General features: G+C 33.7%; 16 protein-coding genes across 35 annotated transcripts; 9 read left to right on the forward strand and 7 right to left on the reverse strand.

Annotated features, from left to right (window-relative positions):
• Nucleotides 1–2374: 2374 nt before the first annotated feature.
• LOC128165110 (jouberin-like) lies at nt 2375–41279 on the reverse strand. 2 transcript variants are annotated; one of them, XM_052829324.1, is made up of 33 exons: nt 41210–41279; nt 40771–40845; nt 40316–40382; nt 39176–39221; nt 22299–22431; nt 21497–21587; nt 20488–21268; nt 20281–20359; nt 19937–20120; nt 19572–19667; nt 19371–19464; nt 18371–18466; nt 18016–18114; nt 17693–17821; nt 17366–17427; nt 16257–16443; nt 15820–15935; nt 15288–15453; nt 14746–14887; nt 14357–14504; nt 13750–13883; nt 13387–13527; nt 12917–13010; nt 12613–12742; nt 12060–12167; nt 11603–11735; nt 11399–11469; nt 11209–11274; nt 10897–11059; nt 10563–10645; nt 10349–10437; nt 10161–10177; nt 4197–4274 (listed from the first exon to the last, which is right to left on the reverse strand). In XM_052829324.1, the coding sequence occupies exons 1-32, from the start codon at nt 41220–41222 to the stop codon at nt 10171–10173; spliced, it is 4023 nt and encodes a 1340-aa protein (XP_052685284.1). In that variant the 5' UTR covers nt 41223–41279; the 3' UTR covers nt 4197–4274; nt 10161–10170. The 2 variants fall into 2 exon arrangements, with proteins under 2 accessions (XP_052685283.1, XP_052685284.1); XM_052829323.1 differs by lacking the exon at nt 10161–10177 and having other exon boundaries at nt 2375–4274.
• LOC128165113 (uncharacterized) lies at nt 28517–31732 on the forward strand. The gene is made up of 4 exons (XM_052829326.1): nt 28517–29127; nt 29634–29686; nt 30173–30244; nt 30780–31732. Exons 1-4 carry the CDS (start codon nt 28737–28739, stop codon nt 30924–30926), a joined length of 663 nt encoding a protein of 220 aa, XP_052685286.1. The 5' UTR covers nt 28517–28736; the 3' UTR covers nt 30927–31732.
• LOC128165111 (uncharacterized) lies at nt 34375–38529 on the forward strand. Its single transcript, XM_052829325.1, has 4 exons — nt 34375–34949; nt 35085–35362; nt 35603–35798; nt 35987–38529. The coding sequence occupies exons 1-4, from the start codon at nt 34511–34513 to the stop codon at nt 37036–37038; spliced, it is 1965 nt and encodes a 654-aa protein (XP_052685285.1). The 5' UTR covers nt 34375–34510; the 3' UTR covers nt 37039–38529.
• A 7146-nt stretch (nt 41280–48425) lies between the features above and the next one.
• LOC128166245 (grainyhead-like protein 1 homolog) lies at nt 48426–80259 on the reverse strand. 5 transcript variants are annotated; one of them, XM_052831278.1, is made up of 18 exons: nt 80111–80259; nt 58828–59079; nt 55799–55988; nt 53309–54313; nt 52408–52562; nt 52060–52154; nt 51891–51955; nt 51663–51774; nt 51427–51524; nt 50825–50881; nt 50604–50699; nt 50370–50442; nt 50020–50153; nt 49838–49890; nt 49628–49716; nt 49433–49518; nt 49230–49294; nt 48426–49118 (listed from the first exon to the last, which is right to left on the reverse strand). In XM_052831278.1, the coding sequence occupies exons 1-18, from the start codon at nt 80143–80145 to the stop codon at nt 48980–48982; spliced, it is 2799 nt and encodes a 932-aa protein (XP_052687238.1). In that variant the 5' UTR covers nt 80146–80259; the 3' UTR covers nt 48426–48979. The 5 variants fall into 5 exon arrangements, with proteins under 5 accessions (XP_052687238.1, XP_052687237.1, XP_052687239.1 ...); XM_052831277.1 differs by lacking the exon at nt 80111–80259 and adding an exon at nt 67417–67834; XM_052831279.1 differs by lacking the exon at nt 80111–80259 and adding an exon at nt 64557–64784.
• A 3639-nt stretch (nt 80260–83898) lies between these two features.
• Nucleotides 83899–85972, forward strand: LOC128167449 (uncharacterized). 2 transcript variants are annotated; one of them, XM_052833178.1, is made up of 6 exons: nt 83899–83979; nt 84057–84437; nt 84735–84800; nt 84889–84960; nt 85230–85314; nt 85562–85972. In XM_052833178.1, exons 1-6 carry the CDS (start codon nt 83934–83936, stop codon nt 85896–85898), a joined length of 987 nt encoding a protein of 328 aa, XP_052689138.1. In that variant the 5' UTR covers nt 83899–83933; the 3' UTR covers nt 85899–85972. The 2 variants fall into 2 exon arrangements, with proteins under 2 accessions (XP_052689138.1, XP_052689136.1); XM_052833176.1 differs by having other exon boundaries at nt 83900–83979; nt 84612–84800.
• An 852-nt stretch (nt 85973–86824) lies between these two features.
• LOC128167161 (uncharacterized) lies at nt 86825–90506 on the forward strand. Of its 2 annotated transcripts, XM_052832719.1 has the most exons (6): nt 86825–86956; nt 87064–87492; nt 87936–88111; nt 88682–88760; nt 89021–89096; nt 89236–90506. In XM_052832719.1, exons 1-6 carry the CDS (start codon nt 86899–86901, stop codon nt 89648–89650), a joined length of 1233 nt encoding a protein of 410 aa, XP_052688679.1. In that variant the 5' UTR covers nt 86825–86898; the 3' UTR covers nt 89651–90506. The 2 variants fall into 2 exon arrangements, with proteins under 2 accessions (XP_052688679.1, XP_052688678.1); XM_052832718.1 differs by having other exon boundaries at nt 87936–88760.
• A 5606-nt stretch (nt 90507–96112) lies between these two features.
• On the reverse strand, nt 96113–106686 carry LOC128165602 (phospholipase A-2-activating protein-like). Its single transcript, XM_052830296.1, has 12 exons — nt 106463–106686; nt 106114–106307; nt 104640–104741; nt 104326–104445; nt 103496–103802; nt 102484–102644; nt 102110–102267; nt 101445–101664; nt 100805–100942; nt 100551–100661; nt 100241–100387; nt 96113–96776 (listed from the first exon to the last, which is right to left on the reverse strand). The coding sequence occupies exons 1-12, from the start codon at nt 106597–106599 to the stop codon at nt 96214–96216; spliced, it is 2358 nt and encodes a 785-aa protein (XP_052686256.1). The 5' UTR covers nt 106600–106686; the 3' UTR covers nt 96113–96213.
• Nucleotides 106687–106967: 281 nt separating this feature from the next.
• On the forward strand, nt 106968–118090 carry LOC128165601 (HMG box-containing protein 4-like). Of its 2 annotated transcripts, XM_052830295.1 has the most exons (10): nt 106969–107108; nt 107392–107882; nt 108133–108981; nt 109082–109322; nt 109435–109481; nt 109840–109927; nt 110162–110226; nt 116103–116366; nt 116824–116916; nt 117672–118090. In XM_052830295.1, exons 1-10 carry the CDS (start codon nt 107030–107032, stop codon nt 117837–117839), a joined length of 2385 nt encoding a protein of 794 aa, XP_052686255.1. In that variant the 5' UTR covers nt 106969–107029; the 3' UTR covers nt 117840–118090. The 2 variants fall into 2 exon arrangements, with proteins under 2 accessions (XP_052686254.1, XP_052686255.1); XM_052830294.1 differs by lacking the exons at nt 116103–116366; nt 116824–116916; nt 117672–118090 and adding exons at nt 113470–113583; nt 113734–115294 and having other exon boundaries at nt 106968–107108.
• Nucleotides 118091–119790: 1700 nt separating this feature from the next.
• Nucleotides 119791–197398, reverse strand: LOC128164949 (receptor-type tyrosine-protein phosphatase epsilon-like). 7 transcript variants are annotated; one of them, XM_052829068.1, is made up of 22 exons: nt 195752–197398; nt 194690–195067; nt 175565–175659; nt 169953–170055; nt 164103–164167; nt 150335–150447; nt 141373–141463; nt 139998–140077; nt 138948–138984; nt 137630–137727; nt 136994–137125; nt 136203–136351; nt 132883–133018; nt 132557–132706; nt 131491–131590; nt 130236–130315; nt 127967–128098; nt 127386–127508; nt 125606–125659; nt 124560–124747; nt 123579–123714; nt 119791–122873 (listed from the first exon to the last, which is right to left on the reverse strand). In XM_052829068.1, the coding sequence occupies exons 3-22, from the start codon at nt 175617–175619 to the stop codon at nt 122139–122141; spliced, it is 2757 nt and encodes a 918-aa protein (XP_052685028.1). In that variant the 5' UTR covers nt 175620–175659; nt 194690–195067; nt 195752–197398; the 3' UTR covers nt 119791–122138. The 7 variants fall into 7 exon arrangements, with proteins under 7 accessions (XP_052685028.1, XP_052685025.1, XP_052685026.1 ...); XM_052829065.1 differs by having other exon boundaries at nt 195737–197398; XM_052829066.1 differs by having other exon boundaries at nt 195702–197398.
• A 2510-nt stretch (nt 197399–199908) lies between these two features.
• On the reverse strand, nt 199909–214211 carry LOC128166460 (uncharacterized). Of its 2 annotated transcripts, none has more exons than XM_052831639.1 (28): nt 213990–214211; nt 211906–211979; nt 209581–209672; nt 209014–209156; nt 208719–208814; nt 208407–208526; nt 207349–207440; nt 207146–207218; nt 206729–207003; nt 206549–206610; nt 206179–206441; nt 205835–206067; nt 205314–205375; nt 204639–204901; nt 204293–204543; nt 204117–204178; nt 203749–204011; nt 203544–203654; nt 203243–203443; nt 202919–203128; nt 202628–202815; nt 202467–202528; nt 201978–202237; nt 201682–201836; nt 201476–201534; nt 201218–201363; nt 200536–200687; nt 199909–200397 (listed from the first exon to the last, which is right to left on the reverse strand). In XM_052831639.1, the coding sequence occupies exons 1-28, from the start codon at nt 214174–214176 to the stop codon at nt 200143–200145; spliced, it is 4410 nt and encodes a 1469-aa protein (XP_052687599.1). In that variant the 5' UTR covers nt 214177–214211; the 3' UTR covers nt 199909–200142. The 2 variants fall into 2 exon arrangements, with proteins under 2 accessions (XP_052687599.1, XP_052687598.1); XM_052831638.1 differs by having other exon boundaries at nt 203544–203666.
• A 3115-nt stretch (nt 214212–217326) lies between these two features.
• Nucleotides 217327–220395, forward strand: LOC128166597 (uncharacterized). Its single transcript, XM_052831871.1, has 6 exons — nt 217327–217512; nt 217915–218098; nt 218420–218647; nt 218905–218986; nt 219194–219304; nt 219613–220395. The coding sequence occupies exons 1-6, from the start codon at nt 217420–217422 to the stop codon at nt 219692–219694; spliced, it is 780 nt and encodes a 259-aa protein (XP_052687831.1). The 5' UTR covers nt 217327–217419; the 3' UTR covers nt 219695–220395.
• A 9311-nt stretch (nt 220396–229706) lies between these two features.
• Nucleotides 229707–232522, forward strand: LOC128167621 (uncharacterized). The gene is made up of 2 exons (XM_052833439.1): nt 229707–230157; nt 230963–232522. The coding sequence occupies exons 1-2, from the start codon at nt 229863–229865 to the stop codon at nt 231541–231543; spliced, it is 876 nt and encodes a 291-aa protein (XP_052689399.1). The 5' UTR covers nt 229707–229862; the 3' UTR covers nt 231544–232522.
• Nucleotides 232523–254673: 22151 nt separating this feature from the next.
• On the forward strand, nt 254674–260290 carry LOC128167742 (malignant fibrous histiocytoma-amplified sequence 1 homolog). 5 transcript variants are annotated; one of them, XM_052833632.1, is made up of 2 exons: nt 254674–254897; nt 257233–260290. In XM_052833632.1, the coding sequence occupies exon 2, from the start codon at nt 257486–257488 to the stop codon at nt 258320–258322; it is 837 nt and encodes a 278-aa protein (XP_052689592.1). In that variant the 5' UTR covers nt 254674–254897; nt 257233–257485; the 3' UTR covers nt 258323–260290. The 5 variants fall into 5 exon arrangements, with proteins under 5 accessions (XP_052689592.1, XP_052689593.1, XP_052689590.1 ...); XM_052833633.1 differs by lacking the exon at nt 254674–254897 and adding an exon at nt 256264–256381; XM_052833630.1 differs by lacking the exon at nt 254674–254897 and adding an exon at nt 256412–256626.
• Nucleotides 260291–262527: 2237 nt separating this feature from the next.
• On the reverse strand, nt 262528–265364 carry LOC128165399 (zinc finger and SCAN domain-containing protein 26-like). The gene is made up of 4 exons (XM_052829907.1): nt 265238–265364; nt 263952–264210; nt 262918–263776; nt 262528–262787 (listed from the first exon to the last, which is right to left on the reverse strand). Exons 2-4 carry the CDS (start codon nt 264198–264200, stop codon nt 262597–262599), a joined length of 1299 nt encoding a protein of 432 aa, XP_052685867.1. The 5' UTR covers nt 264201–264210; nt 265238–265364; the 3' UTR covers nt 262528–262596.
• A 2983-nt stretch (nt 265365–268347) lies between these two features.
• Nucleotides 268348–271503, reverse strand: LOC128165402 (Krueppel-like factor 5). Its single transcript, XM_052829909.1, has 4 exons — nt 271364–271503; nt 270371–270628; nt 269656–270262; nt 268348–269503 (listed from the first exon to the last, which is right to left on the reverse strand). The coding sequence occupies exons 2-4, from the start codon at nt 270611–270613 to the stop codon at nt 269322–269324; spliced, it is 1032 nt and encodes a 343-aa protein (XP_052685869.1). The 5' UTR covers nt 270614–270628; nt 271364–271503; the 3' UTR covers nt 268348–269321.
• Nucleotides 271504–274424: 2921 nt separating this feature from the next.
• Nucleotides 274425–277108, forward strand: LOC128166002 (F-box/LRR-repeat protein 12-like; the record flags this gene model as incomplete). The annotated part of the gene is made up of 3 exons (XM_052830922.1): nt 274425–274585; nt 275103–275263; nt 275881–277108. Coding segments are annotated over 3 exons (1068 nt in total), but the record flags the coding sequence as incomplete, so codon positions are not given.
• Nucleotides 277109–281095: the final 3987 nt, after the last annotated feature.

A 281095-nucleotide genomic window follows, 5' to 3' on the forward strand; every position in this document is an offset into this window, starting at 1 on the left:
TTCAATTTCAATTCTTTATTCACCCAAGACCAGTTCTCTGGTATTTGAGGTTCAAAACAGGTATGTACAGTCAAAGGTCACGTGTACATAAGAAGTAATAAAAAAAGAAAAGAGTTGTGTTTACAATACAGTAGGTTGTTAAAGTTTGTTTTTGGAAGAGCAGACTTTGAAAATTATCTTGATAAATCTTGATTTTTTTATTAGTTTTTCTACAGTATAAGTACTCATTTGCTTGTTAAATTTTATAATATAAGGGTTTTCAAAGTATCTCTTGGACAAAAAACAGAAAATAACCAAGAAAAAACAAACGCATCGGTATTTCGACGTTTAGATTTTATTAGGTATTATTTCTATTATTAACACTGGAATAAGAAACAAAGTCTATAACTCTGTCAGATGTATTGTTTGTAAGTTTATAGTAGACTTTTTCTGTTCGTTCCCAGCATTCCTGTTGCGAAATACGGAAGAACTTGGCAACACCTTGAGGGCTGATAAAAGACGTTTTCAAAATCGTTCATTGCTAATACAGCCAGATTAATTAGATTATATGCTCATTGCATTGTTTGCCAAAATGTTCCGTGTGTAGCAGAGTAAACTAATTTTTGATTGGGCTAACAAAACACACAAGTAAAAACAAAAGGTTCACTGCTATTTGTGCACTATTAACCGTTAAAACAACGGCGCTGTTTGCTTTGTAGCCCCCCTTTCAGCTTCTCAATACATCAAGTGTACACATGTACACTAATAAATAATAGCAAGTTGGCAACTCATATGTAAGTTTTAAATATATGCCTTGTATTTTGCTTTCGTTTGTTTGATTGTATTTTATTCGGGGAGAGTGGGGGGGGGGGGTCTTGTTTGTTTTGGGGAGGGGAGGGGTGTCTATACGAATTACAGTGTATCTTTTAAATAGTAAGTTTGTAAGGGGACGAATACCGTCCATATTCTCCAAAACGGGGGACGGTAAAGTGATTTAACAGTAGGAATACAAGATTCGGAAACGATTCCTATTAAAATGCCGCGCCACGACATGAGTAATATCCATTCTAACAGAGGAATAAGCTTTTAATTGTAAGTAAATAAAATATTTTATTGTTAACAATTGTGAACACGACTTTAAAAATTACACTTAAAGCACCCTGAGCAGCGTTCCGTCACGTGGGCGACAAAAAGTGTCATTATAGAAACTGAAATCAATAGCATAACAATAAGACCAGAACAAACAATGGAGACAACATTTTAAAATTTTCATCAACTCATTAGATGTTGCATCGATTGCAAATGCTTTCATTTGTTTATTCAAAATAACGTACTTTTTCAACAACCAATCGAATGCCGCCACATGGCCGCTGTCGAATCGATATTCTGGTGGATAATGTATCAGAGCCTTCTAATTGGCAATTAATGCGAGCGCCTGTCCTTATGTTTCGAAGCTTGAATTACGGAGCTTTTGTGTATATCTGATGATGAAGATGAATAGATTGAAAGCTATCCATAGAAGACAACAAATAATTTATATTTTGAAACAATCCATCGATTGTCATTACAACGGGTGGTGGTCTGAATTGTTGCGAGACCGATCTCGATCCTTTTCCTGCCACAAGACAATAGAACTCTTGCCGAGCCAAAGGTATCACGCGCTCCGATTATCCTTGTCAGGGTAATGATAATCTAATTCTACGCAGCCTTGGTAAAAATGGGCTAATGGATACCCACTATATGGCTGCATAGAAATGCAGTCTTATTATAACTAATACAATGTAGTGGTAGTGCTGTAATTTCTAAAAATTTTAAAATAATAGCAAACGTTTCTTTTCATTTTTCATTCGGAAATGGAAATACTAAAATATGTCAAACGATTTTCAAGCGTAAAAAATGACCTTTGATGATTTAGCTAAACCAGTAGTCATCTTACACAAAAAAAGTGATATGAAAATGAATAAAAAGTACACCCCCCCCCCCCCCAAATCTCCTTAGAACGTCTAAATACCATGATAGCACTAAAAGCATGATAACGGCTCTGATTCATTCAAACAAGACTGCAGTAATGTAAAAAAAATACACACTAAAAATAAAACATTCCTCGAAACTCACACAGTTGGGGAATTTGTTTTACCAACATGTTTTTTTTTTTCTCCATGGGTCCCCTGGGATTCCCTCACAGATCTGAATATTTTTAGGAAATAAATTTTTAATGATCACCCTCAAGCAGTTCTGGGATTTGACTGATGGCCGAATCACATGACCTACGTTTGAGCTCGCTTTATTGGGTTATTTATGAAGATAATTTGTTTGTCGCAAAAGTGATATTAGCTAAAGTAATTTGATTTTCCATTCCCTTAGTAAAATTTTAAGTAAAGTAAAAACTTGCGAGTTTTTTCATTCATAATTAATAACTTTATTAAAAATTATTCATCTACATAATGTCTAACACATCACCATCAACTCTGCTCTTGCATAGAACTTGTGCTGGCTCAATCTAATAAATTACATAGCCTCTTTATATATGTGACCCTACATGAGTAAACTATAAAAGCCACAACTCAGAAATTACAATAAATAAAATTAACATATAAACTAAATTGAACAGAGTAGACATGAAGAAATAAAAATAAATAAATAAGTGTACATACTTATAGTTGAAATTTCATTCATGTAAAAATTCAGATAAATGCATTTATGATCTTTTGGAAATATAGGAACTAGAGATTCTTCACTGATTATGACATTCAAAAAATTAACAGTTAACATATTACATACTAATTTTGATTTTTATGACCATACAGATCATAAAAGTAATAATTTTCATTTATTAATTATTTATTAGACTCCCAAATATAACTTTTCACTGCATATAAAACAGCTAATGTCTGACCCAAAAAAAATTCACAAAAAAACAAAAACCAAAAAATAGGTAATGATGATAAAAGACTCAAATTACCAAGTCAGGAGGGATTGTTAAACAAAAAAATTCTATTTATTAAAGATGCATTATAGAATGCATCCATCCAAACCCCTCTCATGTGACATATCAATAATCAATGAGGGAGAACTCCACTTTGAATGTTAAAAATCGACTGACAGAAAATTTCTCTTTTTTCAACATCTCATTTCTGTGCAAATATTTTGATGTTTTATTTATTCTGTAATTATTGATTGTGGGGAAATTGTAATGGGATGTAATTGGTAAAACTTGTCAATTTTGTCAATAAAACTGTCCAAACTTGCTTTAAAACCATGTAATGACTTGTAATGTGAACAAAAAGCTGATAAATCGGAGGGGTGATTTCGCTAAATATCACAGCTTCCATTTAACCTAAAACAAACATTGATTACAAGATATTATTTAACTTCCCATGTTACTCAACAAATTAAGTAATGGACGGTACATTGTGGTGTAAATTGAGAATCAAACAAATGAGTTACAGGTATACAAGTACATAAAATATACTTACAATACATTCTTACATCTATACAACAATACAAAACTATGGAAAATATCACATTTGTTCATTATATATATATTTGGCACATTGGTAACAACCTATCAAGTAGTATTTGCATCCTCTCATAATTAGCAATTTTTTTAACCTAGCAAATCATAAAAAATGCAAATAATGGAGCCAAAAACTCCCATTCACTAGCACTCTATATTTGTCGGAATGTCTCTTCAAAAATTTGTGCTTGCAGTCATGTTACACAAGACAATAAAATATTTAGACAAAGGCACCTTTAAAAAAAAATTCTCTTTGATTATTTCACTCAAAGGATGTATGAAAAATTACAAGACTGGTCGAGCAAAAACTTCAATGAAAGCTTTCGTCATAACTTGTGAATAAAATCTTAAAGAAATGCATTTACTGCTGCAAAAAAAATAATGAAGGGATTTTGTCCAGTTAAAAAATCACTTTTTACCACATGGAACAATATTCTGGAAATGTTTGCTAACTCACACAGTTGCTCACTTATACATAGATATTGATCTTCTGAGTGGGTTCTGTTTGAATGAGTTATATGATTTAATCTTTAGAAGTAAAAATTCAAATCAATATAACAACCAAATCCTCTGAGAATACAAAACTAATTGTCATGCTGTAATATCACAAAGAATGAAGTCCCTTGTACTGGTTAATAGATAGATAGATGCACTTTAGACTACTTAAGCCGTTGATTCATTGATAGTGACGGTCTTCTTCTTTTTACCCATAGTGCCCGGCTGACTTCCTGTGGACGCTGTCTCACTCTCTGCCTCCAAGTCTCCCCTGTTCTTCTTTCTGTTAAATCAGAAAAATAAAGTTCTTATTAATTTCTAGAAATATCTCATAGTTCATTGGTATAGATAGTATCTGCATGTCACTTGTAACAATTTTATATCATATATAAATATTAATCTTATGTAATCTTACGTTTATGGTAGCAATCTATTCCTGAAGTACCAATTCATTTTTATGTTCCATCAAACCATCAGAATAATATTTTGCAAATTGGATGAAAAATTTATGAAAACCTAAAGGTGTCTTGATTTTGAGCTTTGGGACAAAAGTGTGGATCCATAAGTTTATTTAAATTACGCTATAGATAATCTTAATATTGAAACCTTGCTTAGATGCCCGCTCAATCTAACACAAAAATGAACGTTATCAGTGCCCTATTCATGCATTCTAAAATATTCATTTATCAAACTCAAATAGGAAAAGAACTTGTTTTAAATATCATTTGCATTTGAAAAGAATATCAAAGAGAATATCAAAGCTACATGTATTTTCCTAAGGAAAAAATCTGAATATTAGCATCTATGGTAAAAAATATGGAATAACTCTTTGTAAAATACACTGCTTAATCAGTGTATCCATGCCTTCATTTCAACTAGTGTCACCTTCGGCTATCTATTTTTTTCTTACTGAAATCTGATATGATTAGTATTTATTAAAGTTAAACATTTCAGATATTGATTCAGAATTTTTTTGCATATCAACTATACACTAACAGCTGCAGTTATTATTTGTTTTCAATCATTCTGGGTTTTTTTCTTTATACAACAGAGATGTTTTTTAAAATTTCAAGCAAAAAATGAACATTTTTGGCATCATGCTCAAAGGGAATTTGTGGATTTTAGACTTTAAAAAAAAAAAATTCCACTTTTTCCATAACTGAATCTCTGAGAAAGTCATCAGTACATGTACTAAATTTACTTGGACAAAAAATGATAACTTGATAAAAATGTCCACTAATTCCTAAATGTAACATATTACAATCCAATATTGGTGCATGATGTTACAGAGAAATGATGTGAAGTTCTGTTGCAAAGTATCAACACCATATACTATTATTATACATGTACTTTCATGTTAATTAAATACTGAAATCTGATTGGTTTAGACGCAGTTGGTAATCCGTTTTATTACCCTCAGCGTTAGCAACACACTTGGCAACTGGTAACACAACGAATTGTTACATGCGCATAAATTATGCGTGTAAGGTTCGCAGTAGAATTCCCTTTAATTCTGTATAAAAGCAGTAAAATTTTCTTTAAAATTAAGACATTCAGTATAATAAAATAAATAGTGCCTGTTTAGAAGGGTAACTGTTGAAATTGACTCCCCTCAAAAACCATTGTCAACCACCACTTCCTGTCGGTTGACAATGGTTTTCTCGGGGTGTCAATTTCAACAGTTACCCTCCCAAACAGGCACTATTTATATAATGGCCAAACCTTTGTGAAGTACTTCAAAAGAGCTGAGATGTAAAATGATCATTTGTCTAAAGCTTTGGCTAGAATTTTCAAACTGGCTTCCTGGTTGCAATTTTGTTATAAATTATTTTAAGATTTGGGTAAATTTAATGGTGTATCCTGAACCTAAAAAAAACCCCAGGTATTAAAAATGCTTTAGGAGTAATTTAATATTAATGATACTATGAAGTTTTGCTAGAACAAATCCCACAAAAGTGTCGGTCTTGAATAATTCATGAAAACGAGTACACATCAAACTAACAGTCTTATCCTAAGTCAGGTGTTAAAAAACGACAGAAACTTCATACTTTAATTGTATGGATACTAGAAGTCCTATTTTGAATTCTCGGTATACAAATTCATAAAAAAGAAGTGATTCGTGTCCCATTAATGATTGATAGTTGAAATATTTCCTTTTGACAGAACAAATACTGTCACCAGGTAATGAGAGCGGCGATGGAGGGAGATAGTGAAACACTTTCAAACTAAATGGAAATAGATTTTAATATTTTATCATTTTTGCCTTTCAACTGAGGCATTCATACATTGCAGGGCTTTCTAGATGATCACACACAGATCTATTTGAAGACAAAAACTCTGACTCCTCGAGAGAGAGATCAAACTGTTTGATTTATCTATATGGGTTAAAATAATTGTGCTGAAATAGGATTACATAATGAATATTTTCTTGTGAAATAAGTGTTACCTTGACAACCAGTCACTTTTCTGATAATGTTTGTGGAGTTTTTGGTGTGAAGTATTTCAGTAGGTGATTAGCTAGAGAGTCTGCATGTTAATTTAAATTCGCTGACATTTATATCTATAGCTTTTTTTTCTCTCAATCGAAATACATGTAAAGAATAAAAGCAAACAAAAGAAAAGCAAAGGTAGGAAAAAAGAAAGAAGAAGATAAAAAAAAAAGAAAATACTTAATTGTCTCAAAGTTATCTTGATGGTTAATTAAAAAAAATATTGACTAGTTAATAAGATCCGAAACTGTAATAATATGACAATATGAATTCAGGAACAGATGGGAAAATACCTGAAACCCCATGGATATTGCATTATCAAATGTAAATATTCTTATATAACTCTTATCTGAATTAAATCAATGCCTTAATTCCACATGCACTTTTGGATTTTATCAAGCATTTAAAAAAAATCAATTTGGTCAACAGTCGAAATACAGGCAATGAAAGTTTGCTTAAATCTTCATGCAACATTGATAACTTGACTTAAATCGTCAACGTGAAATCCAGATGTTCTTTCCTAAAAAAGGCTTAAAAACAGATGTTGTTTCATGCATCATTTATCAACAAATTTAAACAAAAGAAAATCAGAATAAACTCTCTCTTTATACCTGTTTTACAGTCTTTCATTGATTGGTGATATCCACTGGTGATAAAAGCAATGAATATTTTTAGTAAAAAAAAACAACACCCTCTGAAACCAAACCAACCATTAATTTGGTTACAACATTAGCATTAAATAAAATATATATTATATTGTCAGTTAGAGGTAAAAATAAACTGATTATTATTCAAACAGTTGAATGGCTACATTTATAATCATTTTCTCTTCATATCCATGAGTATCCAAACACCATGACGCTCAAAGTCAAAAATAATTTCAGCTGGTAAATCAGTTGTTTAAAATCTGATTGGTCAAAATCTAACTTTAAAAATACCTCAATGACCTTAAAATGACCTCCATGATATCAGAAGAGCAACAGGCATCATCAAATTGCTACTTAGGCCATGTTTGTACTTGTCAATGATAAGAGGGAACACTAAATTTGTTGCCCAAAATGAAGGCTTAGAGCAACATTTATGTCTGAAGGTCCAACAAATCATATGTCGCTTAGATCCCACGCAATAACTGTTTTGTTATTCTCTTAACTACATTTCATGTAGCAACCAGCAATGCATATGTTGCACTGCATATTTAGGCTATTTCCAAATTGCAGAGATTGTATTAGACTATATGAGATGTGATGTAGCCACATAGTGGTTCAACAAGTTTTTTAAATACAATGTATTCATTTTGTTGGAATTTTTGTGGTTGAAATGATTTAAGAATAGAGGAATACTTATTAGAATATTACAACAAAACAACAAATACTGACTACAAGAACTTATGCAAATCACCTTAATTCTTGTCTGGTGTCAACACTTTTCAAAATGTTTGCATTATATAAAGTTAGTACAATATAATAAATCTAGGCATGCTATCGAAGGTAATGTTGACCTTACATGGGGTCACTGATGATTTTCTTGGAGTGACAATTTCCTATGATACCCTCGCTAGCGAACAGTTAATATATAATTTAACATTCAATATCCAATCCATCAAAATGAGTATACTTTTTTCTCGAACACTAAACAAACCTGCAGTATTTACAATGCATTGATAATTAATGCCACCCAATACTGTTGGGGATCCAAAATTAATAATTGATGTGTAACTGGGCTATGAAACAAGTATGTAAGAGTTAAATGTCGATCATTAATCGAATTCATTGAAGTAACTCTAGTACTATTAGTAATGTATCAGAATAATTCAATTCTAATGAAATATTTAGACAAACTGAAACATAAAATTTATTCCACTGGACATTTGTCAAGTCTGGATCATCATGCATTTTATAAAAGGACAAATCTCCAACAGAAGATACAGATATACTATCCTTAGTAAACATTTCAGGGAACATTCATTTTTATTTTGTCAATTTACTCTTTTTAAATCTGACTACACTGTAAGGCTGATATTTATCATCGGTGTAATTGATTACTATGGAATCATTAGAATTCGTGGTGGATCAATTTTCGTGGTTTTCGTGGGTAGCCCCCCACCATGAATTTACATCCTCAACAAAAACAAATTCAGAAAGAGTCTTCTTTATCACTGAAAATGAAAACTGACGCTTCCATGAAATTACATCCCCACAAATAAGCAAAAACCCTGCAATCCATGAAAATTGTTCCCCACGAAATTAAATGATTCTGCAGTATTTGGTTTTTTTTAACAAATAATATGAACAAGGCTCCTACATCTCAGATAAGTTTTGAATTAAATAGATGTAAACTGGAGTTGTTTCCTCACAGCTTTTTAAGGTTTGCTCCATATTCTAAATCATGCACACATCTGGGTCCAGTTTTACAAAAGGTCGTATCTGGAAACGTAGACGTAAAACATAGACATAACTTAGGCTGACTTTGTGTTTTACCAAAAGTTGTATCTTATGTTTTGGCGTAGATTTTAGAAGAGTTCCAAACATAAACTACGAAAAAGTTTATGTGTATATCTACGTTTACGTGAGTAGTTATGACCTTTAGTAAAACACAATTTAAGCACACACAAATTTGGTGGCAAGGTCTGCGTTTACGTCTACATCTAAGACAAAAATTACGACCTTTCGTAAATCTTGAACCTGGTCCTGTACATCTCTGTATATCTCTAATAGATATTTGACACAAATTGCATAATTAAAAATTTCTGATAGAAAGGGACAGGTAAGCAACCTTTCAGGTATTTTCTTACAACTGTCAAATTCTCATTGGTTTACATCATCAAAACACTCCTCATACACTCTGCTTGCTTTTCAATTTCAGATTCTAAACAAATTTGGCAATAATAAAATTACAAACTGGGCATAATATATATATATATATATATATATATATATATATATATATATATATATATATATATATATATATATATATATATATATATATATATATATATATATATATATATATATATATTCAGAGAAGAGCAATCTAGTTATGAAATGAAATAAACTGTATCCATATAAATTATAAATTCAATGAATTTTACGGAATGTACATGCTATGATCTAAATGGGTAAAACTTCAATTGGAAAATTTGAATTTAAATTACCAGTATGTAAGTCTATATATCAGTACACATGCTACTGTAAATCAACTTTATTCACCTGCAAGAAAATTTCAAGAAACTTTCCACCTTCATCTCCTACACGCAAATTATTCTTGATATAACTCTGGGTCCCACACCATGATAAAAAAAATCCTACCACATACACCACATATCAACAGTCTATTATTTTTATCAATAACTCAAACTGCAAAACTGACATTGCCTTCCATTTATATTTCATAAATTTACCATGTGTCTGTGGGAAGAGGCTATATTACTCAGTATTTTAGTTTACAGAGCAATTCTTCAAAATTCTCTGAAAACATCTTCTAGATCACACCCACATCACTGACACCAAAGTTAAAGTTCAGAAATTCAAATTTGTTATTTGCAGAAATGATGTGAAAATTACATTCAAAACACAATCAAGTAAAATCCCATCAATATTTGTTACACCATACTTTCAATCAAAGTGAAATTAACATTCAAATACAACCATCGTTAGTTAGATCTGTTTTGTGAACATTACCATAAAAATTTCACTTGCTGCAAATGAAATGAAAGTTCAAGATAAAGTTAAACTAGGAATACAACACATGTACAAAGAAAGATCCGAGATATCTAGAATACCTCCAGAAAAAGATGGCTCAACATGTCCATAAGATGAACACATCAATCAGATAAAGAGAAAGTAACGTGTTAGTTGGAGGTTCTTACTTTGGCTTGGCCTCCAACACATCATCGTCAGACTCCTCGGCCCCTGATAAAAACTTCAGCTCCCCTGTCTTCGTCCTGTAGGCTGTGTACTACATAAAACAGATTTAAGGTTTAACGATAATATGTATCATACTGATATTATGAATGTCAAAACTCATCAGAATGATTATATGATATTTCCTAGTATACAAGTCATCTGTCATCGAATGCTCACCTTTTTCTTGACCTGAGCTACTTCATCATCCTCATCATCATCGCTGTCGTCAACAGGTCGATTGTCAGCCATGTTGTCTGCATCTAAAAAGAGGTCAATATCAAGAATGAAACAGAATTGGAAAATGGTGATACCATGGTAAATTTTTGAAAGTGGAAAGCTTGGAGGACAGTAGATATTCATGTGAAAGTAGTACTGAAAACAATATGGCAACAGTTGACCCATTGATTACCATGCATCATCTATGTACAAAAAATCCTAACATTAGGTTTTTAAATTATTGAATGATCAATGCAAGCTTCCTAATTAAACATGAACTAAACACTGCCCCTACCTTCCTCGGCCACGTAACTGGAGGGGAAGAATCCCTGCTGTCCGTCCGGCAGTTCTCCCATCCACCAGTTGTCGTTGTCTTTGTACAGCACCGTGATAACGTCACCCTTGAATATCGTCAACTCGTCCGACCTCTGAGCTCGGTAATCGTACATGGCTATCACCTACAAGATCAAACTGACATATTTAATGACTGTCCACTAAGAATTAAGGAGCAAATCATCAAGGGGAGCAGGTAAATATATCAATACAAATGTATGTTGCTAAAGATTTATAAACATTTTGGACTGAGTGATGTTTATTTGTTTTTTACCTGTTTCCGACTGACCGATTTCCCAGCAGATGCTTGGAAGGAAAACTGAGCTTTACCACTTTCTTGCTGCAAAAAGTTTAATAAATACGTACATATACAGCTTATGTTCTGTTAGTTTCAATATTAAATAATTGTATTAAACAGATATCACATGGTTTAAAACAAACACAAAGGTAACTCTGTAACATACCTGTGAGAGAGAAATTGTGGGTGGTCGACCAATGAATGTAGGACTAGAGCTTCGAGCACCATGACGACCAACTGGAAAATAAAATAACGAATAAACAAATTTATTGAACAATTTAATGAACAAAAAAATTTAACTTATTACATGTATTGGAAAAAAAATATATAGAAAAAAGAAGAGGAATTTGGGTCCAATACTCTGACTTACCCTCAGAGAATCCTGGCCTCCAATCGGAGTCGCTGGACTTGAGATACAGGGACTGGTTGGTGAACTGCTGCTGCTGCATGATACCCGTCAGGGTACGAGAGGCGTGGGGGGAGAAGGCTTGTGGGGAGGCCATCTAAGAGGTAAAATATATTTGATGATTACCAGGTAAATATGTGACAGGATAACATGCTCTATTACAGAATGTAAAATATACCATGCAGGACAAGAAAATTATCATTGTGTATGCTCTTAAAGGTCTAGGTTTTTCATTGTAACTAACACATAGGAACAAGAATACCATAATAATGTCAATGTAGAAGGAGTTAGTATCATCCATACACAATAAGAAACAATATAACAGTCAATAAAGAGATGGGAGAAGCAAGGTCCACTGATATATCAATGAAGAGTTTAAGAGCTAGCCAGGGTGGAAACAACTTAGAAGTCAGTTACATACCATGGCTCTTGGAGTCATGGAGTCCATCATCAGCCCAGTGTGTCCTACGCGGGGGGTGGACACTGGAACTCCAGGGAGTTCCATGGATGGGGAAGATGCCATCTGAGCCTGCATGTAGAAACAAATGTAGCAAACGTGAATTATCTTACAGACCCAATACACTGATACACATATAAATAGAGATGTTAAGAATGCACAGGAAATTAATATACAAAATACTAATGTTAATTTTACTTATTCAATTAAAGCACTCCATAAATTCCCTGTAAAATTTATGTATAGTGCATTTTACATTAAGTGAATATGCTACACATGTAAATGTATCATTTGTGAAACCTAGCACAAAATATTTTCCCATAAATATCACTGAAAGAAAATCCAGTTAAATTCACTTGATACAAATATAAAATTCAATTATCTTTCATGTTAAATTCAGTTGAGGCATAACTGGCTGCAAAATATTTTATCTTTAAAGCCAAGAAAACACAATACAATACAATTATAGAAATAACATATTGGTGAAATAAAGTGTTAGATCAATTGATTAACTTACAGTAGCACTATTGAGTTTCCTCATCACTTTTTCAAAGCGAGCAGTGGCATGAGCCTGGAACTCGTCCTTGGAGAGGACTCGAGATCCCATGGTTTTGGCGGTTTTCATCGTCTCCTCTTTTCTTGGGGATCTAAAAGCACATAAACAGGTGCCAGGTCAGTACGGTGAGAAAAGAATTCTTCAAATGAATATTCTTGACAAATGAGCCTATCGACAACTCATACCTCGAATATCAGTAATGTCATAAAATAAATGTGCAAGTGTGAATTGATATAAAAGAAGGTCTCTCCTGATAAGAACTGACCCTGGGAATGTAGTTGTGGATGGAATTTCCTCTGGCTCTTTGTACTCGGGTACTTGAATATGTCTGGGAGACAAGCCTGCATCTATCTGGGCCACTGTTCAGTCAAAATTCAAAAGCAGTTTAGTTCAGTTATCAATAATTAAGTTCTTATTTCACTGTCAATCACTTTTCTACATGCAAGACCTTCATTTACAAGGAATTTTGTATGACTTGAAACTCCTTAATTAAATAAACTATTGTATCAAAGTTCTTTCTTCGGAATAAAACTACAACTATAGCATATAAAATCAATCTTCTAGTCAGCATTAATGAAAAAAAAGATTATGTATAAAAAATACAGAACTTAATTCAAGCACAAATGAAATGTCTTTCACCTATCTAACTATATAGAATATCCCTTTAATATACATTTCAGAATTTCTAATTGCATAAAACGCTAAGAATGTCATCATTAGAAAGTGATGAATTACCCTTTGGGTCGTAGTTGTAGATGAGGATTGGTTGGTTGTCGCCAAGGGCACACAGCGCCATCATGTGGTCTCTAGGGTGATACGCCACGTCCGTCACAGGGAACTGGTAATTCAGCTCCGAAAACATGGCGACTTGGTCTCCTACAATCAAAAAATCACCACAAAATCAATACAGATCTAAATATTAAATGTAAGTCTCTTGAATATCTTTACACACTAGTATATTCCATATTCAATTTGACATAAGGTGTCAAACCAACAATTCTTTTATCTCCCTTCAGAAGTGTTTGGAAAATAAAATATATCTTAGATGAAGGAAAGGTTTATCTATTGTGAGTTTTTGTGATGGACACCATCCTTTACCTGTCTCGGTGTTCCAGGTGTAGGCGAAGTTGTCCTCACTGCCAGAAAACACGAAGGAGCCACACGGGGTGAGGGTGCTGTGGATCTCCTCTCGGAAGTTCAGCGCCCCGATGTACTTCTGCATCACCCTTTGTCTGTAATGCACAACACACTAGTTCACTCAAAGGACCAACTGTTATATCATCAACACATACACTTTAATTATAACAACAAAATACACTCCTTTTTTCTAAACTATTGAATTTGTAATAATGATAGGTGGATTGCCTTATGAATTTTAAAATAGAGGCTGAATAATATATGTACAATTTTTTCCCACTATCAGTTTCCTATTGCTATCACATACATCTGTTACAGTATCATTGATAACAAAACAATAAAAAAGAAAGGGAAAGCCAACAATGTCAAAATATAAAGGTGGATGGTACAGCTGAGCATACTGCTGACTGTTACTAGCACCCTGATTCATGTACAAATAAATTCATGTATATAGTTTTCTATTGCTATCATAAAATATACATTCTTCAAAGCCTCATTTGGAAAAAAAAACATGTGATCAGATAACAAGGGAAAAATACAGCTTGACATTGTGTTGACTGTGACTTACACCCTGAGGTCAAACATTCGGATGATGTTGTCCCGGCTGTGCACCAGTAGTCGTCGCCCATTGTGATGGAGGGTCAGACAGTTTATGGGGACATCCTTCAGCTCGGGGTCAAGGATTTTCTTGAACAATGTCCAGTCTCTCTCCCAGCCTGTAAAATGTCAATACAATGTCAACACACATGAATTTAACCTCCATTATTTCAGTATCTTACACTAATTGCAATGTCATTTATTCATTTTCGGAAGATGAAGAGAGAAAAAACTTCATTTCCAAGTATCAAAACTCATGTTTTAAAGAATGATTTGAAATATTTAGACTAAGCAACATAATTTTACACAGTCATGTTGGGTTTTTATCCTCTAAACATTGAACAGTAAATAGAAAGTTACCTAGCCTTGGTTCTTGTTCCCCTACAAACACATTGAAGATGATGACATTTCCTGCACTGTCTCCTGAATACATCTTTCCTCCGTCCTCCTCAAACACCAGGGTGTTCACATGTCCTCGATGGTCCTCAATCTCCTGCTTCAGCTGGTAACAAGAGTTAATGCATAAATAAATAAATAAATCATGCATAAATAAGACACATTGCTATTTATTTCATGACTATCATTTATTGCAGGTGTGGTGTCATTCTAATAACTTTTTTGATTTGTTCAATCAAACAGTCACTTTCTAATTTTTGCATTCATTCTGCATTATTGATTCCCTTTTTGGCATTCACACATTCCATGTGTTCTCTATGTTCAGTGTATAATCAAACTTTTATCACTATCACTTATTAACAAAACAATAAATATTCAACAACAACAACAACAACAAAACAATCACAAAAATCTTACTACCCGATACTTGCAATAAAAATAGTTTAGTTAAATGTATTATTATCCATGGATCTCAATACTTCTGCAGATACAGACTGGAAACTTACGACTCCGTGCGGCTCTGATCCGCTGACGTCCCACACTCGGATCACCTGATCATAACCCCCAGTCGCAATCACCGAGTCCAGGCGGGGGTGAAATTTGGCCGTGTACACAAATCCAGGGTGAGGTAGAAGTTTTTCTGAGCTGTCAAAGTTGTCCAAGTTCCAGACCCTTCAGACAAGAGAGAGATTTCCAACAATCAGTATAAGCATGCCAACAGAATCATGATTTTTCAGATTTGAAGTTACTGGTACTGTACACATTACAATGTGCATATTTTTTTATATCGATATGTTATATATACATACTGTGTAATCATAAAACTTGTACTGGTATATCACTGGTAATCAAAATTAACGGTTTCTTTAATATCAAAATCCCAAAAATGTACCTTCATGCTATTATTGAAATTGAAATAATTTAGGAAATTAATCTATGGTATATCTAATAAATTACATCCCCAAGACAAACCACAGAATCCTGGCTCTTATTTATATATGATTATTATTCTTTTTAAAAAAGTTGATTTATTTTTACCTAGCCGTTCCATCAGACGATGCAGACAAGAGATGGGTATCTCTTTTTGACCAACATAAATCATACACCAATCCAAAGTGACCTTTCAACTTTCCTCTCAGCTCAAATGATGGCACCTGAGATAATTATAGAAAACCCACAGTCAATGCACTGCTTAACATTTACAATCACTCAATCACAATTTAAATCACTCATGGATTACTTTTACCAACATCAAAACATCAAAATTAAAATTATATTTTACAAATTTTAAAAATTATGATGAATTGTAAATACTAATGAAAACAAATTTTTAGTTACAAAACTATTCAAATTTGCTATCAAATAGCTAAAAACTACTGTCGATAGTATACAATATACACATTATTTTACTCTAAAAATCTAGCCTCACTGTTATAAATGTATGATAATGTTACACATTCAACAAACAGACTTACCTCGTAGATATATATAGGATACTGGTCGCGATCATTGCAAGCACATGCCAAGCTGCGACCGTCATGAGAGAATCGGAGGACAAAGCAGCCCTTTTTCCCAGCAGGAAGGGTGACCTGAAGGACGTTTGGAATGCGGCAAGTCTGACCAGGCAACCGTGACCAGGAAGACAAAGTTTTGTGCTCCCCCCTAAAACGAGCAGAAAAATTCTCAGATAATTCCCTATTACAGAGTATTGTTTACGCACTTGAAGCATATTCATGTACATTATTCCAAAAATTACAGTATTATACAATCCTTATGTGCATACTGAATGAAATATCACTTGTAAAATCTAAGTTTTTCTTACATGGAGCTTCGAGATAAAATACCGGGTATGCCTTTTGTCAAAATAAACATTATAAATATATTGGCAAAAGGAATTAAGTTGATAATATTATCAGCAGGAATAATAAAATTACAACACAGTGAAGCTGTGGTGAAAAATTCACAATGACATAAATGACAGTACAATCATTTAGGGAATTACGTAATGTGAATGAAGAGCATTGCTATCTTTAACACACATGGCCTACCCGGTACATACATTGGTGGCAACATATCCATGCCTGTATGGGAAATGCTTATGCAAGATCTTCTTCATTCATTGTTCCAGTTAATATTTCTCAATATATATATGGGTCTTTGATTTTAACACTTTAATTTACATATAATAATCAAGTAATGAGGCCCAGAGGAATAGATGCATGCACATGCATGTTCTTTCTATGAAGGGACTGGGTAAAACTTATTAACTGGAAGGATGCAGGTAATTTGAGGCAGAGAAAAAAATGTGAAATGAAATAACTGTGAGAAGAAAGAGTTTTCATTCGTGAGGGACAAATATTCACATAACTTTGTCTGTAAACAAATCAACATATTGCTAGCGGTGAACAGCTGAATCAATCTGTCAAACAATTTACTTACCATTTTTTCTTCCTTCATAAAACGAAATTAATTTGATGACTTTCAATGTTGAAATAATACATGTACATGTATATATGCAATATAAATTTACTTTTATGAAAAAAAATTGAAATTCATATCCAAATGCATTACTTCATCTACATACTTTTTCTTTTCTCCCCACTGTGTACTTTTCTTCAAGTCAGTGTAAGTTCGAGAGCCAACCTCCTAAAAAAGATCAAAGAAGGAAATTTCAAATATTCTATCCACTGAGTGTGGACACTTTAACGAAGATTCTTTAACAAATTTTTGTTATCTGTATCAAAAGGTATATTTTATTTGAAATCAACATGTTACGCAAAATAATTTCTGAAAAACTTTACATCTAAAAATCAAGATCTCAATAAAAATTCTGAAAATTCTCAGAATTTAATTTAGAATTTTAAATTCAAAGTGGATGATAGAATTACTCCTGAATGACACAAATACAAACCTCCTGGGTAGCAAACATGGACCTCATGAGGGCCGGTTCTACATCCCTGGGGGGTCGGATTCCTTTGATGGTCACGTACAGAGTGGAGGGGTAGGGCTCCCTCTTCATACTACTCCACCACTGGTAAACCTAAAACCAGGGACACATATGTACTGTGTGAAGTCTCACCATGAATCTATGCAGGGATATTTTTTTTGAAAACATTCACTAAAGAGATGCCTTTTTCAGGCCTGGTTTCTAGTTATTTTAGATAATACAAAACCTAATATTTTAGATAAGACGTTTTGAGAGTTTTAAGATTGACCCTGGGACCTGGTACTTACCTCCAGCTGGTTTGGTTTGGCGCTGAAGCCGCTGGGAGGAACAAAGAGCTGCAGCCTCACTTTGGAGCCAGTGTTTAATTTGTCATTATTTCCTCGCACCTAAAAACAATTTAAACTTGCTTTAATACACATGTACATGTCTTTGATCTAAAGGAATTTATCAATAAACAATACTTCAGGGAAAAATATTCAAACAAGGAGTTATCAGAGAGTATAGGTAGGGTTTGATCTGACAGTATTATTGTACATTAGTTGCACTTTGCCTTTGATATTAGGTTAACTGATGCACAGTTTTGACTTCTTGCATGTAAACATGACAGGGACACTTTGGAGTTGTAGCGACAAAATGCTGTACCTTTAGGAACGCCCAGGCTATTCTGTACCAGCCCCCCTCTCTCTTCTGATTGCTGAACTGTCTCCTTGCTGTGTTCATGCTCACAAAATCAAGCACCTGTTGATGAAAAAATCCATTTAAGGAGACGGACTTTAGTTTGCATTGCGCATGTTTTTGCGCATTCTAATACAGTTGATTTATACTTTTTATGAATTATTTTCAATATCATTTATAAAATTGAACACAATAAACAAAATACAGATAAAAATATTTAGATTTTTAAAGAAATTTTTATTTTTAACACGATTTTTACGTTGTGCGGTAGGGAAGCATTACCATTGCGCTCCTATGACTTTATGATAAAATGAAGCTTTGTAGGAGTACGTTATATGAAATAACATAAGAGAAAAAGTAAAAGTTGTACGCTGTTGAAATTTTATATACAAAATGATACTATCCTCAAGGACATTTTCCTTATTTTTGGAATGAATCCATTATACCAATCATCATTCGTAATGATCCAAATATATAGCAAAACCAGACGGTAGAATTTTGTGTTTTTTACATATAAGGTAGGAAATGATATTACTAATCATATATAACAATTTGAGAAAAATAGCTATTGTAGTATTTTTTTAAAACTGCTTTGATGTGCGGAAAATGACAGTTTCCTATAATATTCCTTTAATAAATGTAGTTCTATTTAGAGATAGTCCCTAAAAAGAATCAGACGGTCGATTTTCATGAACCTTCCCAAATAAACTAGAGTTGGTTTAAATTGCATATGGTTAAAAAATAAAGAGTTATGCTATTGTAGTTTTTCCGCAAAAAAACCCAAATCGGCCTCCTTAATATAAATTACTAAACTCCATGGAGTATAAAAATGTGCAAACAAACTACAATTATCTATCTAATAAAAAACATGTAGTTTGTAACTGCCTCTAAAGTTTTTATATACATGTATCTTTACTTATACATGTACAACTACATTGTATTCACATAAAAGAAAAAGAACACCTACCTCAAAGAAAACAATGACTTTAACATCACTCTGTATGAAGTAGTTAAAATTTTCGTTGAACAAAAGCAGCTCTTCCCAAACTGGTAGGACAGATCTTATGAAAAAAGAAAAAGGTATTAAACAGGAGAAAAAACAATATTCAAAAATACCCATAGAACCGATTAATACCAATGCTGTTTATCTAGAAGTTTAACTCCTTACTTCCTCTCCTTGAAATCGAATGGCTGAGTCATGATGGGAAGGATTTTGTCAACATGTTCATTCTCGGTTTCAAAGAAAGCTGTTACCGCACGGTCCCTACAAAAGAAAGACATTCCTCAATGTTCCATTTCCCAATAACTTATCATATATATAGACTGTATCATATATACACTGTATCATATGTAAACTGTATCATATATACACTGTATCATATGTAAACTGTATCATCAATAAAACAGCTGAAATAAATGCTTAAGATTTGAGACATCTAAATATAATCCAATGATCTTTAATCACACTGTGCTGCACACATTGAGCTATATAAAAATATACAGTTGGTGTCTGCTGAAATCATGTGATCTTACATGTGCTGTTTGTGGAGGTAGTTGCCGGTTGTTTCATCCACTATGTGGACTCTGACTAGTGGATGGAGGATGTGGAAGTCATTTTTGAGTTTGTCTGTCCGATGGACCGTCACAGAGAGAACTTCTCCCTCATCTTCCACCTTCATCATCTCTTCCCGTCTCCTCTGTAACTCTGCTTCATCCACTAAGGAGAGACAAATCAACAATCCGTTATTGCTTATTTACTTAAGGTAAATGTTCTTTCTTGTGTTCAATGTCCTTGTATCTCTGTTTCTCTCATTTTCTTTCATTGAACAGCTTTCTAATCTCATATCAATTTCAGAGTTCTATGTCTATATATGTACCTGGCTCTTTTTTCTTTTTCTTCTCTTTTTTCTTAGCTGCCTTTTTCACTATAGTTTCCTCATCAGGTGACATCTCCCCCTGAAACCAATGGATAAAATATGCATATCAAATCATATTATGAAAGCAATGATAATAAATCTCTTTCATATAATTTATATACATGTACATGTATTATCAGACATCAAATAGACTTCAAATGAACACACCTCTTCTTCTTCATCATCATCTTCCTCCTCCTCTTCTTCTTCACCTTCCTTCTTTTTCTTCTTCTTTTTCTTTGTAACAGCCTTTTCTTCAGTCTCTTCTTCATCCTTCTCCTCCTGCTTCTTATCTTTCTTTTTCTTCTTTTTCTTCTCTACCTTCTCCTCTGTGGCGGATTCTTCAGATGGTGACATAGGCCTCTCTTCATCCTTTCCCTTCTTTTTCTTTCCTTTAGTTTTGGTTGGTGTGGCTGGCGTAGAATCCTCTGAAGGAGATAAAGGTCTGGTGTCTTCATCCTCAGTCTCTTCTCCTTTCTTCTTCTTTTTCTTCCCTTTAGTTTTGGTTGGTGTGGCTGGCATAGAATCCTCTGAGGGAGATAGAGGTCTAGTGTCTTCATCTTCAGTCTCTTCTCCTTTCTTCTTCTTTTTCTTCCCCTTTCTGGGAGTTGTAGTAACAGACTCTGCTGGTGACATGGGTCGCTCCCCCTCACTCTCTTCCAATACCTTTTTCTTCTTTTTCTTTTTCTCTGTCATAGAACTAGTGGGTGAGGTCGGCTCTGATAATGGCTGCTCCTCCTCACTCTTATCACTAGGTTTCTTTTTCTTCTTCTTGCCTGTTTCACTCTCTGTGGGGGACATCGGCCTCTCATCTTCCGACATGACATCTTTCTTCTTTTTCCTCACAGTTTTTGTTGGTGTGTCTGTGGTTCCATCAACATCTGGAGGCTTCTTCTTCTTCTTAGGTGTGGTGGCTCGTTCATCTATGGTTTCTCCCAGTATTGTCTCACTGTAAAAATGCCACAAATTTGATATATCATCTTTGTAGATTTTATATCCTTTCCTTTCATATTCATTTTTAACTTATTACAATTATCTAATCCATGGACTACTTGACACACAAGGTCAACATTTCTTCACATCCATAGGATTTTTTTTACAGTTCCTAAATTTATATCAGAATCAAAATCAAATTTGCAAATGCAAACCAAGATCAACAAAAAGATTTTATACTTACATTTCACTCTTTTCTGTTGGTTTCTTCTTTTTCTTTTTCTTGGTGTTGTCTTTTTTATCATCATCATTCACAAAAGCTGAATTGTCCTTGGCTACAAAGCAACGCAAAAATAAATTTACACTATTTATATATACTACACAAGACCAAGCAGTATTTGTTGTAAATATAACAGTAATTAACCATTGGTTGTAAATGGCTACATTAATGTTATCACTACTCTTCTTTAAGGATGATCAACAAAGTAACCATCAGAACTATCTTATATGTTTTGAAATGATGCTGAAAGCTATAAACTTTTTTTTTTGGTAAAGAAATATTCCATATAAATTAGCTTTCAAATTTTAATATTTTTCTATATTTTAAATAGAGTTTTTTTTTTAGGAGATTAATATAGTTTAAAATTAGCCATGACCATCAAGCCCTCTTGAGGAGTTGTGGTGGGTGCCAATGAAAATAGAGTCAGTGTGAGAACTGGTATGTGTACTGGGTATGAATAGAAAATCCACTTCTTTCTTTTAACATACCATTCAGATCCATTTACAGACATCAAACAATACAGTTAATAAGAACAAAGGGAAAAAATCTCTAATACAAAATACCATCATTTCCAATGGTATGCACATAAGAAATGCAAAATAGTTACAAACTGTCCAAAAGGTATCAATTTAAACACAACACGGAATTATCAAAACAGAACCTGAAGTAATTTGAAAAGCAGTAGTCTGTGCGTTTCTTTGTGACCACTGTAAATATGAGAAATTTTGGTGGATAAACTGTTAGGAATAATAAACTGGTGCCTGACCTTGCTCCTGCAGCTTTTGTCGGCGCTTGTTGCTTTTCTCATTTTTGGGACTGTTATCTGGGTCATATGTGTTGGCCTTAATTGCTGCATCTTCTTCTTTCTGGAGACCTTCTCCTTTTCTTAGAGATTCCAGCTGCAACCAGAGAATCATGATTTTAATTTTTTCAATATTTGTGATTTATCATTTTTCCGCAAAATTAAACCCATCCTGAATACAGTAACTATCATTAGTTTTCAATGCTTAAAACTTTGTTCAGCAATTTCTTGCAGTGTGAAATTAACATCATAGTACAGTTGAATTTCGGTATCTCGAACATCGATATCTCGAATACCATGGATATGTCAAAGTGATTTTAAGTCCCAAACACTTAAAATTTAATTATTATTTTTTTTTTAATTAACATTTATTCATTGTATTTTCATAAACACTTTTAAGATATATACATGCAAGTTTTACAATGAATTTTTGTTTTTCACCACCCATTCATACATGCACACACATTCACATTAGTAAGTAATATGCTTTAAAATTTACACAGGTAAATGGAATAACTTAATCAATTTCTGCTCTTGATACTAAAAAAAATAGAAAGATGAAATATAACTTAACTAGTTTTGTTCAAAAATATTTTTCCAGAGCAACCACTGGTTATCAAAAATTAACAATGTTGAATTGTGTATTGCTACACACCTTTCAATGTAATATTTCATTCTTAAATGACTAAGAAGGCCACACATATTTGGAATTCTACTTTGCAACAAGCATGAAAAAATATACTGTTTGCAACATAATATAATAAAATTTATTACCTTGTTATTTACATTTAATGGAGTCTCGCCTAAAATAATATTATTAACATTAAAACCGACTCTATTAGATGTTGTTGTGTATATATGCATGCTAAAATTTCTACACAGAGGTAATATTTTTTCACACAAAACAAACATATGCAGTATAGTTTCTATTTCAGTGCCACAAAATCTACAACAGTCATCGGTTTTAATTTTGATTTTTTAAAGGTAGTAACATACAGGAAGAATCCTATGAAGGATTCTGTACTGTAAACATTGTAATGAGGAATCCATAGTAATTTTAAAACAAATTTTAAACACATCTTGTATACATATATTATCAAGTCCATGTGGAGACAACTCTTCATTCCATTTGTATATTGAAGTGGGAACAATATTGTTCTTGTTTATACAATTATAAATCACTTTTGTACATTTCTCATTTAGTAAAATATTTTCAAAATAAAAAGGTAGATATGGACCACATCTACTTTCAACAACATTTTTGTTCAATGACATACATTTCAAAAAACTGGAAATAGCAGTAATAATACTATTGTATTGCATTATACATATTCTTGAGATATTGAACTTTTGCTGAAACATGTTTTTCGTTAAAAAATTTCCTTCGTTTGATAAAACATAGGTAATCACAGATTACAAAGCTCACCGAGACGAGACATCACCCTTATGAGATTTCACCTTTATGAGACCATCTTTATCATATTAAATGAAAATCATACTTTATGATCTTGGATATTCATGGATTCTGTTTTAACACAATATCGTATATCATCTGTTAAAAAATTGTATGATAATCATATGATTATATGTTAATCAATACAATAATATAAACTTAAATTAAATATTGCATCCTATCATATTTACAACATATATCATATAATACAATAAAATACCATAATAAACAATGATGAGATATGATATTGTAACGTATGATATGACATTGTATTGTGTTATACGTTATTGTATTTGATCAAATAATACAATATCATAATATATAAAACAATATAATATAGTATTATATTACAATATCATATTACATAATACATCATAACATTGAAACATATGATATTATATTGCATAATATAGTATGATATTGTATGATACTGTATCATTTTTGATACATAATATGATATTGTATCATATGATACAATATAATTTGATACAACATTGTATCATATCAAATGATACAATTTTATGTGATAAAGTAAAATATTATATAATACAATATTATATTATACATATGGTATCATATGATACAATAATATATTTTACAATATCATACAATACAATTTCATGTGATGTGATAAATATCATATTATAAACCAATATCATATTATACAATATCGTATGATACGATATTATATAATATAACAGTATCATATTATACAATTTCATGTGATATAATTCTCTATTACAGAAACTTATATCATATTATGCAAAATCGTATGATACAATATTATAGAATATACAATATAGTATCAATAAACAATATTATATTTTGCAATATCTGATGTAATAGTATCATGTGATTAGAAAATAAATTAATAATACAATATAATATTATACAATATTGTATCATAATATACAATACTATACATAACGATATCATGATACAATATCATATCGTATCATATTACTTTTTATAAAATTACATATGATATTATATTGTATCATATCAAACAATATCGTTTCATACCATACAATACTATATCATAGGAATCATGTTATATCATTTATCAACAAACACATCTATCTATCGAGCAGGTTTGAGTGAGGTAGGAGATTTCTTTAGCATCCTTGAAAATGGAGATCAGACTCTGCATCTGAAGCAACCTCTGCGTTTCATTTATAATATAGTTAAATCAACTATGCAAGCTATCATCTATAAAACATGTGACCTGTTCCCAAAAAACTAAACCTCATCCAGCATCCGAAACCTATGGCTCAGATTCAGCATTCAAGCGTGTCAGGTGCATGAGTATACATAAGACGCATCTCCATGCAAGTTTGGTGAAGTTCAGACCATTAATAACTAAGATATCATCATCAGAGGGCACTAGAAATTAAAACCTTAACCTGCTCCAGCATCTGCAACCTATGGCTCAGATTCAACAATCATGCCTGTCAGGTGCATCTGTATCATAAGACACCATCCATTCAAGTTTGGTGAAATTAGGACCTGTAATAACTGAGATATATTTTTTAGCATCCTTGATATTGGAGATCAAGCTCTGCATCTGAAGCTTCCTCTGTGATTCATTCATACTACAGTTTAATCAACTATGCAAGTTTGAAAAAGTACTATTATCTATTAAACATGTGACCTGTTCCAAAAAACTTAACCATATCCAGCATCTAAAACCTATGGCTCAGATTCAGCATTCAAACCTGTCAGGTGCATTAGTATCATAAGACGCACCATCCATGGAAGTCTGGTGAAGTACGGACCAGCAGTAACTAAGATATAATCATCAGAGGGCACCTGTTTCAAAAACTTTAACCAGCTCTAAAAACCTTAACCTCCTTCAGCATCTGAAACGTATGGCTCAGATTCAGCATTCAAGCCTGTCTGGTGCATCAGTATCATAAGACACACCATCTATGGAAGTCTGGTGAAGTACGGACCAGCAGTAACTAAGATATAATCATCAGAGGGCACCTGCAACAAAAACTTTAACCAGCTCTAAAAACCTTAACCTCCTCCAGCATCCGAAACCTATAGCTCAGATTCAGCACTCAAGCCTGCCTGGTGCATCAGTATCATAAGACACACCATCCATGCAAGTTTGGTGAAGTACGGACCAGCAGTAACTTAGATATTGCTATCAAAGGGCACCTGCAACAAAAACTTTAACCAGCTCTAAAAACCTTAACCTCCTCCAGCATCCGAAACCTATAGCTCAGATTCAGCACTCAAGCCTGTCTGGTGCATCAGTATCATAAAACACACCATCCATGCAATTTTGGTGAAGTACGTACCTGCAGTAACTTAGATATTGCTATCAAAGGGCACCTGCAACAAAAACTTTAACCAGCTCCAAAAACCTTAACCTCCTCCAGCATCCGAAACCTATAGCTCAGATTCAGCACTCAAGCCTGTCTGGTGCATCAGTATCATAAGACACACCATCCATGCAAGTTTGGTGAAGTACGGACCTGCAGTAACTTAGATATTGCTATCAAAGGGCACCTGCAACAAAAACTTTAACCTGGTCCAACAACCTTAACCTCCTCCAGCATCTGAAATTTAGGACTCAGATTCAGCATCCAAGTCTTTCAAGTCCATAAGTAGGTCCAGATGCATCATCCATGCAAGTTTGGTGAAGATAGGACAAGTAATAGCTTAGATACAGGACCTGCAACAAAAACTTTAACCAGGTCCGGACGCCGACGCCGACGCCGACACCGACGCCGACACCGACGCCGACGCCGAGGGTATAGCATAAGCTCCCCCTGACTTCGTCTCGGTGAGCTAAAAATCAGCAACATTTTTAACACCATTTTGATACCATTTTTTGTAGAAAACACTGTTGTTATTAATCCTTATATTGGAATTAAACCATACTGGAACATTTAAAAAAATTTTTTTTGCATACATTTCATTTTCAGTATTCTTCATGACATATAGCCATGAGGTAAAAACATCTTTCCAAAAATCATTATTTTTAGGTATCAAAATATCTGAGATAAATGCATCACCAAAATCAAATATTTCATTTACAATGTCTCTACCATTAATTGTTAAGAATATATCTAACCATGGCTTGTTGTTTTTGGTCAATTTCTTAATCCAAGAACATTTTAATGACTTGATGAAAAAGTCTACATTAACCATTTTTTAACCCCCAGATAAGTAATCTTGTGATACAACAACTCTTTTTACTTTATCACATTTTGATTTCCATATAAATTCAAATAAATCTTTACAAAGTAAAGTTATTTTTTCACATTTTGGTGAGGGAAGAGAAATAAATAAATGATTAAGTTTTGGCAAAATAAGAGTTTTAACAATTGTCACTCGGCCAATTGGCGTGAGTATTCGTCTTTTCCATTGTTGTATCAGTGATTTAATTTTTGGTAAAGTAATATTATAATTTAATTCAGTGATGTTTTCTAAATTTACTGAAAAATGAATTCCAAGCAAAACAAAAGTTGTTGAACCCCAGTCTAGTTTCCATCTAGTATGATGGAAGACCTCTTTTGAGAATTTTTTCGAGCCAATCCAAATAATTTTAGTTTTTGAACAATTTACCTTTAAACCAGAAAATTTTGAGAAAAAATCTAGGTTATCAAGAGCAGCAAATAAAGAAATTGGTGAGCCATCAAGAGTTAGCAAAGTATCATCTGCATATTGTGAAATTTTATGTTCTTTGTCATTAACAAAAATGCCTTTAATATTATTGTTTTGTTTAATAAGAATAGATAGAATTTCTGCACAGAGTAGGAATAGATATGGGGCAATAGGATCACCCTGTCTGCAACCTCTTTGTATATTGATTTGTTCAGATAAATGTCTGCATTGTAAAACAGATGCTTTAAAATTTGTATTTAAAATCTTAATCCAGTCTATATAGTTTTTCCCAAAACCAAAGTAATTTAAAACCTTGTATATAAAGGACCAAGAAATTGAATCAAAAGCTTTCTCAAAGTCGATTAAAACTAATAACCCAGGTATATGTTCTGATTCCGTGTATGCCATTAAGTCATAAACAAATCTTGTATTTTCACCAATATATCTATCTTTCATGAATCCCGACTGTGTGTCAGAGATAATTAAATCAAGTATAGGTTTTAATCTACGACTCAAACAGCCAGATATAAGCTTATAAAAAACATTTAATAACGTAATTGGCCTCCAATTTTTTAGAAACTGCCGAGGTTTATCCCCTTTTGGTAAACAAGATATTATACCAAGTCTTTGGGTAATAGGTAGTTGTTTTTTTGTGAAAATACAGTTGATTGCTTGTAAAATAAAACACTTTAAGTCATTCCAAAAAAATTTGAAAAACTCAGCAGTAAAGCCGTCGCTTCCAGGAGACTTATTATTTTTCATGTTTTTTAAGTACAGCTATTTGTAAGAACCAGGCAGAAACATAGATGACTGATTCATGATAGTTAATTTGTTTGTAAAAATTGGTACAAACACATTAAAAAACATCTATATGAATATTTTTTCTTAAATATAATTTGATTCTGTGCACTGGTTTAAAAAAAAATGAACTCAACAAACACCATAGTTGCTGATTCAGTCTACAGTCTCTATTGTATAGTGGTTACACATTTAAGGTTTGTTTCTAAAAATCCTACATTTTCCAGGTATATGGAAAACAAAACTGTGTTTAATTGATTATGCAGAATTTATATCAACTGAAAATTCCATGGGTTATTCAAGCTATGAATAAATATTACGATTAGAAATTATGCAATTTCATCAAAATCTAGTTATCTCCCTTTGTCGCTCTTCAGTGTTGGAGTTGAAAAGGGTACAGTGATGCTCTTCCGTGTGTAGAAGGTCATGGAAGGTGAGGATTATGCAGGAAAGAAAATGTAGTTTTATTTGAAATTAAGTAATATATTGAACAATGTAGTTAATATATTTCATATTAGGAAATATTAGAATCCATGGAAAGTAGTCTTGTATGCAGTTTTTCTTCATTTTTACCTGATAAAAGCAAGTGTACCACATCACCTTATTTCCCAAATGAAAACAGTTTAGTGTACGTGAAAAACTGTAGGAGAAACATTAAAAACCACCTCAAATCATGTAACATAGGAGATATAGCTTCTGAGGGACATTTGATATGTTACCGTGCTGGTGTTTTTTCGCTATTTGGGGACTATACCATCTGTCCATTTCATCGATACTCCCTTGGGATACGATGGAAGAAGAAGTCATCCTGCTCACACCCGAGTCACAGTACAACGGCAAAGGCAGAGGTTGGGAGGAGCATAACTTTGTCTATGTCTCGGCACCTTCATACAGTATATGGATATATTGTCCCTATTGGCTCAGGTATATATATGTATTGTATTTGTGTAGTGGAAGTTGCATATATCATGTCAATGAATAGATTTTGCATACATGTTAAAAATGCAGACACATATCAATTTATATAATATTGAGAACAGGATAGATTTCAGAATTAACATATCACTAGGCAGGGATCAACATAAATAACAATCTCTGTTATTTATGTCTCTGACATAGGCACTAAAACCCATCTTAATCAATGTATAAAATTTTTGTTCTATAACATTTTATACAAGTAGTAGGTTATATGGAGATAAAAAAAAATGTTAAATTGATTTAAATAGGGAGCACCTATAATTATGTGCGAAATGCCACAATTAATATATCCAGAGATATAAATAACATTTATTATGTTATTTATGTCTCTGAGATATCACTCTTGTATCTTCATTGAATGCCTTTTAAAAAATTCTATTAAATTAACTCACAATAAAGGAACATATTTTAGCTTCTATGTCTTTTATGCATAATTTAAAATACATTTTTAGGCTTGTGCAGTAGATGTAGAAAAAATGTAACCCAGGAAATGAAATGGTGCGAGGTAAGAAATAATTTTTATGTTTTATTTTAAAACAAATAAAACAATGAATTGAATGCTATTAAATAACTTATACATGTATGATATACATGATTGATTATGGGAATAAATGAGCACACACACACACACATAAAAAACTTATTTCTGTATGCTATTTTAAAGTACATAATACCTAGTATATAAAACTCTAAAAATAATTTGGCTGCATTTTTAACAAAATGTATTTAAATTTGCTTAGAATAAAGGCAATGTATTTATCTGTTTGATCATGTCTATAATCAATATGATTATGATATTTACTTTATCGGAATCGCACGTCATACACAAATTAAACTAAAAACAATCGGGATCGGCAGTTATAAGATAAAAAATTTATATCGCTGCATGGCCAAGTTAGAGTTCAAATGCATTTGTGTCTCGTTTTAGTGATTATTTTGGAGTAACAAACTATTTTGTCAAGCTAAATTTTAATATATGACATAATTTCAGTGCTGTAAAGATGCATCTTCTGCTCAAATTTGCAAAAATACCTCGGATGACACCCCTGAAGCAACCTTACAGGTAATGTTATCAATTTGTCTCTCACTAGTCTTCAAACAGTTTTATTTTATGCACTAATTTCATGTGCTTATAAAATATGAGGCTAATTGTAATAAAATCCTGAAGATAGTTGTGTGTACAACTTGTCAGAAATTTTCTAAAGTTTGTTTTAATGATGCATAAAAGTACAGTAAATCGATCAACTCTCAAATTTGGACAAAGTCAAATGATTTTGTTTTCAAATGATTTTGTTTTGTTTATACATTTCCATGTCACATGCACATTGTACATATGTTTCTTCTTTAACCTGTTGTAAACCTTCTTTTTTTTTAAATTTGAATATTTCTGAATTTATCTCTTTGAAAAGAGATGAATATTGCTTGGGTAATTTGAAAAAATATTATAAATTTTTGGAGAATTGATTGGGATGAAAAATTATTTACAGAAATACTGTAATGAGCAAAGAATTGGACCAAACAGTTTTAAAAAAATTGCATTTTAAAATAAAACCTGTATGAGTTTGATCTTTTACTTATAAACATATATACATTTTCAGCAGTCCAGGAACCTCCAAACAAGGACAGAGAATTATGCTGAACAGTGCCATTCAGAGACAGAGAATTCCGCTGAACAGTGCCATTCAGAGACTTTGTCACAGGTATTTGCTTTGATACTTGATTCCCTAAAAATTGTATCCTCCTAGCCGGCACCCAATAGGGATCAGTCTGTCTGTCCGTCCATCCATCTGTCTTTCTGGTATCACTTATCTGGGGCATATTTTCTCTTCCCTTGGCCCAATCTGGCAAATACTTCACAGACAAAGTGCCTTCTGGTAAAGGTTGACTTGTGTAGTGACCTTGAATCAAGTTTTTATATCAACCTTAAGGGACTAGCAGACCTTTATTTGTCAAAATCCTTGTCTTGACTTTGCTCTCTCTCTCTCTTTCTCTCTCTCTCTCTCTCTCTCTCTCTCTCTCTCTCTGACCCAATGAATCTCAGACTAGACCAGAAGACTGCCAGTAGGTATTGGCTGTGAGGTGAGCATGAATCAAGTTTATTCATTGCCCATAGAGTACTTGTTTAATTAAGGGATGTGCAATGATCTTGACCCAAATTTAGTAGAGGTTAAGGTCAAAGCAGAATCCCCTGTAACACTTTTGTAAAAACAGGGCATCTCAATGATGTCTAGTGGTGTTTCATATGTAAAGTTGTCTTAGATACTGTCCTGTAAAAATTGAAGACTGGACATATATATATGTATATATATATATATATATATAAAGAGGATTTGTAAATTTTGTGATTTTTTAATATGATTTATCCAGTGAGTTGAAATGGTGTTAATACTCACTAGACTTGTCAAGCAAATAAACTATATCAATTTATGCTAAATCACACAATCATCATAATTATAGAAGCTTTATTTTTTTCATATGGCTTAAATACACCTCTCGCAACAACTTGCATATAGAATTTTGTTGTTAAAGATGTGCATGTGATGTGATGATATTTCGGAACTTGTGCTTCTTTATGGAATTAAATTATGTGCAGTATTTATACATTACCACTTACCAGACATTCATTTTGTGTACAATAAATGTCGATTAATGTGGGAGAGTGGGGTATGTGAGCGTGGCCACTTTTTAGCTAGCTTTTATGATCACTTTTAGTCCAGCGTCCATCTGTCTGTTTGTATGTACGTTAACTTTTTACATTTTTGACTTCTTCTCCAGAACCACTATTAAAATTTGTTAAAATGGAGGGCCACTTCATTCAAGGGGAGATAATCAAAAATCATTGAAAATTTGTTGGTATTTTTTAAAAATCTTCTCAAAAACCATTTGGCCAAAAAGGTGAAACTTGTGTGGAAGCATCCTCAGGTAGTGTAGATTCAAATTTGTTCAAATCATGATTTCCAGGGGTAGGGTGGGGCCACAATGGGGATGTTGAATTTTTACATAGGAATGTAGAAGGAAAATTCTTCTTCTCAGAAACTGATCAGCCAGAAAAGCTATTAATCGTTTGAAAGCATCCTCAGATAGGGTAGATTCAAGTTGGTTCAAATCGTAATCCCTGTGGGTAGGGTGGGGCCACAAAAGGGGGGGGGGATGTCAAATTTTTACTTAGGAATATATAGAGAAAAATCTTTAAAAATCATCTTTTATTTTAACACAATTTTTCTAGAAAAGCTCTTACTTTAGTCAGTTCAGATAGTGTAGATTAAAATTTGTCAAAATCATGATTTTCATATAATATGATAAAGGTGGTCTCATAATGGTGATACATCGTCTCGGTGAGCTTTGTAATCTGTGATTACCTATGTTTAAAAATTGTTTTGACTCTGGCTCCTGAACAATTCTTGGGCCTCACATAATCCATAAATAAACAATTGTTTAAGTCTGATCATCTTTTCGAGAACTGCAATGCTCAATACTAGTATATAATAATGATTGTAAATTTTGTTAAAAATAATGTAGTAGTGAGTGGGAATGAAACCTTAGCATAATGTTTCAATAATTTTCAAACATCCCTTGCATATTTATTTTTTTAACCGGGTTTTCCAACGGAAAAATCTGGTTATTAAAATGGTGAAAAATGGCGGGCGGGCGGCTGCCAAAAGGATACCTCATTGTACGGATAACTCTTCCTACAGTTTTCAAGATAGGAAGTTGTTCTTTTGCAGATCAATTGTACATATATCAGAGGTGTGCATATTGCTAGGATATATGATTTCTTTCGTTTGAGGGACGAATTAGACAGAAATCAATTTCTACTTGTTATAATAATGAATTAATTATCCGGATATATAAGGTTTTCATTCGAATACCTGTTTGTGTCACCTGGTTCTTAAGAACCGGTTTATTAGCAAGGCTATATAAAGAATTGCTCAGGTGTTAAATACCAGTTTAGGACGACACGTACAGCGGAAAGTTTAAATTTTCAGAATTGTTTTATTTAATACATAAATCATGTGATCCAACTTTATGCCATAATTATGTGTGTGTACATTTAATATGCCAAATATTAAATAGCTGCAGCGTGTCGTTGCTAATTCCACACAATGTGTTGTTATTTACTAGTATCATAGTATTCAGCTTTCATTTGGAAAGTAATGAATGGATTTAAAGGAGAATTTGATTTCCGATAATTTATGAAAAAAAATACCAGCTTTTGAACTTAGTCATTTTTGGGCAAAATATTGCATATAGGGTACCCTCATTGTACAGATAACTCCTCCTACAGTTCTCAAGATAGGTAATTGTTCTTTTGCAGATCAATTGAACATATATTAGAGGTGTGCATATTGCTAGGATTTTGATTTCCGATAATTTATGAAAAAAATACCAGCTTTTGAACTTAGTCATTTTTTGGCAAAATATTGCATATAGGGTACTCCATTTCACTGGATACGGGTTGACTTGGATTATGGATACAGTTCACATAAAAGAAAACCTGGTTTGCTGTCACATTGACAGCTTTTCACTTGTATTTAGTTGTACAGCTTCTAAACCCCAACCTCCCTCAAAATCTTAAAATTCACTTGATACTAATCATTTCAATTTTTTTTCACAGACAGATGAATCGACAACATATACTTTGTCACAAGAATCTAGCTGGAGCACTTCCTTAGAAGGACAAATACACCTCACAGATGGAATAGAAAATCTGAACAACACCTTGATGTCTCTAAGTGGTGGCCAAGTAAGCCCAATAAAGTTTCAGCTGAAAACTCCATTGAGGGAGGTCCAGTCTAGCACAAGAAGATATTTAAAAAGGAAGGCCAAGGAGGTAGTGCATACAGTTCTCAATCATTTGGCTCCAGGACAATCCAGTGATATGTTCCAGTTACTTTATGAAGACAACTGTCATGAGGATACAGAGCAAAGTGATAAAACAGAACTTGAAATCACTGATACAATTCTTCAACTCTATTGTGAAGCTGAAAACAATGCTCTCAAACGTCAACTTCTGTCCCTGCTGTCCTTGCCGAATGCACATAGTAAATTGAAACTTCAGAAACTCATTCCAGGACTTACAAAGTGGGAAATTGATCAAAGTCGAGCACATGCTGCATCTCATGGAGCAGGTTCTTTACCAGGACCTATGGAACCAGGATACCGGAATCGCATGAACAAAGAAAAGCTGGAGCATGTTTTATCTTTTTTCTTGGATCCAAAATTTCATCAAATTTGTTCATATGGAACAAAAGATTTGCATTGTGACAATGGACAGACTGTCACCATACCCCAAGTAGTGAGAACAACATGCCACTCCTCTCTCCTACAAATGTACAAGTCATACTGCTCTGAAACAGGTTTTGTTCCTTTGTCAGATTCTACTCTCTACAAAATTCTGTCTACATGCTCTGCAAGTAAGAGAACCAACCTAACAGGTCTAGACAACATTGCCACTGATGGTGCTGCAGCTGTAGATGACCTAATAAAAATGTGTGACCAATTAAAAGGATTAGGATCTGAAACAAATACAGTTGCCAATCTCACCACTGCCTTAAAATCCCTAAAGATGTACCTCAAGTCAGAATATAAATTTAGCGTGGGACTATCTAGTGGATGCCAAGATCATTGTTTGAAGTTTGCTTTGAGTCACCCAACCAATGTGCTGTTGCAGGAAGAATGTGATCATTCCCATGAAGAAATTTGTGGAAAATGCAACATCCTCAATGAAATAAACAGTGCCTTGTTTAATGAAATCCAAAATATCAGAAGTAAGTAATTTTTTTTTGCAGAGCAATATTTCAATTTTTTTAACAATTTTTTAGAATTAGAGCTTAGCTATTTTATATTCGCAACAAAGCACTTCATTTAACATGTATTTTAACATTCCCATTTTTTGTTCACAGCATCTGACGTAGCAGAAGAGTTAGCATTAACAGCAGAGAAAGCTCTTGAGAAAATATCAGATTGGAAAGCCCACATACTAAGGACTCAGAACCAAGAAGAGGGTAGATATAGAGCATTAGAAGAGCTGCAGCCACACCAACTTCTGATTATTATGGACTGGGCAATGAAGTTCCTTCCTGCACTTTATAGAGAAAAGCAGTCAGATTTTTTTGGACAAAAAGGCATGAGCTGGCATGTTTCTGTTGCTATATTTAGAGCAGAAGATGGATCTTTGAAGGTACCTTTCAAGATATTATTCAGAAAATGTCACACATTTTTAATATATCAATGATATAAAGATTGAGAACTCTATATACAAATGATATACATAAGACATTGACTAATTGGACGCATTTGAATAAGATGGAATTAGATTGTCTTTTAATTTGATAGAGAGAAAACAATCTGTAGTAGTATACAGCATATTGATTATGCATGTATAGGTATGAAAATGATAAATCCAACTTTGCATTTATAGCACAAGACATTCAATCACATTTTTGGAGCAGTGAGGCAAGATTGGTTTGCTGTTGCATCAGCCATCGAGCACATCCTAAAGAGTATAAGAGTACAAATGCCTGGAATTGAAGAAGTTTTTTTACGAAGTGACAATGCAGGTTGCTATCACTGTGGGTGCCTGTGGCTGAGCATGCATGGAATTAGTGAAAGAACAGGTGAGATTTCAATTGCCTGAAATGATTTTTCTTTATTGTTATATTTGGGTATAAAAGGAAACCATGACATTTTTTGTTGTTTTATTTTAAACAAACATTGGTTTATGATTGCATCATAGATTTTTTTGGCAGAATTTGTGCAAATGATGAAAGTAGTGTTTATAAGGTTTTAATAACTTTTTTTTCAGGTATCAGCATTGTACGCTATGACTTCAGTGAACCTCAGGCAGGAAAAAGTTATTGCGATGCCAAAATTGCCCATATGCGATCCAAATTAAGGATGTTTGTTTCATCTGGAGAAAATGTAACAACACCATTTGACATGAAGAAGGCAATAATGGATGGAAGTGGTGTAGCAGGATGTCAATGTGCAGTTGTGGAAGTTGACAGGAAAAACCAGACAATGACTAGTCATTGCATCAAGGGAATCACCAACATTAATAATCTTGCCTTTGAAGGAGATGATATCATTGCCTGGCACAGTTTTAGTATTGGTATTGGTATCAAGATAAAAAGAGAAGATGTCTTGAAAAGTGAGCAGCTTGACACAGGACTCATCATACTGTCTAACTTTGAAGAACCATCAAAAAACTATGGTGTGATCTCTCACATAAAAAACTGTTCAGTTACACCAACCAGTATTTTCCACTGTTCTGAATTAGGCTGTAATCAGCAGTTTTCCTCATACCAAATACTTCAAGAGCATATTCTTCTGGATAGACATGTTCAAGAGAAAACATCAACTTATGATGCTCTACGACATCATTGGTCCGAGTTGTGTAATTCCAATTTGTTCATTTCTAAACAGCTGGTGCAAATAGGCAGAGATCACCATACCCTTGTGAAGAATTCATCAGTAGAGAAGCTTCAACAAGGATGGGCACTGAAAAAAACAAGGAAATTTGCACGCTTCTCTTCCAAAGTGAAAGATTTTCTCCATAGAGTTTTTCAAGAGGGCGAAGAATCAGGTAGGAAAGCAATTCCTGTTGAAGTATCTCAACGTATGAAATCTTTGCGAAACAGCACTGGAGAGAAGTTTTTCAATCCCGATGAATGGCTGCAGCCTTCTCAGATTAACTCCTTTTTTTCAAGACTTTCTCTGAATGCAAAAGCCAAGGATATCAAGGATGAACCAGAAGAAGATGACCATCTGCGAGAAATACTGCAGTCAATATATGAGGAAGAAGAAAGAGACAGCATTAGAGATGCCATGACCTTAGAACTTGACAGTCCAATATGATTGTTTAAACTTGTAAATGTAGAAATATTGGTGCTGTCTTTCAATGATTGTTGGTTTGTTTAGATAATGTCTGTATGTACATCTAACATGCATGGAATCATAAATGATATGTGGCAAAACCTAGGTGTATTTTTATATGTATTCTTTCAGCTTCTGTGGTTGTCATGGCAATAACAGTTGTGATAATGCATAGATATCTAAAAAGTAGATTTCAAAAGAAAGGAAATATACATGTGGGTTATTTTTTTGTATTAATTTTTATCAATTTTAAAGAATTAAAATGAAAAAAAGCTAAACTTTAATTTGCTCACAGTCATAATTACTAGCTAATAGACTCTTTGTGATTTTGAAATATTCCTTGTTGAAACATATTAGCACAGGACTTTACTTTGATTTATATATAGATATACACGTGAAAAGTCATTTCTGCTTCAACTCTTCCTGTAGTCATTATGCTGCCATGGTAACAGAAATTTACAATTTATCTAAATTTTGAATTCTGAGGATTGGCATTCTCAATTCTGTATATTTGAAATTAATGAATGTTTCGTTTAATATCTCAGTTTGATCTTTTAAATATTTGACAAAATTTTATTTTACTCAAATACAGATTGTGATGATATTTTTTGTTGCTAAGGTAAAAGAGTAATACTAAGATTCCAAATGCTTTAAATCAAGTTTAAGATATGTATTTTCCTTGCTACATGTATATGCTCAAAATTTTTTTAACTTGTGCGGCTAACTGAAATATGCTCCCAAAATGTAAAAATTTAAGTTGTATTTTTTAAGGCAATTTTTTGGATATTTCGTTGCCATAGTAACAGTTTGATAGTTAATAAGTCACCAGTTTTATCTGTATTTTGTCATTTTTAGGATGTGTACTTTCTATCTTATATGCTCTATTTCTTTTTAAACTTGTATTCATTATTAGCAGTATGTCCACAAAATGTAACAATTTTTGGTTTTTTGATGAAAACGATATTTTGGGAAATTTTATTGACATGGTTACCAAATGCTTTTTAAAAACCCATCGGTTTTATCTAAAGTTTTAAATGTTCAAGGTGTGTACTTTCTATTTTAGGTATTAAGATTTCTTTGACAAGTGTTATTTTTCCACAACATCTTTCCAAAATATGATGATAGGTAGTGTATATGTAAAATTTGAATTTTCATGTAGTTTCATCGCCATGGTAACACATTATGTATTTAAAAACCCATGAATTTTATCTTAAAAGTGTTTTGTAAGGGATGTGTACTTTTTATCCTCTGTGCTCAAAATTTTGGCACATGTGGCATTTTTACGTATTATGCCCTTGAAAATGTTTGATTCTGAGGAAAAACCTTAATGACGATTTCTTAAAAAACAACATGTTTTTAACTTATTTTTACCATTTGTTGGAAAGGTAGAATAATATTGTTATTATGATTAACAGTGAATATATTGGGCCATATTTACAGAAACAAAAATAAAATTTGTATAGTTTTGTTTAATTTTTTTTTTTAATTGCCGAAAGTAAGAGATTAATTCAAAATAGTATGTGTTTGGTGTTTGCTGTTCAGGTACATTTACATGGTGCCACGTTACCATGGCAACAAAGGTTGAACAAAAAAGTCATCATCTCCAATGATGTTCTGGTGGTCCATAAAACTTCATATTAAAATTTCATAGAAATCTGAGTTGGTCATGAATCACCCCCTGCCTGGTTCTTACAAATAGCTGTACTTAACACATCAAGAATTTCACTTTCTGATATTTTTTTTTCAAGTAGTTTAGAAGTATGGTCATCTAATTTCTTTACATAAGTATTATCTATAATATCATTTAAGTCAATATCAATCAGATCTGTATCATAGTCAGTGTACAAAGTCTCATAGAAGGATTTTATTTGCTTGAGTATTTCAAATTGATCATATATAATCATATCAACATCAAAATTTAATTATTTTACCCTTGATATCTCGAATATTTGGGTATCTCAAAGTTTTTAACCAATCCCATCTAGTTCGAGATAACGAGGTTTGTCTGTAATTGGTATTTTTGGAGAAATCATGAAATTTTAATACAATGGAATTAAAACAAGTAACAGTATTCTAAGCTAAATATTTATGTAATTTACACACTTAGGGTCACACTTACCACAGCTTCTGCCTCAGCCTTCTTCTTTTTCTTCTTTTTAGCTCCACTGAAATTTTCATGACAGCATTTACTTGAAAATAACATCTGCTAAAACAATATGTTTAAACCATGCCTCTTTATTTACTTGTCAATTCTACTTTGATATTGAAGTTGTACTTAACCCTGACATTACTCAGGGTTGCAAATAACCACTCGCCCACTCGCAAATGCGAGTAATTTTTACTGTGGGCGACTATTTCTTAAAGATTTAGTTGCCCACATGGCGAGTATGAATTTTTTGGGCAATCAAGGACCAACTTAAATTAAATAGTCACTTTTTGATCGGCAACTTCGTTGGAATTTCCTCCGTAAGAGAAGTTAAAGTTGCCCTATATTATAAGTTTACAATCGTTTGAATTAACCCCAAAGGCAATCAAATGATAATTAACTAATTCTGAAGAAGTTTTCACAGCTTCAGTTAACACCTGTTGTAATTAATAACTCAGATTGTCTTATCTTTCGGGGTTATAAATACGGGTGATGCAACCACATACTGTGCAACCGATGTTTATAAGTTGTAGTGCTGATATTACTATTAGTTAGTAATTTGTAATTAGTTAATAATTCTGTCAAATTAATGCTAAAATAAACATAAAACCGCTTTTTTGCAGTTATCAATTTAAAAATAAGATTGTTTATATAACGGTTGTAACTGGATCAAAGGGTTGGACTAATACCTCAAAAATACACAGAAATACAGAGACTAATTTTATTTGTCATTAAGCTAACAATTACAAAACATCTCATCTATAAAATGTATGAATACAAAGAGAATTAAATTTAATAAATTGGATCTAATTCAAATTAATAATAGCACTTTACAATTTTTATTCTACATGTATATATTTAAATATTATAAACTAACTTCATTGTGAATATCAGTGGAGTGGGCCCCTATAAATTTTTGTGGGCTTCTATAACTTGAAAAGTTGGGAGCCCACATGGCCCCTGGGTTTGAAAATGTTATTTGCAACCCTGTTACTCAACCTTTTAAAAAAGTAAAGTGGTTGAACTGAATTTCAACAGACTAAAGAGCAAATCAGGTGGTAAATGACATCTCAGTTTTAAGACAAAACAAAACTAATAACAAAATATTCTTACTCAGTGGCTTGGCCAACAGCCTGCTGTAATAAGTGGTCAAATTTAGAACTGCTGGGCTTCATATCCGCTAAAAAAAAAAAAGAAATTCGAAGACCTTTAGTAATTATTCATTTTAATACAGTCTGAAGAACCTTTATCTGAAAGCATTCTAAAATACATTTTGATTAACATGACAGATCTAATTCTTTGCTACCCCAAATTTCCACATATTAATCCTTTTTCTTGGTACCAGGGATAAATAAACACAAAGAATAAGTCCAATGCTCAAACAACTTAATCTATAGCGCTTTCAAAATAAAGGTTTAAAAAAACCCATAGTATTTATCTCAAAAGAAACACTGATTTACTGTAGTAGCTGATCAGGATTTTATTTTATACTCTGTATTTAAATGGGTTATCCAAGTATCTTTCAATCATTGCGATGTCCATTTATTAATTAAAAGAAATATATTTACCAAGTGGAATCTCATCATCCTTTGCCTTCCCAGATTTTGGTCTGGCTTTTTTGTTTTTCTTTGCTTTTGTTTCGACTATAAATGATACAATACTATCTTTTTACACTCGTATGAAACAAATCAAAAGAATGTAATTAAACTACAACTTCATTTGTAAATACTGTGCTTTGTAATGTGACCATAGATAAAACGTGTTGGTTTAAAACAGATTTGATAAAAGAAACAACTTATATATGTTTGTATACAAACGGCATGTTTAATCTTGTTGGCAAAACATTTTTCGCCTAATTATCCTTGCAGATGTACTAAAAATTGTAAGATATGTATACGTTTCGAAGACATACAAATATATCATTGAATGCAATTGCCTAATTTAAAAATTACGATGCAGAGTACATATAATTTGATGAAATAGTTTGTAACCAACAAAATTTCATACCTTCGTCAGCCATCTTTGTTTACTCTCTAGCACGCACCAAATATCAAATCGAATCTCCATTGGTTGCAAGGATTTAAACCGACTAGTGTAAAAGATCGAGTATGATTTAATTCAAGATATGTTAGATAATTTAATTATATTTTAACTCATTATATTAGAATTTTAACATCATCACTTTTTGCGTTATGCAGGTCCGCCACTTGTAAAAAAATCAAAGTATTGAAAGTACTCAGTTCTTTCACAATGTATGCTCACAGTCCAATAATTATAATTTACATCTTCGCTAGCCAAGGGTGGCGTTCCATGGTGTTTCTCTATTCACCCAATAGAAAAACCACGATGGATCGTCGCCCTTGGCTAGCGAAGATGTATAATTTAAAGCTGCTTGGTCCGATTTTTTTGTAATTACAGTATCAAAATTTTTTCAATACAAATCATTAATCTTAGAAAGTTATGGACTTTCTCCTATTTACACCACCAGAATCAGTCTCCTTTCAAAATTAGAAATATTCAAAGTAAATAAAAATAATTTCTCTTTGGGCAAACGAAAAAACAAACCAAAATGCATCACGGGAATGTTTAGAAAAGGAAACCGCTTGGTTTCGTACCCCGAATGATTGGGGTTATTCAACCCGCATGCTATGCATCGATTGTAAAGAAAGCAGACTTTGGAAATATTAGCGAACAAAACGTACACATGTTTATTTGTAATTGTCTGATCATTTCGACCTTTATTTAAAGCGATGTCAAAGTCGTAATACAACCATACCCGTCTCGTCGTCAGGGGTGAAATTTAACATGAGGCGAAATAACGCGGTACCTTTTAATGTCGTTTGTTTTGTTAGCAAATTTTGTACGCATTTTTCTTCATTGAAATTTGGCATAATTGACGGGTAAAACTACTGCAATGTCTATTATTATACATATACTAAGCATAGCCATCGTTGAAAAGCGTGCATAAAATTTGATATAAAATCGGACCAAGCAGCTTTAACGAGTGTTTTTTAATAATGAAAATATGTGCAAACATAGGCTAATTTAAAATTGGAATTTTAGATATTTCTTTGTTTTTTATGAACAAAATTTTTGAATTACTTGACAGATTGTAATAATTCTAAATATATAACCTTCCTCAAAATACAATTTGAACTCAGTCGCGTTACAGTTATACAATTTCCAAATCATTTTTTTTCGAACGAAAAAAAAATACAAACGTAACTTCACCAGAAATGGTTACGTGGTTATAATTTTTTATTATTAAAAATAAAACCTCATAAACAATGGAGCAACAGATTGAGAGAATCAAGATACAAGATACGGGAAAATGACAACATTGAATCACATTAAAAATTCAACAAGACCGACAAAAAATTATAACTCGATGTATATACCATACACAGATTGTGAAATGTAATCTCTGCCTGTGCGCAGTGGCGTTGAAAACGTTATGTTCAAATTAATAAGAAATCCAAGGATTTGTTTTGGCGTTTACTATGAAAGCATGCGGCTTTGGGGGTGAATTCTTTGCGCAAGTATATATTTGACATATATGACACGTATAGTATATACATGTATGTGCACTAAATTTTATATATCAAAACGCGATATGCGATATGTACCTTTAGTTTTACTTCACTTATCGAGATCAAATAAATGCAGCGGCAATTATTCTCAAATATATTAAGAACGTCATCTGTAAATTATCTGATCATAAACACATATCAACTTCGCATTACCAATGCGTGTACAACTGCAAAACTTAAAACTTATAAAAGCTATGTTGATATCACGTCTTAGTCGCTGTCACAACAATGTCTATGAAAATTGCGACTGTTCCAAGGACCTTCCACTTTCGCTTTGCCCGAGTAAGTGCATAGGACAGTTGATTAAAATCAACTCCCCCCCCCCCTCCCAAAAAAAAATCAATAAATTAAAGTGTGTTTACATACAACAGTTGCAAAAAAGATTTTCGTTTGCACTCCATTTCGGATCGATAGCATGCGATCAATACACGTGTAAACTACAGTGTTACTGAATAAATCTTTTGGTTTACGCGGCACAATCGTCTCAATGACCTTTTTCGTTTTTCTATATAATGAGGAAACGCTCAACGTTAAGGACAGGGGCGTACAAGGCACCGTAATCCACCCAATTGGAACAATAAAGACAAACGATTTTCAGTTTCAGTAAAAATATTAATTTTTGGCTAGTAAATGTTGTTTATTGTGTAAATGTCATGGTTTGAGTCAAACATATGCTTTCATTCTGTAAGCACGACAGATATGGGTTTCCAAATGAAGCTTCACAGCGTTTATTCAAAAATCTTTATCATTTACTGTTCTAAATTGCAATTTTAGGTATAAATGGGTCTTGACTCCATCCTAAAGATACTTTTATTTAAAAGATAAGTTTTTGTTCATTTTTATTAATGATTTATCAAAATGGGTCAAAATCCGTGGTTTTTACAAAAACTTTTCACTTTTATTAAGTTATTTCAATGATTCTCAAACAATCAAAGATATTCACCGTTCCTGTAGTGAATCAGAGTAGCTCAGTTTAGATAGGCGGAGGCTTCTAGACTAGTCTAATCGGATAAGAGGGTGTTCGAATCTTTTCCGTCGTTTTATTTCTAATTTTTGTAGTTTGTAAATATTTTTAGTCTCACGGAATGCCCTTTGAGTAACAAAATTTATATAATACCATTAATTTAACCTTATTTTAAATTTCTATAATTATTTTTTACAGCCATCAAATTCAAATAATGATTAGTTTGTGATTAATAAGCACTAATTAATTAGGTCGTAAGTCATAAGTTCTTTTGTAAAACGCAGCCCTGGGCATTTTCAAACATTATTCGTGTTGTTGCTTGTGGGCGTGGTCTTAGCACCTTTGATGGCTACCTCTCTGCTTAACTGTGTGTCATGACAGATGATGAAATTTTTCTTTTTCTCCCTTGAAGCATCTCTTTTTCGTTGCTCTGACACAGACATGCGATTACTTCAGCTATAAAAAAAATTCTAAAGCATGCTACACCCCCCCCCCCGGGTCAATCCCAAATCTGCCAATGGGTGCCATTTATGTGAGTGTGTGGTGTCTTATAGTGTGTGGATTTATTGTCATTTTGTGTATGATTTATAATTCCTATTGTGTGTATTGCATGTAGTTTTACTTTTTATTAAGGTCTTCCGTTTCCAACGGAAGACCTTATTGTTTTCGTACTGTTTCTTATTATTATTATTATTATTTTTTTCCACAAAATTTGTGCACGCGATATCTCGAAAACTATTCGGCCGATTTCGACCATTTTTTCACAGATGATTGCCAGTGGTCATAATTCTAGAAGTTTTTTGAAATTTTGAAATCGTCACTTCCGGTTCCGATTTACGGCCGATTTTGTAAGTTTTTACGACCCATTTTGTGCAGACATAAACTCAGAGACTATAAGAGATATAAATATGAAATTTTCAGGATAGGTAGACCATAGTTTGAAGATGTGCAGAACGTATTTTTTTTGCGCCAGTGGCGCCATTCCTTTGAGCTCGCCGAGGCTCGAAAATTGGATACGAATTTTGCATCAAAAACTTCATACATTTTGATCTGTATCTTTTTATCAGTTAATATTTTGTTAAGACATATATAACAAAAGTGGTAGATAATCAAAAGTTCTTTCCAACAAATTTAAGAAAAAGGGGCTGGCCCCTTTATTTAGGGGCCAAAACACTTATAAACTCTAATACAAATAACTTAAAATCGATAAAGATTTTGTAATGCATTATAGAAGCAAAGTTGTTGATCGTACCAATATCTATAAGAAAAAATCATTGCCACGCCCATTTTTTACGTAATTAGGGATTTTTAGGGGCCAGAGTATTTAAACTTTGACGCAATATAACTAGAAAAGTAAAAATATTTTGTTAGACATCGTAGAAGAGAAAATGTTTGAATTTATGATTAAAATCGATTCCACTTATCACAACACGAATTTCCGTCCCCATTAGGGATCTAGAGGGCTGGCCCCTTAAATATTCAAACATTTGTATCTCAAAAATGATAAACAATTTTTAATAAATGTAAGAACAATAAATGTTAGAATTTGTAAGCCCTTTCGATTGAATTCAAGAAAGAGGGGCTGGCCCCTTAAATTAGGGGCCAAGACACTCGTTAACTCTATTACAGATAACTTAAAAATGATAAAGATTTCGTAATGCATTATAGAAGCAAAGTTGTTGATCGTAACAATATCTATCAGGAAAAATCATTGCCACGCCCATTTATTACGTAATTAGAGATTTTAAGGGGCCAAAGTACTTAAACTTTGAGACAATATATCTAGAGAAGGAGACATATTTTGTTAAGCTTTGTAAAAGAGAAAATGCTTGCGTTGATAATTCTAATCGATTCCATCAATCAAAACACCAATATCTGTCCCCATTAGGGATCCAGAGGGCTGGCCCCTTAAATATTCAATCATTGGTATCTCAAATATGATCAACAATTTTAGATACGTGTAATAACAAAAAAATGTTAGAATTTGTGAGACCTTTCGACCGAATTCAAGAAAAAGGGGCTGGACCCTTAAATTAGGGGCCAAGCCACTCGTAATGTCTTTTTCATATACCTTAAAAACCATAAAGATTTTATTATGCATTACAGAAACAAAGTTGTTGATCATAACTATATCAGTTTGTAAAACGCATTGCCACACCCATTGATGACGTAATTATTGATTTTAGGGGACTAAACTCTTAAATCTTTAATATGCAAAATGTGAAAAAGCAAAACACTTTGTTATGCATTTTAAAGGATATTGACAATCGTATACATTATCTGAAACGGAGTGTTTGAGGTGGAATTCAGAAATTTTATTGATATTTTAATCGTATCGTTTAAAAATTGAACGGAAGACCTACTCGTTACTCGTAACGAGATCGTATCTAGTTCGTATAATTATCGCTAAATGAAATAGTAAAATTGAATGAATTAAAAAAAGAATGTCATTTTATAATTCTTAATCATATCGTCTCCATCTGTTCATATCCCGGTCTCCATTACAAGTTTGTGCCTGAACGTAGCAAACGGCGACTTTTATATAGCAAAGAAATAAAGTAAAAACTTGTATTCTCTATATATATTTCTCAGTCCAAATTTCGCAATTTTGTTTAAGGGTTTTCTGTTTTTTAAAAGTCTAATGTATCTCATTTCAAAGCCACAGAATTGTATTTTTGGTATCTAGCAAATCTGAGATCAAACGCTACATGCAGTTTTCATTGTACATGTAGTAAACCTTTGATATTTGACCCCATCTCGTGATTTCCATGTACACTTCTAAACATTCTGTACAATAAAACATGCAAGGTTTGATCTGGTTATTTAAAACAAAAGTATCAAGCACAAAGAAAATGCATTGCCTAAACAAAATATCAGTTTTCAATCTGCTATGTTTCATTTACCTCAAATATTTTGTACTAAAATGCATTTTCCTGGAATAAAAAAAAGGATCTAGAACAATACGTGTGCATTTCTTAAACTGAGAGAATCCGCTTTCGGTCTACCGTCTGAAGGAGGCTTGAGATGGAACGATATCGGTTCCTCTGTTAGTAGGACCAGGGGGATCAAGGCCGTGTGAACGGGTGGTGTAGTGGTAATACACCCTGTGTATGGTACATATCTGTGAATGGGCCCGGTAACAGAAAGCATGCTGTAGTTTAAAGTTTAAGGTCGTGATCGACAGGGGAGACACGTTACCGACTGTTATCACTTTCTGTCACGAAAAACGGAAACAAAAAAATAATCGTTCATACAATCATTAGGTTTTTTTTCAAATGCATTGATACACGTTAAGGTTTGAACATTGATTTATTGAACTTCATTTTTTTAACTAACCATCAGAACTCCCTAAAAGTTTACGATATTGTTGGTTTAAACTATTTTTAGTAAAGAAAAAATCCATTTTTTTCACATTAATTTTAAATTTTGGTAGCCCCTAATAGACTAGTAGGTATCTTTATAGAGAACTCTTCTTCTAGGCTAAAGGAGATCAATACAGTCTAAAAATGGCCACGACCATTGAGGCTGCTACATTAAATATAAAATGTATAATAATAAAAGAGTTCGTACGATTGTGTTCAAATGATACCATATACCTGAACCTTATTTGGACATACAATATTCATCCGCATTGCTGATGTGAAATTAACCCTTTACTTGGTGGGAGTAATGAGCAAACAGGTCAAGGTAAAAACAAGTGTATACCTTACATGTCGTATTCTGTTACATTTTCCGTGTTGTATATAGAAGTATTAGAGTCGAGGGTGAGGGATTATTATAACGGTAATATGACTACATGTATATACAGCCAACTTAGAACATTACTGGTACACATAACACAGGTAATTCTGTACCATATTTGTCTATCCGCCTGCATAATGAGATAATTTACGTTAACAATTAATTCAATGTTATTTCAATTTCAACAGATACTACAGTAGATGAAAGAATTATTGGAAAATGAGACATGCGACGACAATGCGCAATGACATCTCGTTCGAGTGTTCGAGTTGTTTTACAGCGGTTCGCTCCCTTGTACTAGATTAAAAATAATTCCCAAAGAGTTTCAGAACTCGGTCATGGCTGAAATAGGTGTGTAAATATATGCAAATTTCCAGTTGTAATATGTTATAATGGTAAAAGATTTTGAAGAGGTGTCAAAACCAAATAAAGCGTACATGCATGCAGATACCAAGGAAAGTCTGTCGCACAGGCCCGTTTATTGTAGCAGTACGGAATGTGTCTGGCCCAAAACATTTGGAAATGATTTATTGCACACGCATGTTGAATTTTATAACAAGGAATTTTAAAGGTCACGAATATATAAGTCTAGAAATCAAAATAATTATGTCAACAAGTATATTTTTACTTTTTTAGTTTATTATTAGAGAGTATAATATTTTTTTTAATAAACCATATTTGATGAATACACGACAGACATGCTCTTTAAAGTTAAATATTGTTTATATTTAGGTATATTTTCACAAATTACTCACTTTAAACAAACCTTAAATATAATGTAATTTCTGATATGAGAACGTTTTTCAATAAAAGCAATGTTTTATAGAAAGTGTGATTTTCAATACTTGTAAATTCATTTATTCTGCATATAAAATTAGTACGTTGATCGTATTTATATACTTTCAAAAGAAAACATAAGAATGTAATATATATTTTGTCTACTTTTTATTTTAATTTTTCTCAAAATTAAAACAATAGTTTATATCAAATATTTGAGACAATTCATGTATAACTATACACGTATTCACTGATATGTACAATTGATTCTTTGTACAAATAACTGTAATATACATTGTAATTTCTCCTTATAAAAAACAATGGGCATAACAGTAACAAAACAACGCTATAAAATTAAACCTTTTCTTTGTGTAACAGATAAAAATCCAAACAATATCACTTGGAATGTTTTGGTTTTCTACATGGCTTTCACGTCATTTCCGCAGGGGAAACAACTCGTGTGTCCGCCGATGTAGCAGAATGATATGTGTAATATTGCATATATATGTTGCGGAGCGGATGAGGCAGATGATACAGAGTTTGCATATTATAACCAAGCTGAGTCCTCATTTGATGATGCATCAAGAGAATTACAGGTTTAGACTAGTTTTATACACTCCCGCAATAGGCGTTGCCATCGGTACCGAATGTTAACCGCCATATTGCGAGAAGGAGCACTTTCATTTGTAGTTCACAAACATCCTATCAACAGGACGGCACCGCCTCGATCTCCGTCAGAATGATTTCGAAGTCTTGACTGTCCCCAATTTTGTTCATTTCGATGATGAATGTTGATTCGTGAGAATAGTGACGCACAATGTTGTCATCCATTTTGACGATAATTCTGAAATCAAATAATGAAAAACAATTAACACTCCAGCTTTATGACTTAATACACTTTTTGCGTTAATCATATTAAATAGAAGTATATTTAATAAGTAAGTGTTATGCTTACCCCTTCTTTGAGCGCTTGTATGTGATTTTGATATTTTCAACAGGAATGTTGTATTTTTCCTCAACCTAAAAACCCAATGAAAAAAATTCTCTATCAAAAACAAAGTTAGGCAGAGCATTGTAAAGTGTAACTAAATTTTGGTGTGTTTTTAAATAAATTAATTCACGGTGGATTAAATCCCTGTCAGTGACATGGTAGCTTACCGCTTTTAAAAGACCGTGTAATGTGGGAGTCCGCAGCATAAGGGCTGTAAACACCGACTCATGATGTTCTCGTACGTACAGCAGCACTGAAACAGCCACAAAACAATCCAATTAATGACAACTTACAATCCTTATTAGTTTTCTTATTTAGTTTTGCTTTTACTTTCATATTCGTGACAAGTTTAAAGTATATACCTTTTTGAAATGATTCGTAGGAGTCCCGCCTTTGTCTTTTGAATGGCGGACACAAGACGTCATCAAAGCTGTCCCCCAGGGAATTCAAACTGTAAGGAAAGAACAGAGTACTTCATTAAAAAAATATATCAAATATTTAAATTCACTGGTGTTTTTTATTTTAAATAAAAGATTAAGATAGTTCTTAATATTTCATGAAGTTTTATTTACCTTGAGTTTCCATCATCGTCTAAGCCGCTGATTGACAAACGTGATGGACTTTTCTAAAAATGAAAAAAAAAAAATAATTACAATTTATAAATGATGTTATAGTTATTCATGTAAGCAAAAATGATAAAGCTTTTAACTGATTAGCTTTTCAAAATGAATGGGCGTGGATTATTTGTTTGTACCTCAGCTTTCTTAATCCCGTCTTCATCCGCGGACGGGGTAAAAAGGAAGGGCATTGATTTTGTGTCTTGCATACTGTAAAACTCGGACCGCTCGCTAGGTGGGTGGTAGTGGTTGTCATGACTACGTTTTCGGGCTATAAAAGAGAACAAAAAAATAACTTAAATATCCCGATAGATGTCAGTTATGTTATTTTTAAAAATAGTTTTTTTAAGAAAAGATTATTTCCACTGGAATGCTTGTTTATGCAATCGTAGCTAGAAGTAGAGCAGCTTAGATTTGAATAAAAGAATAAAGGCATGTTATGAAAGTAAAGAATCAAAAGTCAGATGTTGTTTTGTCGATGGCTGACCTTGGTTAGGGCCTTCGGGGGTCTGTCGTGTTTTTAATCTCCTTTCCTCATCTCTGGTTTTCCTTTCGGCTCCCTGAAGAGAAAACAGAACAATGCTTACTTGGGCGATACGAAAGATAACCGTGCAATTATCAGATCAACGTTTATTATGATTTCTTTGTATTATAAGAAAAAAACATTTCTTTGGGTTGTATGTCACCCAGTTTATTAAATGAACAGTGAGGAAATTAATACCTTGTCACAGAACACTTTAATCTGGCAGTACCCTCGGTGTACCGGATCCTCTCGGGCGTTTTCGTACGTGTCGATCTGGACGTGAAGAGGCAAGCCCTAAAAAAGAGAAATTCCGCATACATTATTGACAGGAATCTCCTAGAGTATACCAGTACCACTATTTAAGGTGGTCATAGTTATATAACTAAATGTACAGTACTTATACTAAAGCGGATGCCTACCTTGACCCCCTTTTGGTTACTGAAGTCAGTGCTGAGACAATGGACAGCTACATTCACCTGAAAAAAATAAGGGAAACCGTAATTTTATTTTCAAATTTATTCAGGCAAGGAAATCAAATGCTAAAAGTACATTTAACTTTTTATGGCGGCAGAGATTTCACACTTTATTTTTGTGCCGCAGATTCAAAGCCGAAATACGACACCCGATGCGCAAACAAGGAAATTTAACCCCACTCATCCATTTGAAAATGCACTTGAAAAAATTAAATACTTTTAATAATTGTTTGATGGCATAATATTTGAATAGGAGAAATCCCGTGGGTGGAATCTATTGGAGATTTTTTCTAATAAACCAGAGACTGTTAACTATAACCTCTTCTTTGAACTGGATTACACTATGACATATTACACCAGGCACCGCCCACTTCAAGTATACTCAATTCAATTCCATTTACGATCTTACGTCAAGACCCCCAATTAAACAGTTTCAAAACTTTTTAAAATGTTTAAATTGAATCCAATTTCTGAAATTGAAGTCTCTGGCTGCACAATACCTGCATTGAGAGATTGTGATCTGCTGAGCAGAGTGAGAAATTGCTTACCTTTATCGGAGAATCTCGTGGATTCCAGCGCACGGACACAGCATTATAAGACACCTCGGTAATATTGCAAGCCTGTACACCTTGACTGTCCTTTGTATCTGTACAAAAAAGCCCAGGAAAAAGGGTCACAATGTGGCATAGATTTCCGAAATAAAGAGGTATAATTTTGCGAGGAGCATTCTTTAAAATCCCGCAGGCCTGAAATTAACCCGGCCTTGAAGAAGCAGACGACTTACCGATGTCTATGACGCGCTGTTTGTGGCTGTGCTGTCTGCTGTGCCAAAACTCCCAAGCCTTCTGCTCATCTTCTACAGACTTGTCGTCCCGAAACACCACCATAATAACACTCTGTGAAATAAACAATACTATGTTAATTTCAAGTCCATCACTATTATTCTATAAAATTTTCTTTTCATTTTCACGTTTTCAAAGACCGTTATTGTGCAAGCGTTCTGAATTCTCACCTTAACCATTCCACTAGGAGGTAGCTGTTCCCCGGTGTACTCAATAGTCAATCCGTAATACTGGCCTAAAAGACATAGTATATATGATTACACGGTATATGAATGTAACAATTATATTGCAGTGGGTGTATGACAAAGTCTGCTGCTGAATGCTATATTTTTTTTTTACCTTTGTTTAAATAAGTGACCCTGTCCTCGTCTCGCCTGCAAGCCGAAGAAATTGGGGTCTCCAGAATACATTTGTACCCAGCGGTATCTTCTGGTCTGTAAGAAAACAGGATCATGTCACATCAAATGTTTGACGAGAATGGTTTTGATCTAATATGTGGACTGCGGTTTTTAACCCCCTTTTATACGCAATAGTCAAAAATGTATACAAACTTCATCCACGATTAGCCTTGAAAGTCTTTATACATCATCATAAATCACAAACAACAAAGGTTTAATTATCTGTTATCTGTTACGTTAATTCAAGCCCCTGGTTATTTTGGAGTTAATTAGCGGTATCAGTGCTTACAGTTTTGGAATGACTGTCCCGAAAGAGGGCATCTTTTCGCAGGCCGACCATAACTGTTTCTGGTAGACGGCCGGTGCGGACTTTCGACGCTTGCCCACTTTCTGGCAGGAAGTAGTTGTTACTTCGCCATAACTTCCGGCGTCATGGTTATACATCTATAATCAATAGAAATAAATTTGTTACAACAATATTAATATATGCAGAAACAACTTTTCTCATGTAATTTATGACGTCTTTCAATCACTTTTTGAATGATATTCTGGTGTTAGAGAAAGGGGAATGCAAGATAGTAAAATGCCAATAAAACACATTGTTGAGATTCTGCAGTATAACGTGTTATTTCGTAGATAATTTATTAGGTTATTATTAAAATCTTTAAAGTCTTAAAAATGGAGAGAGAGAGAGAGAGAGAGAGAGAGAGAGAGAGAGAGATTTTAATTCGGCTTAAAAAATCAATGATTTTTCTTGTCGCATCATTCACTGATTTTACAGCAGGTCCAAATAAATTCAGTGAAGCAAATCCTACTCATTTTCCAACAAACATCCATAAAATTATGAATATCACTAATGTTTCACAAGTTATTAAGCAGAAATATTAAGCACTAACACTGGGTGTCAGATTGGCGCCTATCATAGGACATAATCACTCATTTCTATACTTTTAAGCAAAAAATTTTGCAAAGCGTCAGTTGTACGGCATTCAATTAATAAACCAACACAAAACTTTAAAAGTGACATCGCCGACCAAAATAGCAAAACCCTGTATCCCTATTGCAAAATAATTGTTACTGCAAACATGAATTTTTTTGCATTCAAACTTCAAGGTTTTTTTCCATACGTGCGCCAAAGGAACAGAAGAAATCAAAACCAGAGCAAAATACGTAAAATAAAAAGAACTTACAATGCTCAGCTGGTCGGTGGGGGAGAGACAAGGCTCCTGGTACCCGCTGTCGGGGGACTTCATGGCGTAATTCTCCTTCATGTTGACCCCGTAGTACCCGTAGCTCGGGGACGGTTCCTGGTGGTACTGCTGCTGCTGTTGTTGGAGATAACGCTCTATCATTTCATTGCCGGGAGGGGAGTGATTCATTTGGGGAGGGGTGATGGGGTAAATGTAGCCACTACCGGCGTATGTGGACTGGCACGTGGAAACGGGGTAAGAGTTCTGTCTCATTGTTTGATGCTGAATAGCATTGTTCTGTAAGAGATCCTGCTCGGATTGTCCCGCTAAAAGTTGATTGGGTCGCACATCCATGAGACCAGAATAGCACTGTTCGTGAGTATGATGCATTGAAATGTCCAATGGGGAAATAGTATTGGTGAGTGTGGAAGCGGCACAAGCCATTGGCATACCGAGAGACATGGCGACGGAATCGTGCATTGTCGTCTGCTCTTCGGAGAAACTTTCTGTTGGAGAGTTCGTAGAGACGCTGAGTGGATGAAGCTCGTTGGATTCTAGCACTGCCACAGCATCTGAAGAATATCCATTGGGAGACACGGGTTCTGAGTTTGTAACTGATGAATCGTTCAACAGAACTTCCTGGGTGCCTTGAACACTTGGCTTTTTGCACAGTTTCTCATGAAGGGCCTTTTTGATTTTGAATGTCGATTCTTTCTGCTCTTCGAACTTTTCGGAAGAACAACAGTTTAGTAATGGATCTGTATCGCACTGTTCGATTTCACCAAAGTTCCTGCAGTCTTCAGCGATGGGTGAGTTCTTATACAATATGGACGTGTTCCCCGCGGACGTAGAATTACCGTTCTTGATGCGTTGATTGGTCATTAAGGGGTTTTCCAGGGATTCTTCGGTCCTCACTGAAGCAGAACGAGGCTCCACCGTGACAGCAATTGGCCCTTTTCCTCTGCCTGATGATTTTTTGCCCTTGGACCTGGTTGATTTTGGACGCTGAAAAGATAATTATGGAAACGTCTAATAACCGTAAAATTATGACCATTAGACCATCTAATTAAGCCAATATTGAGTCACCACATTAGATGGGAAAACATATTTTGATACTTAAAGAATTACTCAAATTGAGCAAAATTTCTAACACATAATGCATCACATTATTATATGAATTAGTGTAAGATAAACAGGTCTATAAATAAAAAAGGAAAGAGTGGGATCAAAGATTTAGAGAAATAAATATCAATCATATTCCATCAAAAAACATAATTTATGTGTAAATTATTTAATGGTCTTGTTGAATATACGTTTTAAGAGACCCGTTTGTACATGTAATGTAAGGTAATTTGATATATATTTGTATGTGCATTGGATAAATTGAAGTAAACATTTTTTTCAAAACAACATAAATCAAATATTTCAGAACATGCCATGAAAATGAGTGAAGAACTTGCCTTTAAAAAAAAAATTGTACATATATACACGTAACCAAGTAAATATTTGCCTAATCCACTCTCATAACTATGTTAAGTTTGTGTTTCTCAGTCTGTAAAAGAGTAGCAGAGAAGCGGTCGCGAGCAGTGTGTAAATCGTTTGATGATCTATTTCTTCAGTTTCATAAAAGATCCAACATATACTAGTATCAGCTTGCTACATCAAAGCTCATTTTTTTTAGGATCGTGAGATTTGACATTACATTATTGTAAAGAATACATGTATCAAGACATAGGTATTAGTACATGCAACGTGAGCATGTTTCAGTGTAACTTCTTTGAAATTTGAGAATTCTTAAACACTCTAAGTTTTACAAGCCCTTCTTTCTTTTCATCCACGTTCATTTACATAAATCTATTTTTATTTCATTAGTTTTAAAATTCGGGATTTCCCTATGGACTTTATTGACTGAAATATAATATGCAAATAAAGCATCAAAGAAAATAAATATCACCAAATAAGTAAATTCAAAATTAAACTCATAATGTATAATTCTAAAAAAATATTTTCCATATTGCTGATATAAAATTTACAGCCAATTTAACAGACAAATGAATTTAAGGTCCAGGGCAGTATGGCGATAATAGACCCTGTCAGCCACGATACCATAGGTCACGCACCTAATGAGTCAATTAGTAACGCCATAGGTCCGACTAATGACAGCCTTGTCATAACCCAGGGAACCAGTGTCATTAATCGCCGGCTGTTCATTTAGTAATAGGGTATAACACCTTCTTTAGAAAACTCTTTCCCCAATATTAATATTTTACGGTTATTTATTATTTTAAATAAACCGATGTCAATTTTCTTTCTTATTGCCCCTCAAGGACAGATAGGACCTATAAGCATAATTATTAGACCCATAATTATCCATATCGCCACCATCCGTTCTTACTCAATTAAAGCCATATGATATTAAAAGGTTCATATTTTGATTAACTATAGAGAAGATAAGTCTGATCAGGATGGCAATGAGTGCGTGGTGCCTACCTTTGGAGGTTGCTGTGAGGCTTGGGCTGGGGTGGTGACGGTACACACTTCGATGACATGGTCAATGGGAGGGGGTACCTGGTCATTCACCTCACAGATGTCCTCGCTCAGGAACTTCGTCTCAAGGTTCAAATATTCGCTCTCATTTTCCGATTCCTCCACTCCAGTCTGCTCCGGGCTTTGGTTAGCTCTGCAAGAAAATTGTAGAGAATTGGGGTTAAAGACGCTTACCATGTTTTTCTTTTCTTTCTCATGCAATACGTAAATGGTTGCGCATTTCAGCACAGCAGACGTTGCAAGAGCCCAAGCCTACCTTTCTAACGTCAAAACCGACATGGTTCCACTTGCGTAGTCTCATGCAAATGTTGCAATAATTAATGGCATTTAATGCACGAGAAATATATCAAAATAGTTTCAAAAACAGGCCACAGACATTTTTCCCGGCTTACGCAGAGATAATGAATGGAGCATAATTAGCAACGAAAAGGAGGCCAAAGAAAGCGTCCAGTTAGAGTTTGTCGGCGGTACCGTGAGAATGACGGGACAACAGCAGACTCAATGTACAAGTTTAAGGTGGTTCACACCACGGGGAAATGAAAGAAGGGTCGCGACCGTCACCAATGACGGGTCCTGTTTTTCACATTTGGTCTCATATTCGTTAATTTACCTGGTATGTGGCTATAAAACCCAGTCACCCGAACTCCGAGAATTAGTTGTGTATCTGATTATCTGACTCAGCAGTGAGTATATACACAGCAACACAGAGAGAATTCGATAGTCTATTCACAATGGCTAGCATTCTTTTACCGTGTAACCTTGCAGTGTAAATATCATGTAGATAATGAAATTGAGAAAAATTGAAATCTTTCTCTAGGCGAAATTATGAACGTTGTTACGAGAAAAGACGGTTCGCTGATTTTTTATCATAGGAGAAATAATATTTAAAGTAGATTAACTTCAATGGAGTTATGTGGCGAATCGGACCAAAATTGAAAAGAAGCAAAAACTGTACCCGGTGTGTGTTTAATTCTTATTTCTAAGTAAATAACGTGGGCGCGTTGGCAATGGAACCAAAATAACATAAGATAATCCTAAATCCCCATCCGATTGCCTGTCAATAAGACTGAAAGTGTTCTATCAACATCATTCAGTGCACAGCAGTTTGTGAATAAAATATTTGAATTTTTAGTTAAGCTAAAGATATTCTATTTTATGACCTCATCGGATCTTCAGTGTAAAAGTTCCGTCAAAACAGCTGTCTTAACAATATCAAATTACTCATTATTTGGATTAGGTGCAGATCTTTATCCTGAAGCAAACCGAAACATTTTAGCAAATTTCCGGAAAATTTAAATGAAATATACTTTGTATGATAATGTATGCTATGTAATTGACAAATACATGTTAATGTGCTCAGTTAATTTTTTCTCTCTTGGTAACAGAAAACCGAACACAAAGAACTAGCCATAAAATTGTATGTATCATAGTAAAAAATTATGAGAGTATAAAGCGTATCTAGTTCATACTTTATTTCCCAAGGTCATCAAACGATACGTATGTATCACCTTACACACCTGACGTACACAAAAAGGTTTTGTGCTGAAACCAGACACAAGGAGTGGGTGACGAAGTGAATTAGGACAGTTCTTAGCTAATATTTTGAAAGGTGTATAAATATTGCAATAGAAAATAATTATATTTAAAAAAAACACGAAGCGATGAGTGTCATTGAAGGCAAAAATTACACAAAAAATACTCCAAAAAAGTGGGGTTTTTTTAATTTTATATTGCAAAAAAAATATCATGTAAGGGAAGGTCAACCATTTTAAAAAAGTGTTCTATATAAAATAGGTAAGATTAAACTGTTGAACCGGACACTTCGAGACCTCATTTGACTCTTGTACGGACAAATCCAGCATATCAACAAAACACAAGCTCGACAGAAATACAAATACATGCATATAGCTTACAGGTGAAAAAGTGTCGCGTGATTCACTTTTTGCAATCAATGTTTATTCAAAATGAACAAATAAATACACCTGTGTATTAACAAAATATAAGAATCTAATTGCTGGCATTATGTTTTTTAACACCATAATAGCCGTAGGATACAACTGTTAAGTAGAAAATTGGACTGATTAAATATTTTTATTTCACTCCTCAATTTATTTTAAGCGTGAAATGTTGTTTTAAAAGTTGAAAAAGAACGGAAATAAACTGGAGAATCGTAGGAAGGATACTCTCTTTGTCGTTTAATTAAAGAAAAAACATTGCAGCTGGTTAATTTTGCATGTCACAATTTATGAAATAATTTGAGAATGACTGAAATGTTGATTCACAATCCAGTTGGTCATAATTTGCACGACACGATTTATGAAACAATGTGAATGTCTAAGTTTATTGAAATTTAAATTTACACTAATGGACAACAATGTGCTAATTTTTTTTCAGAGGTTACACATTTTCTAGTATCAACATTCAGAACTTTGAACTCTTTGAAGAAACCAAATAACATTTATCGGTCATAGGTTGGATCACAATTATTATAATTTCTGATTCGGAAAATAAGTACATAGAATTTAAATCATCCAGTGACTTTCACTCGGCAATGCATACAATTTCCTTGATCCTAGGGGAGTCTCTGTGGATTCAATGAATCACTAGATCATTCATATTAGTCAACGGAGTGTAAAACGAAAACCACTATAAAGCTTAATTCTTACATTTTATGGAGATATAATATCATTTATTTTTAAAGATGAAAGTGAAAAAAATTTCATGCAAAACTTCAAAATATGAGATAATTGTTCAAAAATTAAAGAAATTCACATATATGTTCCCTCAGGAGTTTGACCCATTATCTAACGAACTTTTTATTTTTTTTGTCAGAAATCCCAGTCATATTTTCCCCAATTCACCGAAAAATTAATAAGGTCCTTTAAGGACATGAAGTTATTCATTAACCAACTGCGAATAAATATAATTAGCTCTGATAATCATATCTCATTTTATTCAAGCTATAATGTTACCTTATGATGTCCTTGTAATCATTAGTTTCTCCAATTTTCATTCCACTGGCGTCCAGCGCCGGAAGTTTGCTGTATTCATACGCTAAGGCAGACGCTTCACTACTGATGGCAGTCTCCGCAGCCGTGAGAGGGTGCCGGAAGTAGCCGTTGGGGTCATTAGGAGGCCCGTCATCATACAGAGCTCTCCCACCGGAGACCTTCGGAGAAAAGGTCCCCGCTTCACCGCAGTCCGATTGTGAACTTTCGTTTTCCCTGCAAAAAAGAGAAAACTCCATTTCAGATATATCCTTGAAAAGCGAATTGCTCCATTGGTACATGCAGTAGTTACGAAGTATGAAGTTATGGAGAATAATGCAAGTACCAGATGAGTATATGACAAATGTCTCGCAATGTTGCATCTAATTTGTTGTCGAAAACGTCCATGTCGGACAACCGCATAAGAAGTCTGCGAGACTTTCTGCCAGGCTCATTTGTCATCTTGCAATGCATCAGAGATTGCTTCACACATTCATTTATAATGGGGTCCTTTTTTGTAAAGACTTAAATATTTTGTAAACGCTGCTAGATAAAAAAGGATTCCTCATCTATTTCTTATGAAATTGAAAATCACTTGGTGATGAAGCATAATGTTCCAATTTGCATATTTACTACAAATAAAATTAGATAGCGGTTGATAACCATAGGAGAGTGAGCGCCGGGGAACTGGTTTATTCTATCAGAAAAATGAAATCCTCCCAGTAAGGCATGTATATAAAATGGTCTTTGAAGTCTTGCGGCGCATGAATAATTTTTAATGAAAGAAAATAGTACGCTGCCTTTACCCGTCCTTAAAGAATGAATCAAAGCACAGAGAATCGAATTCAAGCTTGTCGATGTCTTCGATTGGTAGCTCAAATTCCAATAGGGAAGAAGTGATGCATTTCATTGTCAGCACGCGTTAAATAGTCCAATACTAGAGTGAAAATCGTAACAAGAATCCATTCAGTTTGTTATTTGTAAGCTTCACATTAAAAAACGTTCTGGTCATCCATTCTTAAGCATTTTCCAAGAACACCCATCGCGTCGAGAGACTTTCGAGAATAGACACTGAAGATGTGGGAGAAGGAATTTAAAAGGACATTTGTCAGATGTTTATTTAAATTCAGTAGGTAGGTGGGTGGGTGATGCCCTGTGTTTGGCAACCTGAAAATACAGAGGCGTTTACTTTGCCACTTGACAAAAAAAAGAAATATATTTGGTCTATAAATGCGGTGAACTTTATTACGTTTGCAAGATTTTTTGCCGATACGTTTGAGCGAACAACTTTTGATTTATGCGTTCATCTTATCCAAAATACCTGTCATTCAAATCAGCTTAACACCTATCTTGTTTCCTAATTAGGCAATGCCAGAACTCTAAACACACAGAATTCAAATGCGAATAATATTTAAATTACATACACTGTGCAAATCGATGCGCAGCGCAGGGAGGCGCGCTGGTCTTAACCACAAATGTTTGACGCACCTGAAGGTTTTACCAACGCACGTGGTTTGCACGTCAGACAACTAACACCCATGTACTTATAGTTATAAGACATTCTTTGGCATTTCTTGGAAATAAACAAAATTGGATGACTATTTACATTGTCGTTTAGCATTTCATGCGCCAACTTTAAAGAGGCTAGATGGCCAACAAACCCTCTGATCTAGCTGTCTTAAACTTTGAAACATAATATTTTTGGCCACACATAATTATAAAGTAAAGAAGAAATCCAAAGATTTTATTTTTCAAATGTTAACTTTTTTCTATACTGTATCTTGACACAGAACTCTTCGACTAAAGGAGATAAATATAGTGTAAAGATTGTCACGGCCACACAGCCGTCTTAACCATAGACGCTGTAAAATGTCATTCACATTCTGTTGTAAACATTTCAACGATTGAGATAATTGAAGAATTATGATATAAAAATTTTCAACTTATGTACCTATTGATTTATTACTGTTAACAATTGCATGTTAATATTTTTCTTTAATAACTTTAATTTTATACAGTTAGCCTAATTATAGTCCGCGTTCCAAGATGGCGCTTGTCACCGAGTTAAAGATGACCGCGGTCATTTATATCTATACCCTTTTAACCCTCTAAGCTGAGTTATACATGTACTTGATGTGAGCATTTAAATCTCTAATTATTTTCTCTAGTGTTGACTGTTTCAATTCTTGCAATGGCCGTTTTACTCAAAAGAAATGGGTCAGTCTCTATTTGGGTTAAGTAATAGCAATCACCACCCCTTAATCTTCATCACAAGCAGCAGGAGAATTGAGAGTTCTATTGTTATTATGGAGTAACACGACAAAAGTAGACTACTGAGTCTACAGGTATGTGGGGAAGTAAAACGAATCATTAGAGTACTCCTAATCTAAAGCTCTGAATTAAGTCCTCATTGGTACATCTTTTGGAGTACCCCAATATAACCTTTTCGTCGGAAAGCGCGTATTATTCGAACCTTTCAGAGACAACAAAGACGAAAAATGGACTGTATAGAGAGTGAAGTACACATAATCCTACTGCAATTTTAATTTAGAACATCTGTTTAAAGATACTCAGCAAGTCTGCAAATATGCAATATAATGAGCTTGTCAGACTATGAGATCTTTAGCAAGGTGCAACCCTCTCACAATTCTAGCATAAGTGGACTTAGTGAAAAGATGAATTCTTTTTGAGCAAAAAAATGTTTTAAAATATCAAATACATCTAATTACAGATTTGCATCTACAGTTGTTAGTATTTAAAAAATACATCGAATCACGTGTTGAATGCATACATCAAGCTTCCGGCGAGTTATCAGTGAAAGGCGAGAAATGATACACTTCTTTACAAAGATTTAATGCAGGTGATGGACAAGGGATAAATCAAGAAGGGAGAGGGAATTCGTCTCCATAAAGTGTCCCGTTCTATCGATTTTACATGATCGTTTGTAGATATGTAGCTTTTCTCACTTTCTCTAATCGATATATTTTCTACTTAACGCGGAAATCAATGAATCTTTCGCCATTGGCTAACCTTCCTTAGGTTCTTATGGTTGGTCTGATGGTGGTTAATACATCACGTGATCAGCTATCACTTCCGTGCATTCTTTTACAGTCCTAATATCTTATCTGTTCCTAACGATCCAATACCAATATGCAAAGCCATTATTCCTATTTCATACTGAATGGATAATAAACAAAATGAAGTTCGTTCACACGCAAAAATCCCAATGCTAATGTCCAGGGTTTGGGTTTTTTCAGATTTGGGTAAATCCTGATTCTTTCTTAGAAAATCATTGATGTGATTTTTTCAATCCTTCAAAATGCTTTTTTACTTTTAAATAAATTAAAGTGCTCATTTCATGATCATGTAATAAAACAATACATTGGATTTCACTGTTACATGTATTTATCATTAAAGCAATATGAGCTGTATTGTTTAGAATTTTATTTTGCTGCAAAAACCTGCTAGTATACTAAGTCTGCCTGTAACTTAAACTTTTATGATGAATAAGACTTGAAAAAATCATTAATTTTTGTCAAAGGAAAAATTTCACGTATAAGGAATATATAGCAGATCAATTTTTGTACAGGACGACAATAATTCAATGTTGCTCCAATTAAGGCTTCTTAATGGCTTTTCCCACAAAAACAGAGCTAACAGAAATTTTAAAACCATGATATTTTTTGTCATTTTAGTAGAAAATAACATTTTCTTCAAAAAAAATTTCAACATGAAAATTGCAGCTCATATTGCTTTAACCTACAAAAAATCAATAAATCTTAATACTTTGCACCGTATATATTGCCTCTTAATTATATTTCCTCCCTTGAAAATTCATGTTATCCAAACTTTATATCTGCTGTTCGTAGATTGAAAAAAGGTTGGAAATGATTTTCCAAAATATATTTGAACTGCATGCACTTTTATGCAGAACACATTCGACAATTTACATCAAGGTCTTTTCAAATGAAAACAAAATCATTTTTTTTTCTAATAAAATTAAGTAAATATTTCATTTTTTTTTATAACAATTTCAAGTTTATCAAAGAGAATATTACCAGGATTGTCCGTCAGTTGGTTGATTAATTTAAAAAGGCTTAGATTCAAACGATTCAAAGATACATGTACATGTACATTTGAAGTGAACTTTCCTGTCATGCTATAATTCAATTTGTTTCCATCAAAATAAACATTTCGGAGACACAGACAATACCAGTAGGGACGTGATTCTAGATTGAATGCAATAAACTTTACATCAATAAAGTAGTTTCTATTCAGCGTGACCTGCCCTGCTATTCGTTTGATGGACACCATCTTTGTTGGCCATTAACTGTACGGTCTTTGAAGATTCCGACAATTGGCTGGGGGCACTACCGAATTTCTAACTACCTGGGCCCACCAAAAAGGTGTTGAAGTTGTCAATTTAATCTTGGGTAACCACAAATTATTAACAAATAAAACTCTGCAATCATCGCACAATTCTCCAGGATGCTAGATGACTATAGTTTCTTCCCACGACACAGAACGTATATAAACCGATTTTCTTCACTTTCAGGGCGACAAAATAGATTGTCCTAGGCCTAATTTTGGTGTTTAATGCAAATCCAAGCTTTGTCAACAACTACTTTTATGAGAATCCATTATTAGAGATGGGAACAGTCTGAACAGTTTCATGTTTTGATTTCACCCCCACCCCTACCAAAAAAAAAAAGTGGGTACTGTTCCGATTGATATATACGTGATTCAAAACACCAGATGGGTAACTGTAAAAATGCTTGTGAAGTACACTGCGAGTACGTGTGAAATACACGTGTGTAAAAACATGCAAATGAACCCAAACGTACTACAAATCATTGTCTACATCCTGTTTGACATTATTTAAAAGTTATGTGTTGTTGTAATATGTATTAATTTATTCAAAATGTTCAAACGTGAGTTTAAAATAGGCTTTAAATTTTTGTAAACACTTTTATACTTTATATCTGTTTAAAAGTACAAGGTGTACTTTTTAGAACGTCTTTAACGAGATGGGCGTAAAGAAAATTTAGATGAAAATTGTAAAGATTTTATCAGATATTACATGTAAAAACCCTAATAAATTTCTATCACAACATCTCAGTTTCTCTTAAAAAAAAAATAAAACACGAATGAAAAAGTTATTTAAAACTATGTCACCTGACTGAGAAAATTCTAACAGTGGTACGAATGTACAGCTTGTACGTGGATACAGTTTGTTTTTAAAGTAAAATTTGAAGACATTGTAGGACTTCTAGCAAAGATATACCTATTAAACCTTTCTTGTATAGTTCACACTGACACTGCCTTTAAATCAAAAAGTGATGTCGGTCTGAAAAATTTTACAATTTAGCGCGCGTCCGATCTTAGTTTTAATTATATAGTTGACACAGCTAATTGATAAATGACTTCGACGTATGCAATTTATTTTTCTTTGCATAGACACTAAACTAAGTATTCGTTTCCTCTACAGAGAAATGAAATTACCGAATGATGGGTTTTTAAATGCAAAGTTGTAGCAGAGATATACAAAATAAAATACATTTTTAAGTTTAAAGCCAGCTTCTGACGATAAAGGAGTCTTGGGTAGAGGTAGAAGACCTATTTATGGGACAGTCAAGCTATCAAATTAACAAGAAATGTATCACCTGGACAACGAGGGAGATGTAAAATATTGGAATCAAGTTTGGGCTACTTACCCACAAGACATGCTACCGATGCCTTCCAAAGTTCACCAAAAAATCAAACAGTCCTCACTATAAAAAGGGAGGTTTAGCCCTCCGAAGGCTCATGTTCCATTTGAACTATAATTTGGCAGCTTTGTTGGGTAAACATCCTCAGAAAGGCCCCTTATGTCTTGGAACCGAATTGTGGGCGATCCAGTAAAAACAAACACACATCTGATTCCTATCGTATTGAATAAACACTTAATTTTATAGAAAAGTTTCCAATTACGAATGTAAGAGTTAATGAGACGGTGAAGCCCCGGGGTCGAACGGAACGCACCGCGGAGCGTTTGAACAGCACAGTTCTACAGGACAACTTTATCAATACTAATAAATCCCGATGACCATCTTTCTAATCAAGTGTCGTGGCGAACTCTCACTATTAACTCGCTTCATTGAGTCCCTACACTTTCCAATATATGGTGGCATATTAAAGTTTTAGTGTATATGCATGAATTGCAATCAATAATATAAAGGACCAGGTGCATTGGGCCGGAACAACTGTTCATTTAAACAGGAAAAGTGAAATTTCAGTTAACTGATTTGCAGTCTTTGGAGCACCGCTTTTATGCGAGAATTCGTATTCAAATTCAAATTTTTCATGTGAAATCGAAAAGTTTAAAATTCTCGCATGAATTCATTTTCAGACCAATACTTTGAGATTGTAATTTTATGGACACAATAAAAAAACCGATTTATATGCAGGTTTCTCTTTTCATCAGAATAATTAATTCGAGAATCGAATTCTTCATCACTGAAATATGGAATTTTGGTTTCCCAACTTAAATGATGGAGGACAGAAATAATTCGCTTATATCACTTTTACCATTGACAAGAAACAGATCTGGCTCTCGTGAGGGGAGAGAAATTTTAGTCCAAAGCTTTGTGCAAGAAGTATAATTTGTCCGGTAAGGTGTAATATTTGGGTAAACTATATGTTGTGTGAACAAGAAAAGGGTCACATACTTGAGTATGTGTGCAGTAAGTTAAATGCTAAAGAAAATCGGTAGAAAACGTTTATGGTTCACGCAATCATGTTTTGATATGGTAAAGGGAAGACGCTTTGAAATCACGACCAAATCCCCATGGATGAGCAGCCATGGCTATGATTTATTCGTGGATATAGATTCAAGTTAAGATGAAATGCACTTATTTCATTTAATTAGCAACTAAAATAATGACACAAACACCAAAATAAATTTCATCAGACATTATGTTTTTTCCACTAGGGTGCCCTTCAAAGCCAGAACCATTGAATGGTCCAAGAACCGGCCCCTATATATGCTAAAATGTATTTACACGGTGTCAACAAGACTATATTTGGAGGGGAAGTTCTTCGACAGGGTAAGGCCCCGGACCGCCATCGGAATATTTAATTTGAACATCACACCCAAGAGTTAGGTAAATATGTGCAGACTTTCTCTGTAAAAGCGTCAAAACGCTAATGTTTGCAGAGTCTAATTTTCATGGAGCATTCAGAACATGTTGGATTAAAAAAATTTGAACGACAGAAAAACGGTGCTTGGAGAGAGAGAGAGAGAGAGAGAGAGAGAGAGAGAGAGAGAGAGAGAGAGAGAGAGAGAGAGGAGAGAGGTTGGTTTAATACAGCATTAAAACTACTCAATTTAAAAAAAAGCTTCTGATGCAGTAAAATACATGTACTAGTAAAGGCATTTTCCTGCAATGGTGTATACAAGCCTTATATATTGAAATAAACAACACAATGACTTCATTTTTGCAAGCGTGAAGAATTTATAATTACGGTAGCTACATAATTTATGACACCTGTGATTTATTTCAGTTTTTGTAGTTGAAATATACAGACAATTTATGCACACATATGAAAGGTTATGGCGTTTGTTTTCTGTGATAGATAGTCCAATATGCGACTCCGTGGGCGAATAGTCTAACTATAAACTAACATTGTACATGTAAAAGAAAGACCAATTCAGTCAGTTTTCAATTGTATAGTCTTTGTTTTTAAACACAATACATTGGAATAGACATTTGGGGACTGATTAAGCTGGCGTGAAGCCCCCTTGCTTGACTGAATCTGTGTCAATTATTTCGTCTATTGAGAAAGATCCCCGACGTATTTGACAATGGTGGGAAAACAATTTTTCAAGGTGTTACAAAACCAGGTATGCAGACCGAATATCCTCGCTATAAATTAGAATTGTTTTCATCGATTGGTTCTGTCACCATTCCTAACGGGCAAAAAAAATCTGGAACCGAAATCGATAATGGCCATCAATCGAAAATAATATCGTCCTATACACTATTTTTTCAATTATTTATTGTTTCCATGGCGTCCACTCTTGGACCCCAACACTGTTAGCGTGTTAACTTGTTACTTATAACCATATCATGCCCATTACGAATGTTGTCATTCAGTTAAACGATTCAGATCTAGATTGGTTTAATTATTCATGCTGACTTAATTACGGTATTAACATAGTATTTGAGTACAGCCCTAGACCTTGGCAGTTTGAGCAACGCATTTCTTTAAAAAAAAAATCCGGTATTTAATTTCAGACATGGAAAATAAAAAGATGCACAAAACGAAGGACATTATATTTTGTAACAATGAACGCCATCGCGTTGTCAAAACAACATCGATTTTTCATCAATGTAGTAAACTTTAATTCTCCTGTGAGCAATACATTTCGTATATCACATCAGAAATAAGAAAAAAACCTTCACTATTTCCAGCAATGTAAAACTTTTACAAACAATATATATGCGCACCTGACCGTTCTACATGCTATATCCAATAACAAGACTGAGGTTTCCAGTATCAACTCTCGGATTATAGTGAGAAGTGAGTACCTACCTCGAGTGATTATTGTTCAGTGTGTCCTGGCCCGAACTAGAATCGCGGCTCATTCTATATTCCAAAATCCTGACAAACTTGTCTTTCAAGTTTCGAGTCTCGCCAGTTTTAAACACACTATATTGAAACTAGTTTCATACAATCGTCCCAATACAACGACGTCGATCAAGTCGGCGTTGTTAATGCGCTTCTGTGAATTGCCCATTCATGTGTACAAGACTGATCGCTTTGGTACGAACGTTAGAATTCATGAACAAAACGGATCGCGCATGCTAAGCACAACTGCCAGAAGCCTTTAACGGGCAGGAAAAATATTCATTGTAGAAAGATTTCTGAGCTAACAAGAAGATGTTTGGACAAAGTCTTTCGTTATGAGAAATGTTCTTCAGTGTCTATGGCCTCTTTACAATTCTTCTGTCGTTTATTCAATGTATTGTGAAGAAATTGTTGAATACACTTACGTCGCCGTGGTTTAAATTTAATGGTTTTGGTTCAATGGTTTATTATAATGGCCCAGTAGTAAGGAACCCAGAGTGTGAGGTCGCGTTCAGGGATAAAAGCCATCAAAAATTCCAGTAAAATAAGAGGGGGAAACACAAATCAATCAACTTTTGTGGGGACCGTTAAAACTTTTTCATGTTGACTTCTTTCTTCTTCTTTTTTAAATTTTATGAGCGGGTATTTCAGAAGCCGTTAAAGCTGTGCCCATTCACCCCATAGGTACTCCCCAAGTGAGAGTGTTTAGTCGCTGGGTGGTGGCCCTTCACCCAATGTTGAATAACCATTGTTGACTCATTCCAAAGACTAATCTTCTTATGGTCTTTTACTCAGAGATTCCGCACAGGATTTCTTAATATATATAATTTTTAAATACAGGAGTAATAAGCGTGATCATAATGCTTATAACCTCGCCCAAATCTAGAGTTAACTTATAAATTATTGAGAACACATGTACTTTTAGAAGTCTATTAGAATATATTAATTTTGTGTGTGTGTGTGTTTTGTAGAAAATGTGTTAATCAAAATAAGTTTAGTTTTTAATTGCCACTTTTCAACAAAATATCCAAAGTTAACCTTCATTTTGTTTGAGCACGCAAGTCACATTTTTTGTAGGAATTGATTTGCCTTTCCGTTTATGACCCTCCAGGCTCCATATATTTTATGAAACAGGTGGGGAAATACGTGGATTATGTTTCGTAAAACGTTCAAAATTGTGACAATGTAAGATATTATAAAAAATATTACAAATCAAGACAAAGATAAATTAAGACTATTATTGACAACAAAATTCAAGAAATGGAGTGGTAATAAGCATGTATATACAGTACGTGTTTTAGAAGTTTCAAGCTAAAAAGCCAAGTGATCAGTTGTATTTAGATATATTTAATTAAGAAGAATTTTTTAATGCAATACTACAAACTTATTCGCGTATTTACTTTTGATTGAAAATCTCTTTTATGGAAAAGGGTAAAAGGGGTGCGTAAACTATTCACCAACTAGACTGGTTGTATGGCTTGAGCAATGAACATTTTGTAAGGTTGTCCATTTACACACACGTACATGTAAGATAAACAGTCAATGACTTGTAAAAACAGGGACTATCAGAATAAGGAGAAATTGATTTTCAAAGATTTTTACGAACATTGTTTGCTTAGGTAAAACACAGTTTAAACACAAGTATGAATCGGCTTTCATCAAACAGTTTGAGGTTATTCTGCAACAAAAAGTACATGGAACCTCAATGCAGACGAGTTACAATTCTAACACACCGATTGCCATCGCCAGTCAAAAACATAATTATCCAGCTTGATCAGTATCAACTACTATTTACATCTGAATTCAGTTATGAAAGAAAAGGTTTTTTTTCTTGTTAAATGGACCGTTTATGTAACGAGGACACAAGACTTGCCACCCATATGCAAAGCAAACAAAACAGAACACCGCAGTATACAAAATATCAATAGTCAGGTTCAGTCAGGAGCAGTTGATGATTGAAATTGACATCGGCCTCAACCTACTTTTAGGTTAAGAGCAATCAGAACAACAAACCCGATCTATATTTAAATATTTCAATGGTTCCTGCGATGGAAGCAAACATTGCAAGAAGTGTCCCCTGACAAACTGTGGAGGGTATGACTGAGTGGGTCGAAGTCCCACGAACCGATCTCTTAGAACCCTCCCTCTCTGTTTACTTACTCCCCAGTAATTACCTCGCTGCCTTTTCTGACTGGTTTGCTCATTTATAACCCTTGACATAAAGTATTTCAAGGTCACAACCTTTGGTTACAGACTTCGCAGTTTTTTTCTTAAGAATTACGTATATTGCTTGTATTAGAAAATAGCACATAAATACATATAAAGCAGGGATTTGCAGTTATCGAATATCATTTTTTTTTAAATTATTGTCATTTATACATCCTGAATAATAATTATCAGTTTTGTAACTGACATATTGGTATGTACTGTGCCACTCGTACTTTCACATAAAGCAATCAAACAAGGAACGTTAAACTTCAAGAGAAATTCTTGATCGTTCAAAGATCGAAACACATGAGGTATAAAAGAATCATAGCTCATTATTGCGGCTTAGATCTGATATCCATATAAGGGTATAAGTAAAGAACAAGGCTAATCAATTAACAGTTCTTACGAAAAGAAAAAAAAGAGAACATTATAACCTCTCTTTCATAATCACTTTGATTATAAAGAAGATTTAGGGGTACTGTCAGAGCAGCTATAGGACGTCGTTGTCCATTATGAAAGCGGGAATTTCTATTAGACTACAATGAACTTCTTGATATGAAGAGCTTTGTATAAAAATATAAAGGACTAAGTTTTAAAGCTACAATATTTGGATCTTTTGTTTACTATAACTTATAGGTTACAGACCAAAATATCATATTAAAAATATCATTAAAAAAAAATCTGATGGTACTGGTTTGTTGACCACCCAGGATTCCTATACTAGTCCTTGTCTATAACTTGTCCGTTTGGTGTTTTTTTGACAGACTCTGAGGAAGCAGTATAGGAGCGCGCACCTGTTCAAGTCCCTCGCTGTCTGTTTTTCTCAGTCTCCTTATTTCCCCTCGCTCCTTTAATCTTGTTCATGCCCCAGAAAATAACACATCTATATGTATTGCCAACTGTTTCTACATTTTCTTAACAAAGCACAGTAAAATGAAAATGGGATTTCAAACGATTGGCAAAATAAACACAGTTTCTCAAGTCAACCGGTATACCTGATAAATTGTCCAAATCTCAAGGCTAAACACAATAAAACTCGACCCAGATGTCGGGTGACAGTGAGCGTTTCACGGACGGGGAAGATGACCATAATACCCAAAATCACTACCGTTAAATCCATTAAATGATACGGTAGCCGTGTTTTTCAAAATCCCATTCTGAAAATAGGTTTGTAAATTTTGAAATGAAATAAAGTCATATAGTTCCTAATTATTCATGTGCAAGTACATGTCAAATGATTGTACATGTATTAAACTTTTCCTGTCTAAAACGTTAAAAATATCTATTCATCACGGCCCGGGCAAGTTATTTAACTGTGTCAGAGATACATTGTACGTCAAGATCAACGTTTGTATATTACAACATTTTTAGATACACGTTTCTCTTAATATGCTTGCAATCAATGTTAAGTTTTCGTCAACAGATATTTGATGCTGTCCGTACGCATATGAAGATTTTAAACATTCCTTCAACTGCCTACAGCGCATTATTTAGCAATGTCCGTAGCAATTTCTTCTGCTTTTGGAAACTTGGCGCTCTTCCTTCACCAAAAATAGTTATATCTTTTGCTTACTTCATATGAATAATCAATCAATATTCAAGAAGAGAGATTTTAAACAGTGAAATGCTTCCTTTCGTAGATCTTACGTGTAATAAGATAGCAACCAATGCAGGGAAAAACTTGATCCATGTATCCATTAGTACTCAGTTGCTTTATCCTTTGCTGGCTTATTCATTAACCTATTTAATACGTAACAACGCATTGCTTGCTGGCCTATATAATTACTAACGGTATTGCGTTTACTTGTGTCTCATTTTATCAAATAAAATATTATACAACATGACTACTTTCATGTTGAATATTTCATTTGATTAAATGAAATATATCGGAAAGGACACTAACTTGTTGATTTTAACTTGTATTTATACAATATATGTATGAAATATGTATTGTATCTACATGAATACTGATGGGCCGTAAAGTCTACAGTGAAAAGAATGAACGACATATATACACACGGATACTTGCTGACCTACAGAGTTGCTTTTTATATACAATGTATGCTGGTCTTTGTTCACTTATTGCTAACTTGATGCCCTTTGTTTTCGGTCCAATTTCAGACAAGTGCAATTTCCAACTTGGAATACTTTGATCCATTTTCGATCACGTATCGCGGTTATGGCGTTTATGAAGTTCTTTCGTGTGAAATTTTATTTTTTTTGGAAATGGAAACTTGCACTTAAAGCAAACAAGTGAACGCCTCACTATTTTGGTTTTCAAACAATTTTTGAATAAAGATTTTTTTTTTAATTCTTTGAAAACAATACAACCTTAAATTGAGAAAAACAAAATTAACATATGCACTCGCAGAGGCCGTAAATGGATGTCATGTTCATTATCTAAAAGCCAATAAAGTCTTCAGGCAGTACCATCTTCCTTTGCATTTTGACTTGATTTTCAAATAAGGGACATTGTATTGAATATTACGATTAATCTAATATACAACGTGAACGTAAACCTTAGGAGGAACATGATAGACATTAAAAGTTCGCCCAAGTACAAGTTGTAAAAGAAGGCCTTGATTTAAAACTAAATATCTCTGTTTTAAAATATGCTAGATTTCATCTAGATAATTAGATGTTTTAAAGGGATCAAAATATCCCCTTTCAAAATAAAGCCTTCACCAATTTAGATTTTTTTTCAAGGACATATATTTATGTACTTATAGATAGTTTGAAACATTCTAACCCTACAAGATGAAATTTAACATTTGAGATCATATTTTGTATTACTCATAAAATTCATCCTTACATAATTACATGTAGCATGCAATTTCTGAGTAAAGACCGATACACGCAACACATCTTGCTTTAGAAGTCACGAAACTCAATTCCTAGTTCCGCCGTGTAATCATTCTCAATAAAGTGCTAACATATCTTGCAAGGCAGACTATATAGCATAAAGGCTATCTTTATTTTCAGTGGTACAAACAAACAGGGGTCTATTTTCAAGTAAAATAATTAGCTGACCTATTTGATCAGCCAATATAAACCATCTATCCATGCTGAATCATCAGGTTACATTTGTTCATATGATGAGCTAAATGCAATTTTTAATACGTACGAATTATACAACTTATGTATATAGTGTGGATATATATCTGTAAAGCCTGCTTCCTTCTGTAAAAGTACTTATTGATGCATGTATTATATATATATATATATATAAAAAAGAATACTAGTATATGATATTGGGTCTTTTTTTCTCGTAAAAGTGTAAATTTTGTGTCAACATTTCACATGAGAGGGCGTTTTTAAGTTTACAGAACTTGTGCCCGATCCTATTATATATAAAATATGTTCAAACCAAACAATAAGAAAGACCATAATTTTAGTGAGGTAATTTACGCATCCGCGTATATAATACCTACGCGTATTGTTTGATTATAGGAAGCGCGCCTAATAACCACTCAAACCGTATCGTTAAGTCTTTCTGAAAACAGAGGTTCGCTGAATCATCCATGTATATTTCCTGACTGAAAAAATCTAACAAATTAATAAAGTGTACGTAGATACGTTTTCCCCGGATTTCACAGGTCTTACTGTAGAGCAAAGAGATATACATAATGATTTTAAATATCTTAAATTTTATCAAAAACCTTCATGCGACATCATTAGTCACTGTCGAACTTTCTTGTTTGATTTTTAAAGATAAAACGCAGAACGACTGAAGGGTTAAGACTTTTTGTGCATGCAATTGATCTTTCTTATAGATTGCTTTTTTCTCCCTTGATTTTTGGGGGGAGGGGTCGTGGGTCATGTTTGCTTTGTTTGTTTGCTGTTCATATTTTACATAACTCTTATAGTTATATATGAACACTTCGCACAATATAAAAATTTCCAGGCACACATAATTATGTTCTTTTCTTAAAAGTGTACATGTATCCGTCTCTAACACATACATCAGAAGAAAAAAAAACAGTAATCAGAGAATCTGAATACTGAATCAAGATTTTAATCAACATCCTGTTTTTACAATGAATAGGGATACTTTGTATAAGGGTTTAATGTGAATCAAATTTGAAAACTGTATAACATACACATATCACAACAAATGAAAGAAATTAGTTTAATATATACAATATTGTGTGATAAGAAATGGAATGAAATGAACTTGCCACAAAAATGATTGTGTGAACTTTATTTGTATACCTGGGTCTAACCGTTTGCTTTTTTACAATGAGAAATTCTGTCTTCCTACAATGCATGTTCACAATAGACGAAATATCACAAGTATATACAATAATTAGAATGCATGGGGAGATTTATCCTGATTTTATTTTCTTCAAATGTCTCACAATTATGTTTCACCGGCAACAAAAATGTAAAGAAAACTGGTCGGGGAGAAAGAAAATCTTCAAAAAAAAAAAACTTCAACCAAAAAAAAAAGAAAAAGAAATAATTCAAAAATGCTAATTTGCAATAATTTACAAAGTCGTCATATTCTCACCATATCACGTAACATGGATACGGCGGGTGAATCTATCTCCATTAATGTCTTGTTCAGTCGACCAAACTGTTGCATTAAATATTAAATAGGATGAAATTATTTCGGTATATAAGACGCAAGATTACATCCACATATAAGACAATGCATTAGTTCTCCTTCAAATCAAATCATGTGGTTAAAATGAAATATCCGTAGATTTTTTTCTACAAAACGTCACATGATATTGGAAAAAAGAGCTAAATAGGTAATTGAGAGATGTAGAACTAGAACTCTGATATCGCATGTCAAAATTTATGAAAATTTATGAAAAGTTTTGCATTGTCAGATGTTTACTTTAAATTGACATTCGATAAAAGATTTAAAAAAGACCTATTTATAATGTACATATGAGCAAGATATGCGATGCTCGGCACACTGCAAATCATGCAGGGTTATGAAAACATGAAGGGTTTCACCTTGAGATCTTTATTTTCAGGTGACACCATGCACTATTTGTTTCGAGCACAACAACTAGACTAATCGCGCATAATTGCATGTCTTGAATTTTATCGGAGACCGTGCTATAAAAATACTTTCTACTTTTAATGTTTTTGTACTTTAGTTTGTGAGATTCTCAAACAAAAATATCTCTTAAAATTACAGTAAAAATCAAATCAAACAATACTGAAATTCGTGCGTCTGACATTGTACAAGTGTCAAACAGGCAATGTATCATAATTTTTGTACATTCCATGACAGTAGCACCACCGTTAATTAGCTATCAACGGAATTACCATATTTCCCTCAAAACATATATATAGTGTTACGTGATGCACATGTATAAATATACAAAAAGAAAAGTCTGATTGGTTCAAGTGTTTGCATGAGGTATTTCAAGTAATTCTGTTTCGTTTATTGCTCCTTTTTATCGAAGAGTTATAGCCCCTTTAGATAAAAAGTTTTAAAAGTATTTTTGCAGTAAATGTTGTACATATTTTTATTTCTTATGACTGACAAAGGGCTGCATTTCTAAGAAAAAGTACCGATTGCTACACCAATTATGTCTCCAACAACGACCTAGATTTAAACAATCCCATAACGCCGCAAAAGGCCAAACATGGCTGAACGAAATAATCACTCGTAACGTGTTTAGAATCTAAACAACGACATGGTTGGCACACGGTCATGAAAGTTATTAAATATGTTTACTTACGTTTACTTAAAATAGGCTCATTCATCTCATTAACTTGATATTTATTCAAATGTATCGCTGTCCATTTAAAAAAAAAACTTTCAGTCAATTAAATTTTAAAAGATACTAAATAGATTTTAAAAGGTATTTCCCCCGATATGCGAAGTTTTCTTTCTTTTGTAGAAACGAATTCAAGCAGCAAAACTTTTCTGTGCGGTTTGTATGGAAATAAAGATACTTTGCATATTTGCATGTACTGCCAAAATGCAAGAATTGCTATTGATTGATTGTCTGTTGGTAATTATCTTACAGAAACTTCTCAATAGACCAGTGCTTGTATTGAGACTTTCTTTTGGCCCCAATATACTTTATGATCAATGGCAAAAAGACACATCAAATCGATTTTTGAATTAAAAAAAAATAATTATAGAACAGACATCTGTTTCAAAAGCAACAGATACAACAAAAATTTCTTTAAAAAAAGTGTGATTAATATTTTTTTTTTTTGGAAATTTGACTTCATGCTATGTATTAAAATGATATCATAGCTAATCATTCTTGTTAAACAGCGACTTTTTCCAATTCTATAATGAATTGAAATATCTTATATGAAATACATGTTGTTCAAAATGATTGTTCACAAGTTTTAAACTTGAATAGTCCAATTATTGATGCACACATCAATAAGACAATCAATATATAGAAGCGTGGATATTTGATAGTTTGGAAAAGATACAACATTTAAAGTATTGAAATCAATAAATGGACCGGATCAACATATGTTCGAACCCATCGCGATTATCATTAAGTTAACATTTTCTCAAGATTCCTTGAATGTTCACAGAAGAACAGACAGTAATTGAGAGTTTGTCATTCAGCTAATCTGTATCACACATAAGAGACACATTTGTAAAAAAAAAAAAAAAAAAAAAAAAAAAAAATTTGGATAAGCTAGCCGTGTGGGCGTAGTAATCCATATATATATCCGAGTCATTATAGAGGATAGTTAACACTCGAGTCAAGAATGTCTTTGTGTCGCGGCAGAAGTCTGTAGGCGGGTCTCCAGTAGCGAGGGGAAGCATACTAAGAATCGGAGGGGTCGAAATGACTGATAGCCATCGGGTCACTGACAGACAGTAGCTTCTTATATACTTATTGATATACCTATAGAACAGGGTATTTTGACATCCTTAAAAACTAATGTATTTTTAACGACGTTGGATTGAATTGAAGTCTATCATTTTTCAAGATTAAGTAATTCTATTTTAAATGAAACTATCTCTTTTTATTATACCGGTAGGGGGTATAGATAAACTTGTTTATAAGAGGAACATTTTGCGTAAATCTACATGTATTGTGTTTATACTGAATTGAAGGACACAGTTAAAAAAGATAGAATTTTTCTATGACGTTTCTAGCTATCTTATTGTATATGTGCTATCGTGCACATTCTTCAAGAGAATATATTAAAAATAAATCTTTGAAAGCTGTAGCAATTATAAATTAAGTTAAATAAACACAATAAATAACATTGAATTAAAAAAAAACTCACTTCAAATGAAAGAAAAACCAGTGCATTTGCAATTTTTGATAATAATTGTCAGTAGGTTGAGAGTTATTACATAAACAATATATTATGAGCGATATCATTGTATCAGGTCAAAAGTAATAAAACCACTTTATCATGCGAAGTCTTGGCAACTGTTGCCGCTCTCTTTGACTTCCAGACTTTTTGCAAACAAGTTCGGGTCAGCTCGTGTAGCTTCCCGTCAAGTGTCAAACTCCCGTGTTATGTATGGTCTGACTTTGGTGCATAAGTATCTCGAGGTTTTCTCCTTTACGTGTTTATTTTGAACACATTTTTAGATTTATTGTTATTTTGTTATTTTTTTTCAGGTGCCTATTAATTAAGATGGGTGTCGTCCCGTGGCCTTCAACCTATTGTAGAGCGTGCCAGACCAGGAAAAGCACTGACTGCACCTCAAGAACTAGTTCCTGGCGAGGACCAAGCCAAAGATTCACATCAGTAAGAAAACAAGATTATGCTATTTAGCGCCCATCATGATGCAAATTTAAATCTTTCGGTGACAGTTTCTAATAAGGTTACTTTCACTGTTTCACTTTAAACTTTGCATCGTTTTTGCGTCGATTAACAACAAAAGGTTCGCCATTAGTAGGCCAAAACACCAAGCGTCTGGTTCTATGGTTCTATATACGTGGTTCTCTGACCATCCCCTGATTTTGACCCACACTTTTGTATATATGGACATTATTTTTATTTTCATTGGAACTTATTTTCATGATAACCACCGCAACTGCTTTAATCATTACTTATTGTTTATTTGTATTTGTATATAAAATATATACTCAGTAATAATTCTTAAAATGATGACAAATACGTTTTAATTGCTAATGTTTGAAACTTTGATGTAAGTCATATTTTATGCAAGTATTTATTTAAAATGCATAATCATGTGTTCAATACAATTATTTGTGTGAAGTAAAGAGATTTGTTTCTCTCCTTTTGGGTAACTATTTCATGTCGCCTCTTGTCTCAAAATTCTGCATCACGTATTAATTCTATTTGTATATATATATCAGATAAACCATATGAATAAGATTGTTAAATAAAAATTACATATTGACAGAGTTTAGTAAGGGACTATATTTTGTGGCGTAAGGTTTTCAAGAAGAAAATGAACAATTTTTATAACCGAATAGTTTTAGAGTATCGTTATTTTAGCTCCCTAATTTTCAGCGCAGAACAAACTTCCAGATAGTTTGTGTATTATGATATATTCATGTTGGTCTAAAAACATATCTGAACAATATTTTGATATTTCTATCGATATAATTTGGCATATTTAGCTTATATCCCATAGAAGTCAAGAAAAAGATTAACTCCAATTTTTGCAAAAAATTAGTTTATTTCATGTCATATCTCAATTTTTTTTTTATATGACCCCTACTTTTTAACTTTTGTATGAGACGTTTTATGTATATCTATTTGTTAGAAAGGTTTGGAAAGATGGCATTACTAGTACTTGTTTTATTTGCGTTATAACTTGATTACTCCAAAATGTTGTAATAATCATAACATCTGCTGTTGAGTTCATTATGCACTGGCATTTGAAGCCATCAGTAAAGCAAGTTTTTTTTTAAACTTTGACATAGATATTTCTTTTATAGTCACTACATGTGTTCAACTTCATACTGTATTGAAATCATAATAAAATAATTGTTCGAACTATCAATATTTTATATTATCTTTAATGCTAGTAATTCATACAAATCGCAATACAGACAGAAGATATTAATTTTTTTATGCATTACATAAATTTTTAAAAAGGTTTGAAAACATTAACAGACACACTTGGAAATGTAACTATTAATTAGGATGTGGTTACAATCATATATTCCTTTATTGTTGTAAGAAATATTGTATACTACATGTGTATAAAAACAGATTGTTCTGTTGGATGTTGGTATTGGTACAGAAACATTAATTTGGGAACATCGGTGTTTAAAGATAGATATAATTATTGTCGAAAACTGACATAACAATATTTCAATTAGAACTGTTTCCTAGTATTTTGATAAAGTAAATTTCTCTCTTTTTTTTCTAAGGATGTTTTAAAATCACCATATCACCCAGATATCAAGCTATCACAGAATACAAAAATGTTTTGTCTACTGTATTTATATAAACATATTTTTAAATGGACCAATTCTAGCAACTTACAAAAAATAATTTGTTATGTTTCTTTCGTATAATGCTTGTAGTCATGTAAAGGCTATGACTGTTTTGGCATTATTTTTATTTTTAACTTTTTATTACATCATGGTAAAATAAGTGTTGGACTCGGTGTTTCCTAGTCGCAAAACCAATGAGAAATACTGAATTTTTATCAACAATGAAATCAAACAGTTTAAAAATCTTTAGAATACACCAAATAAAGATTAATGAAATAGAAATCAATGATTGTGAGAGAAGAAGTTTTTTAGTTTTATTTTTGGACAACCAATTGAAATCTCCACTTGAACTATTTGAAGATACATGTAACTTTTTTACAACTGTTCGTATGATTCAAACTTTACTTCGGATTTTAAATACTCTAATAAGCAAGTGGTAATTGATGCAAGTAAACAAGGGTGATTTAAAATCATATACACATTTAGAGAAAGATAGATTTCTTTATTGAGAAAAAAAGTTTGGGCACTGTTAATCAATTAAGGAAGCTTTATATGAAATGCAAATCGAACGCAACATGAAGAAAAGGTGTTGTCTATAAAATACAGGAACATTAACTCAATTATTTATGATTATCTTCATTGAAAAATATACAAATAAAGCATGTAGGAAATGGTGCTATCTAGATAAAATATTGATCATTGGAATAATAAAGACCTGTGTCTATATATCATATTACATGCATAGAAGATAGTTTCGTAGCATTTTCTGAGAAACATGTATAGTTTTTAGACCGTACAATTTCTTAGTACAATACACCCTTTGTTATTTGATTTGCATGTTACACCTAAAATATTACAAGAACTCTTGCATTTGCATCAATAATTTCCACCCTAAACCGAGAAGGTATCTGCTTGTGATCGGTCGTAATATTTAAAAACATTTCGATACTATCGCTTTTGACAGTTATTTACAGTCTTGCACACATGGTATTTTATTTTCTGCACGATGCAGCCCATTTAAACTCCATGCATATTAAAATCTATGAAAAACACAAGAAATATTTAATTGTTCTCACCTTAATATAATATCGGTGATGTCCTCCCAGAACATGGCTTGGACTGCTGGCCCCTGAACATTGGAGGTATACTGAAGGCATTCAAGTTTTTCTTACAGCTTTTGGGAACACCCACACACAAACAAACTGCTTTAGTTACGTAAAAGAACCCATCGCTTAGCCACCATATTTAAAACACTAACGCAGGTTGCATTTTATGCATATTGAAATGACTCACACTTAGTTATGTCTCTTTTGATTTCCAATTAAAGAAATAATTAATTCTGATTAGATAAAGTGCAATTTGAGACAAACAAAAATCAAGAAAAAGTTATTTTTAAACCACAGAACGATTTTTCTTGAACAGGTGCACGCAAATGCTGAATAAAAAACATCTAGTCGAATCTCATTTTTGTTGAGGGTTTTGGATTAATGCAGCTTTCTTCAAAAATTGAATAGGAAGGTGCTTCAATGATTGTTACCCGTGAAAAAAACCCACAAATAGAAATGAATGGCCCCGAAAGGTCCGATTCAATATCAGTTCGTGTTCTTTGAGTTTCGACTACCTCTCCCTTTGCTCGGCCAACCCCTATTGAAAGATGACGTCTTTATACTGGAACCGTTCTAGAAAAAGGTTGTACTAAGCCAAACATTATTATGCCTGTAGAAGTGCATATGATATTTAAACCCAGTCCACAGACCTGGAATAAAAAAAATGTTGTTCAAATCTCTTGTACGCATTCTTCATCACGCTTGATTTTAGAAAGAAGAATTTTCAAAAACTGACGAGATGGATGGTGCTCAATAGAATTTGTATACCATGTTGACAAAGATTGTTGACTAAATGGAATTTGTGTGCATAGTCCTCGCTCTAAAGAGTTCATTGGAGGAGATCACTTAGACATGTTCACCTAGAATTAACCCGGGTCATCTCTAGGCATGCGGACTTCATCAGTAGGATCATTTAAATGGGATCCGTTAATTTGTTCCTTTTCCGAATCTTGCAAAAATCCTTGAACTTTAAAAACCAATTACAGTTTCCAGCAACATTTTTATATTGTAAATTATACCCCTGCCCTGATTATACGCCTTACACGTTTATTTGCCAAAAAATGATATATAAGTAAACTGATTTGAAAAAATTGGAAAAAACACTTAATATGAATTATGCATGAAAAGACAGTAGGTTAAATGTGACCAATATCTTTTTTACTGCATGGTGTTTTGAATTCAATATCTGTTATTGACCTATAACTGCGCGTTAGATTAATGGAGGTCTTTAGTGTGCCGATCTTTTTTTTTTTTTTACAAGGATCTGCGATTTACAATCTGGTACATGCAACGCAAGGTAATCTGGAATAAAATATACAACAATACTTATGAATAGAGTCTTGGGATACACGAATCAGTATCTAGTTCAGCGCAACCATATTTGTTCAGTATGTGTAATTGTTTTAACAGTATTGATGTTGGGGGACCCATGTTGCTTCTTGCCAACAACTTGTTTTTATGGTCAAATCTTGGTGGGTATTCCAGACAAATTTTGATACATTAAGTGTTGTGTTTTAAATAATTTTACAACTTATTATTGATTCTATTTTCAAGGTTAAGTGCTTTTAAAAAAGCAGTGATAGGAATTTGAGGAGATTTTGTTTTAAAAAAAAGTCAAATTCTGAGAGATTTAGGGATCTGGCTGTTTCAATTATTGATTGCATCACGGATTTATATATTGTAAGTATTAGTATTTTTTATCAAAATGTAACTACCTCTGCGTTTCTGTCTCTGGTAGTACTTTATTTACCGACCGTTGGAATCGGTTCTGCTTCAAACCATTTATATTAAAATAATTATTAGTCTTTGACAGTACATGGATATACCAATGTCATACTGTAAATTATGAATTTACATATTGAGTGTAAATGCAAAATTTACGATATGACTTTTATATTAGTATTTCACAAAATTCCCCAAAAGGATTGACCTAGGATACATCAGATTGACGATTTGAAGATGACATTTCCTTTCAGTTGTTTAGTGTCTGTTTAATGTTAGAACCATTTTTACAAGTTTGGACGTAGCTATCTATTTCTTTCATCAAAACAAGTTAAAATTGACGCGGTATCAAGTGAAATATGCACCAATTGCGTAGTTTTAGCTCAAAAGCCAGACAAATCTTGTTGATTTCAAAGAGCCATGGCTGAGTGGCCAGCAATGAAATAGACAGACCTATGTCATATTGCTGTTTGACACAACTACCCAAAGTCCAAGGTCTTGTTAAAATGGTTGGTGTTTCGTTTAAAGTGCAGACAAAAAATCGAATCCTATCTACGGCCTTGAAGTATATATTAAGATCAAAATATATCTACATATTTTTGTTTATCTTTTTGATATGTATTACTCAATGTATTACTCATATGTAGCGCAGGGTCTCTAAAACAAGTTTATTTTATTCTTTTGTTAAACATTATGTATTTTAGTTTAAATTTTGATTTTCTCAAAACGAATTAAAATCAGTTCGTTGTAAACTGATGTATGATAAGACTCTTTAAAGATATTTTGATTTCTTAATATGCTAATTATCAGAGATTTAAAAACATCTGAAATCTTATGTGGGTTTGTATCATTGTTAAAAATTTTAATTTTCAGCGCACTTTAGTTGAGATAAATGTGTGAAAACTTTCAATAATGACATAAATATAGAGTTTTAATATCCTTATTGCCAAAACGAGCGACGTATATCCGCCTACTGTTAGTATAATGATGGAGGGTTTCTAAAGATAACACCTGACTCAAATAACTTTCACAACCCACACAGCATACATGCCTGTCGGAGTGTATCTACATTTAAAGAGTTGAACTAACATAATTATCATATATTTAAAATTATGAATATTCTTATATCTAAAAACTATTTTTGTATTTTTAGGGGGTCTCGTTTAGATCATGATAGTGTTTCCATCTCTGCACATGCCTCGTATTAAATCGTAATTAAATGACACAGCTTAACATTGTTTAGGATAGACTTCATTGTATTTGTTTACTTTAACATTATTTACCTCCTTTTCAATATGTGTATCTTCCGGTATATACAGTATTTTTATTTGTATAACTTTATAAATAATTTAGTTTACGTTTTTAAAATTTGCTCAATGCACCTATATTCTTTACTCTTTCAATTTGCATCACATGATGTACATATGTACGCGAAAATAGCGCGAAAAAAAATCGAAACGGATATAGATTTTTCTGTACAGATTAAATAGAGCTCTGTCGATATCATTATTTTAGAAAAGTGTTCATCGGAGTCATAATATATTTCCATTTGTATATACTATGTAGTTTGGAGAGTGCCTGTAATGATTTGCGAATTCTGATAAATTGTAAGTTCGTTGACGTTACATTTATAGACAAAAATATACTTTTTCAAAGACCGCGCGCTAATACATCTACTCGTAAGTTGCTTGTTACTTTGTGTAAAAATAACACGATTGTTTATTTCCGACTCGCCTTTGAGACTTTTTATTTTCATAACAGCACATTTATCTAGCAAAAGATAACTCATTTATAAGATCTTGCACACCGATATTGACAGTCGGAAGCAAATATGTTTTGGTAGTAAAAGAAATGAAACTATATTGCCCTGAACGACAACTAAGAACAAAGAAAGCAAGAGGAGAAAATCAAGAAAGGAAGACAGATAAAGGAAGAAAAAGACAGATAAACAAGAAGAAACCATATGGTACAATTAATGCTGAGGTGTAATGCGCTCGTCTGGGTGAAAAATTTCAACTGATTAGAATTACACCTGCACGGTTATTGGGGAGAACTATAAACCGATGATCAAATGATCATGACACTGTGCCGTATTCTTACAATAATAATAATTCCATGTAAGTGATTAGTATCTCTTGCTGTGAATTTTGTTAATAATATTAATGTATATTATAATTGGGTAATTTTTTTTCAGTACAATGTTTTATATTTGGATCGCCAACTTTGCAAAGACTGGTTTTCAGTGCAGACGATATAAAGGGATGGAGGTTTTTGTCCAACACACAAGGAAACGAGAAGTCTTTTATCTATATAATGAACACGACAGATATTTGTTTTGGAGCAATATGTTCTCAAGAATGCAACCTCACCATTGTCTCGCACGATGAGCCATCTTCACCACAAAATGGAACAATTGAATGCCGGAACCAGTTGCAGCAATGTAGGATGTCCGGAACCAACCAGGTTTCGTTCAGTGTACGCGGATCTTGCTCCAGTAGTTCGGATTTCGTGAGGTTGGCCGTCATAGACAACAGGGCTGGGGTTTGTGGCGAAGACCGGCCCCTCTGTTTTAATGGTAAGTGTTTTGTTATTTGTTTCTTTAGTTGGTTTTTGGCATTGTACATACGAGTTAAAATTGGAAAAACCACAACATAAATTGCACTGTCAATGAATGAAGACGAGTGCTGTTGAGTGAAAATGCAATAACAAACAGACAACCGCTATTCATTTGCATCATTTATAATTTCAGACGTTCATGTTAATCCAAATAATTCTGGACAAGAAACTACAAATTTGTATAATAATACGAGATTCGCTTCTACTACATCATTACACTCCAAAGAACATGTAAATAATACTTATATGACGTCAGATTTTGGTACTACTACATCGTCTATATTAATCAACGCCTCCAACAGAACAGATCTTGCAGAAAACGGTACGGGTTACCCTCTTACAATTACAATTTTTTTCTTAACTCGAATAGATAAAAATTCTTAAATACACTTCATGAATGTTTCTTTCAGCAACATGGTCCTGTTGCAATACGGACAAGACCCCGCAACCTCTGTCATTACATACAAAGAGAAAACCCATCAGTAAGATGACTATACAATTACACATTTTTCCATAAAAAATGTCAATTTTATGAAAAACATTCAATATTGTGCAAATGAAGACAAGTAAGAAATGAATGTTCACGTTTCATCTTTGATTCTTATTTACATATTCAATGAAAGTCTGATAAGCACATGGGGATTTTGAAGAAGAAAACCAATTACAAAATCTTTTTTGTAAACAAAGTATGAACAGTTGTTGAATTGACTTAATGGACGTTGACCTTATCATGTCTTTGTTCACCTTACAGGTAGGCGAGATATGGACATAGCACTGGGCGTGACTGTATCTCTGTCTGTGCTGGTGGTATCCGTCATGTTATTTCTGATCGGCAGGTGCGTGCTTCTCCCTCACTGACCAGCTGGACATCTACTGGTGGTCAGGGATAAAGATCACAAGCATTAAGAATTTGACTAGATACCTCATACATTGTTGTCGTCCGGGTCGAGAAATTATCACATCACTTGATATAACTTAAGATATTGTGGTTTAACGGAACAAAGCACACAGAATTAAATGAATGAATTAATAAATAATTTATTCAGAACTTGATTAATTAATACTTTTTTCCCTTCATCAAAGGCTGTTATACAGGACAAGGCACGTGGTCAAAGTGGAAACCTCCATCGGATCCTTTGACATTGTGAACCCCAGTGACGGGGTGTTTGACGACCCGAGTAGATTTCTGAGCGAAACTTACATTCACATTCGGAAGGTTTCGGAATCTAACACCGATGAAACGCCCGCGCCTTCTCCCACAGGTCAGCCCCAGGAGTCCTGTTTTGATGCAATGACGTCAAGGAATCCCCGGACACACTATGGTCGGTTTTCTACCTTTACTGGGCGCTCATCTGAAGGATTTCCTCACAAGTGTTCAGCCAAAACCGATGGGAGGTTCCAGAGCACGCATCCGAGATGAGCGAAAACTGACACTCTCGTACCATGACATATGATGAATAATGCCAATAATATTAATCATCAGAATAAAACTGTTTAAAATGTATATATTTTGGTTTTTATTTTTATCAAAGATATCTCATATATCATTTTTTTCTAAAATATATTTCACACATTACATATATTATATCTTGGATTGTTTTATCAGATAATATATTAAGGAACAAGATTTAAAATAAAAGAAATGCTTTCTTCCTTCACTTAAAATACTAAAATATATATAAAAAAGATTTTTCATAAATAACTGAAGTATAAACTACATTGAATCAGTAAAATTCAAATAAAAGAACAAAGGACAGTCTATTTTGACATGACATGATTCTAGCAGTTGTATTGGATTTTTCCTCAGTCTCGGGATATAAACTTTTTTTGCGCAAAAACTAAGTTAGTGAGTTGAGAAGTTTACAAAATTTTAACGTTTGAATAAAGATCTCTCTTTAAATCTAAGACCCACCCCCGCAAGCAATCATCATCGATGTCATTGAGTTCGTATAACGTTAACTACTGCACTTTCGCGCTATATTCTTCAGAACCATTGATTGTATTCTTAAACCTTTAGATTGGATTGCTCCCATAATTCAAAATATCTTTAAAAGTTCAGTTCCAAAAATACATGTTCAATGAAACAACCGTTAAGTTTTTCATTGAACAAGGCATAATGCGATTCAATTGCTCTGATTGTGTAATCTTTACCGGGTGGACTTGAATCTTTAAACATGGTTGCTAACAAACGCAGATCAACGTTGTTTCTTAACATTGCTCTAATGAAATGACATGAAAATTCACAAAATTATATCTTTTACACATGAAAAGTTCCATATTTAAGATTAATTCTCGTTATTCCATTATACTGACCACGATATCTTATTTGTGTGTATGCAGGTGCCCGACTTGATATGAACCGACCAGATGTGACGTCATAATCTATTCTGTCAGCTTAGAAGAATCATAATGGATAAACAATGGCGTGTTCGGTGATGCTTTGTTTGAGCTTTTTATTTTTCAGTTTTATTTCAAAAGGTATTGTAATCGAACAGATTTTTCAAATTTTTCACAAATTAAAACTAAAAGACAAGACTTATTTTTGGATTTATCAACTTTCATTTTTTTTTTTCATCTTTATACAGCTTATGGATCTAACGGTTGTCCGAAGAGTAAAAGTCTCGTCATTAGAGGTTCTTCCCAAATCGTTACTTGGGAGACAACTTGGACCGATTACCAAAGCAAGGTCTGTAAATGGCGCCTCAACTTCCAAACGCCGGAAGTTGTTAATTTCAGTCTTCGACTGCAGAAACTTGCAATAAGTAGTCACGATGCGTTCGTGTACAGTGGCCTGGGAATTGTTCGGAAGAGGTTCGAGGATAAAGTTCAAGTTCGTGTCTGTGGGAACGGAAACCAAACCGAATTGCATATGTCTGCGATAGGAAAAGAGTTGCAGTTCATGGGAGCAGCCCTGTGCTTTGTGATTCCGCACGGGGACTACAACTTTGGACAGGACATTTTTACTACACATTTCATAAATATGACGATTAGTCTCAGAAAACAGCACTACGTTGGTTAGTTTATTTTTTAAAAACTATATAATACAGTTACTTGAATTGTAATTTGAAACTGTAGCGCTGGTGAAAATCTGATTACTTAAAACTCCATTAAATGATTACATACTAAATCAAATCACAACAAACCACAATCCTTCAGTTAACATTGATAGATTTTAACAATTACATGTACAGAAACTTATTTAGGATAACTATAAATATTAGACACGTGTATGTGATTAGTTTTAATAGTTTCCTATTTTTTAAAATTATTTTTTTTTTTTGCACATTTACACATTTTCTTTTCAATAGAATTACCTTTTTCTAATTATTTCAACAGTACGTCATAAACTAATTTTGTGGTTTGGTTTAAAGGCGTGTTATATTTCAGCAAAACCAAACCTTATGATTTAGCACAAATCAGGCGGTGTATCAGTTTTCTCACATTTCTCACATTTCAGATAGAACGGCTTCGACTACCGGATCTTCCAGGAAAGTTTCTAACCGCAGCCCGCCCATCACCCCCACTAGCACCAGTCACAAAACTCGTCCATCCGTGATCAAGGTCGCCTCTCTCGCCGTCTCCACTCCAAGGTTTTCTTCTTCATCCCACGCTGGCAGCGACGTCACACACCCCGTACGATTTACTTCCGTTCTTAGTCAAACATTGCCACCCTTAACTGTCTTGTCCAAACAAACGTCAGTGAAGGCTCCATCATTTAATCAGAAATCTACCATTCTTCTTCTGTCATCTCATCACTTCACAGACAACTCACAGTTAATATCCTCTCAGCCATATTCAAAATCTGTTCTTTCAAATCGCCAATCAACGACGAATCCACCTTCATCTCAGTTGTCCACAATGTATTCACTTCTGAATCATCAATCCAAAACATATTTAACATTCACTCAAAAATCTACCCCTTCAAACCACAACTCAGCAAATTTATCATCTAATAAACCCGGTCAAAGCACACAATTGACAACACAATCATCAACTGATCATCTGACCACATCACTACCTCCTAAACTATCCACTCTCCAAAATAATATTCCATTATCTTATCAGCACCCCAATCGAGCCACGTTTCCTGGTCAAGGGATAATTTCCACAAATATTTCCACTTATTTTTCTTACACTCGTGGTGGGTCTTCGACTCCACATAATACGGTTTCCATAACAGCACCTTTGGCCTTGACCTTGCAGAATATAGAAACAGCATTTGTAACCAGAAGCACGGTACCGGGCCATTCCGTCGATGTTTCTACCAGTGAACCAACATCAGGTGAGACCAAACATTATCGCGATTGGTAAATTTGTTGTTGCACGTCCCGGCAAGACTCTTTTTCTCGTTTATGAGATGTAACCAGATACATGTAAATACACAAATGCCACTGAGCACCGAGTTCTTTGCCAATAGTACCATGCTGTTTCGCCTACCTTAACCGTTGTTTTTTAAAACGTCTTATTAGAAAAAGAATACCAGCTATGATTTATGACAAAAAATCACATGAAACACTGATATTCAATGACGTTATATTACAGAGAAGAACACCGAGGAGTATCTGATAGCGGGGATTGTCTCGGGAGTTGTCCTGATTTTAATGATGACGATAATCTTGTAAGCATACAACAATGGACCAATAGTTTTTTTGAAAATATTTTTTGACATTCATAATTTCAGTGTCATACGTTGACATTTTGTTGTCCAACTATCTGTCAAAAGAAGTTTTTAAAAATAATTTTGAATAATATTGCAGTGTGGTGTACAAGTTCAAGGTCACGGTTAGTGACGGAGAAAGCAGCCTGTATAGTACAGACTACAGCCAACCGCTGCCGTGGAGGAAAAACTGGGTCATAACCAAATCATTCAGCGAAATAGAGGCTGAAAGAGCAAAGCCAGACATACAGCTCAAACCGAGCTTACCCTACCGACCCTCTTTGAAGCAGCACCCCGTTGTTTCTCGGCAGAGTACCGCGTCTACCAGTATTGATGAAGACAATGATGGCGTCTATGACAATATTGTTGCCGTTTCAACCCACGAGATTTTCCCCGCAATGGAGGCGCCAAATTTTAAACGACCCGATAGATATTCTGACGGTAGTGAGTTCTGGGACTTTGAAAACCTCAGTAATAACTTAAAGATGCAGCAATTACACACAAATAAGGAATAAAAAGGGAAACGGGGGGGGGGGGGGTCCTTGGAAATTTGTTTCTATTTCATATTTCTTTATTCATATATACATGTATGTAGAAATGTTAAACCCCCAAAAAGTCTGCAAATTTTGATGGGCCAATATACATTGATATAGTGCACGTCACATCTACAGTGTTCAAACGTTCAGAAAAATTATTTTTCTAAAACTATATCTTTCCTTCTGCAGTCTTAGAATAATAATCTACAGAAAAATAAAAAATACACTTCTCTAATTCAAATGAAAAAGGTTGCAATAGGTTAAGAGAAATACATGCATTCCCTCGTTTTACCCGTGTGTGTATGGGGGGGGGGCTTTTTTTTTCTTTTTGTGATGAATTGTGTATTTTAAATTTTTGAATATTTCTTTTGCAATATTCGCAACCGACAAAAAGCCGTAACAACAGCAATAATTAACATTGAAAATGATTATTTTGAGTAAACGTTAGATTTTAACACCTTTCACACTAAAATCTGTATGCATGTATCTGACTTAGCATCTACTAAGGGGAGACATCTTTCAGGGAAAAAAAGCCACCTGTTTATCGACAACTGTTCTAGTTACAAAATCAAGTTGAAAATTCATTCTCTAGTGATTGAATGTAGAAAGTGTCATTGTCTATATTGATATATTATGGTATAATTTCACTATGTAAGATTTAAAGTTAGAAAATTAAAGATAGAAGTCTATCTGCATCACTAGATGACTAATCTCTGACTGTTCGCATAATACCTTATTCCGAACCCTAGTATCCAACGTAAACACAAACGTTAATAACCTCTTATCAAATCTGTTTTGTTTGGTTTTGCACATAAAGCCTTGTTCATTGATGAAACATTTTGTTGTATCGTTCTCTTATTGTTTGTTACATTGTGTATTATTATACTTTCATGTTAAATACTGAAATCTGATTGGTTTAGACGCAGTTGATAATCCGTTCTATTACCCTCTGCGTTAGCAACACACTTAGCAACGGGTAACACAACGAATTGTTACATGTGCGTAAATTATGCGCGTACGGTTCGCCGTAGATTTCACGTCATTTTGATATAAAAGCAGTAAAAATATTTTCTAAAATTAAGAGATTCAGTATAATAAAATAAATATTGCCTGTTTGGGAGGATAACAGTTGAAATTGACACCCCTCGAAAACCATTGTCAACCTCCGCTTCGCGTCGGTTGACAATGGTTTCCTCGGGGTGTCGATTTCAACTGTTACCCTCCCAAACAGGCACTATTTATATATTAACACATACAAGTGGTAGGCTCGTAGAAGAAGTCTTAATACAGTTTGATTGTTGTACAGGCACACAAATATAAGATGAGATCAAGGGTTTGGGGGGGGGGTATTAAACCGAAAAATGTTGCAATTCTAATTGATGCTTTAAATATGTTTACTTGGAAGTCGATGATATTGGATACAAACTCGGTCAATTAACATAGGAAAGCTGTTGTTATTGGAATTGGCTGCTAAATACATGTAAATCGTGAATATTATAGGCTTTGTTTTTCAAGGCAGTTTTTTTTTAGAAAATCAAATTGAGTAAAAAAGCAAGTTTTGTATAGAAAGTACACAAAAGAATTCCAATGAAAGGCGGTGCATTGTAAAATGATTGTTGACGTTGCATTTTAAATTATGTAACATGCTAAAAAGGCAGGGTATATGATCCTTGTTGCTAATCGCAGTTACGATCTTTCTTTGAAACACAAGTAACCAGATATACTAAAAATGCTTGTGCCAGAGAGAGAGAGAGAGAGAGAGAGAGAGAGAGAGAGAGAGAGAGAGAGAGAGAGAGAGAGAGAGAATGTGCATGGACACATAAATTAAGTACAACTTTGGAAAACTCATGAAAACGAAAGTAATGTGTTGATTAGTGTAAAGTAATCACTAACTTTTTATAATAATCATATATTATATAATATAGTGCGGACCGAAAGGTGTGCATAATATGGCATTTAGAAATAGTAAAAATGACATATAGTGTCAGTCATTTCTTATAGGGGCGAGTTCTTGAGAAAACGACAAAACCGTTTACCGTATTTAGCTTCTTCGCATAAATTATAGCCGAAAGTGCACATGTAATTTATAACATGTAGACATTTTATTGTTTACAAGATCTTGAAAGATTTCTCATACAAAGGAATGTGAAATGCGTATCTAGTGCAATTACTACATGATCAATTAGTTTTGTTGACTTTCAAAACAAGCCAAGACTGACACCAGTAGCAGAATGGTTGCACCCCACGCACGTAAGAACGCACTACGCAAGGTCTCAAGTCACGCGCGTCAATGCAGTCTGGCAGCAAAAATGAACAAAAAAATCCAAAATGATTGTACGATGTGTCATGTGTTATTCTAAAACAATAATCAGAAAGTGAAAGTACTGTCTTTATTGAGATTTAAAATTAACTAAATAAATAATGAGAGAGAGAGAGAGAGAGAGAGAGAGAGAGAGAGAGGGGGGGGGTAACACGACTAGAAAGCGTGATTCTGATTTTTTCACCGATTTTCCTTCTTGCACACTGTTTGATTACTTTTGACGCACCGAGCCATGAAACAATGTAGGGGTTCTGACTGGAGACGGTTGTTTTCGTTGTTTGTCATGCCTCCCCCACACACACCCGGAGATATTGCCTGATTTGGCAGTCCCTCTGATTTTATTTCTGCTACCAAACAAACGGTCGACCGATAATTTATTCATTGGGAGAACAAAAATCCACCGACGCAATTATGGTAACACCCTTTATATTTGAAAAGATGAATACTACCCATTACCAATTTGAGAATAAAAACTGTTTAAGTTTCTTATTATCTATCGAACGATTACATAAACGCTATCCTATAAGAAATGAGAAGTGCAAATGCGTGTTTACATATTTTTGCAAAGAATAATTTGACAGCAGGAAATATTTCGGATCCGTGTCAATATTGAAGTGCAAACATTTCTATGGATTCATAATTATGTTTATGAAATACACACTATATATAGGTCCATATTTTATGTTAACTCAGGAATACGTTTACATAACAGAATCAATTGTAGATACACATAGAAAATTTCATCATCTGATGTACTACGATCTTTCAAAATTTTATGTATACTTTTATTCTTAAAAAAGATTTTTTATATATATTTTCCATGGATATACTTTCAATTTGATTTCTTTCTATCCTTTTTAAATTTCAATTTATGTTGCGCTTGGTTTCTTTTTTATATTCAAAATATTATTAGGAAGATAAATGGGTCCTGCGCAAAACGTATCAATGTGTAAGTTTTTACTGTAACATTATCATGATAATGTTACAGTAAAAACTTATCAATAGCCCTTTATCTACTCACACAGCTCCCTAGAAATCAATATGCTTATCTCTGATTAGCTACGCTTTGAATTATAATTTTCTTTAAAACAATACGTTTATAATTTTTGTACGCTTCTGCGTGCTAAAATCTCGCAATGATGATGATTTGTGTGACCGCGTAGTTTTTACGGTGCTAGGGAATTCTTCTGGATCTGCATCGGTCGTGTGCAGTACGAACGGGGTGGGGGAATGTTGGCGTAAAGGGTATAAGGGTGAGGCGCGCTGTGGGCCGTAAGGTAAAAACGAAGGGGGGTAGGTTTGCCGTATTCCCGAAGGTCCACCAGTATACAGTTCCAGAGAAATAAACCAAGTGATGAAGGATTCCGTATTTATTGGACGAGATTCAACGATGGCAACATTATAACATTTTAACAGACAGACATTTTACGAACAAGTCGGATATGGCCAGTAGTGGCCTCCGGACTCAAGACTCTGTGTGAGTCGGACGTGGCCGAGGCTGGCCGCCGTATTCCAGACTGCCGATTGACAATTGTACATAATTATTTATAAGAATCTGAACAATGAGTATAAATTGACAGGTGATGACATAAGTAAGCTGAGTGAAAGGTTCACATATATAAAATAATTAAATAAACTCAATGAGTCTTTGATGTCCAAGACATGAAAAACTGATAATTGCACAATGTTGTTTTAAGAGATTAACATGCCTTGAGACATGGCACTCCGTCTCTTTGAAATCACATATAGAGTCCGAAAAGTGTCAATCACTAAATAAATAAGTAACTTTGTAAGAAATAAACTGTGAGAAAATATTACGAAACAGATGTTGAATTTTAAAAGAAAAGTCCAAAATAAAGTTATAATTAAACAGTGAATTTTGCACGGTGATATTTGTATGGGGTGTTGTCCAACCGCATCCATTGTTTACGATTACATATTACATGTACTATCAAATTTTTTATATGTTTATGTCGCATCTAAAAGTGAATGTCCGTGTAAAAAAAAGAAGATAAACTGCCTGATCATATAACACAAAGAAATGAGTCGACTTTTACGATTCAAGATGTATGAAACCATTGTATAATACTAGAGTAAATCAGGGTAAACACTGATCGATCTCCATTCATATATTGACTCAGGCTGTGGAGAAATTTTTCAAATCCCTACACATCTTTCTTCATTCAGAATTAAACAGCATTTCTCAATCAGTCAATTTTACTAACGAATCACAGTAATGTTATTTATAGACAGAATAATTTTTATTTATAAACACTTTTAAAATAAATTACGTGTACATTATAACCTCAGGGCGTGTATTTTCATAAACATCAAGATGTACGTATCAGACCATTATACTACATATAGGAGTCACCTTGAGTCAATAAACTGAAAGTTTCCTAAATTCTCTACGACTAATAACCCATGACATTTAAGGCGGCATGGGACACCTTTTATTTGAGTGTGCATAAACTTCATTATTATTTTTTCTTAAATATGTATACATGTATAAATGTGGTTTAACAACATCGCGCAATATTAACAAGTCATGAGTTTGACACCCATGCGCGGATCTAGAGGGAAAGGGGAGGGGTTGTCAGGAGGGTTCAGACCCCCTCCCCTGAAAAATTCAAATTTCTTTAAATTAGATTAAAAATTTACCAAAAATATGCCTTGGACAACTCAAATAACCTTTGAACCCCCCCCCCCCTCCTCTCCTGGAAAAATGTTCTGGATCCCTGCATGATTGAGATTTACACATTTACAGGATTTTTTTTTTTTTGAAATGCATATTAAAATCGATTATAAAAAATTAAAAAAAGATCAGGTTTTGAATACTTGTATGCGCACCGGACAACCGCTGGCGTGAGTTCGTCACCTACGATCTCTAGATCTTTTGTCAAAACACTTGATGTGCACCTTGTCGGTATATAATACTTATAAATACGATTGGGTATTGACTATAATGTGCATGACTGACAGAAAGCATAATGGGAGAAAAAGTGAGCAAGCTTAGAACCTACCCCCCGCTTCCCAATCGACAAAGCTTCATGTGGACATAATTCAATAAAGGGGCATAACTCGCAAAAAATCATCATAACAAAATTCTAAATTTACATAGGTCGAAGTTCCTGATAAATAATGGGATCGTAATTACCTGATAATATGAACCGAGTTACACTTACAAACAATCATTATAATCAATCTATGGCCAAAATTCTTTGTTCAAATATTCCCCAAACAGTAATGGAATGGGGATTTCCTGGTAATAAGCGCATCTACAGATTGTGATCTAAATGCTTAAAAAAAATTTCAGAATTTCTGTGTAGCCGTTTCAAAGGAGTTAAACTAACACCCCCCCTCCCAGCCCCCCAAAACCTATTTATAGATTCAAAACTACAGTAATATTTCAGGATTAATTTTATATCATAGAGAAAAGTACATGAGATATTTATATAAGTGTATCTATTTTGGAGAAGAATAAAAGATACAATTGATTCCTTCAATTAAAAGTCACAAAATGAAAGTCCCAATATTCTACAGTTCCTTAGTTTAGTCAGTGAGAAATTTACAATGTAGTCTTGCTAACCAAAGTGCATGGAGGAATAAAGAAGCCAGATAAAATCACCTACATACTTATGTACATGTATAATACAATCACTGAAACCCTATTTTCCAGTGAACTCCTTAATATCCCATTTTTCTATCACAACATACAATAAATTTTGAATAAGAAAAGGTGCTGGAAGATGATGTGAGGAAAAATTTGACAAATGACAAAGGAAAAAAATGTAAATTAACCCTTTGCAATTATAAGATGCATGCCATCCTGCAAATTAGGCCAGGAAATGTAAGCTATCTATTCAAAGATAAGTCTTCTATCATATCAAATTTGACAATCCTTGCAGTTTCCGAGAATTTCTTTTTTTGAGTTGATGAACGATAAAAGTGATTGAATAGTGGCATTTAAAAATGAAAAAAAAAACCACCAAGAACCTGTTTGTGGTCAGATTACTGAATTACCAGGGGTATGTAGAGATTGCATATTCTGCATGATAGAAGTGTCACCATAAATATGATACAGACCAAAATGGCCTTATTTTAACAAACACAAAGCCGAATATCAACCACCAGACTTTAATGATTGAATTAAATATATTTACCAAACTGTGTCATGTTTTCAAAAAAAAGAAGCACTAAACAGTATTTAAAAAAAGAATGACTATTGTAAACGATTTATCACGAATCCCGCACACTCGCTCACTTTCTTGGGTTCGACTCGGGTCTGCATTGGAATAATAAGATTCTGCAGCTCCAGGGACTTAGCAAGCTCCCTGGTGCTCTTGTCATTACAAATCAGTGTCCCTAAACAAACAAGTAATCGGAATTCAGCCTCTGGGTCCAGCGGGTTTTCCATCACGCTAGCGACGGCCAGCAGACACTGGGAGTAGCCCGCCTCTTCGTCGACCATGTCCTGTAAACACACTGAGTAGTTCAGTAGCAGGGTGGCCAGGGCGACCTGTACGTTTTTATTGGGGGTCAGTCGACAGTTCAGGGCCTCAGTTATCACAGTCTCCCGCTCGGCCAGTAACAGCCGCTGCCCACTCGCGTGTTTGAAACAGTTGGCCAGGATCCTGAGGGCGAGGAGCTGGGTGGGGACGGGAGAGCTTGGGGCCAGGAACAGAACCTGTCGCTCTAGGAAACCCGGCTGACTACAGACGTGGTCGCACACCTTCTGGTTCCTGATGGCTACGCGTAGGACATCCAGGCCCGGGAAAATAAACTCTGAAGAAAATCAAACAGTCGCATGAGAAATTGATCACACTATGAACATCAGTTTAAAATTACATTTATCCTTTCTATATTCTTTAAGAAGACATTTCAAGACATATCTGATTACAAGTGTATTTATCCTTCTTTTATTCTTTAAGAAGAAACTTCAAAACATATTTGAATACCGGTTTTGCAGATTTTTATTTGATGCCAAAATATATTATTGAATGCATACTAGTGACTTTTTTTCTGATATTCATATTCAAAATACATTGGCATGGTTTTAGCAAGGGAGCAAAGAGACTACCAAGCACTTATAACACTATACAATGTCTCTTTAAATCTTTGTGAAACATTTTTCTAAGTTTCTTTTTGCCCCATTTGAAGTTAATCTCTGGAAAGAATGCCATATGATTGCAAAACAGAAGATGAGTGCTATTCAATTTGCAAACAAGCAGGTAATTGTCACATTTCTGCAATTTCAAGGAAGAGGGGAGGGAAATATCTCTGTTCATATACTTTATGTGTACCTTCTCAGCACTTTTTCTTATTTTAATTGATTCAATCAATTTAATTTAATTTGACTTAATTCAATGACACATTAAAGTTTGTTCAAATCTACTTTGTTAAAACAATTTTCTTGATTTGGAATATACATTGTAGTTAGAGTGATCTGATGCAGAAATAAACATCACCTTAAAAGTAGAATATTTCATAATCTTTACACTTTTAATAAAAATTACGGTATTTAAAGAATGGAACTCGATATTTATTTAAATAATCTCTTAAAATGCTTTCAAAAGTTTGAACTTTTTACACCCAGACATCAGGAGTGCTGTTTGACAAGTGCAAACAATGGGAAATTGATCCATTGAAGAAACATGCTCTCCATGCAGGAATTAAATAAAGACATATTAGACTCGTAGTGTTACCCAAAAGTACAATAGGAGTGGGCCAAATAAGAACCTCAAGTTCTTAAAAATTGATTTTATTTGTTATTCATGAGGAATATTTTTTCATTGTTGAGAAGCTGCCGCAAATTTGTTTAAATGTTAGGTACAGGTTTATGTTGTATTTTAACAAGTATTTATTTCTCATATGGTGTCTGTACCAGCCACTTGAAAACAAAACATAATTAACCCCTAATCATGGCCTTATGATATCCAAGTTCTTGAACTTAACCCCCATATTCAGGGTCATAACTTTATCATATCAAAGATGTCTTGGCATAATACAGTATTTATAGTAATTACATGCAGTACCCTGGTACATGTATAGGTGTCATACATCTCTAGATTTCCCCATTTCCTTTTTTCAATTGCTGGAAAAGAAAATCTAAAAATTTTCCTCCTTGATATCTGCCTTTGATCCTGAATCTCACAAAAAATTTATAATACCATTTATTTTCTGTGCATTTAGGTTGAGGCCAATTATCTTATTATAACCATCCAGTTTTTCTCTTATCAAACTAATTTTTTTACCTTGTGTAAGTACATGTAGCATTTTTAACCAATTTCGTATATTTTTCAGGTGAGGTCTAAAAGATCCAGGGACTGTGCACCCCATCACCATATTTATTTTCACAAGACCAAGTCTTGCTTGATGATTTTTTTTTTTACATGACTGGCTACAAGACTTATGAAAAGAAATGAATGGCCATGACTTGCAAAGATAACCTTGATCATTCTGGTGAAACACAAAAAGGTATATCAAAAGAAAACCTATTCAGAGATGCTGTACCTCACATAGGAACATTCATTCTGAACACTACAATTTAAACCCAGTTTTCTTGAATAGAAAAAAATCTATTTTTATGGTAACCAAAAACCTAACTATATGAATCAACTTTAAAATACTACATATATGTTGCTATCATTTACATAAATTATTTACACACTTAATTAACCATACACTGCTCTGGAAAGTAGAAATCAGTTTTTGAATTATGCAATACACAAGCGTTTTTTGAGAATATTCGTCAAAATTCATACATCTATAAAGGGCATTCCTAGAAAAGCTTATTGCAAAACATCAATCATCTTAAGTTTGTGGTCCGTTGTCTTTGTTTTTAAATCAGGCAACAAATAATCATCCCATGTTCTTATTTTATCGTGTCAGTACATTGCATAAGAGGATCGAAGTTCAATATTTACATAAAAATTCTGAATTACTTGAACCAGAATAATTACTCTACATTATGTAAATATCTATTCGTGCAGTACGATAAATCTGATATTTCAAAATGTAGAAACCACTTAGTGTTGCATAATCAAGAGGTAAAAAGAGATTTTGCATTCATGCAAGTACAATGCAAAACAAATAATTATCCTCTGAAAGTCTAAAATCAGTAGTAAACTGTAAAGCTGATAAAAGGTGTAAATGTATTGCATAAATTTCAAAAATAGGAATTTGGGCCCAATCACCAGATCATAAGAGAAACAGGGACCTTGAAATCCACAAAATATACCGGTATTACCCGACCCCATGTTAGCTACAAGGCCATCCTTAGGAAAATGTTTGTTTAGAATTGCCACCTGGGGGTTTATAGACCCAAGAGAGAAGGAGGGAGAGAATTTTTTTTTCAAACTTGAAGTTTAACTAATTAAAAATAGGTAAAAAATCAAAATCTCTACATTAAAAAAAAAGTTTTCTATTTTTTTGCTAATAAAATTTTTTTCAATGAGGCGGGAGGCAATTCCAAACTAACAATAATTTTATTTTGGCCCAAAGGAGATTTTATAGATTATGATACTAATCAATATATGCCTTATATAGGTCAGCCACAAGACCCTTACTCCATACCCACATTGTAGGGGTCATTTAATGATTTTCATGATTGCCACGTCGTTTGTTATGACCGAACAAAGCCCCTCTATAGAGCTGGTGTCAAAGTGAAACATGTGACATGCTAAAAAGCTATACATGTAGATCATTCTTTCATACAATAGATAGTAATGAAATTTTTAGCTGCAGAAGTGTAGATGTACAAAAGGGATATTTAAACTGACCAGAGAGCATCATTATGCTAATCAGAATTAGCATTCTAACATAATCACATCATCTTCATAAATGGATCTAAGTTTACGATAGGATTAGAAATGAAAACCTGTAGTAGAGCAACCTAGAGTAACCGTTATATAATAAATATTTTCAATAATTATGCTTTCATGTTAAATACTGAAATCTGATTGGTTTCGACACAGTTTATTATCTAGCTGTTTTAAAAAAGTGTTTCCCTCAGTGTTAGCAACACACTTGGCAACGGGTAACGCATCGAATTGTTACAAGTCAATTTCAACTGTTACCCTTCCAAATAGCTTGCTTTATACTATGCAAGCATATATGAAGCAAGGAAAGCCAATGAAAATAAAAGTGTGTTTAAATCGGACTTGAAGAAAAAAAAATTGGCAAAACCTGGGAGGAGGCAAAGACCATCGCACAAGGCAGAGGAATATGATATAGAAAGGATGAATTACCAGTGGGCCAGTCCAGAACCTTGCTGATATTGGAGATATGGACATCTGTCACGTCCTTGCCCTCCATCAGTGTCTGCAGGGAATCTAGTTCAGCCGTACTAAGCTGGTTCTCAGCCCCAACCTTCTCATTAAACTCCTTTAACTTGTCTGTTGTAACAAAAACAAACACATCATTACTAAAAGAATGAAGAATCTGTTAAAGTTCCTTAAAAATTGCTGATATGACAGTGATACTGCCTCTACATTATAACTCAATCTAAGTAGAGAAGGAATGTATAAACGATTCACAATGATAAATAATGGCACCTACTGATAATCTGACCAGGGTTGGCAGTTTCAAATGTGACGTAGGTCTTCTGTGGGAAATATGTATTACTGGCCAGGTTAACATGGACATTGCTAGGTTGGTGTCTGGATGCCCCTAGAATAAAGACGACAACTCAATTCTAATACATGTAGTATCATTAAAATTATCATTTTTAAGATACACAGCACACAAATATTAACATTTTTGCCCATTTTCTGTGTCAAAATGCATGAATAAATCCCATGTCTGTCCTGTACCTGTGAATGGATCGACCAGAGAGCTCTGAGGTTGAGTGGGCTGACCCCCAGGAATGTAACGCCCCCCTCCGGTGAACGGGTCAGTTCCGGAGGCCGCCGCCTGATTTGTGCTTGATCCTGGAACATGTCTGTTGGCACCTATTTATAGATTCCGGAAAAGTATCTCAACAGTTATTAATGATGAGCAGGTTGAACTTGCATGCATGATATACTGAACAGATAATACTGTAGTCTATTTCCTTTGTGCTGTAAATTTATTTTTAAACAAAACATGACGAACAAATTTTAATCATTATACACATGTCTAAGTACCGGTATTTAAAAAACAGACATTAATACATACACATTAATATTCCTTATAACAAGGAAGTTGTTCAAGGAATAACCCGTGATAAAAAAGAATTGCACATCCTATGTGAGCTCAATCATGTTGTAAGAGATGAAAACTCAGTTTAAACCATGCAAATTAGGTTCAGTCATGTTACAGCGAATTACATTAATATTCTAAGTCCAAGAACAATAACTCTGTTGAAATTCCATAAATTTACATGTAAAATTGACATCTATGTTATATGCTAATATATCAGTTTTTCTGATCTAAACATCTCCTTGACCGCTCCCACTATTGGCCACTACTGACCTGTGAAGGGGTCCACATATCCGGAACTCTCCTGCCCCAGGGTTACTCCTTTGGTATTGTCGATGATGAAGTTGGCCACCTGATCTAGAAACAACTGACTTAAGCTATTTTTATCCAAGAATCTCTGTGCTGCAAACCAGGGGTCCTCTGTAACATTGAAGGGGAGCTTCAAGGGGGGTTTACCATCCTCAATATCCACACTAAACACATAGTCATACTCCTGGAGTAGAGAGAAAGTATAGCTATCATGACGTTTTCTCTAGAACATAAAGCAACGTACAAGTCTTACAAGGAAAAAAGGAAGATAACTAATACACCATTTAATGCTTCTACAAAATATGTTTCTATTTTCCAGCAATTAATAAGAAGTATTTTTTATTTTCTATCAATAAGTATTATTAAATTTTGCTACAAAATTAATAAAATCTTTCTACTTTCCAGCAATTAATCAGAAGTATTTTTTATTTTTTATCAATCAGTATTATTAAATTTTTGTTACAAAATTAATAAGATTGAAACAACAAGGTCCCATTTTTCCTTTTCTGTTGATATTTTTTATTCCAGCTCATTGTAATTGCTTCCTACACAATAGACTCTCCAGGCAATCCTTACATGCCCCCCCCCCCTCCCCCCGGTGACTTAATTCTCTCACTGGTGTTTCTTACCTTCCCCTCAAACAGAGTTTTTCCGGATGACTGCTGAGTGCCCCCACTGGAGCCCACAATGTCCCCGACCTTGGTCCACTCCTGTTTGCTTGAATCCCATTGGTGGAGCTCAGCATTTGGACCTCGCCTGATGATCTTCTGCTGGCCATCCTTGCTACCTTTACAATCAATTTACAGAAAATGTAGAGCCGATACATTTATATAGGAAAAGGAAAATTTTGTTTTAACACTACAATACAAACAACAATACATAACTTTAAATTTTAGAGACACAAAACATGATTTAAATCCCAAAATTACAAGTTACTGGTATCTAAGAGTGTCATTGGCCGTTTGTTGCTGACTTTGGAGTGAGTAATAATAAATTGCTGTACCAGGATTAAGAAGGACCTCTGGTCCTGGCAGCTCCTCTAACTTTACGTCCCCGAGCTGTTTGGGTACTGCAGAGGCTGCTACCTGCTCCTCAAAAGATTTCTGCTCATCTGCAGGGGCCATTCTCTCCGGTTTTGTTGTAAACACTCGTATTACACCATCACTGAATAACAATCATAATTATTACCTTATATGATCTCATTTTAGTACTGTTTTCCTTATCATGCGTTTGGCTTTAATCCTTAAAGCTGCTTGGTCCGATTTTATATCAAATTTTATGCACGCTTTTAAATGATGGCTATGCTTAATATATGTATAATAATAGACATTGCAGTAGTTATGCCCGTCAATTATGCCAAATTTCAATGAAGAAAAATACGTACAAAATTTGCTAACACAACAAACGACATTAAAAGGTACCGCGTTATTTCGCCTCATGTTAAATTTCACCCCAGACGACTAGACGGGTATGGTTGTATTACGAATTTGACATCGCTTTAAATAAAGGTCAAAATGATCAGACAAATTACAATAAACATGTGTACGTTTTGTTCGCTAATATTTCCAAAGTTTTGCTTTCTTTACAATCGATGCATAGCATGCGGGTTGAATAACCCCAATCATTCGGGGGACGAAACCAAGTGGTTTCCTTTTCTAAAAATTCCCGTGATGCATTTTGGTTTGTTTTTTCGTTTGCCCAAAGAGAAATTATTTTTATTTACTTTGAATATTTCTAACTTTGAAAGGAGACTGATTCTGCTGGTGTAAATAGGAGAAAGTCCATAACTTTCTAAGATAAATGATTTGTATGAAAAAACTGTTGATACTGTAATTTCAAAAAAATCGGACCAAGCAGCTTTAAAAGATACATCTATAAAATATCAAATCTTTCACCGAGCTGTTGCAAATCAAAGTTAAAAATCTTGTAAACTGAAAAAAAATTTTGCATTGCTTTGCGTACACATGTATATCTTTCATCAACAACAACACAAACAGGCAAGCGTGAGTCCTAACCTTGCTGCTGAAACAATATCTCCATTGCATGGAAGAACACACACGGCCCAGACAGACTGGGCAGGATGGGCGATGGTCTGTACACACTTCCCGTCCCTCCATACCCTCATGGTCCTGTCCTCACCCCCACTGATAAAGTCCTGACCATTGGGTAACACAGCCACGCTGTAGATAAAGTTCTCGTGGCCATAATAAACCTGTAGACAGTCTCCTGACACGGACCATCGACGGAGAGACGCATCATTGGAGCAGGAAATAAACTCCTGGTTGTTCAACACGGCTAGTCCTCTAATACAGTCCTCATGTCCTGATGAGGGAAAACATTTTTGTTATGAATAAAAATGTTAAGTGGGCCATGAACTTATTAATGTGGGCATGAATAATATATGTCAATCAGTTGCAGAAAATATTTTTGTTAAAGATAAAAATATTAAGTGGGACATCAATGATAAATGTCAATCAGTTCCAGAAAATTAGTCTCCCCGGTCTGTTCTGTGGACAATTGATGCAACGAACTAATGACTCCAAAACCGTCAGTAAATATCAGAACCAACAGCAGTAATCAGTAACAACAGTAACATTATCAGTAAATATCAGTAATTCTCAGTAATAACAGTACAATATCAATAAACTAATATCAGAAATCATCAGTAAAAATGGCACTTTCAGTACTTTTTAGACCCAGTAGTGAAGTCTGTTCATTGGACAATTGATGCAACTAACCAATGACTCCTTCTCCTTTTTTAAGGGTTCTAGATGTAATGCATCTTTGGATTGTAATCTTTTAATGAAGTGGTTAACTGAATACAATGAACAAGACTTGCACCTACCTTTGAATGTAATCTCACACCTGCCAGCTCTCCACAGCTTGATTGTTTTGTCAGCAGACCCTGTTAACATGAAGCCCTGTTCTGGCATTATTCCTACAGCCCAAACTGCTGCTTCATGTCCTGAACAATGGACAAACAAAATATCTTCTTTTCAGACAAGAATAAGAATCATAGAGGACCTGTAAAACTAAAACTTAAAAAAATGCAAGTTTGTAATGTTTAAGAACAAAATTAACGTAAACAATTTTCTCAAGTTACATGTATGTAAATACTGTACAAGTTCCTCACTTTATGTGAGCAAACAAATAAGATACCTTTCAGAGTCATGACACATTTTTGGTTTAACCAAACTCTTGCAGTTTTGTCCCATGATCCACTTAGAAGGGTTCCAAATTTTCCTGCTGCCAGGGTGCATACTAGAAAAACAAGAGATGTTTGTAAAACACTTATGCCCCCCTCCTTTTAAAACAATGAATGTGAAGAAAATGAATAGAAACTGCAATTAAGGACGTTGTTTACTCAGGGTTTGAGTTCTAAAATTCGGATTCTTACAAAGTTCAATGTCATGAGTAAAATTTGTTCTAAACACTAAAAGTTTTCATGAAATGAATCATTATTGACAAACCATTTAGTATTTTTACTACATTATGCAATTAGGCTCAAACAAAGTTTTACTTTTAGCAAAACAGAGGAAATTCGGACTGAAATTTTCAGATTTTATTTTTCACTGAAATTTTTTTGGTAGTACTGTCATATTCAAAGTGAAGATTTTATCTTTTAGTCAACATAATTTTGCACATTTTCTGCTGGTTTTATCTCACTATTTTGTTTAGATATTCGAATGGCACACACTACAAAAATATTGAAAACTGCTTAAAAACGATAAAATACACCATATCCCAAAATTTTGATCATTGACCTCATATAACTTTTATGCCTGCAGAGTAAGGTCAATATACCTAGTTTAATGCTATTGATGTTTTAGTATTATCATCATTCAGTTTTTTGTAAAATTGAATCAAAAAAGGTAAGGAATTTGAAAACTGATAGAGGAAATTCAGACTGGAATATTCATAAAAATTGTGAATGAAAACTTAATGCTTTGTGTCTGTTTAGTGTTACTGATATTCATAAACTGTATTTAATTTCTAAAAGAGTTTAGCAATTTGTATTATTTTCACAAGTAAGAAAAATTCAATGATACTCAAAAAGTTTTAGGGACTTTTCTTAAAATATAAAGAAATAGTCAATGGCCATTATCTCAAAAAGTAGGTCATTGACCTACTTTTTTGAAAGTGAAAAATAGCACTACCATGATAGGTCTTTAACACACAATAGATGGTTTTTCATTATCATCAGTGGAATTTTTTTTCATTCTGAGTAAACGTATACCTTAATTGGATTTTTTCTACATCCAAGGGGCATAACTCTGTCGAAAATTGCTTGATCATACCCAATATGGAATTCGACCTAGATATTATCATGATTAATCTGTATACCAAATTTCATTTCAATATGTTATCCTCTGTGAAGAAGATGAACATAAACTGTTGGCGGATCAACCGACATACCGACCGAAAACAGCAAAGCAATATGCCCTCCTTTCTTAGAAGGGGGGCATAAAAATAAAAAAGCTAAGTAATCCTCATTTTTCTTAAGAATCACCTCCTGATTTCAAATCAATGATTTACATTTGAAAACAAGAATGAAAGATGCTGTTTCTATTCACATCCTTTCCAGAATACATTTCATACAAATAACATGTTAATATAGCTTGTGTTTTCATACCATTTCCTTCGTGTCCTGTAAGTTTGAAGACTGGTTCTGGCGAGTCTGGAGTATATCCTAATATAGTCTTATCATTACTTCCTGTGATGAGTAACCCTTGTTCATAGGTGGAATCAGGGGGCATAACACACACTGCTGACACAAAGTTACTATGACCCCTCATCAGCAAACCTGGGTGAAACCCGGGATCCATTCTATCCAAAATTATCGAATCAATATAACAGTTACTTTTTTAAGAATAGCAAATTAAAGAACACAAGTTAACATCAAAATTTATGAAACTGATGAGAAAGATGACAAAGCAATTCAGAAATTAATTATTTTGGTTTAAGAATACATGAAAACATACTCATTTGGTATCCAAACTCTTGCTGTAACATCTCGGGATCCCGAAAGAATACCATCACTCGGAAATAATGTTGGAGTCACGGCACGTACATCTTTTTCATGCCCAACTATGCAGGAGCGTAGTTTGTATCCTTCCATTATTTTAAATTGAATGACGATCCCGACAAAATACAAACGATTGTATGACAATATACATCATAAGAGTCTATCTAAGGTTCTTAATTTTTCTTTAAATGATTTTATGTTATGTTCTTAAAATGATTGGACAATTAACGCTGATTAATGGAATTTTAAGACTAATTTGAAATTAATTCTTATCGGGCTCGGTAATAATGCAGAACCTGACCGGCTTTGATATCTAGTGGATAAAATATAGCAACCAATAATCTAAGATGATCAAAAATTCCAATCATATAGTACAAAATATATTGAATCGTCAAACAATGCTTTCCGATAAATATGTTGTGTTTATATTACGATTTGAATTTTCTACAGTATAAATGTAAATCATTCACCTCTGAAGACCCAAACAGGAAGTGGATTTTTTTTGGTACCAAATCAGTGATGCATGATGGCAAGCAAAAGAAAGAGAGAAGATGATTTTGAATACGCGCCATCGTCAGCTAAGATGAGCAAAAATGAAGACAGTGAGTATCAAAGAAACTTTGCATGACATTCTGTGTCTCACTCAAGACAAGTGCAGCTATATAATGTCGGAGGAACACTCACACACTGCCCCTGTACAGCTGTACATAGTTTCTGTGACATCATGTTTAATAATCTTATATTGCATGTGTCTTTGATATTTCGCTGATTAGTTCCATGTTTTTAAATAAATGTTCATTGCGTTAATTATTTTCATAGAGCGTCCAAACTTATGCTTCTTTCAGTTGGATGTTTCTATAGACACAATGTTTAATTAATTCATAGGTTCCAGTGTCTCAAGGTCTGGTCGAGCTAGGAAAAAACCAGCCCGGTTTTTGGACCAAGATGAGGGAGACGAAGATTCCCCAGAGACTCAAGAGGTGGAAACAAAACCGGTGCCTGTGGAGATTCAGGTCCTGAAGTCCAGCCCCAACCTCCTAACAGCCACACCTCAGATAATCTCCTCTACACCTCAACTCATCATGGCTGCTCCCCAGATCATCAGTGCAGACTCTCAGCTCATCAGTAATCCTACACAATTGATCAGTGTGGCTCCTCAGTCAGTCAACACAGCTCCTCAGTTGATCAGCTCCATTCCTCAGCTGATCAGCTCTGCTCCTCAGTTGATTACTTCCATTTCTCAATTGATCAATACTTCTCCACAATTAATTGCCTCCTCGCCGCAGGTAATTTCTGGCACCCCTCAGATGATAGTGTCTCCAGAGTCAATCATCCAACCAAAAATAGAACCGTCAGACACCCCGAAGCAATCCAGGGTGAGTGAAATCTATGGGAATTTTGCTCATATTCTTTTGAATATATAGTCAATTTTATAGAATATCAAATTTTGATGTGTATGTTTCTCAGAAACTAATTTTATATTAGATTGATAATCTGCTAAAATGAATACATGTATTTAAATTAGCTGTAAATAATTTGATATTCACATTTACTTTCAATAATTTTATATTGAAAAATCATGGTTAAGATAAAGTAAGATTTTGTTGGCATTTGATTCTTTTTTAGGTCAGGAAGAAATCTGCCAAAGTGATAGAAATGGAGGAATTTGAAAAGGCAGAAAAGGTCAAATCCACTAAAAAGACGCCGAAAGTTGGCAGTCCAGAATTCAGCACACTTACGGCATCTACAGCTGCTGGAGGGATACAGCCTCAGATCCTACAGGCTGCCAACATACAGTTGAATCTCATGAATGCTTTGAATACATCAACATCCACTGATGTTCAGTCCTCGCTCCTCGCACACTTGAGAAAAAACCCTCAGCTGGTAAGAGTTGTTGATGACCAGAAACTCGGATCCATCAAGACAGAACCAATGCTGGTTTCCGGCCCATTTGTTAGCCCTGGTGAGGCTGTGATGGGGGACCAGATTGGCAGTGTGAAAGATGAACCAATAGACACAGTAGATCCCAATATCCTATTGCCTCAGTCTGCCCCTGGCTCAGCCCTACTCACACATCTGACTAAAATGGCTCAACAGGAAAGCAATGTATCACCAACTAAATCCCCACCAAAGAAGAAAACACCCAAAGCCAAAACTGTGAAAGAAGAACCTGTGACAAGCATGGCTGGGGATTCACAGAGTAAAAGTGTCATCAAAATGTTGCTGAACAAACCTGCCCAGTTTTCTGAGCCTGTGATATCAACACAGACCCTCTCCCAGATTAATTCACCAGTGTCAGACAAGAACGTCAAGAAACCAGTCAGGTTAAAATTGTCCACTGAGAGTACCCCAGTGTCTCAGATAGGGCCGGCAGGGGATGCTTCATATGGTCATGCAGCACCCGCTGCCATTACTGGTTCTATTGACACAGGCAGACCATCCACCTCAAGTGTAGGGATGGATATAAAGAAGAAGGTCAGATCATATTGAATTCTGTACAGAAAAAATTTAATATTTAATGTGTTGGCATTATTTTACAAATGTTGAATGTTTAATGACATCCTGGTTTAAACAGATAAAGAAAACCAAGAGGAAACAGTCAGTGTCAATTCTTGACGAAGATGATGATGATGACGAAGAGTATGATGAAGAAGAAGATGATGATGACGATGATCTGATGGAGGATGATTTGGATGATAATGATGATGAGATGGACTGGGAGTTTGAAACCCAGGATGGAAACCTCATTATTGCTGATGAAACTCCCAAGAAAAGTACCAAAAAGACCCCGCCAAGCAAAAAGAAAGGAAAGAAAGGTTAAAGCTTATCTTATTGGTCAAAGTCTATTGATGTGTTTGTGTTTGAGTAGAGGTGTTAAAAAATGGTTAAAAGCCACAAAAATGTTGAGAGTTTATTGCTTAATTTCAGATGAGAATCAGTCAAATTCAGGAGCAGGGAAAGAAAAGAAGGGTCCAGTAAGTCATCTTTGAATGTGTTATAAAAGCATGCTCTAGTCATAACAGTCATCTTCTCAAAACACTCATTCTGATTGACGTTTAATTGGTAAAAAAAAGTGATCTGATGGAGGAACAAATGAACAAAACAAGGTAGCCAAGGCCATAAAGTTCTCTACAGTCGTAACAGTCTTCTTCTACAAAACACTCATTCTAACTGAATGTTTAATTGGTAAATAAAAATGATCGGATAGAGGAACAAATGAACAAAAGAAGGTAGTCAAGGCCATAAAGTTCTCTACAGTTTTAGGGATAATTTTGAAAGAATACCGGTATGTCTTGAAACCTGTTTTTGAGCAAAACATTTTGACATTTGCAGAAGGAGAAAAAGAGGAAAAGGTTAACAGCATACACAATGTGGTGCAACAGCGTACGCTACAAAGTGCTGAATGAAAACCCAGGAATCGGTAAGCATTCATTCAATCAGTTCATAAATATATGATTAATAAGTTTACTCAGCATGCTTTATCATGTCTTTATGTATTAAAAATAGTTTTTTGTTCGTCTTTGAGACATCAGGTATTAAATAAATTTTTTTGCAATGAAATATATATTTTTTAAAATTTCCAAGTCCCTCTTTGCATATACCAGGTATTTTGAACTATGAATTTTTGGATTAATGTGATCATTGTGCATTTCAGACTTTGCACAGCTGAGTAGAAGACTAGGGGAGATATGGCAGAGTGTTCCAGCCAAAGATAAAATGGTTTGTAACCTAATCATTATGTTCATTTAAGAAATGATACAGCAAGTTAAAAAGTTCACCAGGATATGAGCTTAGTTGTTCATGTGATCAAATCCTGTGAAGCCCAAAGGGCCTCTCAGAAGATTTGATCACGTACCAACCAACTTCATATCCTGGTCAACTCTTTAACTTGCTGTATATTATTTATACAGAGGGTTCCTTTTAATCTGATAGCGGTTTATCAAATAATTCGGTTAATTAATCTGATATAAGATCAAAACACTGAACCATTTACTATATTAGCCTTTATGATTTTTCCTGATAATCTGATAGGAAAAACTCCTAATTTCGGCTAATCTGATAGGATTTCTGTTAGCCGATAGATTATTAGTTGACGTTTTCACACCACGTACATAACCTCTCATTGTGTAAACCCCTTGGCACATGCAAAAAACTTGCAAATAATGGTGCTTCAAGGGATAAGTCACAGCTCAACAAACACAGATGGTCAGCTGGTCGATAGATGAAAGATACCTACATTGATTGTTCAGCACGACCACATTTCAAATAGGGTGAGTTAACCATGCATTGGACACATACCTTGGATCGGACAACTTTGGTTAAAATATACAAATAAATGTGCATGCGCTCATGTGTTGTTTCGTATATTTCTGAATTAGAACTAATGAACTTTATCATTAAGAATTTGACATTCACTTTGTCAAAGGAATAGCAATATAGGCATCGTAAAATGACGTCAAATACGCCATCATTGAAAATTAATGGAGATTTTACACTAAAGCATTATTTGAATGTTGTGTATTTGATTGTGAATTAGAGAAAATGAATTAGAGAAAATGCACTCTCTGCATAAAATAATTAGAAAGAAGTAAGTTTTGAAACAAAATTTGATTAAAATAAGTCCAAGAAATTGAAACAATTAATGCTCCATATGTTCATTTCACCATGGATCGGACACAAATTAACCATGCATCAGACAATTTTCAGTGCATGATTTCTTCTAATAATATGGAGATTATGTGCCCATTCCTTGTGATATACTTTAAATGTGAAGTAAAATAAATATTAAAAAAATAATTGAAACAAACATTTTCCTCAGACGACTTAAAAATCGAGTTTTACGGACACATCCTTTTTAGTCCAAATTTCCTGTATGAGCTGGCACGATAAAGAACCCCTCATGATAAATATTCCTTTGAACAGAAATACTACTGCAGTATATAAAAATTCCTATGTGTAGACTAGAGGATTTACATTAAAAGAAATCTGAATAGCAATTGAATGAATTTATTTTTCAGAACCTTTGTATTTTTGCATTAAAACCAGAAAAATGTTGTAATTTTTAATCTCTACTGTATAGCTGTCCGATGCTTGGTTAATATTGTCCGATCCATGGTGAAATAGTTCAACACTTCATTAATTTGCTTTATTTTCTACATTTTTTACAATTTCACAATTATTTCTCCAATAATTAGGCAAGGGGAAAACCTGTAACTTTTAAGACAAGTTTTGTTTATATTTGGACAATATTTGATGCATGAACAAAGGGAAAAAAAACCAAAGGTGTCCAATGCATGGTGAAATCACCCTAAAACTTACCTGAGGGCAGTTTAGATTAAAAGAAATTGAGAATAAATAGTGTTGCTTGTTTTTGGTTATTATACCCCCGCTCCGAAGGAGAAGGAGGTATACTGTTTTACCATTGTGTGTCTGTCCGTAACATAAATTTCTGTCGCATTTTTCCAAGCAACTATTCATCTCAGATGCTTAAAATTTTAACACACTATTTGTTTAGACGTGCCATACGTTGGGATATATTTTTGTACCAATCGGATTTCAGCTTCCTGTTAAATGACAACTTTGTTTATTTTCAGCTTAAATTTTCAAAGAAATTTTGTCGACGATTTCTCAGCAACTGTTTATCACAGATGCTTGAAACACACTTTTTGTTTAGGCATGCCATATGGTGGGATATATTTTTGTACCAATCGGACATCAACTTCTTGTTAAATGACAAGTTTGCTTATTTTTAGCCTAAATTTTCAAACAAATTTTCATCAAAGATCTCTAATCAACTGTAAATCGCATGTGCTTGAAGTTTTAACACACTGTTTGTTTAGGCATGCCATATGGTGGGATCCATTTCTGTACCTATCAGATGTCAACTTCCTGTGAAATGACAACTTTGTTTATTTTTAGCATAAGTTTTAAACAAATTTTCGACAAAGATTTCTTAGCAACAATTCATTGCAGATGCTTGAAATTTTAACACTATTTGTTTAGATATGCCATACGTTGGGATATATTTTTTGTACCAATCGGATGTCAGCTTTTTATTAAATGACAACTTTGCTTATTTTGCATATTCACATCAGAGCGGGAGTATTACTAGTGAGCGTTGGCTCACAGATATCTTGTTTATTCATGTATACAAATCATTTGATGAGCAATTTTGGCAATTAGTTTGTGTTTGTGTATATGTCATCAAGAAAGGGAACCATAGGATATGGGGAACTAACTCGTATAGGCCCAACCCAAGAGACAGGGGGTTAGGTTATTATAGTTATTTGGCTTAAATTGACCTCAAAGTCGAATATGCATAGAGCTATGACTCGAAGGCAGGTTTCACATTTTATTGTTCAAGTGATTTGAATTTACTATGAATTAGCAACAATAATCAAATAGAACAAAGTCAAATAGAACAGGATAAAAATAATTATTTTTTGAAATGCCAAATAAGTCAGATTTAAATTTATCTGCATGTTGCTTAGTCTACTGACAGACTGGTGGACAGTCAACTAGATAGTCAGTATGAAGACATAAGCAACATGAGATAGTGGCTAAAAGTGTCTGACTCACTTGAATAAATTTCTAAATGTATAATTAATAAAAGTGAGGCACAGTACTCATGATAATAACTCAAAAGCTAGGGCGACTCAGACCAATTATATTGACTTGATAATTGGGGATAATTAGAAGAGCAGACTGACCCAAACTAATTACTTGTCATCTGGCATGAGTAAACTCTATAACACATGTTACACAAATTGACACAGCAAGGGTGTTAAACATTGAACTCATGTCACTTATCATGCAACAACCTTTAGTTGCTAAGGTATGAGGAGCTTTGAACACTAGTTAGAAAATGTTCAATAAAAAGATAATTTGGCTTGTATGTAATTATGCGATTTCTGCTAAGTCATCTGAAATTTCCAATCACAAATCATTTTCCTCATGGCTCAGAAAAGGAAAAGGAGAGATCTGACGCTGGCTGACAAATATGAAGCAGTAAAGCTGTTAGAGCAGAAGTTATCCCAAGCAGAGGTCGCTAAGCGAATGGGATGTTCACAACCTCAGGTACACAAATTGTCAAACGAAGTAACGGAAGCTTAAATTAACGCTGAAACACGTTTATAAAATCAAAATAGAAATGCATGAAAAAAAAGAAAAAGAAAGCATAAATGAGATAAATAAGAATATTTATTAATTAAATGTTTTTTTCTTCAGATTTGCACATTATCCAAGAACCGTGAATCCATCAAAGCTGACTACAAAGCGAGCGAAAATCCCCAGAGAAAACGACAGCGTTTTGGGAAGGCCCCCTCGGTCGAAGGAGCTCTTAAAGAATGGTTTACTATGGCTCGCAGCAAGGACATTCCATTATCAAGCACCGTCCTTCAGGAAAAAGCGACATCACTTGCCACAACCATGCAAATAGAAGACTTCAACCCCACCGCTGGATGGCTGTATAGATGGAAACAACGGAACAACGTGGGACATAAGAAGTTGCATGAAGAGAAGAAGGATGCCGACTCCCAAGCTGCTGAACACTGGACAACCAGAGTTTTACCCGAGTTACTACAGAAATACACCGAAGATGACGTCTACAACGCAGACGAGGCGGGGATCTACTACAGAGCCCTTCCAGATGGGACTTTGAACTTCAAGAGTGAAAAGACAAAGGACAGAGTGACAGCATTAGTGTGTGTTAACATGACAGGTACAGACAAGAGAAAACTGTTAGTGATTGGGAAAAGCCGTGATCCAAGGTCTTTCCGTGGGAAGAAGAGTCTACCAGTTACCTACAAGAGCTCAAAGAATGCCTGGATGACGGGTGACATTTTCCGCGAGTGGCTACAGGAATTCAACAGGGACATGGTGCGTCAAAGAAGGAAAGTGCTGCTGTTAGTGGACAAATGCTCGGCCCATCCCACGGAAGCTGCTGTAGGACTTAGCAACGTAAGAATGGAATTCCTGCCCGAAAACATGATGCCAATGATCCAGCCCTGCGGCATGGGAATCATTAGAAACCTGAAAGTTTTATACCGAACAGGAGTTGTAAGGAAACTGGTGGAAGACATCGACAGTGTATCGACAGCCACAGACCTTGCCAGGAAACTGACCATGCTGGATGCCATTCATCTCCTATCTAAGGCTTGGAAGAATGTGAAAATGATTACCATTGTGAATTGCTATAGAAAGACTGGATTTCTTCCGGAAGAAGTTGAAACTGAGGAAGAGATTGTTGTTCCTGACGGCATGACGAGAGAAGAGTTCTATAAGTACATCGACCACGACAAGGACTTGGAGTGCCATAGGGTTCCTTCCGATGAAGAATTTATAAAGGATGAGTCCAGTGATATAGAAGAGAGTAACGAGGAAGAGACTGAGACCGGGAGTGGGGACCTCGACGATGAAACTCCCACAAGTATAAATGGTGCCAAAAAGTGCATGGAGTACATTCGGAGGTTCTTGGAGGAAAATGGCTGTGACAATTTCAATGACTACTATGGACTTCTGGAGAAATGTGAAATCATTGCCCTCAAGAACAAAAAGGCAGTCCAAGACAGAGTTCATGAATTGGATTCCGTGAAAATTGAACCCTTGACCGAGTGAAAGTCAGATGTGATCATGTGTTGTGTTTATGCGGTGATCTAGTGTTCATGTGCCCATAGGTGATTGTCAATAATGTAATGATTTATTTTTGTTTATATTTTGTAGTTCTTATGTTTTTATTTTGTAGTGTTCATAGTTTTAGTGCTGAATAATAAATTAATTTAAAAAATAAGTTGTTTTTCTTTCCAGAAAGATTCAGATTATACAGGATCATTTTAGATATAAGCACACTCTGGTAGAAGATGGTGTCCGATACATCGTAAGATTATGGATAATAGCAATCACATGCAAGTAACTAACGGATTTAATCTGCAAAATCGATACATTTTGTTGAAAAGAGATTAAAAAAGCAAATAATACTATTTGCAAATTATTTTGTTATGATATTTATTACAGTAAATTGTGCAAGCTGAAATGGGAATTAAAATAATGCACATTTGGATTGTTTACATCTCATGATTTCCTTTATGAAATGATAAAATTGGTTATTATAATAATCAGTTAATCTGATAATTTTTGCCTGACAAGTACACTTAGTCTATCAGATTAAGCAGAACCCACTGTATTTACGTTTTAAAAAGGCAAATCGTTCAGAATTAGTAAAATTACCATGTTTTTAAGATTCACAATAATCCAATAAGTGCATGGGGTAACCATTGTGATGTCATGAAAAAGTTCACAGAGAATTGAATGTTTTCGCCATTCTCTAGTTTCATATAAGGAAACATATTTGCAAATGTAAACTCTGCTCTGATACATGTGCTTGAAAAACTCTTATATCATCAAGTTAATGTTTACAGGATAACTGCAGTGCTGCTCTTTTGCAGGGCAAATTGAGGTGTAGCTTGTAGAAGTTTTAGTTGGTGGATGTTAATTAAACAATTGTGTCGTTTTCCACCAAGCTATGTCAGTTTGCCATGCAAAATAGCAGTACAAATGAACCACAGTTCCTTTGAAGGGATATATTATTTTATGTTTAGGCTTGGAAAAGAAAAGCCAAGAGAGAAGCCCGTAAACTGCTGGGGAAAGGCTTGCTGATAACAACAGGGAAAGGAGGAGGTTCCAGCCAGAGCCAGACCAGTGTCTCTGGGGCCCAAGCTGTACCCAGCAGCTCCACTACTCCACCCCCTATATACCACCCCCCAATCAGACATCACTCGGGCAAACATCACTCATCCAACAACTCCACTGCTACTGTGTCTGCTGCCAAGCTACAGGAGGACCAGTCTGGTAGTCCATCTAAGGTAATGGAATCTATTTGTATAACGATCCTTTTACTGTATACTGTATATTTACTATATGCTGCCAAGCAACAGGAGGACCAGTCTGGTAGTCCATCTAAGGTAATGGAATCTACTTGTATAACGAGCCTTTTATTTTCATTGTATACAGGGAAATATTTGCCCCATTTAATTTTTTACCCTTTCACCTTCGTTGTCAGCGGTTGAATTTAAAACTGGGTGAATTTGAATGTCTTAAATTATCTCTCTTAAACACAACTGTGTCTGGGTGAATTTAACACAAGGCAAACCATTTGCAAATATAGAAGGGCGTAAAAAAAAAAATGGGGGTACAAAAATAACCCTGTATACAGTATTCAAACCTATCCCTCATTTACCTCTACCTAAAGTTATGTGATGTTTGATGTGACTGTTTAATGATTTCTTTTGTGTTTACCACCTTGTATTTTTCTGAATGTAGATGCTTGGCATTGATCCTATTGATACGGCAGCACACCTGAAATTAGTGGGGGATTCTCTCAGTATTATTGGAATCCGACTGCAAGAACACAGAGTAAGATGGCAGAAATTATTTTGGTTTTAATTTTGTGTCTATTGGTCTAATACACGAACACAGATATTTGCTGATTAAGCCATGTATAATAGTATTTATGTGTAGTGCATTTTCCTGCCAGCAAGTGTAACCCAGTTCTAACATATACGGTAATGTATTGTTTGCCAAAGTTAGGTAAACATTTCATTTTATTAAAATTCTTGTCCATAAAAGCTGCATAAGAAATACCATTTCTTAGAGAAAAAGTTATATTACACTTGAAAAAGTTACTTTGATTTAGAAAAAAAAAAAGAGCTAATTATTTTCAGTTTACCCAGAATAAGTATAATGGATTGCTGAAAAAGCAAACCCATTTCTTGAATTGTTTCTTAAGGAGTTACTCAATGGGCCTCTGATTTTGTTTTTGTTTGAATCTGTAAGCTAATGGAAATACCGTGATTATTAATAATAATACCAGTGTAGAGAGGCTGTCAATTAACATTCTGTATAATAACCAAGGTCTGTTTTAACATGTACACTTGGAGCTGTATCATACATGTTAGGAAGATTAACATGTGGAAGTACATTGTAGTTTATGAACAAGCAAGCTCATTCCAACTCAATTCAGTTCAGTGCATTGACCAATTTGGGACTCTCAATATGACTGTACAAGCAAAAGAGCTACCAAATTTTTCTCTTATCTCAGAAAGATTGTTGAATATTACAGTCAGGGGAAAAGATGCAGCTTTTTAAGTTAAGACCTCTTGTTGTTTCAGGGCCTGATAGCTGTACAGGGCAGTCTGTCTGTCCTGTTGGACTCCCTGCTGTGTGCCGTGGGGCCCCTCATGTGTCTGACCACACAAGTCCCCGAACTCAACGGATGCTCTGCAAAAACTCACACCCGTGTTCTGGACAATATCGCTTACATCATGCCGGGATTGTAGTTACAAACCAGAACTTATGAAACTGATTGTCCAATATATTTATGTTGTCTACATGCCTAGGTTGTACTAGAGCTGGCTGCCATATTACATGGAGTCCTCTTCCAATTTTAATTTTTTTTTTATTATTTTTGGAGTCTCCAGTAAATATCTGATTAAAAAAATCAGAGAGGTTCACATTATTGCAGCTATACAATACAATAGATCATAAGTATGTAAAATTTGTCTATTAAAACTGAAATTCAGAAACTTCAGAGTGGTGATTCTTTTATTAGGAGACTTCTAAAGCACTGGCATTGTTTCTGTAATGAAAGCATACCTTATAGTATAATAACACTTTTAATGTAGAGTGAACTTTTATGAAAATGAAAATGAAAATCAGAGCCCGTTTATTAAGGAGGTTGGTACCTGAAATACAGGTGATGTCAATAATTTAAAAACTATCAAGATGAGGATTTAAAATGTTCATTTATTTTATTTGTGACCCATGTTGCATGCCATTTTTTTTTATATATGGGGCCCCAAAAGGAAATGATGATTCTCCTGAAATTATTGCCAAAATTTTGCATGGAAATTGATTATTTACAGAAATAAACACTATTTTTTGATTATGATTTTAATTAAACAATGAAATGCTTTCTTTGGTGATTCATTCGGGATATGAAGGTAGCGACATTGCAGAAAAAGTACATAACCTGTTAATGCGGGTTATGTAAATTTTCTCTGCCATGATCGATTGCTACCTTCAGAACCCGCATGAATCATTAAAGAAAGCATTTTATTGTTTATATTAACATCTTTCTTTTAACTTATTTAAAAATTGATCGTAACTGTTAATACACATAAGTACGTTAGCTAAAAGAAACAGCCAAATCGTCTCCTGTGAGACTTTGAGTCTGTTATCATCATGATTATTTTGTGCAGTCCTTGAATTTTCATAGGTAGTTGTAGGTCTCGACCAATCGATAAACAGGGCGTGTCAATTTCAATCGTGTCACTTTCTTGTCAGTTTCAGCTGCTGTAGATTTTGACCAATCGATAAACGGGGCGTGTTAATTTCAGTCTGGCTGTTTCTATAGAGCTATGAATCAACTATAAGTTTACGTAAGAAATAGAGGGAATAATAATTGGTAGATGTAAATATTACAGTATGAAGTCAAACATGTTTAGTGCATATAAAAGTTATGTTTAACTCATCAAACTTTGGTTTACTGGTGGTTTCAAATGCCAATACATAATGAACACAAGAGCATATGTTAAGATTGATACAAAATATTGGAGTATTCAAATTATGACTCTAAAGAAAACATTTATTAGTAATGCCATCTTTCCAAAACTTTGCATACAAATAGCCATGTACCGGGTATGGATAATCAAAGATTACAGCGCTCAGGGAGATCACCTTAACCATATTATATATGAAAAGCGTATAATATCATGATACAATGCAGATTTTGTATCTATGATATGAAATCGTATCAAGACATTATATATGCTATTGTACCATATTATATGATATTGTATAATATGAAAAGAAAATGTATCAAATGATATAATATTTCTTTAAATTTATGTAATATGATACAATATTGTATCATATGATATTGTATCATATGATACAATATCATAAGATTCAACACTTTTTCATACTGTAATTTATTTGGCGTTGTAAAATAGAAATATATGAGCAGAAATATTATTTGATGCAGAATTTTCAGGCTAGAGGCGACCCAAAATGGATACCCCAAAACAGAGGATCAAACCTCTTTTAAGGGCAAAATGTTTACATACAAATTAAGTACACACAGAATAGGATGTTTGGCATTTCTGTGCATTGTAGTTTGGCAACTCTCCCAATAAAGAATAATGGAAACTAAAGGGCACCTGCATTGTTTGTTCTACCTTGGTAAAGACATGCTTCTCATTCTAAAATTTGAAATCAATAAGGAAACAATTATAATAATTTGATTTTTTTTATTGTACTAATCCAATATAATTCTGGATTAACATGAGAATATTTTAATGATATAAAAAATCCAAATACACGTAGAAAAATATAAAACAATTCTCCCACTCTGAATAATCATGTTCACATTGAAATACTGCACACCAAAGAGGACCTAAACTCCCCACAAATAATCATACAATTGATTGGTTTAATGATCATTTCTCTGGGAGCTAGGAAACATCTTTGACGTTAGGACACTCGGATGTATATGTTTGCAGTAATTCCACAGACAACATGTATTCCCATCACCACACATTCACTGTATTTTGTCGTTGGATATAACAAGAGGTACAATGAAAATTGGAACAAATTACACGGTAGTTAAACATGGAATATACACACACTGAAGAACTTGTTTGCAGAAAGTAGCAATAAGGGATATTACAGTAAGCCAACGTCGGTGTTAAAGTACATGTATTGCAATATCTGTCTAATCCAGTTGAGAGAATGGAATGTTGATTTAGACGGCCCAATGTGCCAGGATGAACAATACAACATGCTTAACTTATGGAATATTGTTTCAAAGTGTTTAATGGTGGTATGGATTATACCTGTATCTATGTAATGGAAAGTATACAATGAAATGTGCAAAGGACTGTTGATGTGAAGGATAGTATGAATGATTATCATACAATCAAATGATAAAATGTATCCAACGTTATAAATCATGAAATGTATCTAATAGGATAAATTCAAAAAAGTATCCAACCGTGTGAATGATATAATGTAACAAACATGATTGATAAAATGTATCAAAATAATAAATGTCAAAAGTATCCAACAGGATAAATGATAAAAACTATCCAACAGGATGAATAATAAAATGTATCCAATAGAATTAATGATAAAATGTATCAAACAGGATAAATGATAAAATGTATGGAAACAGATGATTGTTAAAGTTGAATTTCTCTATTGGGGGATTAGACAGAAATTATTGTAAGAAAATCCTTGAATATCCAACAGTTATTGGAAATACTACATGTATTGGTAGGCAATAGCGTTAGCCACTTTTATGTGCATATAAATGCAAGGCACAATCATTCTATGCTTTCAGTTCTTATCCCAAAACAACTAAATGTTTGCTGAATGGAATATTGAAATTACGGGTTTATATGTATTTTTGTGGAATTTTCCTAGCATTTGCTTACACTCTACGAAAGATTTCTGCAGGAAACAGTAGGATTGGTACAAAACATCACTGAAGACAAACATCAATATCCTTGTCCCCCGACCTTGTATTACCCCCAGCCTGTCTCACCCTATCTACGTCCGTATAACAGCGTGGTAAGTGGGGGCTTATAGAATTTACAACATCAAAATAACAATCTCTGGTTAAGGAATGTTTATACATAAATAAGATTATCACATAAGGAAAAGGTAACTGTGTATTGTGGTGCATGTAACGGTATAGATAACAATAAAAATCCTACAACAAACAGTTGAGAATGGTGAATCAGTAACAGAACGGAACAACCAAGTGTGTACATAAACAAGGAAATGTTATCTTTGGCTTGTATGAGAATTACAAGAAACTTGGAAGACTTGAATGGAAAATAAAAGCATTTTGTTACAGAATGCACAACAAACTAGCTTAATGCCATTCACAATACCTGCTTAGTTTTGTGTGCATTACTATAAAGTAACACAACCAAGATGAATGCATCATTGTCCATTGAATTCTATGTCTAAACTCGTAATCTATCATTAAATACACACAACATTAGTTATCATCAAAAATACGTACCTACTAAAACAAATTTGTCCTGGTCTACAGTACACAAAAATACCAAATTCTGTAAACCAACTTTTATTTGTGACCACTTTATTTCCCGATTAACCGTAAAAAAAAAACCAACTGGTTCGCGACAACTAATTTTTGCGACCAAGTTTTATCTACAATTAAAGTCAACTTTATAGCCATACAACAAGGACTAGATTGCGACAAGAAATATTAGCGACGAAGGGGCTCTCACAAACCTTGCGAATATTTCTCGTACATGAATAAAAGTTGGTTTACAGTAACACTGTTACCCATGGAGTGGGCTAAAATGCAACCCAAAGTAAACAGGGATAACAAATGAAACATAAGGTTGAGACTTATTGCTCAATACTACATAATAATATTAGTTTACAGAAATCTGAACCCAGGGATATAAACGAGTATGAACAACAAGTTAGGCACTGTTGTCAGAACTAGAACATGTAACATACAAAATACATGTACAAAGCCGAATTTAAAAAGAAAAGGTGTTAGGATTGTCACAGTGTCACAAGGGTCCCAGTGATGTATATCAGCTTCGTTTCTGCATGGACTTTAATTCCACCATATCCTCTGCATTCTGTCGCTTTAGGGTGGGTCTACGAGTGCGTGAGGTGCTGATGTCCTTACCACGGACACTTCCTGAATGTCCCTCCCCCTGACTCGTGGAACTCGTGTCTACGGACCCACTTGAGTAGTACACACTTGAGCCATTAGAATTTGAGCGTTCTAAGAAGTTATTGTTTTTCTCAGGTTGCCTGTCTGATAATCGCTGCGTCCTACTAACTACATGGCCTTGCTCGTAGGAATCCAGTCGATGTCCCACAGAATTACAGGGTTTTGTCTGTTCTCTATCCGACACTCTCCTCCCCTGCCCCCGATCAACAACAGGGGACCGACTGGAGGACAGAGGTTTGTTGTTATCGTGTCCCCTGTAGTTACTGACACTGGGCTGTGAACTACTGGGGCTTTTGTCCACTGTGGGGATTTGGAGCTGGGATATAGGTGAAATGCTGGTGGTCACTCGCCCCCTTGCTGCAAGATTCGATCCGTCTCTTACCACGGAGTCGTAGGCGGTCACATAACTCCAGTCGGAGGTGGCTGCTAGGCTAGAGGTGTCCTCGGGAGACAGGTGGTTGGTGAAATCGTAGCCTCGATTCACTTGGCCCGCCTTAGTGGCAGGGCCGGTTATCACTATTTTGGGTCTGTCTTCTTGCATAATCTCAATCACAAAAACAAGGAAAGAGTAACAATAAATATACTCCATCTGAAAAACAAATATAAATTTGATAACAGATTCAGTTATTTATCTTAATGTTCTCAACAAAACTGTTTCATATTTATGAGGTTGTACATGTATATTAAACAAAGACAAATCTTGATCATGTTTTAAAGCAATATAAGCTGCATTTTTCATGTTGAATTTTTTTTTACTAAAATGTTCTTTTCTTATAAAATGACAATACCATGGTTTTTAAATTTCTCTTAGCCATATTTTTGTGGAAAAGGCCGTTAAGAAGCCTTATTTGGAGCAAAATTGAATTATTATCGTCCTGTACAAAAATTGATTTGCTATATATTCCTTAGAAGAGAAATATTTCCTTGACAAAAATTAATGATGTTTTCAAATCTTATTTATCATAAAAGTCTAAGTTATATGCAGACTTATCATACTAGCAGGTTTTAGCAGCAAAATAAAATTCTAAAAAATACAGCTGATATTGCTTTAAGGGTCCTCCTAATTTTTAAAAAAGTTTCTCGAGCAAGCCTAAATCATAATTTTGTAAAAGGTATCATATTCTATGAAGTGAATGAAAATGACTGAAAAAAATTTCAAAGTAGACAAATTTTTTTTTTTATAAACAATTTCCAAATGCACTTTAATCTCCATGTTGTGACGTAATGGCATAAAAAATGTTAGTCTGACACGTGATGTGGAGGACCCTTAGATTGTTATTGCTAGACTACTTACAACATTTGGCACAAGTGCAGGTCTGTTCTTTTTGATAATTCGGACAGCATTAAAAATGTCAACTTCGCCCTCGGCTTTGAGTTGATCACAGCAATAGTTACACGCACAGTATACCCCTACCCTGGTGAAGCCGTCTCTGTCAAAACAAGGATATCTAATAAATCTACAGACAAAGACAGCAATACTGTGACAATATGGTTATAGTATGCCAAAACCCTTCCTGAAACCATCTTATAGCAATACAATGTATTAGCAAAAAAAATCAGTATAAAAGTACTGAGAGTATTTGATGGTCTGACAAAACTTGATGAAAGCTCTGACAGAACTTGTTGGCTTGATGCTAGCCCTGATGTATTGATGAAACCTGGTTAATGAATTGACAGAACCACTTGGTCTGCAGCAATTAATTCGTCATGACAAGCACTTGGTCTGCAAAACTTACTTGGACATAAAAACACTAGGTCTGCAGCACAATGTCGAACATGACAAGCACTGGGTCTGTAGCACTTGAACATTCTGCAGTACTTACTTGGACATATTAACATAAACTTTCCCAGTTCCACATACTTGGACATGACAAGCACTTGGTCTAAAGCACATACTTGGACATGACAAGCACTTGGTCTGCTGCACTTACTTGAACATTCTGCAGTACTTACTTGGACATAACATCAACTTGGTCTGTAGCTCTTATTTGGACATGACAAGCACTTGGTCTGCAACACTTACTTGGACATAAAAACACAAGGTCTGCAGCACAATGTTGGACATGACAAGCACTTGGTCTGCAGCACTTACTTGGACATGACAGACACAGGGTCTGTACCACTTACATGAACATGACAGACACAGGGTCTGCAGCACTTACATGAACATGACAACCACTTGGTCTGCATCACTTACCCCCGGTACATGAACATACAACCACTTGGTCTGCAGCACTTATATGATTATGACAGACACAGGATCTGTATCACTTACTTTGACATAACAAGGACTGGATTGAGGGGGTTGGTCCTCTGCTGCCATTCCTCCACAAATCCCATCAGGTAGATGAGGGACTTGGAGGAGAAGGGTGTCTTCTCCTTGCTGGGCCAGCTGTTGAGCTGAAACATCTTCACAATGGTGATGTCCTGACTGGCATCTCCCAGAGGTATACAGGTGATGTTCTGAAAATACAGAGAGGAGGAGTCAGAAGGAGGATTCAGTATCTAGATAGGAGATACAAAGACAGGGGGCAAGTTGAATCGATAGATGATCAGAAAATAAACTAGTCAAAAGTAACTGTAGGAGACTAAAACAGAGTAGCAAAAAAAAATTCTGACCTTTTGCTATCAATATTCAGAAAAGAACACAAAATGATTACAGTAAATTTCTGAGATATAAATACTGTCAATGAAAATTCAGAAAGAATGATGTGTTACAGTTAACAGAAAAGTCTGATTTCAAAACACTGACAAAATTCATTTAGATTTTTTATGACGATATGATTAAAATGATTTGACATAAACGAGTTTAAGAGTGACAGTTTCAGAAAAATGGACAAAGCTAGAACACAAATTCTACTAGTATGTTCATATATTACTTTTTTATATTTGATCACAAAAACCTTTTTTTTTAGAAATCAATTTAATCTTGTTTTATAAATTTTTCATGTATTCACTAACTGTTTAAAAAAACAACAACAATTCTAATGATTCTTGGATTGCCTAATGATGTAATAGCAAGAAAAGCATGAATTAAGGAACTTCAATCAATAATAAAATTAAACATGCACACAAAATTAATACTACATAATTATATATAAAAAGCTTTAAATGTAGTGTATTTTCATAATTTGTTTACTTTTTTGTGCTTAAGAAAAAAAAGAGAAAAAAAAAATAAAACCATTGAAATGTAAAGGATGATTTTTCTACATTAGTGTGAAAGTACACTGCAAAACACATGCTATTTCCCCAACACCATGCGAATGTGGCAAAAAGGTAAAAAGGAGAAAGTAAAAGTTGAGAGTAAAATGGAAGGGTTACCAGTGCATCAGATCCCAGATGTCTGAGAACTGAGTCATATTGCAGTCTAGGCAGCTGTAAGAATGAATAGACCTTTGTATATACATGTATACACTATCCAATCCTATATAAACACATATTTATGACCTATCCATTCCCTCTACATATACATGAATACACTATCCAACCCTATATATACACATATATCTATGAACTATCCATTCCCTTTACATACACATCTCTACACGATCCAACCCTATACATACATGTATACACTACCCAAAACTATATATACATTACCAAACTCTATATATACACATGTATTTATGAACTATCCAACAGACCTTTGTATAAACATGTACATGTATACATCATCCAACCCTATATATACACATATATTTATGAACTATCCAATTCCCTCTACATATACATCTCTACACGATCCAACCCTATATATACACATGTATTTATGAACTATTCAATAGACCTTTGTATATACATGTATACACTATCCAACCCTATATACACATGTATTTATGAACTATCCATTCCCTTTTCATATATATGTATACACTACCCAACCCTATATATACACATGTATTTATGAACTATTCATTCCCTCTACATATATATGTATACACTACCCAACCCTATATATACACATATATTTATGAACTATTCATTCCCTCTACATATGCATGTACAACTATCCATACCTCCACAAATCATATACATAATATCCACTACTTCACACATATACACTATTTAGTGCTATATATACACATATACATGTATGTATGAACTATCTATCCTTTCTACACATGCATGCATACACTATCCAAACCTTCAGAAATATATGTAAAAACTATTCATACCTTCACAAATACATGAATACACTATCCACTCCTTAACGTAGTACACATACATGGAAACACTATCCACTCCTTCACTTACACATATATGAATACACTATCTGCCTCTTCACACATGTATACACTTTCCACTTCTCTCCACACATAATGTATAAACAATTCACCCAATCCATTCATACATGCATGTTTACACTATCTACCCCTACACACACACATATATTATCCACTTCTCCACACATACATGTACTATATACTATCCACCCCTCTGCACATACATGTACATGTGTACAAAACTAATGTACATAAACCATCCCTTTATACATACATGTAATAACTACCCAAAACATACATGTATCCAATCCAACTCTCCACACATACATGTGGACATTTCTCTGACAGAATGTAAGTAGTGACTGACAAAAACATATCAATAATAATTATCATTCATTAGAATCTGTACACGTTAAATCAAAGTGCACAGAGACGGACATATGCTATGGTTCTAACAATTTTTTAATATCTGTGGTAAATTAGAAATGTATTACATGCTTTTATACTGTGACCTAAAGTTCTACCATTGTTTATACCCTATAGCTTGCACTTGTAAATAGAGCAAACTTTCAATGTCTTTTCTTGATACTCTAAGATGATAGCAATGGCATACTGCATGCAGCATTAAGTTATTCAATGTTTCTAAGATTCTAATGTCCTGAGGAACCACACCCTAATGTATGAAGATGACCTACAGTGCAGCATGTAAACTGAACAAAGCATGGCAAACCTGAGATTGAACAAACAGCCAGGGTAAGAAGCAATATCAGCACTAAGAAGCTCCAAACATTTCACCAGAGGTTAAAATTTAATTCATGTTAATCTGTATGACCTAATTAAGTTGCACATTTTTCTATTTTTAGAAAAGGGTGACCTACTTTTCTGATTGCAAATGCCCGGATGGTGACGTGAGCCACTTTGTGACTGCCTAAATACTTCACTCCAATTGGTCCAAATTTCTGCTCCTGATCAAGTTCTGTTGGCCAAAAGCAAGGGTAATTCTGGAGAAAAAAAACATGCAACTATCATGTGCACATGGATTTCAAGTTTTAAATGAACATGATGTAATAAACAATGTCTGACTATGTGAGAAATTTGAAAAAAAAAAACAACAAAAAACTACCAGTCAAACTATATCATACGAAATTTAATGACTGTCAACAGAAAGATTATCAGAATTTAGTAAGATATCATTATGAGGTAGATAAGACCTAATGACCTTTCATCCTTTGACCTAAAAACCACATTGGGGTCATACATTTGTCATGACCATCCTGAACATGTATATGAAAGCTAAAGTCTTTTGCAAAACCAAATACTTGTTGATTACTGCATGATCTACTGAATAACAGAATAGACTTAATATCCTATTGTAGAGCATGCAGATAATAAATTCTCTCACTTTTTGGGACAGAAGCTGGTAAGTTTTGTAACCTACCCTGGCAAAGAGAAAACTTACCCTGGAGAACTTTGAGTCATTGAGGACCACTACGGAGGTGATTTTGTAGTCAAACACCAGCCTCCAGACGTCCGGTACCGTGTGGGGGAGGGGCCACTGGGTCACCAGGAAGTTGTTCTGCTGGTAATACCCCTACACACACAATAGATATATACGACCCTGGTTGTATGCATGCAAACTTTTTTTGACATGTGTTGATATTGCTAAATCATTTTAGTTGATATCCTTAATAACTAATCAGAAACCCTATCTATATATCAAAATATGTGCTTTAAAATAAAACAGAAAAATGCTACCTCTTTTGGGTTTTTAATCTACCTCTTTTTTACCACTGCAGGTTAACATGTATGCTACCACAGTATTGGGCAAAACCTCAAGTCTAACGAAACAGATTCGAGTGGGTGACAAAAATCAAGGTTTGAAAACATAGGAGATATAAGTACTGGTACAATGTATTGCATTATCACTCAGGAACTATCTCAAAATCAGGATGGTACAGATTTGGTCACAGTTAAATCTTATATCATTAAATGCAGAAAAGTTAACTTATCTGATATATAATGAATCTTAGCAAATCAGAAGTAGAGATACTTAAACTATCTTATTGAGTAACTTTCATATGTACATTAACAAATTCATAAGTCTCTAGAGTTCAGTTTAAATCTTTTTTAAAGTTTTAATCTTCATTAATATGATTAACATCTTTTGAATAATATAACCAATAACATCCCAAGAATAAAACAAAATTTCTGCCCATGAAAATGTATCTCCAAACCTGCACATTTATGCTGCAATGCTAGTGCGAATCAGCAGTCAGCATGCATCATCAAACACAGTTTAGGCAATAAATAAGCTAGTAGCTATCATGACAGCATTATCTCATCCTGTGTCTCAATTCTAAATTCTCTGTGAAATGCTGGTAACTGACAAGCTGTAATATTTGAAGTACAATTAAGCTTACCCTTATCAATCAATCCTCAAACCCTATTATTTTTTTTTTACACCTGGGTATTTCTCTAGAGCATAAATATTTCACAAAGAAAACACAAATATAGACTCAAATGAGGGCTCTTCATCCGGCTGACCTAGAAACTTCTGACAGAAATCGCAAATCTGAACACAATTTTCGGTCGATTCTCTGACAGCATGAAGGTGAATGCACAAAAAAAACGAGATTGGGGTCTGCAGCACTCTTCGGGTTTCATTATTGCAATTATGGAGCCCTCATCTGAGCAAGACAGAAATCAAACAGGCCTGATCCGTTTGAACTTGGACCTAAGCACAGTTAAATTAACTCTCCACTCTAGTGCAGTCTTTAATATGAAGTCAATGAATATCCGCAGCATTCACTTAGAAATACAATTAGTTTCAGTTCTCAAGATGCACTAATTTAAAAATATTCTTCACATGAAATTTGTAGCTAAGATGGATCAATTCACACTTTCATCATTATCTGGCATGAATGTTATATGTAAAATTGAAAAATTTACAACCGAATGAGTTATTCATTTATTCATAATACAAGTACTTTTGATGTGAGCAAAGCTGATGAAAATTACCCATTAAAATTCTTACTTTAAATGCTTTCTCAGTTTAATCATTGATTGGTCAAATTGAAAATTCCTTACTAGTACTTGACATGTTTATAAACTATGTCACATAGAATTTATAATCTGATAATGAACTAAACAATTAATTCATATCTGTGTTTCCTAAGCATGACTTCTATCCAGCTATTACAATTTTGATGAATCACACAATGTCCTTCAACTTTTAAGTTCACCCCAAGAATATCTATCTAGTGGACTAAAAACTCCCATAGGAATCTTTATCCACATAAACTCGCGAGAAGCACCCCTTGCCAATTTTAAAACCTCACCATTATTTACTGAGAGTTGGAAACTATAGGAAATATGGATAAATCTTCCGCATTCACGATTTTATACTCTCGCAATTTGATAAAAAACAGCAGGATCGTGGAATTAAGTATTTGCATATTATAAGAAATTTACAGTATCCAATTTTATACCAAATACTACCAATGCAACCAATTGAACAAAACAGAAGTTGCCGGCACAAGGCTGTAGAGGTGTTTGAATGGATTTTCTGTGTGCTCTGGTGTATCTGTGAATCCACTGCTACAGGAGGCCACCAATCCAGTGTGTGTGAATTTTAAAGTGAACAATGGTGGAAAAGAGACTCAAATTCATGTTTACTCTATGCATTGATCCACCTTAATCCTTTATTCTTAGATATTGAAACTACTTACGTCCACGTATACTGCATTGATGAAATCTGTAGCATGCTCACTAGACTCTGCAGTCAAGAGGTAGGGACGTGCTCGTTCAGCTACCGGTAATTAAAAACAAACATCCACAATTAATCAATTTATCTAATCTGGAAGTAAAAAAACATCATTCAAATTTCATGAGATGGCTGCATTGCCATTGAAGCCGGCCTTTGAGGGACTATAAATAACCCCTCCCACTTCAAATCAATGATTCCATTGTTTTTCAAACATGACACACTATATTTTGATGATGGGGTCCATTTTAATTCTGTAATCTGTTTGACTGCAAACGATATATTAAAAGCTTGCAGTTGACTGCAACTTATGATCAATCCTTCAGAGTGTACTTAAGTTCTTTTCAAATATTAAACAATACATTTAGGTTTTCAATTTCAAATCCAAATATGGATCATTATGAAAGGAAACTCAGCACAAAATCAATGCTTTTCGTATATTTTTGGATTGTAAACTCTGTTTTGAATGACAATCTTTATAAACAAATGCAGTAATAATCTTCTCCTGTTAAAAAAAATATTTGGCGCTTGCAGTTTTATAATCTTGTGTTTTGCTGCAAAAAGGATGAGTCACGAAATAAAGTACTCACATATAATAAGGGATCTACAGTACTGGCATATAAAAAAAAAAACCCTAAACATTTCAGTTTAAGTGCGTTAAATAAAACTAATAAAATTTTGACTTGGATTTATAACTTAATGATCTTTGGGTAATGATATATACATATATATAGAGCATACATGCATTAAACACTGCATAACTATCACCTCTATCTAGTATCTACATATACACATCTTTGAATGAATTTTAAACTTTCATCAGCCTTTCTGTAGGCTCAAATCTAATGATGCACTTAAAAGTGCTTCTGACTTGGTTCATTAGAAATACAGATATAAGGTAAGATACATAATACTACTTCAGGGTAACAATGTGTTAAGTAAATAATTACAGTAACAAATTCTGTGAGCCTACAGCAATCACCAGGTAAATAGCATATGTAACGTGTCAACTTTGCCTGCAAATCAATTATATGTTGATAGAAACCGAAAGAGTAACAAAATTTAAAGGTGTTCATCAATGGATTCCACAGATCTCATCATTATTATCAAACCTACAGGAAGAGATGTACACTCTGCTCTCACTGTTGTCTCCATCAATTACTGTTATTCCAGTGACCTCCAGACTTAATGACTACAGTCACACAGGACCACAAACTTACGTGGTAGCAGCATGATGTCGCGACTCTTGCTGCGATTTTCTGACCGATGGCCTCCCGCGCAGTCTCCAATGCTTAACTTGGTTACCTGAGACTTCAGAGACTGAAAATACACCTAATTATTGTTAGTCGTTGAAGTCTATAGAAAAATATATAAGTAAATCATACAATAAATATTACATGATTGTACCTGCATAAGAAAAGTATTACTTGCAAAGGAAACTGCAAGATGTGATTTAGCAATTAACACTGTATTGTGTGTATTTAAACAATAGGAATCTAATTTTCTGCAACTTCAGAGTTCTTTTAAATAAAATACAAGATTTATATACCAGCTTATGTTTAAACTGACTACTAGGAGTAAATTCTGATAATTAATTCATAGCTTAATTGCCAATGGCACAATTACTTTGACCTAAATACATCAATCTGCACCACCTTACAACCAAATTGTGTACAATTTTCCATTATTTGAGGACAAATTTGAGAGATTATAAGGATTGTAGGGGATTCTAAGAATCATAAAAAATTCTCAGAATTATTAAGAGTTCATATTAGAACATTATGCTCTCACCCAGTTGAACATACTCATATAAATTATGTACAAGTAGTTATTGAATTCTTTCGTAAAATAGCATTTTACAGACAATTATATAATGCAGACTGCTCAAACCTTGAATTTTTTTAAAAAAATGTGTCGGTTTCATCAGTTACTTATTTCAACTGAATTCATTTTTTTTTAGAATTTCTTTTTCACATTATTTCAATGAAATAAAACCAAGTCATTACTTTGCTGCAATCACCTGGGATACAGCAATGTCATGTCTCTTATTTCACTTCATAGAAAGAAAACCATGGGGAGTCTACAGACCACACGGGAACTTAATTTATAAAACAAAAAACTAATTGATTGCAGGTGAAGAAATATTCCTGAAAAACATAATAATATAGAACAGCCCCTCCAGCATCAGGTGTTACATAAACATCAATATGAGACACAATGAAACATAACCATACTAGGCTTATACAAGCAATCACAGAAAGATGAGAATAACTTCAAACCCTGTACCTGGAATTCTTTTTCAAAGCCTAACATCCTGGTCCTGGGGTCTTTGACTGCGAGTCTGGAGGCTACGCCTGGGAACTTGACCGCGGCCACCACTGTTATACCACACTGTAGATACATGGCTATACACTCGTACACAAGCCGGTACTGAAACTGTCAAAATACATATCAGGTCAAACTCTGTCTCAACAACTCAACGTTATGAAACACACTTTTTTTTAAAGATTTTAACTTTAACAGTTGTTCTAAGCAATTACAAATATTTTAAAGTACAAAGTCAATGGAAATATTTATTTTCTTCTTGTGATATATGGTATGAAATTGCCTACCAGGGTTCGAACCATATTTTTTCTAAACTTTCGGAGATAGAGAACAGCACTGTACACATCTACATGGCCCTCTGCCTCCAGCTCCTTCAGGCAGTAATCCACCGCGATGAACACAGCAGTCTTACCCCCTCCACATCTGAAAAATCAGAGATATATATTGTTATTTCACCAATTATCATCTCTGTAATGTACAAAATATGAAAAGTAAATTCATAGTCATGTGCAGAACAAGTAAAAATACACAATTTATTATCAAGTTTTCTTCGATAATAAATGTATATTGAAGCTAGATCAAAAACTGGGGAACATATGGGTTATTGCTCTGTTTATCTGATACGGTTTATCTTTCTCTTTCACCACAGCCTTCTCTTTTGAATTAGAACTACTTTAAAGATAGAAACTTCTTAACTTGTCAAATGGCTATAAGAGGTCAATTTCAATAAATTAAAGGTAAAAAAAACTGATACAGGACAAAGGTCAATTAGTAAACCAAGGAACTTTGTCATTGTTCTGAAAATACAGTAGTGTACAAACAAAATTTCTTCAATCTAAATTAACAAGAGATGTTAAATTGACCCTTTGAACTTCAAATCTATATAGGTGTCATCTACCGTTATTATCCAAGATGCATCAACCTATCAAGTACATGTCAATACGCTTAAGTTTTAAAATTATAGGTGCACAAATCTTCTACATTACATCTTTGGCAAGAACACGTTTTTCAGAATATATCAGTAATTGATTTGTTCAACATTTGCAGAGATAAAGAACAAAAAGCAAATATTAAGAATTTTTTTTAAGTCCAAGGGACATAATTCTGTCAAAAATTGCTTGATTGTACCCAAAACATAACTTTATCTATATATTTTTATGATAAATCTGCATGTACATTAAATTTCATTTAAGTACGGGCAACCTTTGCGAAGAAAATGAACAGAAACTGCAAATAGTTGGTATTATTTAAAGTCCGAGGGGCACAACTCTGCCAAAAATTGCTTGATTGTTTTCAAAACCGAACTTTACCCAGATATTCTTATGATAAATCTGAATACATGTACTAGCTTTCATTTCAGCATGTACAACCTCTGCTAAGAAAATGAATGGAAACTGTTGGTGGACCGACCAACCGATAGACAGACCAACAAACGGACAGCAGCGATATGCCCTCCTTTCTTTGCAGGGGGACATAACAAAGAAAACAAATCATCTATTACATGTAAAAGTAACCCAAACAAATATCAATATTCCATATATTTTTTAATACAAGAACTCTGCATGGTCACTAATGTGTATATTAGTAAAACTGAATTCTTATCAATCTATCAGCGGACAGATACAAATAAGCCAATCAATGTCGCCAGTTCAATATGGAATTGACATGTACGGTCCTACTCGTGATTCGAGCCAATGTTTTTACCTAGCTATCATGGTCTCTACATGACAATGACATTGGGAAATGGATTGATTCATCAATAATTCAGTCCCCCTGCAACTGTGATGGGACTCAATAAACATATGATTCACCATTATAGCATATCCTAGCCATCAAACATTAGCAAATTAAAGCAAGAGGTTCATTTGCTGCAAAGCTGACCTGATCTATGGTTCAAACAGGAACTCCCATTATTTTTCTATTATAATGAAAGAATATAGTTTGGGCATGGAAGTGTGGTATTTGCCATGTATCAAATATTAATATGCTAAATGTGACACAGAATTTAGCTGGAAGAGAGTATGGAAATTCACTTGATAAGCTTGCTTGCATATCACTTTCACATGTCAAAAATATCTTTTTGTTAGCAACATACTAGAAACCTCCATACACAAACTTGCTTCAACTTGAATCCTCCATGTTCTTTATCATCAAAAGGATATTTTTCTACTCATTTCTGTTAAAATTTTCAGTCCTCATAGTGACCCTTTCCTTACACTCCTGGGGGTCACAGCTCAAAAACACTATAAGAAAGCTAATTTTAAAGTGTTGATGATACTTCAAAATTATTATTGAGATACCATGACTTTCAGAGCATATACCTGTAAAGGTGAGCTAAAAAGAAAGGTAATTTATTTGGGACAGCCAAATCATGAAAAATGTCTTCCTGAACTAATCAGCTTTAATCATCATAGATTAGTGAATATTACGGAGTCACAGACTACCAGATCACGAGACTGTCTCGTAACTGGAGATAAATGGAGTTAAATGACAAGGACCTGTAAATCCCTCTGATTGGTAATTAAGCAGCCCCGTCTGTGGACATAAGTCATCATAAATCCCCCGATTAAACGGCTCCTCATCTGACATACAACATTCAGCATCCCGATCACTTCTCCACAGAATACCGATCTCTCTGTATCATTGTGGGATTGGGCACGCTAGTTTAAACACAAAAATCTACTTCTAGCAACTCAGTCTTACATAAAAAGGCCATTATTGACAACAAAGAAAGGTTTATCAGGGTTTTGTAATGAGAAAAAAATATTTCCAGTAATCTTCCTTTCTTTCTAATATTCTCTACCTCTTGTTATGAATGTCTCTGAGACAATGAGTACAGAGAAGAGAAATCCTCTTATCTTTACGTAACTAAATTATACAGATTGGGGACAGAAATCAGGGCGGATTCCCTGAAAAGGTATTGGGGTTTATCGATCAATAAGATGTCTAATTGTTATCTAACTGCATTATTCCATAATATTATCAAGAATAACACTAAAAATTTAATTAATTACACGATTACAGGGTGTTTACACGGTGTTCTTATGTCACTAGATTAATTCTTAGAGAATTAAAATTATTGCGTAACATATTCAGTTATAATTAAGTCCTCAGATATTGATATCAAATCACACAAATATACATCTATAAAAAGCAAAGCAATGAAACAAAGTATCTATAAAGTCATCCAGTCCATGTTCAAACTTCAAATGACCTCTAAAAATGTGGAGGAAAAGAGAAGTTTTTTCTACTTTTAATAAGCTAAAAAAATTGGTTTACTAATAGTTTAGCACCCCTTTAAAAATTCAAACTGTTGATGACGTCTAAATGAGATGTTCTACATAACATCTAGACCTCTAAAAGGCAGCCAGAAGCACTTTAAACTTATTTGCAATCTCATCAATAAAAGGTTTTAATTTGTATTCTACCGTACATGCTGAGTAAAAATGATTGCCTTTATGCACCTTTATCAACACAAGCATCAATGCATGTTTTCTTCAATTTTGGCTGAAAATCATAATTTCCTGGTGCATAGGATTGGTAGCAATCATAGACAGTCATTCAGCAATGGAACCCTAGCTGGACTAATTATACATGAAAATGTTACCTGCAGTGTACAAGAATTGGGCCGTCGGCAGTCAGCATGTAGTCGTGAACTCTCCGTCTGCAATCCAGTACAAACCCTGCGTCTGTACCCTCGTCATTGAAGCCAATCATCTCAAAGTGCTTAACAATGCGCTGGTCAGGGGCCCCTTCCTAAAATAATAGTTAACAGTTCTATTAACAATTTCATGACACGTTTTGCTTGTCAAATAAAGTGTAATTAAAGACTTTCAATGAAATTTGGTATCAATAAATTGGGTTATGTCTCAGAACAAAAGAATCGTTGATAAAGTACACAGGATAGAAATTACTCTCATCCTAAAGCTTGAAGGCCTAATCTAGGCCACAGTATAGTGCCAGGATGCAGCATCAAGTTTGGCTTGGACCACTAAAGGACTGTGGGAGCTGAACGTGAGGGAATGAGGAAGTGTGCAGATGTAAAGACCAAGACATCTGACAACTTCACAGCAGATAGAGTACCACGGTCTTGTATTTGCTTATTCGGAGATCGGCTATATCATATATTTGATGTATTACTTATCTATACAAAAACCCACAGAAAATATCTCGGTTATGTTTGGTTGATGCCTTTCAAAACATATCACTACATTGGTGTTTTTTAAGAACCTGGTGAGCAAGCAATTAAAAACCAAACATCAAACAGAGCTCTATACACAGATTACAAGGCCAAACACAAGCGTTCTTGTTTTTATTATATTTTCCAATTTCCAAATTGATCGTACTATGTAATTGTTTTATCCAGGGCTTGACATAGGTACACACGAGATGACTTACCCTCTGTATCCGGATGGTCCGGATTGTCAGCTGTGAGATCTCCATGGTGGACTCCAGCCAGATGTGGATGTCTCCATGTTTGACGTACTTGTGCATGCTGAATACGTCCCCCCAGTACTTGTCACACTGTTGCTATAAAAAACAGAAATTTTCTTAAAGATCTTCACTTGAAAAAAAAACCCCACTTGGTTTTGGCACAGATGAAACCCTCTGGAAAACTTAAGGTTACAATTCATTTATCACCAGGTTTTATTTCAGAAACTGAAGTGAAATATTAAGACAATTCTAAAACAATACTGTAAATTCCTTATACAATGCGTGTACTTATTTCCTTGATCCTGCTGTTTTGTATCAAATCGCGAGAATATGAAATTGCGAATGCAGAACATTTATCTACATTTCTTATAGTTCCAAACTCTCAGAGAACAATGGAGAGATTTTAAAATCCGCGAGGGAAGCTTTTCACGATTTTACGTGGATATAAATTCCTCGCGTTTAATCAGATATTAAGAATAATTAAAGTACATGTATACTGTATGTTTAAAAGTATTCCAAATCCATCATTTCTTAGTAAAATCAAAATTGATTCGGTGGGATTATGCTTTTATAGATATCTAAAAACTGACGGATACTTACATTAGCATTTTCAAACAGACCAGTTGCCATGACGATGCAGTGAACCCTTTCCTGCCACACCATGTTCCAGAACGAAGGAACTGTCTTCTGCTTGGGTCCTACAATATGGGGACAATGAACATGGTATCAAACACAGACTTTGTCAGGGGCCTTAACGTCAACTGTCAATTTGTGTTTTGTGTACTGAGGTTTCATTTTCATTTTTATAGATTTAGTGAAAAACACAGTTTTAAGGACATGTTAATCCATGGATGATGATCTTATCGATATATGTTATCAACTATTGCACCCCAATGAACATTCCATTTCAGGAATCAAGCCAACAATGAATTTCACAAAAATATAGTACTCAATGTATTCTGATAAAACCACAGTATGGTAAGTACTTTTATCCAACTCTTTAGTGCTGACTAGTTCCTCATAGAACAAGTTTAAAAATTCTCCAACTTCATAAAGGATTAAAATATTATTTCAAGAGATGTAAAATTTTGTTACTCTTTTGATTTAAAGCATTATTACTGAGAGCTATTTAGGAGATATAAAACTATTATAAATGAAAAACTACCAGTAGATCATTTGATATATACCGCTCATATAAAAAAAAAAACCCATTATGTACTAGGTTTTATCATGATGTCATCTGAAAATATCAAAGCATTATGCAATAGCAATTGATACAAAGAGCCCAACTGGAATTGAGGCAAGAATGACATAAGGCATATAAGCCTACAATACACTAATTCTACCAGTGACAACACCCTGTGTAATCAGAGTTTCAAGATAAGTATAAAGGAGACCTTATAACGCCAAAGGCGTCAAGGGCAGTAAGTAAGTAATAAAGCATATGTTACATGCAGTCTTGTGCATGCTGAAGTGTGCAAGACTAAGTTACATAATTTTTAAAAGTGAGTACTAAACTTTTACAGTTCTAAATAAAGAGCCTGCATCAGGTGGATGCATAACTTTTGATCCAGGAAGTTGTCAACATTGAGTAATGCAGAAAGCATCATTTAATTAGGAGGAAATAAAATCAAGATTCTCTAGACAGACTCAGACTAGGAAATCATTTTAGATGGAAAGCTACGACAGCAGCAGTAGTCATCAATGACGGTGGCCTGAGGCTCGTGCAATCTCTCCCGATAGTCACATGACAGAACAATTAACCGATCTCCCGTCCAAATGTCCTGCAGACTTCCCGACAATGTTATCTTAAAACACAACTGCACAAACAAAACACAGCACGGAGTGGACAACTAAATGCCTGAGAAATGACTGCCTGGGAGTGGGGACAGAAATCGTAATTACAGCTGCTCCCTACCTTGGGTTGCTATGTACTCTTTGGCTCGACAGTAACCCTAAAAAATAAAAAATAAAAAACGGCTATTAAGATAAGGTTGGTACAGTGTACCATCGAGTTGCAGCTTGTCGGATCAGATCGGATAATTTCTATTACAGGGATCATGGACCATAGCTCCCGATTCCTGCTTTGTGCAGTGTAACAACACCAGAACACATGAAATGGAGAGTAATCGTCTATTATGTTTGAGCTATAATATTTACATAGAATGAATAATATTACTTTTATCATTACTGTTCGTATTCAAGAGAAACGCATGGTGAATTAAGATAAAATTCTGCAATAAATGAGTCTTTTGTGAATCAGAGCCAAACAAACTGACAGCTACCTGTACCTGCATGGCTGTTTTAATCTGGCATTCATTAGCATTTTTTTTATACCATTCAGTTTATATTCTATTACAAAACATTATGGTTTAATTTTTTAAAATTTTAAAAATATTAAGAATCTTAAATTTTAACATACAGTACCCATGCATACTCGTGTATAGGTATTAACATCCTTGACTTATACAAGATTGATAGATTCTCAAGCAAAACTAGTCACTCACAACTACAAATTGTTTTGATAAAAATATTAATTGCTATTCAGAAAACAATAACAGTTTACTGCACTCTTAAATCAGATCTAGATTATATTGTCCAATATCTCAAATAATCTGACACATCATAAAAATGTTTTATCTATTACATCAAAAGCCCAAGTTTTTTATTTTTCTTCCTCGCTCATACCAAATTTTCTGATATTAATATGTTTCCAAAAATAATTCACAAAATAGAATTTTTCTAAAATAAGATTTCTATATATGTGATTTGAAATATGACATTTTCAAATGATTTTTAAATTGGTATTTGTGAGTTGAAATATCGTTTCTTTCTATAGCTTTGGGTTATTTGTGTATAGGAATTATCTCTTTACACAGCTTTTTAAAAATTTCTATAGCTTATGATTCTAAATATCATGCCACAGCTATTTTGATAGCGCGAATGTCAATCTTGGAGTGTTACTTGCATCAATGAAGCTGGCGTTGATGTAATCTGAACAGCCCTCATCCTGCGGTATATCATACAGAACAACCCGGGAGTGGTCATCTGAAACAGAGAGGGGTGTCATGATACAGTCATTGAGGAGGTATTCAGGTGTCAACCATATGTATATGACTAGCGTGATGTCAGGTGAAAATCATTTCGAAACATGGATCAACCATATGTAATATCAGACCAAAAATAGAAGATCTTAGTGAAATTCAAATTTAGCTTTCTGCCCAAATATATAAATGCAATATATACATAAAAACAAGAAAAAGTGTGAAACCCATTTATGATTATAAATACGTAAAAGAAAATCTAAGTCTGCTGTCATCATGTTCAAACTCATGTAATGTATATACATAAAGTCAAGAAAAAAGTGTGAGAATCCTATATATATAGTAAGTTCACTGTAATAGTACTGAATTCTACAGTAGTAGTAGTGCTGCGTTTGACATAAACCATGCAGACACAGCTGTCAGGGTGTGACACACAATACTTGAAATTAAATAAACGTACACTGTGTCATCACCCCCAACTACCCCATGTAGGTGCCATGTTGGCTACTGCAAGCCTGTACATACTGCCCTTGTGAAGTTTGAAGTTTGAAATTGTTAAAGAAATGGCCCTAAATTCCATGCATTTTGTCCACTAAAAACCCAACCAATCAATACAAAGATTTATTAATTTAAAATTCTTTTTCTATATGTTTGTTTGCCATAAGCAGTTCCAGAAAAGCAATCATATCTTGCTGATTATTTGCTAATTGAATTATTGGAGAAAGCTTACTGAAAGAAATGCAACTTATGCTTGATTTTGATGTACCTTTGAATAAGGTATTAAAAATAATAATTGGAATCTTTTAACAAAAAACACTTTGCAAGCAGTATCATAACTGTTCAAAAACTTTCTGAATGCAATGACATTTATGAGAAAAGCATATCCCATGTGTACATGATATGATTAGATAGCTACATTAGCAAATCCTAAGTGTAATGTGACTATATATAGCAGAAAATCAAAATTACACTTGGGAATTATACCATTGACTCATTTTTATGGAATAAAAGTAGTGAGATATAGTTATAGACAGATTTCAATGATCCATCTAACAGATACAATTTATCAAACAAGATTAAACCTTATCATGGTATTTTTTTCACAAGAACCTTTTTTAATTCTTTCGCAAATTCATCAACCTTTGTCACCTATAAAAACTAATATATAGGAAGTTATTATACCATCCTAAACCACTGATACTCAGTATTCTATACATGTTTATCTAATAAATGAAAAAAAATTAATAAATTCTTTGATCCAAAAAAAAGAAGAGAAGATTCTAGCCAGGTAAAACTTACAGGTAATTACATCTTGGTTGACATTTAGCAAAATGTTTTCTGGTGTCATGGCAACCGTATTAGGGAATTCATCTTGGTTCCTCACAATGGCCTACAACAGACAGGAAACAAATCATGCTATAAAAAACCCACAGAAATCTACAGCCATCTAGCTGACCTTCAGCTTCATCTGCTGCTCAATGTAAATTCCATGTTTTGCATTACCCGAATGTCAGCGTAATTGCTGTCTGTATTTCTGTACAAGGTCTTTATGGGTGAACTACATCTGGGCAATTTTTATCTCTCAGTGATCAATATGAATTAATTGATCCCTAACTTGGATGATTATAAAGGTATAAGGTCACCTTCGTAATTTGTATGTTTGCCCTCTCTGGACTTGGGGTTAAAACTTTGGGTCAGTATGTAATTCAGAACTACCAGATAATTCTTTGTTAAAGTTATTTAAAAATTTAAACTTTTTTGAATTCAACTTTAATGATTACATAAGAGATCTGCAAGCAGCTGGAAAAATTATTAAAAGAAAAAAAAAATGATGATCATGCAGATTGTTAATAGGAATACCATGACAAAGGGTTATTGTTCAAATTGGTGAAGGGAAAAAATGATTGAAAGTTTTTCAATACAGTATCGGTGCATTCATGTACAGTAGAGAGCAGAATAGGACCACAAAAACAAGGGTACATTTAACTGTGATCTTGCCATTATACAAGACTGTCACAATACTGCAGAGCAATAATGTTATTTGGTACATGTAAGTAAAGGACCTGGATATACAGATCTGGCCACAGAGTTGGTTTTTGTAGAGTATAAATATGTAACTGGAAATATTTTTCACCTACGATAGACGAGAAAAGTATAAATCTTATGCTTACTAAAAATCAATTAAACCAACAATTTCAAGAACTTTGAAAAAATATTGGGCACATTTTAAATGGAGAGGATGATGTCCTATAAATATTAAATTGTCAGCAGCCCCTTTTGTTCTATAAATTTCAAAGAAAATATCACGATTCTGATAATTTACGAACAAGAGTATAAATATTAATGACAGATTTAATATCAGAAATCATAAGATGGAGTTTTCTGTTCAATTCAAAACATGCAGTCACTGTGATATTTAATGGCAGATGGTAGAAAACAAAACAACTAAGATACGACATAAATCACCCAAATTATGGCAATCTAAAGGAATGCGGGATGAAGAATTATTGCTTTGCCCTGTAACACTTGATCACTGAAATGAATTTCTGGGTCTTCATGTGGGAAGATGGATGCTGGGTAAGGTGTAAATAAAGGCAGTGGCTGACAGTGATATCATGGACTCGATGGGCCAAGAGTGCTTCAGAGCGGTGATGTATGGGGCCCTCACAGATCATGCAGCCATTTAGAGACCCAGTGAACCTCTACCGCAGCCAGAACAAACACTCCATCTTATAATTACCGCAATATTGAATTAAACTGCATCGATCATAATACGAAACCTTGCCAACGTCCATGGGATGCACACTAAGAAAGTAAACTTAAGTCCGCTCTCCATTCTGCATGACAAAAAAGCAGCACTGTTCAGTTTGAACTCTTTTTGTAGGGACATTAAAGGGAAATTTAAATTGAAGATCAATTGAGAAATTTATTTGAAATGTTTTCTTTTGAAAGAAATGAATGTCTAATTTGATCTGCCTGGATGTCCCTTGCTTTGGGTCACTACAAGACTTGTATACCTCTCTCTGTTAATATACAGGTTCTCCATACTTTGACATTATCCTTTAATTTGTACCATATAGATAAAGATAAGCTGTTAATCTTGCATTCAACCATTAATTGATATCAAAACCTGAAATTTCTTTTATAACAGAAATTTAATTAATTTTTACCACCAAAATTACTAATGATTTGAACTCTGAATAATGGCTACAAATTGCCAACAACTGTCCAATGATTTTGTGTATGCATATTTGTGCATGCATTCACTGTAAAAAGTTTACAAATTGTGTTAATTTTTAATGCAGTTTTGTTTGATAACAGATCCTAATCAAATGCCACACAAATAATTGACTGTCACTCTTTCAACTGAAAACAATAATAAAAGATTGCAAGGATAGCTTTATAAATGAATCCATGAATCAATTCTGAAATTTCTGATGATTTGGTATTTGTTGGTATTCTATTTGTTTCTGAAGAAGCAAACAGAAAGTACCGGTAAAATAATGCATTAAAATTTTGCTTGAAACATTCGATCATAGTGAAGTGGTGAACATATCCATGACACACACAATGACACTGACATACCGCCAGCTATTAGATCTTTCTAGTTCAGACCTAATGCCCAGATTTTGCATCATTCCCTTTCCCCCTCATCTTCTATTTACTGTATCTAATCGTGCCAACGAGAGATATTAATATAAGTCGTAGAACTTGTTTATCAATTGTTGTAAAATAAATAACGTTCTGAAAAAAATTTCTATTTATATGTAGTTATAAGTCAAAGAAGACGGCTTTCATGCTACCATATTATGTTTTAAAGTCTGAACAATCATTGCAGGAAAAAACTTTTATTTAGTATGTGTTAAGGTCAGACGACACGTTCCTCAATTTTAGATAACTTTTTTCAGGAATTTGTTGATGGTTTACTACTATTTTGACAAGCTTTCTTGCAAAAAATTAGGGTACCTTACCAGCATTTCTGCAAAATACTAGAGTATGCAATTTCCTACAAAATCTTCTTGAAAATACACTTGAATTGCTGATATAAAAATAAATCCATATACAGCACAGCAAAATTCACTATATTGGAACTTTTTCTCGGCCGGGGCGGGGCTTTGAACTCACGACCTCTAGAACCTATACAATTCTGTCAGCGAGCGGCCACGGTTCTAACCACTCGGCCATCGAGACACATAACCATATCCAATTAAATTTTAATCATTTTTAAAATAATTATAAAATTAATATTTTTTATTGGAACTCTTTCTTACGAGGGGATACAAAAAAGATTCTCGAGGAACGTGTCGTCTGACCTTAAATAAACATTTCTGAAGTCATTTTGTTTTAGTTGGTATCCTTTATAACTAATTAGAGACTTATATCCACACATTCAGTATATATAAAAATACGAGATTTAAGATATTACAATGCTCTCTCTTTTCCATTCTAGATCTACCTCTTTTTCACCACTGGAGGTTAACATGTAAGGCTAAACCAAAAGTTTTACAGTATATTCTTCCATAGAGCTTGATATTTTTAATTATCATATCTTACAATTTTATTTGCAAGCATGACTCTACACAAATCATAGAAAGAATTCTCAATAAAAGGGTGTTAAAAGCAGAACCTGGTGTAACGTCATTACAACACGAAATTAATACTTTTATAGAAATATTGTGTGTTACACTTATCACTAAGAGGTAATATGACACAGTTAGAAGCAACACAAGATATAGTCAAACAGAGTGAGAATCAGAAACCAAACAAACTGACTAGTATGAAAATGACATTCTAAAAAATATGATTTCTTTTTGAATTTCTAACCATCCGACATAGGCCAATGTTTGGATAGTGAGTGTGCCGTAATGAACCGAGTAAACACTGAATTAGATCTACAGTAGAATCGTAGTTGTCAAAATAAGAGATAGTCAGGCAATGATAAACCTAACAAATGACATCAATTTACACATCTATAACCAAAATAAGTTGAGCTACATTCATGGAACAAAGAGAGCAATTTTCATCATGTAGATATATAGTTCAATTTACCACATAATCAATACCATCTATAGTACCTATTGTGCACTCACGTTGGAGCTGTATTTTGCATAATCTTGTTTTGCTGCAAAATGTGCTATTATGTTAATTTGCTTGCTTATGAGGCCTGCTTAGTTCAGAAAAATGAGATATTTAAAGATTTGCAATTTAAAAATTTTGTTTAACAACAAGTAAAACCATGCATGGTCAAGTGTATACTATACTTACAGTAACTTATATAGTGTAAACTGTACTTATAATTGTTAATAAAATATGCGATTGCAAAACATACTTCAAGATTTGCAAACTTTAATTAATACCGGTAATTGGTAATTATTGTTTAGAGTTTGTACACTACAGTTTTAAGATATTTATGGCATCAAATATATTATAAATTTTGTTTTGAAGATCAAATTGTTCTTTGCCATTTTGGCAGTCATTTTAGCAAGGATTACATTAATTAAATTGATTCAGGAGAAAAATTTATAATTATGTTCATACTTGAAAAATGATGTCAGCTAGAAATATACTTTCAAACATTAAAAGTTACAGCTGAATCTCACTTCCTTTTATTTCCTTAAAAGCTGTCATGGAGAAGCTTTGCTTGAAGGGAGAGGTGTTTATTATAGTCTGACTGTAGAAATTTATCCTATAATAGTCATTTAAAGTGAGGCTGGAAACCATCCAACAGACAGCATTCCTAGCAGCAGTGATGTAAGAGAAACCTCAACAGAGCAATAAACCAATACAGAATATACAAGATCTTGTTAATAAAATTACAGCCCAACAAAAAACTATTAAGTATTTGTGACAAACCATTTCTAGCACGATTTGCGACCATTCTCTGTAATTTGCATTTACTACTGCACCATCTATGAACAAACAACTCCCCAGTGAGATATTTGAAATAAAACGGAATGCTAATGCACATAAAATAATTGCTTTATTAGGAACATCATAAATTTTTCAAGACTTCCAGGAACGGCCACCTATAATGGTATTAATTCTCGTTTCCCGTGATTCCGACTAGTGTGAGCTATTTGAAGTTTGGTGCATTTCATCCTCTATTGTATCTCTTTTCTTTCGGTGAATTACATCACATGTTGTAAAATAGCTTTAATTCAAAGAAGCACGCAAACTGCTGAAAAAGTTTAAAATGGCTGACTTAAAGGTTTGAAGGGTTTGTTCTACTAAAGTAAGAATTGTATTATTGACTTGTACTTTTATGAAGCAAGTGACCTACAAGTTAAGGGGGCTGGACGGTCATGGCCATTTTTGCCCTAGTATATTAATCTCCTTTAACAGAAGAGCTCTGAATAAATACATGGCAAAATTTTATATTTCAGAACTAAAATATATCGATAAAGACATCATATCTAATAATTTAAGGAACATCTGATGATTAATATGTTGACCACCCAGCCTCTTTAGATAAACCTTCTATACTGAATTTATACATTTAACTAATACAATGTTGGAGATACTGAATCTAACATTGAATTACTGCAATATTGGAGGTATTATGTATGTGATCTATTTAATTGATATGAATTAAGACAAAGTTAAAGTCAAGAGTAAACATTTCAATAAAGATGAATCAAAGCTAGGTTTAAACAGATAACTAACAAGGATCCAGTGCTTATAATGATATCATGACGAGTGTCTCATGTCCTGAGCTATTATTACCTTGTATTTTCTATGTTTTGCTTCAATTTCAAAGTCATGTACATACAACTATATCATATCTTTGTCTTTAGATATATTTTTATGAGTAACTAGCTGACACATGCAACTACATCATGCTATAAATTTACTGGGTATGTTATATTCTGCCAACTGGTTTTTTTTTTAACAAAAATAAATTAAAGAGGCCTAGCTAGTCTGTGCAGCTTATTATTTTCCTGTCGTTAAGGAGTTATAGGTGAAATGTGTACGAAATTGTACTTGTAGACCTTTTTGGTGTAAAATGCTAATGCAATATCATTGTTTTAATAGTTTTTATTGTGAACAATGCATAAAGTTGTAGAATGCTGCAATAATTGCTTACAAATTTGAGATGACCATGGGGATTAATATATCAATAATTTTTCAGTAGATCTAGAAACATATCAGCAATCTTAACAGATTTTTTTTTACATGAAACAATTGTTGACTTTCACAATAACTTTCATGAAATTTAAATAAAAAGAATATGCCTATATAAGGCAGAAACACATGTCAGTAAATATTGGGAAAATGGGAAATTTTGGCAAATCTTCATGAAATTCCAAAAGGATCCAATATGTTGAGATAATTAACTTCTTAAGAAATTGGAATGGTAACTCAGTAAAAATTCATCCAAGAAATTTCATCAAAATATCTGAGGTAAAAATAATTAGAATTTATATCCTTGGTATTCATGTATATAATACATGTACATGCATTAATGCTTAACTAATGTCATAATGGTGTTGATTGCCAAGATACAAGCAAGCAAATTATATACCATGCTGACAATTCTTTAATGTATATAATCAAGGCTAATGTGTAATGTTTTTGTTTCCATTAGGTATACATTCACCGGTATTTGGTAAAAATTTCAAAAATTCATCCAAATTTAGATGTGTTCTATGTGCAAGTTAATTACATGTATGACAAATTAAACTCAGTGTTCGTGTTTGTAACTTTTCATAAGATTGCAAACAAGTTAAACATAGCACAAGCCTTGCATGCATACATTGTAAAGAATTGCGAGCTCGATACCTCACTTAGAACTTCAGAACTGACTTTCATTTTTGTTGGTTGATCATTAAAAATACGTTATTTCATTAAAATTGGAAAAATGAAATATCTAATGAAAGGGAGAGAATATTCTATATGTCCATAGTTCCTTTACTTTCAGTATCCCTCATATAAAACAATGATTAAGGGTGATCTTACAGACTCGGCAGCTAGAGGTACACACCCCATTGTCAAACAATGTGTTCTATTCAAACTCAATGATTTTAATCTTTACCAAATAAAGGAACTATTAATATAATTTTAGAATAATAATTGTGTAAATTTTTAGTTTACACTTGCATGGACTTAACTTTTAAAGCTTGTAAAACAGAAGATTTAAGAATTGCATTAAAGAAATGATTCGAAGCTTAAAATATAAAGGTATCCAATGTATAATGATGGGATATATTGAACAATTTTGAATCAAATTACATGTAGTTAAAAATGTATTGCTAGATAACAATGAAAATGAAATGAACCAAATTCACAGGACTGAAAGCATATAAGAAACTGGTCATATTGCATCTTACACTTTTTTGAAAAGTTATATTCACTTGATGAAAAGCAGAAAATTTTAATTTTGTCAAAATATCTGCAGTAAATGATTCATTTTATTCCATATTTTAATAAAAAGAAAGTTTAAGCATATATTTACCAAGAGATTTGTATGAATTTCCAGTTCCATTTTACAATATCTTAATAAAACATTCATTACCCATAGATTTCAATGTAAAAAGGTGCAATTAATTGGACATTAATCAAAACTTTGAGAATTCCTTTGATAGAGTATTTTTTATTTGAAGAAAACTTCAAAATGATACCATGGTTAAGAATGTTAGACAATTAAATTACTTGGTTTAAAATGTGGTCTTTACATACATTGAATACCTTAAATGTACCGGGTACTTTAATATGTCTAAAAATCATCTCTCTGTTTTTTTTTAGAGAGCTTCAAATCAAAATTGGCTTTCAGCTACACATATTTTTCTCCTTAGGCCAATATAAAATTATTGTTTATTTGTAATTGCCTCCTGCCTCATTAAAATACCCCCTGCTGATAAAATTTTAGTAGCCAAAAAATAAGAACTTTACTTTTATATGAAGATTTTTATTTCAATGTATTATTTACCAATTTTTGATTAGTTAAACTTCAACATTAAAAAATAAACAAAAAATATCTTCCAGCTCCCTCCTGGGTCTAGAAACCCCTAGGTGGCAATTCCAAACAAAAAATTTTTAACGGATGGCCTTAAATGTTCATTATACCTAATTTAATACTTTTGCGGCTCTATCATTCAATTTTCTGAGAATGCAATTTATTCACAATTGATGATCTTGATAATGATCATGAAAGTCAGCCAATAAATATTTGCCAAGTGGATAAAAAAAAAAAATATCCAACAAAAACCTGCTGCAATTATTGATTATTGTATGAATTATTGTATAAATTATATGTTAACTTATTTTACTCGTGCTAAGTATTGATAAAAGTATGCTACATCTATAGAACAGAAATTGATTAAACATGGAATATTTAATAATACATATATTGTGGATAAATTGAAAATATACATATTTGATCAGCAAGAAATGCAATTTCTAGGTGTTGAGTCATATTCTTCTATATGATATTGCTGTAAGGGGTTGGCTATAACTCGATCCTATGGACATCATTTGGACGTACATAGGAGAGGCTATTTTGTTACTGGGTTCTTTTTAACCAACAATATCATCTATATTTTATATATATAGCTCAAAACTTAATGCCTAAGGGATCGGAAAATTGTAATTTAAACACAGACAACACCTGTTATTAGGTGTGTGCAGGGAACAGGTCCAACATATATGGGTATACATGTACTAGAATTCAGGTATTATATCTTATAGATATATACACATCAAAAAATGAATTTTATCTGCACAATTAGGAAAAGAAATTGATTATCTCTATTCCAAATGATGGAGAAGCACAAAAACTGTCAGATTTACATTTGAAGTCTCATACTCATAATTAAGCTTTACAATATAAAAAGGTTCTGACTGCACAGGGACAATATCTGATGAGACACGTTCTACCAACTGTCGGAAGATAAACAGAATTTGCTCTGTTTATGTTCATTTTTAACTGCATCCTCTCTGCATTGATTTTCCGTGTTTTAATCAAATTCACAGATGTTAATGCATTCTTTAATTGAGTTGACAATTTCATAAGAAGACCTTGACAATCATTATCCAAATCAATAGAGGATTCCTGATTTTTTTAAAAGGTAAGACAACGATTTATCTAGACAATTAATACAAGTACTGCAGAATCATTTTAAAAATCATCAATTTATGGCATGACATGTAAATAACATAATTTTTCTTAAAATAAATTTTCAATATTTAATTTTTTTTTTCATTTACTAAAAATTTCAATTAAATTTTAGAATTAAAATTATCATTAAAATAAAATTGGACTTACCCGAACTTCAATGTTGAGATGTTTGTCCGATTTTTTCTGTTTGAGCTTTTGGAGGAACTGCTCCGCTGCAATGGGTTCCCGCTTGACGCCAGCCACCGCCTTTTCTTCCTTCTCTACAGAAGAGTCATCAAAGCCAAATACAGACTTGATACCACTAAGTTGTCGACTGAGTGCCATCAACAGTCTCTTGCCCATCTTACAGAAATCTCTACAACTCCATTAGTGTTCAAGCGCTTTCACTCAAACGGATAACGAAGTGCTGCACCAGAAGACATGTCTTGCAATCATTCCAGACTGTAGGAGACATCACGCAACAGACATGCACTTTCACGAGAGCAAACAAATTTCAAACTTGGTTTTCCCACCTTGGGAGTGAGTTTTATTGACATCAGTAAAACCCCAACAAGCAGCCAAGTTAACCATGCAGCAAACAATAGTACCAAACAATTGAACTGTACACGGACAGTAAGAATCTATAGATATATATGTGTGAGAGACTAGTCAATCTATCGATTGTTGACAGAGCCGTTCAGGCGTGTCCTTTTAAATGCTTCACAGCAGGTATCTCAAGCCCAACTCCTCAGACTCCGTATTAGAATAATCTATTGATAATCACCACACAGTCATTGTGTATAAATAAGACTCCAAAAGATCAACATTACTTTTACACACAAATCGGATGCAAGGTGAGCATGTCTGGCATCAAGTGAGGAAATTAAGTCCAATATTTACTATACCCGTTACAGTCACAGATAAATGGAGTAATTTGGTGTATTCAAATATCAGAGAGTATGGTCAAAGTACGACAAATAATACTATAAGTTTGTCCAAAGCAAATGAGATTCAACTCTTCACCTCAAAAAGACAGAAAACCATCACTACCGCATTAATTCAAGCTAGCGTCACAACGCTCAAGACAGATCAGCCTTCGACAGCTTTGAATCGGCCTAGTTTCCTTATTTATACAGCTGCTTCGGGATCCTTTAGATTCGGTTTTGATTTCTACAAATTTCTCCTGTCACCATATCCCCACATCACATCACAATGCCATCTGTTTGAGAGAACTGATGATTTACATAAGGACGTCCTCTAATAATGCCAGAATATGAATTAATGTAATAACCAAATCGGCAACCTCTGACAAGAGATGTCCTCTGAGGAGTCTCACATCATCCTCTCCCAACACTGTTAATGTTTCAATAAAAAAAAACAATCACAGGATCCCAATCAATAGACACAAAATAACAAAGGAATTATCTTGCAGCTAACTGGATTGCATGGAAAAAGTTAATTATACCATGCGCATAGTGAGAAGATCTTAGGGCGGAGAAAGCATTTTATGCCAGTTTCCAAGTAAAGCTAGGTTTAATTTTATTTCTTTTAAGGCTGCAGAGAATCCAAGTTTGTCACCTTTTCAATGATTAGACGTACATTAAAATTCTTGAATTTCAAAATCAATAAATTTGCTTTTTTAGATTCCAAATCCGTCTACAGAGGAAACACAAGAATAAAACAGGTGAGGGTTTTGCACACAAAAAGGATTTTCCTAAAACTCTTTCACTCAGTTCTTCAAACATTGTTGTTTACATAACAGTCCAATACAAAAGTCACATCGAGTGATGCACTATAAACCTTTAAAATTGAATAAAAAATTGATTTTTTCAAATACGCTCTTAGCTAAATAAATCAATATGCAAGGATCAGAGATTACACAAGTTATCAATTTCATATTTTTGACACAGATCTATCAGTCATTAATAATAAGCAGTTTTATAAAAAAAAAAATTCATCATTATAAATGTATATATTTGGTAAATAATGGTATTTTACAATATAGAAGCAATTTTTTTTCAGTGCATTACATGTAACTAAATGTATAAAGCTTTATCTTATAAGTGTGGTTCATAGGTCTTGCACTACATTAATGATTTGCTGGTTTAATTTAATCAGATTGTGTATGAGCATTAAGGCAGTCCTTACTAACAAAAATATACCGTTCGTACATGTATTTCTGTTGGAAATCATAACTCCATACCCAATTAAATATCAGACCATCCCAAAATGAGAAAAAAATGTGTCCGATTCTTTCAAACTTTACACCTGCAACACTAGAATTTGTTTGGCATATAAAAAGTAAAATAATGAGAAATACAAGAATAGACAGACGAGGTTTGCAGCGCAATTCTTGGCTAAATTTACAGACCTAAAAATGGCTCTGTAGGAAAATTATTTTTTTGTGATAGGCAAGGCTGTTATTGTAGGAAATTCAGTGAGGTTGGTGATAAAAGCCATCATTGGTCCATCCTAATGAAATTAGATATTGATCATTGCTGCGAATTCTTGCTTAATAATTTATTTCATTATCAATGCAAAATATATCATTAAATGAATGCACCGAACGATTGTTTTACACACCATCTCATCTGGCAACAAGGGGTCAGGCGAAACATTGCTGTATTCTGCGTTATTGGGGCCAATCTCAACTTTGTGTGGGTTTTTTTCTGTGTTTGTATCATCACTCTACCACCGTTATGATTGCTTCAAATTGTCCACTCAATCACACTCGTCTCTCTGGGAAGGGAATTTTGTCACAGCGATTTTTTTCCTCTCTAATGTCTGTGGCTGATGATACATTATGCACTTAAAATAATAAATAATCCAAATCAATCCTTCCATTTTGTACTTAGAACTGAACAATCATTTACTGATCGAATGTGTTGACACAGAGGTCTGATCTCATTAACCCAAAAAACAGGCCTGGAAGCCTGAATTATTAAGTTGTGTTAGAGTCGTGTATACACACAGAGCACGTGGATGTGTTTAATTTTCAGGCTCATACAAACAGAACTTAATGAAATAATTCTAGATCTATGGAACAGATAAAATAGTATATATGTCAATTTACTGACCAATATTAGCCCTACTGGTCGGCAAAATAGTTGATCTATTTCTAACTCTGCATTTATACCCAAAACAGTCATTATAATGAATGCTAGAGTAAGCCATAATAACCAGAAAGGCCATGAATATATGGTGAACTGGACAACTTATAGTCCAGATCTATAGGCTAATATTATTAATAAATCTTTACTTTGGCTTTAAGGATGGAAGCTGATCACATAGCAGTCAGGCGATGAACTTCCGTATGAAATATCAATCGAAATCATTGGCTTGTCTAATGGACAACATAGAAGTGTAATATGCAGTGTTCCTGATGGATAAAAATAATGGAAACCGTTACTCTTTTGAATCCCTAGTGCAATAAAAGTATGATAAACAAAAAATCTTTTTCCTACATACTGGTAATTGTGTCTTGTGACCTATAATATGTACAGAGTATCTGTTAAGAACTTACACATCCTAACTTACATTGCATTAAGAAATGACATCATACACAAAAATCATGTTGATTTTATAAATTCATTAAATGTTTCAGAGCAAAAAAAATGGGGGGTTTCAGCAGTTTTTTGATTAGGAAACATTGGGCAGATGTCACCTTGCTCAAGTACCATTTTTATCTATAATGTGTATGTATGATCAAAAACAGATGTGAAAATGGTACTTGAGCAGATTTGCACTCTATACTTCTATAGCAAAATATGAAGACATTAAAATGACCATACTCTCATTTGCAAAATTAAAGGAATGTGCCCGATTTGGTGACTGACGTTAGGATGAACAGCTATTGGACAATGATGACAAATATCAAGGTTATTGTGATAGACATTTTACAAAGATATGATTTTGAAATGATACTAATTAAAGTAGATCCAGTGTTCTGTGACGTCACACTTTTTTGTAAAACTTTGAATTCTTTAAAAATTGTGCAAGATAGTTTTATTTATTTTATGTGAATATAATCACATGGATGTAATTAGAATTATTGGTAGGTTAAAGATATTTTCGCACTTAATTTTATACTTAATTTCCAAATTTTTATATATTTTATCTATGCAAAGGGGAAATTACTCTTTTTCTGACTTTTCTCTAAGTTGTATGTCTAAATGCTATAGTTTTTCTTATTCCAACGATTAATTTTAAAATATTTTTGTAATTTTAGTTTTCTGATAAAGTTGACATTAAAATTAAACAAGAAAAACAAATTTCTGCCTACAAGATTTTACTTTTAACAGAAAAAAATACATTTTTCTAATGCCTAAATATGCTTTAGTTTGTGTTTATCTGGCATCTCAAAAAGTGTGATGACATGTATATTTTTTCTAACAATTGATGACATTTAAGTCTATTAAGTCGAAATCAGTTCGATTTTTCAACTTTCCTCAGAGAATTTTACGAGTATGGAGCTACCTTAAAATAAGGAAAAATAGGGGGCATATTTTTTGATGTGGATAAAATTACAATCGTGAAATCTGTTTATGGACAACATAGCTAACCTGAGGACACATATCATTAACAAGCTTAAAGAGGATATGGGACACCTTCATCTTGTGATGAACTGCCTTTCAAAACAAAAAAAATTAATCACATCTTTATATCATTTTTCACCTCAACACTTAATTATTGTTGTCTGACATCATAGTACATTCAGTTAGCTTTACATAAGATCAGTAAGTCAATAGTTAGTAATTGGCTTGGGCTTCACAATTTTTACTTTTGAAATGAAATTTTAATGTGCATTTTGCTATCAAACATTTTATAACTTGAAAAAAAAAAAACATAAAAGAAATAAAATGAATAATATTTAATCATTTTTTTTTCATTTCTTCACTGGTATATTCTCACAAATTGCATCCATTACTGAGGTGTCAATACAAAAAATTGTTCTTGTAATTTCTATGTAAAACTTTAGACCTGATCCTTTCATAGTTTGAATTCTGTAGATTCTTCATACAAGTTTTTAATTTCTAGTTTAGTTAGTTACTCAAAATTTAAATGGTCAGGACAGGTGTTATAATGTAGAATCAAAGAACTGAAATGAACAAAAGCAGGCACAGAAACACAGGTCACTGAAACAAATTACTGGATTTGAAAAGTGCAGCTGAAATTTGAAATAAAGTAATAAAACCCCAGCCGTTAGACCTTGTTGGAACTCTTCACCTCTCACATATCAATAGTGGAGAGCCTTGCACATTTACATGCACCAATCTCATTTAAAGTGAAATCAATATCAAGTAATACTGTGAGCGACTGATTAAAATTTTATTTACTTAGTCACCGATTCCAATACAAATAACGCAAACGTGTTCACTTAGTTAGCGTATGTGAACAGCCATTAAACTAAATGATGATCGAACGTGCGGTGATCTGTACACACTGTAGTGATCAATTCATCCTGCAGAGAGCAACTTAAGTGTCCTCAAATGATGCTCAATTTTTCCATCATTCCGAACAGCTAAATGAACTACTTGAGAAAGGTCAACGAAACAATCTCTTCTACATCAATGCACCATACATTTTTAACAGTTGATATATCACAGTAGATGAAACTAGGGACTTTCAATTTTTTAGATTAATTTATAAAAGCAAGAATTTTGAAAAAAATAAAATGAAAATCTATCATTTTCTCCACATTTATCTTATATCAGAGAAATATATATATGTCTGTGTTCAATAAATGCTGAATTCAATTCTTTTACTTCAGAATAAAAAATCAAAAATATTTCAAACTTATTTGAATAATAGTTACTGTGGAATCATTTAATTCCATGGGGGCCAATTTTGGGAGGGGGGGTTGTGCATTTTTTGCTTATTTCACGGATGCACCAATTTTCAGTTTCAGTAGGAAAACTGAATCTATTATAATAATTTAAGTTTTTGAATAGGATGTAAATTTATGGGTGAGGGCTACCCATAAATACCAAAAAAAATTGAGCCACCATGAATTCTAATTATTTCACAGTATAATTTTTACTTCCTTTTAAGACCATGTTTAAATTTTCTCAACTTAAAACATACATTCCTTTTTAAAAACATGTAATGGCAATTGCTTAACACTTAATAATACTTCTTTCAAAAAGACAAAGGTAAATATTGCTTACAAAAACCAAAAATGTAATTCCAAAAGACTGTTAAGGCCCAATTGGATTGATCAAGAAATCAACTGTGAAATGTAAAAAAATAATTTAGTTTGATAGATGAAAGAATACAGCTTAATGGGTTTAGAAATTATATTACAATTAAGGACACACAAACTATAAGTTTTTATTCCTGAAGGGATAGAGTAAAGGTGACCAAAGGCAAGACTCCATCAAACACAAAGTCAGTCCTCCTTAACAAACAATTACAGTCAACGAGAAGAAAATGGCTGCCAGCGGCACGGAGCCCGAAACAGGTCTAATGACTTAGATCAATACCAAATTGCACTATTATCACAAAACTGGTGTATTTAACAGGTTGAAGATGATGGCTTGAAATAGAGACAAGCTAGACCAACAGGTGAACCCAAGAGTTCAGTCTCCCAAGAATCTACAGCGCCTTGAAAGTATTAGAGCGACACTCAAAAGGCATGTTTTTCCCTCCCTAAAAGTAATGCCCTATGAGATATGTCTCTGATAATATTTCAACTTTTTAAAGGTTTTTTATTGACCAATTTTTGATGACACAGTAAACAAAAAAGTAAATCTGAAAGAAATTCTAATTCTGGTACTGGCTGATTTCAACTGAGGCGAATTATATGGGGACCGCACTTTTGAAAAAATTGTTAAATGAATAGATTTAATTTGATAATTGGAAAATTCATTACTTACATATAAGGTTGTATGGGACACATTTATGTTGTATCGTATTATTTATTGAAATAAACAATAATATCAAGTATAATTTTATGAATAGTTTCTTTCCCATCATTGTTTCATGATCATATTTCTTACTGATGCTTTTTTTTTTTCATGACATTCACTGAAAAGAAAAACACTCTTTGCCCATCCTTTTTATTTGTCTTAAGACCTTTACCTATATGAACTTTGACACATGCTCGCTCATTTAAGGTGGCTCTGTACACCCACAGTTTATTCCAATTTTCAATGGAAGACCACAAAACATATACTTATCAAATATGAAAACGACGATAATGATGATAATGATACTAATGTTATCATGATCATGAAACATTTGATATCAAATTCACCTTTTCAAAAACAAAAAAATCAATGCATTTACAAATGCTTATTTTCAGTTATATTCTGAACTCTGACCTTGAACTTTTCAGGGCATGGTCCAGTTATTGACTGTGATGACATTTTATACTGAACTCTGCCTTTTACACATTATTAACATCTTGCTGATGATGTACTAGATTCTGTGTTACGATTGAATTGTCTCTCTTTGAGCGTAGTAGAATAATGCAGTTTAAAGGGGAATGGTCATGATATTGGTCAAAAATTATCCTTACATTTCTAATGTTTACAATTCTTTGAGGCATATTATGGTCATGTAACCAAAATTTAATGGAGTGTCAGTTGTCGTGTTGTAAGAGAGAGATTCTTTGTCATGTAAACAAAGCTTTGTTAACTTTTTGAATATAGAAGTAAGAATTCCAGCTTTAGACCCGAAATGAATTTGATAAACACTAGGAACTATGATTTATGCTGAAAACAAATTAGAACAGAGAGAAATCAGCTTGAAAAAGAACTAATACAGGTTAACTGAACCACAGGACACGGGCCTTGGGGCCTTGTTTACAAGACAGAGAATTGTGAGCTCTGTACCGTGCTTATATCTTTATGACTCACTCTCAAATTTTGGTTGATCATTAGAAATGCATTTCATAAGCATTATTTATATATATATATAAACACTAAAACAGAAAAATGAAATGTGACCAAAATCATGACCATGCCCCTTTAATCACTTCAGTACTTAAGGTCAGACGACACGTTCCTCAATTTTATATACAGGTAACTCTCGATAGCTCGAAGTCGACAGGAATGAGGAAAAACTTCGAGGTTTCAAGAGTTCAAGTTTTCAAGAGTTCAGAATTTTCCGGGTTGACTGACGTGTTTAAAAATAGTCTTACCAGATGTTATGATTAATCCATATATTTAGCATGTTTAGTGCTAACCTTATGCACGTGCTTAAACAGTTATACAGAACTGGGTGTTTTTAAAACTAAATACGAACAACTATTGAATAAATTCATAATTCCATTCATTTAATTCATAATTGATTTTATGCATCATATTAAGACCAGATTGCTCAGTACTACTGGACTTCGAGAGGATCGACATGTCGTGATAACTGGGTATCACCCATTGTTCCCACTGTAAGGGTCCTTCACCAGCTGTAAAAACTTGTTCTGCAATAATCTTTACAATGACAATGATGCTGATAAGCATAATTTTTACAGTTTTATAATTATAAAATTTGACCATTGCTCAATATAATTGTTTCGTCTCAATTAATTTCTAATTTCATTGCGTCTCCAGATTATCATTAAACGATTGGTATTAATTATAGATTGGGTATCGATAGGTCGATCATCAAACAATTATCACCTTGCAGGACAAGTGTCACCTGAATAAACAACCCATGACACGGGTCCCGCGTCAAACGCCTGGAGCCATTTAAATGACCAAGTAGGTGTTAACTAGGTATAGCGCTTGGATATATACACGGTGACTTCAAGGTATCTAGAGTAAGAAACAATAGTTTATGAACAACGGGACTGAAGTTTGACTTCGGGGGATCAAGGGTTTCGAGAGATCAAGAGTTCGAGAAATCAAGTTAGAGTAAATTTGCTATAGCTATATAGGGAAAAAAATCGGGACCCTAGACTCACTTCGAGCGATCAAGAACTTCGAGCGATCGAAGTTCGAGCCATCGAGAGTTGCTTGTAACTTTTTCCAGGAATTTGTTATTGATTTACAACTACTTTGACAAGCTTTCTTGCAAAAAAGTAGGATACCTTACCAGGCATTTCTGCAAGATACACAGCAGGAGTATTCAATTTCCATTATGATTAATCTTCTTGAAAATACACTAGAATTGCTGATATAAAAATATTTGCATATATGTATATATACATGTATATATCACAGGGAAATTCACAATGTTGGAGCTCCACCTCGGCCTGGGCTGAGGCTTGAACTCATGACATAGGGAACCCACTCTCCTAGCAGTGAGTGGCCACCGCTCTAACCACTCGGCCATCTAGGCACATCCATATACTCAAAAATACTTTTTATCATTATAAAAATGATTATGAATGATAATAATTTTATTGGAAATTTTTTTTACAAGGAGATACAAAAAAAAATGCTCGCGGAACATGTCATCTGACGTTAATTTGCCTTCCATAGAAAATACAATTCATTTTTTCAGGGTTCAATATAAATGTTAGAGTATCAATTTAAATTCTTTTAAATTCTTCTTTTTTCTAAGAAACATCTTTTACTTCAATTATTAAAGACATAATACATCCATATACTAACATAATGAAATATCTACCAGTCTATTTTTTAAGAATAGTGTGAATGAAATTTCTGTGAAAAAGACTGAGTTTAAAATGATCCAACTCAATGCATTTACATATATTTTCATTAAGTCCAGTGATCCTACAGCTGACAAGATCTTTTTTTCAAAGATGATCAAATTCCTAATACCAATGCCTGACTCAAACCGAAACAAAAGACATCTGGATGGAATCCTGAGGAAATCTCATTAATTTTATTAACGTATTCTTTAAAAAATTAATCTTCCTTAGAGTTATCAGTTGATCTGACATGCGAGGGAATTTATCAACAGCCAGGACGGAGCTGCAACGGCAGAGTTGGACTATTGGTAATGAATAGCTACGTACAGCATGGATTCACGGCACCCACTAGTGAAACTAGAAAGAACATAGAACAAGGAATGTACATGTAGAACGCAGTAACTATAACCATGGATAGGAGGAGATCTTCACAATATGACAAGGAAATTATGGGTCCTGTCTTTCACTGGTAAATACAATACTCCAGACAGAGAGATTAGAGGAAATCACCCCCTCTCAATATGTTATTACAAATCATCATTTGTTGTATTGTGCTAAGGGAAATAAATCTTAATAATCTATGGTCAATAATGTTTTAAAAAGACTATTAAAATCCACTGTCTTCACAAGCTTTATTATGATTGTACTAGTACACTAATTCATTTCTCCCTCATTTTGCTCCTCCAAAAATAAACCTTTTCTTCTATTTTTTGTACACAACAAACTATAGTAGGTTTGGTACAAAAAGTGTTTTGTTTGTTCAAGCATATCATGAAAGAAAAACACTAGTGCTTGAAAACAAGCCATTTCATGCTTAAAATGTGAAAATGGCAAGAAAAGGTTAACTTTATGATGTCATATATCTACATGTAAATTGATGTCACTGGAATCAAAATGATAAATGTGACAAAACTTAAATTCACATGGATATTGGATATCTGTACATTGAAAACAAAGAATTACAGTATAATGATAATTTCATTTTAGGGGCCATAATTAGCTCAAATCATATACTGTGGTTTCATCAATATTCGTTGAATACCAATTTTCGTGGATTTCATTGTTAAGTTGATCCACGAAATTAAATGTTCATTGAAGTGCAATTTCTATTAAGATTTTGTATTGATATGGTCATTGGCCTTGAATTTACGTATCCTTGAAACTGTGATTTTCACTTTATCCACGAAAATTGATACCCTTGAATATTAATGAAACCACAGTATAGCCCCTTACAAATTTCTGTATCCAAAGATATTTTTTTCATTTGTTTTAGAGAAATAAAAACACAAAGTGACAATAACCTCTACCTTGCAGTAAATGATAATAGCCATGCAAAGATCTTTTGTGGATAAAACCTTGCATTAATGTTTCTTATCTGAATCTTAAAAGCTAGATGCAATTATTCATTTCAAAATTTTCCTCACTTTATCAATAATGCAACTCCAGAAATCTCAGAAAACTGATCCCATATAGAACTATGATTTTCTTTGTTGAGCTTGCTGACTTGGAGATGCAAAACATTATCATAATTACCGGTATCATATTTCCATTATTTAAATGTAAAAAGGATAATTTGTCATTACAAACAATTTTAAAATTGCCAAAACACTATAATCATATCAATGATTTTGAATTTCATTGACATTAATGCCTTATATGGCCACTTCATCAATTTATTTGATTGCTAAGTTTTTTGTACAGCTTGTAAGTACATGCATCATTTTGTAAACTAGTTCTTAATGATATAATTCATATCTTTGTAATGATAAAAACTTTCAGTTTATTTGAAATGATATATTTACCTGTAACTTAAAAACCACTTCCCATTTTACAGATATCAATTTTCCCTAAACATATATACATGATCCATCTAAACCCTGGCTCAGATAATCGCCCCATTGGGAGAAATGAATTCACCCATACTTGTCTTTGCATGATGTTATTATTAGCTCTTAAGAATTTAATATCATTAACAAACAAATTTTGCACTGTGTTACACTTATAAAACATATGCTTGGTTAACAAATATGGACAAAAAACGTCCCATCTCAATGTATCTATACTGGTACTGTACCAGTTATTGGCTTAACCAGCTATCGGCTAAACTGAGAGTTCAGGTTTATAGCACATGACAATCCAAGATTTTTTAATTCAGTCGTCTTTTTCGAATAATGAAAAGTAAGTTTTCTTAAAAACTTTCTTGAATATGTTTTATACTTGAGCTTAAACGATCATTATCTACCGCTGATTTTACATCTTTGCACTGTCAGCAATGAGGGAAGTGGTGTAATAAGTTTAAAATAACATACATGTATTACATCTTTGTGATACGTTATTATATCCCTTCTTTGATTTGACATATAATATCAATACATATAACATGTATAAACAAAGGGAATTCACTAATTTCCGAGAGATTCATAGCGCAGTTGAAGGCCTGATTGCACAATTATGTATTGAATAGTCTACGATTTGGTGTATTACCGTATGATAATAAACAAATAATTTTATGAGTTTTGTTTATAATGTATCATAACCCCGTCTACTTTAGTCTGGCCCCACAAGGGGCATAATTTAAATTACATTTAGCAGAGTATAAAATCAACATGTACAGGGATTTGACTATGTTATTATCACGAAGCCAATAACTGGTACAGTAAATAAAAAAAACTCAGCAAATTTGGGGCGTGCTAAAAAGCACAAAACAAGATGTTTTGGGTTCTAAATAATGAAATAAACTAACAGATTGATAAATAAGGAGTTCACTATTTAAAGTATGTCAAGTTTTACGTTAAATTTTAGCCGATAAATGCATGGTACAGTGCCAATATAAATATATTTTATGGCATTTGCTATTAATTAGTTTAAAAAATTTGTAAGGATATACCCTCCCTTACTTTTCAACATCAGTGTACAAAATATAGGATAAGGAAAATGAAAACTGTCATAAAATCATTTAATCTTGTACATATGTACAAATTTTCAGACTATTCCATGCAGTATAGACAAACGGCAGGATGATTCCAATTGCAGAAAAATTCAAAACCCTCATTGGTGGGTTACGTAAAAGTTTCCTTCAATGCTCCCTACCTTCATAATAAAAAGCATTTTATTGTTTAAATTAAAAGAAGACAGATATCAGATCTAAGTAAAAATAACCCAGCTAGCAGACCTCTTTGACAGCACAAAATCTTTGTAGACCCAAGACCTGGTCTTGTTTCAAAACAACTTCAAGAAAATTGATCTTGGGTTCCTATTTATGCTGGATGAGCTATTATTTTACTTGTACCAGGTATTTATGCTGGATAAGCTATTGTTTCCTCACTGACAGACTTATACGTAGCTGACTTAGCATGGAGTTAACAGGGATCAGATCAAATGTCTGCAATGATGTCATAGCTCCTCATCTTATAATGTTCACTCTTACGCAATTTTTCTAAACTATACACTTACAAAAAACAAAAAACAAATAAGTGGGGTAACCATAAGATATTAAATTTGTCGATCCTTTTCTTGAAACAGGTAAACTAATGCTTACAAAAAATATCCGTGAGTTTCAGGCCAATAAAACTTTGTAATTTTAGTACAGATAATACTTCTACGCTTTAGCTGCTATCGATCAAATGCATTAATAAGTTACTGCAATATCATCACTGAAACCATAAACCATGACTTAGAACTCAAAGCTTACTAAGCAAATTGAATAGTACATCACTGCCCCTTCACACATTCACCCGATGAGCCGTCTTGTTTTGGCATGAAAACAATTCACAAACAACTAAGACCTTGACTTTCAAAATAGAAATATCATATCCCATTATTCTATTTTCCAAAACAACTCTTTAATATTGCAATAATCTATATTTTTTATTTTGCTGTTCTTGATATTACAAATAAATGACAAACATAAATAAAAGTTTACAGATTTTCCTCATTTTCATAAAATCTGCAACAAACAAAAAACAAACCCACCTAAATAACATAGATATGGCAGCTTCTCCAATGATTTAACTATTGCAAACCTATTGCATGTTCTCTTATATCTGCAGGAACTCATTTCTCAACATACTATTGGTCTGCTATTTACAAACAGCTTAGAAATAGCATTAAATTCTAATTCAAAACTTTATTACATGATACCCAATTGACATTAATTAGGCAAAGATATGATTAAAATACAGGTGTCATGTAATATTTTGAACTCTGCGATATATTGAACCCGTGGCCATAATATATTGAACCCAGGGTTAAACATTTTATTTCAATATTTCGCAGTATCAAAATATTATATGACACCGGTATAAGTAATACTAAGTAAGTACAGCATCCGCCCCTTACCTCTCCTCTCCAACTCTGACTTGTCCTTCCTCTTCTTCTTATTGTCAGGTGTGTCATACTGATCTCTGCAATCAACAGCAAATCATTATCATTCAGTACTTCAAAATCCAAATATTTTTACATGTAAAAACAGCAACACAAAACAAGACTGACATAGCTAAAGAAAGATAGGTCATCATGTCAATTATACTGTATATACCATATACAATGTACCAGATATACATGTACTGTATTTAGACTTGTCATATGACCTTGAACCTTTTAAAGGTCAAATAGATGTCCAAGAGGCCAATGTACTATGCAATGCTCACCTGAATAACAATGCTCAACTCTTAAGTAGCTAACTTGCTTAACTATATCAATTACAAATACATTTACAAAATTGACCCCATCCCTCTCTTTGACCAAATGAGGTACACTTATAAAACTTGAAAATTCTTCAAACATCACTTTCACAAATCATGCATATAATAGGAATTTTATATAGATTCCAATATAATATTAAATCCTACGTACTTCTGGTCTCTCTTTGACACCTAGGGATTATGATACAAGTAGAGATAATTTAGAAATCCCTCAAACTAGCTTACTTCCATAATAATTTTACAATTTTACAACTCCATTATCTTCAGGAAATTGAAATTAACCTCTCTGACAAAATTTGTCCGAAACAGATCATGATATGACTAAACTGGAATTAAAAAAATCCCAGTTCATTTTAGATTGCTCTTAATAAACATTTATTGCACCTATCATCTTTTGATATATTTTGTTGGTGTTAATGGAACCCTTTCTTGATAGAAACAACATTTTTTACCCTTTGGGTCATGACTTAAGTTTTACACAGATATTTGAAATTTCCATTTTTAATAGCTTGCTAAAAAACTACAAGATGGAGTTTCTATGTTCCTAAAGGAAAATTTTAAAGGTTTTATTCTATCAATGCCTCTCCTCACCACCACCCATGAACTGGAGCCCCTTCCTGAACTAAAGGGATCATGGTTAGAATAGAAATAATCCTAGCCCTTTTAAAAATCTTCCTAATTATATTCCCTTAAGAGGTAGTTTGCATAAACCCTCATTTGAGTAAACTTGAGATCCCATTACCTATCAATGTTGGCTGAAATTAGCTCAGTATATATCCTGAAGAAGTAATAGTAGACACATATATATGTGAAAAGTTAACCACAGCACTGACAAAAAGTGATATTGAAAGACCAGAAACTCAAATAAATTTGATCAGAAAACCCAACAAAGGACATTTGGTTCAGGTGAGCTATAAACCTATAAACTCTGATATGATTCTATGAATGTGCAATTTCATAGGTAAACAGTTCCTGAAATACATCTATATTTCTGAAACAGAATTTGCTTTATTGTACATTGTAGTATGTTTCAATTAATTATCTTAAAAAGGTACTTCTAATTAATGTTTAATGATTGTATTTTGCTATCAATGCAACAAAAAAGCTTTTCATCTTAGTATAATCTATATTTCGTATTCATGGCAAATTATTTTAATGAAATCATCCTTGTATTTTAAACAATCATATAAAAATATCCTTCATAAATTGAACAACATATGAAGATAAGATAATCAAACTGATTGTAGCTGGAAATTTTGCTTTCATGCGTGCATGATTTGAATTCATAATATTATACAGCAGTAAATTCAAATAAAACATTTGAAATTTGGAAATTATACAAAAAGGTATATGCACCATCATATTAATCCATGTTCCTTAAATAACTGTTTTTTACTGTAGAGATCTCATTCGCTCATTTGGTGGTCATTCCTTGGGGAATTCTGCCCCCAAGGTCAATTCTAGTGACATTTGAAATAGTTATTATAATCTTATATAACATATAGGTAATTTGGTTGGTTAACTAGACTAGGCTGGTGTAGCATGTAGATAATTGTTTTGAACAATCAATAGTTTGGTATTTAGTTTAGATTGTAGTTGATATGGGTTGTCTTGCTCCTCTCAGTTTGGGCAATGCGTCAAATCTACGGTATAAACCCAGAGTTTTATGCTGCCTGCTGGGATCAGCCCCAGGCATTTGTCCTACTCCTGGGATCAGCCCGGAGTTAAATTGCCTGCAGGGATCAGCCCTGGGCACCATCGTTATGCTGCTACTCCTGGGATCAGCCCGGAGTTAAATTGCCTACAGGGATCAGCCCTGGGCACCATCGTTACTCTCCTGGGATCAGCCCAGAGTTTTATTAGGCCTGCAGGGATCAGCCCAGGCCACTTTGTAGTACTTCTCTGGGATCAGCCCGGAATTTATTTAGCCTGTGGGATCAGCCCCGGGCACTTTGTAGTACTTCCGAGATCAGCTTGGAATTGATTATTTTATGTACACAGTAATAGTGGTAGCTAGTTTTTAGATGTTAGAGGTAGTTATTTTGATGGTTGAAATGAGTAGCCCCCAAGACGCCAAAGATATGTTTATTGTTTATGATGCAGGTATATTTTACCATGTATGTACAAGTTGATGCAATGTATGTAATGGAGTGTTTATGGTATATAAAAGTGGAACCTTATCTTAATCTTTATCTTTGTTACTTGTAAGTGTATAAATAACTGTTTTTTACTGTAGAGATCTCATCATCTCAAAGTATCAATCAATGAGCTTGAGTATCGCCAGCTACCTAACGATACAATACGTATCATGATATATTAATGCAATAAATCATGTATCTGATATAGATGTCAACTATAAATAAACTGGTATCTATGTTGCCTACCTTTTTAAGAAACAGTATTGCATGAAGAAAATATGTCCACTATTTACATAATCAATCAACAAAATGTAGAGATTAATAAAATTCAATTAATTAGAATGAAATGAACAAATTATTTCTAGTAACTTTAATTGAAATATTTTTTAATGTCTTCATGTTATGTATACTATATAACTATACTAGAAAGTCAATGAAAATTAACTCAAACAGTGTATCACCATACACATTGACGATACGATGCGCATATCGTGGGCCCTTACGATCAATACGATCGATATATCGCCGTATCGTTACACCTCTATCAATCAAACATCTTGATTACTGCAAATGATGATAATGAATATTTGATGAGAGTGAACACTTTGTATTCCTAATGACAAACCTTTTTTTTTCATCCAGATATATAATATATAGGAATTGTTTGGAGAAAAACCCAATGGAGACAATGAAATCAGGCCAAAGAATGACTTTGAATCCAACATCTGACAAACGTAAACCTGATTTGTTTCTTGCATTGTGACATGAATCCATGAAATCAAAGTTCATTAACACCAACCAATTTTCATAAAATTGAGATTTTGCAGCTGCTTGATGTAATATTACTCTGACTTCAATGGAATTTTTACTATATAATCAATATAAAATTTTAAGATTTGTCATAGCCACAAAATAACACCTTGTCGCTTCAGACAAACACAATTAACTTAAGCAGACAAGCATCTCTGTACAACTTGTTAAGACACCCATACAACTCCTTCAAGCCCCCTCATACTTTTTAATTTTCAGGCTTTAATATAAAGTTAAAAGATTTTCAAGGCAAACCATGCTCACGACATTGAGGTTTCTCTCTAATCTTGTGTCACTTTCTGTAACACTAATCGATACCCTTAGACAAAATCATGAAGCCCTAGACAAAGCTATAAAACCTGACCAGTTAATGTCACAGATACAAAATGACTTCATCCCTATCCCCTCCAGATTGTTCCTATGCACCATATATATAGACAAAGAATACATGTATCTTGTTACACTGTGAGATGAGGAAAAGTTGTAAGGGGTAATTCTTAGGAGGTAATCAGTATTGATCTGTCTCTTCTGTGGATAATGATTATCAGTTTAAGACAAGAACATTGTCATGGTTAGAGTTTACCTTCTGCAGAATAAAAAAAAAAATAATTGTCTGCATCACACAGTGCTTAAATTGGGTCTCTAGAACAGTTCCACCTTGCAAATTTTATTTTTATGATCTCTCTCTTTCAAGTTCAAACAAATTAGGATTCCGATATTACAGCCTCATGATAAACATCTTCCTTCCTGTGATCAGGGCATTCGTACCTAAGATGCAGTCAGTCATAAAACTACAGGATTACAAATAAATTCTACTTCAATTTCATGCGTAACAAACTCTTATGAAGTACTCTCTATGCCACACAAAATATTCTTCGGAATACAATTCAGATTTAAAGATCACATGTTTAGAAATATATAATTCAACATATTCAATTAAGAGATAAATCAACATTAAAATAGTTTAATGTATGTTCAATTTTTTCAAACATTTGAAAATAACAAATACCATTTACATAGCCTTTATCGTGACTTTTTACTACAACTTAGGGCAAATTAAACCATGCGTAAAGTAATTCAAATTTGACAGAAGGTTGAAATTCAGCTTAGGCACCCTGACAATAACGGTCACTGAACAAGTCTCACTCTGTTCAGTTAAAAGCTTACACACACTGATGGTTGATAACATTTCACCTTATAAAAGTTGCTTTGACTTCAATCTCTGATAAAGAAAAATTCAGATCAAGATCATGCACATCCTTTATCTAAAAAGCCATGTATGATTAAACAAAAGGGAGGAAATATTGGGTTTAGACAAGGTTTCTTCAGATGGCCTTGACATTTGATATAGAACTTGACTCAAGATCATTGCACATCATTTTATCTGCAGACAATGTTTTATTATAAGTCCAAGCAAGATTTGGCCGAGGAGAGAAAAAATATTGTCCAAATTAGGGTCTTTTCAAAATACCGAATGTGACCTTGACCTCTGACACAAAACTTGCTTCAAGGTCACTGCACATCCCTTAGCTACAGGCAGTCATAGGTGAATTCTGAGCAAGATTGGGATAAAAGTAGAGAAATTGTAGTCTACTACCCACATACATTTTTTCCACAAGATATAAGGCCATTGTGAGAGTATATTCTCTCCAAATTTATTCTCTATAAATGGGTCTGCAATTGGGTCAAGGTGATCAAAAAAATGCTCTAGACAAAACAGCAAAAAAAGGGAACAACAACAGCAATCTGATCCCTATAGGATAACAATAGAGCAAATTTAGAATAGTCTTCAAATTCTCATGACAATTCAATCTGTTTATTAAAGGAGGGATGGTCAACACATTAACCATCAGATCTGCTTTAAAATTTTAGACATAACTTTTTTTATGCTATAAACTATTTTTAGTGAAGAAAAACTCATAATAATGTTAAGCTTTAAGATTTGAATACTTTGTGAATTATGTTTATACATGTATTAATACTAGGTCTTATTCTAAAGGAGACTAATATACTGTATAGGCTGATCGTTATATTCGCCCCTGTTATTTTCGCCCTTCTTCACTTGCAAACAATTTCACCCCATCTTGAATTCGTCTGTACAAAGTTGTGTTTAAAAAGAGATAATCTGAGCCAATGCAGTTTATCTAGTCTTAAATTCGCCCGTAGACGAAGAGGGTAAAAGGGCCGAAAATAAAACAGGAGAGAATATTTCCCTGTATACAGTAGTCTAGAAATGAATGGCAACCGCCATCCCACTCTTAGAACCATTTTAACAAGAGCTTGGACTTTGTAACAAAAGAGCTTGGACTTTGGGTAGTTGTGTCAAACAGCATTGTGACTGTCTATTTCATTTCTTGCACTTCAGCCATGGCTCTTTGAAATCAACAAAATTTGTCTGGCTTTTGAGTTGAGACTATGTAATCTGTGTATATTTCGCTTGAAACCAGCATCATTTTGAGCTTGTTTTGACGCAAGAAATAGATAGTTACGTCCTACTGAAAGTCCATGGCCTTGTTAAAATGGTTCTAAAATCTTACCTGAGGTATTTAAAAGTGGCTAGACCCAAACCAAAGAAGGTGACAAGAGCACAGACCACGGCCCATAGCAGGATCTCATCAGCGCTTGGCTCCACAAACCTGCCTACAACAGAGAGGCAGATTAAACCATGCAGGAACACTTGTCAATGCGTACAGAACTATTTACATGTTAATGAAATGATTTCTTTTGTGCTTCATATAAAAGCTTTCAACTCTGCAAAAAAACATTTAAAAGTTACAACAGTAACAGTATTTATTTTCTGCATTGCTCACTACTTTTATAGTTCATATGAACCAGTAAAGAAAGTATTTTATAGCTTATATCAGCCTAGTATATCTTTCTCTGAATCTCTTTCCATTTATGGTAAACCTGGTATAATATGTGCGCAATAACTATCCGCAAGATTTTTGAGTTATGTTTGCTCGAAGATACTTAATGTTGAGAATGTGTTGTTCATTTATGTATGTTAAAGGGAAATGAATAAATTAACCACTTGCTTGCAAAAACTAATCATCCCAAAATTGTTCTCAAAGGGCCTTTCATACACAAAAGATGCGTGTATAATATACTTTTTTAAATTAGATTTCTCAAAATTTAGTGTAATCTTGCAAATGAAGCCAAACTTTTGAATTTCTTTACTTTCATCATACAAGCATTATTAGCATTACCACTAAAATTAGCAGATTTATATTTTATCACCTTAAAATTAAATATGTAGAAACCAAATACAATTTTATAAAGAAGATGATGATGTTTCATCATCAGAAACCCACAGTCAGTCTAACTAACCCTTAATACCTGTAGGACATTACTCATTGAACAGTTCTTGTTCTCATGAGTAATTTATGTCCTATTTCAGTTGGTTTCTTCACACTTTCCAGTAGGAAATCTAAGCAATTGGGTTTATGAAATATTTTCATCCCTAACATGACCTATGTTTTCATACATCCAAATATCAAAGACCTTCACTTTTTTTTTTATTTCAGATTAAAAACAGTAAAAAATTCATGAAAACAAGATAGTACAATGTATTAAGTTCAATGGGTTGTCCATATGTCAATTACTGACCTGATCGAGGTTTAAACATTTCCTCTTCTTTTTAGAAGTAAAAAATTATTCAAACAGTTTATCCAAAAATTTTATCATTCCATATTTGTAAAGCATTTTAAAAAATCTTCATTCTTGATTATATTCCAACCTAGAAATTTATAGAGAGTCCATTTAAAGTATGTATATTGTGATATATTGTGATAAAACTGTGTATGATCTCTCGGAATCCACCCTTCTGTGACTGTAGTATGACGTACATTACATTGTTAGACAACCAGAAAACTGGTATTGGTTGCCTTTCTTCAGAGTTTGTCGGTCATTCACTTTGGCACTAACTGAATTCAACAGAACAGCAGTCGCACATAAAGGGAAGAGATGATAGTCTCACACACTCATTTATTTACCAAGTCTGTGATTTAAAATCCCCGATACACTGCCTGCAGGGATTAATGGATTCAGAACAGGCAACTCATGCATTCAATGGAATAAAAAACAACATCACCATCATGTGCAGTAAGGAAATGAGGGTACATTAGTATTGTAAATATCCCAACATTAGGGCAGTCAATATTTAACCCATTCCAAAGAAAAAACCCAACCCAGCATAAAATAACAGCTTTAGATATCAACCTTCTATTATGCTGGGATTCATACATCATTGGATTTTCATTTTAATGTCATTAATAGCAACAATGACCTGTTTCATTCAAAAGGACTGTATTTATAGGGAAGGACAGGGCATTTACAGGTACACATGTATTTTCAGAAGTACATAACAACTACATGTATCTGTCTAATCCATTTTAAACATTCTTTAGATTGGCTTCAGGCTGGCACTAAGATAATTGAAACAACAATACCAATTAACTAATAAAATTGGCCCTAGAAAGGAATTATATATGATCCTTGATAACATTTTCAATTTCAGTCGTCTATAAAAATTTAACAATTGCTGGATAAGTGAAGCTGGTACTGTGAGTCAGCCTTATCTCTTCATTATTCCATATCAAATCCCTGTACAGTAACTTAGCCAAAGGCTCAGGTTTAACTTTCATACATTTGTGTGTCTATTGAAATATGGTTTGTCTGTGTATGCTCAGCCTGCAGTCACAGTAGTTCAATGCCTTGAATATTTCACTCTGATGAAAGCATGTACATTAAAATAAACCTTATTCAGAACTATTGATGAAAATTGATGAATGCTGTTTCATAAATTCTTTGCATGTCCATATACTTTCATATAATGGGGGGGGGGGGGGGGGGGGCTCAGGATGGTCAGCAACAAATGTAACCATCAGATCTGCCTAAAATTTCAATATATAAACTGTTTAGGTTTACACTATTATCATTAGGTAAAGAAAAAATTCATATAGTTTACCTTTTTGATATAGATATTTCCTATATATTCATATAGAGCTCTTCTTTTAAAGGAGATCAATACAGTATAAAAAATAGCCATGACCATTGAGCCTTCTTATAAAATGGTTTAAATATCTTTATACTCAAATGATTTATATAACATCAAGACTAAATAATTATAACTGTATAACAACTTGATAACCTCAAATTCTTCAAACTTTAAAGCTGCTTGGTCTAATTTTATATCAAATTTTATGCATGCTTTTAAACGATGGCTATGCTTAGTATATGTATATTAATAGACATTGCGGTAGTTTTTTCTAGTCAATTAAGCCAAATTTCAATGAAGAAAAATACATAGAAAATTTGCTAACAAAGAAACGACATAATTTTACTCCTTATGACGAGACAGGTATGGTTGTGTATATTAGGACTTGACATCGCATTAAATAAAGGTCGAAATAATCAGACAAGTTAATATAACATATTAATATAAAATAAACATGATTGTGTACATTTTGTTCGCTAATATTTCTGAAGTTTGCTTTCTTTACAATCGATGCATAGCATGTGGGTTGAATAACCCCAATCATTTGGGGAAGAAACCAAACGGTTTCCTTTTCTAAACATTCCCGTGATGCACTTTGGTTTGTTTTTTTGTTTGCCCAAAAAGAAATTATTTTTATTTCTTTGAATATTTGTAACTTTGAAAGGAGACTGATTCTGCTTGTGTAAATAGGAGAAAGTCCATAACTTTCTAAGATAATTGGTTTATATGTAAAAAAAAAACTTGATACTGTAATAACAAAAAAATCGGACCAAACAGCTTTAAAATGAATTCTTATTAAGGTGGTATGGTGCACTGAAAATTTCCATGAATTGCAGTTCTTGATGCTGGTTTTAGAACACTATTAGCCAGGAATCAGTTTTGTTCAGAATTTTATTTTTCACACAAGGCACTGTGACTGGGGGTGCCTTGCAATAGTCCTTCTCAACATAAGAGGCTTACGGGCCACTTTGCTCACCTAAGCAATTATGCTAAACTCTGATCAAGTCATGGTGTCACTGTTTGAACAAGCTTTAAAATTACCATATATAAGAAAGCCTACGAAAAGTCTTGATTTTAACTGTCTTTTCAGTTCTAGATAGGAATTTTAAAACACCCATCCCCATTTTCCTAATATAATCATACATTTCTATATATAAATAGGATGTTTTTTTCTATAATTCATACTGAATGAAAAGAATGTGATCACGCGTACAACATATAGACATGCATGAATCACCAAAGAAAGCATTAAATTGCTTAAAATACCCTTAACTTCCAACAACTTTAAGTTCCTTACGATAACCAGAACTCTCTCCCCAAGAACCCTACTTCAACATGACCCAAAACACTGGTACTTTGTACGTTCTTCATCCAATCATGTCATTCCTCATACCTGTATGAACCAACAAGGAATGTATAAGGGTTCTTGCTTCTTGTAGTCCATGAAAATGTGGAAATGCATTTTTGAAAGAGCATAAATGTAAGGGTGTTTAGATCGTGTTCTTAGAAAACGGGAAGTTGCAATAATATTTAAACTGTCTCTCACCAGATATAAACTGGTAGAAAAAATTATATCATGAAGGCCTAAGTAAAGATGATTAGAAAAGTTCATGTAAGTGAGTGACTTTGAAGAACTTAATATATCTGCAGGGAAAACAGAGAAAATTAACTATATCTGTCAAATGCAACACAATCCAAATTTGATGCATGTAACAGGAAATCTAATTCATCCACATCTGACACATTGCTCCTTAGGGCCAGGAGATTCGGAAATTTCATTATGGGAATTGCCAACCTGCACATACAAAAATGTGGCAGGAAATATTAATGTCAGCCACCAAAACCTACATTTCAACTTTTTTATGTATTGTTTCTTCACATATGATGTTCAAGTTAAATATTCTATACCAGAATCTTGTTTTTTATCAAGCCAATGCAATGTTGACCATTATCCATATTTAACAACTTTTAAGTTTAGAAGGAGGGGTTAGAAACTGTTTATTAATTGGTACCTGGAAATTCCAGTTGCATGCTGAATAATGCATATTAGTACCAGTGATATGGCAACAAACTGGTGTTTTTGCTCTTGGTCTGTGATATATTGGTGATCTATCAATTTTAAAACTGAACAGTTTCTGTGTTGTTATAATTACAGATATCCATGGGGACAACACTATGTACATTGATTAATTCAATGGATAAATTTTTAATCAAGAATTGGCATCTAGGTTACTGTCAGTATTCTGGTGGATATTTCCACTACACTTAATATTATATATTCTTCTCATGTAGTGCATATTACAGTGGGGGTACTGTAAACCAACATTTATTCGCGGCGACTCTATTTCGCAATTTACTTCCAATAAACTGGTTTGCGACGACTAATGTTCGAGACCAAGCCTTATCCAGATCCGTATTTTGTTATAACAACCATACGATAAAGACTGATTCGCGGCGAGAAATATTCGCGATGACGAGGCTCTCGCTTACCTCGCGGAAATTTCTCGCACGTGAATAAAAGTAAGTTTACAGTTTCCTCCTTCACTACACAGTCATGACAGTAGGCAATATATTATCTGTAGCAGAAATAGTAGCAGGAAATACTGACTTAGTAAAGAAACTAGTAATTTACGGTTTACTAAATAACAACATGCAGTGGACTGTGAAACGAGGAAAATGGACGCCTTTTTTAGTCAGGTCATTGCCTTTCTGTTAATCAATTATATGTGTATTTTGCTGAAGAACTGTGCTTTGACAAGAGAGATATAGAAAACATTACAAGAAGGAACAAGGTATACAAATCAGCCATTACAACTTGAGCAGAACCTTTTCTCGAGGGCTAAAGAAGGAAGATGGTGCTAGGATACAAAGAAAGGTCACACAAAATGACTGCCAGATATAAATGATGAATTTGCTTAATTTGAAAACAAAAATAATGAACTTGATTGGCAAAATAGTTTGAACTGTAATTGTAACGAAAAGCAATTTTTATCTATTCAAAAGTTATTGGTAAAATATCTTATTGCTGATTTTATCCATCAGATAAGCTAATTAATTCACTGTTAGTTGGGAGCAAAAAACGGCAAGGCAAAGAGCTGTTCAATTAAACTACAGGAAAAATCTCTGTCTGTTTCTGCCTAGTAATAAGGTTACCTTTGTCACTGATGTCTGTGGTATTGTTCCCTGGCTCTGGGTCTAGTGGTGCCATGGCAACACCCCACCAACCATCCAATCATTGCTTCCAACACCTGCAAGAAAAGGCCAAAAAGTTCAAAAGTGTAACAGAAGTCATCTTAGGAAAGTGTTTTTAAAATATTTACATTTGAAAATACATTTCCTTATATGAACCTATAGAATAACGAAAACGTTCAATTCTGTATGAACTTTTTCGTGACGTCACAATGTTCATAGCAAGCGCTTATCGCTTGGATTAATGTAAACATAAATTCTCGGTAATTATAACAGTTCTGAACGATTTGTCTTTTTCAAACATAAATATGTCATAAACAGCAATATGTTAAAAAGTTCACCGGGATATGAAGTTGGTTGGTACCTGATCAAATCTACTGAGAAGCCCTTTGGGCTTCACAGGATTTGATCACGTGACCAACCAACTTCATATCCCAGTGAACTTTTTAAATTGCTGTTTATTTCTTAAATAAATCAGAAGCTAATTAGCAACAAGATGCCCATGGATCACATTGTTCGTTCAACATTGTTTTCTTTAAAGGGTTTTACGTAACCCTGTATTTCAACTATTAAAATTCTCATTCCCTTAAGATTGCTTTGTGCCACGTTTGGTTAAGATTGGTCCAGTGGTTCATAAGAAGAAGATACAAATGTAGATAGATTACAGAGTGATTGAAAGACACATGGACATTGGACAAAATATGAGCAGAAAAACTTTCTTGAACTTTCCACCAAAGTAAACTAACAATAATAAGCACAATTCTCCCTTTATTTAAAACTGACAAAAATTAAAATCAAGGTATCCAACAATGACATTGATTTCCATACACAGCTCTACACATTTTATACCTTCAAACATATTTATATAACTGTCATGCTGTATACTTTACCACTAATGTATATAAGCAATACTGGTACATGTATAATTACATGTGAGATTTTTTAAGTGATAATTAATTTGAAATCCATTTTCAATAATGGTCAATACTTTGAAATAACTTTGTGCAAAAAGTCAAAGTTACCATGTACAACATGAAAAAATAACTTCTCCTAAGTTGACCCCACGTTATTAAAAAACATCAGCCAAACTATGTGACCAGAGGGGGAGAAAATTTTCACCTCCAAGTTATATAATCTCTAAGCTGTGGAGGTACAAGAAGGTTTTGAAGACCGAAGTCAAGCTCAGGGCAGCTTATACCAATGAGTAATATCTTTTGCTAGGGATCATATCAAAACTTGTATTCAAGTCATTGGTATAAACAAGAGGCCCATGGGCCACATCGCTCACCTGAACAGCAGTTCCTTGTAAAATTACATTTCGTAGCATATGCTTTTTCTATTTTAAACATTGAACCCCTTTCTGGGGACCCAGTTATGGTCCGAGGTTTATGGTTGGCTTGAACAACATAAATAGTAACATAGGAATTAAAATGTGTAGCACTGCGGTGGGACCGCAACCTGAAAAAGAAGAGAAGAGTTCCACTTCAAGAGGAATAACTCTCAGACTATACAGAACATCAAGAAAGATAACTCTTGGTTCCACTACATTAGAGTTTACACAATTTGAGGATCCTTGCAAAGTAATCTCACAAACTGTAGCATTATAGTTCTCGAGAAAAACTTTTTAAAAACATTTTCAATATATCTTTCTATGTTAAACTTTGAACCCCTCTTGGGGCCACAGTATTAGTCCAGTGCTAAAGTTTTAATTATTTGGAATCTACATTATTTAAGGATGCTTGCATAGTTATCTCACAAGCTGAAGCATTATAGTTCCCTAGAAAAAGATTTTTCAACATTTTCCCTCTATATTTCTATGCTAATTTAAACTTTGAACACCTCTTGGGGCCCCAGTATTAGATTGAGGTCACGGCTTTTTTAATTTCGAATCTACACTATTTGAGGGTGCTTACGTAGTTATCTGACAAATTGATGCATTGTAGTTCTCGAAAAGAAGATTTTTAAACATTTTCCATATATACCAGTACTTCTACATTTAACTTTAAACCCATCTTGGGTCCCTAGTATTAGTCCAGGGGTCACTATTTTAAAACTGTCGAACCTTCATTATCCAAGGTTGTATGCATGATAGTAATCTCACAAATTGAAGCATTGTAGTTCTTGAGAAGAAGATTTTTTAACATGTTACCTTTATATTTCTATAATAAACTTTGACCCCATCTTGGGGCCCCAGTATTGGTCTGGGGTCACGATTTTACCAATTAGGAATCTACATAAGCGAAGGATGCATGCATAGAAATTCCACAAACTAAAACATTGTAGTTCTTGAGAAGAAAATTTTGAAACTTTTCCTTTATGTTTTTTAAAATGTTTAAATTTTGAACCCCTCTTGGTGCCCATCAATTGTCCGGGAGTTACAATTTTTTGAATCTACATTATTTAAGGATGTACATGTATGCATAGTAATATCCAAAACAGTTGCACTATAGTTCTTGAGAAGAAGATTTTAAAACATTTTCCTATTAATGTTAAAATCTAAACCCCTACTGGGGCCCCAATTTTTGTTCAGGGGTCACGATTTTTACAATCTTCACTATATATACAACCTTTTGTGTATGTATTGGCATTTTTGGTGAGGTGGTTCTTGAGAAGAAGATTTTTTAAACATTTTCCTATGTATTTCTATGTTAAACTTTGAACCCCGCCGGGGGCCCCAGTTTTGGTCCGAGGGTCACGATTTTTACAATTTAGAATCTTCACTATATATACAAGCTTTTGTGTAAATATTGGCATTTCTGGTGCAGTGGTTCTTGAGAAGAAGATTTTTTAAACATTTTCCTATGTATTTCTATGTTAAACTTTGAACCCCGCCTGGGGCCCCAGTTTTGGTCTGAGGGTCACGATTTTTACAATTTAGAATCTTCACTATATATACAAGTTTTTTGTGTAAATATTGGCATTTCTGGTGCAGTGGTTCTTAAGAAGAAGATTTTTTAAACATTTTCCTATGTATTTCTATGTTAAACTTTGAACCCCGCCTGGGACCCCAGTTTTGGTCCGAAGGTCACGATTTTTACAATTTAGAATCTTCACTATATATACAAGTTTTTTGTGTAAATATTGGCATTTCTGGTGCAGTGGTTCTTGAGAAGAAGATTTTTTAAACATTTTCCTATGTATTTCTATGTTAAACTTTGAACCCCGCCTGGGGCCCCAGTTTTGGTCCGAGGGTCACGATTTTAACAATTTAGAATCTTCACTATATATACAAGCTTTTGTGTAAATATTGGCATTTCTGGTGCAGTGGTTCTTGAGAAGAAGATTTATTAAACATTTTCCTATGTATTTCTATGTTAAACTTTGAACCCCGCCTGGGGCCCCAGTTTTGGTCTGAGGGTCACAATTTTTACAATTTAGAATCTTCACTATATATACAAGCTTTTGTGTAAATATTGGCATTTCTGGTGCAGTGGTTCTTGAGAAGAAGATTTTTAAAGACATGCACCCTATACTTACTGTTTCGCAATTATCTCCCTTTTGAAAAGGGCTGTGCCCTTTATTTTAACAATTTATAATCCCCTTTCCATAAGGATGCTTTGTACCAAATTTGGTTAAATTTGGCCCAGTGGTTTTTGAGAAGAAGTTGAAAATGTGAAAAGTTTACAGACGGACGGACAGACAGACAGACGGACGGACGGACGACGGACAACGGGTGATCAGAAAAGCTCACTTGAACCTTCGGTTCAGGTGAGCTAATAATATTACCAATATTTTGTTACCAAGACTTTCCCATACAGGCTTTGCTGCAATTTTACATTTGCTTGACAAAACAATCAGAGAAACCAAAAGGAAACTGATGATAAAGCAATGCATGTTTTTAAACACAAGCTTAGATTGTTAACTAGTGAACTTTTTTATCTTAAAAACTTCAAAATGTTGAATTGGTTCAGCAGCCAATCTTAAATGCATGACACCCATTTATGTCAATTTAATTCAAATTGCTACAATATAACTGTACAGCACTAAAAGAAAACTAGAAGACAATAATATATATCATACATGATATACCTATAAACATATCATCAAAGCATCAGTACACTTCATATAAAATATCACACAGAACTCAAAATTAATGGCAATCAGTTAATACCTTAATTAAAATATTCAGTATTTTAAAATTACATGTACATGCCAATTCAGCAGCTATACAATTTAATCATAAATTGTCTAGAGTAGCTAGGATAAAGCATGCACTGGAGACCCCTCATCTCAAATACATGTACCTAACTAAAGGCATTGATTCCTGTCAAATATTCCACAGACTAGCGGTGAATTACAATCAAGAAAAATGTAAGTAACAGCATGGGAGACAAGGAATTCAATTCAATGCAAAGACCTCAGAGTAAGCAGAATGTATTGTTTTTCTCTTAGTCATTATTTCCTTGTCACGTACACTATCAAATTACCTGCCTTGGTGAAAATGCTGATGTATAGACATGCAGCTATGTTGGACCAAGGAGCACATGGAATGCAGCAAGAAAAGGAGACATTATGCCATTCCAATATGTGGCTTTCCCATCACTTTTTATCCTCAATACTGTAGATTCATTATTTTATGTGTGTAATTAATTCCACAATTCCACCATTTTGCATCAAATGGCGAGAATATTAAAAAAATTGCAAGTACCAATTATTTATCATACTTCATAAAGTTTAAATCTGTTCAAAAAATATAAGCAAGAATTAATTCAAAATCCGTGAGATTTGCTTCTTGCGATTTTACAGGGACATTAATTCCTCATGTTTAATTAGGAACCTACAGTATGTCTTTGAAAAATTTGCATTCAAGTCAAATTTTCCCCTTAACCATTCTTTCTGGAAGTTTTGTAGGCAATATTGCATGATCAAGCTTCATCATTGCATTTTGAATAAATGAATGCATCCCCTTAAGGTGCCTCACTACACCTTGAAATGGTTTCTCAAATCAGCAGAAAATTACTTGATAATGATAGAAAGCATGATGGATAAGAGGTATATATATCAAATAGGCGAAAAAATGTGCAATTTTAGATAAAAAATGGTATTTTCAAAAATTTGATTCATTAAGCATAAACAAAAGCCCCAGGTGGATTCGAACTCATGACCTGCGGTTCACAAGCCTGATACTTTAACCACTGAGCTATAACGATACACATCTGAATCGATTGATACAAACAGTTTAATAAAACATTTAATTCTCCATCTTGTGACGTAGTGTCTTAAAAAGTATAAGTCTCGGTGTAGTGAAGTACCTTAAGTAAATAAAAAGTACTGACTGCCATTGAGTTAACTTCGTGAATTAATTGGTATAATATATGATATGAGTCCAATTGTGATCAAAGTAATTCTATTCTATTGAATTTTTTTTTTATCTATGATCATTATTATATACAATCATTACTATCTGTATTGAAGGTCTATCATAGTATATCAATGAATTTTATTCATGAATATAATTGATCATTGATCAGATTTCAGTCAATTTTTAACAGTCAATTTCTTATCATTGGTAAAATCAAATCCCCATCATTAATAATTCTATGCTGCAGATGTTGTCCTTTGTTGTTGTCAATTTCTCTGTGATTAGTTACTGTATGTATGGTAAAACATACTGCAAAATCGGATTCCGTGTACCTTAAAGTACACAGCAAACTTGTATAAATAGTGCACAGATGTTTAGTAATGGATCTGACCATAAAAAGAGAATGCAGACCTATGTCTTATCTAATCATTCATAAAAATTGAAGTTCAATAAAACATTTCATTTTATGACAACAGTATGTCGAAATGGGTCAGATATCCTGCCAGTGTCCTGTCGTTCAAGTTTTCATTCTTATGTCACAGGATGAAATCCATAAAACGGATTCCCAACCATCACATTATATTTCTTGTAAAGTACATTCAATGACAGATGGAAGTCACCAGATAGTTCTCATTTCAGTCTACTGATGAATACATCTGAGACTTATTTTGGAGACATTCATGTTGAAAATGTTACTCTTCATACACAAAACCGATTGTGTTGATTAGATTTAAGGATCCACCATTGCAAGAATGAACAGTCAGAGGGGGAAAACATGTATGATGAACTCAATTATACCTTTACTGCTAAACACAAGCATGAACCATGATTTTATGTAATGAGCCAATCCAAAGCATTAATTCACCAACAAAAAAAGGTTAGCACTGATTCATCAAATTAATCCTAGTCTTCATTTGATAAAACCATGAACCACCAAATGGAATCAATAGATGAACTCAATCATACATCTTTGGCTAAACAAAACCTGATAAACCATGGCATAGGTTATAAGCTACCCAAGAGTATGAACCATCCCTCAAAGATAAGCACAGGTTCATCTAAATATAATATCCATGGTCTACAGTAAAAAAAAAAAGCAGAACCACCAAATGAAACCATAAAGTCAAAAATTCCTATTTTGCAAACAACAATGATATTAAAATTAGGCCAACCAAAGCATAAATCAACATCTTAAAGTATGTTAGCATTGATTCATCAAAACCACTAGATTGGCTGTTTCTGTTGAGCACAAGCACAAATGAACCACCAGATGCCTGATGGGATCTTTGTATGGTTAAGAAAAAGCATGAACCACCAGATGGGATCTTTGTATGGTTATAAAGCATAAGCAGGAACCACCAGATGGGATCTCTGTATGGTTATAACATAAAAGGATAAACCACTAGATGGGATCTTTGTATGGTTATAAAGCACAAGCATGGACCACAGATGGGATCTCTGTACGGTTATAAAGCATAAGCATGAACTATCAGACGGGATCTCTGTATGGTTATAAAGCAAAAGCATGAACCTCCAGATGGGATCTATATATGGTTATAAAACATAAGCATGGACCACCAGATGGGATCTCTGTACGGTTATAAAGCATAAGCATGAACCTCCAGATGGGATCTATGTATGGTTATAAAACATAAGCATGGACCACCAGATGGGATCTCTGTACGGTTATAAAGCATAAGCATAAACTATCAGATGGGATCTCTGTATGGTTATAAAGCATAAGCATGAACCTCCAGATGGGATCTCTGTATGGTTATAAAGCATAAGCATGAACCTCCAGATGGGATCTCTGTATGGTTATAAAACATAAGCATGAACCACCAGATGGGATCTCTTTATGGTTATAAAGCATAAGCATGAACCACCAGATGGGATTTCTTTATGGTTATAAAGCATTAGCATGAACCTCCAGATGGGATCTATGTATGGTTATAAAGCATAAGCATGAACCTCCAGATGGGATCTCTGTATGGTTATAAAGCATAAGCATGAACCTCCAGATGGGATCTCTGTATGGTTATAAAGCATAAGCATGAACCTCCAATTGGGATCTATGTATGGTTATAAAACATAAGCATGAACCACCAGATGGGATCTCTATATGGTTATAAAGCATAAGCATGAACCACCAGATGGGTTTCTATATGGTTATAAAGCATAAGCATGAACCACCAGTTTGGATCTTTGTATGGTTATAACGCAAAAGGATAAACCACTGGTTGGGATCTTTGTATGGTTATAAATCATAAGCATGAACCTTGATCCATGATAGGATCAATTAGCCCAAAATAAGCATGAACCTAGTTTGGATTTAATGAGTTTAAATACAAACTATCTAACTTAAGAATTCAAAGGGCATTATAAGATCCTATGATCCACTAATATTTCAAAGAATCTCTGAATAAAGTCACCAACTAGCAATTCTTTTAATGCCAAAATATTAATTACCAAAATTTTTTGGTTGTTCTTTTTAGGTTTCTATTGAAATAATCAGACATGTCTAGAAATAGTTCTGTACAGCATCTGATGTGCACTTGAATTCATGCAATTTAAATCTTTCGCAAGATTGATACCTCAGAAGCTAATGTTTCTAGAAATGTGATATATGTGTTGCACTATGGTATCTTTGTGAATCCTAAATACTGAACACAATATAGCTATTGGCTTTCAACATTACCCAACAATCTGCTATAGATCTTTCATTAACATGAACTAATTACCAATATAGTTAATGAGTGCACTGTCACAATAATTATTATTTTTTGGATCAATTTTGGGATCCCAAACCAAAATAGTAAATCTTATCCTGAGTACATCATTGCATCATACACAGACAGATATAATGAAATATCATTGTTTGCTAACTTCAGCATTAACAATTTGTCTGAATAACACTTCAACCAGGGGCTTAGGTTAATGCAAGGGAAGCCCAAGCATTACGAAAAATTTATTTGACAACTCACAGAACCTTCACAATAAGTAAGTTAGCATTAATTTGGAGAAGTATTCTCAGATTCACTAACATCTGACTCAGTTGATCTTCACCTAAGACAAATTTCATAAGATGAATCTGGAAAGCTGTTTTAAAGACCCATCTACATTGCATACAAATTACAAGATACACATGTACTTTTGCCAGTAAAATGCATATTCAGACATTTGACATTCACTAAAATTAACTGCAGTCTGCTAAGTTTCAAAAAATACAGGAAAATGCACTTTTTATGACATCACAATTACTGATGTGAATGCTAGTCTAATCAGGTAACTATATAATTATAGATTCTTAATTTTTTGGTATTCTTGTGAAAACAAATGCTAACTTTCCGTTGTTTGTGATGAACTTCAAAACAAGGCAAAATATGACTAAAACTGTACCTACATGTAGTTCTTTACTGTTGATTTTCAGTTATGTCTTTGATATATATTGTTTGAGTCTGGTTACTCATCATGAGTGTGAGGTCAAAGAGGAAATGGTAAAAATGTCCCTGCATGTATGAAATATGTGTATGTGACTGGGATTCAAACCAGTGACCTTCAACAACTAAAGTGAATGGTAATTGTATTTTAAACAGCTGAGCATACAAGGTCAACCCTTGGTATCCATCAGTTAGCATTAACACTGAATTAAAGAATGCAGTCCACATAAGGAAATTAAGCAACAATTCCTAAGCTGGGTCTTTTGTAGACATTCTTGATAGTTGCTCCAAATGTGTTTAAGCATCAGCAAGTCACTAAAGAAATTTCTAAACAACCATGCAGTCCCTTCATCAGTGTTACCTTTATTCAGCTAATAGCTCTTCAGTGTAACTGGTGTTAAACACAATAAAAAGAATAAAGTTTCTTATTCTCTCCTAGTCTAACAACACTTTTTTTTTGGTGGTGGTACTTCTTTTGGTTAAAAAAAAAAACCCAACAGATTCACGAGCTTATTCAAAACATATCACTCTTTTAATTGTTCTGTAGTTTTCAAAATATCAAACATGATGTTGATAATAAATTCACATTTAGCAAAATATATGCACCTGATGATACAATAAACAGACATAGTAATTGCAAAAATGTTGTTTCTTCCATACATTTGCCTTGGGGCAACAGTTCTAATCTTCTTATACAATTAGAATAGGAGAGATCAAAGACAGTCCATTAAAGGTCAATCATCAGAGAACTGAAGAGGCATCTGATATTACAGAACCTTGTCTTAGAGACAATAATGTGGGTATTAAAGTAGTGACAGGTGCTCTCTCTCTCTCTCTCTCTCTCTCTCTCTCTCTCTCTCTCTCTCTCTCTCTCTCTCTCTCTCTTGTGAACTGGAAACACAAGCTTATTTAACCATCTCTTCATGTAAACTGATATTTAAATAAACCACTTCAAAATTCAACATTTCATTAAATTTTTATGCCATCCTATCATACTACCAGTAATATATTCATATACTCCCCCCCCCCCCCTCCCCATTAAAGGTAGGTATCTAGCACTTGTGAATTGACATGCAATATAGCTATAACCTCTGATACAGATCATTCTTAATTCAATTACATGATAAAGTCAGATCAATTACCTCCAGGGAACCAAATATTACATCTAAGACTCAGCAGCCAAAAATATGAGTGAGCATAGGGTACCTGTAATATAAGCTAAACATAGAGGGTTGAAGGTATCAATTAAGATTGTCTAATGAATTATGCATGATGGAATTCATACATTAATCTCTAACAATTAAACATAACCATGCATCAACATTTATGTAAGAAATAATGAAATATGTCAAGATATGTAGATTGATTCATATGAAAGTAAAAATAACACTGCTTTGTTTGGTAAAAGCAATACACCTAAGATAACCTAAGATTTATAATGGGGAATGTTTACATCTTTTCTCCATTCCGAATACACTCGGAATACATCGCAAAATTTTTCAACGTTATCATCTGGGCTTGCTGCAATACAAAATCCCCGTAGACATGACATTTTTTAGCATTGTATTCAAACCTGATATGCTAACAGGGGCGTTTCGACTAAGAAATCTTGGAAATTTTTCATACTTTTGAATGAACATCGTTTGAACCCTGAGATATTTATAAATATCAAGCAATTAAGCAAAATCTGAATTCAGGATATCTTGGGACAGACTATAGATTTGCGCATCAAAGTACATGAACAGTTATGAAATTAGCCTATTCTAAAATACAGTCAAACTTTGTCATCTCGAACTAGATGGAACTGTTTAAAAACTTCAAGATATATGCATATTTGAGTAAATGAGGGTAAAATACTTAGAAAATAAGTGGTTGGGACTTACAAATCACTTTGACATATTTATTGCATTCAAGATATCATGGTTCAGGATATCGAAGTTCAACTGTATTATTGCCTTCGAATAGAGGGTTTTTTTGGTCACTTAGTTGCTGTATTAATTGAAAGGTTTCCAAAATAAATCGTGGAAGCTAGTTATGGAATCTTCCTTAGAATAAAGCTCTATCTAGTCGTTAAGATTTATACAGACTCATGCATCACAGTCAATGCTAGCACGATATCAATACTGAAGTATCACACTGGTCGTCTCCAATAAATGGCATTTTGTGAGGTCTTACGTTGAAGTCCCTCACTAGCACAAGTTATATCTCTAGCATATTAAAATAAATAATCTAAATACAGGTTTTAAGAGCAATTATAAAATCCTATTTCCATTTTCTTTTAAAAATCTATATGCAATTGACACTTCAACCCAATACATGCACTTTTATCAAATTCCAATTTTACAGTCTCAAGAATACAGACACAATTCAAATATTTTTATCTGTCTGAAGATGCTGGATTCCTTTTTCTTTTCTTCATTTGATGAAAATATTGATATATTCTTAATCTCATTTGTATTTTATTAAACCACACACTTTTGCTGCAGAACTCTGGCAACTTAGTTATAAAATTTAGACTATTGTCTCCAACCAGGAAGGTGAACCTAAGCTCAAGAAATATGTCAGGGTTTTCAAATTACCCCTTAAAACCAGTGAAAGGATGTAGTCAAACCAGACCCAATCCCTCAAGAGTTCTCAAACAGTCAAAAACACATAGCAATTTTATTCCAATATGCTATTTCCACAATTATTTCCACAGTATCTTACAGAAAGCTTTAGCTCCTGGGAATGCATTAACCAAAATCTATCATATTGTGCTTCCTAATTAAAAAAACAAAACTTGTTACTTTCATTGTAAAACAAGGTACCACATCGTTGTTTCTGTTTGGGACTATAGCTTTTTGTTCCAAATTTTTGTTTTTAATTAACTTAAAAGAGAAAAAAATATTAGCTAGGCAAATACGTATAAACTTCCAACTGAAGGTTATCAACAATAGATAAATAGTTCCAAGAAAACAATTTTCTATACAAATACTGAAGGTTACACAGTCAGACCTCTCTATGTTGAATGCTGAAGATTCAAGATGTAGTGGCAAAAACAAATACAGTTGAACTTTGATGTCTGGAACACTGATATCTCTAATTCAATTGATATGTCAGAGTGATTTGTAAACCCTAACCACTTATTTTTTAAGCATTTTACCCTCAATATCTCGAATACTCAGATATCTTGAAGTTTTTAAACAGTCCCGTTTAGTTCAAGAACACAAAGTTTGACTTTACTGCAGTAGAGGTTGGGACTCAATTTGATTTATCTAAGGTGTAAATTTTCAAGATATTGAAGTTTAACTATATTATTTACATTCAATTGCAATTTATAACTGTTTCAATCCTCAAGATTTCAATCTGACTTGTATTTAAAGAATCAGTTTGTCCACATGCATTTGGAAGATAGTCTTTATAGTGTAACTATTTACTAATTGCAAAACCTCCATGAAGATTTAAATAAATGCAAAATATACATATGTGGTCATTAAGATCTGGGAGGTTTGGGAACTTGGGAGCTTTCAACAGCTTGTTAGATTGCTGAATAGGGCATTCAATTTGGTCAGCAAGGTTTCACATCAGGTCTGAATGTAAGTCATGTGGTAACTCGAGTGTAGATTGTTTCAGGGTCCACGCAGAAAATATATGTGAGGTTAAACCAGATGCTATGGGGAAAATTCAGAATGCGCATAAGCTAGCTGGTTCTGGGTAGCTAAAGGAACCAGGCTAGCATACGGGATTCCATGCCATATGCATGTGTTCAAAGGTGCTATAATTGTAAAAAAAATTGTCAGTGAACAGTATAGAAACAAAGTATTCCTTTTAATGAAATGATCGGCATGTGATATGAAATTGCAGCATCATGGAACACATAAATGTTATGCCGAAACTACAACATGCATCAAATGCATGCATTAAGCATGATTAAATAATTATGTGACTTTATATAATGCATAATTGAATAATAATTTCAGTGTATATTCAAACATGCTTAGAGAGAGACAGAGTAGGATGGAGGACAGACATAGCCGAGACATAATCATGGTGGATCCTTATAACCAGACCTGTACCTGTAGTTTTGGCTATGACTTTTGGAAAAGGACAGTAGACAACAGTACATGTACTCAAACTGGAACATGTATATGACTTGTAGATGCCAAGTTACAATATTGAGCTTTCCAAATTATTTATAATGTGTCACATGTATATAGGGTTGTGACATGTAAGTTAGGGATATTCCTTGTGTACAAATGTTGAACACACTGCGTTTGAATTTTATCAGATTCAGAAACTGTTACTTGATTTTATTCAACTGCAAGGGTTTAATAAGACTTCTAATACAAGAGAATGTATAGTGGTATTTAAAGGCATGTATATCCACCATCAAAGAGATGTAGAGGCGGATAGTGTAAATCATGGCATTGCTGGGATTTCGATTTCAGCTGAGCAAAGCATTGATTAGGTAAAGGACTTGATGAAGTTCATTGTGTTTCTACAAGTTCAAAGAATAGCAGCAGTATCACCGCAACTGAACCTTTTTCCTCAATGACACAGTGGCCTATTTAGAACTGTGATATCAAACAAGAGTAAACAGATCTCATTGCGTATGCAGTCAGGAATTTTATTAATTAACTTGGCCCTGCAGCTAACCTGACAAAACTTTACTTCATAATAGCTGCTTTATACGTATTAAGCATTGTCTTGAGAAACCCACACAACTTGTGTTCAAGACTGGGACAAAAAAATGTTTATAGAGCTGTGGGACATCTCAATACCTTAAGGAGACTGTTGACTACGATAGTGTAGCAGCTGCATAGTAAACAATATAAATTTTAAAATCTTGAAAGTTGAAATCTGTGCACCAATCAATGCATTGAAAGAATCAACCAAGGCCAATTTGATGCCCAATATATGGTGTATGACTTCAAGATAAGAATTCTGTTCAGTTAAAGTTAAATCCTCCTCCAATTAGATGCAAAGGGTTTCCATGGTGCTTATCGGATGAGAGTCATTGACTACCCCTTGATAGGACACTAGTCCATCCCATGTTAACCCCAGCATAAGCTGGTACCCAATTGCAGCTGGGTGAATTGAGATAATGTGGATAAAGTGCCTCGTTTAAGGACACAATACACAACATCAAGTGATCAGGACAAGGCTTGAACCAGCGACCTTTTGGTTATTGGCCTTGCCTTTGAGTCACTGATTCAATTCTGTTTGGTGTATACAGTCAAAGGTTTATCAAACTTTGACATGGAACCTTGGTTTTAAGGTCTCATCATGCAGGCTCATTTATTAAAGGAAGGATCTTATCATACCACAGAAGGGTTCAAACCTGCCACACAAGGATCAATTTCCTTCCTGTATAGTACTAGTGCCTCCTCTCTACCACTGAGCCATGGCGATGCTAATCTAAAGATGATCTTACTCTCTTAAGGCATATAATCCATTACACATCACAGGGAATGTAATTAACAATTAGTTTTTTGTTCATTACTCATGATTAAAAATGGAATGAAATTACAGAAAAAATAGTTTTATTTTTTGAGAAGGACTTCCAGAAGTCTACTTCTCTCTTTTCAAAATAAAGCCATGGGCTTTTACCATTAAAGGCATTGAATTTGTAATACAACCTGCAATTTTCTCCTCAATCTCATTTCTAGTTTTCACGATTACATAACAGCCCAAGAAATTGACATTGCATATTAAGGCTGCAATGACAGATGGCAACAAATTGAAAAAGATCATTTCTACCGATTGAATATTTTGTTTCTTTTCTGACGTCCGAGACTACGGGTGAGATGGGTTAGGAGCTGAATTTCCCACTCTATAAGACACCAATCCCCATAACTCATTCTTATCCACACAAATCACACGATCTAATAGAAACTAAATTCCAGAACCATCAACAGGTTTTATGTTAGCTCCTTTGAATTCACAAGAAAATTTAGTTGATCAGGCCTCATATCTGCTCACAGCTAGTGGAAGATCCATATTAACACTTTTCTTTAACATATACGTGTACCTTTTTTGTGGGAATTCAAAAAACATAAATGAAGAGTACATTTTATACTAACCCTTGAAATGCAGCTTGACTTCAATATGGTATATTTTCACAATCCTGTCAAATGAGAATGAATCTCCATCCAGGTATAACAATTGACAAGAATTAAATCGTAGGCTTATAAAGCTAAACTAAAGATCCTCTGCTATACATCCACAATGATTTTGTCATTGTACTCCCTGAATAAGCACTAATGATGCCAGAGTGTGGCCTTTTTTCCCCAGCAAAACTTCCATATCTACACACTAACGATTGACTTTCCTACCTGTATACTCAGGTAAACATTTCCACTATAAATCTTTCAACAAATACCATCCAAGCTTTATTCAAATTTCCGGCTGACAGGCAGAGTTGTGCTAGAATCTTAATGATCCCTCATAATTAATTGTCTTCATAATGCATGAAAGTCATATTCAGATCTCCCTCTCTAATCGCTCTCCTAACATTTTCTTAACATGAATATGCCATTGAAAGATCCCCATGACATAATTTGATCTATCAGTGTACAGATTCAATAGCATGCAACATTGCAATCAATAATAATAAAAAACATACTAATGTGTCACTTTAAAGGCCCCAATCTTTCTTCCATATTTCCTACATTCTAACACAACTGATTGCATCCTATTCCCTCCTGACCTTGCAGAATCCCGTTAAACTGTACGCCCCTTTTATTTACAATTACCACATCCCTTTAAATCTCCATTTACAGGACTGATTTCTTTTCTAGTAGAACAATACAGTTTCTTTATAAAGGAGTGTTTAACTTCAACTTACTTATAACAGAAAATGATTGATCAATCTGTTGAATTGTAACTTTGATCTATGATGAGTTGGAATGGAACACTGGCTTGGATTAGACTTCGCTATCATTATAAGGTGAATTGTAAAGGGTTTATTGCTATACATAGGACGAAAAATCCATAAAAATGTTTAAATTTAATTGCCATGGTTAGGTAACACGATGTGAAGGACTTAACTCTAGATTTTAAGAAAAAGTTAACCTGTTTGATAAGAAATTTGGAATTCTTCCTTTTTTATTGTGTGTTTAATGCCCTGTAACATTTCATTATAAAAACTTGGCTGTGTGACATGGGGACTGACTTTCATTTACGATATTTTCTTACTAAGAAATCTCAACATATATTCCAAAGCGTATCATATAACTCTAACCCCTTTTGAAAAACATGTAAACAGTAAATGATGAACTATATCAAGAGTCTGTGCAACACAAGATCTTTAGCAAGCAGCATCATCAGTAGATCGCTCAGATACCTTAAATTTGTTCAATATATAAATATAGGTCTAAATTTGTATAGTGATATAACCCTTCCAACAACCCCCCCCCCCCCCCCATTATTTACCCTTTCTGGTGATTTTTTACTTTATAAAAACTGCATCTTTAGTAAAAAGAAATCTAGAACAGAATATCTAGTACCAAATGGAGGGAGAAAGAGGGGTTAGGAAATTAGTGTTGCAATGTCCTTAGGCCACCCAAAATTCATTCTACGTTTAACATCACTTCAAAATACCAAACCTACGAGGGAGGGCCATAAAACTCAAAACATTCAAACAAATGATTTTTGTTCATTGACATCAATACAAATACAGTTAGTATTCAAACTACATGTATAATACCTCTTTAATAGTGATCTTTCCTAATAATCCTATTGAGTATCTGATTGATAGTTCATTATGTGTTCTAAACATTAAGAATTTCTACAGCTAGATTACAGTGTTTTTTGTATCATCAAACCCGAAAAATGAAATTAAAATAGGGCTTTGTTTTTTTTCATAACGCGACTTCTCTTAAACCTAAGCCTGCAGGTAACAGTAAACGTAGAATTAACTTTGAACGGTCTTATTAAAAAACTATGATGCTTCAGAGAGAGAGAGAAAGAGAGAGAAAGAGAGAGAGAGATGAATCCAGGTGTACAGCAGTTACACTTAGTCCCTAAGGTTTATACATGTAGTAGGAATACAGAATACACTCAGGTAAACACTGCAGTTTTTTTTTCAATTACAGTAAACCATTTCTGTACTTTTTATCCATCAACGTTGCTTCCGTATCAAATATTAATACTTTCCCTGAAATGATTTATAACACACTATTTGATGTATGTGCATTATAATCCCAATATTGATTTTTCCCCTCCATCCTGTAAACTACATAATACAGGCACTGGAATTGGTTTACTTCTTATAGATCTGCTTCAAAATTAAAGCTGTTTAATAGGCATTGAATTATCAATGAGCTTTTCATTACATTTCTTCTCTTGGACCTGATGTACTTGCTACACATTATGAATAACGCATGAGATAAGTTGAAGACCTTACAACTCAACAGGAACGTCAAAAATACTAAAATTTTGGTGAAAAAACTGCTGACTTGTCATCAAAGAGCATATAAAAAGGGTAAAAATTATTGCTTACTATATATTCTTCAGATAAGGTACCATACTTATTCACTCTAAACCTTTATAACGCAGAAGCTGTTCAAAATCTCGATCAATTTTTTAATTATTGCAGTTGTGAAGTTAATCCTGCTTTGTTGAGGAATATAAATGCAATGCAAGGCCAAAATAAAATCATTGTTTGTTTGGAATTGCCTCCCACCTCATTGAAATAACCCCCGTTGATAAAATTTTATTAGCAACGAATAAAGATTGTTATTTTTTAACAATTTTCAATTCGTTAATCTTCAAGTTACAAAAATATAAAAAAAAATCCCTCCCTCCCTTCTGGGTCTAGAAAGCCCCAGGCGGCAATTCCACACAAGGATGGCCTCACTAGTTATTGACATGTACAAAAACAAAGCAGCTTAAGATATGGATGATGCTGTTGGCAGGATATCGTAACACATTCAAATACCTTGCAAAAACAGGTTCAGCTTAAGTTGGTCAAAGAAGGGAAAAAATCCATTTAAAATCACAATGAATCTTAAATTTTCAAATACTTTCCCAAAGGTAAACCAGTAAGTATACATGTACTTTCACCGATTTCCAAATTCACATCTTGGAATCCAATGCAGTAAAAAAAAACAGAGCTTTCACATTTCTATTGGTAATTTCTTTTAGATGACAAGTCTTTTTCATCAAATTTATATGGAAGCTTCCACAAAACTGACCATTTAACATCTACCGGTATTTACTATGCAAATCCAGTCCTGGCTTCTGATCTTCAGACATTATCAACTGAATCTTTGTGAAGTGCCCTAACCACCTTCTGAGTATGAAACACAGACATTTATGTCTGGAGTGACATTTTTAGTTATAGGTAGGCAAGAAATAATAATCCGTCTCTGACAAAAAATGATCTTAAATCGGAGCCTTTGATCTCCCATCAATTCCTTACCCTCCATCTGATTCTCTCTTTCCATTAGTGCATCTCTATCTAATAGTGGTCAATGTAAGCTTCATTAGGGCCACGGGTAAAAATACTACTTACTAGTTATCCAAAAGATTTTATCTTAAAAAAACCCAAAAAACAGATTCCTGTGCTAAATGGACTGAACTTGACTCAATATCAATCAAATAACCCACTAGCCCGCAGCGTTTTTTTCACTCTCGAGGAGCGAGACAGACTTTATTGAACACCTACAGTTGGTCTACATCATCTTCAATTTTCACACAATCTTACACTGCTGAGGTGGCTAGACTATCTGATCCACGTATCAATGTACACACTCTTTCCATCAAGTCTTATCCTCTATAGAGAGCCCAGCTTTGTTTACTAACCACCAGTGTTCATGATATGCCACAGGAATCTCGTAACAAAAGACTTATTGACTACTTTGGAAGGGCTAAAAATCAGTCTTTTGGACAATTAAAAAATTCAAATAATTAAGAAATAAGAAAGAAAAATACAGCAAAAAAATTATAGCAAAAAAAACTATACATCAACTTTAAAATTTTCTTTAAATTAGAAATACAATCAAGCAATGCAGACCTACCCGTGTGATAAAGAGCAATTCCAGTTGGTATATATCATAATGATTGACTTTGAGGCATTGTTAACCTCAAGGCAATCGCAGTCTCCCTATACTGTATGTTTACATATTCCATCTTGTTCTGAATCTCTCACAAAAGCCAAACTCTATGGAATTGGAATTTGTACTCTGATTTTATCAATTGCATCAACAGACACTACTCAATCAATAGCCCACCATAAAGTCTATTAATTAAGTACAATAGCATGAGCTACATGTATGTCACTGCACAGAAATCCCCTCAATAGTCCTGACCCACCTACTGGCACAACTACACAAACAGTCCAACTTTTATTATTTCTACAATTACCTGTTATGCCACATCCTCCGGATACTATTGATGTACTTGTACTGTGAGGAGTAAATCCGATGCAGCGGCAAATTAAGAGAATAGGAGTTGGAACCTGATGCCCTTGTTTATCAAAACCTTCACTCTCAGCTCCTGTCCTTGTAAAGGTGGGTGGGTGGGTGGGGAGAAAGGGGGGTGCTGTGATGAAGACTTCACTGATGGTCAAGATCACCCAATCAGATCTGTCCCCATGGAATGCCGGTCGTCCTGTACTACCTGTAGCCTGACTCCCTGGAGTGACAAGAGTCATTACCCCCTCTCTTGGTCTTAGTTTCATCTGTACCATTCTTCAAATCAAGTCAAGCCTGACCATTTTGTGTCATAAAAGGTGGGTTATAACTGCGGGGAAAAAGAGAAAATTACCATAAAATATCTACCTCTGTTATCTTATATAATTATGCATTTTTACCCATTTTACTTTTTTTTTGGAGTTTTCAAATACACTTTGAACACTATCTTTAAATAATCTAAAATATAATTTCTACATAACATGCATAATAAACAATGATAATCTTGTAGAAAGATACTGCAAATCATATGTTAATTTCATTGAAATGATCTGTGATTATATAACCTATTTGCCAGAGGCTATAATAGTGTATAGAGATTGTTAAGGCTCAATAAATGGTATCATTGTCAATATCTATGATGTTTGATCAAGATAAATTTGTAGTGTTCTAATGGCTATTTAGCCACCAGTCTACAAGTTTATATCAGCTACTGAACAGAAAATTGAAACCGATTAGGACCGACTGACAGTGGGTTATTTAGTCATCAAAAATGCATGAGCTGATTATAAAGTATTCCACAAGCATCCAATAATTCAGTAGCCCTAAAGGCTTATACCATCAAGCATTTTTAAGCACCCTACTTAATTAACCTTCCATTTATCACTTTATTGTAACAAGAACTCTCACCTATCTATCACGATGAAGATTATTATCATAACAATCAAACAAGTAAATCTTATTACAAATAATCCCATCATGCTGATGTAGATGTACATACTCCTCTTTAAGATACCATAATTTAGATGCAGTTAAAGGATGACCAATCATAAGTAGACTTCAGGCGAACGTCAGCTGTATAGACAGGTTTTCTGGATGCGATAGTGAAAGTTGACAGCAGTTGTGGCTGGTTTGTGTTCCGCAATAACCCGGTCTCGTCAGATCGTCTCATTACCATTAAACACATATTGGCGCTGATGTTTTATTGGAGAGCGTTTTTTTCATCTGTTGTATAATATAATCTCATTACGAATCTCCTAACTGAATAAGTTTACGATTTGTGATCAATCAACTGTTTGCCGCACTCACAGGAAGCAACTCGGGGGATGAGTTTTCCCCCTCTGCGGTGAGAATGGGGGCATACAAGATCGTTCATCAATCATCCGCCAAAAAAACTCATGGAAATCTGTAAAAGTAATATTACCAGACAATACAAATTAATGTAAAGTTGAAAAATACCAGTCATCACCCGAAATAATGATGGTTGCTCAATTCCCACTAGAGAGTTGCAATAATAGGTAACGAAATCTCATTACAATGTATAATTTAAAACTGGTACAATATATGTAAATTTGATTCAATCACACATCTTTTTAGAGCTATTTTAATAAGACCATGGAATTTTGGTATGATGTAACTTTCATTTTTTCACGAATAAAAACAAATGAAAATTAAAACTGCCTTAAAATGAATTGAAATATGCATCGACAACACAGGCAGAGATAAGAATCACACAAACGTTGATTTCTATAGTCATTGACTAAATGCTGCCCAACAATGAAACAGACATGCCTACATCAAATTACTGTTTGACACATCAAACTACCCATTGTCCATAGTCTTGATAAATGAGTCTATAAAGTTTACATTATACTTGTCTAGCTGAATCAGTTAAATGTAATAACTACAAGTACACATGGAGCGTTTTTTATTAACACACCTACACATTAATCAGTCCGATTCAAATCAATCCCCTTCTCTTAAAAGGGTGTGTACCAGTATATATATACATGTAGTCCTTTCACAGTAATGAGTGTAAGAAGAAGGGAAAAGTTTTTTAAATCAGACTGTACAGTAATCAATAATCCAATCCAAACTTTGCAAAATGTAAACAAAGTTTCTCTTGGTGCGAATAAACTGAACACTTGTAGGAGAGAAGATGTAGATATATAGTTGATCTCCTCTTTACCACAAAAACATTCAGATGGTGCAAACTTGGCTGTGATAAATTTGCCATTTATTTAAATCAATGGGACTACATCTTACCGGTTTTCTTCAAAGATTTCGGCCATGAAACATAACTTTTCTGGAATGGGTAGATTGCAGAATAAACTATAATAACACTCTGGTCAAGGCTTACAGAGTTATCAAACATTACAAAGAAGTGACTTTAAGCACAAGTGGCAGTACAAGTTGAGACCAATCCACACCAAAAGTTGTTTCCCTTTGCAGGGTCAAGCCAAAGGTCTAACATTCCCTTTCCCTACCAAATCTTTGATCATACTGTGACGAAATCTCTTTGGACATAATTCATTCCTTCAAATGAATGTATGGGTAGCCCCATACCAAGCCAATTAAAGTCAAATATAGAAACATATTTTAAATGGGAACAGTCACGGTTTTGGTTAAATTTTTATTTTTTATGATGATTTAGTAATGCATTTCCAATGATCAACCAAAATTTGAGTGTCAGTTGTAGAGAAATCAGTTATAAGCATTAAGATACAGAGCTCACAATTCTTCACGGGCCCTGGAAGTTATTGTAAATATATTGCATGTGCATGTATAAAAAAGTAAGGGTAGGACACTCTTTTTGGGGCGAAATCGGGTTTGACGAATTCTGGGCGTTCCTCAAACGAAATTTCGCGATAAATCGTTCAAGTATACTTTACTTACGACATATGTATACATTCGTTCCGCTCCAATGCTGTTACGTCGAAGAAAAAGGTGTTTTTATACATCCAAGTGCCTAAGAATTTCGCTAGACTGGTTTACATCCGGTTTAATCGCAGTGAATCGAAAGGTAAATTGAAAGGTAAGTTCTGATTGGTCAATAATGAAATAAATTCTTTAATTTCTTATCGATATTTGTCAATCTTCTTCATTATTCTCGCATTTCATTGTTGAAAGGCCAAACTACCCAGTATCTATATGCATAACTCCTTTCAAACATTTGATACATACTCACCATAAATTGTTATCAGTTTCGCCACCTTATTGACGAGCAGATTTATTTTATTATTAACCAATCAGAACTTATCTTTCGATTCACTGCGATTAAACCGGATGTAAACCAGTCTAGCGAAATTCTTAGGCACTTGGATGTATAAAAACACCTTTTTCTTCGACGTAACAGCATTGGAGCGGAACGAATGTATACATATGTTGTAAGTAAAGTATACTTGAACGATTTATCGCGAAATTTCGTTTGAGGAACGCCCAGACTTCGTCAAACCCGATTTCGCCCCAAAAAGAGTGTCCTACCCTTACTTTTTTATACATGCACATGCAATATATTTACAATAACTTCCAGGGCCCGTGTACGTACTGCTTGTCTGCTATAGAGTGCATAAGACACGCGCTTGTGATCAAAATATAAAATTATTATTATTTCATTAAACTGGAGACAGTATTTACTCATATACCACAATCTAGCATTCAGATCTATCTCTCTGACGAGTTTAAGCTACCTTCTGCATCGCATTGTAAATTCATCTGTTCATTCAACCCGCGGGATACTGCTTGTAGACCGAGCCCGATTCAATATGAGAGAGAGAGAGAGAGAGAGAGAGAGAGAGAGAGAGAGAGAGAGAGAGAGAGAGAGAGAGAGAGAGAGAGATTGTTGAACATAATATGGCCTATAGAGAATTATAAAATTAAAATATTTAGGATATAAAAAAATGAAAACAATATCAGATTAAAAGAATACAACAACACATAAAGTCTCGAATTGTTTATTTATAAAAAAAAAAATAAAAAAGAGCAAAGAAATTGTGTGTTATATATTGATTACATATGTAAATATATAAAAACGATATATGAATATATTCCTCTTTATTACACTTGAAGAGAGGATTGTGGTCCTCATGAAATGTACAACACATGCAGTTATACGGGAACTTGTCCTGCAAGTCCCTTATAACATATAATGTAGTAAATTAGGTAAATGTCATCTAGACAATAATATGATTTTTTGAATGACATGTGGACAGAAATGCATGTTACCGACGGCTGGAGGCCGATAGCAGCATTTCTGTCTGAACCAGGTCCGATAACCCCAGCCAAGAAACTACCGGTATTTGTTAAAGTGTATACCCTGTACTAAAGATATGAGTATTTTATACAGAAAATAGATACTAGCGTAGCACTGCTGTTAGATTATATGTATTCCTTCCGCCCAGTTTGGACGAATATAGTGATTACCTTTGGATGTATTGTTTTTAGTTTATGTATCATTGACGTAGCCTAAGTTTATTTTGACCGTCAATGCTGAATAAAAATATATGAATATTTATTGAATATATTTCTCAAAAGGCTTTAACAATAAGCCAACACTGTAGTACGTGTTGTCATAAAAATCAAAACCAACACGTTGCTTTACATGTACTATATATATATATACATATATACGGTATGTCTCTAGAGGTTGTTCAAATGCTGTTCACATGTGTATATTCCTGCATTTTGCTTTAGAGACATCTTTATGACCCACAAAATCTACTTCAATAAAAATTGATGGAAGCTCGTTAAATACATTAACATACATGAATAATTGGCGTAGATAGATGGCCGCTGCTTTGCAATGATATGCGAGGTTTTTTCTTATGTTTTGATTAGTGAAAGTTTTTAAAGTATCAACTGGCTAAAATTTGTTACCAGTTTTTACAAGATTGGTTCAGAAATGTAGAAAATTCACCCAAATGTTTAATTACAGAATTTTAAAGAAAAGATGTGGACAAGAAATAAACAAGTATCTTAAGAAACTTCCAAACGATTTAAGTCATTTTTACAAAATTTAGAACCTGTAATCACAATTCACCAATTTATTGAAACTGGAAGGTGGAATAACGTAGAGAGATGTTCTAGAAGTTGTTCATTGTGTAATAAAAACACATTGATCGACCAATACCCCTATGTTATGGAATGTAAGGCATTTTCTTTAGTCCACAACACATTAATTGATGAAAAATACCAAACAAATCTTAATTAACACTTTAAATTTGGGAATCTTATGAATACCATAGATATTAATTTATTGAAAACGTTGTCCATATATTTTTTTTAAATATTAGCTCGATTTCTTCAAATTCCTTTTCCTCACTTGGTTTTTCATATGTACATGTACATTTGATGTACATTTGTAAATATATTTTTGTTCTGTTCCCCATGTACCATTGAAATAAACATTCATTCACAAAAATGTCGGATGAAGGTGCCCTGTTCCTTAGTCCCGCTGTCGTCTTTACTGACTAAATTGTCACTACTCTGACTCCCGAGGCCGGTGTATGGGTTGCTACTCTGACTCCCGAGGCTGGTGTATGGAGCGTTGTCAAAAGTCGGGTTATTGTATTCCTGCTGCTGTTTCGACCACTCTTCGTACGATAACTTCATAGAGTCCGTGTTTCTGTTACCCGCAGTAGTATTCATGGGAACGTAATCATCCTATACAAAGACAAAAAGTCTCGGTTAAACTGAGGGAAAAGAGGATAAGATGCATGCAATCATCAGAATGGATTTGATCAAATGTTTATTGACTATCAAACAATGCCAGGGGATTTCTCGAGAAATTGCTATACATACAGGTGTATTTTGTTTTTCAGTCTGTTGACGATTCCTAATACAGTTGCAGATTCCAAGGACAAGGACCAAAAGAACTCCAGCGGCGGAAATCGCAATGATGAGAATCAGTGTGACCGTAAGTGTGGACTTTTCATCGGGAGCTTTTGCTGGAACTGAAAGCAAAGATATTATTGTTCTTATAGAACCATTTTAACAAGACCTTGGACTTTCAGTAGGACGTAGCTATCTATTTCTTGCGTCAAAGCAAGTTAAAAAAATGACGCGGTTTCAAGCAAAATATGCACAGATTAGCATGCGCGGATCCAGAAAATTTTTCCAGGGGGGGTCCGAAGGATAATTGTGTTTGCCAGGGGGGGGGGTCCGAGGCATATTTTCGCGATAATTTTACTATGTAAATTTAATAAATTTTCATTTTCCAGGGGGGGTCGGGACCCCCCCGACCCCCCCCCCCCCTCTAGATCCGCGCATGGATTGCGTAGTCCTTATTCAAAAGCCAGACAAATCTTGTTAATTTCAAAGAGCCATAGCTGAGTGGCCAACAATGAAATTGACAGGTCTACGTCACATCGTTCAAAGTCCATGCTCTTGTTAAAATGGTTCTATATGGCAGGCTGAATGTATATTTGGATTAAACATTGAGACATTAGCTGTAGATGCATGTAATTGTGTAGATATCTGATACCTAACTTAACACTGTCTTTATCGACAGTAAATTCCGCTAGTTGTCCTTCCGTTCGGAGCTTCTCTAGTGCCGCCGTGGAACCTTGAGCGACCGCACCTTCATCACCCGCCATTATGACGTCAAATTCCACAATCACGCTGCCACGTCTGTGATTATAATTAAAATTTGACAGCATGAAGACTCATACATGTAAATACTGTGTACTAGTAACGAGATTATGAAGCAAAAAGTGAATAAGATATTGTGTTCGATTCTAACCTGAATCGGAGAATTTTAACATCAACAAATCCGGGAATGGATGTCAGGAGAGACAACAACTGGTGAACAAATATAAAAAGAAAGAGTCAATATCAATTGAAAACTCAAAAAAAAAAATCTTTCACGTATTATACGTGTAACTATATATATATATATATATATATATATATATATTTATAATTTAGCATATATATATATATATATACAGCCGTGTGTAGTTTGTCCGCGAGTGTTCGGAATTCCTGGCTCGTGGCGTCCCCGAGTTTGGAGTCCCATGGTGTGTTCGTTATCTTGAACTCGGATCGAACATTGGTCCTTTGGGATGCGGGCACTTCGGTTGAAGTGGTTGAAGGCTCTTCAACTAAGCCAAAAAAAAATATCTTCTTCACTTTGTCACATCCACATATTTAAAAACGATCATATCTTTTATTAAGAACCAAATTTCAAATTGCCTTATTTCAACGGGTTTTTTTCTTTCGAATATTAATACGCATGAACTAACCCCCAGTGCAAGGTATACAGATTTTCTTTGTGGAGATGATTGGCGTATTGTCGTGGTAGGATATGGAGTTGCTGCTGTATTTGCCGCCCTTGGCATAGATGAAATGAACACAGTTATATGAAAGGGAAATGTCATCTTTGTCGTTTGTTATCAAAGGTCGGCTAAAGTTCAAGGTCGTAACTGAATCTACTCTAGAGCTTGATATCAACGTAGCGTCCTGTTGGCTATCCAGAGGAGGCTGCGCATAGGCGGTTGCCTTTCTGTAAACAAAATCAAACATCATATTATATTTTCCTCAAAATAATTTTATGGAGACAAAGTTCTAAAAGTATTGAGGTAAGCGTCTTCTTTGAATATGACTTTGGTCGCATTATAAATATTTCGCGGAAGTAAATAGTTTCAAGAGCAAGAAAAAAGTTTCGTTATGTTGATTATAATTTGCCCCTTCTGACAACCTTCTAGTAAATGTTTTGGATTCTGAGGCCTCACCTGTCCTGTATAACTGCTTCACCATTCTCTGTTCGCCATCCTACAATCACATCGGTTCCTGCCTACAAAACGACGAACAATTGTACAGTTGGCGATACCCCATGTGATTTACACGGTTTTTATTTAAATACACTAGGTATCATTCATAGAAACTCGCTCACCATTGTGGGATTTTCGTTGAACCCTATGCCTACCCACTGGTCTCGTTCAAGATAAGCTTTAATTGTAAATGTTATCTGATTGGTGTCATAAATCCACGTGACCAAGAAACAATTGACGTCACTGTTATCCAAACAGCGTCCCCATTTGTTATTGCACAAATTAGGTGGTGCAGTGTTTTCTCTATTGCCTGTAAAAATGTTAAATATAAGACAGGTTTTCAACAAAAAACTCCTCTAAAAAAATCTTGAAATATGAATTTCAACATTAAATCGCCAACTGAGCCAAATCACCGTCGAAAAAGTTGAAGGTCCTGGTTCCTCGGTGCTCGCGAGGTCCGTGGTACTTGAGGTCATCTGGTTTGTAGAAGTTTTTGTCTGATATGTTGACCTCTACTTCAATTCCTGCGGCAGGGGTATGAACATAACTCCCGGCGTCTTGTCCTTGTGCCCAAATGAGGTTCATGTAATTATCGCTTATTTCATGGTCAGTCCGCTCCGCCACTGCAATAAATAAGTATATGCAAATAGCGCTCAATAAATGGTAATATATTATTAAAACTGAGGAAAAATTGACAAAACAAGAACAAACCAAACAAAATCGAATCCTGCTTGTACCTTTTAGCTTCCTTCGAAATAAAATGTAGGTGTATCCATCTTTTTCAAAACCACCAGCAGCGGTTAAACTTTCCGAACCCCCATAAAATCCATCTCTTTGTGGTGTAGATCTTCCGCGTGTGTAGTAGTCCCCGACCCAACTACGCATGCCTCGAGCGGCCCCTATCACCATATCCGTGCAGTCCATAGGGTGTGGTGTATCTTGATATAAGTGAAGTCATAAAAAATATCCAAGTTTTGAAATTGTATATGGTTTAACTTTGATAAAATTGAGTTTATTTAAAACTGCTTGTAAACTTACTTCCTGTTGTGTCGCTTGTGCCCGCGAAAACACCTCTTCCACATGTCCCTGTCGGTTCCGGTTCAGCGGTAGATTCCGGTTCAGCTGTAGATTCTGGTTCAGCGGTTGATTCTGCATTAATATCTGAATATGCATTATAATTTATTTTTCAAAGAGCCAAACATATGATGCGCATATGTGTGAATTAACAAAAAATGGACCTTACCACAAGTGGAAATGCAGATTTTGTCACTGGATGCAACCCGCTGTTTATGGTAAGAAGCGCTGCCATCGTTAGCATTGTAAGTGCCTCCCCATGCCATCATGAAGTACCAACAATTTCCATCTGTTAAAGGGAAATCGGATTGGTCGCCTGTATTGCGCTTGCGCGTGAATTTGAGCGTAGTGCGGCCATTGACAAAAGACCCCGATGTGTTGTATATATTTTGTACAGCGTCAATCGTGGGTTCCGATTTTTGGGTAGCAAATCTTTGAAAATGAATGGTAACATTTAAAGTAACTTCAACCAAATTCGAATTTGAAAAAAAGACACAAGTTTTGCAAAACTTAAAAATGGTTGGAAGATAATTTTACCTGTCCTTGATCACAACATTCTGGGATGCATCCACCCATCCTAGATATACATCTGTACTTGGCTAGTTAAAATAGAAAATGATACGATTTATACACAAGTCATTTGAAAAATGCCTTTCAAATATTCTAGATTATGTTTTTGTAATAGTATTTAAGTTATAATTCAAAAGTCTTACCATGGATCGATCGGGCGAGAATCCCAAAGCAAGCCATTCAGTGGACTGTACTTGAGCAGACACCGTGAAAGTGACGTCATCATTGGTTGGATCTTGGATCCATGAAACCTCGTATGGACATGATGCGTCGGTACAGGACTTGGCACTACCTGTACAGGATACTGGTTCAGCCGTTGTCTCTGGCTCAGCCGTTGTCTCTGGTTCAGCGGTTGTCTCTGGTTCAGCCGTTGATCCTTCATTCCCATTAGTTTCTAAATAAGCGCCACAAATTACTTACTTAGCCTTTCAATGAAAGTAAATGTATAATGCACAAACAATATGGATTTTATGAGAAAAAGGCACGTACCACAAGTATGAAAGCAGATTTTGTCACTGGATGCAACCCGCTGTTTATGGTAAGAAGCGCTGCCATCGTTAGCATTGTAAGTGCCTCCCCATGCCATCATGAAGTACCAACAATTTCCATCTGTTAAAGGGAAATCGGATTGGTCGCCTGTATTGCGCTTGCGCGTGAAATTGAGCGTAGTTCTGCCATTGACAAAAGACCCCGATGTGTTGTATATATTTTGTACAGCGTCAATCGTGGGTTCCCGTTTTTGGGTAGCAAACCTTGTAAACAGAAAGGATATTCCATTTTAAGAGTAACCATAACGAAAGAACAATCTAAGTAAATATAGAACACCTATTGATATTAATGTGGATAAAAGTATACATTATTATCGAAATACTTTCACCGGTTTAGAATTTTCAAATTTTACAATATTTGAAAGATTTAAAAATTTGGAAAGGTAAAAATTATATAACCCTCAGTGGGATTCGAACTCAAAACTTAGATTTGTAGTTAACGATATAACGCATTGTGCGACGCTGTTAGATAACACTGCAGAGAAATTTTAAAAGTATAAAATTATACTTGATTTTATTGTTTATTTCGATAGAAAGTACGTCACAATATATAAATGTCCCATACCACCTATAGAAGGATACGCATAGTTTTTGCATGACTGAAATATAAATTTACCTGTCCTTGATCACAACATTCTGTGATGCATCCACCCATCCTAGATATACGTCTGTATTTGGCTAGTTAAAATAGAAAATGATATGTTTTTAATACACACGTATTTTTTACAAGTTTCTTTTAAATGTTCTAGGTTGTGTTTTTGTAAGAGTATTAAAGTTACAATTGAAAGCAATATGAGCTGTATTTTTTAGAATTTTATTTTGCTGCAAAAACCTGCTAGTATGATAAGTCTGCCTGCAACCTAAACTTTTATGATCAATAAGATTTGAAACAATCATTAATTTTTGTCAGGAGAAAGATTTCACTTATAAGGAATATATAGCATATCAATTTTTGTACAGGACGACAATAATTCAATTTTGCTCCAATTAAGGCTTCTTAACGGCTATTCCAACAAAAACAGAGCTAACAGAAATTTTAAAACCATGATATTTGTTGTCATTTTAGAAGAAAATATCATTTTCTTAAGAATAAATTCAACTTAAAAATTGCAGCTCATATTGCTTTAAAAGTCCTACCATGGATTGATCGGACGAGAATCCCAAAGCAAGCCATTCGGTGGACTGTACTTGAGCAGACACCGTGAAAGTGACGTCATCATTGGTTGGATCTTGGATCCATGAAACCTCGTATGGACATGATGCGTCATTACAGGACTTAGCACTACCTGTACAGGAAACTGGTTCAGGAGTTGTCTCTGGTTCAGCCGTTGTCTCTGGTTCAGGGGTTGTCTCTGGTTCAGCTGTTGATCCTGCATTTTCATGAGATTCTCAATATGCACACAAACTATACCAAGTATTTTCCATGTATCAAAGTTTTATGTTTAATCAAAAGCATGACTAAATTAAAAAATGGACCTAACCACAAGTGGAAATGCAGATTTTGTCACTGGATGCAACCCGCTGTTTATGGTAAGAAGCGCTGCCATCGTTAGCATTGTAAGTGCCTCCCCATGCCATCATGAAGTACCAACAATTTCCATCTGTTAAAGGGAAATCGGATTGGTCGCCTGTATTGCGCTTGCGCGTGAAATTGAGCGTAGTTCTGCCATTGACAAAAGACCCCGATGTGTTGTATATATTTTGTACAGCGTCAATCGTGGGTTCCGATTTTTGGGTAGCAAACCTTTAAAAATCAAAGGAAACACTTATCGTAACTATGATCAAAGACAAATTTAAAATAAAACGGCACAAGGTTTGCAAAACTTCAAAATGGTTGGAAGATAATTTTACCTGTCCTTGATTACAACATTCTGCGCTGCATCCACCCATCCTAGATATACATCTGTACTTGGCTAATCAAAATAGAAAATGATATGTTTTATACACAAGTATTTTTGCAAATTTCTTTTGAATTTTCTAGACTGTGTTTTTTTTTGTAAGAGTATAAAAGTTACAATTCAAAAGTCATACCATGGATTGATCGGACGAGAATCCCAAAGCAAGCCATTCGGTGGACTGTACTTGAGCAGACACCGTGAAAGTGACGTCATCATTGGTTGGATCTTGGATCCATGAAACCTCGTATGGACATGATGCGTCGGCACAGGACTTGGCACTTCCTGTACAGGATACTGGTTCAGCGGTTGTCTCTGGTTCTGAAGTAACTTCCGGTTCTGAGGTACTGTCGGTTGACCCCAATGAAGTTCCGGGAAGTTGTGGAAAGTGCTGGCATCCGGACCGGAAGCCTGAAGTGTTCAAGATTCTTGTTAAAATTCAATATAAAACATCTAAATCAGTCGTTGTTCTGAGATTTTTGACAGACATGTAAAGAAAATTTCTTAAGCACATATATAGTTGTAAAGCTTGTACAATGTACTTGTAACTTACTTGGAGGCCTCCATCCCACTCCTACCCAAGTCTCTGTTTTTACCTTTAGCACAACTTCTATTTCTTGCTCCCTCTATACAAATGAAAATACACGTAATTACCTGACAGTTATTTTTAACAGTGCTCGTGGTACCGATGAGATGAAACTATAAGGAGAAATATTCAAGTACTATACATGTATCTTACATCGAATCTCAACTTACATGGAGAATTCTGTGTAAAAGTTGGAACCTTGGCGAGAGATCTGTATGAGTGTATTTCATAAGGTCCAGACTGAGGCTTTTGATCGAAGACTCTAAAGGAAAAGGAGGAATGTGCCTTATGTACCATAAGTATGATGACTATAATCATTGAAACAACTAACTAAAAACGTATACTTAGTACAATGGAATTTCTATCGAACTTTATTTTGGAAAGTACTAATTTGTATTGACTGAAATTGTATGTAATTGATTCTTTTTTTTAAATCATCTTAATTTAAAGGGACCTAAACAAGATTTAAGATCAAAATTTTATTTTTTATGTTTAATGTTTAAATTTGTTTACTTGTGCATTTTGAATGATTGACAAAAATTTGAATGCTAGAATTCAAGTTACAAGCGAGATACAGAGCTAAGAAACCATTGTAAACAAATTACAAATAATGCAGTATACAAAAATTACCATTTCTATGACAAAATGACTCGTGACGAACAAGATAAACTGATTCAATGTGTTCATGAATAATATTAACAAAGAAAAGCAACATTTGATTGAAACTTAATATACCAATACCACATATGTAAACAAAATCATGACTGAGCTTTGTTTACATAACAAAGAATTTCAAACTCAGTATCTTGCTTGTAACTCAATATTTGACTTTCAAACGTTGATGAATCATTAAAATACCCATACTTACCATTCTAGATATTAAAATTTGAAAATGTTGAGCTCAATTCGTGTGCAAGTCCCTTTAAGCCACATATTATGATTGTAACGTTGTTGAAAGCGAAATTGAGTGAACATGTCATTTTCATTGCACAAAAGGTACTGTTTTGTGTACATGTACTTCTGCAAAGACTTGGATTTTCTTCACACCTTTCTTGAGCCCATTCTAGCACTGATTACTTGAAAATTTGAAGTTATCAAAGAAAGTTGATTTTGTTTTTACTTTATGACTAGGATTGAAGCCACTCTAAACATAAAATGACAGAAATAGCAGGCTGATAAATTGACTATAATTATATAGCTCCATCCTCATCAGTGTGCCTTGTTTTACCTCTTTCACACCTTTTCCCAAAGAAGCCTATGTCACAGAAGCAGTGCCTCTGGTGATAGAATCCCTCAGACGCCGAACAGATGCCGCGACCGGAACAGTCGCCGTCCGACTGACAGTCATCTAGAATCAAAACAATATGGCCGCAATGTCAGAATGCTGGGACATTCAAGAATGTTTTATTTATTTATTTTAATCTATGCATGAACAATGTTTCATTCAAATTCTGAACAGATTGCTTTAACTGTTTTGAGAAACTGTTCATTTTTAACAGTGCTATGGTCCTAATCTACAAACGTAGTACCAAACACCGACCTTTGTACTGGCATCTTGTCCCACTGTATGGCTTTCCACACACACAGGCTCCGTTCTCCATAGGGAAGCCATTGCACAGTTCTGAGGCTGAAGCACCTGTCAACCACAAATGTACTAGTCAACATTTTTATGATTAAATATTGCTTTTTAATTCAAAAGTTTACGATTACTAGTAATTAAAAGTCATACTAAAAAACATTTGTTTTCATCTTTTACGCTTAATTTATTAACTTTATTGTTTTGAATGCTGATTTTCTAGACTCCCAACTGAGGTTGGTCAAAACGATGTCTTTACCACTAGCAATGTTAACATCTGCACATGACCAGAATAAGTACTGTCCACAACTTCCGGCGCTCCACTCCCCCGCCTGTCGGACAAGCTGTATGGAGCAGTTCCGGCACTCCTCGGTCGGCAACGTCACTTCCTGGTACCGTCGTCTGTGTCAATCAATAGTTGCGCAATAACAATATTATGTCCATCATTTTAGTTAACTCATTCATTACTCTAGTTTTTATATATAACTGTGCGTCTCATAAATACCCCGGTATAGCAGGGAAGCAATATTATTGCAAAACCTGTAAAGCTGGTTTAAAATGCCATTGTTTATAGAAATAATGTGTGTTGCTGCTTTTATTATGATAATCACATATTTACGAGCTTCATGTGAAAAATTCATTATTTTAGCCATCAAATGTAAAGATACATCTTTTTTCTAAAATTGGTACAAAAACACCTAATAGAAGAATAACGCTCGAGTTTTTCATTCGTTATACTGCTTTTAATTGTTGTTGGAAGCAATGTGACGGATAGACAACCCATGCATAGGGAGCGGTTTGGTTTCTGCTGTTACTTTATACATACGTTGGGTCTGAGGAACCAATGAACCCATCTCCCAGGGTCAGATTGTATAGGGGCTCTTCATTGGCGTCGAGGAGATTTAGCTGGTACCCACCCTGTAAAAAACGTAATGCTTGGGAAATGGATAATGAAAACATGAATGAAATATACAAGACTAGTATTTTTTTATGGGTAGTTTATTTCCCGATGTAAGCCACAATCATGTACACGGATTATTATTGCCTGGAAAATTATTCATTTTAAAAATAATGTTTTTAACGTCATGTGACTGTGATGAAACATAACCAAAGTTGATTTTGTTGTTGTTTTTTTGTGTGTGAAAAATTCCAATAACTATCAATTGTCTTTATATATATTTGATACAGAAAAACAATTCCGAATTTTAATGCAATAAATCAATTCCTCTCAAACATGGATTTTTACAATCAAAGAGCTCTTTGTAGCAGCTATTTACAAACCGACGCCCTATAAGTTATTTTATGACTTTATTTCATAAATTACAGGTATTTTGGTTTTCCAATACAACAAGCGATTTATTTTATCAGGTTTTACTCCATAAAATCCCTAGCTATGATTAATGCACAACCGGATATGAATAAGATTGATGTTTTGAAGTTGAACTAGTTTTTTTTTTTTTTTTTTTTTAAATGTGTCTTTTAAAAAAAAATCTTGTATCTGTTTATGAAGATTTGTCTATTTTACGAGAGTTTTTTAATTTTTGAAAACCTGTATTTTCAAGTAATTTAATTTAGACCAAAACACCTCGAAGGATAGGAGAATACCCTTTTCACAATAAAATGCTTCCCCGGGTTTACACGTGATAATAGATGTACATGCGTATGTACATGTAGGTTTAAAAAAGTATTAGCATAAGTTATACATGTACATAGACGGGAGAGTCAAATGATCCATAGAGAATTTAAACTACAATGATAAAATAATTTGATGAAACTTTGTGATTTATGAAGTTGTTTTCTTCGATCGATTACGGAAAAATACACGTTAAGCCAACACCTAAATGTGAAAGATGTCATGTTGTAAATTTTGAATTAACCGGGTGGCAGTAAATGCAAAATTTACAACTTGTCATGTTGTAAATTTTGTATTTACTGCCACCCGGTTAATTCAAAATTTACATGACAAAGGACTGGCCATTTCTAGATAATAAGCATGTTTTTGGAGACAATTTTTTTTTTCATTTAACGGAAAATTTATTTTGTATAAGAAATCATTCTTTGGTTTTGACAATAGCAGTATGAATACAATTGCATTTCTTAATACAGGAGAAAAAACTTGGTGGTTTGGCTCGGTGACGCCTTTATCCGATACGATATTATTCTCTAGATGTACAGGAAATAGAAATTATTTAATCATAAATTTATTACAGAGATATATGTATGCCATAGTCACAATTTTATAGATTGAACACCCTGTTTATTAGAACTAAAAATCACTGTCATCTTAAATGATAGTATTTAATATATAGACTTTTTGGGACTTTCGTTTTGTAAGGGTTTAGTTGTAGTTGATTTCCTCACCACACACGTACAATGTACTTGTACCGAAATAATCATCACGATTATATACAAAATTCCGCCAAAAAATTATCAGACGACCAAATCTAACGTTTTTATATGTTTGAAGAAAACGTGTTTTAAACAGGAGACATTCATCATGTATGTAGTATTTTTTTTTATTTGCTGTTGTTTCCATTGGCATAATAAATAATAATAATAATTGCATTTCTTGAAAAATGATAAAAACATCGCATATACTTATATATAGTAATTATTTAATAAACAAGTACTAGCATTTTAATTTTTCATTGAAACAAACACAATCCTGGGGGAATTAAAATTTGAATTTGGTATGATGGTCTCAAAGATGTTAAAGGAACATCGAATACATCTTTAGGAGATCTTATAGTTTTATTTAAGTTTTTTTTATTGAATTGCTAACCTACGAATGTCAGTTCTTGATTAATTTAACATCATACAATCGGAACATGTAACTAATATCGTATTTGTTTTAAATAATCTAGCTAGAGCACAGCCTATATGCGTGAAATCCCAGTCTGACACTGAAAATATAATCCCCAATCAAAACAAGAGTACGGTGACAAATTAGTAGAAGAATTTAACTATATTTACACTTGTGTATAATCAAAGCAACGCAGGTGAATGTCTGACATTCCTCTGCCGTTGGAATGACATCATATACATCTACATTTATATTTCAATGGTTTTCAAAAAGGTTTATTCCTTTTTGAATAGGAAAATACCTATAAATTACATCTATAAAAGGGACAGCTAACTTTGACTAACTTACCCTGTGTGGATAGGCGATGCTCCAAGTCACATTGATCCTTGACCCGGGGACTAGGGAAGTCGTGGGCCCCAATCCTGAAGAATCAAGTCAAACGTTAGATGCCAATTAAAAGAAAGACTTACGATGACATTGATTACATGTGTAACTACATGCAATTAACATGGAGATATTAAGATAATCGAGAAACAATAAAGCGATTTCGTAAACTCTCAAACACTCTCTCTCTCTCTCTCTCTCTCTCTCTCTCTCTCTCTCTCTCTCTCTCTCTCTCTCTCTCTCTCTCTCTCTCGTAAAAAACAGCATTTCTTGAATATACCAAATCGAAAAATTGTATTTCTGGAAAACTCAAAATTGAATTAAATGCCATAAAATTTAGAGATGATTGTGTAAATTATACACGTAACGGATCTAAGAAAACATAGCGGTATTACTACATGTATTCTTTTTAGTAAGACTGATGGTTTCACCTCTTTCTTGAAAGTACAATACCAAACGAGGTCTCTGAACAACTTTGAGATTCCCAGACAGAGATTACTGAGTACTAGTATATGGCAGCAACTGCATATTGTTTACTTCTATTGAAATATATCAGTAAAATATTCGAGAATAGGTTGATTAATTCGATAAGCTGTTCATCATAATAATTACCATTGCTCGTCTATGTTAAACAAAGCTTTTGACAACTTCAAAAAATATATTTGAAGCAATGATGAACGTCACGGATGAAGTAAAGACATTTTTTATTTAATAATTGTCCTATTCCAAGTGCGGATCCAGATAAATGAGTTTGCCCGGGGGGGGGGGGGGGGGGGTCCGAGGCAAATTTTCGGTAATTTTAAATTTACCTTGTAAATTAAAGAAAAAATAACCCCCTCCACCAACCACTTCACCCTCTAGATCCGCGCATGCTATTCGTATTCGAGATAAAATACGTGGAAATGTGATAGTTTATGAATTATATAGTTCAGATGCGTTCAATTTGTTTAACATTATGTCAACAGTTGCTTGATTCTTGTCGTATCTCACGATAAATTTGTAATCTTATTGTTTGGCTATAAATAATTGTTCAGTCAATCGTCTGTCATGTTCACAATGGGAGATACATCATTGTTGTGTAGTATGTGGGTCCAGTGTATCACGTGGCCTCGAGTAATTTTTCTAACATTTTCTGTTAAAATATCATAATTCTTAAAAAAAAATTCAAACTGGTTTTATACGTTCAGCTGAATGTTTGACATGATTAAAAAAATGTTTATGAAATTCTTTCGACTACATAAATTGTGTACCGAAAAATCGTTTTATGAAATGATGTTTATACGTGCATAAATGGTAGTATTAGTAAAAAATCGATCATCAAGCATTTGATTCATAGTCGAACAAAGTTGAAATTACATTGTAGTTTCTTTATTTATTGAATGTGCAAATATAATACTTAACTTAAAGAACAGGACGTTCTTAAGCAAATATGCCTGATTGAATTGGCTCGACTAAATTGAAAAATGTCTTCCACATTTTGTTTTCAAAGAAAACATTGTGAAGCATGAAGTCCAGAGATACATGGTTCAGCTAACCACATGTATGGATGTTTTTCCAGAATCTCGAGTACGAAAAATGTGTAAGTTAACAACCACATTAATTCTTCCTTTTAGCAACGTAGTAGTAGTAGTAGTAGTAGTAACAATTGAAATTCAACAAAATGTTTCCCGCTTAACTTGATTTTTACTTATAAAAAGGGGCATGGCAAAGTGAATAAGGATTATTTTTGCTAACACGTAGTAAAGGTCATGTACATGTGGGGTCATTTCAGGGCATACTAGGGTGATTTAATCAATTGCGACCTTAGCTTTTAATTGCATTTACAGTAAATATTTATCATAGCTGGAGATAGCTATTGGTATGATCCATTACAGAATCGCGACCTGTTCTGACGTAAAATCTAGAAAAACTTGTTTGAAAGTGTAATTAGAATTGTTAGCCGACTGTCCTTTCTGATATTTTTCATTTTATCAAATAAAATATACAACATGACTACTTTAGAATTCCCCTATACAATCTTAGTAAAAAAAAACGACACAACACTATACCTTTTGGAATTCCGCAGGGCCCTGTTGTTCTTAGATTATCCAGAAAATCCAGCGCATATTTCCTGGCGGGGGGATATGTCAGAGATACGTGGCCCTTAGTTTCACTGACCAGGTTAACGAGCACAAGAAATGACAACACCCGGATTGTGCAGGCAGAATTATCCAGGGCCATGACCGCACGAACCATGACTATGCCTAGACTGGGTATACGTTTTAAATAGATATACTGGCTCTGTGGGATTTAAAGTATTTCACATTGTTGTTATTGAATGAAAGGCTTCAGGAATCGGAGCGATGTCGGAAATCATGCATTTGTGACCGAAATCCTATAAGTTCCGGAAAAAAAACCCCATGAAGCTCTATGCATACATGTCAATAATTTGTAGCATAAAAACCCCGAAATTTTGAATACTTTTCATTGATCATGACAATGTTTGTTTTGCTTTTATCTTCGGGCACATTCTATATATGTACAATTTTTGCCGTTCTCTTAGAGTAATCTATTATGTTTGACAGCTAATTATGTCAACTTATTGTCACCTTATTTTGACAGCCTCGTTACCTAACCAATTGTTAGACTTCAATATCGTCAAGCAAATAAGACTCATGTTTACATGACTTTAGCATTCTTATACATGCATTGTATTTAATTTCCTCTTTTTAAAGAAAATGCTCTTTTGGTTACTAGAGTTTTTTTGTTTTGTTTTTTTTTTAGATAAAATGCAGTAATTCCAAAGACAAAATATCAATATGAGTAAGTACTATATACATGTACATCAGTTGTTTGCGATTTAAGGTTTGTTATCAATGTCTGACACGTTCATTACATAGATTTATTTTATTTATTTTGGTTTTTTTAGCGATTATTTTTTTCATTTGTGTATTAACATAGTGAAATCTATGAAAAATATATGAAATATCATTTTTGCAATTTACATTTGCATTTAAAATGCACGTGTTTTTTCTGTGCTTTAGGCGTTAAAGTAATGTTTTATGTCTTGGAATATTTAATTCATTAAAAAGATTTATAGGATGGTGATTATTTTTTTTCTTCATTTTTATTTTATATAGTGCTTTCAAATTGGTTCTTTGCCAAACGTTCAATGTACAAAACCCGTTTAAAAGTCGTGTTCATATGTAATCCATCAACATCTAAATTGTGTCAGAATACTGAACATAGGGCTTTTACAATATGTGTCATTGGGAATGCCCTTTTTCACAACATTAGAAGCTCTAAAACGTTCTTATATATCCAGCAAAAAAAGAATCAGTGCGTTAAAACCAGTCGTCGTTGAATATATTTTGTTAGAAAGTTTATTTTAGCGAAAAAGCGTGACTTTAAAAATGCTTTGTATATCTTTGCTTAGTCATTTAAATTAAGCGTGTTCATTTAAGTGTGTTCAAGTGCGCATTTTAGGACAACGTAATTTTAACTCTTTTATATTCGTTATTTTGAAATCAATAGCCTACAGTTCAAATTCTAGAACATAATTCAGAACATGTACAGTCTAAAGGAGATTCGGTTTAATTCTGAAGTGTAAGCTCAGTGGATAGTTGTTTTGCGCATTGCCAACACGCACTTAAATCTGGTGGTATTCGCAAATCTCCCACTATTTCAGTTTTCCAGAGACATTTGAACAAAGACTTGCACTACACAATTTAGCACCAGCTTTCCCAAAAGTTGAGTTATGATATTATAAGTCCGTAGTACCAAATTTGAAACCTCTCAAGTAAATGTGTTTTATTAAAAACAAGAGACAAGAGTTGGAATTTATTTTGATTACTATTACTTAATTGCTGGATAGTTTATATGCCCACAACACCTTTGCCAATGCACGGAAAGTAAAGAATAAAATGATCATTGAGCAAAATAAACAAACAGTGCATGCGCGGATCCAGAACATTTTTCGGGGGGGGGGGGGGGCAATTATTTGAGTTTGCCAGAGTCTGGGGCATAATTTTGTAATTCTATTAAATGATTTATAGAAAGAAGATGGGTGAATAAGGCGTGTAAACTGCCGATATGAGGATTAGATATAAGGAACTATAAAATTAAAATATGAACAAATCTCATAATTTTTTTCTAATTTATTGAAACAATGTATATTTACCATAACATCGATTTATAACCTTTAAATATGTTAAATATTTGGAATAGGTTGATTTAAACTGGCATATGCGTGTCAAAACCTCCAAATAGTGTCATTTTTAGAACTTCAATGCTTTTCTTTTATAGAGTGGGTCTGGGCTCCATATTTTTGTCATAGTCTATATAAGGTTAACAGGAAATCAAACCGATTTCAATCAACAAAAACGTGGAGAGATGACCCACTATACTTTAAAAATTTCATTTTGTATCTCAACAATTAAACGTTTTAGAGAAATACTACAAGTCCGTAAATTCATGGTTGAAGTTGCATTTAGCATTTAACACTGAAGTTTGTTGTGACTGAAATGGCTCTGTGGTTAGAGCACATTAGGTAGCTATTAAGAGCTGGGGTTTTTAGGTTGTGGGTTCGATACCACCAACATTTATTTATTTTTATTTTTTTTCTTATCGTTTGTTAAAATATTCAAAACTGATTATACTTAGAAATTGTGCTTTTGTAAACGTGTAATATTACATCATCTAGTATATTTAGTTGGAAAAAAATTAATTTGAATTTTTTTTAAAGACAAAACCAAATGGGCATTTGCGCTATCTTGTTCCCCCATCTTCGTTGAATTTTGCAGGGGGAGGGGGTCCGGAACCCGTGACCCCCTTTAGATCCGCGAATGCATTGTATTAAACTACTCATATGGTAAAGCTAAGGCCAAAGGGGTGGATCTAGGTAAGAAAATAGTGACATGGTTGAGTTGCTGTCATAACTGCGTATCTTTTCAGGGCTCGATTCAAATACTGCTGAAAAGTTTCCTTTTAGCTGAGCTAACAAAAAAAAGAAAGAAAAGGTAGGTTCAAGGTTAACGCAAACATCTGAAGGGGGGGGGGTGAGAGATCGGCACACATTTGATTACTTTGAACTCACCATTATGTTTTTTCCTGTACCAAAAAATAAAAATACGTTAATTTTCTGTCTGTATGTAAAAATACAAAATTAATACAAACATTTTATTGCCATGAACACAACTAAAATAACAACTGACAATTAAGCTAGTGCACTGTTTCTGTAAGATGTACATTTATTGATAAATGAGAGAGTTATTTTCAACACTGTTGAAGTTTATTATTAAAACAGAACTTAGTCTTAAGGATATCTGACATTTTAAAAAAGATATCAAGTTTCTAGTGTGAAAACATGATATCAAATAATCTATAGTATATAATCAATCGGGATCGGCATTCAGAATTGTTGTTGTCAAAGACGCACTTGACTGTCCAGGAATCCATCAATCAAAATGTCATTTAGTGTACCATTTTTCTAGATAAAATATGGGTACTGGAGCAAGTTCGTCTGTTCCAGAGGGTGTCACTGCTAACCCTCGTCTTATTTACACAGACAACTTATCTAAACACGATCGTAAGGTAAGTAGAAAGAAACTTGTTTATCTCTTTTTTGAGAGAGATCGTTTCGGAGTAAACACGATTATATTATGAAACATTGATAGATCTACTAACTTCGTTTTTTTTTACTTAAAAGAAATCAACTTTTATTATTGCTTACTCTGAAACTCCTTTTATGGTAAAACTAATCCCCCACACAACTATAAAATAATTACATGTAAAATTAAAGCAGTATTCATGCATGCATTGTAATTATATGTCTCTGTTTTTTTTTAATAAACAAACTTATGATAAACTGAAAATTTACAAAAATAAAGAACAATAACTTATTTATTATACTGACTTAGGAAATAATTATAATTCACTTATCCGTGTTGATTTACCATTATTATAGATACATTAATGAATGTATTTCATTTGAAGCAATACAAACTCGACACCCCAGTCCTGATTGATGTAGAGCATGGGTCGGTGAGATACCGGTATGGCTCATACAAGGGGGAACCTGCCAACAAATCCCGGAGAGTTGAGCGTCCATTCCAGGGAGAGGAAAAAGTTGGCAAACAGAACTACTTCTATCATGCACGACTGAATGATTTCAGTGAAAGTAGGAATTTTTCATTTTAACAAAAATGTTCTTATATTATATGTGAAATATAATTGAAATATATTCTATCTGACTTTATGATTTGATCTACACCAATACAATAAGAAAATTGAGGTTTTTGATAAGATTAAAAAAAAAATTGAATTGAAGCAAACTCTGTTTTGACTAAATTAACAAATACTGCTTGTTTTTAAAGTAATTAGGTGCCTGTGCATATGCATGAAGTACCATGATGTAATTATGGTAACATATCAACAAAAATCAGTGTTGATGCTAATTATCTGAAATAATATAATAACAGCTCGTTTATTTCCATACTAGAGTCAAATCCCACTGTGGAAGACCAGCACAAGTTTCGTATTGTGACACATGGTCCGCCTCGAGCTAAAGACAAGAAATTGTTCTATGTGTACAGCATTGGCTGGAATAAGAACGCTGACGGAAAGAGAGTTCTGCCAACTATGTCTAAAGAGGAAGGAAATGACTACGCCTGGCCCCAAATCCGAAAACCAAACAATGTGTATTATAACCTGGTCTTCAGTAGTGAAGGTAATGCATTTTTAATTTACAAAACACTTTTAAACTACGGTATTATGGTTACAAGATAATTTAGTCCGTCTTGCAGCACGGGGTCTTCCCCGTGAATGTACTACAGCTGTTTAATTTTTTATTTTATTTTTTGGAAAACTCCATGCATACAAGCAGAGAAGCAAATATAAATTAACGTGTACATGCATATGTTTTTGTATATTCATGATAAAAGGAAAATATTTCCAAATGTAAGATTTTTGTTTTGAATTTATCAGGTGGTGATAGTTCAGGGGAGATTACTCCAGAGGACAGACTCCAAAACAACTTGTCATCTACAGCCAACAGGCAGAGTGTGGAGTAAGTGCTTGACTTCGGAATTTTCTCATTATTTTTATGGAAAAACTTAGAACATCTTTAATGTGACAAGAAAATGTAGAAAAAATTGAAATAACAGAAAATTGTAATTGGTCATTAAAAGATGACAAGCTTAATATTTAGAACAACAGCATTTTGATTTTTTACTTTTTCAATTGAAGAATTTTTGTTGTTGTTGTTTATAATCAGATTACAACTGTCTGAGGAAGATACAGTGAGAGAGGTGAAAAAGTTCCTGGCTGCAAAAATTCTGAAATCTGCCAGTGATATCCATGTTTGCTTTGAAAAACAAGAACTCAGGTAGATCATAGGTTATACAGTGTATATAGCTTCAAAATTGAGATTTGTAAATCAACCTACAAATTATTTCATTATAAAGCAAAACGTTTTTTAAAATGGAATAAGTTATTAATTTGTACAAAAAATTGACATAAAGCATCCCTTTCTTCAATCCTTCAAAGTATATTTGAATACACAATTTATACTGGTAAATTTTTGATAGGGAATTAAACAATATAGGTATACAAGTATAGAAAATCTGAATAAGACATAATAGCATGACTATGGCAAAAGTGTGTTGTGTGAAATAACATGATGTCTTATTTCAGGGAAGAAGATGTGATCGGTGATCTAAGAAAGGAAGAGGATGGACAAAATTCTAATTTCTCTGTGAATCTACTGCTTATATAATAACCAAAAAAAAAAAGGATAAAAAAATGACAAACTGCATTAAATTATACATCTATAACAATTAAGTTCATAATAACAATTGTTAAAAATATCTCAGTAATGATAAATGGATATATATTGTTTGATAAATAGAATTAAAGTATAAGCAGTTCTAAAATAGAATAATTATTGAATATTCAAACAGCTGATAAACTCATCTGATTAATTTAAATTTTATCAAATATTTGGTTACAATTGTATAAATTATCAGCAGATTTTAAATGTACATGTAATGCAGGTCTATGGTATTGGTTCCATACTCGAAACCTTGTAAAATTGGATAAAACACAGGTGTAGTTGTAATATTGGAGTAGGTTAAGCATTCAAACATACAAGTTCACCTATATATCTAATATGTGTAGTTGTGTTTTTAGCCTACTACTTTTTTAGGCAACTAGATGTACATGCAGATATATATATATTTTTTTCTAAAACTAGTTTTAGGTGGTGACTATATTCATACTATAGATAAATCATTTCAAATAATATTAATATTAATTATTGTCGATGTATCTGTGTCTACAGAACATCTTTTTGTATGTATTTTTTAAAAATTCATTTTCAATATTTATCCATCATGTAAAAAATAACATATGTATATAAATACTTCACACATACTTTACATATGTATATGATCCGATGTATACAATGTATATTTTCAATCTATGTATACTACATGTAATATTATATATTTAACTATTCTAAAATATTTCAATTAAATTGAGAGGCTGGTCCTCCCTATACTGATTAAAAAAATAATCCTTTCTTGTTGATATTGTTTTTGAAATACAGTATCTAAACCACTATACTGTAAAAATTCAGCCGTATGTGGATTATAATTTATAGCCTTTTTAAATGTCCAATTGAAAATCCAATCAAAATCTAACAATTATAGCTGTCACAGTCCAATTCACGGCAAGGGAAAACAAAAAAACATGGCATTGGCATTTTACAAAGTTACAATCATGTAACCAACAAAAATAGTTCACAAAGCAAATCAACATACTTAATGACTGTATTCATAAAAAAATCAGAAAGAAATTATTCAGCAAAAGAGGTCAAAGGACACCGTGGTTGAGACTTACGTTACGGCTTTTTAGACGCGTTAACTAAGTTTTACACTCAGCGTTTACCAGGGAGACAGACCTCATTTTATTGGGTCATCAAGGTGTATATATAAGGTATCTGAACATTTTATAAACTCGGTCATTTTACAATATTTTAATAGCATTAAGTTATTTTTAATTCACGAGTTCATGATTCAAGGATTTTGGTTTATGTGATTTCAAATGAATGATACAACTAGTCAAATATTTGTTGTGAAGTTTTTATGTTTAAAAAGATACATTAAAGGTCTAAAATATTGAATTAACGGTAAATTGTTGTAAAATATTTTAAGGGATATGTAAACAAGAATTACATTTCTTGGTAGGTGTTAACAGTGTTGGTTAAGCTGTATGAGACTATAAGACTAACGGGTAAATAATACAAGGTGATTTATGAACAATTATTTATTACATAAACAATACAAAAGATCAGGAGGGACGCATTTCAACGCATACTTTTGTCCGTACACGATTACCTACTGTGTTCCGTTTTGTTCAGGTAAAAAAAAAATCGAGTTATCGAACTTGCAAAAGAGGCCCGACTCATTATATTAACCACGGGCAAACATCACAAATATCACCTATATTATACGGCAAACGTTGTCCAAATAAAATAATAAAACATTAAAATATTTTGACTGGACTCCAAATCAAATATTGTATTTTTTTTTTAGGTAAGCCAAATATAAACGAAAAATCTATAATAAACGGTACCTTATAAACTAAACATAACAAATTCTGTAATTTTCGTCAAAATTATTCATTTTATAAATAGGTAAAATACCATCTGATCAATATAACGACTGGCATTCCGATTCTCCTTTGTTTCCTTTAGTTACTGCTCGATTACTGGCCACAAACGGCGTGATTCCTTCTTCATAGCTTCATATATAGAGACATAAATAGTTATTTATGTCTCTGTCTTCAGTGATACAATTCAAAAATATATAGATGCAATTTCTCTAACTGTTGATTTATATATGCAGCTTTGTACCCATGTAAACAAACTGTAAATGGAGCTAGTAATTGACTGCAGCAATCTAAGGGATCCCAAATAAAATGTAAGATACATGTAAAATGTATGTACGGGTCTGGAAGGAAAGGGGTTTGGGTCCGGACCTTAAACACATGAAACACATGAATTAAAAATGACTATGAATAGGCCTCGGAACCCCCCCCCCCCCCTCCCCATCTGCGGTCAAAGAAAATTTTCCGTCGTAAAATATTTCTTGATCCGCGCATGAAATTTCATTTACCATATTCACTTTTGAAGACATTCGGAAATAATCGTATGTTCATATACTGAGCTTTTAACAAAAATAACATTTTTTTTTACGGATTAAATTTTGGCCATTTCTATATTTTTCTATACCATGACCTTCTATACTCAAATGGTATTTTTGTTAACTTTAAGATAATATCGCAATTAAATGTGTATTTCTAGTTTATCTAGCTTAAGGTGGAATGTCCCTCTGATAAGAGAGATAACTTCTGTAGAAAATAATATCACTTTGTTTCTGTTAACTCACATTTATTAATGCATGTAACAACAAAGGAGGTGGAGCATGGTCCTAATTTATGTTGGAAGGCGATACACTTATTTGAATTCAAAGATAGAAAAAGAAAATTAGAACTAAACCCATGGCTCTTTTGAAGCAGGGGGGCAAAAAAGTAAAGAAAACTTTTACAAAATATTACAAGAAATGTATCATAATGATAAAGTATTTATGAGGCAATATCTACATGACTATTCCTCCCCTCTCCCCTCCCCCCTCCCGATGGATTTATTCTTTTTTTAAATATAACTAAATTTTATGTCCTTGTTCAGTACATGTACAGTACATGTTTGATGTTTTAGGCCAGATAATATTTGGATTGAATATTTTTATTTCTCTATCTATAGCTCGTTCACAGAGCTGAATGAATTATAATTGGGAAAAATGTGACCAAGACAATTACAAATTCTAGACTTAGTTGAAATTGTTTAATTAAAACTTATAACATTTCAAATGTTTAAAATTTAATAAAGCTTTTCTATTCTGAGGGAGCAGATATGGGATTGAAAAAAATTGAAAAAAAACCCTTAATATCTCAGCTCATTTGATTCAAGACAGTATATCCCTGTATTGATATCATACCAATTACTGGAAGATTATTCACGTGATCCCCTTTTTGTGTTACATAACAAAATGCTCTGGTTTACATTTTTAGGATTTCTTAAATATATATCAATTTTCTATTATCTTATCCAAATTTAAAAAAGATGACCTTTTCTGAAATTTAAGAAACTGTGGCAATTTTTCTTGCATGTATGTAAAACCTTCAATAGTCTATGATAAGAAAGATAACTCTTGCTGATTGAAGCAAATTTTGTTGAAAACCTATACAACAAAGTGCTATTCTGAACTAAAATGCAGCGCTTCAATATGTTTTGTAATATGAATTGAAAATGTATATAACTATATATTATTTTCATATACATTTTGGATTTTTAATTTTATGCTGCGATGGTAAAATTTTGTTTTTTATAATCACTATGCCTAGATTTCTTCATATCATGATTAGACATTTTATCAATTTTTGAAAAATCTAGCAGCGCTTCATCACTTAAAATTTGTTTCATATGAATCGATTGATATTGACTTAGATGAAAATCAATATGAAATTTTTTAAATAATTTATGGCAAAATTAATAGCAGAGGGATATTACACCTTAATGTTGGCTGCAGGTATGTAGCTTCCGGTCTGAAAAAATTCGGATGGACGATTTTTTGTTCAAACTGAGAGCTAAATGTACAGACGTCCACCTTGCTCAATGTCAAAATAGGGTATAAGCCATTTGTACCCCGGAGGAATTATTAAAGACGAATAAAAATCCTAACATTTATTTAAAAAGAAAATATTAAAGTGAATTCAGTTTTCAGTCTTTTAATATAAAAGGTAAGATTACAAATGATTACCTAAACTTCCCCCAAATTCCCATCAAATGGGGAGGTCTCTTTAACCACTCACAGGTACCATGAACTGCATGTGTGCAATGTGCTGAGGGTTCCTAAATAATGAGCTGACACATCCGTATTTAGGTTAAAAATTCAGGTTTAAAAAAAATGATCGAAATTGTGTGTGTACTTAAAATAAGGTCAAAGGATACCGTGGTTCCCAAATCTAAGCACGTAAGGCAACGTGCTTAGCCCACCGACAAGTGGGCCCGCCGAGATTTGTGAAGTATTCCAGGGAAGCAGACCTCGTACAAAACACGAAATTGTACTGTTTTTATAGTTGACACCAGAAGAGTAAACAGTTTAATGGTGTTTGATATCTCAATAAAATTCCGTTTTTATGCAAATCATGAAGTCATGATCAAGTAACTTCGATTCTTTTAGAAACTAAATGAAATGAATAAAATGAAAATTATACTGGTGAAACTTCTGATTCAAATAGTTCAAGAACAATTCAGAAAATTAGGATTGATAGTTGATTTGAAAGCTATACAGCTGTATAAACCGCCCAGAATTACATTTCCTTGGCAATCGCGTGCAATGACCAAAAAGGGCTTATATCTAAGTGCTGAGTCTAAATATTACGCAAGTCTCCAGTTTAAAGATTACGGTTATTTAGGGCCCGGCGCAAAAACTCCACCAATGAGAACAAAAAAAACCCAAGAATTTTACATTGCTACCCTACTACTGAAGCTTTCAAATTACTAGGATAATGACCCACTTTTTCTTGCAATGTCCTCAAAATTTTACACCATTACCAAGATTTTCTTCATTTTAAAATTATTACAAATTATAAATGCAAGTGGTTAACAGTGAAAAAAGGGTATTTTTCTTACTGTATATTGCAAAAAATAGTTTCAACATAAAAGTTTACTTTAATTTAATCCGAATTTCCTTTACCAATTTTTCTAAATTCGACCTATTTTTGATAAGATATCACAAAAAGCTGACTGATAGAGACTCTAAAACATTAATTGTCTATGGTAACTTTTTCCTTTAGCATTCTCTTAGAGATAAAATTATGTACATGAGACAAGAATTCAAATTTTAGCGATGTGCTATTTGAAATTGAATTTGTATATTTTTCAAAATAAAATTTTTGGCGTGTTAGCCATTTATCCTAAAACGTAACTGATATTTCACTAGAACAAAACATGCATAACAACCTCTGAATCTCACGATCAATTATGTTTATGATTATATTGCTCCCCAAAAATTTAAGGCGTGAAAAAGAAAAAATAATTATCATTGCATAACTTCATCAAAGAAACCAGAAAAAAAGTATTACCATTCGGTATTCATTAAAACATTGTTATTTTGTCTGTTTAGAACAATATTTGATTTCAGTTGTTGAACTTTAAAAAAATGTCTATGAAAAAGTGTTACAATCGGTATTCATTAAAACATTGTTTATGAAAACTGAAACTCTGAATAAACGTAATACTTTAGGTGGGAAAACGACTCTCACAGTGTACGGTATTTTAATCGTAGATAAAAAAAAAAAAAAACGTGAACCCCCGTAAACTGCAGGAAACTATTGTAACTCTCTATCTGTCATTTCAATTTGAAAATCGGAAACTTTCTTTTTGCAATTATTTAATTGGATCAAAACAGGACAAACATTCCCTAAGATATTTCTAGAGAAATATTCCCCATTTTCTTTAACAAAAATAAATGTTTTTTTTAAAATTAATATCTTTCTAATATGTTAACTTTTAGACAAAAAAATTATGGATGAAGAAAGCAATAAATTTTCTAAAATATTTAAGGAGATTGATTCTAATTATTTCTACTCTAGAAATTTTGATGATTTCTTTCATATAGTTTTACTAGTATACGAATTATTTTAAGATCAAAATATTTTTTTACCACCCTGATTTCCTAGGGATCGTTTCAAAAGTTAACAATTTTTTCTATGAACTTTTACAATGGGACTCTAGGGTAATTTTTTTTTAAAAAAAAGCGCTAAACTTTCAGGGTTTCCCCATATTATTTTTGTATGTTTGCCCTAGGATTTCTTTTTCTTTCAAATATATGAAAACGTTTGTAAAAAAAAAAGTCGTAGAAATTAAAAAAGTAATGTTTACCTCAAATCAATAAAATCACAATTTCTCAACTAATAAACATAACATATAATGTCAATTTTATATAGTTCTAACACAATTCAGAAAAAGTTATAACTTTGCACCTACGGCAATTCGAAGAAAAAATGCGCAAAGTTGTTGACTGCACGCGTAACTCTTGCAGGTATTTTTGTGTACCGCTAATAAGTTTTTTTTTAATTGGTTACCGTTCTTGAGATATCTGGGGAATATCGTTTTGATATCCACTCATTTTAGAGTCCTGATAAAAAACAATATATGGTTAACTACATTATTTGAGCATCTTCTGTTTAATATTGCTTTTCAGAATTTTCCTTCATTTCGAGATATTGAGGATCAAATTTTGGACTTCTGGCCCCTTAAAACCCTAATTACATAATATAGAAGTAAATGATTGCCATGTATAGGTAAATAACCTTAGAATGAACCTAATTGCCTCTATAACGTATCACAAAATATTTGACAGTAAAAAGTTATCATTACAAGACTTTAGAACCCCCTCAGCCCCTTATTTGAAGGGCCAGTCCCTTTTTCTTGATGCCATAAGAATGTTCTTGTCAATTCAAACACATTATGTTTAACAAGTGTTTAGAAGTTCTGTACCGTTTTCGAGATATCTTAAGAGGGTCGTTTTAGTGGCCAATCCTCTAAATCCTTTTAGGGACAGCATAACAAAAAAATTATAGTTGCAGATTGTTAAGCTCAATATTTTGAGCATCTTTTGTTCAATATTGCTTTTCAACATTATCCTCCATTTTGAGATATTGAGCATCAAAGTTTTGGACTTCTGGCCCCTTAAAACCCCTAATTACGTAACAAAGGAGTAAATGATTGCCATGTATAGGTAAATAACATTAGAATGAACATAATTGCTTCTATAACGTATCACAAAATATTTCACAGTAAAAAGTTATCATTAAAAGACTTTAGAGCCCCCTCAGCCCCTTATTTGAAGAGCCAGCCCCTAGTTCTTGATTTCAAATGAAAGCTCTAATCAATTCAAACACATTTTGTTCAACAAGTGTTTACAAATTTTGTACCGTTCTCGAGATATCTTGAAAGGGTCGATTTAGGGGCCAACCCTGTAACTCCTTTTAGGGGCCGCATAACAAAGAAATTATGGTTGCAGATTGTTAAGCTCAATATTTTGAGCATTTTCTGTTCAATATTGCTTATCAACATTATCCTCCATTTTGAGATATTGAGCATCAAAGTTTTGGACTTCTGGCCCCTTAAAATCCCTAATTACGTAACATATGAGTAAATGATTGCCATGTGTAGCTAGATAACGTTAGAATGAACATAATTGCTTCTATAACGTATCACAAAATATTTCACAGTAAAAAGTTATCATTAAAAGACTTTAGAGCCCCCTCAGCCCCTTATTTGAAGGGTCAGCCCATTTTTCTTGATGTCATATGAAAGCTCTTGACTTTATAAAGATTTTTTGTTCTTCATATTATAACAAAATACAATCGAGGAAAGAAATATTAAAAGAAAACCACGAAAAATCACGACGCTTTTTTAACTGTAATTTTCGAGCTCGGGCGAGCTTCGGCGCTTTTGGTCATAGGAAAATATATAATATACCACATGTCAGATCTACAACCTTTTGTCTATAATCCCTGAAATTTTGAACTCAATATCTTAAATCGTTTCGGAGTTTACCCCTGGACAAGCCGACCCTCTGAAAATCGTTAAATTGTAAATAACTCAAAACCGGAAGTGACGTCATCATTAAAAAAAATTTCCAATAAGGTTCAGATCATTATTCATCAGACCTGAAAGTTTCATGTAAATCGGTGGAGTAGTTTTAGAGAAATCGCGTACACAAAATTGGTTGGAAAAAAAAAGAAAAAAAATTGATAATAATATGGAAAAAGAAACCGAACGAAAACAATAAGGTCTTCCGTTGGAAACGGAAGACCTTAATTAAAAACAAAACAAATATAAAACTTTTCGTTTACTAATGACCTGCTTTGTTTAAGTTTGGTGATTCCAAACGCTGACAGCAATACAAGAACATACATGTACTTGATGCTCATCGTATAAATAATTTCACCTTTTAGCTTTATTCTTTCTTTTTAAAAATACAGAGAAACACAATACCATTTATTTCACTTATACATTTTACTTTTTTAAGTACTTTTGACACAACATTTCTCATAATTTTCTTGTCCAACTACATGCTATCTCTGATCAAAGCTGTGTTGCGTAGGCAAAAAAGTCTGGTTGAACTAGGCTATAATAATAGCTCTGCAGCTTCCTTTCACTCCATATCATATATCATATAACTGACCGCCTCCTGGCGACCGGTAGCAAGTAATTTTGGTGTTTGTTTAAAATACGAACTTTACTTGAAGTACACTGGATACCAAGTGAGTACAATGATTGTGCGGATACATATGTAGTTACAGATGGATTTTTTAAAGCAATGATTGGGATGTATCAAATTACATATTTACATGGGGCACGCATACGATTGATGATCCTTTTGCAAATTGAAAAAAATTAAGGAGGTAGAATGATTTTATACAAAATATTCTAATCCGGGTACGGGAGGTTACGGTGCCTTTGCGAATGTTTGAGAGTGTTTGGAGAATATTGTTGGATAGTATCTTCCATTATTCCTGTATGTAAAGTGTTAAAACATATGCAACTGCACAAGGTACGTTGATTATTCTAAAGTGGTTGTCATCATTTTTTGGCCAATGATTTAGGATAAAAGTAAATAATATTACAACGTTTTCGTTCAAGATTAATTTGAATACAAAAACCCCAAACATTTTTAAAATGTGTCCTTAAAATGCAAATTGCACTGCATTGTTACATTTACAAACATCGAATTCATAATGATTTGTTATAGAATGATTTCGTAAAAAAAAACAACAACCCAAAATTGTATGATTTTGAATTAAATTGAAAATGTGCTAATGTTGAGGGAATAATACATTACATTGAATATTGTTTAAGCTAGTGGGTGTCTTTAGTACGTTTTATGCGTTTCTTAAAAAGGGAAAAGCTGGTTTGGAATGTAGTAAAAGAGAAGGGTGTTTGGTAGATGTAAGACCTTAAACATGTACATTGATCCAGTGTAATCCTCTTAGAACAAACAAAAACAAGGGAAATAAATAATCTTGAAAATTGAAATGAATAACTAATTCACAAACGAAGAGATTCCCACCTGAGGCTAGACTACCCATGGGAAGTGAATATCGCTTATTCCAACCATACAGTCATATTTTGTGCTGAATGTTGCAGGGTATTTTTAACATTTAATTGTGATCAACAAAGCTCGGGTTAACGAATTAACCCTCTATGTCCAGGATCACAAAATTCCCAAATACATTTTGCACTTTTACAACCTAGATACAATACAAAGTAACTTTATAAAGTTTTTATGTACTTTTTCAGATTTGGAAAATTGAACATACCTTAAAAGTTCAGAGAATAGGGATGGGGGTCAAAGCTGAAAAAAAAAGCTACTACCCAGGACCTCCCCTACTCATCTTAAAAACACACAAGCATGTCGTTAATGATTACCAGTCTCCACGGGGGTGTTTTATACGTATAACCCGATCACACTATCCTTGCCATAGAATAATACATGTACTACTACTCATCGGACTGACGAAGTGAAAGGTAGTATATTATTTATCTATATTATATCTAATATATAAACACTACAAATAAGACTTTAAAAAAAATTAATTTCAGATTCATTATGGTTTCTAATAGACGGTCAATCTCGAAATTTCTTCTGGTTATTGCAACAGTGGCAGTAGTAATTCTGTACTTGGAATTCAATCAAAACTCATTGAAATTTAGAAATGGAGTTAAAAATTATGTTCCAATAAGCGCTTGGGCCTCAGAAAAAGATGGTTTGGTACAAAGGACTCTATTATACCAACAAAATAAGGATATGATTGAATGCAGGGGTAGGAAACAGAAGGTTATCAGAAATATCTTTAGCCGTGACCAGGAAGGATGGTACGAGAATCGCAATGTCTGTGACGCTTGTTTCGATTTTCCCCATATCACATTACAAACCAACTATGGACCTACGCCCATCTTCATTTACACAAAAGATCAGGATTTGGTGATCTCAAAGATACTTCGAACGAGAGGGTCGTTTGAATCTAAGAAGCAGTTGATGTTGTCCAAAATGATGGAAGATGATCCTGAACTACAAATTATTGATATTGGAGCTAATATTGGTAAGTACATGAAGATGCATTTTGAACTTGGACAAGAGAAGTACGAGTTAGATAATGAAATTAACTTACAATTTAACAGCATAAAAAATGGATGCATGAATTACAGTATTTTGTTTTTAAATTGTTAGCACAAACATTTAATTATAATCCATGAAAGTAAAAAAAAAATGTCTCTCTTTCTTTTAAGAAAAATATTAGTTCACTTTGTAAGATTTTTACCGTATATTGGATGTCATATTTTTATGGGATACTTCCGGAAAGTAAGAACAAAACATGCATCGTTCATAAAAAACGAATTAAATTATTATATCTCTTTTTTTTAAAACTAGCTTTATCAGTTTTAACTCAATAAATGCCGTTCAAAATTTGGTAAAGCATGTGAAATGTTCTTATTACATATTTCAGAAATTTAAATGACCAAATCAAATTTTTGAATTCTAAGCTCTAATCTTGTCTAAGATCCTTTAACTGTTGAAGAAATCATGTCCTTTAGGGCTAGTATGTCCACAACAAACACTTGTAAATTCAATTTTAGAAAATATCGATACACATTTTTATATATAGATACAGAAATGAAAATATAGATACACAATATATTTACACCGGATTTAATGAGTGTTGTGCATTTTGTATCCTCTAATCTCTTGTTTAGTTGATTATCAAACCATAATAACAAAGTTCAATTGTTCCCCCAAAGGCGATTTCTATGCACATCAAAAGATCAGTAAAGGTTCAAACAGTTATATGAAATTTAAAAAAAGTTTTAAAGGTGGCTTTAAGACACATGCAGAAATGTTAATTTCAGGTGTTTACACGCTGAGCTTCGCAAAGGCTGGACGTAAGGTTCTGGCCGTTGAGGCCCTGTATACAAACCTGCAGCATCTTTGTGCTTCTGTCATGGAAGGGGGCTTACAAGACAACGTGTACCTCATCCACAACGCCATATCCAATGAAAACACGCTCGTCAACCTGGGAATGGACAAGAATAACATGGGTGGTACATTCGTAGATGTGGACTCCAGTCATATAAAAAACCTGAAAGAAGGTCGGGCTCAGGGTACTTATGGACACGTGTACACTATAACAATGGACGATCTCTTGGATCTTCCAGTTATGCAATATTTCCAAAATGTAGTTATCAAAATGGATATTGAGGGATTCGAGGACCGCGCCATTGAAAAGGCAACAAGGTTTTTCGAAAAAATTAATGTTAAAGGATTCATAATGGAATGGGTGTTTCATAGACAACATCCGACTGCAAAGAAAATCATTGACTTCATGACCGCGCGGAATTACAAACCTTACAAGTGCGATATGAATAAAATGCCGTTGAATGTATCAAGGAGTGACCAGTGGGGATTAGACATTTTTTGGCTTCCAAACTAAAGCCAAAAGTTAGTTTTCTCTATGAACTCTATAAAACTTTGTTAATCAAGGGTATAAACAGTTTTGAGCTTCATAGAAAACATTGACTTGAAGTTATCTTCACTAGATCACTCTTCGAACTTACAAAATTAAAACTATTGAATTTAACACATTTTATAAAATTTGTACATGATTATAAAATTCCTGAAGTAAGAAATTTTGGTTTCTGGGTACGACTTTATTACCATCACAATGTATGATATCAAATTCGATTTTTGAGAAAGGGAGAAATCATATTTTAAAAAGTTTTCCCAAATGCTTTTTAGTCTACTTTATTGCAGTGTCTCCGAAAATATAGAAGAAAAGAACTAAAATAACTCATTTGTATTGTATTATTTTGCATTTGTATGAGATACTTTTATTTTGTATTGTAAAATATCTCATTTGTTTTGTTTAATTATCATTTGCATTCTATATTTTTTTATTTGAATTGTTTAACAGAAATTATTTATTTTGTTTGTAACAAAGGATATCTTTCTTTGGTTAAATCTCAGCATTTAGTATTCGAAGTGGATTATACGCAAAGTGTTTTGTTTTGTTTACAAGAGGTCGTCAGTCTTAGTTTTGTTTTCTCAAAGGACATTGTTCTTATTGATGGACAAAGAGGAATTGCATATTTTTTCTTTAAATTTCAAAGTTTCGACTCGAAGTAAACGGCACGCTGAATATCAGTGGCAGAATTATACTTATTTTGCCTGGGTGGTAAAAAATTAACTATTAAATTACACATGTATCCAACATTTTAAAACTGTGACTTATTTTGCTATGTTCTATCATTAAGTAAAAACTGTTTTTGATTTAGATTTTTTTTTCATATTCTCATACAGAGCTCTTCTTCCAGAGAAGATCAAAAAGTTGAGAAGTGGCAACGACCATCCACCTTTCTTAATGCCTAAAACGCAGTTTGTTTATATCCTGAATATTTAAATCAACAGTTTTATAAAAGGATGTTACTCGTTTTCTTGAAGTTCAATTATTTCAATACCCAAAACAGATGTATTGAAGTTCAAAATGTGCATAATTACATTAAATTTTTTTTAAAAGATTTAGATCATGTATACGATATGTTTAAAAAATAATAATTATACAATTTGTATTGACACCATTATCCTTTTTAAAAAAAAAGAACAAATAACATTAATTTTCATGTTCTTGCATTCCAACCAGGAATGTTATTCTTTGATTTAATTAAAGTGAAAAAATCTAAAATATTGTAATCCTAAAAATGTAAGGATACTTTAGGTAATATGTAAATATGTTCTTAGAAAATCCGGTGTATTTATTGAATTTTTCTATTGGAGTTATTTCCCGTTGCAGACTCAGAATTAAAACATTATATAATTTTACTTGTGCTGCAATGTGCAACAATTCTTAATCAATGATTAAGGACAATTTTTCCATATTTGCTCTACCATGGCGATAATGTCAGCATTTAAAATTTTTTAGTAAAATTCATTGCACAATCTAAATGTTAAGTCAAATTTTTGTCGTTAATTAGGCATAAATGTTTGAAAAACATTATCAAACTCAATGTTAGCCCGATATTTACGAAAATAGTAGAGTACGATATGAAATGAACAGCAAACGACACTCAATATTATTCTTTCAGCAAGTGCCGAGACACATTTTATTAAAGTTATTCAAAAACAACAACTTGAATGTAGTTTCAAAATGATTTTACTTAAAAACCAAAAAACCCCAAATGACAATTGCTCTAAACACAGGTAATTTATTTTCACATCCTAACAGAGGATGTATTTAGTTTTTGTACACACCCCGAACGTTTTTCCTTCGGGACTTTCACGCCTTTAAAAAAAAGCGCTGTCTCTCACCTAGACATACCTGTGGTAAAGTGACAGGTAAAAAGTCTCGATCTTTAATGATGGGTATTATTTCTTACATGGTAAATTGTTTGGAAGCCAATTATTGACAGCCAGATGTAATTTTAAAAAAGGAAGAAGAACTAGACGCTCGTTGCGAGCAACGAAAAGTGTTCCGTTTGAGTGCACCATAAAGTAGACTAAAGTGATAGTTGTTCTTTTCTATCATTTAAAATTCGTCCTATTCAAAGAGAGAGAAAAGGTCAGAAAAGCTGCTCAATCCAGACTTGTTGGAAAACCATTTGGAATTAATGAACAGTTCCCAAAGGAAATCAACGACCGCAGAAAACTGTTATACCCTCATTATAAACAAGCAAAACGTCTCGGAAAAAAGGCTGTGCTGATTGCAGATAAACTTTTCGTGAATGGGACAGAAATCCCCCTTTCCTCGATCCACAACCCAGCGTAACACAGCGCACTGACTCGGATACCGCATACGGACCACGCCAATCCGCAACGCGCAGCGCAAATCGACATGAAACCCGTTTTGCGACCACGCGCCGTTAGGGATACCAAAGAGAGCAACCGTGCGGGAATGTAAACAACGAAAACGAAACCACCGAATGGTAACTCTCTCACATCTTCAGACACTTCTTATGCGAGGATTGTTTCTATCAATGTTTGCGGTCTAGCTTCTAAGCTCCGAAATCCTGAGTTTGTTGATGTTATAAGCAAATATGATATAATCTGCCTCACAGAGACAAAAACAGATAAAGCTGACAATATTGATATCCCAAATTTCAGTGTATTCAGCAAACATAGATCAAATATGTCATTTCGGAAGTCTGGTGGTATTGTAGTCTATATCAGAGATTCTTTATCCAAATTCTGTAGCATTATTAATAACGCAAGTGACAATATATTATGGATTAGAATAGAAGGTAAAACATTTAGTATTAAGAAACATATTTTGATGGGAACTGTTTATATACCGCCATCAAACTCCAGATTTTCATCAGCTGAAATTTTTGACGATATTGAGAATGAGATTTTTAACTTGTCCAAAGAAAATAATTGAATATGTTTATTAGGTGACTTTAATAGTAGAGTATTCACATTGAGAGATTTTATTGATGTTGATGATTCTCTATCACATTTTTGTAACAGTGCTGACAATAACAGTAATTTTGATTGGACTGTTGATCAAATAGACCTAGAAGCAATTGAAAAATATGGTTTTTCCATAGAAAGGAAATCTAAAGATAACATTGTTAACTGCTATGGAAAAAAACTTATTGATATTTGTAAACATTGTAACATTATAATACTTAATGGTAGATCCATGGGTGACCAAAATGGTGAGTTTACGTGTAAACAATCAAGTTTCGTAGATTATTGTATTTCAAACACTGAGTTTTTAAGATATGTACACAATGTGAGAATATTACCTTTTTTCTAATTTTTATCTGATGTTCATAACCCTATAGAGATAGTATTGGCACTTGAAAGACAGCACAGCACTGAATCCATATATCAACAAAAGCCAACACAAGAAATTGCTAAACAATGGAATCTCGAAAAAGTTGAAGTATATCATAACTATATAGAAAATAAAGTAGATATTGTAAAATCATTAGAAAATGAACTAAGTAACACTATGCTTGAAAACATATCACTTGAATTTATTGATAATATTGTTGAAAAGATTAGTGATGTACTGGTCGAATGTGCCAAAAAGTATTCGGTAGAAAGCCAGTTCTTACAAATACAAGTGAAACATTCAATGTTAAATTTAAGAAACCATGGTTTACTCGGGACTGTAAGAATGCTCGACAGAATTATAGAAAAGCGAAAAGGTTGTACAAAAAATTCGGTGGAGATATTTTTAAAAGTGACTTGTATGAAAAAGAAAAATTGTATAAAAAAAGGTTGAAAAATGCAAATGTAACGCATAGAGTAGAAATGAAAAAAAACCTTTTTAGTTTAAGAACAAATAATCCTAGAGAATATTGGAAAATTTTGAATACAAACACAGATAAGAAAAGATGTAATGCAAATTTATATGACCTTTTTACTTTTTATCAGGATTGTTGTAACAAGAACTATAATGAACAAGAAGAGTCAAATAACAATGTATTTTCTCTAGATGAACTTAATATGTTATCTGATATTTAATCTTAGTAATGACATTAACCAACCATGTGTGAAGAAATATTTAAGGGTATCAATATGTTGAAAAATAACAAATCTTGTGGTGATGATAGAATTTTTAATGAATATATCAAAAGTACCCAAGATTGTATGTTGAATTATATACTGTATTGTTTAACAAAATATTTGATTCTGGTGTTATACCCACACAGTGGGTTAGTGGTAACATTATACCTGTTTATAAGAATAAAGGGGATAGTACAGAACCCCAAAATTATAGACCAATTACACTCTTGAGCTGTCTTGGAAAATTATTCACTGCTATCATTAATGAAAGGTTAAACAAATATGCTGACAATGTTCAACTCATTTTAGAGAACCAAGCAGGTTTTCGTAGGGGTCATAGTACAATAGATCATATTTTTTCATTGTATTCTCTTATCGAACTCTTCAAATTGCATAAGATGAAATTATATTGTGCGTTTATAGATTTTGAGAAAGCATTTGACTCTGTTTGGCACATTGGTTTCTGGAACAAGGTATTATCAAACAATATTGATGGAAATGTTTTAAAATTATTACTAATATGTACAAAGGTATTAAGTCAAAAGTTCTGGTTAATGGATTAAGTTCGGAATTTTTTGAATGTACAGTTGGAGTACGACATGGGGAAAATTTATCGCCTTTTTTATTTTCACTATATTTAAATGATCTTGAGGAGTATCTTTATACAAACAATGTCAGAGGTTTGTCACGCTTGTCTGATAACATTAAGAAAGATCTTAATCTTTATTTAAACCTTTTTGTCTTATTGTATGCAGATGATACCATCTTATTGTCAGAAAATCCAGAAGATTTTCAACACTTACTCAATGTTTTTTCTAGATATTGTAAAGAGTGGCGTCTTAAAAAAACTAAAGTTGTAATATTTGGTAGAGGTAAACAAACCAACTGTTTTACTTTTGAAGGTTCCCAATTAGAAATTGTTAACAACTTTAAATACCTGGGTGTTACTTTTTGTAAAAGCAACTCTTTTAATCTTAATGTTAAAGAACTGTTTGATAAAGCTACTAAAGCAATGTATGGTGTTATTGGGAAGTGCAGAACCCATAATCTAACAATTGATTGTAAAGTAGACATGTTCGATAAAATTATCAAACCAATATTATTATATGGATGCGAAGTTTGGGGTTTTCATAACACTAATCTCCTTGAAAAATTACATTTAAAATTTTGTAAACATATATTGAACTTGAGAACCTCAACTCCAAACTTTATGGTATATGGGGAACTTGGAAGATACCCCTTAACAATTAATGTTAAAGTTAGAATGATTTCCTTCTGGGGTAAATTAATCAATTTCCAGAACTCAAAATTGTCAGAAAAACCTTTTAATGTATTGAAGAATTTAAATAACCCATGGTGCAAAGCCATTAAGAAAACTTTAAATCAATGTGGATTGACATATATATGGTATCAAAACACAATAAACATACCCTGGTTAAAATCTAAAGTATACAATATTTTATTAGACCAATTTAAGCAATCATGGTATAGTGAGGTACATAATTCTCCAAAAGGTTTAAATTATAGGATTTTTAAAAAGTCACTGGATTTTGAAAAGTATTTATTGACTTTGCCAACACAATTATGTAAGAAATATTGTAACTTTAGAACTGATAATGCTAAATTACCTATTGAGATAGGTAGATGGTTTAATATTCCTAGAGAAAACAGAATTTGTAAACTATGTACCTGCAATGAAATTGGGGATGAATTTCACTACCTTTTCAAATGTACTGATGTATATATATCCAATTCAAGGGTTAGATGTTTACCAAAATATTTCATAACAAATCCAAATGTTGTAAAATTTGAAAAACTGTTTAATGTCACAAACATAAACCAACTTACCAATATTTGTAAACTATTAGATACTATATTTGAGAGAGTTAGCTCTCTTGGTTAAATTATATCTGTTATCCCTTCATCATGCCTGTACCATTGATTTTCATGTATTATATATATTGTATTTGTACATACTGTACATATGTTTTTTCTCTACACTGTAAATTCAGTTATGAGAATAAAGTTCATTGTCATTGTCATTTATAAACCCGTTATTAAATTCCATTTAACCCTCTATAAAAATTTCAATAAACATAAAATTATACTTAAATTATACTTTAAAAAGTCGCTATTATTGTGATTTTTGATAAAATTAAATTGAAAATAAGTAAAATCTATCATTTCAAATATAAAATCATAAATCTTAACGCTATTAAGGACAAAAAAATTCGGCACTCGGGGACCGAACCCGGGTCGCCTGGGTTCAAGTCCACCACTCTAACGACTGAGCAGGACTTCGGAGCCCAAAATCTCGAGAATGCGTGGACCGATTTTAATACAAATTTCATATTAGAAAGTTTTGAGAGCGTCTCTGTCGAATAAAAGCATAAAAAAAAATTCAAGTAAAAAAAATTTGAAAAATTAAGGTTTTTCATTTCCTTCCGGTAATATCCGGAAGTGTCGGCGGACGTTCGGATATGCGAGAGACACTGCGGCTGGAGACTCTCTGCCATCCCTGAAAACTTTAGAGTTTAATTAATCTCTCAGAACTTATGAGAAAAATAAGCCACAAAGAAAAACATAAAATCTTTAATATCTCGGGACCAGAATTGACGATCAAATAAATGATCAACCAGTTTCTTGCAAATTTTATTTAGAGTACGTTCTGAAAGTTTCATGAAAATCGGCTGAAGCGTTTTTGAGAAAACCTTACACAAAAAATAAAAATAATAGTGGAAAAGACAATAAGGTCTTCCGTTTCAACGGAAGACTTTAATTACTTTCAAATTGTAAATATACATAAATGTATATCAAATCAAAAAAGATATAAAACAAACTTCCATTGAATATTAAATGGAATTGTTTGTTAAAAGTTCTGACATTTATTAAACTTGTCGTTTATTTTGCGAATAGCGCGAAATATCGAATTTATTTAGCAATAAACTATCGCATAACATTATCTTAAATGAAATATTCATCCCCAAACGTACAGATCCATTAATAGATTTACGTTTTCCTCATCATACTGCTCTAAACTTAAGCATCAAATGTCCGTCCTCTTAACCACACTGACGAGAAAATAATCTCTGAATTCATCTGTAGGATACTATAAACGTATTATATATGGCGTGTACGATATTTGGCGGAAATAAGTTTTTGAACAAGTTGGCGTGGATTTGAATTAGCGTTTTCCTGAATGTGACTATTCTTATACATTTATGCATGGCATTAAGCGATGTACTGGTTTAGTGGAAGTATCGTTCCGCCAAAAGCGCTAAATAGAATACACAGCCAAATGTAGTACGTTTACAGTATATAACAGCTGTGTGTCATGTGATGAACATATTTTTAAAACCTCCCCAACAGTACCATGTTTTGAAATAAGTGGCCAGCATTGGTGACACCTCTCAACGATATATTTCAATTTTTGGTCAAACAGGCATACACCCTAATGGAGATAACAATAACCTAACTATGCTAGGAGAGGAAAGCTGCCACCAATATACACTAGTTTATGAAAGATATGACATGTTGTTGTTTGTATACATGAGATATAAAAAGCCTACTTACAAATATTGTATTTGTAAATTTTAGAAATATTAATCAACAAACCCTCTAGTTAAGAAATTCTTTGTGATTTGCGTGGACTTAATTTTGTGATCAAAAAAACATTGTCCAATGATATTGACATGGAAAAAAGAAAACCATCTTTTCAAAACAATGCTCAAATTATTCCGAAAAATCTGAGTAATCCTCTTTCCTGATGACTACAATTTAAAGATATCGTACATAAAAATTATTGAAGATGTGTTGGAAATCCATAGAAATAGTAATGGTGTCTCTAATAGCGTAACCTCAATTGGTAAACGATATTAAGGATAATGGCATTTGTTTTTATGATAACTATGCGATTGGCAACATATGTTAAAATTGTAATAAAAATGTGCGTGTTAATGAATTTGATAGCACCAGTATTTGAAAGGATTGTTATTTTTTTCAAATAAATACGTCTCATTGTTAAAATAAATCAGTTTTACAATTATGGTATGTAGATAAACTACAACATATATATGTGACTGTTCCAAAAAATAAATTGTTAAGGATCACTTTTCTTAAACTCTTAATAATCATTCGTAACTTTAAAAGGTAATGTTCATCACCCAAACATAAACGTTCCATAGCTGTATGATTTATTAAACAATACAGCTATACGTAACAGGTAACTGAATATCAAAGTTAGCAAAAATGATTTTTAAAAAGGCTAAAATCAAAGTATCCTTTGCTTTCACGCTTGAAAGATTTATCGAGATGCTTTCTTCTCATTTAACATTGACCAGATATGAAAGGATTCTGTATAAGGCTTTTGATAGAATTGATTAGTAGAATTGATAAGTAACAAGAATTAAAGTTTCTTAACAATTGTGTTAAGAAAGGGTGGCGGGTGATCAAGATGGGTTTGTACATAAATATGCTACATTAGAACAAATTCTCGATAATGCACAAAATGAATATTTTTGTTCGAAAGAACTCAAGATGCTTTATAAAGGTCAAAGGACACCGTGGAAGAATCTGATTGAATTGTTCTGTGTATCCGACGAGTTACTGCAAAACCATAGTAAATCCGGGGAGGCAGACCTCTATTCGAAAAAGCAGTGAAGAAATACTTAAAGCAGATGTTATGATATACCACCACTTTGTCTTGTATAAATGCAAGGTAGAAAGACGGGGGAACAAGTTAAATCCCCTTACATAATTTACATTATTAGGTGTGTTCATAGTCTTGAAAGTACTAGTTAAAAATAATATGAAAAATTTATATTTCGTAATTTTCGTTTTGCTCAGGTGTGTATTGAAGGGAAATTCTCTCTAAATAAGGGTATCGCTTGGGCTATGAAAACACTATGTTACAAATTATTTACCTTCGCGTTATTTCGAATAATATCAGCTGTTTCATGTTTTCTCAGGTTTCAAAATGCATACGAGATATAAATTACACTTGGTATTATGCATAATGATTAATTTTCGTTAGCTGTAGTGTTGTTTATCGTGATTACTTCCTTAATGCTACAGAAGAAATTTAAACAATGACGACTTCTCTGAGTTAGAAAAGTTATAATAGGATTTATTAGAAGTACGATACATTTATTAACCTTATGGCTTGAATGTGGTTTGATAGTCAGCACACACAGTTAAAACAAGTCATCATAGTGCATAAAATATCCAGTTTTATCACTTTTGTACAACACTGATCATGATCTCGAATATAATTTTGCAATTATTAAGTACTTGGCTGTACTGGTCGTTCAATAGATTTATGCCTTGGGAAACAAGTTTCCTCATTACACTCTCCCTATAGCCTAGAATCGATAGTTTTATCATCCGTTCATCTCAAAACCACAAAGGACATGGTATTAAAGCATCATCAATCTCTGAAGTCAGCTGCTTTGCTGAGTGTCATGTGATGAGCTTAAAAAAATAACCACGTGTTCACAGAAGTAGAGTCTGGCTAAGTGGGTTATTTTTTATTTGTTGGTGCATTTTATATACGATTCGACGTACAAAAATGAACGAAAATTAATTATGGAGGAGACAAATATCATGGCTATACCAGGAATATTGTCAGCGGTAGTTTTTGACAAGGAGGGCAAAGTGTTATTAAATTTCGGAAATAATACAAGCGACTTACAAATACACGGATTATTTAAAACTTTTGGAATCATACATCGACAACGTTGCAAGACTAGAGGTCCTTTGAGAGTTGGACTTTCTGAGGATGTATTTTTGTGTTCAGTGTCCGCTTCTGGTGACATCGTTGGGAAAAGTGAATCTTCCCTGAAATCAATGTTGGTTCTGTTTCGGAAAGACCGAGTGATTTTCTTTGTTGGTGAATACAATTCACGGATATCGTACATGAGACTTATTGACGAGGTATTGGGAATCCGTAAAAATATTGATGTCCTCTTTTACAGCGTGACAGCATTTGCTGGCCGATATGCTGGATGACATGTTTCTGTGGAAATAATAAAAATGATAGCAGATTGTTTTTCAAATAGAATGAAATTGTAAATGTAAATGATCTGAAATGATAGCCGTACTTCAAAGGGATTTAATCTTCATCAGATCAGCACATCATGCAGCGCGGAATGTTATTTGTACATGCAAGTTATAATTATATATTTTCTATATTTATCAATGCAATTTTGCAATTTATAATTATAACCGTTACTTAATAAACAGGTGACTTACATATAACTATTTGATATTTCCAGTTAAGGAAAATGAAAGTTCTTATTAATAAACTGTTGAATATGAATTGATTTATCATTCCATCATGTATCAATGAAATGGTCATCTTGAGATATGCAGTACTTTTACCAAAAGCAACATGGCTTGCATTACTGATTGTAATTTTACAAGAATTCTTAATCGTCTACCAGGGCTTATTTTATTGAAGGTGTTTTATGATATTATGATTTCTGTTTTATACATTGTACATGATTAGATGTGTGTTAGAAGCAGAAAAATTAAGAAATTACGGTACAAAATACTGTGGAATATTTCTTGTTTGTAAGGTATACATGTATAAGTTTGTGGGGATGTAAATTCGTGGGCAAGGGTTACCCACGAAAGCCATGGACATTGGTCCCCCAAGACCAATGATGATTCCATAGTACTTGAATTACGAAAGAAGTAGATGGGAAGAAAGCAAATAAGGCTAAATGACAAGAGGTAGATGTTCTGTTTTAAGAAACTGCTGCAGTGGTCAGGGGATATATCAAATTCTCAATGTGTCTCTGTCATGTTCTTTTCAATCTATGGAGGAAATCGACTTCTTGAGACAGAAGCTAACACACAGTTTAGAAAATGAAATATACTTAAGTTTGTATTTCCTTGAAAGGAAAAAAGATTGCATGCTGGTTTTACAACAGAGCAACTCATAATATATTCACGCCGTAAGCAACTTCACATATTCCCTCCCAACATTTATATGCATTTATGTCCAATGTTTTCATCATTGCTTAATAAATTTGATTTGCATTTGGTCGAATTCATGTCTGTGTATGACAGAATCTAAAAATATATTGGTGTTAATATTTAATTTAGTTATTACATGTTGTCAGTATTAGATAACTTGTGAAGAATATGTGTATCATTGAGTATACCATGGTTTTTGGCATTCAGTCAACATATTTAATGAGAAAAAAATAGCGATAAGAGTAGGTTCGTTGCTATATAGCAGTGCATAAATATGTGATATATAAGCTATAAGATGTTTGACAATATACGTAATTGCATTGTCAAAAGACTCAATTACTGTTAACTCCCTTCATCTTTACCTGAAATCCTATTGTTCATTGTTGCTTTTCAAGGCTTTCCAAAGAAAAGCTAGTAAAAATATTTTAGGACATCTGAAAACAATTAAAAAACCCCAAAAAACCTTTTGTTAATATGAAATATCAATTGTACTTTGACTATTTTAGCTGTGTTTTTTAATTATGATAGTTTTAATAAGAAATCTTTATATACCTTATACATATTAATTTTGGGGTTTTAAAAAGGAAGAATACAGGTATATTGCAAACTTTAATTCTGCTTTAACCACCGGAATTGTGAAGAATTTTTTTTACTATTCCATAATCATAGGAAAAAAAATGAAGACATATTAATGATCACGTAATCTCCATGCCTACATCTAACACAAGAGTAATCTAATCGTTAGGCCGACGCCCTCGTGTAAGTACTGGTTGCACGCGAAGTTTCACGTGGCTCTTAAATAGTGAAGTATGAGTATATAATGTTTTTTAACGGTGCAATTAAAATAAACTAATGTTTTCGTCATTTGATAATTCTCTTTGAAGGTTATGATTACAGGAAGTATAGACTTCAAACTCTGTTCTTTCCTTATGTATCCATGGCAGTTAAGTAATTGCTCGGTTGATATATATAAAAGTTCAGTACTTGTGAATTTTAAAAGGAGAATTATTGGATTCATATGAAGTAGAATTTCATAAAGATAAGGTCGCCTGCATACAAACCAATCTTAACTGACAAATTAGCCAAAAAAAGTAAGATTGGTTGTAATGTACATGTTTTATTTATTAATATTCCCATCACGTAGTCAAAAAAGTGTTAATACCTTTCATGTGTGGATCTAGAGGGGAGCCCAACCCAGCCCATCCTCCCGGAAAATTCAAATTCATTTCATTCACATATTAAATGTACCAAAAAGGGCCTCGCGACCATCCCCCTCCCCTCAGGCAAACACGAATTATCAGTGATTCCCTCGTTTTTTCTACAATATAGTCAGCCTCTGATATACATAAAATGATGCTACTTGGGGAGATCAGTGAGTGAATCCCAAAGTATCGTAAAGAAACTGCTCGGTAGATATAAGCTTGACTAGAGTCATTTAAATTTTGTATAGAGCAGTAGTAGTAGTTTATTGGCGTATACATATTCATACATTGCGCCATAGCATAAATTAAACAGTAATTTACAATAATTGTGATAACAGGGGGATGCAGGTTATGTAAATATAAAGTATAAAGTGAAAGAACAAATATCAAACAGACCTACAAACAAGTAATTTTATGAACTTAATTTGCGCTTATGAAATCACGTCTGAAGGTAAGTTATCCCTCTTATCGAAACATTCGTACATGCAATGAGATAAACCTTATCTTTAAATAAAGAATTTGGTCAGAATTCTATTGTTTCTAAACGTATGAATATGTCAAATATAGATTACTTTCTTGGCATTTTCTTGAGAGGAAAAGGGTGGGGGGGGGGGGGGGGGAGAGGGTGTAGAAAATATTAATGAACTAAAAATACGTACTAAGCAAAAAAACCCTGAATGAGTTAGATCAGAAGGTGTATGAAGACAAAAAATATATTTCATTCATTTGATTAACTGACTGTTAAGTATTACACAAAAAATTTTGTTCCGTAAACATATTCCATATCCTTAGCTCTTATACTGTGGGGTTTTAAAATTTTATTGTGCAGAAGGGTTTAAAAAAAAATATAACAAACTTTAAAAGGTTGAATCCTTTTTTGAAATAGAAATTTTAAACCAAATAACACCGTTGTATATTTTTCATTATCAAATTGATTCAAATGTTCTGAATTTTTATATCGCTGTTAGTATCGATAAAAAAAACGCCATTTTACAGTGATATATACTGTTTTTGTCAGAAAATGACCGATAAATACCTGTAGGCTCTGAAACAATACCATCGTTCGCAGTAGTTATGAAAGGAGGGTATATACATTGGTGTCTATTGCTTAAAAGTACGTACATCCCAACAATTCAAACGTACTTGCATATTTTTCACGGCCATGATTACATTTATAACGCTGAAAGAGGTATTACCCCCTTAATGAATATAACAGACATCCAAATGCATGACTTTTCCTTTTAATGATAGTAAATGTAGATGTTTGATGATGTTGGTAAAGAATACATGCACTTTGTATTAGCTTATTAGATCCTTACCCCTTACTTAGTTTATCCTGAAAACTAAGACCCTAAATCTCAATGCAAACAGTACATGTTTGCATTGAGATTTAGGGTCTTTACTTTAATTTAAAGTGCGCTAGGCCTGTTTTGATAAGAAAAGTGCATGAAAGTTGTTAATATAAATACCTAAAGTGTAAAAAAAAACCCCAAACAAATGCTCCTGCCAAACGTTTACAGAACGCCAAATTAATGATAGGTACGCCAGAGAAACAAGTAATACGTGATGTAGGTAGGTATGCCAGAAACAAAAGTTATAGGTAAAGTAGGTAGGTATGCCAGGGGAACAATCTTATATGTGATGTAGATATAAAAACGCCAGTGGCACACGCTTTACGTGGTGTAGTAATAAGAACACCAAAGACACAAACTTTACATGGTGTAGTCGCAAGAACGCCAGTGACACAAGCTTTACGTGGTGTCGTTATAAAAACGCCAGTGACACAAGCTTCACATTGTGTATAGGAATAGGAATGCTGGGGACACAAGCAATACGTAATGTAGGAAGGTACGGCAGGTAAACATGAACTCGTTTTTATCAGGTCTCAAATGCATATGATAATTAAAAGTGAACTTCATATTACAGAGGATGATGAGTTTACGTGATTCATTATGTGGTTTATCGTGATTACTTCATTAATGTTACAAAGGAAACTCAAACAATGAAATGTTGTTGTACATTATTGAATCATCAATCATGATTTCAAGCTTCAAATTTTCTTTGAAATTAAATTTATAAGACTTTTTTTTGTTTTGAAATTTTGTTGAAAATTTTGAATTTATTGTGAAGATTCGATTAAAACAAAGAAATGGTCAGTACAATATAGTTATATTTCTATGATTCTCATTTAAAAAGATATATTTCTATATATGATTATAGTAACACTTGTCCATTGAAATATCTCTTAATGTACTAATGACAATCAACCTTTGTTAGTATTAGTATGCTAGTACAAGAAGAAGAAGAAAAACAACAACAACAGAGAAAATCTTAAGTTAGACATGCAGTTGTTTCGTAATGATCAAGATATAAATAACAGTTTGTATCATCTATAGATGAATTCTAAAATAGGCATCTGATTTATAGATTTATAGACGGGTAGAACCTTTAAAACATTTCATAAAACCAATCAGAATCAAAGTACGGAAGAACTGACGGGAGTTGATTTTGTCGATGTTTATTTATTTTAAAATCAATGATATGTTATTTGGCATGACAAGTACATGTATACGTAGTTTCTAATTTGAATTACACATATTTTTATAATATGAATTTTTGAACTTTTTCGACTAGAATGTCGAGAAACTTCCATATGAATCATGTTCAATAATATTTAAAGATAAAATTAATTCAATCAAATTATGTATCAGTGGTAGAAATATTTCTCGAAAATTGTATGGATCCAAGCAATTATTTTATATTGAACTCTAGTCTTGTTCAACCAAACGCTCTGCTGACACCGTAAATCTCCGACAAGGGTTTACGGAGACAGCCGAGCGTTGAGTTGAACGAGACTATATTGAACTCTGGCGTAGGAATACATACGACTACAAAAAATATTTAAATTGTTCGTACCATTTAAAATCTGACTATTTTAAGGTATTTGTAAATAATTTTCGTTTAAAAAAAATGCTTTAGCATACATTACATCGAATTCATCAATTATTTTCAAGAACAAAGTCTTGTCAGGAGCAATGATTTGTGCTGAGGTCCAAACACTGTTTCACTTTCGGTTTGTCCGCGTGACTGCATAGGAGAGTTGATTAAAAAATCAACTCCCAAAAATGGTTTTAAAAAGTAATACTTATAGCAAAATGGTTAACATTTTAAAAAGAACAGCTCTGAGTTAGGAAAGTAACAAAAGTTATTGGAATTATCAAAAGCGTGTTCTGTATCAAACCCTGCTAATTACAAACATAGGAACGGAAATGAAAGGGTCCAATGGTTTGATATTCAACGCACAAACTTAAAACAAGTCATCATAGTGCATAAAATATACAGATATTATCACTTTTGTATAACACTGATCATGATCTTGAATATAATTCTACAATTATCAAGTACTTGGCTGTACTGGTCGTTCAATAGATTTAAGCCTTGGGCAACAAGTTTCCCCATTTACACTCTCCCTATCGCATCGAATCGATAGTTTAATCATCCGTTCATCTCAAAATCACAAAGGACATGGCATTAAAGCATCATCAATCTCTGAAGTCAGCTGCTTTGCTGAGTGTCATGTGATGAGCTTGAAAAAATAACCACGTGTTCACAGAAAGTAGAGACTGGCTAAGTAAGTTATTTTTTATTTGTTGGTGCATTTTATATACGATTCGACGTACAAAAATGAACGAAAACTTATTATGGAGGAGATAAATATCGTGGCTATACCAGGAATATTGTCAGCGGTAGTTTTTGACAAAGAGGGTAAAGTGTTATTTAATTTCGGAAATAATAAAAGCAACTTACAAATACACGGATTATTTAGAACTTTTGGAATCATACATCGACAACGCTGCAAGTCTAGGGGTCGTTTAAGAGTTGGACTTTCTGAGGATGTATTTTTGTGTTCAGTGTCCGCCTCTGGTGACATCGTTGGGAAAAGTGAATCTTCCCTGAAATCAATGTTGGTTCTGTTTCGGAAAGACCGAGTAATTTTCTTTGTTGGTGAATATAATTCGAGGATATCGTACATGAGACTAATTGACGAGGTATTGGGAATTCGTAGAAATATTGATGTCCTCTTTTACAGCGTGACAGCATTTGCTGGTCGATACACCGGATGACATGTTTCTGTGGAAATGATAGAAATGAGAGCAGATTGTTTTTCAAATGAGAATGAAATTGTAAATGTAAATGAGCTGAAATGATAGCTGTACTTCAAAGGGATTTAATCTTCAACAGATCAAAACATCTCGCTGTTATTTGTTAATTTATGTTATTATCAATATTTCAATTATTTTTTCGTGCATTTTTGTAAGTTTTGACATTATCGAAACGTCATATACATGGCTACATATTCCTATTTGATATGTAAAACTTAGAAAAGGAATATGAATGTTCTTAGTAATAAATTATTGAAATATTTATTTATTTATTTATTTATTTACTATTTCATCGTGTGTCAATGAATTTATCATCTTCAGATATGTAGTACTAACGCAGGTTATGTATTTCTTCTGCATGCAATGTCTTTCCTTTATGTCCTGCATGAATCACCGAAGAAAGCATTTTATTGTTTAAATGATTAGATATGTACGAGAGAAATAAAAACTTGGTAATCACTGTAGAAATAATTGTATTGTTTATTAGTGAACAGCTGTACAGCTCATAGACGTATACAATTAATATACACATGTTACAGTACATATACTGGTCACTTGAAAAAAGGTAAGTTTATACATGAAGTTTTCTGATTACAAAAGCATTCTTAATATATTTACCTAAATTGCACAAATCCTTTACATTTTGTGTTGACAATAATAGAATTAATTTAAAGACAGAGGGTTTAATATAATAAAACTTCTTAAGGATTTTTTCTCTTAAGTTACAGTAATAGGGACATTTCAATATAAAATGATATTCATCTTCTATATCTAAAGTACATAGAGGACATAAACGTCTTTGTAATGGAACATTGTTTTATCTGCCAGTTTCGATGGTAAGACAATGAGATGATAAACTTATATTTACATATAAGTTTCTTATATTGTAAAGGAATTCTTTTTTGTTAGATATGACTGCAAGGTACAACGATCAACTAAATATCTATAGATTGTACATTTGGAAGAGGCATTTATATCAGCTAGTAGAGACTGTTTAAAATTATCAAAAATACGTGAATAATTGAATTATGGAAGAATATAGATTGAGGATATGGGAAGAAAGCAAATAGGGCTAAATGAGAGAGAGAGAGAGAGAGAGAGAGAGAGAGAGAGAGAGAGAGAGAGAGAGCCAGTGAATGATAGTTACAACACACCGACTCATAATAATGATTCAACGCTGTAAGAGACTTCACGTAATTAACTCTATATTGTTAATCAATATTTAATTCATCTCTACCATTAATCGGTGTTTTAAAAAATCATTCCATCCCAGGTTTTTTCTTCTTCATTATTTAATCAAATTAATTCTCATCTCATTGAAATTATTGCTCTGTGTGTGTGTGTGTGTGTGTGTGTGTGTGTGTGTGTGTGTGTGTGTGTATAATGGGTATCAATTGGGAAAACATATTCTTTGGCATTAAGTCAACATATATGACGTGAAAATAATATTTTCAGCGATAAGAATATGTTTGTTGCTATATAGATACACTTAAATATGCATTTTGGAAGCTATTCTACATTTGACAATATACGCAATAGTGCATTATCAAGGACTCAAAAGCATTTAACGCCCTTTGAATTTTATCTTGTTTGAAATCAACAATTTACTGTTACTGTTCAGTGCCGTAAGAAAGTAAAATTGTTTTAGGTAATTTGAAAAAGAAACAATGGCAATTGTACGTTGATTATTTCAGTTGTGATTTTCAATTAATAATATGATTTTTTTAAATTAAGAAATCCTAATATACGTTTAGCAGTTTTCTACGTAAAAAATGTAAATAATGCTTTTTAGTCCTGCTTGAATCATCAGAAAAAAAACTCAATTCATTTTTTATTTAAGAAGGAAAAAAACCAAAACCCTACATTTAAATGAAAATATGAATTCTGCTCTAAATGATTAGCTTAGCCATACATATACTGATACAACATGACATGACATAAATTAAATGATTAAATTATCACATAATCTCCAGATCTACATACTGATTTTTAGCCGTTTATCTTTATTTATGAATACAGTATGTATCAAATAATGTGAAAATATCAATGTATCAATATTCAATAGTGCCACTGCTTGTACCAATTAAGTCAGTTGAAACCAGATCGACGAAAATGTGTGCACTTTCATTGATACTCAAATAAATAATCTTGAATATGAATGTATCATTTTATAAAACTTAAATCTCTAAACACATCATCGTACAAAGTCCGACATGACTGTTCTATATAATTACTAGGCCGTCGCCCTTGTTTAATTACTGTTTGTACACCAAGCTCTTAAATAGCAAAGTATTTAGTAGATATAATGTCTTTTAACGGGACTATTACACTGATGTGTTATCGTCATTTTCATAATTGTCTTTGAAGTTTATAAATTTACAGGAAGTAAAGACTTCAAATTCAGTTTTCTTCCTATGTACACATCGCAAGTAGCACCATTTAACAAGACCTTGTACTTTCGGTAGGATGAAAATATCTTTTTCTTGCATCAAAACAAGTTAAAAATAACGCTGGTGTCAAGTGAAATATACACAGATTGTCTCACGTTAGCTCAAAAGGCAGACAAATTTTGTTGACTATAAAGAGCTATGGGTGGTCAGTAAATAAATAGACAGACCTACGTCACACTCACAGGCACTTGTTTCTGAGAAAAAAAATTACCCTTTAGTATAATAATAACACAAGGTATCTAACTCCGAATGAGGTAAACCACCCCCTCTCGTGTGTTGCAGTCGTTTTCCTTTTATACGAAATGCAATGCAAAAGTGTTTAGTACCATTTTCTTCTACAATAAATCATCTAAACAACCATATATAGCATGCTTACTTTTGTTGTATTCTAATGTGCATAATCTGCGTCAAAACATGATAGACTCTAGCTGCAATAATGTAGCCCTCTCCGATTTTTTATATCTGATGTTTACTGGAGAGGGCTACAATTCCATAGGATCTCCGTAATGGTGCAAAATTAAATTTTTAATGCGACTGACTTCGGTCTGAAAAGATCGATTTTATATTTGACTTCCTTTAGATAAAATGATTTTTTAATTCAGGTTGAACAAACTAACCGTATATAAATCAAAACCAGATAAAACACATCAGCATGTTTACAGTCGTCTTTTTCAGCAGCCATGACAGTTCTCGCGTGATTTTATGGGATTTACGCTTGGAGTTTTGATGGGCTTGATAACGTGAATGTCACTATAAATAATTTATCTAACCTCGTTCTATCACTAAAACATCATTTAAGGAACTGGTATGTAATGAAAAATTCATATTTACCGTGTTAATTATGTTTAAAATAGGGGAATTCCTATATTCAGTTCAAGATCCGCTCCTAAATTCTCATTGGCTGTCTCAAAATAAAACCGGTCAAGGTCAGTAAACATGGCGGACAAATTCAACTTGCGTTGTTGACATACACGAAAAATAACCGATATATGGACTATACCTGATATTTTTGGATTAATTTATGCCATTGACATCTACATTATTTGAGTTCAGGTAAGAAATGCAGATGTTATCGTCATTTATATACGATTTGAGACGAAATCGTTGCGGGAGTGAATCACTCCCGCACTTGCACCATTACGGAGATCCTATGGAGTTGTAGCCCTCTCCCAAAAAAAAAAAATCGGGAGAGGGCTACATTATTGCAGCTAGATAGACTCCAATTGAACCGTTTTTGGAGAAAGGAGTGGGCCCCAGAAAAAACGTGCGGACACTGGAAATTAACTTGACAAGATGCACTTTTGTGTATAACGAGATAATACTTTTAAAAAATACCTTATGGTCAGGATCAAATTGTGTCCAAATGTAACACAAAAAAAATCTCTGATTTGTTTGTTTTGATTTGGGGTGGGGGGGGGGGTGAGGCAAGGTAGTGGGGAAAGGAACAATGATGACCTAGAAAATGCGAGCAAATAAACTGTTATATACTGGTTTAGCACTATACATTTGATAACCTCATTAAAACACGCACAATTTTCGTTTGTTCCTTATTCAGTGACTTTTTATTTGGTTTTGCAGAAGGGGGCATTTTAAAGATAACATACTTCTCATTTTAATTCAAATTGCACAGTTGTCTATCTTTGATTGTTGAGTTGATTCTAATGTATTGAGTAAAAAACAATAATAAATGATTTCTTTGGTGGTTCATGCGGATAATATCAAGGGAAACATATTTACATCTCTCTTTTAACATATTTAACATGTTTAAAAATTGGTTATAAAGATAGAGTAAAAGTAACATAATTATTGTTAAAGGTATATGTGGCGTATCTGGAGTAAAATTTTTGACATGAGTTTGAGTAAAAATATACATCATGCTGCTTATAATTAGACGTTTCACAAACTCTATGCCCAAAAAACATTTTCTGTCTTTAGTTATTTGTCTCTAAACTTTGCTACACGTCTGATGAATATTAATGTGATCCGCCATTTGTAACGACACTGCGCATGAGTGCGGGAAAACCTAGCATTGAAAACACGATGGAAGAACAGTTTGTTTACAATAGAATCACGTTGTTCATGTCTCAAATTAGATAATTCTTATATTAGATGATACTCGAAGCATTATTATTCCGATATTTATTAATATAGAACGATATAAATTGTTAATTATGTTTAATAGAGATGAAACACGATTATAGCATAATCGACACGGTAAACTGAGTAAATACCCCTTTTCGTAACTTGAGGGATGCATGTACTGAGAGTGTTTATTAATTTCTTATTCAAAAATCCTCTTAACGAAAATCCGCATTTGGTTTATAACTTATAATGTAAAGACATGGAACACATGGAGCACGAACCTGACTAGCAAAGCCCCTATAACTTCATGATGGAAACTTAAGTTTAATTCGGCTTTACTTCATCTTCCATCAATCTACATGGTCAAGGATGACGATCTTCCCTTTGTTCCTATCCTTGTCAGCCTGTCTCTTTTTTCTTTCATTGCCAAATCTGTCAAACCTTTAACGGTATACCTATCTTTCTGATCGTCGCCATTGTTGTTGATAGACAGAGATGGATGTCATGTGTCCCATTTAAGGCGGGGTCATTCAAATCTTTTGTATTTAATTTTTTACCGTGCCGGTAAAAATCAAAATTTTTTTTTTTTATTTCTTGTATCTTTAATATGCAATTGACTTATAAAGCGTAATTTGTGTGAAAGTCCTATCTTTTAGTAAAGAAATGAAGCAAATAATCAGATCTTATTATTATTCACTAAAAATACGCCACATACAATGTTCATCAGTACGTTGATAAGAGAAACAGCCAAGTCGTCTTATAATTTGAGTATGAAATCATTATTATTTCGTGCAGTCCGTGATTTTCCTTATATTGCTGAAGGTTTCGACCGATCGAACTGGTTAGAACTGGAACATGTAGAGTTCAGTCCTGTCAATTTCTATTAATAGAGCTGTGAACTAGAATTAAAAGAAAGAAAATTATATAAATACGTTAATATTCTAAAATTTAATCGTACAATTGCTGAAACTAATATAAATATAAATAATAAGGAATCATTCTTTGAATATTATGAGGTGATAATTTTGGTCAGGCGTGGTCAAATTTATCATTAGGCCCTTTGGGCTTTATTGGATTTGATCACGACCCGACCAAAATTAATTACAATATCACAATACTGTAAGAATGATTCCTTAAATACATGGGTATCATTCAAAATACCTAAACGTTGAAAATGACCAAAACGTAGGCTATGAAACAACGCCGTTGTTATAGCAGTATATTTACATTCTACTGTGTTTTCCCATTAAATTCTGTGATCTTCAAATGCCTCTAAATGCAACAAGTAGTCAAAGGTCAAATTGACGAGTTTTATTATGACGTCACAAACGTTGAACGCTGTAAACTGCAACGTCACAAGCGAAAATCAAAGTTCACGCTTGTGGCTGTTACTGTGGCTCTTCCGTTAATATTAACTTACCCTTAGGATAAGATCGGAATTTTAAGGTATAATTCACATTTGCAGACAAGGCAAGAAGTTAAAAAATGTAAATATAAGCATTAAATCATGATTTTTTGGAGTATACACTCTCATAACTGCCGCGGTGTGTGCATACAAATTTTCATAACGCGCTAACGCACGTTATTCAATTTGTATGCACACACCGCGGCAGTTATGAGAGTGTATACTTCAAAAAATCATGATTCAATGCTATATTGTTAAACACTAGTTATAGAATATGTCGGTCGTTTGTACTCTGATAGCTTCAAAGTCCGTCCACTTGCAGATCTTTTGTAAACAACCAAGTTCTGCATAGTTCTGCATGGCTAAATTACAACGCCAAAAAGGGTGTAATCCCTATGATAAATACGACAGACATCGAAATGTATGACTTTTTGTTCAAAGAATGGTAAATGCACTTGTTTGATGTAGTTGGTAATGAATACTTGGTATACATTACTCTTCGCCGTAGGTCATTAAATATTTCCCCATTACCGCTCTTACTTTGAGGTGCACCTGAAAACTAAAACTCTAAATCTCAATGCAAACAGTATATCAATACAGATCCTTAATGAAAATAATAAAACTGCATATATCATTTAAAGTGCGTGTATTTTGATGAGAAAAGTGCATAAAAGGTGTAAATATATATACCTAAAGTGCCAAAAGCGAATTCTCCTGCCAAAAGTTTGCCGATATGATTGTGTATCACCAAATTACGTTTTATGGAGAAGGACAAATCGAAAACAGTATTTACGTGATGTAGATATATACGCCCGGAAAACAAGCTACATGTATACTTGATGTAAGTAGGAACGTCAGGGAAACAAGTTATGTGGCGGTTAGTTAACCACAGACTGATGCAGGAACGGCGACCAAATTTAATAGGGTCTTGATCCACCGAGAAAAAAAAATACTAAAAACGCTGTTACTATTACAAAGACATTTTTAAAAGAAATAACGTACGTATGCTTTGCTTATATTACTCTTTTGATCAAGATTTGAATATCGTGACTTGATATGTCTGCTATTTTGACAAATTGTAGACCTTGTCGGTAAAAGCTTGCTGAGTCCGATCAGGGATTCCTTGTACATTCTAGGCTTGTTGCAGATAGAGTGATTACTTCGTTCGCTATTGATAGAAAAATGATCGAAGAGATATGTTATTGCCTACATACTCGAATAGTTACGCTTTAAAGAACCAAAGCCGTGGTCTGCAATACTGCTTTCGCGATTTCCTCTGTCACTTAATGATCCGATTTCGAATAACTCTATTGGATCTAGTTAATCTGTTCTTTTCACGAAGCGTTCGTGTTTCTTATTATCTTCTGTTGAAACCATGCAGTCATTATATACCTTATTTATATTTAGTGATCAATTAAATCGTCGCAATTGGAACAGCTTGGTCAATATGCAATGTAGGCATTTGGAGCCTACAAGAATAAAAGCTGCTAGAACAAAACGCAGACGATGTTTGCTAATTGAAGTTAGAATGTTGTCTTTAAGTTTTTGTTTGCTTATTTCCCTGACCTCATACTTTGCTCTTTTCTCTTTCGTCTGTTCCGGTTAAACAAAGAAAAGGGGCATGTTTTGTGTAACGCTATTTTCATCTTCAGCCTGCAAGAATGAAAGATGGCAATTAAGTTGATTACTTTGGGAAAGTTGATTTTCCCCCGAAAATGAACATAATGGATGTACATAATGAATTAGAAAACATATTTATTTTTAATAAGCATATTCTAGAAATCGATATAGTTTTAGAGTCCCACGAGAACTTTGATTACTTTTAGGCATCTAAAGAATAGCTCCATACTTTAACAGCATGATGTGGTCTTTATATTTGTCTTATGTAGGTTGTCGGAGAGCTTAGATCAACAACATAATAGGAATTTCAGACGGTTTCATAAAAATCTTTGAAGGATTTGATCACAGCAACCAGTATAATTTAATCGTTTTGTCCGCATATTCCTCGGTAGTAAAGGTACATTGAAACATTCGTTCTTCAGACCTTTCAATAAATAATCAACTGAAGATACATGCAAAGCCAATAATCCGGAGAAACAGCCTCACCCAGGGTTTCAAATGTGATAACAATGGTTGAACGTTTATCATGCCTTGTTTGAAAAAATAATAAATTATAGATAAATATCTAAACGAATTCGGTTGACATGAGTTTAATTTTATCGATTTTGATGTTCAGTTACGGAAAGGGATGGAAATTGTCGATGAATTATTCATGGGTAGAACATTAACACCAGAAACAAGCATCATTACAAAAATATGTCATTGATTGGCTCGGGTGAGCGGGGCAGGGCGACACTGCAGCAGACAGGCTAGAGATACCCGCAAACCGCCCCGTTAATAATGAATAACTGTCTTACCCGAACGCCCAACATATGTTTTGTTTGCTTTAAATCAACATGCAAATGTAGGATTAAGGAGAAAGGTATACTCTTCAATAGTGAGACGCTTTGTTTGTTACAATGATAAATTTCCCGTACATAGAAGTGCCAATTTCGATTGTAATTACAATCGATCCGCGGGGATATTTTCGTTTCTAGAAAACATCATTACACCTGCCACCCGCTCACTGGGAGCACATACTTCATGAATTATTGCAGGTGAACTTCTAGAGATCCATCTTGTATCCAAGTCGTACCTTGCAGTATCCATGTTGAAAACGTGCATTGAGTAAGAAGTCTTTTGTGTGGAATTCTTAAAGTGCGGACTTGGGTCCGAATTAATTTGATAGCTAGCTAATTTTCATTTTTATCGAGGAACATGTATATGTGAATAAGAGGAGGGCTAATATTGACTCGAAGTTTGACTAATGTGTTGAATTTGGTGCCGTGGTTTTGGGGGAGGGATGAACTGGTTTTTAGGGGCCTTGGGGGTAGAGACGGTGGCATGTTGGTTACAGAGCAAGATGGACAGTTCAAGAGTTAGTTTGATTAGATGTCGATTAAACCAACAAAGCCACGAGGCCATGCTGCCAATATCAAACATTTAAAAAACAATCAAGACGTTGTCTACAAGGGTTTATTGGGCTTTTATAAGATACAGGTATTTTATAACCTGGGTGTATTTTTTCCCTTCACTTTTTAACGGGCACCTGTTCAATGTGTATGTTCTTTAAAGATTTTCTAGCAATGCAAATCAGTTGATGTTATAAGTGACGGAGAAATGAAAAAGAATTCTTTAATTCACAATTTATTTAAAAGGAACAATGCATCCCCTTTGCAAAGAATGTTATACTATGTGTCCGAAACACAGGTTTGTTTCTTTTTCTCGTTACAGGTTTTGAAAACACGGAATTGCGAGGTTTAGATGTGACGCTTTCCTATTAAATTGTGGATCTTTAAAGGATTTTAAAGATCGCGGCCTTGACGAAAATCTGCTACAGCTAAGCCATTAAGACGAAGGATAATCATGCTCGTCACTTTTACATTGACGTAATTGTTTGTTTGTTCGGAAATAACTGTATTTGAACTGCAATAAAAGTTTCATTTTCTCGCGAACACTTTCAGTATTGGTTTGGATTTTCGGCACAATGGCGCTCTCTCATTATATGTTTACCCCGCGTTCTACTGCCGACATCAGGACTTTCAGACTTCGAATTGATACTGATGACCCCCTGTTTAGAGGAAAAAAGAAGCTGAAAATGACCGGTCGGGAATTGGGGGACATTCCAAAAGTGATTTTCCAAATTCATGAACTGGAGATTCTAGACCTGAGTCCAGAGAGAGAATCGTGTCTCAATTACAAGCTGTTGGCTGTTCCCCGAGCCATCAGTAAGCTGACAAATTTGAACGTTCTTATTTTGGATACTAATGAGCTTACAGAACTTCCGGAAGAAATCTGTCAGCTGGTGAATCTAGAAAGCATGGCGCTCAGTAACAATTTGCTAGAATCCCTGCCTGCTGGTTTTGATAACTTACAGAAACTAAGGAGTCTACATATGGCCAATAACCAGTTCCAAGACTTTCCCAGGGATTTATGCCAGTTGGAAAACCTGGAGTTTCTTGACATGAGTGACAATGAACTGAGCATGATTCCAGAGAGTATATCAAATTTGAAGAACCTTCATACTTTGTTACTGTTCCTTAACAAGCTGTCCGCTCTCCCGGACAGTATCTCTGAGCTGAAGGAACTACATTGTCTGTGGATCGGGAACAACAACATCAGTCGTCTGCCACAGAACTTTGGTCAGCTGACTAATCTGGACTGGGACGAGAGATACACGTCATCGGTACTGGACGGAAATCCGCTCACCTACCCACCCCTAGAAATCTGCCGCCAGGGTGTTCAGGCCATCGACAGGTTCATGAGGTCCTCTGATCTGAATGGACATAAACTGGTGAACAATACGACGTGGGCAAAGACTTAACCATGGGTCGGGGCAAAGGTCGCTGCACCCACTGCATTTTACGCAAGTTTTGGAACATAATCCGCGGAGATTGACCGATAAGGCGCGTCTCCCAACGGATTACCGAATTATAATTATATCTGGAGAAAAACAAGTGATTCATAATCTGAATGTGTCCATTGTTTTTCATATACAGTGTTTCCATATAAATGTAAATGGAATAAAACTACAACAGGTACATGTACTGCTAATATAAATTATTGTCCCTTTTTTCGTTCGTTCTAATTAAGTGATAGTCGCTTTAAACTTTTAATGTGTATAGTTAAAGTTCATTCTTTAGAATTTACTCAAATGGAAACTATCTCTTTAGAAGCTGTTTTATCGATATGTTTTTTAAATCCATAATATACATTAAATATACTTTTTGTATGTTTTAAAAAATCAATGTTAGCTATTGAGTGATATGAATTTGTGAGACATTTAACTGAAGCTAATTAGCCGTGTCTGTGTCGGCGCCCTTTTTGTGTACATATGTATCAGATTATATCAAATCGAGCTTTAATCAGCGAAATCCGTTTTCAAATTATAAAAAAAATATCACGAACATTAATATTATGATTATTTTATGAGTGTTTTTGGAAAAATCGTTGCTATTCTAACTGATCAAGGCGAAATATATCAGGATCATTAAAGGACAAAGAGATAGACCGTCATAGTTCACCGTAAGGATGTCAACCATGTAATGTTGTATAATTTCTAGAGTTACCTTGTACCAACTGTTTTATCAGTAAGAAGGAAAAAGTTTGTAAAAAAAAAATAATGAAATAAAGAGCAGAGTTAGTCCTGGAATGGCTGTACCCACACACTGACAGGTATCTCCATGCAATACATTCAAAATGACAATAACATGTTCATAAGAGTTTCGTATATAAAAGATTAAAAATGGTAAATCAAGTATTATCGGTGAATATTTTTGCAATATACCTTAAGGGGCAATCAATCAATGAATAAAGATACAAAGTAATTTTCTTTCATTGTTTTGTTTTATGTATCATTGACATTTACATGCGTTTACAATTAATGGGCCGTGCAACACGCATTTACATTTATTTTCATATTATAGGAAATATTTTTATTAGTCCAGTAACTATCGAAGCCCTACATGTATCTGGAATTTTAGAATCGCTACCAGGAAAACTTTTAGGAATTACTTGTACATTCATTTACGAAGAAATGTTCTTTTCTTACGCATTCTGGACAATGTGTTTCTCTGTGTCACTGTGTATGAAAAAACTTTTGCACGAAATCCAGGCTTGTGTTATCGATACTTGATTTCTTTGCGATTACTTGTTCAAACCTTCCGGTGGTTCACAGGGAACATTCCAAGAAAAAAAGGTGCGTTAAGATAGTAAAATACATCTTCCACATAGTAAACCTGACAAAAAAAGGCACTGAGGGGTCTATATACGGTTTAACTGTTGTGGTGCCATAAAAAATATACCTGTATTCGTCTTGTTAGCGACTTCTTCAAGTTTTTAGTGTAATGACAATTTAAATACATGTATATCCATGTGTCTGCCTAAGCTGTGGCAAGAACTTTTTCACATACACGTATACTATTTATATTATTGGTAATATATTTGATTGGCTTGAATTATATTTGAACGTGTCCTGTTTTGACAAAACTGTATTCGGTAGTTCATCCAGTTAAAAATAATGCACGATGCAGGAAAGTTTCTAAAATTATTGTATTTCGGAAAAGTGAATCATGCACAGATGGGCAGAACTTAAATCAGGGTCACGTTTTATGTATATTGTTGCAATCTAGTTTTTATATATATATGGTTAAACATGAGATTCTTTTTTTGTAAAAAAACAAAAACTCTACAGTGTCAATAAAATCAGACAAAAGAGAATGAATGCTGATGACCCTGAACTCTAATGTTGTGCAAACCTGATCGTAAATATATTTATATGTAATTACATACATGTAATTTGTTTAGTATGATAAAAAATGAATTCAACAAATATTCAAATATTGTATTTATCTTTAATCCGTATAAAAGATCTATCCTAGATAGGATTTTTAAATCTTTTTTAAAACTTTTCGAATACGAGGAATCATGACAATTTATCTAAGAGCAGCCAAATCTCGGTCATTTGGGTTTTGAGAATTCATAGGTCACGCTTCTAAATCATTAATTCTATTTACTTCAAAAGAGATAGGCCTAATAGAAGCAAACATTTACACTATGTGTTTGTTAAACAAGTGTATTTGTTGACTACACAAGATTTTTGTTGACAGAGAAATTTTTGTCAATTATCGGTCAAAGAAGTTAACATCATTTATAAATGACATACATGTAGGCGCGCGTCGGAACCTTAGGTGGAAGTGGAGGAGAGGGCTGGTCGATGCTTAGCCCTCCCCCCCTTTTTTGCAAAGATACTAGTAGATATAATCATAATTAATGATTCAATCAATCATTTACAGTGAATTAAGGGGGCACAACCCCCCCCCCCCCCTTCCCCTTCTTAAATTGTCAAAATAAAGATAAATCATACTCCTTCTGGCAAAGAAAATGAATAACTTGTGAGTCTTATAATTATTAATTTTTTGGAAACTCGTGAGATTTCTTTACATTCAGACTGATTTCAACTGTGTAGTTTAAAGAAAACATGTAGATTCAATGGTGTAACATATATATAGAAAACCCATTTAGGCATGTCCCCCGTGGGTTAAAATTTAATCGATAAACCACTGTTGACTCTTCCATGTTTATGATAAAACAAGCTGGCACGGTTATCATTTTTTGAACTTTGTTTCCATCGTCCCATTTTTTTAACTGATTAATTTACAGCCATTCCTAAGTAAAAAATAAAAGGAAATGTTTTATATTTCTGCAAGACAGAGGCTTTTGATGAAATTATTGCAGGTCTTACATGTAAATCTAAGAACGTTTATGGAGTAATTTTTATTTCTTTTTAATTATGATCACGAGAAGATATAGTTATAACAAGAGTCTACCTTTGAAGACTTAAATTTTACCGTACAAAATGTTTAGAATCCAGGAGCTTCCCCTCTCTAACTTCAAATCCGGGATCCGCCCCTGATTAAAATTCCACAATCATGTATAATCCGGAAAAAATGATTTGATGTAGGAGTATTCTTAAAGTACTTTTAAGCATGATGATATCGTGATTTAATCCCCCCCCCCTCTATCCACACCCCATCGGATTAGGGTTTTGACAATTTGCGAGTATGGGTTTTCCTTTGTAACCTTTTTTTTTTGCATGGCAAGCTAGCCCCCCCCCCCCCCACCCATCACCACCACCACTTTCAATTTGCTTCCGACGTCACTGAATGAAACCTATCATCTTCATGTATTCGTCGATCATGTAGGAGTAGTAAGTGGTGATTTTTTTCATATATAGGCGTCGGAAACGGAGGGGCTAGCCCCCCCCCCGGTCTTTTTTTTGGGGCAAAGTTATACATTACTAAAGGCCCTTTTTTATTTTGCTTATCAAGATTCTTGATAAGTTTAGCGCTCAATTTCACTTTGAATTAATTTTGCTTCCGACACCACTGTTTTTAATCATTCAAAATTAAGAACAAAGAAAGACATAGGTGTGTTTGAAAGTGCATTAATAAATGTTGTTGAATATACGGACAGCCAAACACTGCAGTCTTCGCAAACAAACAGACGAAAGATCAACTTACAAGAAAATCCACCTCACTCCAGATCTTCGATGCCAGAAAAAAAATTAAGATTTTATTATATTTAATCGTTATAAAGAAAGAATGCAGGAAATACATTTGTATATGATTGCTTGCCAAATAGAACAACGTTTTAATATTGTACTGTTTATGATAATATGAAAGACGTAGCTCCTGTTACAGCAGGTGAAAATGTGAAGAATGGTAAACTATAATTATATACCGCTATACTTCGTAATGACACAAAAAATATAAGATGTTTTTATTCAAGATTCGGAAGCATGATAGAGTTATCCTTCTTTGGCACAAAACCAGAATGTCTAGAGCTACTTGATCGACACTTCTCACATAGAACTAATTGTATTCTCAGTCTGGTTAAATAAACATCTCCCCTAATCCAACATATTGCAAATGCGCATAAAAATGGAATAAAATTGTTAATTTTAAAAAAATTATATTCATCAGGTTTAACATTGTTTGAACTGAAAAAAAGTCAATGCATTGTTTTGTAAAAAATTAAAAATAAATTACATAAATTAACAAAATATAACAACAACAATAACTAGATAATAAAGTTATGCTATCTGTTGATAGTAGAATTATGTCTTTTCATGTGTTTGGCTAGGTGGTCACTCCTCATGAACCGCCTCTGACAGTGGCTGCACTCAAACTTCTTCTCCCCTGTGTGTGTGTACCTATGACGTGTTAGTTCATCAGAGCGCGCGAATTTCTTGTCACAGTTTTCCCACTTACAGATGTAAGGTTTTTCCCCTGCAATAACATCAACCAATCACGGTATAATTAAATATAATGGTTTAAATATATGCAAGAGTTTAAAAAACTTTCGTTGAGATGTACGATATAAATGTATACGTAAGCAAAAGAAAGAATGGTAACTTACCCGTATGTGTTCGAAGGTGAGCCTTCAGGTGCGAACTCTTGTAGTAAGTTTTCTGACAGTCCTTGTAATGACATATATGACTTCGTCGTCTGCTTCCAACTTTCAGATCTTTTGCGACTCCAGAACTTTCAATTTTACTTTTAGGTGCGGGTGCAATGGGACAATATTTATCAAGCATCTGGCCTTTCCCGTCACAATATTGATGATGCATTGAACAATGGTTCACAATTATGAATTGTATGATGGGAAGAACAGGAGAACTGCTAGACGGAAGTGACGTAGAAGGCACATTCTCTTGGTGCGGTGTGTTTGGATTAGAATCTTTGGACTCTGTCATCTGCTGAGGTGTTTCGTCCACTGTGAGCATATCCCTCAGAGACTTCGTCTTCTTGGGTGCAGGTTCAGCTGTGACGTCGTCCTTCGTTCTTTTTGGTGGTCGAACTTCGCTTTCCTCTTCTTCAACGGGTATTGCTTGGCTTTCTAGGTTTTCGGTATGATTCAAAGAAACCGGCAACGTCCCCTCAATTTCATCCCTAGGAATTATTGAATCTTTTTCTACCCTAATCTTCTTTTGAAACGGTTCAAAGCTTTCGTCATCTTCATCATAATCCTCATCCTCCTCTTCATCTTCTTCCTCGTCAAATGACGCCAAAAACTTTCGCTTGTATGGAATCGGTTTCCTATTACGCGGAGGAGGGGGGCCGTACGGAATGTTGGAAGAATCAATGAATATCTCCGGGGATCTAAAGGGGTTACACGTGGCCCCGGTTTTGGCGAGATGGTAGTTGGGGACGATGACGGATACTTGGTTGCGTCTCAGCATCTCCCGGTCAAAGTCGTCAGGGTCGTCAAGTAAGAGCTATAAATATACAGACAAAAGATTCACTGAAATTTCATGACCTATTACAATAGGGAGATTCAAGAATATTTATATAAAAAAGATTACATATTATAACACAACCTTTATAAATACAGAAACGGATTTTCGGTAAACTAATATTTCATATAATAAACATAGCTGCTCGTATACCCACCCTGGCGAGTTTGGAGGGCCTCCTCATTTTGGGATAGTCCGGATACGAAGACGAGGCTTCGTCGCCCCTGTAAAATCGTGGTCCCCGGACCGGGGACGCCCGCAGGTAGGGGGAGTACAGACGGTCCTCCTCGGACGAGTTTGATGCATTGTCTCTGTGATTGATTCGCGAAGAGTTCCGCATGGCCAAGAGGGTTTCCACGGCATCCCTCTCCCCTGGGTTGTCGATGTCGGGAACGTGTAAAACCATTGTTAATTTCCTGAAAATATTAAGATGGAAGTCTAGAAGTGTTGGATGATTTCAACCCGAGCGCTGCACTGCAGATACAACGTCACGATGTGTAGAGTGAAAAATTATCTAAGTATGTCGCCGCATTGTTTTGTTGTCAATTCCTATCGACTGTTTGTTTACCTGATGTGAATGTATGTCAAATAAAAACGTGAAACACCTCACGTAACTTTAGCATCTCTTTTTAACACAAGTAACGGATAACCAGGGCATGTACAGTTTGCACTTTAGATAACATAAAAGCTTTATCTTATCACAAATACACGCTTATTAATAACGGGATATTTGCAATTCTTTTTCCACTTTCAAATTTTCGCGCGAAAACTGTAGATTGGCGTGGGTGGCAACTTGCACAAATCGGTCAGTAGGTAACTTTTGAGACCAGGGTAAACCTTTCTAATGAGGCGGACTGGGCGCAACTAGCCTATGTCCATTTAACCGATTGATAAGAAGATACAGGGTATTTCCGGTGGTGTAATGAATGTGCTATCTTGTGTTACGTAATGTGGTTTAAAAGTAGGTCATCGCTTAGCCACGATAACGCGCATGATTGAACTTGGGTCCTTTCATGACCAGGTTGCTTAATTGTCAGACGCATTTACAACGGTAGATGCTTTAGTTGTATATTTCACAGCAACTTTCTGAATCTGTGCATTTCATAACAAAAAGTGTTTTTGTGATTTCAACAGAAACACACGGGTCAATTCGAACAACTTGATGCTATTAAATACTAGTTATTTGTAATTTTTTGCAACTGCATCCCTAGTATTTATGCATTATCAATATAGTCATGCATTTAGAATCAAAATCAGTTTCTTGTTTGGGTATATCAATTTATCCGTGTGAAATGGTAAATATTAAAAGAAAACAAATATTTTTTTTTATTTAAAAATAAATATATATCTTGAATTCCATTAATAAACAAATGAATCATAAAGAATAAATGGAGTAGTTTTTTTCTTTTATTACTGTAATTAAATTAAATGATCATTACTTACTGTAAGATGTAATGCTCCGGCGCAATTTCATAACTTTGTATATTGCACGGAAAATATTTTAATTTTCATCAGCCGTGGTCTGCATGCTTGTAAATCTACGGAGCGCCGTTTTAGCCCAAAACCAAAGGCTTACAACGCACAGTGGTAATCGGTAGTCGCACTGGAAAATCCATTCCTTTATTAATTCGAAGATAAATTTGAAAGTATTAAATCTAAATCAAAGAATATGAAAAATTAACAGGAAATACACACTAAATTTTTTATAAAGAAAATTGTGACTCAACCAATGGAACCAAAAAGGGGTAGAACAAAGGAAACTGATGAACGACACGAAGATGGAGACAAAAATTAATAAATTATCAACATTTCTCTTTCAGCCTTTGGTCTTAAGGTCATAACTAAGGGGCCTTTTTAAGTAATATAAGATATTCAAGACCTTTGGTTTATTCAAAAGGTTTCCAGAAGTAGAGAAAGCATGAAAACTAATGATGAAACAAACAGTTTTCTATTTTGAGTTGACCGGTTGTCATCAAAACCAATAGGAATTGCAGGCACGTAGCATCAGGGGGGCCAGGGGGGGCCTGGCCCCCCCACTTTTTCTTGCAGCAACAAATTTTTTAAAATTTACATATAAAGAAATGAATTATAATGGAGTTGGCCCCCCCACTTTTTTGGAAGGTAGTAAAAAATTGATATGAAAATAAGGAAATGAGTAGTCAAATTGGAGTTACCGCCCCCCCCCCCCCCCCCCCCCCCCCCACGGATTAGGAATTTCATGATTTGGAGGAAAAAAAATTTTTGGAAGGGAAAAATTTTTCTGGAAGCATAGTTGAGTCCCCCCCCCCCCCCCCCACGGATTAGGATTTTGAAGATTTTGGAAAATTTAAATTTCCCTTTTTTTTTTTTTTTTTTTTTGCTTGTCAAGATTTTTTGGATGGGTCTGCCCCCCCCCCCCCCCCCCCCCCCACTTTCAAAAACGATGCTACGTGCCTGAATTGTGGTAACATGTTTCACTCCAAAAAAATTTAAACGTGACTAAAACGAAATTGTACATCTACATATCAAAAGAATATAATAATCCTTGACCTTTCGATCTCAGACACAGATCGAAATGGTCTTTTTAAGAACATATAAAGATCAGTGTCAAACGTATCTTAGCATCTGGAATTTTTAACTTCTGGCATTGATCTTCAACCCTGTGTCCTTGAAATCGATAGTTTTCCTCTTTAAGTCATAAAAAATTGTGATATTAAGCAGCACTGCAAAAGCTCAAAGGGTGTAAAATAAATTGGCCTGAAACGATAAAGCCTAGCTGTGACACATTTTGACACAGAGACAATATATCTTTTTATAAGTAGTTTGTTTTTCCTTTGAAAAAAAAAATAGAAAATAATTCTACGTTTGATTTCAAATCATATATTTTTTTTAAAAATTATATTTCAAAATAAAGATTCCATTTTTTGAATAATAAAAGTTTTTAATTCTAGTTGGCTTCCGTACACATGTATCTCCAAAGTTTGTAAACAAAATAAGGGTTGGGCGTGGAAATCTTAACCAATGAGAAACCTCTTTAAATGTACGGTCGTCCAATCAAAACCAGTTGTCAGTGTGATCAGTGTCTGATTCTATGGATCGGTATACATGTGTTTTAAGTGACTTTACAAAAAATGCCTGATGAAATCGCCATTGACTCAGGAGGTTCGTCGATGGTACGTGATATGAAGACCGTACCAACGGACATGCCCTTGCTAAGGTCTATCCAAGTTCTCGAACGCTATTTCATGTTGCAATGTATAGTATACATGTATATCCACGTGCTCTATTTCGTCTCGCTGGAACAAGCCGTCCGTGCATGACCTACAAAAGTAACCCCTTTTCCGTTATACAAGCTGGGCGTGCCCTCACGGTTCGACTTTGGTCGGACTGGTGTTTTGCTGGCAATGTTGAAGTTTGTACTCTGACTTTATTAATGTGTCCGGACATATATCACAACCACGTGTTTGTGATAGATACAAGACACTGCACATTAATACGATTATATAATATTCGTTGTGTTTAGATAAACATATGTACTACGATCCAGGTACGTTTATATACGTCCCTGCTGTGATCGGGGTGTTAAAACGACAATCAACAATCTTTTAAAGGGAATATACCCCCCCCCCCCCAAATTCACGGTGTTTATGCCAATGCTAATTATAAAACTTTTAAGAGTCACTATACGAAGGCGGTGCACGTTCCCTTTGCGTGCCTTCATCAATTATTCTTATTGGGCTATAACCCTGACACAAGCCTCTGACATTTCCGCATATTTTTTACCTTGATGTTCTTGTTCACCCACGTAGGTGGAATGAATTTCACGATATGAACAGGGCCTGGGGCCAAAGTCTTGGTCATCTTCAAAGTGAATAGATGAATACATTTATTGCACATCTTAATTCGTGTTCAGCATACCAATTGCTAAATATTAGAAAACTACGTTGATCAATTATGTAAAACAGCATGAATTTCCAATATAACTATTTTAAAGAATCCTCACGATTTCAAATTAGAAAACTGCATTTACCACAAATAGTTTCCAGATGTTACGCTTTGATCGTGTATGACCAAGAAGTATTTTCCCCGGCCACAATAAACATTAAGATTAAAGTTCATTAATTTGACTCCTGGGTAAGGTGGCTGAATGGTCAGCAAATTAACCACCATGTCCACATCAAATTTAAGATTGTGATTTGCTTAAATAGCAATAAACTATTAATAAGTAAAGAAAAAATCCACATATTTTGCCTTTTAAATTTTTTTTGTAGAGCTCTTCCTCTAAAGGAGATCAATACAGTCTAAAAATAGCCACGACCATCGAGCCCTCTTAATTAAACATAGAAATTATCAACAGCGAGCCTGTGCCGAGTCAATCATCAAGCCAAAAACACGGGTTACTCTCGTAATTTGCTTTCCTATGATCATGATACATCTATGATATCATCATCCACCAGTCCTGTTTGAACACATAGTTTACCCAATGTTTGAACATTGTTTTCACCCAACGTTTGGACAGTCTCTACCCAATGTTTGAACATTGATTTTATCTAATGAAATCACAATGCCGTTCATAAAGACGTGTTTCATGTTTTATTCTTTTCAAATAACCAAAATATAAAAATGAACTCATATATAAAATAAATATTTAAAGTAACCAATATACAGACTTGACATGTATATATATATATCATGTATGTACACAAGTTGGGACAAGAAATATTGCATTGTATCCAGGTTTCACCTGCTGAGAAACATCAAATCTTACAAAGAACTGTACATGTCTTCATCTCTCCATTGATTACCACAGCTAATTAAAGTACTATCAACTAACTAACGAGCTTAGTGCACTTGAGAAAATCAAGCATAATTATAAATGTAATCTGTGACACTTGGACTATGACCTATGTCAAATTCTACATAATATTGATTACAACCTTATGATACACATGATAAAACCATGTAATCAAGAAAAAACAATTGGAGAGAAAAATGCCAACACCTTTTATCACAAAGAAGTAGGTAGCACTTTTGCTCTTAACTCAATGTGTGAAAAAGGACATTACATATTGCACATACAATACAGCCACTTTCATTCAAAAGTGTCTGAATATTTACAAAACATTAGTAGCACCACAACTCGGAGATGCAATACACAGATAAATAAATTAACAGGACATCACAAATGCTGCAATAGAAAGGAGGTAAAGAGATAAACATACTAGGTACTTTGACCTGTACAAAAGAGAGACAGTTGGGACTTGCAATGCATACCCCCATCTCAAACGACATGATTATAATAGTAAGGACTCAAATAGGACTCCAAGGACTTGTTACCTTGTCAAAGCTGCAAGAATATAAAGTACTTAAATCTCAATGAAATATGAAATAAATAAATAAATTTAAAAAGTCATAAATACAAGTATATTGACAGGCAAGCTCTATATTTCAGAGATATTCATTTATGAGTAAATTAAGGCCTTAGAATGTTCTCTGCAATGTTGATACAAGTGCATGAAAATAATAGAGATGAAGTGAAGTCTTTTCCTTATCGAGTGGCATGTCTTTTCATGTGCTTGGCTAGGTGGTCACTCCTCATGAACCGCCTCTGACAGTGGCTGCACACAAACTTCTTCTCCCCTGTGTGAGTATACCTATGGCGTGACAGTTCGTCGGAGCGTGCAAACCTTTTGTCACAGTTCTCCCAAGTACATGCAAATGGCTTCTCTCCTGAAACACAACACAACCTCTGTAAGAAATAATCTGATAATATTTAACATTAAATCATTTTAAAAGTGTTTAACCTTTACAAAGTTGTACCACTCCTTACCATTATAACAAAATAGGCCGAGATGTGTCACAAATTGCAGAAATACACCTACCTGTGTGTGTTCTAAGGTGGGCTTTCAGGTGGGAGCTTTTGAAATAGGTCTTTCCACAGTCTTTATATGTACACATATGGTTCCTTCTTCTATTTCCCAAGCTCTCATCTTGTAAGCAAGTATCTGGTGAGTTGCTAGGGGGTGGGGCGGGAGCTATTGGGCATAATTTACTCAACCAATCAGTCTTGTCTTTGTCCGAACACTGTACTTGATTATTCACAATGATCACCTGAATCAAAGGGGTACTTGCTACAGTGTTTAAGTTCTGAATTGTTGCAATAGTTGATGTTGTCACTGTGCCATTTTTCTGCATGTCTGTCTGTCTATCTATCATTGGCTTAATCCCTAGCAAAGAGTCAGTAGTTTTGAGTTTTTTGGCCTCTGAATGAGCACTCTTGGGCTGCAACGAAGGCCTCTTTAGATGAAGTTTGGGTTTAATTGGTGGATATGGGATGTTTGTGGAGTCGATGAACAGTTCTGGAGTCCGCGATGGGTTACTTGTGGCACCCATTTTGGCAAGATGATAGTTAGGCACAAACTCTGATGGCACTTCCTGGCTTCTCCTCATGGGTTTGTAACAGAAATTGGTTTGGTCTGCCAGTAAGAGCTACAAAATTGCATTGAAAATAAAGTAAAAATCTATCCCCAATAATTTGATACACAAACCAGTCTTGGTCTACTACAGTACATATGTCATTGGACTTTGGAAACTTACCCTTGCAAGTTTAGAGTTCCTGTTAAAGATGGAGGGTTCTGCTGAGTTTGACATCGAGTCCTCATCACTGGACTGGAAGGAGCTAGTGGGCGAGGGGGTGCAGCGAGACTCATCCTCCGACATGACAGAACTCTCATCCCCACTGCCAATACACATTGAATTCCTCATCGACAGCAGTGTCTCCACTGCAACTTGTTCCCCTGGGTTGCTGCACATTGCCATTGTATCACTTTGAAGGACCATACTGATGCCACACAGCTGAAAATGTACCGAGATACTTAAAAAATACATCCTTGATACCATAGCAATTACAAATACACCTTATTTTACATGTTCAACCTAAATGTAGTTGACCCGATTTGTATGACACACTAAGATACCGTCAGCTGACCTAGTAATAAAGTTTAAACTAAAGTTGATAGCATTCCTTTATCAGCTAAAGGAAGATCAACGTGGAATTATTGCTGCTCGATTTCGGTTTCTTTTCTTTTATCATAAGTACAGACATGTTGATTTTTTTTATTCAATAAACAATAAAAGTAGGTAGAAAACTTATGTAATCATGAAAAATAGGCATGAAACAGCTGCATGTAATATTATACAATATCTCAGTTCTGGGGGGTTCTATCGGACTCTCCGTTGTGAATTTGGCTAGCATCAAAAGGTTCATGACCTATTGACAACATTTCCCCCGGGGCAGTATACTTGACATAACAATTTCACACTTCAACGAAAATGTGTGTATTGCCTAGAGCTAACGACACAGGCTTTCACATCAAAACGAAATTAAAATATTGGAAATATGACTACTTTGAAGTTCGGAAAATATTACTATGGCCTTCATAACAACGTCTACACACACCCAGTTTGAGAATGGTTTTTATTATATTTGTTATAGAAAATTACGGGAAACGAGACACCTTAGATTGCCGAGCGTTCTCTCGATTAACGCCGAAAAAAAGACCATTACTTTAAAGAAAATAAAAAGCTTACCTCTTATAATGTTATTCAACAAATTTCTTCCAAATAAAATATCTCACATAATTTCCAAACATTGCAATATGTGAAAAACATCAACAAAAATATCACCAGCACACAGTATGCTTTGTGTTAGGGCGGGGATTTTCTTATCCAATCAAATTAGAGGGGTATGGTAAAAATGACCAATGAAATGAATTCCTTCGTGTGATCACTAGCTGATCAGAATGTCGCTTGCACGTGTTTTTATTTTGATTAGGCAACGTATGGAACTCGATGCGTGTCATTTAAAATTATAATACATATATTCATGATTTAAATGGAATTGAATTATGATTTTTTTAAATCACGCCCAAAAATTGGACATCTTTCAACATGCATGAGATACGTTTGTGATATGTTTATGGTTGTTTTATTAGGCATGTTGAGAGTTATCTTTCTTACATATCTATATGACATGCAAAATTATTACTTATTAGGTTGGTTTTCCCGAGAACTATATCTTAAGTGACACATTTATTCACTAAAAGCGATGATCTACGCAAACCCATTTATACAAATTGCCTAACATCTCGTTCAACTGTATTCAAATAACGTTATTTAACAATAGATTTTGTTGACAGGGACCTTTTTACTAAGGTTAGTATATATATATACGTCCCTGATATAGATTTGCATCTGTAAACTATTATGAACATACATTCGTTAACTATAGTTAAGAGTTGTTAATCTTAAAGTCCTTTCCGATATATTTCATTTTATCAAATTAAAATATACCGGCATGTTTTATATATATACTTTTTGATAAAATGAAATATATAAAAAAGGACATTAGTTTCACAATTGTGAAACTATGTTTTCAGTGTTTATTTTATATTTTAAGTGTTTATTATTTGTTTTCAGTGTTTAATTTGTTTTCAGTGTTATGTTACGATTAGTTACCATAGTTTCATCTGTAAAACCATATTTAACGGCTGTTAACTGTAGTTTACGAATATAGTATAGTAGAGTATAAGTTTTATAAATCAAATAACGCTAACAATAAATTTGCTGATAAATATACTAGATTCACAACTGTAAACTATAATTAATTTACACTATAGTTAAGAGTTGTAAATCAAAGTTTGACAATAGTGAAACCATATTCTACGAAAGACAAAGAAGGCCACATAAAAAAAATTATCTCGTAATTACGAGGAAATATCTCGTCATTACGAGTCAATTATCTCGTTATTACGAGAAAAGATCTCGTAATTATGTATTAACGAAATAATTAACTCGTGATAATGAAAAATTTTCTCGTAATTACGGGATAAAAATATTTCTTTTATGTGGCCCTATATTCGTCTTTCGTAAAATATTTATTAGATAAACTATGTTTTGCAATCACAAATGGTTGTTTTCAGTGCTGCAGGATCAGGCTGCTGCCTTTTAGATTATCATGATTTATCCCCTTTAAAAGAAGAGCACCACATAAAGATAATGGAAAATTTTATAATAAAATATCAATCGCAACTTCTCGGGCCTTTCCGGCAAGCTCGGAAAAACACCTCGAATGTATTAACATCACCGGATGTTAGAATTTTATACAAAATGGAGTCGCTTCCCATTAAAATAAGTATCGGCTAGACAGTCTTGTATGTCGCTTCTGTGTTATATTTTAGTGTATATCGTTTACTTTAATGAAGAATAGCTCACATCTCAACAGATCGTAAAATGTATTCTATTTATTTCAAGTTTTACAAAAAGGGGGGTTGTCATGGACGCCTAGGTAATACATTCGAGGTGTTTTTCCGAGCTTGCCGGAAAGGCCCGAGAAGTTGCGATTGATAAAATATATGACATTTTTCTTTACCAAATAGTAGTTGACAGCTTCAAAAAAGCGTTCGCGGGTTATAAGCAAAAGATTTCTGCAAAGATAGCTATACCTTCATAACTTAACTCGGCCGCATGAATGATACAAAAAGAAAACATTTTATTGTTTATATATATATTATAGATACATTGTTTTGTTTATACTGTTAATGGACATCAGTACGTTAGATAAAAGGAATTAACAGCCAAATTGTCTCCCATAGGAATTTGAGTCTGACATAAGCATGATTATTTTAAGCTGTGCGTGATTTTTTTTATCATTCTATTCCAACCAATCTATCTATATCTGTTGCTATATCAGTAAATTGTCAGTGTTGCTCTCTTGTTACACAACAATGTAATATCGTGCTGATCTGATATATGTATGATTTGATCCCTACAGTATGGCGTCATATTCTACATTTTAAAATTTTTACTTCTACAAATAGATTTTGCTTTACGCTTCATGCATTTACAGATATGACATTAAACTTTTGTTCATTGTCTTTGATACTGTGGAATTGTGGAACACTTGATCACCCACCCCGCCCCCAACCAATTTTAGACTCAAAGGAATTTACATATATCGTGCTTGCATATAAATATAATCAAGATGTCATTATTATTGTTATATATTATGATGGGATGTATTGCGCAAAGTTGTATACTTTCTGTAAAACTGGAACACATTCTGTGGATTTTAAAGGAATTAAAATCATTTTGTCATCATTAACTTAATATACGAGACTGCGACCGAAAGTTCCAATAACTACACAGAGCATAAGCGCAATGATTCGCGAAGACATGTACGAAGTATATGAACATGTATTTTTTCAAGTGAAAGATTTGGTAACTGCACTATATTCCGCCCGTTCTCTCCTCACAAATCCTTTCGTAAGAAGAGGAGATGACCATAGACCGTGTACTTGAAAAGTTTATCTTAGCCCCATGTATGCTTATTTCAAACTTTTGTTTAAAAGGAGAGAACAATGTTTTAAAATAAAGTTTATAAAAGTTAAAAAAAATGTCTATAATATTTTGACATATTTTTACATTTTGTTAGATAAATATAATATAGTTTCATGCATAGTTATAATTGCTTACCGATCTGATTAATAAATAAATCGTTAGACGTCAAATAATAATTTTTTAAAAAAGATTTCGTGACGAATATGTAAACGGAATTTTCATCGAGCGAAATATCTAATTTCGAACGCACCCTTCTTCCAAAGGAAACCTACTTTCGGTTTTGAAATATTTTGGAAGTCCGAAACAGTGTGCTGTTTCATATGAAATAATGAATAGAATGGATGATTTACCAGAAAATCTTTTGTTGAAAATATTTGAGTATCTTGCTGTGAAAGAGCTTTGTATTGCTGGCAGGTAAATATCGGTCCTTGTTGAACCGTCGATAATGATTATTTTTTTCCCCATAGAAAGGCCAGACAAAGTCAGAGGGTATTGACACAGTCTGAGCAAAAACTAGGTTAAAAAGTAAGATGAAACTTGTATTTAGCAAAATTGTCTTGATCATGGGCACGAGGCACGCCGTACATTTCTGATTTCAAAATATTCCATTTCCCGTTGTTGACACAATATAAATTGAAACCCCCAGTCACCTCCCTTTGAAGCATAATCAACCAAATGTTGTTAGAAATGACATATGAATACTGGTTTCTACAATGTGCATTTTTCTACCAAAAGCATGTGGATAAGGTTTCGATTGTATAAACAGATACAGGGGATTGTCATCTTCATTAGAATGCATATTAACCCCACCTAATCTGTAACTGATGCTAAAGAAATGCTGAAATGACAAAAAAAAACCTGATGACCCTATATAAACTAGAATTATTTATATTTCAATGATTAAATGGTGTTCATTCTAATTGAATTACAGGGTCTGCAGACAATGGAGAAGAATAGTTCGTGATAACACTCTATGGAGGCATGTTGATCTCCTGAACTATCGCCTTGATTTAAAGAAGATGTGGAAATTGATTCGAAGTCACCTGTCTGAATGTTTGCTCTCCATTAAGATCAAAGGTTTCTTGGACACAGGTGAATTCATTTTCTCAAGTCAATGGTTTCTGATCTGCTCCTCTCTACATAAACTCTGACTGAACTTGCATACATGTAGTTTGACGTGACTAGAAACCCGACTCTCTGCTTGGTGTCATAAAAGTTTGCATGATCAAATAAGAAACAGTGTTTCATGATTGATGTTAATGGTTCAACGATTAACATTGCTCTGTTGTCATTATAAAATATGGACATGCTTATAAGTTACTTTACTTAGCACTACTGGTTTTAGTCCAATGAAATTCAACTTTTCTTTAAATTAAAATTTTTTAAACAACTTGTACATGGGCGCAGCCATGCTGTTAAGTATTTCATTTCAATCACTTTTCTGATTGGTCAAAACGAGAGGTTGCGGCAGTTCAAAAATGTGTAATCTCGATAGATGAAGAAATAGTAAACCCACATATCTATTGCCAGTTCGGTCAAGGGTGTATATAGAGCAGAGCAGATCAGAAACCCTAGACTTGGGAAGATGAGGTGAATATTGACTTACAACAAATACACGTCTTCAATGTATAAAGGTTGGGTATATACTAAAGTTGACTTATTTTATTGCATTAAAATGTTTATAATCTTGGGGTTTTTATTTTTTATAGGAAAACCAAAGTTTGGTGCTTATTCTTTGTCAGATGCCATGTTGAAGGATCTAAAAGAAAGGTGTCCAAACTTGAAAGAAATTCACCTAAAAAATTGCAACACAATGAACTTGGATCCCAGTCTGCTGCCTTCAGGTCTAGTCAAATTAACGCTAGAAAATTGTGCTATTGAGCCAGGTTTGATGAAGCATTTTACAAGAGATTTGCCAGAGTTGTCGTATTTAGATGTGTCCAGAACTGTGAGATTTGATGATAGAGAGTTGTCGTATGTGTGTGGCACAGACCAGCTAAAAGTACTAATAATGAATGGTTGTTACAGAGTAACAGCAGAAGGTTTGTCAAAGGCAGCACAACAAATGGCAAGCTTAGAAAGGATGGAGATTGGGGATGCTGCCATTGAAAACAAAAATCAGAACTTTGAACTGGCAGCTCATCACATGACACGTCACATGGTCTCTCTGAAACATTTGAATTTACAAGGCTGCAAACCATTAACTTCAGATGTACTGAAGGTTCTCCTCTCTGGTTTGAAGAAGTTGGAGACCCTTAATGTGGCCTGCTGTTTGATGAAGTACGATTCATTTGTAAACATAGAACCATACTTGAAAAAAATAAAACTTCTGGAAATTTGTTCCTCTGAGATGGGACATCAACAAGTAGAGGATTTGGAGTCCATCTTGTTAGAATGCTCAGTCAAAATGGTGAGATGTGTTAAAAGTTGCAGTTCTGCTGTGGTTTCATCCTAGTACATGTATATGTACTGTTTATATAGAAAGGCATACAAAAACTGCATGACTATCTGATTTCACTACACAGTTTATTAGCATATACTGGTATGCTTGAACATTTTTATTATTTATTATAATTTATTTTGACCATGTACATGCATGTATTTATATACTTTTGAGATTTTTAAAAACATATTCCTTAAGTAGATTCAAATGTTTAACTAAGATATAATATTATTTATTATGAATATTGACATTGGCTTATCATTAGAAATATTATAAGCAATTCAAATTTAGCATGTGTTGAAATGTGAGTATTGCATCTAGATTAATATTTATATAATTTTTGTTCTGTGATAGTTTTAAATTTAATTTTTCTTCTGTTTTTTTTTTTCAATATTTAGTATACATGTGAAATATATTATTTACATTGTACATAAGTTGACTCAGGAATAGTAAAATAAACAAAGTACTGAAGTAGTACTGAAAGCCGGACTCTTTTGATGTGTCATTATGCATATTTTGTAGTAAAAACTGGCTATCTCTCTCTCTCTCATGCACCAGAGAGCGACTGATTTGTTTTGTTAGCGGCTATAAATAAAAATGTGTCTGTCTAGTAGAAAAAAATCAACAGTTGCATTGAAATTTGAAACGAGCGTTATAAAATCAACCCCCTTCCCTTCATTACTTGCAGCCAAACACCAATGCTCTGAAAAGTAGTTCATGGAAATTCATGCGCATTGTATATGTGCCCAAATTGCGTAGTCTTGTTTAAAAAACACGTATTTAATAAGAACATGGCCCTCTGTGTAACTATTTGGTACAGCGGAAGTTTTTACTTTGACGCTGTTTGGTTTTTTGTTTACTTTTGAAGTTGTGCTATTTTTAGTATCACTGGTGATTTGCCTGCCTACAGCCAGGACTCTGCTTTCAGCAAAGCCCAGCTAAAAAATGAAAATTCAATTCAGTTGTTGTACCAGTAATTCCCCTTTACTTTAATTTAAAAAAAAGGCCCATGGGCTAAATGGTTAGCATGGAAAAGGAGCCATAGCATGACTTTTGATATTAATTACAATACAGTATTCAGTGCCCAATAAATTGATGAGTTAAAATTTGTGGATGAAAAATTACATGCATATGTTTAGTTAATGGATCAGATCATTTTAAACAAGAGGCCTATGGGCCACATTGCTCACCTGAGCAACACTAGAAGTAATGAAATCAGCTTAATGGAGGCATAATACAAAATATCTGGACAATGAGTGACAAAATAGATCCTGTATTCAAATATCTACACAATTTTTTCAAGGTGTTCTTATGTAAAAAATGTGAGGATCAAAAAGTTTTAAAGTAACATTAACAATTCATGAAAATAGGGATGATAAAAGGGAGGGTGTGGTAGATGATATGCCTCTTTCTGTAACTCTGGTGGCCTGAACAGTCAATGAAATTGTATGATGTATTTAGTACATGCAAGAATAATGTAAGGTGAAACTATTTGAACAATTTACATGTTAAACCCTCTGTTAATATTCAAACTGACTACATGAAAAATACCTTGAAAGACATCTTATTTAAAGTTTTATTTTAATAAAATTAATGAATAAAAAATAAAAATGAATGTATACAGAATACAATTTCTAATGGAACATTAAATACATTTAAATTCACTCAAGACATTTTTATACATATACATGTACAGAGTTTGGTGACCCATAAATTAATAATGTAATAAAGTCAACAGTATATTCCATCATAAAGAAAACATTTGTTTCCCTGACATTGGTGATATTTGATCACTATTAATCGGTCTTTTTAGATTTCTGTTGTTTCTTGATTTTGTTAATGTTTGCTTCACGTTTGGCCTTTTTCTTCTGTTCCTTTTCCTTGGCTTCAATTTGTTTTGCTAAATTCCATGCTAGAACAGCACTGATCAAGAACAGGGGTGACAAACAGAGAAGCACATAATAAACAAAGTTCCAAGGATCTGTTGCTGCCCACTTTATCATACTCATCAGCATCTCTCTCCAATCCCAGTCAAACATTGTATAGTTTTAAAGATGCCAACTATAAATGACGAGACATACAATTATTTTTGTTCACAAAGACTGCAAGAGACATGCTGTAAGATACAAGTTAGAATACAAGATATATACCAGTAAAATCTATACCACATACTACATTGAATATTAGAATAATACACACCCTCTGTAAATACTATACTATTTGTGTTTACCTCAATGCAGAAACAAGTGCCTGTGGTCTACATGTTTACATGTATTGCACATGTTGGGAATAATCGCCCAAACGGGATATAGAAATACAGTGCAAAAAAAAAAAAAAAGATCTTTTTTTATTTGGCAAAAAATATTGAAAAACTAAATCTGCGTTTAAATACACAAAATTAAACAATATTTGGTAAACGAGCTTTTTTGTAACCCTATAGTTGAGAAATTGATCCCTCAGTATATCAAAAACTTCTTGGGGATCACTCTCAAACTGTAGAGTTACAGAAAAACATGCTTACTAAAAGTTGTTGTAATCTATTTAATTAGTCGGTACATTATCTAAAAATAAAGATATATATATATATCATATATGTGCAATCATTGATACATTGTGTGATCAAGTGATAAGTGTACACCACGTAATAGTTAGATCATATTACTGGTAAGTAAAATTCAATGAAGTGACCGAGCCCCTTAATTGCGTAAATTTTACTACATATTATTTACATGTAACTTGCTTAGAACATAACCACTCATTGACTCATCAAAAGTTCTACGCCATTCAGCAGACTGTTCAGACACTATCTCTCTACTTTGTTCATGGCTGTCTTAGCTGTCGATCGAAATGTGACGTCGCTGTGAATTTAGAGAAATTCTTAACAATTAAAAACATCACCTAATAGAATATTTAGGGACTTCTGATTGGATGAAAAAGTGGGTTATGTTCTAAAACAAAAAAAGATTACTAGCATACTCTGACTGTTCTGGATATTATATTTAATATATCCCACCGGCTGACTTAAAAGCTAACATTGTGTACATATTTATGCGGATATTAAATATTTTCCCCATTTTTGCACTGTAAATTTATATCCTTTTTTGGGGTATATTTAATGGCAATATTTATCACACAACCTTCAATATATCAAGATTTAAAAAAAACCAGTAGCCCCTATAGGTCACAAACAGTAGCACTTGGACTCTGTATTCTCATTGAAACAATAGGACGTGTACTCCATTTCGAATTTACTCTGCATGTGTTCGCAAAATCTTCTTTAAAAACCTTCTTACACAATATATAAAAATTGCTTTGATAAAAATGACTATATAACGAATTGTTAAACATTCCCTTAATGGTAAACTCTACTCAAAACTTACATATATTATTGAATGAACCTTTCGCGTCGGTTGATCAAAAACGAAACAGGATGTGATCAAAGAAACAGGAAGTGTTAAAGATTAGTAACTCGTTCTCATTATCGAATCAACCAGTTTAGTCAATTTTGAATAATGTAAAAAAAAGACCATCAAGTGAGAGAAAATTATTCGAAAACCAACCTTATATATTGTATTTTTAATTTAAAGTCATAATAAATATCTAACTAAAAAAAACCATGGAGAACGGAGCTTAAAGAGCTAGAGCCACCAAGCATCAAAATGTGCCTTAAAATTTTCACAAAACTCAAGTTTGAAACAATACAAATTGTAATTACTTATAATGTAGGGCGCAATATTCTGCATCTATGCATATGAATTTTTTTCACTTCGGCCCCACCGTTTAGCACATGCGCATCATCAAACATACTATGATCGTTAAAAATAGCTGAAAATTGTAGATTTTACTGCACTATTTCCCAATTTTGAATGTGGCCACACTTGAGTACCTCTTTGAAACTTTTAAAACTGAGAGATATTGCATAAATGCTTCTGTCTGCAAAATTTCGTAGAGGTACTCAAGTGTGGCCAATGTGTATTTTACAAATTTTGAAAATTTTAGTAACAGAAAATAAAACAGACCACTCTTTTTTAGGGTAATTATTTGCTTCCTTTTTATTGAAATAGCAGAATTCAATTAATAATGATAAAGAATTATTTGTGATTATTTACAAAATTATCATTTTATTAAATATTTGAGGAAGAATTGCATATAAACTGATCTTTAACATGTTTTATCTAGTAATTTTATACTGTGGATTCATGCTTACAACGTGCATCATCAATGACGTCATAGTTTGACGTTTGCGACGTCAGTTGAATCTGTACATGGAATCTTGAGTTCTTTCAGTATTTTGCCAATAGAATTTACCAGTAAAGTCTGCATTTTTAAAAAGCATTATTTCTATGTACCACAGTATTATTCAATTGCAGTAGAGTATGAGATACATGAACATTGCTACAAACAGAAAAAAATTAAATTGGCAAAGTTAACATTGTACGTACGTAAGTAAATATATATATTCCTATACCTTTATGTAGAAT

The sequence above is a fragment of the Crassostrea angulata genome, chromosome 10 (assembly GCF_025612915.1).
Source record: "Crassostrea angulata isolate pt1a10 chromosome 10, ASM2561291v2, whole genome shotgun sequence".
In the NCBI taxonomy this organism is placed as follows: Eukaryota; Metazoa; Mollusca; class Bivalvia; order Ostreida; family Ostreidae; genus Magallana; species Magallana angulata.

Bases quoted from the DNA above. Each gene is read 5' to 3' on its own strand.
- LOC128165113 (XM_052829326.1), top strand. From the start codon at position 28,737: ATGGAAAGTAGTCTTGTATGCAGTTTTTCTTCATTTTTACCTGATAAA. The intron at 29,687-30,172 runs GTAAGAAATAAT...ACATAATTTCAG, and splicing joins AGGAAATGAAATGGTGCGAG to TGCTGTAAAGATGCATCTTC. The intron at 30,245-30,779 runs GTAATGTTATCA...ATACATTTTCAG, and splicing joins CCCCTGAAGCAACCTTACAG to CAGTCCAGGAACCTCCAAAC.
- LOC128164949 (XM_052829068.1), bottom strand. From the start codon at position 175,619: ATGGCACCACTAGACCCAGAGCCAGGGAACAATACCACAGACATCAGT. The intron at 150,448-164,102 runs GTAAGGGGCGGA...ACTCTTCTGTAG, and splicing joins GTCAGAGTTGGAGAGGAGAG to AGAAGGAAGAAAAGGCGGTG. The intron at 128,099-130,235 runs GTAAGTAGTTTC...TTGTGTGTGTAG, and splicing joins TCAATGCAGTATACGTGGAC to GGGTATTACCAGCAGAACAA.
- LOC128165110 (XM_052829323.1), bottom strand. The intron at 14,888-15,287 runs GTAAGTTTCCAG...TCTTGTTACCAG, and splicing joins GATCAGAGCCGCACGGAGTC to CTGAAGCAGGAGATTGAGGA. The intron at 14,505-14,745 runs GTAACTTTCTAT...GACATTTTACAG, and splicing joins GGAACAAGAACCAAGGCTAG to GCTGGGAGAGAGACTGGACA.
- LOC128167742 (XM_052833632.1), top strand. From the start codon at position 257,486: ATGGCGCTCTCTCATTATATGTTTACCCCGCGTTCTACTGCCGACATC.
- LOC128167161 (XM_052832718.1), top strand. From the start codon at position 86,899: ATGGCGTGTTCGGTGATGCTTTGTTTGAGCTTTTTATTTTTCAGTTTT. The intron at 86,957-87,063 runs GTATTGTAATCG...ATCTTTATACAG, and splicing joins TTTCAGTTTTATTTCAAAAG to CTTATGGATCTAACGGTTGT. The intron at 88,761-89,020 runs GTGAGACCAAAC...GTTATATTACAG, and splicing joins TACCAGTGAACCAACATCAG to AGAAGAACACCGAGGAGTAT.
- LOC128165601 (XM_052830294.1), top strand. From the start codon at position 107,030: ATGATGGCAAGCAAAAGAAAGAGAGAAGATGATTTTGAATACGCGCCA. The intron at 109,928-110,161 runs GTAAGCATTCAT...TGTGCATTTCAG, and splicing joins GAATGAAAACCCAGGAATCG to ACTTTGCACAGCTGAGTAGA. The intron at 113,584-113,733 runs GTACACAAATTG...TTTTTTCTTCAG, and splicing joins TGGGATGTTCACAACCTCAG to ATTTGCACATTATCCAAGAA.
- LOC128166245 (XM_052831275.1), bottom strand. From the start codon at position 59,316: ATGCATTGCAAGATGACAAATGAGCCTGGCAGAAAGTCTCGCAGACTT. The intron at 51,775-51,890 runs GTGAGAATTCAG...TTTATTTCACAG, and splicing joins CTCCTAGTGGAATGGTTAAG to AGTGTTATTATGGTGGTGTT. The intron at 49,519-49,627 runs GTATATACTTTA...TGGCTGTTTCAG, and splicing joins CTACGAATCATTTCAAAAAG to TGCTGCTGTACGTACGAGAA.
- LOC128165402 (XM_052829909.1), bottom strand. From the start codon at position 270,613: ATGGTCCTTCAAAGTGATACAATGGCAATGTGCAGCAACCCAGGGGAA. The intron at 270,263-270,370 runs GTAAGTTTCCAA...GCAATTTTGTAG, and splicing joins GGAACTCTAAACTTGCAAGG to CTCTTACTGGCAGACCAAAC. The intron at 269,504-269,655 runs GTAGGTGTATTT...GTTGTGTTTCAG, and splicing joins CCACCTTAGAACACACACAG to GAGAGAAGCCATTTGCATGT.
- LOC128165399 (XM_052829907.1), bottom strand. From the start codon at position 264,200: ATGGTTTTACACGTTCCCGACATCGACAACCCAGGGGAGAGGGATGCC. The intron at 263,777-263,951 runs GTGGGTATACGA...GTATATTTATAG, and splicing joins GGCCCTCCAAACTCGCCAGG to CTCTTACTTGACGACCCTGA. The intron at 262,788-262,917 runs GTAAGTTACCAT...ATGTTATTGCAG, and splicing joins TCACCTTCGAACACATACGG to GGGAAAAACCTTACATCTGT.
- LOC128165111 (XM_052829325.1), top strand. From the start codon at position 34,511: ATGTACAAGTCATACTGCTCTGAAACAGGTTTTGTTCCTTTGTCAGAT. The intron at 35,363-35,602 runs GTACCTTTCAAG...TTGCATTTATAG, and splicing joins CAGAAGATGGATCTTTGAAG to CACAAGACATTCAATCACAT. The intron at 35,799-35,986 runs GTGAGATTTCAA...CTTTTTTTTCAG, and splicing joins TGGAATTAGTGAAAGAACAG to GTATCAGCATTGTACGCTAT.
- LOC128166460 (XM_052831638.1), bottom strand. From the start codon at position 214,176: ATGGTTCGTGCGGTCATGGCCCTGGATAATTCTGCCTGCACAATCCGG. The intron at 209,157-209,580 runs GTATGTATAAAG...TGATTGACACAG, and splicing joins ATTGGTTCCTCAGACCCAAC to ACGACGGTACCAGGAAGTGA. The intron at 205,376-205,834 runs GTAGGACTTTTA...TATTTTAACTAG, and splicing joins TCTCGTCCGATCAATCCATG to CCAAATACAGACGTATATCT.
- LOC128166597 (XM_052831871.1), top strand. From the start codon at position 217,420: ATGGGTACTGGAGCAAGTTCGTCTGTTCCAGAGGGTGTCACTGCTAAC. The intron at 218,099-218,419 runs GTAGGAATTTTT...TTTCCATACTAG, and splicing joins ACTGAATGATTTCAGTGAAA to AGTCAAATCCCACTGTGGAA. The intron at 218,987-219,193 runs GTAAGTGCTTGA...GTTTATAATCAG, and splicing joins GCCAACAGGCAGAGTGTGGA to ATTACAACTGTCTGAGGAAG.
- LOC128165602 (XM_052830296.1), bottom strand. From the start codon at position 106,599: ATGGAAGGATACAAACTACGCTCCTGCATAGTTGGGCATGAAAAAGAT. The intron at 106,308-106,462 runs GTATGTTTTCAT...AATTTTGGATAG, and splicing joins AGAGTTTGGATACCAAATGA to AATGGATCCCGGGTTTCACC. The intron at 104,446-104,639 runs GTATCTTATTTG...TCCATTGTTCAG, and splicing joins ATGTGTCATGACTCTGAAAG to GACATGAAGCAGCAGTTTGG.
- LOC128167449 (XM_052833176.1), top strand. From the start codon at position 83,934: ATGATCATGACACTGTGCCGTATTCTTACAATAATAATAATTCCAT. The intron at 83,980-84,056 runs GTAAGTGATTAG...ATTTTTTTTCAG, and splicing joins TACAATAATAATAATTCCAT to TACAATGTTTTATATTTGGA. The intron at 85,315-85,561 runs GTGCGTGCTTCT...CCTTCATCAAAG, and splicing joins ATGTTATTTCTGATCGGCAG to GCTGTTATACAGGACAAGGC.
- LOC128167621 (XM_052833439.1), top strand. From the start codon at position 229,863: ATGATTGAATGCAGGGGTAGGAAACAGAAGGTTATCAGAAATATCTTT. The intron at 230,158-230,962 runs GTAAGTACATGA...TGTTAATTTCAG, and splicing joins TGATATTGGAGCTAATATTG to GTGTTTACACGCTGAGCTTC.